Source organism: Sarcophilus harrisii, chromosome 5, assembly GCF_902635505.1.
Source record: "Sarcophilus harrisii chromosome 5, mSarHar1.11, whole genome shotgun sequence".
Taxonomy (NCBI): domain Eukaryota; kingdom Metazoa; phylum Chordata; class Mammalia; order Dasyuromorphia; family Dasyuridae; genus Sarcophilus; species Sarcophilus harrisii.
Window position 1 is genome coordinate 222,210,192 of NC_045430.1, and position 288,358 is coordinate 222,498,549.

Sequence of the window (288,358 nt, forward strand, 5' to 3'; positions counted from 1 at the left end):
TACTTTTATCAGAATTGGCTCAAAGGAGTAATAACATGCACACTCAATTGGATATAGATATCTATCTTTTCCCAGGGGAAAACAGGAGGGAATGTGGAGGAGGCAATAGAAGGGAGGGAAAATGGAGGAGGGGAGAGTCAAAAGCAAAACACTTTTGAGGAGGGACAGTGTGAAAAGACAGAGAGAGTAGAATAAACAGTTAGCAAAGGCAATTGTGAAAAAAAAATTGAAACAAGTTTTCTGATAAAGACCTCATTTCTCAAACATATAGTGAACTGACTCAAAATTATAAAAATAAGAGCCATTCCCCAACTGATAAATGATCAAAAATAAGAACAGCTTTCAAATGAAATAATCACAACTATCTACAGCCATATAAAAATGTTCTAACACACTGTTGATTGGAGAAGTGTAAATTAAAACAATTCTGAGGTACTACCTCATACCTATTAGAGTGGCTAAGAAGACAGAAAAGGAAAATGACAAATGGTAGAGAGGAGATGTGAAAAATAAGACATTAATGCACTGTTGGTAGAGTTGTGAACTGATTCTACCATCTGTAGAGAAATTTGGAGCTATGCGTAAAGAGGTATAAAACCATTCATAATGCTTTGACCTAGCAATACCACTACTAGGTCTGTCTCCCAAAAAAAGATAAAAACAAAAAAAGAAACATACTCTATATCCAAAAAAAATACGGCAGCTCTTTTCTGGGGGCAAAGGATTGGAAATTGAGAAGATGTCCACCAATTGGGAAACAGATAAATAAATTATATGTGATTGTGGTAGAATGCTGTTGTGCTATAAGAAACGATGAGCAGGATGTTCTCAAAAGAACTTGGAAAGACTTCCATGAGCTGCTGCAAAGTGAAATGCACTGTGTACAATATTGTGAGATGATCAGCTATGAATGATTCTCATTGATACAATGATCCCAGACAACTCTGAAGGACTTATGATGAAAAATGCCATTTATACCCAGAGAAAGATCTGATGGTATCTGAATACAGACTGAAGCATACTTCTCTTTGTTTTTCTTTGAAAGTTGTTTTGCTTCTAGGTTTTCTATCACAAGAAGACTATTATGGGAATTTTTTGTGACTATGCATGTATAACCCACATCAAATTGTTTGCATTCTCAAATAGGATGAGGAGGAGAAGGGAAAAGAATCTGAAACTCTTCAAAGTTTTAAAAATGAATATTAAAAAGTGTTTTACATGTAACTGGGAAGGAAAATACTAAAATTTTTAAAAGGTAAACTCTCTATCCATAATGAGTTATCCCAGGTCTATGTAGTAAGCCACCTCCTCACACTCAAATAAGAAATGTGTGCATACTAATTTCTAAATTGTGACCAAAATTTTGGTACACACCCTTTTTATTCACTCATTTACTCTTCATACTCTACATCTATTCTTTAGAATCTTCATATCTCTCCTCAAGCTCTCAGTGCTTTCTATTTCCACTCCCATCACCATCACTGATCATGGTTGCTGCTGAATTATCATTATCATAACAAATTGAGAAGATTAAGCATAACAGAACGAACTCCTTTAATTTCTTTCTGTCTTGACATATCCCCATTTGCTTTTGATCAATTTACCTGAGTAAATTTCTCTAGTCATGTTTCTTCTTCCTTACCTCTTCTGAACCACAAGATTTGTGTTTCCATTTGCATCATCAAAAATATTTATTAGAAATACTTGAGGATATAAATCACACAGATCTTGTCATTATAGAACATATAATGTGACTAACAGACAACATAAATTCAATAAGATATGGTGGATCTTTTTTTTCCCCAATTGGAGAAGAAAGAAAATTTAAGGGAGGAAATAAAAGACAAAATAGGACTCTCATTAGCTGTATGACCCTGGAGAAGCAGACTATTCAGCTTTTCTGGGTTTCAGTTTATTCATTTGGAAAGGGGAAAAGTTGGACTAGTCTCCCACCAGTTCTACATTTCTGTAGACCCCTAGGGAAATTACCATAATTATCCTTATTTCCTGACTTCCTGTTTAAAATAGAATTCAGTAACATTTAGATCGCCATTCCTCATAGTTTCATGGGCTGGAAGCCTTCCCCAACACCACTTAATTCTAGTGTCTTTCTTCTGCTAATTATTACTTTTTTATCCTATATGTAGCTTGCTTTGTATATGTTTGTTGTAACTTCTTTAAGAACATGGAATGTCTTTTACTTTTTTTTTTTTTGTATCCCGTGTTTGACACAGTCCCTGGCACATAGTAGGTGCTTAATAAATGTTTATTGATGGATTGTAGGGTCACAAATAAGTGCCCTATTGTTCAGCAAGAGCTACCAGTCTCCGTCTCATTTATTATCTATAAATATCTTTTCTCAGAAAAAGGAAGAAGAATGACATTTCCAGCTTCTTTAACTCTTCATTAACCCTGTTTGGAGAGGTGAGGTTATCCTATTTAGAATAGTCTGGCATCCAGGAATTAATCATCTGAAATGCCATTCTTGAATTTTGAATCACACTCCATTGTCCATAAGTGGCTCCTCCAGTTGGTTTATAACTTCCAAGTATGTGGCTGCAAACATAATCTTGTTAATAAATAACCCCAGCAAGCATTTAGCTGAAAAGCTATTTAGCATCAGCCGGGGTAAGTGACAGAGCAAATTATGATGGAGAACCTCTAATAAAGAACATGAACGATGACTGAGAAGCCAAACTTATCCATAATGAATGTGATGCAATTAGCCGTGTACTGGGATTGTTGTGTTCTCACAATAGGTGCACATGACCAAAAGGCAACATCAGGACAACTTTGCCTTTCCTTGAGTCTATCTGTGTCTTGGTTAGCATGTTAAGCACGTGCTGTATATTTGGCTCACTGCATTATTGATTTTTAAAATGCACCTATCACTGAGCCTCTAGGTCCATGTACAAAGAACAATATACCGTTTAAGTAACACTTATTTTCTATAGGTTGTAATTATAGTTATAAACCTGCCAGTCCTCCCATGGCATTAGAAAAATGTCTGCCCTATACTCCGGCAGCCTCAGGTCCTGATGAGAGAAGAAGAGTCTGTATGTAAGAAGGGCCTGTAAGTGCTCAATAAATCCTATTGATGATGGAGAAATGTAGATCTCAAAGGCCAAACCAAATGTCCTTTTCCCAGAATTCAATCCCAAGGAGCCTGGCGTCATGCTGCTGCTAATCCCAGTTGCATAAGTAATGAGGTAACCAACCAGAAAAGTGCAGTCTGGAGGACTTTATCGATCAGATTTAACGCATGCTACTGGGTCTGAAAGTCGGCAGAAGGGAGACTTTACTACAGAAGTTGTGTGTTATTTGCTGTGAGTGCTGAGAGAAAATTAGACAAAGAATACCTTACTAATAGGCAGAAAATCTAGAATTCAGATCCAGCTTTTTTTCTAAATGGAAGTTTAGAGAGACTGAAACTTGTTGACATCACCCTTGATGTTAGAAATTATATGAGGAATCTCATCTTTCTTATTGCTCAATGGCCAGCCTTTTTATTAAAGCTTTTTATTTTCAAAACATATGTATAGATAATTTTCAACATTCACCCTAGCAAAACCCCGTTCTCCAAATTTTTTTCTCCCTCCCTTCCCTCATCCACTCTGCTAGATGGCAAGTAACCCAATATATGTTAAACATGTTTAACATATATATTTCCACAATTACCATGCTGCACAAGAAAAATAAGCTCAAAAAGGGAAATAATGAGAAAGAAAATACAATGCAAGCAAACAGCAAAAGAGTGAAAATGCTACATTGTGATCCACACTCAATTCCCACAGACTTCTTTCTGCGTGCAGATGGCTCTCTCCATCACAAGTCTATTGGAAAAGAGCCGTGTCCATCAGAACTGATCATCATATATTTGTGTTGTTACTGTGTACAATGATCTTAATCTCTTTGGAATATAAACCCAGTAGAGAACTGCTGGATCAAAGGGTATGCATAGTTTGATAGCTCTTTGGGCATAGTTCCAAATTGCTCTCCAGCTAAATCAGTTTACAATTCCACCAACAATGTATCAGTGTCCCAGTTTTCCTACATCCAACATTCGTCATTATCTTTTCCTGTCATTTTAGCCAGTCTGAGAGGTATGCAGTAGTACCTCAGAGTAGTCTTAATTTGCATTTCTCTGATCACAAGTGATTTAGAACACTTTTTCATATGACTAGAAATGGTTTTAATTTCTTCATCTGAAAATTGTCTGTTCATATCCTTTGACCATTTATCAATGGAGAATGGCATGAATTCTTACAAATTTGAGTCAACTCTCTATATATTTTAGAAATGAGACCTTTATCAGAACCCTTGAATGTAAATTTTCCCCCACTGACCAGTCTTTATCTTGATGTTAACTATAATTTCCCTACAATTCTGATGGCTGAATAGCTGTTTAGATCTGCTCTGATTGGTTTAGCACATTTTCCTCATTTATTAATTAAAAGTTAAATTAAATAATCACTGTTTCCTTCCTTAAATAATCACTAATTCCAAGTCAAGAAAAGCCCAAAATATAACAGATTAGTCTAGAAAGATAACTGGGTGAAATAAGCATCTTTGCTGCCTCCCCATACCCCGTTAACTGTTAGATTCCTTCAAGTCAAACAAAAAGCTCTTTGCAAGTTGTTTTGAAGATGACGAACTGTGTTCATCACCTATCCTAATTTCTGACTGATATTCTTGTATGGCTCCATAAAGGATTTTCCATGACTTTCTTCTCCTACAAAAATCCTTATCCTCACCAAGTAGGCTGTAGTAATAATTACTTGGGGGAATAATGTAAGAGCAATGGCATATGTATGAGTCTAAAGTGAGAGGAAGAAAGGAGGGATGGCATAAGAAGGGCCAGTGATTTTATTAAGATATATGGAGAGATTGCTAAAACTACCTTTTTCTCTGCTTTTCCCTTATTTCCTACTATTTCTAATATAACTTCATTGCTTTGGTCTCCTCTCTTCTTACCTTTTCACTTCTCTCTGCCTTCTTTTCTTTCCTTACCAAAGGAATGAAGAAAAGAAATATATGAGGGAATAAAACAGGAGGTTGGGAAGAGAAGAAGGAAATAAAATCAAAAAGCTTTCAAAATGTTTTCAACATTTAACAAAATTCCCTTTTTCAAAAACAAACCTTTAGAAATTCATGAGATTATTTTCTTCATTTGATATACTCGCTATAGGATGGAAAGATATTATAAGGAATAAGAAAACTACATTAATAAACACTTGTCATAGGTACCACTTTACTAATAAAATAACAAGTGTGGACTTTACCTCAGAGCCAAAACTTCCTTTCCTATTATTTGGGGATGGGAGAATAAAGCAATTGGGATTAAGTGACTTGACCAGGGTGACACAGCTAGCAAATGTTAAATATCTGAGCTCGGATTTGAACTCAGGTCCTCCTGACTCTAGGGCTGGTGCTCTATTTACCGTGCCACTTAGCTGTACCCTGTTATTTTTTAAACCAAATCTCACCAGTTATTTCCCCCCAAATGTTAAAAGCTGGTTAAGAATATATCTATCTAATGAATCTAGAATAAGGAGGAAGGTAGATTGGAGGGGAAGGGGGGAAAATCTTTGTATCCAATATGTATGATAAGGATTTGGTATCCAAGATATGTAAGCAATTAACAGTTAACATCACACTGCTGACTTAGGTTAAACTTAAAGTCCTCTAAAATCTTCAGATCTTTTTCAGAACAAATCTGATCTCTAACCATATCTTACCTATCATGATGATCAAGGTGATCTTTTTTTACCTAAATATGCCTTCATATTTACTCCATATAATTTTCATCTTATCTGAGTCAACCCAATGGCCCTGACAAGATCCTTTGGGATGCTGACTATAGTACACTGTTAGCTACCCATTCTAGCTTTGTATCATCTGAAAATCTGATAAGCATGCAATCAACACCTTTATCCAAGTTATTAATAAAAATAATAAATAGGGGGTGATTTGGAGTCAGGTAGGAAAGCTACATATGGAAGTTTTAGGATAAATATTAGACCCTTTACATAATTAGGTCCCATTTTATATTCTTTAGATTTTTTTTTCATTAATTTCTTCAATATTCTTGATTTTTAGTTCTTCCAAATTAATTGTGTTATTTTTTCTAGCTCAATAAAATAATGTTTGATAGTTTAATTGTAATGGCATTGAATAAGTAGATTAGTTTAGGTGTAATTGTCTTTTTTATTATATTGGCTCAGTCTACCCATGAACAATTAATATTTCTCAAATTATTTAAATTTAACTTTATTTGTATAAAATATTTTATAGTTACGTTCTTGGCTTTGTCATAGCAAAACTTCTGATTATTTTATGTTGTCTACAAGTATTTTAAATGAAATATCTCTATCTCTTTTTGCAGGGCTTCATTGATGATATATATAAATGTTGGTGATTTATATGGATTTAATTTATATCTTGCTACTTTGCTAATTTTGATTGCTTTGATTGATTTGTACTTGAATTTCCTAATTTCAGTTGCTTTTCCAAACAAATCATCGTACCATCTCAAAAAGAGATAGTTTTATTTCCTCATTGTCCATTCTGATTCTGAATTTTTTTCTTTTTTTATTGTTAATGCTAGCATTTCTAGTACAATATTGAATAACACTGGTGATGGTGGACATCCTTGTTTCATTTATGATCTTTTGGGGAAGGCTTCTAGCTTATCCCTGTTAGATGTTGGTAGATGGTACTTATAATTTTAAGGAAAAACCTATTTGTATCTTTGCTTTCAAGTGTTTTTAATAAGAATGAGTGCCTTATTTTGCCAAAATCTTTTTATCCATCTATTGATGTAATCAATTTTTGGCTGCTTTTGTTACATAATCAATTATGTTAATAGTTTTTCTTATATTGAACCAGACTCATATTCCTGGTATAAACCACACTCAGTTACAATGTATAATCTTCATGATATATTGTTATGGCCTCCTAGCTAGTATTATATTTAGGATTTTGGCATCAATACTCATTAGTGAAAATGGTCTATAATTTTCTTTCTCCGTTTTTGCTCTTCCTGGTTTAGTTTTCAGCACAATGTTTTTCTTATGAAAGGGATTTGGTAGGATTCCTTCTTTTCCTGTTATTCCAAATAATTTATCTAATATTGAAATTACTTGACAATTAAATGTTTGGTAGAATTTACTTGTAAATCCATCTGGTCCTGATGCTTTTTTCTTAGGAACCTCATTTATGATCTGTTCAATTTCTTTTTCTAAAATGGGTTTATTTAGAAATTCTATTTCCTCTTCTGTTAATCTGTTAATTCTATTTCCTCTTCTGTAATATGGGCAGTTTTATATATTTATATTTTTAAACATTTATAAGCATTATATTCTTATAAGTACTATATATAAGCAGATTTGGGCAAAATAGCTTATAATAATTGCTTTAATTTTAGTGGTGTATTTATCCTTTTCATTTTTTACATAAATGATGTTGGTTTTCTTCTCTCTCTTTTAAAAATCATATTAACCAATAGCTTATCTATTTTGTTGGGGTTTTTTTTTTATAAAACCATATACTGGTGTTATTTGTTAATTTAATTATTTCCTTCAATTCAATTCTGTTAATCCTATCTTTAATTTTCTGAATTTCCAATTTGGTTATTCAGGAGAGATTCTCCATTGGACACTCTTGTTGCTGAATATCTTCTTGACTCACTGTTTCAACTCCTACTGACATGAGCAGGCTGGTTACCCAAAGGCAGTTGATTACTTCTTGTAACAGGATTCTAGGAAGGGGGATAACTCATAGTAGTTGTAGTTGGGGATTCTAGATTACTTAGAAGTAATTACTATAACTTAGAAGCCCCCATCTGGTGTACCCCCCCTCAATATAGAGCTACAAGTTAGCAACAAAGGATATTTATTGAAAAGGTATAGCAAGGACAAAAGTCATGAAAACACACACACACACACACACACACACACACACACACCAATCAAACTAAGGCACAATCTCTTTTATCTTGCATAGACTCAGTACCTATGGAGAGTGGGCTCAAACTTCCTGAAAGTTGGAAAAAAAACTATTAACCCACAACCTGGGGGAGGGGCAGAAATACATATATATATATATATATATATATATATATATATATATATATATAGTATGTATGTGTGTATAATATATATACACATAATACACACACACACACACACACACACAAACCCAGCATCATGAATTCATGGATACATGGTAGTCATTGAAGGGAAGAGATCTCAAACAAAGTCCCACATATCAAGCCCTTCTCACTTGAAACGAGTCAGGGAGGAAGGCAAGAGACCATTTGCTCAAATGTTTTACATGTACCCTTAGTTCACTCCTTAGCCAACTAAAAGCCTATCACTACAATGCTAATCCCTTAATCCCTCATATCTAGAAATGGATTTATCAAGTCTCCATGTTTTGAATTGGAAGCAAACAGGGAACATTGAACATACTAAATATAACCTAGCAGGATGTACACATCTCCTATGCACTATGTAGTAGATCTTCATCAGTTAGTTCCCCACTACAAATATAAAGTCATTCTTTAAAGAGAAAATAATTAAGACTTTACCTTCTCTCTGATGTCAGTTTTCATCATGCCATTTGTCCCAAGTAAAGGTCCAATGTCTTCAATCCTATTTTTTTTTCTAATATAACTTTAAAACTTTTGTTGTTTTTTTTTCTTAACTTCCTGTATGAGGATCTGCTCATTTTGATCTTCAGTATTTCTGACACTATTTTTATAGGACCATGCCATAGTGTTATATTCATCTTCTGCTACCTGGTCTTACTTCCATATTTTATATATTTATTTTTAATATCCAAATTATTTGGTGACTTCCCTATGCATTCACATCAGTCTCATCAGACAATTTCTCTTTTTCCTCCTCACTGAAATTGTTTTCCTTTATGTCTTTATAGTTTCATTATTGAACGTCCCCCATCCTTCCTACACTGGCAAACTTTTCTATTTTTCCTCTGAACCTTTGAAATATGCTTTTCCAAAATCTGTGATTTGTGTCAGACTATGCTACATCTTCCCCGCTCCATCAAAAACTATAGAAAGGAGTAGTCAACTCCCCTACCCCCAAAGTTCCCACCACTTCATTCCAGAAATCACTTCCTCCCTATTATTAAGAATCAGTTTCAAATTTCCCCTTCTTGGCTTCTCTACCTTTTGAAGGATGGAATCCTTATAAGGCAGAACAAGGAGGTATAAGTTAATCAGATTTTGGCAGAAAGGGAACTCCAACAGTAGTTTGAATTTTTTTAAGTCTCCCATTACTGCTTTGTTATGCTTCCATACCAGGAATATGATTTGTTTCTCCCCCTCTTCATGTATTCCCTCTTTCTGTCCAATGGCAAAATTTGAACTTCACCTAAGTATTTCACTCAGGTTCCTGCATTTTCTTGCATGGATATACCTTCTCAATATATATTATTAACCACCAAGCCTCTTTGAGATAGTTTCCCTTTATTTTTTTGATCTCCTTTTTCCTTTCCCTTTACTTTCTTCCTTCTATATTCGATATCTATCTTTCTATCCATCAACTATATTTAGAATCTATATCAATCTTTTTCATCTATCACCTGTTTTTTTCTGAATCATCTTTTTTAGGGTCATTCTTTGAGTTATGAAGACAGGGGTCATATCCTGCCATATTTATGTATTTATTTAGGAAGTTTTAGGATTGTTATTTTAAAAAAATTCTTAGAGCATAAAGATTACCAGCCCTAAGCCAAAATCTATTACAATTATGTTGTTGTGAAGATATTTTAGAAAGAACAAATGGTGAACCATATGGTAAAGGTATAGCTGCTGCTACTATATCTCTCCTTATAGTCTATGGTCAAAAGCATCAGAATTATTCCGAAAAGAAAGGTCAATGAATTCTTTATATGTCTTTGCTTCAGTAGGGGGTGGGGTAGAGCTGCTCCTGTGAGGTCCTTCTTTAAGCCTCTCCACAGTTTCAGAGTTGGCTTGTGGTCTAGGCAATCAGCTATCTCATATAATTCCAACTATTCAACCCAGGGCCAGCTGAGGCAATCAATCATGGATATAGACTTCCCACCAAACAAAATCGACTTCTGTTGTATAAGAACCTACTCCAATTTGCTGATTCCTTGTAGAGTTTTGTTTTTGGAGTAATAAAGTATTCCTGATGTTGAATTGTTATAATTGACTAAATAAAGTCAAGTCTAATCTTTGTTGGAGGAAGAGGGATTTATATCTAAAACCATCTTTTGTAAAGCTTTTTGGAAATAGCTTTTTCACTAAGTTTCATCTAGGTATTCACAAGTGATGGAAGATTTATAAATCAGTTCATCTTTGCTAGTCTCCTGAATTGGTACACACTATGACAAATATTAGTTGTGTGAACATAGGCATTTAATTTAGCTCTGTTTGATCCCCTAGGCAATTTTTTGTGGATATAAATTACAGAGAAGTTGCCGATCTCCTTCAGTGGAGGCAATTCTTAGATTTGTACCACTAAAATCATAGGTCTTCAATATACATATGCATGCATAATTACACACATTATCTAGTACTTAGTAGGATTACCCATTTTTTTCCCTTTTAGATTCAAACTTAAATTTTAAAATTGATACTAAAGAAATATTGTGTCATTTTTTTGGTAGTTAATACTATATTACTGCTAGTCAAGGAGCAGTCTGGATAAATACAAATCATCATCATAAAGATGTCCACAAAGTATAAATTTATGGTCACAGTGTTCCATGAAATATATAAAAACCAAGCAAATTGGTACTGTTGGGTTTCTTTGGGGATGACACAGCAGAAAATAGGACAGAGGGTACTAAAAATCATATTACTCTCAGACTGTCTATAAACAGAAATGATTAGTGTTCTTAATGAGTATTTTTTGTCAAATGGCCAACAAATTGATGCACATCAGAAGGAACTGAATTATACCCATCATTCCAGTTAAGAACCCCACAAAAAGGCAGGTAGCAGCATATGGAAAGAAATGCATTCTGTGAAGATCAGCACAAATTCCAAGACCAACCCTTCCCTTAGCCAGCTACAGAGCCAAGAGTCAGCTTCTTCCACCTCCTGAATTCAACCTACTCCTCATACCCCACACAGATTTAGCCCTTTCCCTCTCTCTCTCCTTTTTCTCCTTCTCCTTCTCCTTTTCCCTCTCCTTTTCCTTTTTCCTTTTTCTCTCCTTTCTTTTACTCTGCCTCTCTTTCTTTCCTTCTTTTTCTCTCTTTCATACACACACACATTCTGTGTGTGTCTATTTCATTCATTCAAAAATCTCTTCTTGCTCTATCACAAAACACCACCACCTAATGACTGGAAGGTGTTGCCATGCCAAATCTATACTTTCCTGATATTCTGGAATAGCCTGGAGTGATAAACACTCATAGACAGCTGTGAGCGTGGTGTCTGCTCTATACAGCTGTCTGTCTTCACTTGAGATCCTCCACTATAACATCTATATTAACTTTTTTTATCTAAATGATGCCAGAAATACTTGCAGACAAATGGAAGAAGTATTCATAGGTCCTCCACAGAGGATGATGGGATTTTTTCATTATGTATGCAAAACCTATAAGAAAGATCTCTTCATGGGAGTCAACCTCATCTTTCTTTGCATCAAGAGTGAGCTAACCAAGTGCCATGAAAACAATTGCAGGCCAGCAAGAATTTAAATTGAAATATAGTAGTTCTATGAGGCACTTCACAAAGTTATCTAAACTAAGTATATATCAACCTGGACTTTAATGTGAAGGCTTAAATAAAACAAGGCAAGAAAAATACATAAATTGGGAGAGAGAATTAGAATCAAGAAATGAAGGAATTAAAAAGCAATTTTAGCATTTACCATATGCTGGACACATAGTCACACAAAAATAACACACACCAAAAAAAAGACACAAATGCCTTCAAAGAGTTCATATTCCAATAGGGGTAGGGTATATGGAAAATTTCAGCTATAAGTCAGATGAAAAGTCCCCATGATTCTTCAGACACAGCAACAAAATGGATGGTAATGAATCTCCTTTCATGTTATTTATATTTATGAATCCATATCTACTTCTGATGCTGAATTTTTTAACTGTGCCAAAGTTTCCACTTCAGTGGAAAGAATTTTTTTTCAAGACCTTTAGTAGCTGTAAATTGAGGACCTGTGATACTCAATGAAGCAATTAGCAGGTGGAATCTCCATAAGAACTGATCCCTTGGATAATGGATTAGATAAGGGACTGGATGCAGAGGGCCAGAGGGATCAGGATAGTACTATATTCCCAGAGCTTCTGGCTTATTTGTCCATGGGATAGCAGTTAGTAATTGGTGTTGGTTAGGGGAAGGATAGAGGATGAATTCTCTATAAGATTAATCCCTTTTATAAAGGCCATGGAAGCTAGGCTGGAAGCAAAGCCAGTGGCTAATATAATATTATTTTATATAACATTATAATTATTATTATATATTATATATATATAATAACATAATTATTATAATAACACAACGTATAATAACAAAATAACATTTTATTATATTATAACAGTATAATATGCTATTCAGTCTGACAGGAGGGATAGGTTGAAGTAGAAGATGGTAGCAGCAGTTTTTATTTATCCAGCAGCGACCATGTTTTGTTTCTCCTTCAGAGAGCCTTGTGGTCAAAAGCTCATCAGAAGACTAACCTCTTTACACCATGAATACTTTCAAGAAAGAAGCAAACAGATTTGGTCATCAGGAACATTGAACCTCACAAAGAAAGACAGAGAGACAGAGAGGCAGAAACAAAAAGAAACAGGCAAAGAGAAGTATACTACATCTTCTGAGAAAGGAAAAAATTATTATTGTATGTTTTCATATTATCTCCCTTTAGAATGAGCTTTTGGAAAGTAACATTTTTAATTCATGAGGACAAGGGTGAAAACCAATGAAAAATTACAAAGAATGATATAGATGAGAAGACAATATCTGTAATACGACTTGTTTAAATAAGCTGTCAGTGTTTTTAAAATGATAAATGACCAAAAGTAAAGGATATTGAAATTGATTATTCCCTTTTCTTAGACCAACCAGGCCAAAAAGTTTTTATAAGGATGATGTTGATAAAAAAAAAAAAAGTTGGTCTTAGCTTAAAGCAATCTGTAATTGTTGAAAAAAAAGTTCTATCACTGTTGATTGGAAAAATGCAATTTAAAACATTTCTGAGCTATCTCCTTATATCTATCAGATTAGTTAATATGACAGAAAAGGAAAATGATAAACACTAGAGGAAATGTGAAAAAACTGGAAAACTAATGCATTGTTGCTGGAGTTAAAAACTGATCCAACCATTCTGGAAAGCAGGTTGAAACTGAATCCAAAAGGTTAAGAAAATGACTTCAGGGCTGGTGTTCTATCCACTGTGCCAACTAGCTGCCCCCCCCAATATTTCTTTAGATTTGCTAGCATTTTAGACAAAATGATAGCAAAAATTACTACTAATATGCTAATATTACTTTAAAATTTTTAATGTTTGTTTAAATGTTTGTAAAGTAGCATCATTATTATAAGCCTATTGCCTCACAAAACATGGAAAAGCAAATGAGGGTAAAATGAGTCATTAGAAAATTTGGTATGAGAGCCATAAATGTTATAAATCTTGAGATATTTGTAGAAGAAACTGGGAGAACAAATCAACATGAAATGGGACAGATGTGCTGGCATTTCTAGTCTATCAACAATGAAGGGACTGGTAACAAAATGGATAAGAAAACCAGGATCCAAAAAGATCTTAATAAACTAGATTACTAGATTGAATCCAATTAGATGAAATTCTATCATGAAAAATGTAAAAGTCTTGTGCTTGAGTATAAAAAAGAAATCAACTTCACAAGTTAAAGATGGAACAGGTATGCCCACAAGATTAGATTTCAATTATTCTTTTTAAAAAATTGTTTATGAGTTTTAGTGTGCTATCAGCTCAATGTAAGTCAAGAATATGATGTGGCTGCCAATTTTACTGTTGGTCAATCATTTTTAATCACTTTCAAACCTTTGTGACCTCACTTGGAGTTTTTTCATCAGAATGGTTGGCCATTTCTTTCTCTAGCTCATTTACAGATGAAAAAACTGAGGCAAAGGGGGTTGAGTGACTTGCCTAGAATCACATAGCTAATAAGTATCTGAGACTGGATTTGAAATCAGGAAGATGATTCTTGCTGACTCCAGGCCTAGAACTCTAATCCATTACACCACCTCACTGTCCTGCTGCTAATTAAGGAAATACAATGTTGGGCTGCAGGGGGAGAGGTGGGCAGAACTAGGGAGGTGATGGTACACTGCCCTCATCAGACCTCACCTAGAGTCTTGTCTGTAGTTCTAAGTACCAATTTAAAGTATTAAGAAGCTAGAGAATATAGAGATGAAGGCCCTTGTGTTTATGTCATTTCAAAATCAGTTGAAAGAACTTGGGATTTTGGAACTTGGGACTTTGTTTGGACAATCCATTCATTGCCAGAGTTAGGAAATAAAAAGAATGTTTCACAAAAGAATTCAAAAGAATTTTTTAAAATGGAGTTATTTCCTTAATCAATCAACAGCGGTTCCAAAAACAAAAAAACAAAGCAAACCATAGATGATGAAGGAAAAGAAAAGCAAGATCTGAAGCCAACTTACTAATCCTTCTGGGACTTTTTAAGGAGTTACCTCTCAGTAATTGGAAATTATCAAGAGATGAAATATTTCTTTCCTTTTAAATTCACATATGCTGCCCAGAAGACCCTCAGGCTTCCTGTAATTTTTATTAAGAATTCCAGATATTCAGGCAATAATTTTCAGATACCATGACTCCTGTTAACACCATGAGGTCTGGAATTTGTACTCCAGATGATTGATCCTGAATTTACTTTTTATAGACATAGCACTCCTTAAATTTTGAACTACAAATTATATTTAGAAGAAACAAAATTGATAGGCTTAAGATAGCAACTAAAAATTAATTGAAATTAAATTTCAGAATCACTGACTTGAAATGGAAAATAAGCAGTTATATTAATGAGGAGATGTTCTTTTGCTTTTATTAATTTTAAGACATAAAATTTTCATTTTTAGGAGATTGATTGAATTTGCCTGAAAAAATTATTTAATGTTTACCCCTGGAGGGTAAAGTGTTAAACTAGATGTTCTTTAAAACTTCTTCTAACTCTAAATCCTATGATGTCCTGATTACCCCGCTACATTCTGAATTAACAAGATGTGGTACAGCCCATTGGTTTGGAATAAGTAAGTGGTACAGGGAATAATGCACTGGATTTGGTGTTAAGAAAACTTGAGATCAAATCTGGCCTCATTTCCTTACTAACTTTGTGACCCTGAACAAGTAATTTACCTCTGTATGCCTCAATTTCCTCCTATAAAATGAGGACAAAAATAGTAGCTATGCCCCAGGTTATTCTGAAGATCAATGAGATAATATGTGTAAAGTGCTTAGCAGAGTGTCTGGTCCACAAAAGTCAATTAATAAATACTTGTTTTAATTTTTTTAAAGGTTATTATTGGAGAAGACCTGAATGGTTTCCGCCCTGGTGCCAGCTGTGTTCCCAATGGCATGCCACTTTAAGGATATAACTTCTCAGGGCCCCCTTTTCCTTATTGTTCAGTTATTTCAGCCATGTCTGACTCTTCTGTGAGGTTGTGAGATTTTCTTGGCAGATACTGGAGTAATTTGCCATTTCCTTCTCCAGCTCATTTTACAGATGAGAAAACTGAGATAAAGTTCAATGACTTGTCCAGAGTCACACAGTTATGAAGTGTCTGAGGTTGGATATGAACTCAGGAAGATGAATCTTCCTGACTTTAGGCCAGGTGCGCTATCTACTGAGCCATCTAGCTGCCCTCAGTGCCCCCAAGCAACTATAAATTGCATATTCTAAATATAAATATATATATATATATATATGTGTGTATGTATAGTATTTATGTTATAATGTAGGTATATGTAAATAAGTATAGAATATAATATGCAGACAAATTACCATCATGCTTCAGTGTAAAGATTTTCCACAATGGAAGTTCAGTAAGGTTGGTAAAAATGTGCAGATCAGACCACAAAACAAACAGACAATTCTGTACCACCACTCTCTCTTTGCAATTCTGACATATCCTTCCCAGAATAGACTAAAAATATCATGTTGCTTTAACAGTAACCTTTAAATCATTCTAAACTTCCCAATGAGCAATAAAAACCTAATGTTAAATGCAGGTCAGAATCAATCTGCTACCTCTGAGGAAAGCACATGGTCTTTTATCGTACTGTCAATCGTCAGTTTGGGCTCACAAATAGATTTTATTTTACAGAGATCTTTGTTGCACTGAACTTCAAACAGTAATAACAAACATGTGATAGTGTTAATTTAGAAATAAAAATATTAAGTAATGTGGTTGAGGGGATTCTGATGCAATACAGTAATCATACAGTACTGCCTTTTACACCAAGTCCTTCCTGATCAGCCAGTTAATCCTCTCATTGTCCCAAATTAATATGCTATTATTTTGTATTTACTTCTCTGTGTAAATGTTGTTGCCCCATAGTAGAATATAAGCTTCTTGAGGGTAGAAATTATTTCATTTTTGTCATTGTATACTTAGCACATAGTAAAGCTATCTGTTGTATTTGAGTTATTTTTTTTTCAGTCATGTCTGACTCTTTGTGACGCCATTTGGGGAAATTCTTGGCAAAGATACTGGAATTGTTATTTTCTTTTCCAATTCATTTTATAGATGAAGCTAACAAAGTAAAGGAACTTATCCAGGAATTGTCTGAAGCCAAATTCGAACTCAAGAAAATGATTTTCTGATTCCAAGGCACTCCATGCATGATGACATCTCCTCACTGCCCCTAGTAAGGCACATAGTCACTCATAAATGCTTCTTGAATTGAATTGAAGCAAATCAAAGAAGAATTTTGGATATTCAATTGAATATTTTTGGCATGCACAATTATTTCCTACCTAGTCCATTAAGGTGTTTCCCTGTTTATCTACTCCCCAAAAAAGAAAAACCTTTTTTTTAGAACACACCTTTAATGAAAAGATATTATTTATTTTTTATTGGCATATCAAACCGTGGCTATTTTCATAAGCATGTGCTGGAATCAGTTATTGCTGAGAAATGCAGTCATTCATTCCATTTCTGCTCCTGAGTTGTGTGAATTCATGGTTACCTAGAAGGAGCCAGATTGCTCAGGCACTTTTGAAACTATGAATATGGGCAAGTCACTTGATGCCTGTTTGCCTCCATTTCCTCAAATGAGATCATAGCATCCATCTCCTAGAATTGTTGTGAAGATCAGATGAGATAAACTTTGAAAACACTTAGCACAGTACCTAGCACATAGTAGGTATAAATACTTGTTATCTTTGACTAGGATCTACCTGCCTCCTACTGAGCTGACATAGCTATCCACCATGACTTTTACATCCATTTTTCCTTCACATCTGGTTTTACCATGTACATAAACATATTCTCTGCTTATTTAGGTAACATCTCGGTGAAGACAAATGATCAAAAAACAAAACATTAAATTAAGTAGTTTAACTTGGTTCTACACAAAAGCTATATCAGTTTAAATGACTTTTACACTAAGTAAACTGGCTGTTCCATCATCTTATAAAGACAATTGGACATTTTAAAGATTACTCTGTAGTTAAAATGTTTACAAAGTGATATCTTGAAAAAATTTTGATCAGAAGAAAGAGGGGAGATTTTCAACAAGTCAACAAGTCAACAAACATCTCTACTTACAAATGGCTTGCATTCTTATAGGAGATAAATATATTCTAAATAAATATTAAAATAAAATACTACTTGGCTTAAAAAGGATAGTTTCAAGAGGCCATTAGCAACTAAGGAGACTTTATGAAGACAGACTTTATGAACAAGATAGAGTTTAAGCTGTATATTGAAGAAAGAGGTATTACTTTCCAGTGGATCAAAGAAATCCATTCTTTTTCCAAGCCTGTGCTCTGTGTGTGTGAGTGTCTGTGTGTGTGTGTATTTGTATGTGTGGGGGGGAGGAAGGTCAGAAGTCAAATCTGATCTTCTAACCTTAAAATGAAAGATAAAGGAAAACAGAAACACCCAAAAAGAAACACCCAGAAACACTCTAGAAACAGAGAAATACCCCACAAAGAAATACACAGGGATACCTCACAAACACAAACACACAGAGACACCCCAAAAAGAAACATAAACACTCCCTGAAGCACATTTCTAGCTTCAATTCTAGAGAAATCTCCCAGAAAATCATTATAGAAAGTAGAATTCCCTTCCAAGTTCCCCAGATGCTGACAGAGAAGTTTCTAGCCTCTTACGTCTTTTGCTGTCATCTATCAAGCTTTGTTTGGAAGCTAGGGGTAAGATACAGGGAAAGCACAGAACCTCAAAGTTGGAAGGAACCCCAATTGCCAACTCGTCCAACTCACTAAAGAACCTGTCTAACTCTCTTGATAAGACATCATCTGCTTCTTCTTGGAGATCTAGAAAGAGGAAAGTCCCTTGTACTTCCTAAGGACACCCCTTCTACTTTTGGATAAGTCTACTTGACAGAGAGAATGCAGAAAAGGGATCTGAAAATGTGGCTTTGCCAGCTGGATCAACTGTCAGCAAAATTATGTGTTTGTTGTCTATGCCTCTGGGAACATGACATCTGTTTGCCCACAGTGTAGTGACTAGAGTGTGGGGCCTGGGGCTATTGGAGCTGCCAGCCCCAAGTCTCTCCCCAGTCCAGCCCATGTCCTACTAAGCTGCCAGAGTGACCTTCCTAAAGCTCAGATCTGACCATGTCAGACAACCCACCCATTATCCACCTATCCCCAACACACTTATACTCTCAATAAACTCCAGTAGCTCCTATCACCTTAAATATCAAATATTTAACCTTCTGCTTGACATTCAAAACCCCTCCTAACCAGTCCCAATATTTTTTAGTCTTCTTACAAATTATACCCCCACTCCCATCTTTCACATAGTCTTTGATCCAGAGACACTGCCTTCTTGCTGTGCCTTGAGCAAGCTCATCTTCAATCCCAAATCATTTTCACTTATTGTACCCTCCCAGCCCTTAGTCAGTGCTTTCCTTCCTCAACTCTCCTTCCAGCTTTCCCAGCTTCTTTCAAGTCTCAGATAAAATTCCACCTTTTACAGAAAGCCTTTCCTGGTTCCTCTTAATTCTAATGTCTTTCTGCTGTTGATCATTTCCAAATTAGATTGTATTTAGCTTATTTATGTTAATTATTTCATGTCATCTCTATTAGTCTGGAATTTCTCGAAAAGCAGTGACTATCTTTTGCCTTTCTTTCTGTCCATGGAGCTTAGCACAGTACCTGGCGTATAGTAAATGTTTAATAAACATTCATTTACTGATTGAGAAAAATCTGGATTCAAATTCTGCTTTTGTAACTTGATAGTTGTGATTCCCTGGGCAAGACACTTAATTTCTCTGATTCTTAGTTTCCTTCTCTGTAAGATAAGAAAGTTAGATTAAATGGCCTCTAAGATTCATTCTGACACTAACTCTGACCCTTCTCTGCATCCTGGGATCCTCATATTATCTTCCCTCCACTGTTTTCCTCCATCAAAACCTTGTTGCTATTGTTCAAATTTGCTATCACCCCGCTTAAAGTGTTCCTTGGCAAAAGTCCTGGAGTGGCTTGCCATTTCCTTCTCCAATTCATTTTACAATTGAGGAAACTGAGTCAAACAGGGTTAAGTGACTTTCCTAGAGTCATACAGCTGTTAAGTATCTAAGATCAGATTTGAACTCAGGAAACTTGGTCTTCCTGACTTCAGACCTGGCCCTCTATCCATTGTACCATATAGCTGCCCAAAATCTCCTATTCGATAAGTCACACTAAAAGGTAATTGATTGATAATTGCTTATCCCCTACCCCACAAAGATTTTTGCATTTTAAGAAGTATTAGCCACTTAAGCTAAAGGAACATGATCTATACAAATTCAGATACCCATTAGTAGGAAATGAATTTTTTATTTTCTCATGGCACCCTTCTAGGAGTCTTAGAACAATAGCACTAATTAGCTCTCATTTCTAAGGGCCCATATTACTTTAAGCAACAATTCTTTGAATGAAATAGTATATATAAAATATCATATAGCATTATGGGTCAATGGAATGTGGAAAGATTGCTTACCATTCTAATTTCAAACATCTTTCTGGACTTTCTAAAGTCACATGGATTTTATTCTTCTTTCCTTTCCCTCTCTTTTCTCCATAGAGATGGCAAAAGCTTTAATAATCCCAGAGGAGGGGAGCCATAATGTTTAAACAATAGGCATAATTTTTTAATATGCCTTTTCTCTGAATGTCACATGTGTTTACCATTGTTCATCTAGTGAAACTAAAACCCCCTTCTGAGTCTTATACACAACATATGAAAACTTAGCCTACTTTTAAAAAATGTTAACAAAAGCAGATTCGCTTCTGCAGAAGAAAAAGGAACAATTCCCCTGCCAGTGTGCCAACTGGAGAGTTGTTCTGGGGTCAGCACCAATCCATGGGTTTACATTTTTAGGGAGTATCCACCCAACAGCTGTGTTTCAATCATCTTTAAAGCAATACTGCCTCCCACCCCCTCCACCCTAAGTTCCTGAATTGTAATCAAAAGAACACAAAATTGAATATGCAATGAAATATACATTATGCTCCATTGTGGAAATGCCTAATTACTGTACTATACATGCTAGGCCGGAGATTGACTGAAGGCAAGAGAATGAGACAGAGTTGAGGCTATTTCTGGGCTAAATCCAGCCAGCCAGCGAATGGTAAAGACCTTATCTTGTACCAAGGACAAGACTATGGAATACAGAAATGCATAAGGGCACAGAAAAGATGGATTAAAGTTTATATTGAAAGAGATAGCCTTCCAACTACGTTTCTGACCCTCTGGCCTTTGCCATCATTGACTCAATTGTCTTCTCACCCTGGAACTTCCCTCTTCATCTGAGAATTTCTCATCCTGGAACAACATTCTATTATACTAGTCCAGTTTTGAAGTGATATTCTCTTTCTTTATTTGTTATCCTCTCCCTTTAGAAATAGAAGCTTTAGAAATGAGGAGGTTTTCCTTCTTTTGGCTACATATATGTGTTATCTTCTCCCTTTGGAGTGGAAGCTACCTGACGGCAGCCTTTTATTGGCTAGACAGGTATTTGTATCCCCCGTGTTTAGTACAATGCCTGGCATATGGTAAGTGAGTCTTACTATAAATGTTTATTCTTTTGCCTTGACTTCTTGAGTATGTTAAGTACTTTTCAGGAGAGATCAATTAGGAGATCAAGCTAGTTTTGCTATCCTCAGGGAGGGGCAATTCTAGGATATAATAAAGGAAATACTTAACACTCTTTTCTCCTAAAACAGAAAAACTTTCTACAAAGAGCTCAAGGATTATTTGTTAGAAGGTACTAAATACACTAACTGCAAAGTAAGTCTATTATGTATCTTTTTAAAATGATTTAAATACTCTGAGGGATACACTTAATCTAATGCATATTCTCCATCTTCCTAGGAACATGGAATCCCAAAAGTCACAGAATTTCTGAGCTGGAAAAAATGTCATTCCAACCTATATGTAAATGAACCCTCCATATGATATATCCTACAAGTGGTCATTCAGCATTTGCTTTAGATCCAACAATGAGATCCCTACCTCCCAAGGTACCTCATTCTTTTGGATAGTTAGGAAGTTTCTTCTGTCGGTTATCATTGTTCTTCAGTCATTTCAATTATGTCCAGCTCTTTGTGATCCCATTTAAGGGTTTTCTTAGTTGGGGTTTTCTCAGCAGAGATACTAAAGTGATTTATCATTTCCTTCTCCAGCTCATTTTATGAGCAAGATATTTAAGCTAATAAGTGTTTGAAACCAGATTTGAACTTGGGGGAAGAGGAGTTTTCCTGATTCCTAGCCCAATGCTTTATCCACTTTGCCACCTAGCTGCCCAAGTATTTCCGGACATCAAGCCTATGTTTGCCTAGATTGAGGCAGCTAGGTGGCACAATGGATACAGAACTTGGCTTAGAGTCAAGAAAACTTGAATTCCGATCTGGTCAGAGATACTTATTAGCTGTGTGACTCCTGGGCAAATCACTTAACCTCTATTTACCTCAATTTCTTCAAGTGCCAGAAGAGAATCATTCTAACATCTTGTTATTAGAGCAGATGAGACTATTTTTAAGCACTTAGCCCAGTTGGTGATATAAGGTAGGAACTTAACAAATGCTTATTGTCTTCTTTCTTCCTCTTTCCAAGTAATATTTGATAATATTAATTTGTGATCTTATCTACAAGGTACTTAGCACAGTACCTACTACATAGTATGTGTTTATTTATTCCCATTGCTCTTCCATCCTTTCCTAGTATATATGATACAGCCTTTGGAGCCAAGCAGAGCTGACTAGACAGCTAGGTCGTGAAATGAATAGAGTGCCTGCCCTGGAGTCAGAAAAACTCAAATTCAATATAGCCTCGGAAACTTAATAGCTGTGTGATCCTGGACAAGTAACTTAACATTGTTCGCCTCAGTTTTGTCATCTATAAAATGAGCTAGAGAAGAAAATGGCAAACCAGGCTAGCATCTTTATCAAAAAAAAAATCCCAAATGAAGAGTCAAACACAACTTTAAAATGATTCAACAAGAACTAGATTAACTTTTCTTAAATGTAAGTTCTTCAAATATTTGCAGACTGACATCATATCTCCACTAAATCTCTCCTTCTTAAGACTAATCATCCCCCTTTCCTCCAAGATGTCCTTTTTTCTTAAGACTCTTTACTATCCTAGTAGCCTTCTTCTATGGACATTCTAGCTTAGCAATGTTCTTCCTAAAATATAGTACTCATAACTGAGACCAATATTCTAGATTTGGTTTTAAAAGGAGCCATGCAACAGAATCATCTTGCCATTTTTCTAAATGTCACACAGCTCATTATGGAGCCTGAGCCTACCTTAATTGCCTTGGCTACCATATCCCACCATCAATTCATATTGACTTTACTGTCCACCAAACCACCAGCTGTTTTCAAATGAATTGCTACTAGTCATATTTCCCTCATTTTATATTAGGAAATTTTAATTGATGTGATAATAGGGCCATAGATTTGAAGTCAGAATATGCTCATCCAATCCCTTAGTTTTTTAGGACCTAAACAGTTTAAGTGGCTTGTTGGCCCATTTGTGGAACTTCTTTACCTTTGCTATGGGAATGAAAGAGGTGGGAAGCTTTTGTGCTAGAAAGCTAAGATTTGTGATCATAACTCCTTAGGTTATGGCTGCCCATAGTCAGGAGGTAGAGAATTGTAGGTGTGATCTAAGTAGGGAAGTGTGAGTTGATACCTATATTCCCATAGTACCAATTGAACCCTATTATGAGCCAGGACATTGTGGGGCAGACATGGGGTGATCTGAGTTGACTTTGATCTTGGGACATAACTGTGGGCTCTTTGACAGGAAATATGAAGTATTAGTCCTATACATGTTAAATATGTCACAGTATATCCTAGATATATGTGTGCAGAACTGAACAGTTTTCTTGTTGCACAAGGAGAATTGGATTCAGAAGGTAGAAATAACCCGGGAAGAAAAACAAAAATGCAAACAGTTTACATTCATTTCCCAGTGTTCTTTCTTTGGGTGTAGCTGCTTCTGTCCATCATTGATCAATTGGAACTGAGTTAGATCTTCTCTTTGTCAAGGAAATCCACTTCCATCAAAATACATCCTCATATAGTATTGTTGTTGAAGTATATAATGAAAATGGAAATTTCTTAAGGAGGCCTCTAGGTACAGTGAGGAGGGAGAGCATTCTAGGCAAAGACAGTTAGCAAGGATACTTGGAGCAGTAAGATGCAGTGTTTTGTTCATGGAACAGCCAGGAGGTCAGGGTCACTGACATGAAGAGTGTGTGTTAGGAATAAAGGGAGAAGAAGACTGGAAAAGTACAAAGGGGCTAGGTTATGAAAGACTTTGAGAGCAAAGCAGGAATTTTGTATTTGTTCCTGGAGGCCATGGGATCCAGTAACTACTGGAATTTTTAAAAATGTGTGTGGAGGGAGATGCTGGCGGTGAGACATATGCTTTAGGAAAATCAGTTGATGGTGGAATAGATAATGGATTGCAGTAGGCAGATTTGAGGCAGCCAGACCCACATCAGCAACTATTGCAATATTCCAAGCATAAGAAGAAGGGAGGTCTGTACTAGAAGGATGGCTATATCAGAAGAGAGAAAGGGAAATATACAAGAGATGTTGCAAAAGTGCAAGTTAGACTCGTGACTGACACAGGTAGTGAGTAGCAAAGCCATGATTTAAATCCAGATCCTCTCTAAATCCAGTGCCAATTTCCTTATAGCATATCTCCCATAATATGACATCAACCCATGGAAAATTAATTGTTTGGAACATTGCTGAGAGACATTATAATCATCTTCAGGTCAAGATGTGATCTTCGAGGATACTGTGGAAGTGAGAAAGCCCTCTCCCTATGCAATCTACTTTGGATGGTTAATCTAAAGGCATTTTGTTCAGTCTTGATTCTTCTCTTCTTACTTTTTGCCCTTTCCTCTAGAAGTATGGAACTAAATGAGAAATGTGTGTCACGCACAATAAGGAGTGTGAGCCCAGAAATGGGAATAGGCTGAAGTGTTTGGAGAGAGATTCACAGAGGAGAATTAAATTGATCCACATACTAGAACAATGGGCAGACTTGGGCTATAGGAAAACACAAAAAGTAGGAGCAAGAAGAACAAGAGGCAGGAATATGCGTGTTCTTTATAAAACATTGAGTAGACCAATCTGACTTGAGCTATGAGTAAGAATAAGAAAGTCTTTTAACAATTGGAAAGATCATCAGATTTAGGGGTATCTTAACGGGGTATCTTAGGGGTATTTAGGGGTATCTTAATCTTAAACTAGTTAAATAGTTTAAACATTAGCCTTTTAGTAATGGGTACCTTTGAAGACTTTGTAACAAGCAAGATTGGTTTGGGGATTTTGTTGTTGTTGTTTTATTTTTGCCACAATGAACTACTTCTTTAGAATATCTTTTTGGACAGTGAGGTATCTAGCCTTGTCTTCCCCATTTTATACTTGTGCCTTTGATTTAACAGTACAGGACTTTAGCTTTATGCTTTTAAATTTTATTTTATTAGACACCCCATTATTTTATTCTGTTGAGATCTCTTTTTGATTCTGACATTATAGCCCAATATATGAGCTATTCCTATTAGTTTTGCATAATATGTAAATTTGATAAGCATGTTGTCTATTCCCATATCCAGTTAACTCAGCTACTGCCAGTAATCCTCTCCTTACCTACAGCCCCAGCAGCTTACAGGAGAGTGATCTTGTTTATAGAGGGGAGCTGTTACATGAGCAGAGACCAAAGACAAGACTTGTACAGAATGTTTGGATAAACTCTTGTCCTGTCTGGGTCAATAAAGCATTGTTCCTCTTGACAGTGATGCGAAAATAACAACAACAACAAAAATTCTACTTCAGTACTTTAATGGATCTAGAGTTACACAAATGTGCACGGATAGAACAGCTCAGCTATTGTTCAGTAATCTCCTTTTCTTTCACAGTCCATGAAGCACACCACAAGATCACATGGAATAAAAATGCTTTGGGGCTCCAGTTACCAGTATTGAGATCAATAGGTAGATGTTAAAAGAAACAAATTTCATCATGATGTCTTATCCTGTGTTTTGTCATCTATGTCTATCTGGAAGTTCTCCATGAGAGTTATTCTACCTGACATATTAAAAGTCTTCCCTTAAAGTTGTTTTTTTTATTATTTTTAATATTGCATGGGCAACCTTGCAGCATACAAGGTATTTCTATGTTATTCGTAATTCTTGTCATTGGACCAGCCTACCTCCTTTTCTAGACATATATCTCTTAAATGATGAATTATTCCTTTATGAACATGTTATTATTGGTAAAAATCCTATAGTCTCCTCAGACATTCCATGTGTTCTTTTGATGTCCTCAGGGTGGCCTTCAATTATTATTCTGTGGGAATATACTAACCTAGTATTTGCAGCCATGAAATTTTTCCAGAAGAAAAGTAGTGCTAAAAAGATGAATCTTTGAATCAGGTAGAAACTTGGAAGATAAAATTTCCAGATGTTATCCAGGTCAATTTTTTTATTAATGGTCACTTCTAGGCCCAACTCACTCCCATCCAATCTGTCTAAAATATGGATAGAGATGAACCAATTCAAGAGGATGTCCAATAAACTGCCTATCAGTCGAGAGAGGACAGGTATCTCTTGCCAATGTGATTTGATGAGTCTTATAGTCTTATTTAGGAAGTTATGAAATGCACCAAGAATTTAGACAATCAGTACAAGTTCACTCATAAGCAAGAGCATTTGGAAGACTTCATTATCTATCAGGAATTGTTCTCTCGTTTGGACTCTGTCCAGAATGTCTTCTACAACAACAAACACCTTCTTCCCTTCTGTATGTTTTATATTTTGCTTACTATTAATAATCAAATGTTTGGAAACAGTTACTTTGGTTTTATTTATAAGACTCTTGAATTAGATTGAGCATGAAATATCTTCTTGTCATTGTTGTTTTTTAATCATTTCTAATTTTCCACAACCCCATTTAAGGTTTTCATAGCAAAGTATTGAAATAATTTGTCATCTCCTTCTCAGCTCTTTTTACAGATGAGAAAGTGAGATAAACAGGCTTAAGTGACTTGCCCAAGGTCACATCTATTAAGTGTCTGAAGCCAGATTCAAACTCGGGAAATGAGTCTTCCTAGTTCGAAGCCCCTTGCTCTCTCCATTACAGCCTCTAGGTTCCATGAAATGTTTCTTTAAAAGACTATCTGTACGGTTCAATTATGTTCTATAAGATTAAATATTTGTTAGTAATCAACAAACAAAAAACACAAGGGATTCTTATACTCTGGGTATCTTTAATGTGTGAAATTATGTGTATTATAAGATATGATATTTAACTTGTGTGACTAAAAAGATATGGCACACAGTAACGAAATACTGTTTACAAAATCCTGCTTGTTCCCTTCTGATATTTACATAAGTACAGTCTGAAAGTTCATGTCGATTGTTCTTATATAGACTTTGAGGAGATGAGAAGGTAGGCACATAGGTCAATAATTATTGATACTTTCTTAATCCACCAACTAAAGGAAGATGTAAGTCAAAAATACAACACAGAGAAAGAGCAAGCTTAGGTCAACTTTAGCTGTCTCTTCTAATTAATAAACCAAATAGATTCAGCATGCACCCTAGTCAGTCACTAAACATTTATTAAGCTCCTACTATGTACCAAGCAGTGCATTAAACACTGGGGATACAAAAAGAGGCAGAAGACTGCTCTCAAATGTTTCACAGTCTAATGGGGGAAACAATAAGCAAATATGTACAATCTGTACATATGAGAATATGTACAGGAATTTTTTTAAATTTTTTTATTTTTAAATATGTTTAAAATTTAAATTTTAAATATATATAAATAAATATTAAATAAATAAATAAAAATTTAAAATTTAAATATTTTTAAAAGAAAGGCACTAGAATTAAGAGAGGTTAGGCAAGGCTTCCTATAAAAGATACGATTTCAGTTGGAACATGATGGAAACCAGGAGGTAGAGATGAGGAGGTAGAGAATTCCAGGTGTGATGGACAATCAAAGAAAATGCCCAGAGCTCAGAGTTGGAATAACTGGGAAGCAAGATCAAGTTCTCCAAAATGGAGTGGAAAAAGAGCAATGGAAAGCTTTCTAGTTCCTTCAGTTAAGTGTTTGTTCACAGTGTAATTTCACTATTTTGTTTAAAAAATTCTGCATTCCCAGAACTCAATCATACGGCTGATTTGCATTAATGTTTAATATCCTACTTATAGATAGCTACAAAATACAGCCTATAGGTATTATTCTGGATTAGAGTAGTTTCACTTTTTTCTGCACCTTGTTGGATCCTAAGGCAGTGAGTTCCCCTCACTTTCAATAACAAGAAGACAAGATTGGCAAGAAAATTCCCCACATTATTATTACTCTAGCTATTGTTTCCTCCCTTACTAGAAACTACTTGTATTTTAAGTATGAAAAAAGAGAACCAACTTAAATAGAAAATTAAAAGCTTATGTCCCTTAATGGCTATCTGATATATATATATATATATATATATATATATATATAGATAGATAGATACTATTGATACTTCTAGGATTTATAGTTTTGTCCCTGTGGACACTACCCAGAAGCTCTTCAGAAGTTTCCAAAAAGCACATCCCCTCCTTGGCAGTCAGCCTAGTGATTTTGATGATAAACATCTCTAAATTCAACTAAATGGGCCTTTGGATAATACATATGAAGTTCATTACTGCACCCATACTCAAACTTTCCCAGCATGATACAAGCCACCAAATCATAGACTTCACCAGCAAAGTCTTTAAGAACTCAAACCAAGATGAATGGAGAACAAGAATGCTTTTTTGGTTTTTGAAATCTACTTATCAAATATGTGTCTTCCTATGTTTGTAAAGGGAGAAATTGAATGAATAGTGTGGTCACACTTTTCACCCTATGCCTGTATTATTCCTGTATATGATGGGAAAAATGTAGGACTAGAATCCTGGTTTCTAAACCCACCTCTGCTATTTAGTAACTGAGTGATCTTGGGCAAGCCTAACACTTAACAAGTTAACAAGAAGTTAACTTCTCTATCTCCCAGGTTCCTTATAATAAAATAAGTATAAAAGGATTAGATTATTTCTAAGGTCTCTTTTACTTCCATTCTATGATTCTAAGTAATTGGCATTCACTCCAATGCATTTTTCATAGTTTTAAAATTAACTTCTCCTACACCAACAATTTCATCATGATTTTTCCATGCTCGAAAACCTTAAATAAACCCTAATTTTCACAGGAAAAAATCCAAACCCCTCAGCTTAATGATATTTAAGGCCCTCCACAATATGATCTAACCCACTTTTCCAACTTTATCTACCTACCCTACAAGAATGTTCTACTTCCTGCCCCTGAATATGCCATTCTGCCCCCATTTCCTTGCTCATCTCTTTCCTCGTTGCCATTTTTTTTTCTTTTTTTTATTTTTGGTTTATGACATCTGTCCCATTTATCTAATTTCCCATGGCCCAGTTTAAGGCTATTTCCTTTGAGAAACATTCTCTGATCATTCTTGACCCCCATCATAACTCCTTATTCTTAATCCTCATAGCACTCATTAAGTTCTTAACTATGTGGAATCAGGAAATAAATCCTACTTTCAATTCCATTGAATAAACATTTATTACGTATCTAATCTATTCCAGGCTTTATACTAGGTTCTAGGAAACCCAAGGGGGAAAAAAAAAAAATTGTCTCTGTCCTTAGGAAACCTACATTCTACTACTGATGTCAAGTTCCACCACTAACTATATTGCTTTCTTTTTGTTTGTTTTGTTTTGTTTTGGGGGGCAATTGGGTTGTGACTCGCCTAGATTCAGAAAGCTAATAAACTGGCAGGCTTTGAACTCAGGTCCTCTTAACTCCAGGGCTGGTACTTAATCCACAGTTGGCTGCCCCAACTGCATAAATTTCTAAGAATCTTGGTTTCTTAGGAATAAATTGAATGTATTGAACTAGAGGCCTTTTCCACTATTGTCCACTATCAAAATCTCTTGAGGGTAGGGACTATCATTTTTCATCCCTGTATCCCCAGCATTTACTATACCAAAAGATGGTCAATACTGAATTGGTACTCATTGATTTGAACTGTAACATCATTTAATTCAGGTCATTTCTTTTTTATCCCTCACAGTGCCTTATACATAGTAAGTACAAAATAGATTTGTTTTTCATTTACTTCTAAAATTCTTTCCACTGACTGGGCTTTTAAAATAGGATAGATTATCATCCGCCTGGGACACTTTCAGTAAAAAGACAAGTTTTCTTCCAGGCCTATGATTTGAAATGGGAAAAAAAAAATAGAAAAAAAATTCATCATAGTACAATCTGATATTTCTCAGTTGTAGGATGCTAGCTTTTATATTACTATTGACAACTGCTAAAAATAAATAAATAAAATAAAATGAACTTTTAGGGGTTATCTAACTGATTTATTATTTAAAATTAAATTCATCCTTCAGATATCCAAGAATTTATTCAGAGGACATATGAAACAACATATAGATCTGAAGGGGACATTTTTTCTCTGAATATGAAAACTATAAGTACATTTTAGGATCAATGTGCTGTCTGCATATTCTTACATCATAGGGATAAAAAAAAACAAGTAAGTAAAAGATAGTTTCAAACAATTTTCAGCAATAGAGACACATCAAAAATTATAACTAGATTGAGAGCAAAAAAATTTTGGTGTCTTTCTCAATTGTCCAAACAGTATTGAAATGAGGATGTTTTTTCCACCAAACAATGGAAATTTGGATTGAAGAAAATCTAGAAATAAGATCAAACTGAAAAAAAGTTTCATTGCTTTGCAGGCACTTTTTTTTTTTTTGTTAAAGTTATTTAGAAAGTTCTTAAAATACCATTTAAAAGAAAGAAGGAAAAAGCTTGTAGATGATGAAATTGACAATACATGATAAATATATAATATGGGAAATTATTTTTTACTTTAAAAGATTGTGAGCATATAAAACATGTGAAACAATTGAACAATCCTTTTTACAAGTGAAATATGGTTGGTATTACAGTCATGGGAGTTTCTATAGCTAAAGATAGAGACAAGGGTTAAATTTGTGATTTCATTTATTAGGGAACTCCCAGGCTAGGAAAACTCCCTTTATGTAAGCAGACAACTATATTCTCTGCAATTTATAATCTTAGATTATGTTTAGAACACTGAGAGATCATAGATTTGCCCAGGGCTATATGACTATCTAGGCAGCTAGGTAGTACAATGTATAGAACATTGGACCTAGATTCAGCAAGATTCATCTTCACGAATTCAAATCTGACCTCAAACATTTACTAATTGTGTGATCCTGGGTGTGTCATTTAATCCTGTTTTCCTTAAGTTTTCTCCCTTGTAAAATGAGCTAGAGAAGGAAGAAGAAAACCACGTCAGTATCTCTGCCAAGAAAATCTCAAAATGAGGTCACAAAAAAATCACATTTGACTCAGCAACAAAAACCGTTGTTGTATGTATGTATGTGTATATGTCAGAATCAGGATTTGAATTCAGGTCTTCCTCTCTTTCAGGTTAGCTGGCTATTTACTCAACCACATTCCCTATCCATAAATACCCTGTATAAATTGAATATAGGTAGTTTCAGACTTACTAACAACGTAACACTTATTAATATCTCCTAGTATGTTCCCCTGATTCTAGCTAATCAACATCCTTTGTCTTCAGGAACCTTAATTTTGATTTCTATTACATAATATTCCAGTTTTTCCCCAGTCCTACTGTGGAAGCTGTTTTGCTGCAAAACTGTCTATCCCAGCTCTTTAGAATCTGTACTTCTCATTTTCCTATGGGATATACAGTAGTAGTGGGGAAAGTGCTCAGGGCTTTATTACCCAGAATTCCGGGCTTATGTCTTAAGATCCTGGGAATCTAGATTCAGGTTCCAAATTCAGAAAGTTCAGGGTTATTATTTCAATCATTTCATATTTCCAATTGGCTTTTTGGATGGCCTCAGGGCTTAAAATTTATGACATCACTTGGGTAGCCAATTATAAGTTCTGACAACCATTTTATAAGCACACTTTTGGAACATATCTTTAAGTCTTGAATGCCTATCCATCTCCCCAAATAAATTCATCAAGAACTAAAATTATGGAATTTGATATTCCTCTGAAAAAGGGAGAAGAACTAGCACTCCTTTTTGTAAAAAACATACTTGTGGGGTCATGTATTTAACTATATAAAAATGATTTTCATTCCAAAAGGGACTTGGCTTGGTGGTCCCTACTTCTAAGAAGGCTGAGGCTGGTGGATCGCTTAAGTTCAAGAGTTTTGAGGTATAGTAAAACTAAAGCTAACCAGGTGTTTGTGTCTAGTCAGGTAACAGTATGAAGAATCCTTGGAATGGAAGGTTGTCAGAGTGCCTCAGGAAAGACAAACTGGTTGATACAGGCAGGAAAATGCAACAGGTTTCACCTTCCATACTGATCAGCATTGGAATAAGGTCCTTCTGTGATCAATGCATTTATGGCCTCGGCAAGAGAGGGACAACTAGTTTCAAAAAAAAAAATTGGAGGGCTAACTTTGCAATGAGGAAATGAGTAGGTAAAACTACTGATTAGTAATTAAACTATACCAGTGGATTTAGAAATTGGGGTTCACAGAAATACAATTTTTGCATTTGGAATTTTCTCTGAGATTCAGCCTAAAAATTGAACCTTCAAGACCTGTCATAAAGAATGACAATTCTCTCTTTGCCTTTTTTTTTTAAAGAGTAAGCTCTAAAAATCTTGTGGGGGGGTGGGGGGTGGAACACAACAAAGATACAGCCAGAGGTAAACCACTTGGATTAAAAAGAGACACATTAAAGGTTGGGAATGGTTATGCAGTGTGCAAATCACATCAAGGCAGCATCAAGAGGATTTAGAATGAATCTATGTCCATGGAACTTAAACACAGTCCAGAGCATTCCCATTCATTTACTGGCCCCCCCTTGGAGTCTCTTCCCTTTACTCCCTCAACTCTGAGTAGCCATTAGTGATGGAAATTACCTGGTTGGGAGATTAAGAAAGACAATGGGTCAAACAGCAGTCAGGGGACCAAGGTGGCTCTGACGAATTACTACAGAGCCCTCTATTTTAGGACAGCGGGATTTCACTCTGGGGGATTTTTCCATCAGCCAAAGTATACTTACCTGGATCTTTGTAGATGTGACCTTCTATTAAGGCAATGATTTCCTCATTACCCATTTTCCACAGACTTATTTTACAGAAATCCACCCAGGGAGCACAAAATGGGAACATTTGGAGGCAGCAACAATCAAAAAAAAAAATCTTTTTGTTGTTGTTGGTTAGTTGTTGTTTTTTAAAAGTAGGCAGTCTTTATAGCCTAGAAAACATGGAACTGTTGGGAGTCTTTATACCGCTGACCTGTTTTTTCCAAGGACAGTTTTTACTAAGTGCCATGGATGGAACTGTAGCAAAGATATAAAGATGCATTTTGTGAAGAAATTCAGGGGTGAGTGGAGAAACTACATAGCTAAGGGAACAATAGTTCTTATCCTTATCCTTCTTTATCCTTTGGGACCCAGACCTAGGCAAACTATTCTAAAACTCACCATGTCATCAGCACAAAATAGCATTTTGAATCCCCTAAGGTGAGGATTTGTCATGTGTCCATATAAGTAACCAGTCATGGTGAGCCCTTTATATAGGTAAATAATTAAAAGAATTCCACCAGGAACTTTCTTTGTTCTAAACGTTATGCTCTAGCCCTGAGAAAATATTTAGTATGTTTATCAATGACTTGGACAAAGGTATGTATGCTTATCAAATTTGCAGATGACACAAAGCTGGGAAGGATCACTAACACCCTGCATGACAGAGTCATCCAAAGTCATCCAAAAATATCCTGCCAGAAGGGAGCTTCGGGCTGAATCAAATTAGATGAAACGCAATGGGATAAATATAAAGCCGTACCCTTGGGTTGCAAAAATCCACTTCACACATATAGGATGGGGGCTACACTAGTTTCTATGAAAAGATCTGAGAGCTTAGTGGTCTGCGAGTTCAGTGTATGTCCAAAGTATGACAGGGCCGTGAAGGAAGAAGAAAACCCAAATGGAATCTTGGATTGCAAGACAGTCATTGCTTCCAGGAAAAAATAAAGTGATTGTCCTTCTGTACTCTGCTTTTGTCAGCCCATGTCTCAAAAATGGTGTTCAGATCTAAGTATTACAGGAAGTACATTATTAAACTGGAAAGTCCAGAGGAAAGCATCTGAGATAGAGAAGATCCTTCAGTCTATATTAGATAAAGATGGTTGAAGGACCCATGGCCTTCTTGAGGAAAGGAGAAGGAGGAGGGAGAGTTCACCAAAAGGAACAAAGAGCAGGTTGTTTAAGCAGGAAAAGAGAAAAGTCAGGGAGAAATGATAGCTCCCTTCAAGTATTTAAAGGGCAATTGTATGTTACTAGAATTGCTATATTTGGCCCAAAGGGCAGAACCAGGAGCAATGGATGGAGGTTACAAAGAAATAAATTTAAGCTTGTTATCAGGAAAAATTTCCTAACAAGAAAAAGTATTCAAAAAACAGTGGGCTGCTTCAGGAAGTAGAGAGCTTCCTCTCTCCTTGAAAGTGCTTGAGCAAAAACTGAATGGACCTTATATATGCTCAAAGATTGAGAGTTAGATATATCTTAGAGGTCCTAAAATCCAATTCTCTCACTTTACTGTGGCTTGCCCAAGAGGCAGTAAATAGACCTGGCTTTTGAACCTACATCCTTTGACTCCAAACACCATGACCTTTCTCCCATACCATTCTTCTTTTCAATGTCAGATATGTTAGAGTGGCTTTCCTTTTGGGTATGAGTTAGACCAGATGGCCAGAGAGGTTCCTTCCAACTATCAAATTCCAAAATTCTTTTCAATCTATTCATATACCATGAGCAAATCAGAATGAGGATGAAGCTGAAAAATTAAGTCAATTATTAAGCCTTAAGAATTGTAGAAAATACCAAGAGGGAGTGAAGATTTGCCACAGGGTGCAAAGAGCAGGAAACTAAATCAAAAGTCATTCATAAACACAGACCACTCATTATTTGCCTTTGACCTGACCTAGAACTGGTAGCATTCCAATGACTATTCTCTCATTAAAACCGGAAAAGGGAAAACAGAAATTCAGTTTGCTGATGTGCTATTACCATTAATCGGAGCACCCAGGGTGGTGCTGTTTTTTTTAATGGGGTTGTTACAACCTAACCAAAGGAGCTACCTGATGTTTTACTAATCAAAAACAAGGAAAATGCCTTTTCTCCCATGGAGCCCTTCCTTGATTATGTAGCCCAGCTACCTTACAAAAATGTTCAGAATCTTCCTATATTGCCTCCATCCTCCCACTCCCAGATGAATAAAAGCACTCACTTGCCTTTACTTAACAAAAAACAGGCATAGAATTTTTTCGTCTCATCTCCTGACATTCCCTAGATAGTGTTTTCTTTATTATTATCATTGGTTATTGAGTGCTGACAGTATGCTCTGCACAAGAGACATAGAAGACACAGTTCCTGACCCCAGAGGCTGATGGTCCAAGTCAGGCAAACAACTCAAGCAGTTAAAAAAAAAATACCAGCTGAGAAGGTGGTCATACCTCAGAGATGCAAAAAGGTTGTGTAAGTTGAATTTGTTTCACAAGATGCCTAGCACAACACTCTATGAACATAGACCCTTAATAGATATCTGACAGTGATAAATCCTCTGCAATGTTTTAATAATTTATCAACCAAGACAGTATGATCTGAGATTCATGGAATGTAAAAGCTGGAAAGGATCTAGGAGTTCAACTACTCTAACCCTTATGTTCTAAACTTGTCTTGGCAGGAAAATTTGAGAAATAAAGTGACTTCCACAATGTAATACAGACAGTGAAAGAAGAATCAATACAGAATAAAGGCAACCTATAAATTAATAAACAAACATTTATAAAGTGCCTTCTGTGTGCTCTGAGGATATAAAAATAATGAAATGGTCAACATTTGCAAGGAACTTACATTCTATTGGGAGAGACAATTTCTGCATGTGGAAGTGTATAGAAAATCCAAGATAATGTAGTGAGTGGAAGGAGAAGGCAGTAGCCTAATGTAGAAAGTGGTCTTGAGCTAAGTTTTGAAAAAAACATAGGGGATTCTAAGAGGTAGAAGTGAGTAGGAGCACGTTCTAGATACTGGGGACAACCTGTGCAAAGTCACAGTGATAGGAAACAGGCTTCTACTAGAACGTGACTAGGAGTCTAATGTGTTTCATTATATACCATCACCTTTCAGACACTATCTTTTTTATATAATAATAGCTTTTTATTTTTCAAAACACATGCAAAGATAGTTTTCAATATTTACCCCTATAAAACCCTATATATAGGTTAAATATGCACAATTCTTCTAAAGATATTTCCACATTTGCATTCAAACATTATCTTAAGAATACATTTTAGGGGGCAGATAGGTGATGCAGTGAGTAGAGCACTCCAAGGCCACTGGCCTTGGAGTCAAGAAGCCCTAAATTTAAATCCAACTTCAGACACTTACCACCTATGTGATCCTGGGCAAGTCACTTAATCCCACCTGTCTCCCCCTGTCAAAAATAATACATTTTAATACTCCACCTCAAAAAATAATACTTTCTCCCAAACCTGGACTACTGCCAGGTACTACCCTGTACCCAAAACATTTCAATATATTCTGGCAAATCCTTTGGTCCATGAATTCATACTAAAGTCAAACTTTATAGATAAAACAAATCCCTGTCTAATTTCTCATTTTGGATGTTCTAAACATCTTCCTTTTCCCTCAGATCTGGGTGGGTTCTAACAAGCTGGAAAGGTTTCAGATATAGTCCTAGATATTTCATCTGCGGTCAGAGATAAATGAGCAAAGAGGCTTGCTGCTGACCCATCGGCCACTAGAGGATGACTTACTTGGCTATGGCAATGCATTAAACAAAGAAAAATTTTAAACTGACCTATACAGTCTCATTTCATTACCAGAGTAATTGTATCATAGTTTAAACCCTTTATAGACCATATCATCCCCATCAGGGGATACGATATTTCAATGGTATACTCTGTATGCTATATTGTTTTCTAGTACTATATTTCTTCTCTCTTTCACAGCCAAACTCCAAGAAAAAGTGATCTATACCTTGTTGTCACCACTTTGTCATCTCTCATTCACATCTCAATGAGATCTTGTTTCATGTTCTACCACGTGGACTAAAACTGCTCTCTTCAAGATCATGAACAATATGTGATGTTTTCTCAAACTGCATTATGCTGCATTTGCCACTGTTGACCACTCTCATCCTCTTTCTCCTTTCTTAGTTTCCTTGATTGGGAGCTGTTGTGCTTGTCTTCCTGGCTGATGCTTCTAAGCCTTCTTTACAGGATCATCCTTTATGTCCCATTTCCTATATTGGGTACAGTCTAGATCTCTGTCCTGGATCCTGTCTTCTCTCTATACTTTGTTTCTCAATGATCTCATCAGCACCCAGGTATTTCTATGAAGATGATGCTATAATCTATATCTATAACACTTATATCTATCCAAAGTTTCAGGCCTGCCTCTCTAACTGCCTACTGGGCATCTCCTTCTTGATTTCCATTAGGTTCTCAAGCTCAACATATCTGAGATAAGCTCCCTCAACTTGCCCATCCCTCCAGACATCCCATTTCTACTGGGAGCAATGCTATTCTTTCATTTACCTAGATTTGCCACCTCAAAGTCATACTTCACTCTTTCCTCTCATTTATCCTCCATCTTCATTCAGTTACCAAGTCCTATAAATTCTCTCTCTCAAAATCTCTCCCATTCCTGTATCTCAAAGAGATCATAAAGAAGGGAAAGGGATCTACATTTACAAAAACATTCATGCCAGCCCTTTTTGTAATGGCAAGAAACTGGAAAATGAGTGGATGCCCATCAGTTGGGGAATGGCTGAGTAAGTTATGGTATATGAATGTTATGGAATATTATTATTCTATCAGAAATAATCAGCAGAATGATTTCAGAGAGGCCCGGAGAGACTTACATGAACTGATACTAAGTGAAGTGAGTAGAACCAGGAGATCATTGTACATGGCAATAACAAGATTATATGATGATCACTTCTGATGGATGTGGCTCTTTTCAACAATGAGATAATTCAGGCCAGTTCTAATGGTCTTGTGATGGAGAAAGTCATCTGCACCCAGAGAGAAGACCATAGGGATTGAATGTGGATCACAACATAGTATTTTCATCTTTTTGGTTGTTGTTTACTTGCATTTGTTTTCTTTCTCATTTTTTTTCCTTTTTGATCTGATTTTTCTTGTGCAGCATGGTGATATATAGAAAAATTGCACATGTATTGGATTGCTTGCTATTTAGGGGAGAAATGGGAGGAAAGGAGGGAAGAAAGTTTGGAGCATAGGGTTTTGCAAGGGGGAATGTTGAAAATTACCTATGCATATGTTTTGAAAATGAAAAGCTTTAATAATAAAAAAGAAAAGAAAAAAATCTCTCCCTCATAGCCTCTCTTTTCACACTACAGATACTTTAGTCCTGGCCTTCATTACCTCTTGCCTGGAGTATTGTAATAGTTCAGCCATGAGGTGATAAGTTATTAATGAGTCCATTAATAACTAATCTTGCTGTACCCAGTCGATCTCTCTTCCATTTTCTATACAGCTGCCAAAAAAATGTAAAGCACAAATCTGACCATGTCAATTCTTTGTTCAGGAAGCTTCAGTGTCTATACATTAACTCTACAATAAACCATTAATTCCTCTGTCCTTCACAATCTGACTATCTTTCTAGACTTATTAGAAACTATTCCTCATCATATACTCTACATTAGAAACTATTCCCTGTCATATACTCTACATTCTAGGCAAAATAGCCAACTCACTTCTGTACATGATTACAGACATCTCTCATACCTCTGTACTGTGCTTTTCTATAAGTTCTCCCTCATTCCTTGAATGTTCTTCCTCCCTAATGCTGCCTCTTAGACCCCACCAAGGCTAGGCTCAAGTGTCATATCTTTATGAGGCAGATCCCCCTCCTTGGGTCCAGTCCTTTCCCTCTTTCCTATCATAAACCATTTAATATTTATGTAGAGAATACATGCTGAGGGCAGGACTGTATGAGTGTCTCTTTTCAAATATCATACTCTCACGCTCCCATTCCATTATGATCCACCAATCCTTAGCCAACAGTAACTAGTACCCTTATTATAGCTAACCAGGTTACATCAATTAGGTTTTTCAAGTACATGCTTTTTTCAAAGATATGGCAAGAAGCAAAATTCAAACATTTTTCTGCCAAATCTTCAGGGGTATAATCTCCCCTATATCATCTCTGTCTCTAGGGAGAGTGGACAGAGACTCAGCACAGATTCTGCATAGCATTGGTCCCACCAAGTTTACTAGCAAATTCAATTACTGCTAGTTGAGCTCTTGTCTCAACTACTACTAAGCTGGGTCTTGTGCTTCTTCCTCAATCTCCAGGGCCTCAAAGATCCAGCCATCCAGTCAGTTAGACATAGCAAAACAAACAAACAAACAAAAAATCGAGCTTGCTGAAGCTAAAATAAAAGAAAATGAAAACAATGAGATAGTCCATGCTTTTGTTATTACAGTGTCATCATTGTGAGAATACAAACAAATAAATAATTAAATAACCTTATCTCTTCTATTTCTGTTTCAAAAGAAAAAAAAAAAAACTGAAGTCAAGGTAAAATTTACATGTGAGCAGGAAGCCTTTATCACTACTAAGGAAGTAACCCCTAGACAAGTATCTGAGATTACATATTATTATTCATTCCCAGAATTATAGGAGTTTAGAGTTAAAAGCAATCAGAGACCATTGAGTCTAGACCTCTCATTTTTCACATAGGCTGAAGCTGAGAAATATTAAGTGCTTGGCCCAAAATTATACAGGTAGTAGTAATTGACAGAATTTGACCACAAGTTCCCTAATCTCAAATAGAATACTCTTTTCACTGCAATAGGAATTCATTGCTTGATTCCTTCATTCATTCATTGAATTAATAAATGTGTATTCAATTAAATTGAATTAATTAGACAAATATGTATATGTGAGGTACTCTGTGAAGTAGTTAAAAATGCAAAGATGAATAAGATGCTTTCTGACCTCGAAGAGATCACATATGCCCAAATAAGCAAGCAGATATGTATGAACTAAACTTATAAATGAGAAATTAGTTTTATAGGTGATATGAAAGCTGCTAACATAGCTGAGAAATATTTTAATCACTTGGAATATTTTATCACTATGAAATAATATCAGATTAATAGTCACAGTGTCATCAAAAGTCTTAATCTGGAAATAACAGAGATTTTGTAAGAGACAAACACAATATCCTATCTAAGTAATTCTGTTAGGCTGTGATTCTCAAGTTATGTTCCATGGAATCCTGTAGTCCTACTTCATTTAATGTTCCTGCATCAGCTTCAGGACCCACCTTAATATTATTCCAGGACTTGAAATTAGGAAACAGGAATAGCATTGAAAGATTCCAGTCTCAAAAATTTTGACAATAAATAAAACAAGGAAAGTTTTCAATTTACCTTTTCATTCAGGATTATGGACTATACTCAATACACATTCAAAGCAGTCATCAGAACTTAGGACATTAGGACATAAAGTACCCATCTACTAAAATTCCCAAGAACTTCCCCTAAATAAATCAGTGTATTTTCATCCTGTTTTACTTGTAAATCTTAGGTCTACATTTTTTGTGACATTGAATTTAGATCCAGAATTCCAAGTTTTCATTTGCAATTCCATTGTGACAATGCTATGTGATTTCATAACTTCTGTGAATAAATGAATTAAAGAGCATTTATTAAGTGCTTACTGTGTACAAACAGTGTGCTAACCACCTGGGAATATAAGTAGAAAGGTAGGAGGGGCCTGCTCTCAAAGAGCTCACATTCTAATGGAGGAAGGCAACATAGAGACAGTTTCAGTTGCAAATTGTAGTGTTCTGGTTGGTTTTCTGGAGGTCTCTGGACCAGCCTTCATTTTCAGCAAAGTAATCATCACGAGAATAGCCAGGGATAAAGCCCAAACTCTTTATTGTCTCCTTGCCTGGGGCCTGGGCTAGCTTGGTCTCAGTGGAGGAAATGCAGGAGGACAGGCCAGCCATCACAGTGGTGTGAGATGGAGTGAATCTGTCTGGCTGAGTTTGTCCCAGCTTTATGTAGTGTACTGACTATAAACCAATCATTATATCACTAGGGAACCATTATTTGTTGTAAGATTAAATCAATCATACTGAACTAGAGAACTATTAATCACCATACTAAACTAGATAAGTATTGTCTTATCAATTCCACTGACTAGTACAGAGTTCTGGCCCATAACAGCAAATCAGATGGAAAAGCTCTGATCTTTAAAGTACAGTTGCAAAGGAGAAAATAATGTATCTTCTTTAAAATTAGTTCCACTGATAAAATTATAACCTTTTTTGATACTGAACTATGTTATAATGGAGTTTGGTGGCGAGAATTTTTTCTCCAATGTTTTAGTAGGTATATTTCTGGAAATGGAAGAGTCTTTAGAATTTGCAGAAGCAATTGCCAAATTTCATCTCCCCCAGGGTTGATTCTCTGATTGATGGCTGCAGGTACTGAGTTGTAAAGAGGGCTGGTGGTATGGCTTAGTGCTGATATTCTAGGTGCTCTCCAGTAAAGATTTTTATGCTTCAATTTCTCTATCTAGGGAGTGAGGATTTGGGTATAAAATATTTGTGCCCATTACATCTACATAAGCACAACTTGCAATCAGTATAGAAATCATGCTTTGCTGACCTTTTTATTTTATGTCTAGGGCTATATTCCATTTTGTTCAATTAAATAACATTCACTAAAGATCAAGCATGGGCAAGGAAGGGTGATAGGTTCTGAGGTTACAAAGAAAAAAAATGTAAAACAGTTTTTGCTCCAGGGGAGCTTATCTTATAAGATAATATTTATGTTGTTGTTTAGTCATATTTGACTTGTCATATCCCCATTTTGATTTTTCTTTGCAAAGATAATGGAGTGGTTTGCCATTTCCTTCTCTAGCTCACTTAACAGAGGAGGAATCTGAAGCAGAGGAGGAATCTGAAGCAGAGGGAAGTGACTTCTCAGGATGAAACAACTAATAAAGGCTCTGAGGACAAATTTGAACTCGAGAAGATGTCTTCCTGACTCCAGGCTTAGTACTCTATCTGTAATACTACTTTGCTACCCTTTAAGATTATATGTATTTAGTTTAATAGTCTGTCCTTTTAAAATCTCACTCCTCAGTGTCTACATTTCCTTTTGCATCGTTTATAACCAGAATTTGCCCTGAAAAATTCCTGGATGGAAGATAAAATAAGACAGTAGAGAGGGGGACCCACTCTGAAAACTGATTAACTATTTCTCTTGGCTTTCACCATTCTTACTTAGAATTTTTGTTGGAAGTAGAACTTCAAGAAACTGCCTGAAAAAGCTAAGGATGTGTTCTTATGTGTGGGTTGATGCTATTCTGGTCTATAAACGTTCCAAAAAAGCCCTGTTCTTCTCCACTCCTCTGTAGGTAGACCAGAATCCAGTAGTATCTTACAGTAGTTCCAGTGAGGTAGTGCAGAATATAGTTAAAAATCACTCATCAATATTTACTTAGTAAATACCTATCACATACCACATCTTATGTAGGTCTGAAGAGTTGAGATGGAAACTAAAATGAAGGTAGGACTGACACTGTGTTTACTAGGCCAAAATAAATATAGCTACATCTTTTCTTTGAATTATTTTGCCCATTTGCCCACTTGGCACAGAGACTCAGTGGATAGAGTGCCTGGCCTGGAATCAGGAAGACCTGATTTCAACCTAGCCTTAGACATTTCCTAGTTGTCACTTAACCGCAGGCTGCCTCAGTTTCTTCATCAGTAAAACTAGGATAACAATAACATCTATCTCCTAGGGTACCTGTGAGAAGTAAATAAGAGAATGTTTGTAAAGAGTTTGGCATAGTGCCTGGCACATAGTAGGTGCTTAGTAAATATGTGTTTCTTTCATGCATGCAATTCACTTGGTTGATTCTGGCTTTTGCTCCCTCCCTGGAAGTCTTGCTCTTGAAAAATCTCCAAAATAAATCTTAGGGATGACATACTAGGTTTTTCCAAATATTGGTAACAGGGACCAGCACCCCCTCAGTGAACACTAAATATACTATAGGTGGAAGACTGCCTTAATTTCACACCCTACAGAAAATGCATACTACACAAAGATCTCATAGGAGTACATGAATAAATACAGAAAATTAAATCAGTCCATTAGGCTAAAATACATGCATATATATAGTTGCATATACATATGCATACATATACAAACATACATACATACATACATACACAGAGACATTCACCCAGAATTTTTTTTTTAAATTGGGGGGAACTACTGAACAAATACTTTCTTATAACTGTGCCATGTGAGCAACTTATGGCAACAGAGAAATTGGTAAGTTTCAGATTGCTTGTTCTGCCCCCACATCCCAACCCATCCCACCCCCACTCCTGACTGGTACAAATCAACTTGGAGACACCCAAACTCCCTGGGAATCAATCAAAGGAATTATCAGATACTTCTTCTCAAGGTGCTAGATTGCATATCTTTCTGTATAGTTAGTGGCCTTCAGACAAGATCTACACTCTTGTAATCTCATCAATTTGGGGGGGAGGGGGGAAAGGAGAGGAAGGAGAAGAACTCATCAAAATGATCAGGGATCCCCTGATCAACTCCATTTATGTAAGTAAAGATTTATGACTTTCCTATAATTGATATCAATATCAAATCTAACATTGCTTTGTCTCAATTATTAAGAAAATGAAAAATTAAATGAAAAATTATTTTCATATTATTTTAAATTTCCAATAACCAAAGTATATTTTTTATTACAGATATTCCCTGATTCAAAGTTATATACACCAGTGGTCTTCCTTCTTTGGAGTTCCAGCTCCTCCAACAAATTTTCTCCAAACTGACATGTTCCCTTTTAGATTCAGATAAGGTAATCAGAGGATTCCTCATTTACTTTGAAGGAATGGTGAGTGATACAGGATGTTTCCCTGTTACTATCTCATTTTATTTACCAATGTTCATTTCAGATATGGCAGGCAAAAAGAAAGGGGGAACTAGATGTTCCAAATTTCCCTCAACATACTCTGTAATATTTTTCAAAGAAAACATCTTCATATGTTGGCTATTCACAGGCTAGTCCACTTCTCCCACCCCCATTCCATACACAAACTAAGCAATAATAAAATTAGTGCTATGAGTCAGCTTTTCCCCATTTTTTGAGAGTCACCATATTTTCTATGGAAAATTATTAAAATTCTAAGTAACTGACAAAAAACATTTTAGCCTAGAATAGTTATAAAAGTGGCTGTGACTGAGTGTTAGTTTTATATTTTAAAAATAGATTCAAATTTAAATTCTCTATAAGTTATAAAGTATTCTTTTAATATTTTTCTGAACTTGTTTTAAATTTTATTTTTATAAAATTTCAGTTAAGTCTCAGGGGAAAGTTACTTCTTTTGTATTTTGAGTATTCTTCAACGATATTCTTTATTTTCTTTAATAATTTAAACATAATTCTTTGTCACTCATATTTCCCACCTAATGATTTTTTAAATTTAATTGCTTAATGAATCTAATATTGTTTAATATGATTTTAATTTCATTTAATTTCCTTTAATGATTTTTGTTCTGAAATTCAGGCAGAGAAACTTCATAATTTACACTCCAAACATATTAATTCAAAACAATGAGATTAGATCCCATATCCTCAGGGAACTTTCTTATTGACTCAGTCTAGATGCAATATTTACAATTCTACATTGTTACTTTGTGACCTCTTGTACATCTCTTACTAAAAACCACTTGCATTACACTAACTTAAAAAATTGTTGCCATTTTCTCCAATATTATGTTCCTTTTTAAAGTCCAACATAAGCTGTCATAAAGGAAGGTTTGTTTTTTTGTTCCCCTGCCACTATTTAAAATGGAGATGGATAGCTGTAAATGGGGTCCTTCATGATTTCTTTGTAAATTACTTCATTTGTATGGTAGTGCCACTTAATATAATTGCCATTCCACCTAAAATGGAATAAATTTTAATTGCAGTTCACCTTTAATTAGGATTTTGGTGTTTAACTTTTTTACATTACCCACTCTTCTGTGTATTAATTGTATTCTGTGTTGACTCTTTTCCATATTGATGTGTCCTAGTGTTTACAGTCTTTCACTGAATTCTAAAATATCAACGTGATTTTCCATATTGCTCCAACCCAAAATTATCCGATGAAGTTGAGTGGTCAAAATGGCCTTCTGGGGACAATGGATCTAAACAAATTTCTGAAAAATTGATAAGATGATAGAAGTTACTGAGCTTTTACTACAGAGTATTCATTATAAAAAAAAAAAAAAAAAAAACTGGCCACTGATTCCAGCTTGGCTCAATGGGATCAAAGCCAGCTTCTGATGCTTGAGAAGCTTCTGGGATCGTCAATGGAACTTGATATTGCTGATTCAAGGACCAAGGCAGAGCTCAATGAAATTGAGAGTGCTAGTGGATGAATGTGTAATTCATTGAAACTGGGTCTGACCAGATCCGAATATTAAGCTTGAATGAGTTGTTCATCAAGCCTAAATGCAGTCAGGTAAGATAATGCCAACCTAGAGAAAATTGTTAAATCCCTGCAGGGTCTCTCCCTTATTCTCTCATGGACTTCAAGCTCTCCTCCCTCCACCCCTGTGTTCCCACCCCCATCCCCTTTTGAAGCTTATAGAATTCTCTGACTGGGTTTTTATATCACTACTTGGGGGGTTCAGAAAAGAGTAATAAGCAAGTACAGTTTAACCCTGAACCAACCCCCATGCAAGGCATGTGAGGAAATCAAGGGGAGGCTGGAACAAAAGCCAGCAGCTTGGTGGTCTAAGACTAGGCAAATCATGGAGGGATTTAAGGGTTGGGCATAGGAGGAATAACAGGACTTGGAAATCAGGATTTATCCGTTTTACAGAGTTTATTCCTTTCTCTTTTTTTAAGGTGGTTGATGAAAGGAGTTAGCAAATGCCCGTAGCTAGTGAGAAGGAAAAGCACACAGTTCACTTTGAATCCATCAAATAGTTCCACCAGGGGGTTCTTGGGGGTAGAATAGCATCTCAAATCTGGGAGTCTGGGGGATAGATGATGGGAAGGCAGTACTCAGAAAGGAAAAAAGAGAACACTGGGCCTTTTCTAAAATCAGACCAAAACAGGAGCAAGATTTTTCTTTGCATTCCCTCTTCGTTCAGCCTTAAATGAAACGAACTAGAGGGACGACCACCGGGCTGAGCACAGACGGAGCTGACTCTGGCATGTCCCCAGAATACTTCGATCTCCCACTCCTTCTCCCGACCCAACCATTTGTCAGCCTGCCTGAACCTTCGGATTGATTTTCCATCTCTGCCTTGCAAGGGGCGTTGGGAAGCGGGCCGGGCTGAAGTTCAAAGCAGACCCTCAGACCTTTGTGTTCCTGGCTGGCTCCACTTAGAATAGAGCAAGACTGGAGTTTTTTTACTAGGTTGTCTAGAGAGGAGAGGAGGGAAGGAGGAAGAGAGATGTGGAGATAGAAAGAGAGGAAGAACGCCAGCTTGGGATTCAAGGAAGGAGTCTTTCCCGCTTTTCAGTCAGCTGGGCAGGGCTGCGTTGTGCCTTGTTACAATAAGGCTACCAGACATCCCATACTCGCCTCCCCAGCGCCCGCACCCTAGCCTTTCTAGCTTCTGTAGCAGCGCCTCCAGCGGCCTCCTTTGGGGAGGCGGGAGTAGGGGCGGATCTGAGCGCCGGATGGGCAAGGAGGCGTGCCAGGGGGCAGGGTTGGTCGGGGTCTCAGGTGAGGAGATTGGGTGAGAGGTGCTCAGCAGGCGGCGCAAGGGGAAAGGCTCCGGGGGAAGGGGAGACAGCAGACAGTTTGGGTGAGTGCTTTGAGCAGGGCTTGAAACTGATGCGCCAGTCCAGCCTCTAGCCCCCACAGGAGAGAGACAAACAGCGCGGGGACCCAACTCAGAGCCACTTTTCTGGGCTCCACTATTTCGGGACTTGAAACCAACGCCCCTAGTGCTCGCGGAGGAAACGCGGGGATCCTGCCTTGCTCTCTGCACTCTGGTTGTTGCGCCAGGATCCTGGGCTCCTTGGTCTAGTCTCCTTTTCAGCTCTCTGTAAATTGCCCGTGACAGATCTCTCTCTCTCTCTCTCTCTCTCTCTCTCTCTCTCTCTCTCTCTCTCTCGACAAGTCGGAATAAGTCCCGATTTCGGGGTGTGTCAATAAGCGCCGAACATTGGGGAAATACCGTGACCTCACGGTTTCCAAAACATCCTTCTTCCGTGGATATCCGCGGGGCAACCGTGTACCTAGAGTGCCTGATCCCTTGGTCCTCGCGTGTTTGTTCCTTGAGAAACGTTTAATCTACTCATGCACTGCCGATCTTCAATTGCGGCTATCTGAAATGAGCTAGGCAGAAACCTAGGGTGAGGGAACTAGGGGACACTCAGCTGTTGGTGTGAATACCTTTCCCAAGAGGGACGGGAGAGGGGGAGGGGAGAAGAGAAGCTATAGGATTAGTCCCTTCGCGTACCTTGCCTGTTGCTGGAAGGTGCAGCGAACGCCCGTGGATGTGGACAGAGCTTCCTTCTCTCCTTTCCCTTGGGAATCTAGGGACACAGTAGGTTTGGTGCCATTAAAATAGGAACCGAAGAGCACCTGGGCTTATAAGCAGAATGAACGGGTGGGGCTGGGAGACGGTAAAATCTCGACTTGGATCCAAATCCCCCCCTCCCTTACTATCCTCCTTTCCCCTCCACCCCTGAACTGCAGGGCACCCGACACTGGTGAACAATGGAGCGGCTGGGCAGCGCCCCGGGCACCGAGTCGGATAGGTTGGGTTACCCCCTAAGCTTCTCGCTCAGACGCCCTGCCCCGGGTTGTCTCTTGAGGCAGATGGGCATCTCACGCTTAATCGATTTCACTTGGCTTTTAGTGGAACTGGCTGCCATCCCCCCACTCTGTCTTTACGGGTGGGGAAGGCGCAGTCCACCTCTCCTCCAACCGACCCTGGAGCCCCCGAGACCACTATGAGGGCTGGAGAGGTCAGAGAGCCAAGGGTGGGGGCTGGGACAGCTGCGCCTCTGCTGGATTGGGCGCAGACAAGCCCCGCTCCTCCTTCAGCGGTGGCAGCGGTGGCAGCAGCAACAGCAGCAGTAGGCGACTTGTGAGTTGCAAGAACAAGCTTCCGCCTCCCGGCCTCCAGGATTCGGAGTCACTTTCTCCGCTGCGGCCGCCGCAGCTACCCAGGACTCATCCGCGGGGTCCCTTCAACCCCGGAGCGAGCAGCATCCTACAGGCGGGTCACGCCGAGCCTGCGTTGCTTTGCTCGTTGTGCCCCTCTCTTTTCACTGCCCAAGGAGAGACTGCTACTAGTTGGCACTGAGACCCATTTGCCCCCGGCTCCCTCCTTCCACACATACATCCCCTACGCTTAGAGAGCCCTAGCGGGGACTCAGAGACAGACGGACTGACGGAGAAAAACACTGAAGGAAACTTAGTCTGCGCCCTACCTCTTATCAGGCGATTACAGGCGAGCTTATCTGGGAAAGAGGGAGGGAAAAAGGGAGGAAAAAAAGGAGAGGAGGGGAGGGGAGGGGAAGACGGAAGGAGAGAGGGAGGGGAAAAAGAGGCGGGGGTGCAGTTTGTGAAACTCCTCTCTGTCTCGGCTCATCTTTTCAATTGCTTGCTTCTCTCCTTCCCGCAGACACCCCCTGGACCTCCCCTGGGCGCGATCTCGTCAGTTTCAAGTGGGTCAAGAAAAAATAAAAAAAGACACCGGATTTTTCCCCCTCTTCTTTTCTTCTTGGAATTTGACTTTGGGCTCTTCGTGTCCCCCTTCTCCCTCCCTCGAACACCAAGACCTCCTCCACCCACCCGAACGTTTGGATTTTTTTTTTTTTTTTTTTTGAAATGGCCGGGGCAGCGGCTCTTGGAAGAGGAACAAGTGTGGGAAAAGAGAGAGGAAACCGGAGCTAAATGACAGGATGCAGGCGACTTGAGACACAAAAAGAGAAGCATTTCTCCCGGATCAAGGCAGTGTTCCGCTGCTGCTTGCTTTTCCCCAAGTCAGCCTGAAGGATTTTCAAGCTGCTGGAGGACTCGCGGCTTTCCGGGGGGAGTTCCTTTTTTCCCTTACCCTTTGGCCCCCACCCTCCTATCTGTTCTCCTTTGCCTCCTCCCTGGGACTTTTTTCTCTGCCTGCGGCTTTCTGTGTCCAGTTGAGAATGGATTGGGGGCTGCTGCTCCTGCACTGCGCCGCGCTCACGGTCGCCCTGGCCAGCGCGGTTCGGAACGGTAAGTGACAGCAGGCGGCCGGAGAGGCGCGTCTGACAGCCGCACGCACGCCGCTGGGCCCCGGGCTGGAGGGCGCAGGAGCTCCGGGTGGGCGCTGCTCTGAGTGAAGGGTCGCCTTCTAGCTGGGTGGGCACGTCGCCACAGCTGCTCGAAACGCAGGCACTCAGTAGCCTTCTCACGGCCTAAAAGAAAACTTTTTTTTTTTTTTGAAGGGGGTGGTGTTAAATTTTTACACTAAGAGGTACACTAAGTGTGTGTGTGTGTGTGTGTGTGTGTGTGTGTTTCCTCTCTTCCTCTGTTACAAAGCAAAGCTGCCTACCTTACCAGATCAACGCACCAATTATCGTAATAATGTTTCCTCCCAAAGGCAATTAGATGAGAATCCCTTTCAAAATTTTGATGGTTGCTGAAAGTTAATGAATACTTTACAGAGAAAACTTCCTGGTCATCTTAGTATCCCAAATATCCAGCAGCTTCTGCTGTGTGTCTGCAGGTATTGGTAGGGATATCTGTTCTTCTGAGTACTCCCAGTCATCTGTCCCCTAATCCTGTCATGAAAGTCTGGAGTTTGAATGAAAGTTATATAGTGTCAATAAAGGAATTTGATATATACAGAATGAGAGATGAGCTTCTCTGTAAGTCCCTACTGTTCAGTTTGGTTTTAAAACCTCTGAGGCTTAAGTAAATGACAGAATGTGTGGGCTATAAACAGGACCATGTAACATAAATAATGTTTTTAAATGTGATCTGGCTGTAGGATTGTTTGCCTCCCACTTTAAAGTAGATGAAGGCTGGGATGTGAAAATCTCTTTTCAGTTAAGCCTTCTGCAATTATTATTAACTAATTATCAAATATTTACTTTTGCCTGACTTGGATTTCAATCAAAGTAATTAGAAGAAAAGAACATCCACTACTTATTGTGGTATATTGTTTTAATAAGAGACCACAAGTGGAGTGTTTTATACTGAGAGGAATTTAAATCAGGGTTTTATGATGGAAGTTAATCTCTCTAATATGTTTTCAGAAGGCGTGTGATTTAAGCAATAGATCCCCCCCCCCAATAGCCAGTGTTCTAGCAAATATGCCAAAAAAGCAAAAATGTGTGAATGTTAATTTGTGACTTATTAATGAACTCCAGTTGGTGGTATCTTTCTGAACTCTCATAGCAAGGGCATGGGAGGGGGGAGAGAGTTGTGAGATAATCCCTTCTTCCACTTGAATGAGTTCAACTGACCAGTCCTTGGAAATTAACAGCCTTTCTTCCCCTATTCATGGCAGACAGTTGGTAAGAGAAGTGTGTTGGTGATGGATTTGAAATCAAATGCAAAAGATTGTAGAAATTAGGTAGTAACTACAATGTCCTATTTCTTCAAATGCTTAGGAGTAATGGGGACTCGTGAAGAAACAGAAATGCAGCTGCCCAGTCAGAGTTTGACAAAAAGCAATGGAGTTACCAAGGCCATCCTCTTTAACTTATCAGAGCTCTTAAAGCCATGTCCACCTCCTCCCAAATGCCAGTGCCTGCTAAATTAATTCATTAACCTTATTTAGGACTAATGGTCCTGAGTCATTAGAAATTGCTCTTTCTTAATCAACTGTTAGAGAGATTTAACAGAGCCAGGGAGTCTAGTAGCCCAGTTATCTTATTATACTGTCACTTTCTCAGAAGTCACAGATTAAAGAGCATTGGTGGTACTGAGCCCACCTAATCGTCTTCTGAAGGGACTCTTGTCAAGTGACTAGGAGCAGAGCTGTTTTATTTCACTCTTTTAACAGATGCCAGATTCTGCCATGTTGTTTGCACAGAGCTGGAGGAGACTTAATGAGACGAGGTCACTTTCCAAGTTCTCGGCAAATTTAGAATAATGCAAGACTCTCAGTAGAATCACATAACAGAGTCCAATATGATCATTAGCCGAGATGTTGAACTCCAGTCGCAACATGGCTTGGTCTTGGCAAGCATGAGGCTTTTAAAAGCCAAAAAAAAAAAAAAAAAAAAAAGGAGAAACCAATATAAGTCTACTCTGGTCCAAGAAACATGGTTAAAAACATCTAGTGATCGAGAAAACAACAAAATTTATATTGTTTTCTTTCTCTCTAAATTATGGGAAATGATTTCTGTAATTCATGTAGCTTTATGCATTTTTGATGTGCATTTCATCTTTCATTTCCATTTGACCTGGTTTTCCTGTAATAAAATTCTGTACATTTATAAATTCATGCTGAGAGCAAAGAATGCCATTCCCTTTCCACAGGGAATCTATTAGATGCCATATTAAAATCTATATATACTATTACTGAAAAGTTGTGATTGATAGGCTTACATATTTCATTGGTGTCATACCTGTTCCTCTCCCATAGTTTATGCACATATTTTTTTATTGCTAAAAATTAAGCATCAGTAAATGTGGCAGCTTTTCAAGCTGAAGCTCTCCAGTATGAGATCCATCATAAAAAGTGACAATGAAAATCGACACTGAACAATAAAGCAGCCTCAGAGACTGGTTTATTTAGCTCTCGGTGATCAAGCCAACATTTGGTTTTTGGAAATGATGAGTCTCAGGACCATTAAGCTTACCTTTCCCAGGATGTTAGCCTATGGCTTACCATATGGGGCACCTATACTTCCTGACATTGACTGTCCAGCAGTTAGGTAATTAGAAATAAAGCTGTGTGATTATTTATTTTTCTTTCTGCACCATTACTTTGATCTAGTCTCCAGGCTTGAGGAACTTTACTCAGAGAAATAATGCAGAATTATTTCTGGTTCACTAAAAACACTTTGTTCTCCGCTCAGTCTGTGTTTCAAGAACAGAGATAGCTTGAAAGTACTGAGATTTATGAACTGATAAAACAAAAGAAGGTTTGGCTTTAAGCAAGCTTTAAGCAAGCTCTATGAAGGCAGTCCCCAATGACCAATGACACAGAGCAGGCTTATCATCAAAAAGCAACACAGGGGGTCAAACTGCATCTCTTAGTCACCTTCTACTTAGAACTTGTTACTTAATAAGATTACACTTCTTGGAGATAATTAAGTCTAGCAGAAGCCCCCTAGGGACCATGTTAACATCAATTGAGGAGATTTAATGTTTTTAATGCTGGAAGATCTTTTTCTTGGGAAAGAACTTTTAAGAATTCCCTTTTGGAGTACCAATGGTGCTTTCAAAGCAAGCCTTTCCATGCCGTGCACATGCTTGGGAGATCAAACGATGATCTTTGTTAAAACTATTACAGACAACAATACTTGAAGAACCTGGTGGGGAGAGGGAGGTAGTCACCAGAAAGTTTCAATGAAAAAAAGTTCTGGAAAGTTTAGCAACTGATAAATTATCAAGAAAGCTAGGTTGTCAAACTGTCATTTGTAAGGAAAAGATCAACTAAAACATGCAATTTTCATTCCAGGTAAATGTGGTGATAACATAAAAATTGTAAGCCCTGGGTACCTAACTTCTCCTGGCTATCCTCATTCTTATCACCCAAGCGAAAAATGTGAGTGGCTGATTCAAGCTCCAGACCCATACCAGAGAATTATGATCAACTTCAATCCTCACTTTGATTTGGAAGACAGAGACTGCAAGTAAGTCTGCTGATCTGAACAGGGCACTATGGCACCATCTAGTGGTCAGAAATGTCTATGGGGAGAGCAAAAGTAGGAGAAAGGATAAACGCAAGCTGAATGTATAAGATGGTTTATACATGAATAAAGAAATATCCAAAGCCAGACGGGATCATATGTTAGTGGTATAAGATATTAAGATTATCTTTGGTGACTTTTGAATCCCAAATCATGCAGGATTATCTTTAATTTTGTAATTTCTTTGTTTCCTTTTTCTCTAATATAAGAAGGAGCCTGTTCATTTTTGCCATTTAAATTATTTTCTTAGCGTTTCAGTCTTTGTTGTTTTCTTGGAGAGATAGGAGAATAGTAAATAAAATCTCTGACTAGCATTTTTATGAAAAATTGTGAGGCACTAAGAATTTATAGCAACCACAAACAGCGAGGTCAGACCTTTTTTTAAGCAAATCTATGAAATATTTTACTATTTAAGGACTATATTTATTTATGTTTGACATGGGAAACTATAAATTGTATTAGACGACTATAAGTCACATAGTGGTAAAAATAGCATAAGTGAATTTTCTGGTAGAATAAATAATGGCTTTTTATGAAGACATTCTGAAAATCAGTGTCTAAGTACAAAAATTGATTAAATTGGTTTCTCATATATGGGATAGTGTCTTTTTCCATTTCCAGGAAAGGATAGAATTTTAAGTGCTTAGACTTAGTTTTTTTTTTCTGTTAACTTGTTAAAGGGTCCAATTATTCCTGATTTCATTATTTAAAAGAATATATAGAGATATGTTATATGTCCATATAGCTATGATAAAACCATTTGACTTATTAGCATTATATGTAAATTTGATTTCTTTGTGATAGTGAACCAGGTTATATTTTTCTTCTTTTTGGTGTATGTTTGCCTTATCCACTATAGAGCAACTCTAGGTGAGGTGTGCTTTGAATATGATTAAATATTGCATTCAGCTCAATTTAGGATTTATTTATCTACTGTGTATACTTAGCAGTCCTCCTGTCTGTCTTATTCACATCATTATATGCTATAGTCTTACCTATACTCTTGTCTCTGCTCTCCAGAGGTGCTGAATTGGTATTCATATCAATCATATGTGAAATTCAGTCAGAGAAATCTTTTTATATTGGGAGGGAGAAAACTATTTAGGTGTCAAATCTGTAGTGTTTCTTGGGGAATGACAGTCTCCTCAGGTTTAAAAAGCAATCTCTCACTTCTGATGTATGCATCTACTTCAGTAAGAAAAAAATCATTGTTATCTAGATACATTTATTATTTAAGCAAATTCTGTTTATTGTTCTTGTATACACAGGACCTTTTCTTCTAAAAAAAAAAAAAGATAATGCTACAAATCATGATAATATATAAAATGTATAAACATTCACGCCAAGAGGATTTTCCCAACCAATTGCAGAGTGATTTTAGTAAATACCTTGTTATAGGGCAACATAAGGGAAATGAGGTGTTCTGTTTAATCCAATATTTTGGTTAATGGAGATATAGTCAAAGAATTAGAATGTAAGAAAATGTTATAAAACTTTCCTCTTTATCTAATAATCACTAAGTCTTAGATTGTCAGAGGATATAGAGTCTTATCTTTCCTTTTTCCTGCCACCATTTTTTCCAAATAAGGAAACTGAGTCTGGGAAAGGTTGAATGACTGACCCAAAGTCACAACGCTGATTAAGCATCCAAAGCAGAATTTTGACCTAGATCTTCCTGATTCCAGTTCCAGTATGCTATCTTCTATGCCCCAGATTCTTAAACTGTGATTCACAACCCCAACTCATAATTAAGTGTGGGGTCACAAAATTATTAATTGTTAAAACAAATAAATGTTTTATTTCTGTACCTATTTTATATACCTGTATATCTGGGGGATCATGTAAAAAAATTCTCTGGCAAAAAGAAGTCACAAATGGAAAAAGTTTAAAAATTCCTGTTATGTCACACTGCTTCTTGCATCAGGATATTGCCCCAATTTCAATTAGGTAATTCATAAACATTATTCTGTAAATGTCTAGAAAAATCAGTTCATAAAGAGTTTTAGCAATCAGAATGCCACACAACAGGGAATTTGCTATGGTTTACTCTGTTGGGTGAAATGTGTAGTGCCTGTCACCTAGACAACCTAGGTAACTAGTATCTAGCTTGTTTGGTTGCTACTTAATGTCCATACCCCAGCAGACATTTCCTGTAAGAAACCTTTTTTGCATCTTGTATAATCATATTATTGCAGTAAGTAAGGTACTTTTGGTCTTGAGTCTAAATTAATTCCTATTTCATGATCGGTAAATTATTACCATATGTATATATAATACAGGAATTCTAAGGAGTTTCCACTTTGCTAGAAGTTTCAATATTGGAACTCAATAGAGGGAGGAGAGGGAGAGAGGGAAGGAGAGAAGAAGGGGGAGAGAGAAGGAAAGAGAGAGGAAGGAAAGGGAAAGGGAGAGAGAGGGGGAGAAAGGAGAGAGGATAAAGAAGAGAGGAGAGAGAGAGAGGGAGGGAGGGAGGGAGGGAGGAAGAGACAGAATATTAAGAAATAGAAGAAATGTAAATTTCTAAAAAGAGATAATATCAGTGATTTTGAAAAAAAAAGTAAACTGGTGAGTCTAAGAAGCCTACATCACATAATTGTAGAATATTAGGTCTGGAGGGAGAGAGATTACAGAGAATTTATCGCCTTCATTTTATAGTAACTTGCCTAAGGTCATCCAGCCAAGACTAGCTGAACAGATTTAGGGGAAAAAATGACATTTTTAAATAATTGCATTTATAGTTTACTTCTAACTTCCTACTTCTTGACCTACATGAAAAACTGGTATGTTGAAATTACATGGAGATTGTGTGTGTGTGTGTGTGTGTGTGTGTGTGTGTGAAGAGTAAGGATTAGCAATTTTGTACCATATTTTGCAATGTTTTTCCTTGACCTTGTAACTAATGGGGATTTCAAATGTGCAAAAAGACCAACCTCTGACTCTTCTCCGCTGCCATACAAAATACTATGCTGCATATAACAGAGATAATGGGAAGAGATCCTAGAAGTGTGGCTACATTTTTCATCTTTTAGGTATATTGAAGATGGAAACAACAGCTTTTGTTGATAGCAATTTGGCACCTAATATTGGGAAGAATTTCCTTGGTATCATGGAGGGAGGAAGGGAGCAGATATATTTTAGAAGAAATTGGATTCTTGGGCAAAATTTCAGGAGTTATATAAACATTCACATGTTGAACATCCTCAGGAAGCATATTTGAGAGAGTTAGACTATATTGAATTCTAATTTCAACTCTTCCCCAACAAACTGTTGCTCTCAAGTAACTCATCTGATCATTCTATGCCTCAATTTCCTTGTGGAATTGTATATTTGACCTATCTCATGAAATTATTACTTATATGAAATGCTGGAGTCCTTTGTTCTTAACTGCTTTGCATTAGGTTTGCATTCATTTTTATGTATATTTCTTTATATACATCTTACTTTCCTTCACAGAACATAAGCATCCTGAAAGCAAGAATCATTCATTCTTTATCTTCATATTTCCAATGCTCTGCAAAGAGCAAGTACTTAATAAGTGTTAGCTGATTGATTGATTTGGAAAAGTAAAAGCAGTCCTCAAAGTTAAGTACTTTTGTATTCATTACATCATTCCCAGAATTTTAATGGTGACTAAACATTTATAACTTAGAAATCCTAATATTATCCTGAAAGCATTGATCATAGTAACCGTGATACTTAGTAGTTTAGGGATATTTTTCAAACTAAAACTTATTGGTATTTCACCACATGGAATTTGCCCATCTTTCATTCTCTTGTTTTGACCAACTTGAGTAAGTTTAATACTTTGGACAATATGTGGTTTTGACGGTGTGGATCTTCCCTCCACTGGCACGAATCAAATTCTCTGTTTTTGTAGAAGGTTTCTTGAGTTAATTTCGACTCAGTCCCTTCCTCTAATACCACCACCCCCCCTCCAGAAAAACTATCACCTGACAGCCAACCTCTCTCCATTTAGCTAAACAAATTTTTGGTTAACAATCCATTGCCAGGCTATATCTGAAGCCTTTCCAGACAGGAGATACTAGAACCTAGGACCCTCCTCATCTTTGAAGACCCAGTTTCCATCCATAAAGGGTTTTAATGGAGAATGATCAAAACTATAAAAACAGGAACAGGTGGGTCTAAAATAAAAACTCATTGAGTAGAATCTTAGAGAGACAAGTCAGCAGTTTCCATTTGTGGGGACTGAAGACAGAGAAGTAATTAGACTTTTACAATGAGCAAGTCGGGGCTAATGGAACAATAATATCCTAAGGACAGGATTAGTGAGAAAACATTTTGGAAATTCTGTGTTGCAGCCAACCACTGTAGTAGTCACGGCCTTTCACTGAAAAGTCTCAGTGCTGTCTTGCATGACTGAACTAAGGAACTGACATAGTTTTAAATGTGATGGGGAGGAGAGCTCATCCTTAGAGTCACTCCATCAATGAGGGAACGATTCCCTTATAAGCCAGGAAAAATGAATTGTAGAATTCAGTTGTAACAAGTTATGCCTATTAGTGACGCTGAGATTGCCCCTAGGTTGTATAAATAATGACTGTTTGTTGGGTTCAAAGGGATTTATGACCTTCCAGAAAGTTAATTGTGCCTTTTTTTTTTTTAATGTGAGAGGCAGGGGTAGTTAGTAGGTAATGATTTCTGAACCAGAAGGTAGGTATAGAAGAAAGGAAAGAATGGCCCCTTTTCCTTTGTATACCAATAAAATTTTGCTTGTTTGTGAAGTGACAAGAGACAGTTAAAAGTGAAGGAGAAAGAGGGAAACTGACCCATGAAGCATCTGGTAAAGCATTGCTCAGAACATTTTAATGTCTGCTGTATGTTGTAAATGGCTTTCGGTGTTTACATTAGGTTAGCCGGGTCTTGCTCCGCTAAGGTTTCCTTTCTGTGGGTAAAGCAGACATCTTGAATCTCATAAAACTTTATATCTGTATAATAAACAAGAATGTCACTGATACAGTAGTTAGAATTTATGGAACTTTTCCGGTTTCCCAGCAATGCAAACTATCAGCATGATAATTTATAATGGTTTGTGACAAATGCTGTTGAGCGAAGAGGTGTGTGGTTACATTCAGATCAGATGTCGTCATCTGGGGAGCAATAAAAATTTCACAGACATTGGGTTAAAAACATTAAGAAAATGAATGTGAAGCTCCAAAAGAAAAGACCTGGAGATGGCGGGAGGAAAAGCCCAGTAGTGGTCTTCTTACTGAGAAATTATAGACTTTGAGACCAGATACAACAGTGTTGTTTTATAGGAGAATATGGGTATTGGCTTATAACATTATTCCCTTAAAGTTCGTCATTCTCCTGTTTAGAAAACAATCTTTTCTTTTGTGGAATGATTAATAAGTACAGTTTTACTTATAAATTCATTCAAAGGGAAAATATGTGTATAGTTCATTTTAATTTTAGCTTCATAGAGATTTTCATTGGTGCTGTTAAAATTAAATAGAAATTTATATTTAGGTCTCTGTTTTTAAAAATCCAAAGGAAATAAGTTGCATTTTTTGTATTAAAAATCTATCTATAGATTATCTATAGAAAGTTCTTTCAATTCAGCCAATATTTATTCAGCACCTACTATGTACCAGGACCAACCTCAGGTGCTGCAAGAAATGAAAAAAGTAAGAAATAGTCATTTCCCTCAAAGATTTTAACTAATTAATGTTGACCTTTTGCTAATTTCATTTCATTTCATTGTATTCGTAGTCCTTGACAAAAGAGGATATAAACTTTGGATCTCGAGGGCCATACTAATGGAGATCAAGTTCTTCAAGCCAGAAAGGTTTTGAGTGGGGGCCTTTTGACAGACCCTCTGTGCATTATCTGATCGTCAGCTTTACAAAGCTAAGAGGCATTTGACACTAGGTTGGCTATGGGGCAATAAGTTTTTCACTTTTAATTACACTTCCTTCTCTACTTGTAACTCTCTAGACTTTGCCACCATTCTTTAGCTGATAGCTGAAAGTTCCTATGACTTCTACATCCTAGAATATGCCTCCACCAATCCCTCCATTCCTCCCTGGTGAATTTCTCTTAAAATCTCCATCATGAACAAGAGCTCAGGGCAACTATGTTTTATTCCTCTTCCACTTCTGCTTCTGACTCTCCTGATGTAGTAACCATATTCCACATGGGTAGTTTCCACCTACATACTCCCTTTCAGCTCCCTTTATGTGTTTAACTTCCTGAGGGCAATATTGACATTTTTTTTTGGTTTTCTATCCCCAAATCTTAGCATGATGCCTGGAAGATAGTAGGTGCTTAATAAATGCTTGCTACTTTGACTTGACTTGGCGATCAGTAGTCACTAAGTGCCAGGCAATGTGTAAATGTTGAAGAAAAAAAGAAAGGTGAATGATGATCCCTGACTTCAAGGAGCTTGCAGTTTAATAGAAAATACAACATGAAAATGACTATGTGCAAACATATCATTTTACATGATAAATTGAAAATAAACAACAAAGAGAAGGCACTACAATTAAGGGAGAATAGGAAAGGCTTTCTGTAGACAGTGGGATTTGACAGGGGAATTGAAAAAGCAAGAAGGCAGAAATGAGGAGGGAGAACATTCTAGGAATGGAGGAAAATGCCCAGAAACAGAAGATGGAGTATCTTGTATGAGGAACAGCCAAGAAAACAGTGTTGCTAAATTGCAAAGTGTTTGTTTGGAGGAAGATAAGGCACATGAGGCACATAAAAATTGGAAGAGTCGGGATAAGGATTTAAGTTATGAAGGACTTTGAATGCAAAACAATAGAATTTTCTATTTGATCCTGCAGATGATTAGGAAGCCATGGAAGTTTGACTCTCTGGAGTGACGATGTCAGGTGCTTTAGGAAGATCACTTGGATAGATAAGTGGAGGATACTGGAGTAGGGAGAGATTTGAGGCAAACAAATCCATCTGTGGGTTATTACAATGGTCCAGGTATCCTCTGCACCAGTATGGTAGCAGTGTTAGTAGAGAGAATGAAGTATGAAAAATGTAGGTAATATTGACTAACCTTGGCAACAGAAAGGATATATGGGATAAAAGTAAGGGAAGAATCAAGGGTGATTCCTGGGTGATTGGAAAGGTGGTAGTACCTTCATTAGTAATAGAGAAGTTAAGAAGAGGGGTGGGTTTGAAAAGAAAGATAAGTTCCGTTTTGGACATGCTAAGTTTAAGATGCATTCAGAACATCCAGTTCAAGATGTCCAAAAGGCAAAGAGATGGGAGACTGGATGTCAGCAGAAATTATGGAGTTCTTTGCATATAATATACCCTTATTTCATATTATTTGATGAGTAAGTAGGGGACCAAATACCCCATCCAAGAACTTTATAGATTCTTGTAGTGATGTCATTACAAGGGCTAAGCTTGAAAAATAAGATATATTTAAGAAAGTCTTTGAAACGATTTTTTTCTTAACATATACAATGTATTTTTTATTTTCTGTCAATGAATTTTGACACAGAAATATATCTTCTTTTTGGTCTTTGTTCATGAATACTATTTTATATTTGAGTATATTCTTTAGAACCAAGAGAAGAGGAAAAACATTGTCCTTGTTTTATGGGACTCAGAGGATGTTTAAAGCCAAATACTTTGCTCTGTTCTGTAGATAGTGTACTTTTAACTCACTGAGACACAAACCTTATAGAATGAAGCCAGAAAGTGCATGCTGTTCTTTCTGTAATAAAAAAAAAATCAGTCCCATTGGAACATTTCATAGTCTTGGTCAGTATCTACTTCCAGCAGAAACATTTTTGAACTTCGTATGGATTGCATAAACTACAGCCTTATTGAAATCTCAAGAAAATATTGATCTGGCATTCAGTACACAGAGAAGTCAGATTCCCCAAATATCTTTCTTCATTATCTGAATCCTTCCATCTCTGTATTAGATCTCCAGTGAGTTTCCAAAGACGTGCAATATGAGAGGAATGACATTTAAAAGGGCCACCAGCAGGTTCATTCCAATTGAAAAATGGATGCAGTGGGTAGAGAATGAAACTTTTCCAGGAAAACCAAAGGTTCAATATGTTGATTCCAACTAGAATATAGCTGGTTTTTATTGACATAGACAATTATCTGCTCTCTTTTTGACTTTTTTCCACAACACTGATTAAATTTGAGCAAAGCTCTATGTGTGTAATAAAAATTAGTTTTTTTATTATTTCCTATTGTAAGAAATCCAATTTTAACAGTGCAAAATTTTGAAAATAACAAAGTTGCTTTGATTTTATTGTTGTAATTTTAAAAGTATGTGTGTAAGAAAGAGAATAAGAGAAAGAGACACACAGAGAGAAACAAAAAGCCAGACAGAGACAGACAGACTCACAGAGAGAGAGAGATGGATGAGGGGAAAGAAGGAAAGGGAGAGAAGAGAAAAGGTTAATTAAATTTTAAATTTTATCAAACCAATCAACATGAAGCTAGTGTTTCCAATCTGGTATCTTTTTTTTAATAGTCCCTAAGAGAAGGCTTAGATGTACCCTCCCCTTCTTTTACTTCATACCTTATATTAAGGCTTGAAGTACACTTTTTGCCACCTTTTCCAGCGGAGAGTTAACATACAGGTTTAAGCCTAAAGAATAAACTTCCTAATTAATGCTCTAATACTCATCTTAGGGTTGATAATTAAGTATAAAGAAGAACAAGACGCCGGATTAGTGTTCAGATCATGTTCCAAATGCCTCTTAATTGGGTGTTTGTAATCAATCCTGATTGTGAGAGTCAGTGAGTTGGCAGGAAATAATGCACACACAAAAAGCCTTCCCTCTCTATTTTCTTGTTGGTGGACTTGAGCCTGGTATTTAGGTCAATGTGCAATAATAGCATAAAGCTAGAGATGGAACTCTTTGCTCTGTCTACCCAACACACCAAGGTCTTTTATGTAGTTTCATTGTTAATATATATTATATATATATATATATATATGTATAAATACACACACACATACACACACACACACATATATATATATATATATATATATATATATATGTGTGTGTATATATTCCTAATAAGGAACGCTGTTAAGCAAGTTATGTTTACTTGGAAGTGTGTTGATCCTGATCAAAAACAGAGAAAAGATAATTCTTCTGACCTCCATCCACTATCAACTGTGGGAAAGAGTTCAGAATTAACAAGGATTTTTCTAGTTGATAACCTTGGTCTGTTCCTCATTGAGTGTGTTAGTCACCAAATCTGAGACATCAAGATGATTAATTTTTTTAAAAAAACCTTAAGCCACCAGAGAACATTCAAAGATGAGGGAGATTGGAGGGGAGAGAATAATCATTATTTCCTTTTGCCTTTACAAGTAAAAGGAATTGGGCTACGCCTTCTAAAATGTCAAATTTAGTAGAAGATGCTTGCCAACTTTTTTTTAGTTCAAACTCTTGCTACTACTGTCTAGGCAATACTTCTCACACACACAAAAAAAAATGTAAAGCAAAACAAAAAGCATCATCCTCTTGCAAAGTTTATGGTTTTTAAATGGGCATATGTTGATGTAAATGAGCACTCATTTATGCATGAACAATCTATAATATTCACTTAGTGCAGGATTTTTCTCATTTTAGGAACTGGAGACAGACATCTCAGTTTTTTATCCCTCCACCATGGTGTGATTAAAAAGAATGAATTTTTTAAAAATGAATGAATTTGTTGTCATAAGAGTGGTTTAAGATATCTTATCTTTGTCAGTTACTAGTCATGGGACCTTGAGCTGATCATTGAAGTCTCAGTTTCCTAATTTGCAAAATGGGAGCAATCACACCAGCCCTGTCTGTCTCACAGCATTATTGTTTGGATCAAAAGAGATAGGTCTTGTAGAAGCCTCTTTAAGCCATAGATATTGTATCAATATCAGCTATTATGAAATCATGAAGTGTGTTCTGTATATAATATTTATTTGAAGCTGAGTAACCAAGCAATACTTGGGTTAAATTTTTAATGTATGTTAAAAGACCACTTCAGATAATGCTATGGTCTAGTGAATAAAAAACTAGACTAGGAGATAAGATACCCAGAATCCCTTTCCACCTCTGCTCAATTGATCCTCAAGCAAATAGTAGAAAAGAATTTCTCCTCTTCTCTGCTCTCCATCTGTAAAGTGGTGAACATGATCATCGCCCCACAGTGTTGTAAGGGTTAATGGGATGCTGTTTTCCAGAGCTGTGGGCTCCTTGGACAAATGGGTTCTATGAATGTGTTTTTTGAAAAGAAACAGGTCCTTGAGAGTATTCTTTTATCTGTAAAAAATGGGAGATTCCAGGTTTAAGGTGATTGTATGCCTGTCCAGTTCAACAAGGGATTAGACATGCTACAGACAGTGCATCCAAGCTGTGGAGAAAAGAATGTCGAGAGCCTAATTGCTCATATTTCTCAGGAGTGGCTGGTCTATGGAGTCACAATTCAGACCACTTATTTTCTCATTTCATCAAAGGACAGCAACTCTAATTGTGACTATTAGGAAAGATGTTACAGATGGATTGGTATCTGCATTCAGGAAGTTTAGTCAAGCCTGTCTGAAGAGGAGTGGTCAGAGGGACCCCTAGGAAAAGCTTCCCTGTGCCTAAGGCTCTCAGCCTGTCCAGAAGCCTGGAATCGGACCAGACAATCACCAGTGAAGGAGAGGGAATGACCTACAAATGTAGGTGCCTTTTTTCAATAATATTCACAAATTCCAATAATATTCTAATAATATTTTACTTTGAATCACTTTGCACATAAGCCATAAGTCACCCACTTCTAGGCTAAGCCATTGGACTATAATTGCAGCCAGTTCTCTGTTGTGAGCAAAAGTCAGATGGAAAGTCTGCTCTTATTGTTTCCTCAGTTTCCCCTATAGGTTATCATTAGTACTGTGACTAATAGGAGGTTTCCCCTATAGGCTATCACTATGGGACAAGGAAATTACAAAGATATTATGACACTGATTAAAATTAGCTTGCAAGGCAGATAAGAAGCAATACAAAAAATGTTTATTACATTCCTATTAGATGCTAAAGATGATCAAAATTAGATAATCGAGGACTTGTGCTGAAGGAGCTCTCATAGTCCTGTAGGAAAGCAAGAAACCCATGCAAAAATCTTCCGTGCACAATATTACATGATTACTGCTTTAGATCCAAGGTGTCAAAGGCTCAGCCAGCTCCTGCCAACCATACTCTCACATGTGGCAGAACTAGATTAAAATTTAATTGGGAACTATTGAGCAAAAGAAATAAAAATACAAGACCTAGATAATATTATGCTTTAAAACTGTCAATGTGCAGCCCACAGAGAACTGTCTGTGTGGTTTAGTGGCCCTGGTTTCTATTTGTTTGACATTACTGATTTAGAGGGTCACAAATCAAACTGTTTTGCCACCATCTATTGTCCATGGCTTTTCTCCATAGCTCCTGCCACTGTGGAACTATGGTGTTGGTGCTGTCTTCCCAGATGCTACCTCATTTACCCCATTGTTATTCTAGTATTTACCACTGATGTGTGAGTGTTAGTTCATTAAGGTAGGCTGGGGACTTCTACAAGTTGGGAGTGTGCCAGGAGCTCTTTGAACTTCTCTGGGGAAAAGCAAAGCACTGGGAATCAGGATGGCTGGATCATAGTAGCACCATTACTATTAACTTAGTTGAAAGCTACTTGGGCTACCTCTAAATGCATGAATGATGGGCTTGTTACCATCTATCCTATACCTTTTAATTCATCCATTCATTCAATAAGCATTTATTAAGAGATCCTTCCTCTCTTTCCCTCCTCTTCCTCAGTCCACATTGAATATCCTATCTTTACCTGAAGGGACTGTACCCAAAGGAATGCAAATTCGGATTCCTGAAACCTCCCAAGATGCTTTAGGTTTTAGGGGCTGGATTTCTTTCTTAAGAACCATGCCTTAAACAATCACTCTGGCTCTCTTGTTTATTGGCCAACAAAAGGTACCGGTTCGGGACCTGATGGCTCAGAGTGAGTATAAATAGCAATTTTTTCTGTTTTGTTCAAGCATTGATTTTTTTTTTAATTCACTAGATAAAAGAGGCCAATCGCTTCCTCATTTCTTACCCAGCCTTACTCACTGATTAAATATTGTCTCAACCTGAGACCTAGAAAGACTAACTTTAAAAGGCCAAGGTCTCCCACTGTATCCAGGGCCATCTCCAGTCATCTTGATCCCTATCTGATCACAGGACTCAGATGGATCTTGAAGAGCAAGTGAGGCGGGTAAACCTTGCCCAACTCTCCATCACTTAAATCCAATTCACTTGCAAGTCATGGCATCATCTCCCTGATGTCATGGTCATCTTCAAAAGTGCAGAACAAATAACTAAGAGACTCCTGGGTGCCAGAAATTATGCTATGTACTAGAGACATAAGGACAAAAAAATGGTACCTGAACTAGGAAATGTATTACTTCAGCTTTAACGAGGAAAGAACAAATATGCAGGTTAGTAAACACAATATAAACAAAATTATCTTGTAGCAATGAAGCTTGAGTGGAAACTTTCTGTGATGTAAGATCTTCCGGAGGCAGAAGGAAGAGCAAAGGAATAAAGGAGATGGAAAGACTGCCCAATGTCGCATAAGAGGAACAACAAACAGGCTAATTTGGCTGGAAAATAGAGTATGAAAGGAAGTGGTGCATAATTACCCTAGAAAGATAGGTCAGAACTAGATTGTGAAGGGCTTTAATTACTAAATGAATCAGTTTGGGGTCAATGAAGCTTGTCAGCAGGTGAGTGACATAGTACAGCTTATCCCATATAAACATCAATTTGGCAACTATATGGAGGATGGATTGAGGAGAGAATGGATGCAGAGGGACCACTTAGGAAGCTATGGCAGTAGTCCAGGTGGGTCACAATGAAGGCCTGAACCAGGTTTGTCGTGTGAATGGAAAGGGACTGCTGTGAGACAGATGTCATGGGGTGGAATTAGCAAGATTTGGCAAATAATTAAATATGGGAAGTGAACAAGAGTGAAGAATAACCCTTAGATTTCTAACCTGGGTAATGGGAAGAATGGTGGTACATTGGACAGAAATAGGGAAATTAAGAAGAAAAGTGGTTTTGGTAGAAGTAAAGGTGGGCTCTCTTCTAGACATATAAATCTGAGATTCTGAACAAAGGTGAAACTCCTTGACGGAAGGCTTTGGTTTTTTTTGCATCTTGTTTTTTTAATGTCCTGAGTCTGCCACAGAGTAGGCACCTAATGAATTGTAGTTTGATTGCTTGATTGAAAAAAGCCACTTGCCAAATGACTAATTCAACCACTGTATTGGCCTTATGAAGAGCCAAAATACCTGGCTAGCTGTGTCAAGTTCCCTAACAATGTATACAACTTTAACCCTTTGTTAGTCCATTTCTACTGAAAATAAAAAGTCTATCCTTCCCCTCTTCACAAATAATGTAAGTGGAGGAAATACATTAGAAGTCCAAATGATATTAAATGAAGTCATGCAATTGCTACAGGAAGCACATCCGAAGGTTGTGTTCCTTAAAATAAATTAAGACTGTAAACAATACTTTGTATATCCTTGAAAGGATTCACTTGTATGTTTTTTTCAAAAATATAGTTCACCTTTAGACTAGAAACAGAGTCTGGTGCTCAAAATATATTATGGCAGAAAGAGGGTCTAACTAGATCTAGATTGTTTTGATTTGGTAATTGTCTTATTACAGGATTCTAACAGGTGGGAAGAGAGAGCCACCTTTGGAGTCAAATCCTATCTCTGATCTAGACTCTCTGGGTGACCATGGTCAAGGCTACTCTTGCCTTTGCCAGGCAAATCTCTAAGCTTATACCATAGAAACTTGAGATCAGAAAATTTGAGAGCTGGAAGAGACGGCAGTCACCTAAGTTCAACTCATACCAATTTATTGCAGATAACTCATTGAACTACACTGGTGAAGGCCATTTCTATATCAAGGAATTCCCTAGCTGATGAAATCATAGGTTTAGACAAAAGAGACAAAGCAAAACAAATAGATATGATAGCATTCTGTTTTTAAAAATCTTGAATGGGTGGAGTTTCTAGAGAAACTCATGGCAGTTGCTATCTCAGCCTCCCTTGCTTAGATAATAGCATCGGTGACTTAAAAAAAAAATCCTCCTGGTTTTTCTGTTTTCGTTTTTGGAATTTGCTAGAGGACTCTGAAATACATTCATTACAGTCAGGACATAAACCAGACCACACTTACCAAAATGGGTTAAGAGTCATTACCGCAGTGGTCATTATAGCAGGAATGCAAGCTAGAGGAGACACTGAACTAAATAGCACAAACGTTCTCATTTCAACAGGAAGTGAAGACCACATCAATTTGTAACAAAAAAATCTAGACTAAAAGAGCCATGGAAATAAGTCTTTTAAATCATGCTGGCATCTTCCACCTCCAGATAACCCTCAACATTTCAGCAATCAGCTCCTTTCCCTCTGCTACCATTGGGCAACCGGAGGGGACTTCTCAGCCATTTGGCTGTGAAGGCAACATCAGTAGGATAGGGGGAGGGAGAGAGAAAAAACAATTCAGACTGTGTCAAAGAAAAATGTCTAATTCCCTCCACTATAAATTGATTGAGTTAGATATTCTCAAAGATTCTTTCCAGTTCTCAAATCTGGGAGAATGAGCATGACGTCCTGGTTTAATCTTTTAAGGGGTTATAGAGACCAATCTGGTTTTCCCAATAGAATAATATTTGAACTGTGAATTCTGCAACATCTTCTTATTCCTGTTTATTTACCTAGATAAATACCTACCACCTGCATGGATTTAAGGTTAGGTTTAGGAGGGATAGGGAGGGAGATGACAGTGCCAAGGCATCTTTATGCCAGAGAGGAAGTGGCTTATCTCCATAGTTAGAAGTCTCTGCTTTCCCACACAACCTTCTTTTTCTAGTATGAAAATCCAAGCTTGAGTGGACTGTATATAGAATTAAATATAAAACAAATAGCTCTTCCTTTAGGAAAAACTCTGTTTTTGACAGTTTGCCAACTATTGTGAGCATAATATTAATAGCTGTGACATAGCTATTTATATAGCACTTTACGTAAGTTACCTCGCGTGATCCTGTTAGGAAGATGTTATCATCCCCATTTTTCAGAGGAGGAACCTGAGGTGGAAAGAGATGAAATGATCTTACAGTGAGTAATTCTGAGATAGATTGAACTGATATCTTCCTGTCTCCAAATCCAACATTATATCCACTAAACTATTGAGTTTCTCCATTAGTATTGAATATTATTTTTTTTAAATCTGTTAAAAATCTGCAAAAGACCTAGAATCTTTAACTTTGCTCCATATGGTGCAATTCCCTCATTTTCCAGGTAAGATTTGCTCAAGGCCACACAACTAGTTACTTATAGAGCCAACTCTACAACCCAGATGTCTTGGTTCCCATGCCAAGTCTTTTTCAGTCATATGAGGTTATTACTTTCTTATTAAACCGGGTACCTGGCTGACTATAGATGCTCATTATTTATTTGTTGATAGTTTGATTGATAAGCCAGACTGAAAGTCAGCTAATATCAAAGGAATCTTCTTTTGAATGTTAATCTTTTACATATGAACCAACCCAACTACTTGGGGGAGGGGGGAAAGACAATTTAATCTAGGCACAAAATGCTCACATATACTTCTCATTTCCTTAGCAAACACAGCATTCTGTTGCATGGTAGAGTCAGGCTTACAATTCTTACTATAAAAACCCTTTTTAAAAGGCTTAAGCAGTCTCCTCAGATGAGTACCTTAGCTAAATCCTGAAAAATATGCAAAGGTAGCTGTTGGGTGAACACTTCTATTGTCATCTCCATAATCTGTCGCTGAAACAAAGGCAGAAAATGTATTAGCATTGTAGGCATATGTCCTGATTGTTGAGTATTTTCTGACATTTCCACAACCCTTGGGACTTTGTGTCACAATCCTGTAAACTTTCTCTATTGTATATTCATATCTGGGCTAGAGTCCAAACTACCTTTACATAAATTTAACACAAATAATTTAGAACCCTTTTCCTATTCCAGCTGGCAACCCCAATAAATGCACATTTTAACTTCTCAGCAGGCTTGCTAGTGTGAGATTTTTAAAGTGAATTTCTCTGTTGTATTAGTTAAAGCAAGAAGCATCCTCCTATGGATGGTGTGATCACATCAATCCACCCAGGCAAATAACAGGTAAATCAGCTACCAAGAAGTAAAAGTATTGGTTAATCTGTTGGCTTGAGAGGGTTCCCAGACCAATGGCCCGTTCCTGATCCTAGAGAAATCATTTTAGACAAGGATGATGAGAGAGAAAATCAGGGATTTTATCTATCTTAACGTAGTACTCCTCTGATTTTCAATTAGATATCAGGGTCATGGCAACATTTCTCTCTATGGTTTTGTTTCATACACGAGAAAGAAACCAAAAAAGGATAAAGTTGATAGATCCATGATTCATATATTCATCTACCTGTTGATGACAGTTATCCCAGCTATCAGCAAAGCTAAACCTTATGTCTTGCCTCTCCTTTCCCTTTTGCTATTTCCTCCCCTGCCTGGATAATCTTGTACTCTGATTTTCAGGACATTCCTTAGGGCTTCTCTTATCTCTTTCAAGAGTTCACTGAACTCCTTTGGAATTTTGATTTAATCCAGTGATACCTCAGACTTCAGTTCTTAAGCTGCAAGTAGCTCTTTCACTTGCCACCTGACTGTTAAGAACTCAAATTCCTGCTTTCAAATAACATACCGTATTCTATGCAATATAAAGGAGACAGGCTGTTCTTTTTGCAAATGTGGCTCCAGAGACACACACTGATTGGTCCCATTGACCGACTCCACACTTTAAAAGCATATACAATGATGATCAAAAAATGTGTTTTCTGTCTCATTATTTGACCTAATGCTGCACAGTCATAAGCAGATAATTTGTTGCTGTCATTAGTTCATTGTACTTGTTCGAAACAATGGCTAGAGCACTGATCTCTGAGTAAGGATAACTGAAGTTCTCTTCTGCTTATGTAACTTGGAGCAAACAGCTTTACCTTTAGGTCCCTCAGGCCTCTAAAACTTTTAAGCTATAGAGTATTTACTGATGCACCATGATGGAGGAAGATTTCTCCTTCCAAGTTCCATATACCAGTGGAATCATAAATCCAGAAAAAAACAAATCACGTTACCTCAGGGTCAGAACTGAATCAAAATCTAATTTTGAAACTGAAAAATCTAGTACTCAATCCCCAGTGGCTAAATGATGAAGGGATAGGAACAAGAGTAGTGTGGTACAATGGAACCATTAGTAGATTTGGACCCCGATGACTGTGATTCAAGTCCCATTTACGACCTATACGACTTTGCAAAAGTTATCTAACCTTTCCAGGTCTCAGTTGTTTTCTCATGTGTAAACTGTAAGGGGTAAGAGTAAATGACCTCTATGGCCTATTTCATCTCTAAATCTGTGAAAACAAACACAGTATTTTTTGGTTTTAATCTTGACTCTTTAATCTTGGGCTCAAAAAGAAACACACAGAAAGTTGTTTGGTCTAGGACCAAAAGGTAATTTGTACAGTAGAAGTATTAGATTTTCAAGCTGAAAGAAATCTTAGAAATCATTTAAATTTATTTATTTCAGATAACAGAGAAAAGTCCTAAATGATTTTGCCCGTGATCACATAGCCAGTTACTTGTCAGAGAAAATTAAAATTACTAGATATTTTTATTACATTATTAATTAGATAGCCATAGATAACTTTTAAATCGATAGCTATCCTTTCATAGGACTAGAAAGTTATCTGGGTGCCCCAAGGTTCTCTTTTTTTTCGTCATTTACAATATATTGGCTGTTCCCCATGTTCTGAACTTCTGCAGATCTTAATCTGTTAAAATGGTGCAAAATTTGATTGGACTAACATCTGAGGACATCCTCTGTCATCTATGACCTCTATTAAATTGTGAAAGTCACTTGAACTTTCTGAGTCTCATTTTCTTAATTTGTAAACAGAAAGGAGTAGACTAGATGACCTCTAAAGTCGCTTTCAGGGATAGGGCCTATGACTTTATTTTGACAACTTTTTTTTTCCAAGTTCAAATACTTAAAGATCTGACTTTCACAAATTAAGAGATGTATCTGTGGATACATATATATGTATTTACATGTAGATATACATATATACACACAGGGTATATTACTAGTATTCATGGACATATTTTCTTTTATAGTATTAATTAATTCTTCTCTGGAGTAGATTTATGAAGGCTATCATTGTTTTTCCTCCCATATCCTCAAAATTTTGTTTAACCTCCTAGCCCTTACTATTTCTCAAAACAAAGTTCCGATCCTATTTCTTACCTAACAGATTCCATTCCCCCTACTCTCCTGTTGTGCCTTAGTATTTGCTAGCTCTAAATCTTATTAGATCTTCAGACATTGACTTTGGGGAAATATAATCTAAAGAACATCCCAATGTTTTTCATCCATACTCCCTTCTCATCAACATGGAATTTTATCAAATAAATGAAAATATGTGATGATGAGGAAATTGGAAAATAGTAATATAAGAAATCAATTTACTACTTCACTGTGATTATTATGCATTTAAAATGTGCACTTAGTGAGAACTATATACTGATCAGTTGTTTGTGTGGGAAGCAAGATGGGACCAAGGAGAAAAAATAGAGGTATAATTTACCTGCCGTGCCTCTGTGTGTGAATATATATGCATATATACATGCATATATCACTTGTAAAATTGCATATATTTGGATATATGTTATATTCCATATATATTGTGTATATATCCTGTTAACCAAAACATAGGTCTTATCATGAGAATTGTAACATAGTTCCAACTTTTTAATTCAGCACAACTTTCAAAAATTAGATGCCAAAGAATAAAAATTATGTTAACAAATACAAAGAAGTGACACTTGCTATTTTGTTAATGAATCCTGCCTTTCCTTTACTTCTCAAAACCAGCATAAGCTGTGTACTTGTTTGGAGAAGAGCAACAAATTAAGGTGCTGATTCTAATGCCATGGTGAAAATAATTTTCTGAAATTGTGGTCTATCAACAGGAGATAAGATGGCACTCTCTTGTTGCCTGCTGAGGCCCATTATGAATATTCTATTTCAGAAGCAAATCACACTGTAAATCCAATGTTCAGATTCATTTATTCCCACAATAGCATTTTTGTAAAGGTACAATTTAGTAATTCAACTGAGCATTGATAGCGCTTCATCATTTCAAGACTCTTTATAACTGATGGTTAATTCACACGTTCTTGGGAAATTGTTTATCTCTACCAGGATCGTTTTAAAATAAAATAACCCAAACACATAAAGATAAAGCAACTTGCTAACAGTTAAACTAGGGCTAAGTAGGAAGAGGACATGAGTAAAATTGTTGTCCTCCCATCTCCTTTGTTTATATGATACAGATAATCTTAAGATATATGTGTCTGTCTATCTATTTATCTATCTACCATATGTATTTAGGTATGTGTGCATATGTATATCTGTAGATACATATATGTGTATTTGTATGTAGTTATACATATATACACAGAGTGCACATATGTATATGTATACATATGCATAGACAGACAGGTGCACATGTTGTTATTCAGTTGTTTTCAGTTTAGCTACTATAATTATAAAATTAAATCTCTTCATCACCTTGTTTGGGTTTTCCTTGGTAAAGATACTAGAGTGGGTGCCTACTTCCTTCTTGAGCTCATTTTACAGATGAGAAAGTTGAGGCAATGGGAGTTAAGTGACTTGCCTAAGATCACACAGAGCTGGTAAGTGTCTGAGATCACATTTGAACTCAGGTGTTCCTGACTCCAAGACTGGCACTTTATCCATGATGCTACCTAGTTGCCCATATACATGGATACATATGTATCATATTCACATGATATACTATTTATATATTATGCGACAGATGAAAAGATTCCTGAACCAATGACTTCAATAAAAGTAAGAGCTTAAGCAGATATTGTAGACTATATAAAATAACAAATAAAAATTACATGTACTAATTGTTCTTCCTGGTTATATTTTGTCTTTAGCCCTATATGTACTATAGAAAATGTTCAATAGTGGATTGATGTTTAAGTTTTCTAGGTAATATCCAATAATACCTTGAGGGGCTATTTAATGTTTCTAAACATCAGATTTTGTGATTGCATCCTGTGATTTACCTTGTAATTTATACTAGCTACACCTCCTACCAGTGTTTCCTGGAGTTTTGATTTACATTGAACATGATAGAACTACTTAAATTAATGGTGGAAATTAAGTCATTAATTATACGCCAGGCTTTTGGCTACAATTCATGCACGGCAAAAACTTGATTAATTCAGGTCTCATGAATTTTGAATTTGGGGTAATTGAGACGTTCAGATCTGGAAGTTAGGACAACATTTCAAATAGATGCAGTTGTAGAAGTAGGAAGAGTCAAAGGGTCATAAAACTGAAGATGGCACAGACCTTGGAGGCCATCAAAAATCCTGGTCCCCTCATTTACAGATGAAAAACATTTATCTAAGTAGCAAGTAGCAGAACCAAGGTTTAAACGCAAAGTCTTTGCCTCCAGACCCAGCATACCTTCCAACATGCTTCTCTCAAGAAGATGCTATAGTATGGTTTCTTGTTGCAATGAAGGCTGTAAAGTTTCAACAGCTCTGACACCCTTCTCTTCCCCAATGGTATTCAGGACTTTAGTCAAAATGTGCTAATTATTCTAGGCAATGATGTCAAACTCAAATAGAAGCAGAGACCACAGTAGACTACACATTAACATTATCTTTTGTTTTATTTTTATTTATTATGCTACATACTTCCTAATTAACATTTTAATATGGTAGCCTATTTGATGCCTCCAGTCTAGGCCATTCTCTGAATCTAGGACTACCAATGGGTATAGTAACTGGATCCTTGATCAAACCTACCAGTAGTCTATATGGGACAACTGGGTGATTCAGTGCATAGAGCTTGGCGCCAGGAAGACTTCTTGAATTCAAATCTGACCTCAGATATTTCCTAGCTGAGTGACCCTATATAAGTAACCTTAACCCTCTCTGCCTCACTTCTTCATTTGTAAAGTGAGTTGGAGAAAGAAATGGTGACCACTCAAGTATTTTTGCCAAGAAAATTCCAAATGGGGTCACGAAGAATCAAACATGACACATGTATGTGTGTGTTTATATGTCTGTATATATGCATATATTTAGACATGTGTATATATATATATATATATATTTAGATATATGTACATTGTAGACCTATATATAGACCTACATATATAATTTATACATATATATATTGTGCATGCATATATATGTACATATATGTGTGTATACATACATACACATATAAATATACTTACAAAGAGAGAGAGGGACTATAGTCTATAAGAGACTAGAGTCAATTATTTTCACAATGGCATTTAATTAAGTAGCCAAAGAAATCAGTGACTGTGTCACAAATGCAGAAGATGACCTAGACTAGAGATATCAAACATGTGGCCTCTGAGCCATATTCAGCCAACACCACTCTCAAGTCTGACCCAAATCAGGTTAAAATGTAATTGGGAAACATTTCACAAAATAAAAAGATCAATAAAAAAGAAATGTATACACATGCATGTTTTTCTAAGTCAATATATGCCCCCCAAGGATCCTTGTGTATGGTTAAGTGGGCTCTCTTCCCTGTGATTGGTCTAGAGCACTTAACACATTCTAAGGCCAGTCTGAATGGACTGTAGTCAAGGGTCTAAGCCACTGGAACTTTGACCAAGTTATCTGCTTGTGCCACGGTATCAGGCTTCAGAAAGGGGGAGCAGGGAGCTGTATCAGACAAAGGCAGCCATAGTTCTGTCCATGGAGTGAGTTTTGATCACTCAGTAGGATGGGGCTCCAAATTTGGCAGAGACAGTGATCCTGTCATGATGTGCCTGAGTCAGGAATTTCCAGTAAGTGGTCGCCCACTCTAGCCAGGTGCTCCTATCTTGTTCCAAAGCAACCACAGCTGGGGACTGGTCTAACTCTAATTTTTTATATGATTAAAAAAAGATATCTAAAAGTGGGAAAGGCTGGCTCACTCATCAACATCTTTCCTTTAGACTTGATGTCTGACTTCTACTGGCCTTCATTTTCTCATCTGTAAAAGGAGAGAGTTTAGACTAAATGACCTCTGGGATCTTTTTCAGTTCTAAGGTTGTGATTCTGTGATGCTCATCACCTTCCTACTGCTAGGAGGGGAAAAAAAGGAAAAAGACATGCTTCAGTGGGAAGTAGCTTAATTCACAAGGAGTTGCTGGATAAAAGAACCCCAGATCTTTCTTTTAAAAATCACCCAGCTGTTTTCAACAATGTGGCTGTGTACTCTGGTTCTCTCATGTTTATAATAGCCTTACTCCCTATCGTTACCCTTGACCTTAACTGATATTAAGTGCTTAGTCCCGATGTTCCCTTGTGTTCATGACCAGTTCTTCTCCATCAGGCAGATGTTCTATTCCCTTTTATTATTCATTCATTCATTTAAAAATATTTATTGGCCGTCTATGATACATAAGTTTTGATGTTAAATGTGTGGATAAAAGGTTATAAGAAATGTTCCCATCTCTCAAGGAGTTAATATTCTCCCCAAGGAGCAAATATCTACAGCCCAAAGAACAATAATTAATCATAATGAATGATTCATTTTTATATTGTCTTTCAGAATTTGCAAAATACTTTTCTTATAACAGTTCTATGACATGCAAAGTATATATCCTCGTTTTCTAGATGGTAAAACTGAAGCTGAGGAAGATACAATGAGTTCCTCAGTGATAATAGTATCAGAGGTGGAATTCAAACTCTGTCCCCCTGACTAAAGCCTTCACGTTTTCCATTCTTTATATTTTGATAAGAGCCATGTTGATGGTCCAAACCAAGGGCTATGATAAATGTGGAGGAAGGATAAACGATGTGATCAAGGAAGGAATTCTGGAGGAAGCTTTCATTAGGCCAAAATGAAGAGAGTGCTCACCAGAGAAGAGACAGGATAGAAGGAGCAAAGAGGTAGAGAAGACAAATGACCAGCATATTTTGGAAGAATGATGGGTAGATAGTTCAGATTAACTGGGACATAGTATTTACATACTTCAACCTTAGTAGGTGCTTAGTAAATAAATAAATGTAATCAGACAACATTTGATGAAATAAAAATACAATAAAACCTAAATAATGCTGTTATTCTAAGTCAATGGATGATGCACAGGGATGCTTTAGTATGGTTTAGTGTGACACCTCTGCTGTATAACACTAGCAGATGAAGCTACTACTTTTCCCAAAGTTAGTCATTACCTTCTCATCCAATAGCTAGTCTTAGAGAATTATTCAGAACAATGAATTAGAGCTTAAGTGGTTGCCCCAAGGCCACATAGCCAGTATACATTAAAAGTGAGATTTGAATTTATCTTCCTAGATCTAAGTTCAGTACTTTTATTGATGGTATCCCATTGAACTGGGGAATTGTGAGAGAGAAATTGCAGCCAGATTATAAAAGGCTTTGAATGTGAGGCAAAGGAATTATCTCATAAGCATTGAGGAGCCCCTGAAGGTTTTTACATAGAGAGACACAATCATAAAAATTAACCTCAAAATGGTATGCATTGTGAATGACTTAGAGAAAAGGAAAGGAACTAGAGGCTATGACAATAGTCTCAGAATGGGGTGATAAAAAAGCAAATGAAAAATGACAGGAGGTGTATAAGAAAGGAGTATGTGGGGAAACCATGAGGGAAGAAATCATTGGTCTTGGGGGTTGATTAATTATAGGACTAAGAAAAGAGTCAAAGATCACACTGAGGAAGAGTTGGAAATGGGGAGGTGGGAAAGATGAGTTCAGCTTAATACAAGTTGGAAATTTCTAACAGGTCTAACCAGTTGGAGATTTATGAGTTATATTACGAGTTATATTCATCAAGGCAATAGTGAAGCTATGGCTTTCCAAGGGAGATTTTAAAGAGACAGTAGGAGAGGTCCAAGGTCAGAACCTTGGAGAATGCTTTCACTTAACTTGAAAAAAGGAAAAAGTGCCAGTAAAGGAGACAAGAAAGTGATTAGAAAGAAAAGGAAAAACAAGGTAGGATGCTATAATAGAAGGCAAAGGAAGAAAGAATTTCAAAGGAGGGTGCAGTTGACAATATCAAAAGTTAGGAGGTCATTCATGACCTTTGAGAGAAAAGATTTGATTGAGTGTTTGGAGTAAAAACTAGAATAAAAGGAATTAATTGGGTGGATAGAAAGTAAAGGCAACGAGTATAGTGGTTTTTTGTGAGTTTTCATGGGTTGGGAGTCATTGATCCTCTACTTCCTAATACTAGTCCTTTCATCTTCCCCCTTCCAAAAGCACCGCCACCATCACAAGGTAGTCAGCTTCATGGTAGGAAAAATTTTACAGAGGGAAAGGAAGAGGAAGGAACTTTTGAGTGCAGGGAAGTAAGGAAAGGAAAGTACTATTTTCTTCCCAGAAACCGTTATGTATATATTGTTAAATATATATACTATCTCCAAGAAAACTAGGTACAGAGCTTTAGGTAGGATTTAGGAATAATTATAGTAAAGAATATTAAAGTATATATGAACTTTATATTAGCTTAAACTAAGGGATAACCACAATTAAAAGTTCAATAGTTTCATTTCTGTAAAATTATTTAGTTCATTATGTTAACTTGTATTTAAAAAAATTTATTTTATTGTTTCAACAAAGGAAATTCATGAAACATGATTAAAGCACTTAAATACCATTTTAATTCAATTCAACAAATATTTATAAAGTATCCACTATATAAAAGGTACTATGTAGTCCCTGCCCTAAAAGAATTTTCTCAAAACTTAACCAATCACATCTGTCCATTTACAAATAGATTTGTTTGTTTGTTTTTTTCTTGTATGAATGTCATTTCAATTCACACAAATTAGGTGGATAGATCATATGTATGTTGAAAACATTCTATTTGAGTATGAAAGACTTCACCATTTCCTTCTAGTTCATAATAACAGAGATTTAGAATTAAGAAGGATCTTTAATATCATCCCATCTAACCTCCTAATTTGCAGATGAAGAAATTGGCCACTCAAAAATCAAGATTTGAACTGATATTTTCCTACTCCTACCATTACACTATTCACTATCCTAGCTTATTTGGTATTGCAGTGTTGACCTACCCTTCTCTTTCCCTCTCTGGCTGAAGCTACCAATTCCTAAATTCCAAAAATGAAAATCAAATTAGACTCTGAAACTAAATCATTTCCTAGATCTATATCTGGAAAGGACCTTAGAGATTATCTGAACCACTCTTCTCATTTTATATTTAAGTAAACTTTAGCCCAAGGAGGTCACGTAGAGGTTTAAGCCCAGAGTTAGTGCCTTCCCACTGAATCCTACTGGCATGCCAAGGGTCTATTTCTTAAAATAACTGGAAAATCTATTCTGAATTGCAATGGAATATGATGAGCTTATGTGAGTTTATATCATATATGTAAGTTTATGCTAAGGATGGGGAGGGTAGACAGGGAAGATTTTAGAATTGGAAAAAAAAACTGAGAATGCTTCTAACTATAGTCTAGTCAGGGAGAAACGGTAAATCTGATTGCACAGAGAATTAAAAGCTATACATAGAACATATGATTCATGATTCTATTTGCACTAGGCAGCTCTAACTGTACCTTGAAGCCTCTTCTTTTTAATTTTATTTTAAATTCATATTCCATACATAGACACAGACACACAGACACACCCATCTAAAGTAGCCACAATTTGCCAAGTAAATAAGCATATAATGACAGACATGAAGATTGTACAATTAAGTGATGTGCCCAATCTTCAGGGCCGTAAGTAGGAAGATCAGAGTTCGAACACAGGCCGTCTAACTCTGGATAGAGTGTTAAGATTTGGAGACAAACAATCTCAAATTAAATTTTTCCTCAGACACTATTAGCTGTGTTATCTTGGGAAAATCCCTTAACCTGTCTGCCTCAGCTTTCTCATCTGTAAAAATGAAGATAATAACACCAGCTTCCCATGATTGTTGTAAGGATCAAATGAGATAACATATACAAAACACTTTGCTAATCTTAAAGAATTTTGTAAGTACTAATAGTTATTACAAGTTTTACTACAAATTAGCTTCTCCTAATTTTGATGAAGTTTCCAGTATCAATTGCTTGTAATGTCAAAATCTCTGTACCAGAATGTAAGAAACACTCAAATTAAAAACAAAATGGAAGAATGTTGAGCAAATATCTCCTTGAAACTACCAATATTTTAAACTCAAGTGAATTTGTTCCTGGGAAAGCTGTCCTAGAGGGAATACTTTCCCCAGACCTTCAATTGACATTTTCTTTTCAATATCTGACCATTTAATGCATGTTTTAAAAGTTATTATGTTTAGTTGTTTCAACCCCATTTGGGCTTTTCTTGGCAAAGATATCAGAATGGTTTTCCATTTCCTTCTCCAGTTCATTTTACAGATGAGGAATATGACTTAATAGAGTTAAGTGACTTGATTAGGGTCATACACCTAGTTTTTATCTGAGGCCAGATTTGAATTCATGAAAAGGAACACTTCTGACTCCAGGCCTAGGACATTTTAAACCAAAAATGTTGACACAAAGCAAACAAAACCAAGAGTTATTTCTTAAATAATACCCATATTTCACTGATCACTAACCATTTTCTGTCAAGAAAACTTCTGAATTGACATTGGTAAGAAAGTATCTTTCATGATTGACTTTTAGTGGTCATCTCATACTCCTTCCTTTTCTGTTATCAAGGGCCTTTGGTATTATCATCATTTTTGCTGTCATGTCATATATTGAGGAAAGTTACTTTCATTTGCTGGAGGAATCCTGTGATTAATTGTATATGTTTACACACACACACACACGCGCACGCACGCACGCACACACAAAACCAATATGTTCTCAGTCAATTGCAGTAAATTGCCTTTGTAAACAACATATCAGAGCCCAGCAGGGATGTTTTATGCTCATTGTCCACAGAGCCTTTATTTACACCAGAGAAAGAAAAACAATATCCCCTGTCCACAGACAGTGTACTGACAATAATACACCCACGCTTGCAGATTTAACATTTCAAACAGGAATAGAAAAAAAAGTGGCTTAAATCTCAACAAAAATCACATTGATTATAATATCATTGCACTGCATAGTTATTTATAGCTATAAAACCATGATTTCACCTTACAATCTTGACCTTCTACCAAGGTTTTTTTCCCTCCTATTGGCAGCATTGAGAGGCAGACATAACATATATAAATGCATATAAACAGACACGTGGTCCTAGCTATGCATCTGTGTATGTGTCATTCCACAGAGACTCTGATATATTCAATCCTTACATCTTAAGAAGTATCCAAGAAGAATGTGGTAGCCAATGCTCAAATTCTTTAACTAGCAATATTTCTTAAGTTCAAGAGTTCTGGGCCACAGTAGGTTAATCTAGGTATGCACATTGAGTCTGACATTAACATGATGATGCTCTGAGACCTAGGGGTGCTACAGGTTGCTTAAGAAGGAGTAAGCTGGTCCAAGTCAGAAATAGAACTGGTTAGCCCTCCCATGTCAATCAGAAGTCTGATCATACCTAAGGCTAGGTAGTGCACATCAGGTTTGGCAACATAGACAGATGGAAAGAAAGAAGGAAGGAGGGAGGGAAGGAAGGAAGGAAGGAAGGAAGGAAGGAAGGAAGGAAGGAAGGAAGGAAGGAAAGAAGAAGGGAGGGAAGGAAGGAAGGGAGGGAGGGAGGAAAGAAGGGAGGGAGGGAAGGAAGGAAGGAAGGAAGGAAGGAAGGAAGGAAGGAAGGAAGGAAGGAAGGAAGGAAGGAAGGAAGAAAAAATAAATTTTAGGAAACAAGAAAAGACTCATCAAATTTTACAACTAGAGAGGTCTTTAGATTTATTTGCTTTAAAGTTAAAGGAACATAATACTCAGAGAAGTTAAGTGATTTCTCCAAGATCACACAGCTAGTTAGTGGCAGAACTAAAACCCAATTTCACACTAAAACCCTAGTTCAGCTACCTGAATTTCAGGTATCTGGATTTGAACCCTGGTCCTCTGATTCCAGAAAGTCAATGTTCTTTTCATCATACTGTTTGTCCAAAGAAAAAAAAACCCAAACCATCAGCTATTAGCCAATTCTTTGATCATACATCATTTTCAACTTAAGAGGTTGGTTTTCATTTGACAGGAATACAGGACACCATTGGACTAATACTTATAATCTTTCCAGTTTTGTAGATTGCATTCTGCTGGGATAGCCCTTGAGAAGGCAGGATCATCTCCACCTCACAGTGAGCACCAAAAGAGAATAGATCTTCAAAAATATCACAATGACAAAAATTAGCACATCATTTAGGTGTCTGGGGAATTTTATACCTGTAGTCACTCAGTATTGATTATGCATTTTTCAAGTCAATAGCATTTGTTAAGTACTTAGCATGAGTCAGGTACTATGTACATGTTGAGAATACAAAGAAAAACAAAATAATAAAACCCTGCTCCGAAGGAGTTCACAGTCTAATAAGAAAAACAACGTAGGGACAGTTATGAACAAACAAGGTATATACAGGATAAACTAGAGATGATCTCACAAGGAAGACACTAATGTTAAGAAGATAGGATTTTAGTTGATACCTTAAAGAAGCCAGGAGAGCCAGAAGGTAAAGATAAGAAGAAAGAGCATTCAGGAATTCAAGACAACCAATAAAAATGCCTGGAGTTGGGATTTAGAATGTTAGCTGTAAGGAATAGCAAGGAAACCACACCAACTTCTGAAATGAAAACCCTCAATGACAAATTTTTGCCTGGTCTCAGATGCATCCAATTAGTTCAATATAAGGACAAACAAAGGTTCTGATTTTTGGCTTCTCAGTGTGAAATATGACAAAGTATCAATCGATCAATGTGAGCCAAGTTATGAATATGCAAAATTATGGATGTATAAAATTCAGCACCTGCCCTAAAGGAATCTATAGTCTAGTTGTAGAAACATACACATAAGAATTTCCTGGAGATAGCTTGGGAGTTCAGAGAATGTATTTTCTTGGATGGATTATATAGGTGAAGCAACATATACAACAAATGGAATACTAATTATTTAACTTTATTAACTTTTTAAAATTAGCAAGCATTTATCTCCTTCCCCCTCTCCCCACAACTGAACAACAACAACAACAACAAAAAGAAATCCCATGTAAAACTTGCACATAGTCAAACAAAGCAAATCCTACATAGACTATGATGAAAAGGTATATGTCACATTCTGTATCTTGAGTCAATCAAGTTTTATGTCTTGAATCTATGGGTAGCACCTTTCATCCTTAGTCCTCTGAAATTATGGTTTGGTCATTGCATTGATCTCTAATCTTTCAAAGTTATTTTTCTTTATAACGTTTTATTATAAAATTGTTCCCTGAGTTCTGCTTACTTCACTTTGTATTGGCCTATAGAGATCTCACTTTTCTTCAGAACCATCTATTTCTTCCTTTTTAGGGTATAATAATGTCCCCTTATTTATTTAGACATTTCCCTATAGGTGAGTACCACTATAGTTTACAGGGATTTTTTTGTTGTTGTTTATATAAAAGAATTGTTATAAATATTTTGTATCTATAAAGAAACACTCATTTCTTAAAATTAGACTTTGATTCCAAACTTTGAGATGGAATAAAGGAAAAGTTATCATCATTTAATAATTTTAACTTCCCCATTTCCCAACTAATTTTTAGAGTTCATTTCTGGCCTCCATGAAGTAGGACAACAAAATATTGTAAAGCAAAAGCAGATATTTTAAAACTCATATACCACAATAGAGAGAGCAATGTGACATAACAGATAGAAAGCCAATCAGTAAGATCTGGGTTTGAGTTACAATTTCAACATATACTGTCTCTAAGATTGTCGACAAATGAACTTTTCACTGGTCTAGATAACTTTCTAAGATTATATGCTGTACATTGTACAATGATCCACCATGCTCTTCTCAGTAATACAGTGATCTAAAACAGTTCCAAAGGATTGATGATAGAAAATGCTGTCTACTTCCAGAGAAAGATGAAGTCTGAATGTAGATTGAAGCCTACCATTTTCATTTTTCAAAATCTTTTTTGTGTTTTTTTCCTTTTGCTCTATTTCATCTTTCACAATATGACTAATATGGAAATATGTTTAAAATAATTGCACATATATAACCTATTTAAAATTCATACTTTTTTAGGGAAAGTAGAGGGAAAAGAGGAAGGGAGAAAATTTGGAACTCAGGTTTTTTTAAGTAAATGTCAAAATTTATCTTTAAATGTTAGAGGAAAAAAATAAAATATCATTTAAAAAACTGTTCCAGAGAAGGTACAAACTTTTATAGATATAGGAAGCTTCTTCACTTAGAAATTCTTATACCAATGAATCCCTAGGTCTAATCCTGTTTTCTAGGTCATAACCTTTCCCTAAACTAGTATTTTCTTCTTCAAAGCATCCCTCTGACTGGTTATTCCATCACTTAAATATATTTGGGACTCTGCTTTTAGCATTGCCTTCATGAGTCCCATGAGAAAATCCATCCTGCTATATTAAGGTCACACTTTATCTTCAATTGAAAACCTTATCATGAGCTCTCTGGTCCATTTTGTGGTGGGAGGGACTTAAAAAGTCAGTCTCTAGCCTAATCTGACTATTTTAAAAATAAATAATAAATATCTCAGATATTTAAAAGTTTTTTTGAAGAAAGGAAAGAAAGGACACATGATTTTGCCACAACTAAAGGTTTGCAAAAGACATGAGAAGTAAGAGACGAGATAGTAGAGGGCAAGGAACTTTGAATTTGGAGTTAGAAGACCACGTTTCAAATCTACCTCAGCAATTTATCACATGACCTTGGGCAAATAACAATCTTTTTAGGAAGTTTCCTCACCTGCATAGTGAAGGAGTTAAGACTAGATAACTTCTAAGGTCTCTTCTATTCCCAAATTTATGATTCTTTGTACCCCAGGCTCTAGAGACAATTCCAAAAATATTTGTCAGAAGGGCACATGACATAATCAAAATAAGCATTCACCGTCTCCAGAAGCAGCTTTAATGATAACACTTGTTCAGTTGCCTGTTATATTTCTTAAAAATCAAAAGTTGCAAAAAAAATTTAAACAAAAACATTTTTTAATTTAAAAAAAAAATTTAAGTTGCTACTATCATATTTCTTATTTTCAAAGATGGGGACCTTGTCCAATATGATGAGTGGAAGGAAATTATAGGCTGGGCTGCAGGAGGCATTTTCTCAAGAATATGCCCTTACCAAACAAGATGCATTCATCTTAGTCTTATGCAAGGAAAAAGTCATGTTCTTCCTTTCATGGTTTTCCTTATAAGAAGGCCTATTCCCTTCATAAAATTTCTTTGTGGTCCTTGAGCCTCTAGCAAAAAATAGATACCTCACCTATTGATGTCTAAGAGCTCCCCCAGCAAAAGCAAGCATCTGATCTTGAAAGTCTTAACAGCTGAAAAATCAGTGAAGTTCTTATCCTGAGCAATCTTTCGATCAATGAGGGACCAGCTCAGTCCCAAAGGAAATCTTTCCTGTTTACCAACTGCTGGTTCTTTGAAAAATCCTGGCAGACAACAGAACCAGACTCCTCAGCTTCTGAGAAAAGGGGCAAAACAGGATGAGGACAGGATGGAAACTGTATATCATAGGAACACAGAGGTCAGGAAGTAACAATCTAAGTAGGAATTCTTGATTAAAAGTAGAATTGTACAGGTTTTTGTTGGGGGTGGGAAGGAGGATAGTAGGAAGAGTGGCTAATGCCATTAAAATATATGAAATCTTCATGCCTAATTGTAATAATAAAGCCATTGGGGTGACTTTTCTCTGTTGAGTTTTGTTCCCATCACACGTTATTCAAGTAGACATAGCTGAAAATCTGAGATGCATCTTCTGAATGAGGACTGTCGCCAACTTTAGCTGATGATTCTGCAAGTGAATACTATGAAGAGGTCCAAACACAATTATAAACATCTCATTCCTGAATGAAACTTAGCCAAAGGAAAGCTTCCTTCCCACTATTTCCCAAGTCTAATTAATTCAAGTTTACATTTAAGAAAAATAGGAAAAATTAGAAATATGCTATTTAATACACTTTTTTCTATATTTCCCAAAGAGAACTTTGAAATTTGCCAAGTTCTCTTCTCTTCTCTTTTCCTCCTTTTTTTCCTTTTTCCTTCTTATCCCTCCTCCTCTTCCTCATTCATCTTCCTTCTTTCTCTCTCCCTTCTTTTCAGCTTCTTTCTTCTTTTCCTTCTCTGTCTCCACCCTACCTTCCCTCTCCTCTCCTTTTCTTCTTCTCCTCCTCCTTCTTTTCATCCTTTTCTTCCTCTTTTTCTCTTCCTTCTCTTTCCCTCTCCTTCCCTCCCTTCTTTTTTCCTTTCCTCCCTCCTTCCTTCTCTCTCTCTCTTTCTCTCTCTTTCTCTCTGTCTCTCTCTCCTTTCCTCCCTCCTTCCTCTCAGAGAGCAAGCCATTAAGTGCTGACATGTCAATCACTTGCTTTTTCAGAAAGTCATTTCTGTTTTTGCTGAAACCATATTTGTAGAATCAGCAGGCACTGCAAAACAAATAAAGACTGCTATATCAGTCTCAATCTTTCACTCACCTGCTAACATCAGCATGAATATACGGAAGATATAAGACTTTTTCCCCCTGGACTCATGACTCTATACCTATACGGGTTTAACTTCATCCCCTATAGGGTTAATCACGACCTTCCACTTCCAGACAGAAGTCAGTAGTAACATGTTTTATAATTGTAGGACCATGCCAACTAAAGAATAAATTGTCATTACCAGATGGTTCAGTGTTGCAAAAAAAATGTGTTAGTACAGAATTCTGCATCAGCTTCCTTGACTTCCACCCAGCAGGTGATATTTATGGAACATTTACAAGTTGTTCACATATGGCATTCTAAAGAGGTTTGTAACTTTTATACGCTGTCATCCAGTTTATTTATTTTATGAAAATTCCCCTCCAAAGGGCAGCCCTATCCCGCCTACCTCCCTAACTTCAGGCTTAAGGAAAAATCCTGAATGTTACTATACTGTAGAGGCACTCAGCATACCTACTTCCATACAAGCCAACAAGACAAATTTAGTACACACTGCACTCCCATGTCCCTTACACTCTGCTTGTCTTGACTGTAGGCGTAATTCAAATGAGAGCAGTGTAGCATCTTTCCTATTCAAATGATACAACTTTCATGTTCTTTTGTGGGGAAACATCTGCCTGTTTTGGGTAGGATTCAATTTGCAGGGATGAAGAGACTGAAGAAAGTAGGAGGAGAATAGAATTGAGAATTAAATTGAAAGAGCAAAGATCCTATCCAAAGGAATGTAGCTAACCCAAGAGGTCAAGTTATAAGAAGCATCCATTTGAAAACTTAAGGAAAAAACCTCTTGTCAGATACCAATGTCTGGTTTTATCTAGATCAGAATGGCGAAGCTCATTTTAAATCCTCCAATGGATGATGGCGGATGCTGGAAATTGTAATACCATGAGAGAGCAATGAGAAATTTGTACCTGAGCAGAACTCTTCTTGAGCCTAAAACCCTTTTTGAATATACAATATGTATTCTATATACAAATGTATTCTTGATCTATGATGACATAAGATTCATTCTTCCAATCAGTAGCTCTTGTCTTGTATCCGTATTTTATGATACTAGTATTGAATAATAGTGATAGCTAACATTTATATAACATTTTAAGGTTAGCAAAACACTTCAAATATGCTATCCCTTTTTATTTTCACAAAAACCAATGAAGTTTACAATGATCTCCCGTTTTATACATGAGGAAATTCAGGTAGATATAGGGGATATAATGCACCTGGAGTTATATAGAGTAAATGTTTGAGGCAGAATTTAGACTCGGGACTTCCCCTACAATATTCTGGTGCCATGAATTTCATTCCCCATCCTTCTGTTTTTCAGCTTTCTTTTATGTGTTTTCTTTTTCCATTAGAATATAAGCTTTTTGAAGTCAGGAGGTACATCCTTCTTCTCATATTTTTATTCCTGGTGCAGTAGAACAGTGTCTAGTATTCCATAAATGTTTTTTAACCTGACTTGACTTCCTCACTCCAGGACTGGTAATCAATCAGCCATTTAGACATTAACCTCATTTCACATACTAAAATGAACAATATTTGATTTTTTTTAGGGAAATCTGGTTGTCCAACGTAGTTTGAACATCATGTTATGTCACTAATAAAAAAAAATTTTAAATACTCTCTTGCTGTCCCTAAGTAAACATTTGAATGTCTTAGCCTGACAGAGCCCTTCACAATCTGGCCCCAATCTCTGTTTCCCGATCTGTTTCATGTGACTTCCCTTCACACACTCTACATTCCACCCAACTGACCTAATTGCTATTCCCTTAACCCAGCCATTCCTGAGCCAGAAAGCCTTTGGAGCTCTTTCTCTCATCAAATTATCTCATATTCATCTTTTTATGTCCTTGTTGTAGTTCTCTTTCCCTCCTCACTCCCCAACGAATTTGAATTTCTTAAGAGAAGAGACTTTTTCATTTTTGCCTTTGAATTCAAGCATGATGCTCTATGTGTTGTAACCATTTAATACATGTTTTTCAAATTGAATTTTCATTGTATTGTGTTGAGAAGGCAAGCAGATGGTATAGTGTATCACATTGGAAGTGGAATCAGGAAGACCCAAGTTTGAATGAATTTGACTTCAGATGATTACCCTATTTGTGACTTGATCAAGTCACTTTGCCCTGCTTGCCTCAGTTTCCTCATTTATAAAATGAACTGTGAAAGAAATATCAAACCATTCCAATAGCTTTGTCAAGAAAATTGCATATAGGGTCACAAATTATTCCTGGAGGAAGCACTAAAAATGTTGGGTGCTTACAAATGTGTGCTTCTTTTACTTAGGGAATCTTAGCAGGAAATCTTAAGAATCTGGGAAGCCTACTTGGCTCTACTGAAAAATGCATATCCATTGCCTACCAAAATTAACATGGTTTAAAGTAAGCCTGAATGTTCAATTTTTTCAGAATGTGTGTTCCTGCTATCGACATGGATCACACCTTCTAAATCTTAGTAGAGATCTTTGAAATCTATCCACAAAAATTTGTGATCATTCAAAAACTACCAGATTCATAGTCAACAGATATGCATTTATCCAATCATCTGTTCAAGATAACTAAGTTTAAATTCTTAATCAAACTTATCAGAACATTAACCACAGAAAAACAAAGTTTTGATTTTAAGGGAACAATGCATTTCTAAAGAGAATTCTTTTCAAGAATAGCATAAAGCATAGCGGGCATCTTTTCCTGCCTGCACTTGTTAGTTGAATGTGTATATCCAAGTAGAGCACCCTAGTAGAGATCTTGTTCTCCCTCACACCAGAACCTACATGATTTAAAAAGATAATTTCCATGGCCTTGTGTTTCTGATAGAAAAAAAAGTAGGTCTCTTGAAAAAAAGTTGCACTTTAACTACAGGAGAAGAAAAGTTCAAATTCAGGATAGTGATGCAAAAGAGTTCCTATCATTGGGGACCCTTTTGAAAAGCTTTCCTTTTTAGAAGTAAATACTACCTAAGTATATCCTCACAATGGCGGCCTCAGGCTATTGCCTTGCTCTGGCTTTCTAAATCAAAAACAATTACATTACAAGTGAAAGATTTGTCCCTGATGCCTACTGCTCCTTATTAAGAAAACCTAAAGTCAGTGGCCCTAATCTGAATCTTTCATAAATTATGTGAGAAACTATACCCAAACATCAGTGGTTAGTGGAGGATATAGTAAAATTTATGAGCATCCACAAATCCAATTTAAATATTTGTAGAATGCTTTGAAGTTCTGTTGAATAATTTTTTTTCTGTGTTGAAATCCGATTACCAAAATAAATATGATAATCCTGCCTGGACTGAGTAGCAAGACACTAATTACTTTCTGAGAACAAGGTGACCCCATATCAACTTAATTATGAACCCATGGTTGACCCAAAAGTCAAATACATACTTGGAGTGCTTCTAGCCCACACCACACTGAGATCATTTTAAGATTCCATAACTATTTCGTGGAAGAACTGGGATAAGAAATCAGGTGATAGAGTCTCGGAATCTTAGAAGCTTACCCAGTGAAGTATTTATCTGTCTCTAGTCTCAAAGGAAGAGCCAGCTAAGTAACTTGGTAGATAAAATGATGACCCTGGAGTCAGGAACCTGAGTTCAAATCCAGTTTTAGACATTCACTAGCTGTGTAAACCTAGGCAAGTAATTTGTCTCTATTTGCCTTACTCCACTGGAATAGGAAATGGCAAACCACTCTAGTAAGTTTGCCAAGAAAACCCCATATTGGGTCAAGAAGAGTTAGATGTCCAAAAAGCAGTCAATATTATTCCTAAGATTCCATCTTGAATATCCCAACTGCCAATTAAATATCTCCAATTGGATATCCCTTAGCAATATCTCAAATTCAATTGGTTTTCTCCGACCAAACTCATCCCTCATCAATATGTCAAATTCAATTGGTTTTCTCTGACCAAACTCATCTTCTGTTCTGTTAATGGTACCACCAGTCTTTGGGTTACTTATACATGAATTCTTATAATCATTTTGATTTCTTTATCTCATTCACTCTTCTAGATTCTCTACTTGAAGTATCTTTCCCTTCCACATGTTAGTCATGGGTCTTCATGAGATGCTGAAAACTTGATCATATATAGTTAATATGTTGATGAATCTATTGAAATATAATTAGGTTGGTCCTTAGATAACAGGCCTATATCACCAAGCCTATACTTAAAAGTATTTCCAAATTAATAGGACCTGGTAGAGTTTGTCTTCCATTGATATAGCCTTTAAGTACTCAGGGTTATCTTCCCACAGTGAGTGGGATGTAATGATATAAGAATGATGATAACAATAATAATAGCTTAAAAATGAAATCAAAAGGCCCTTTCATGGACAACATCCACCTAAACTCAACCAACATTATAGTAACAAATGGTAGGATCATACTGTTCTTTACAAAAAACAGAGATATTTATGATAGCAAGTTCAAGGAAATTACAGAAAGATCATCCTTGCAGATTTTGCAATGTCACCACACAATTTATCACTGTAGATTACAAAAACTTAGCATCTGCCAAATTGCCTAAAAACGTATAATCAAATGGGCAGAATTATTCACCAAAAATTTGTAATCGTCTTAAAATTTATACACATACATACCCCAAAATATTCATGAGAATAAACTATGCTGAAATTATGTCATCATTGCAAAGAAAGTTGTTGCCCACAAATGCTCAAATATAGGCATAAAAATTTAAGAATAATAGCTTTTCCTGAAGGTTTCAAATGCAAATCTGATTTTTCTATAAACAATTCAACTCTGTTCAATTCATATACATATGGTTTGTTACATGGCAACATAGAAAAACCTGAAGAAGAGAGTCTTTAACTTCTAAAAGTGACTTGTTTTAATCATCCAAGGGTTATATATGAAGAAAGAACATTATCTGTATTGCAACCATGACAGATGAAAAAAATACACATTCAACATAGATGAGGGAAATCCATTCATTCACACGGTCATGCAAAAATCGATAATTCCATGTTGTGGTAATAGTGCCATATCCTTATGCAAATAACTACGTTTGGAATAGTGGTGGGTTTGGGCAGACTCAGACTTGCTTTTTATTTAGTATGCTTTTAGCAGATAACAAGCATTTTCCCTTCAAAGGTAATGAGCATGTTTTCCTGCCCCCAACTCCCTGCCCTTCATTGACCCAAATATTTAGTTAGTTCAGGAAAAGCCTGGTCGTTTTTTGGTACAGTGGAAGATAAGTCATGTGATCATTTAAGTGCAGAGAAAATTGCTTTTAGAAAGAGTTGATTTATGAGCCAGGAAAAGTTGTAAAATCCTAAGGAAGCAAATCATTTCTGTTTTCCTTACAGAGGATGCCAAAAGATGTACTAAAGGTGTTAGAGCCAAAGGTTACCATGAACAAAAGGATGCCTGGTGAAGAAAAATCCCTATTGGGATTAGTGCTGAAAATTAAGGGAAATAATGAAGTCTATCTGTATTAACCTTTTCTCATCTTATTTCAAAAGAAATAAGTGATTGAAATATTCTGGAGTTAAGATATATCACATTGGAATTTAGATACTTTTATGTATTGCATATGTCTATATGAACATGTACACATATAGTTAACCATAAAATGAACAGAATGAGAAGAAATTAGCTCAAATTGAAACTTGTAGGATTTAGGTTAGCCTCAAAAAAGAATTTCCTGAGATCAAGGATTGTTAAACACTGGATTGGGATACCAAGGGGAGGCGTGGGATTTCCTTCTTTAGAGGCCTTTAAAATGAAGACAGAGGCACATCTGCTCATCTGTCTAAAATGGATTAGGACAAATAACACAAACTCTCAAGGCCCCTTCTAGTATGATCGTTTTCTGATTATTGTATACAAAAAAAAGTTCAGATACTTTCCTGTCCCTTTCCTTTGGAATGCAGACTCAAAGAAAGCAATGCAGCATCTGTGACTTCCCTTTGAGTCTATATAAAAAAATGAAGCATTTAAGTTCACCAATAAGTTTCAAGACCTAACTTGTGACAGAGGGAAGGTTACTTGGTTCACTTTGTATCCAAGTGGCTTTTTCAGTCTACTAGACTTTTAACAAGGGCTTGCAGTCAAATGGAAAAATTTTAGCCTTTCAGAAAAGTTTGAAGAAAAATAGTCTGATTCTCAAAGTCATTTGAGGTCCCCTTACCATTTTAAGTCTATACTTCATTTCAACTAAATACAAGTGTTTCAAATATAAAATGTTTATTGTGAACCAATTTGCAGTCTCTTTGAGTGCTCTCCAGAAGTCATGGCAATACAACTCTTCTAAAAAAAAAAAAAAGAGGTTGTATATACTTGTGTCCATTTTCTATACTTATATTAATTTCTTGCTCATTTTAAGGGTTTCCATAACACCATTCTAGTTGGCACTCTGGTTTGGATTGCTGTTGTTCCTAGCTGTCTGGGAAGCCTTCAAATCCCAATAACTTTCTTTTTCTTGCCCTCAAGCCATAAACAATGGAAGAAATATGTGTTTGTTTCCCTTCTTCAGAGAGAGGGTAAAATTCTTAACCCTTGGAGATTTATCCAAATGCAGTGAGTCACAAAGCAAATGTACACCAGGGTTTGGATAGCGTCTAAATTAAATTAATCTCAGAACCAGATTGTATTAGTTAAGCCCAAGATCCTAATTTGTGCAGACAAAAATGTCAAATCATACTACTGAGTTGCCCAAGACTTATTGCCCAGATAATAGCTGAAAGTTTGAACTTAGCAGTTTTATGGATTGGCTTATCTCTCAAAATCAGGCAGCTTTTAAAAGTTCTGGATAAAGGTTACTGCCTATGGACACCTACAGAGTGACTATTTATAAAAAGTACCCAATCATTTTTCCCTCCGAAAAGTGCTATTGGCAGAATAAAACTTGGTATTTAATCCATAACCTGCTATGCACTGCACCCTACAGTGGCAAAGAACACACAGAGCCAGAAGAAAGAGATCAAAAAAGCATTAAAAATGTCAGGCCACAGGACCATGTTTAAATTATGAGGTGAGATTCTGTCTTGCCTTTAACAATAGCACTGCACACCTCATACATACCCCAACTTCCTCTCTACGAGTTAGCTTTTGATGGGTTATTGCAATTTGTGCAGAAATTGAATTTCTATTTGTTTCGATAGCACTTTTGACTAAATATGAGCAGCTACAGGTATCTCGTTTGTACATCTTGATGTAACGTTCAAAGATAATTGAAACACACACAGGATAGGGGATCTTATGACATGTTTTTTTAACGAGTATTGACTGAAATGAAAAAAATCTGATAAAGCCTGGAAAGTTGCCACTGCTGAGAAACCATGGATAGTAATGGAAGGAGGATTTGTGATTTTGCTAAATGGTTTGAGTTAAGAAATGGCTTACCCAAATTTGTATACTTTTCCTGAATGAGTTTAGATCTCATCTAGAATTAATCATTTCTCATATCTGAAGTTGTAATTATTCTTTTTGGGTCATCTCCTCATGCTTTCTGATGTTATTACTGTTAAGAAGTTTTAAAAAAAAAAATAAATCCTGACAACCGAGACACACAGAACCAACTCCAAATGGCAAGATCTTGATAGATTGAGTAACACTCTTTAGGATTTTTTAAATTAAAAGAATATTTCAAGCACATGAGAGTGATGTGTTGTTGTATTTATGGGGTGTGTTTGTGTGTGTGTCTGTGTGTCTGTGTGTGTGTTGGGCAAGATTTGTGATTTCATTCATGGAGAGAGCTTATTGAGGAAATTTTTCTTCCAAAATAAGTCAGACCTATTTCCTCAACTTATAGTAGTTGCTTGGGGATAGAAGGAGATTAAATGATTTGCCAAAATGTTAGAGATAGGGCTCTCTCGACTCTACGTCATTCTGACTCAATGGCTAGCTTTCTTTCTTTGCTCTATAGTATATAGTGTGACATGGTGGACAGAAGACTAAGCTTAGAGTCAAGAAAGCCTGGTTTCAATTCCTCGCTCTTATGGGTACTAGCTGTGAGTTTGCTAAACAAGTTGTTAGAACTCTCCATGTGTGCTTCCAGTAATTCTCTAAGACTTGGAACTGCAGAATAGTTATCAATCAGAGTAAGGATTGCCTTTGTATTCCAAGAGTCTAATTTTCATGATAGATTTATTTTCTTTGGTAAAGAGAATTTCCTACAGTGGAGAGCTCCCTACACTGATAAAATCCCCAAAACAAAAACCCAGGCAAAACTAACTCCACCAAAATCTTATTCTCTTCCTCCTCATTTCCTGGCAGCAATAGGAGTGGAATATACTTTGGGGACTGTCCCACCAACCCTTAAGAAAGACTTTGTTTGCTTCTCATTTCCCCTTTTGGATTGGAAGCTGCAAGAGGTCAAGAATTGTCTTTTGTCTCTTTTTATTTCCCTAGCACTTAATACAATGCAAAACACAGAGGAGGCACATAATAAATGCTTATTGACTGACTGAGTAGACCAGGACAGCATGTCATTTCTTTGAAAACCAGCCTAACTTCTGAGGGGCTCTTTATCAGATTGGTGATGAACATCATTGTAAAATCTGGATATTATACCAGTGCCGTGGATTCACTTGAATTGTCTCAGAAAGATTCTGAAGATCACTTGGTAGGATGAGATACTTGATATTAAGGTCCTTTCTGGAACTAAACTGAGAGGTTTCAAACTCTACTGCAGAAAGTACAACTCTGTTAGGCTGGCCACGTTGTTTGAATGCCAAACATACACTTGCCACAAAGACTATTTTATGGATAACTTACATATAGCAAGCACTCACAAGCTGGTCAGAAAAAGCGATACAAGGACACTCTCAAGGTCTCTCTTAAGAACTTTGGAGTTGATTGTATGACATGGAAGACAGTGAAACAGAACCACCCAGCTTGGCGTACCCTCATCAGAAAACAGACTGTGCTTTGTGAGCAAAGCAGAATTGAATTAGCCCAGAAGATGCACAAAGTTAGAGTATCCACCCCAATTGTTTATAAGGACCATTTGTGTCTGAGCTATGGTAGAGCATTCTGAGCTTGTATTGGTCTGATCAGTCACAGATGAACACGTTGCAACTTGACTCTAACACAGTGAGATCATTTTGGTCCTCTGTGAGAACGAAGGAGCTAATGACCATGTAATGCATCTTAAAGGATTTTCAGTCTGTGTTAATAGGACAGTGAAGAAATCAGAGCTCCTTGAAATATTTCCATAAACACACCATACCACCAATAATGTTCTAGTTTTTTCCTGCTGCACTTGGTCCCCATGAAAAAAGTTCCATAAATTCCAACTGTCTATATTACTGTTGCTGTTAAATCATTTTTCAGTTGTGTCCAAGTCTTTGTGACCCTATTTGGGGTTTTCTTGGCAGAGACACTGGAGTGGTTTGCCTTTTTCTTCTCCAACTCATTCTGTAGATGAGAAAACTGAAGTAAAGTGACTTGCTCAGAATCACACAACTAGTAAGTGTCTGAAGCCAGATTTGAACTCGAGTAAATGAGTCCCAATGCTCTGTGCACTCTGACTCCACCTAGTGGCCCCATCTATATAATAGCACTTCTATAGAGCAGCATCATGACATAGTTGAAAGCTTTGTATTTTATGCTGGCTGTGTGATTCTGGGCCCACTTAATTTTTCAGTGCCTCTGGGCATCTAGATCTAGATCAGGTTCCTTTTGTTTTTGTATCATGGACCCCGTGGGCAGTCTGGTGAAGTCTATAAATGAAGCTTTTCTCAGAATTAATGATTTTTAAATGCATAAAATAAGATACTAAGATTACAAGCAAAGAATAGTGAAAATAAAATAGATTTCTCCCATTTGGAGATTAGCACCTTGTCTTCGATTTATTGTTTTAGGGGAGAAGTTCTTTACTAGCTATGGCTTTATTCTTTTAAAAAGTTTTTTGATAAGTGCATTTTAGTAAAATTCACTTCCTTTGTCATCCTGTCCTTTTATTTTATACATTTGAAACATCATTCTGAAAGGGGATCTGGAGGCTTTACTAGACTTTTATGGAGTCCATGAAACAAAAGAAGTGAAGAAATCCTATTTCATAGAGTTGCCTGGGCTGTTCTGAAAGGTTAAATCATTTGACAAGGGTGACACAGCCAGTATGTACTAGCCTCTACTAGACACTAGATTCTAGTCCAGGACTAACTGACCCCAAGGGCGGTCTTCAACCCTTTATGAAAGATAGAGTTTTTTATAGATATAAGTGCAATATAAATAAGATCTATCATTCCCTACCTTTTTAGGCGCTCATTTGACTTAATGTTCTATTTTTTTAATGTCATTTTAATAAAAGATGCTGATGAGGGGGAAAAAAAGACAAATCCTCTGTAATTTTCATCTCTAAATTGTGTGAGAAAGAAGGTATTGTTGGTGCAATGAACCATTCTCTATTACTTTGGACTAAAAAGGAGAAAAATAAAATTTCTGAGTAGGAGTTTGAAATTTAAATTACCTATTAAGCAGGGTTATCCAAAATCTTCACTTGCATGTATGCTGACCTTGGTGTAAGTAAGGAAATTGGCAGTGATCCTGACTTTCACGCATGAAGAGAAAGAAGAGTGTTATATTTTTGGGGTTGCAAGAGAGGACTATTGAAAAAGAACATTAACTTTTATGTTTCTTTTTTACTGAAAGAAATAAAAGAAGCTAGAATTAAAGTATGGGTGGGAAAAAAACAAAAGAGATTAAAATTAGCATTATAATTAAAATCCAAAATAGTTGGATAATTTCATATGTACATTTTTTTTAATGTGCACCAAACACTAATTTGCTTTGGACCCATGAACAAAGATTTGGGAAGAAGAGGGATGTGCACATGTGTGTAGTAAATCAAATTAAACCTGCAAACTGCAAAAGAAAATCTGAACCATGTGAATGTTTCCATGTCTAAAACAGCACCAAAAAGTGACAGCATTATTTGTGATTTATAAGTAATTTTTACATTCTGAAATTACTTCATAAATAATCTCTGCTTCCCTCCCCAGCATATTCCTTGCCCCCCTCCAAAAAATAATTTAAAAAAAATAAACCTGATCTACCGATTTCATTAGAACTATCATTCTCTCTTTAGAAACTAAAGTGGAAAGACTTGGTTTCAATGCCTGGGGATTTATAGACGTAATTCCTATTATCACTAATAGGAGTTATGTGCTTAAATCCCAGAGGGTCTCAAATAGACTGTGCCCCTAAGCGTATGGTGTGTTCTGCTGAAGAGATGTTATCGTAATGATAGTTATTTTAATAAAGTTTGATGTAATTGGAAGCAAAGCATAACTCCTTGTGCCACAAAGAACTTTTTCAAAAGTAATTTCTGTGTTGAGTATAGAGGTTTCCTGGGATTACTGGATGTTTTTGCTCATTTCTTACTGAGAAAAATTGGAAGACTATAAAACGTGCTCAAAAGTAGGGAAGAGTTGATTTCTTTGGGATATACTGGTACTTATGTGTAATTTGAGTTCATTCTGCACTCTACTAATTAACTTAGCAAGCATTTACTAAGTACTTTCTATGCCCGTCCTTGATGCTGTAGTTAATTCAAAGGAATCGGAGATAGTTGTGCCTTATGAAGAATAGAAAATGTCACTGAGAAGATAAAACACACACATGAGAAGCAGCTAAAGGATAATACCAGAACAGTTTATAAGCAAGTGGATATGGTGTTGATTAAAAGCTATAGGAATTCATAGTTGGAGAAGGATCAATATGGGATGGGCTAATAAAAGACTTCATTGAGTATAAGCTTCTTGAATTGGGCTTTCAAGAAAATATAGCACTTGAATTGCCACAGAGAAGGAGGAAGGAGATTCCCGAGGGGAGAAAGGACATGAAGAAAGGTGGCCAGAGCTATCCCTAGGGGATAGCAAATTGGGGGTAATTACTCCTTAGGTTGGGGGACTTCATGATGCTACAATGACTAACAGCTGGGCAAATAACTCAGGAAGGAAACCCACAGAAGAAAAAAAACCTCCTCTAGCTAAGGCTAGAAGATGTAAGGATACTACACACATAAAAGTAATGTATCTGTAGGTATATGTATGTTATGTGCATACACACATATATACACATATTTATTTCCCCATCCATTTATGGGTATGTGTGTCTCAATGAACTCTTCTTTGGTTAGTCCATTCTATGATGATCCTTCTCTAGCTATGAATTCTTATAACTCTTTTGTATATAGTAGATAGATAGATAGATATAGACTTATCTATATCATTCCATCTCTATGGAAAGCAGGTAGGATTTCTTTTTTCCATTCTGCTGCATATGATACTTTTCTAGACTGTTGCATATTGTACCTTTTAGATTTCTTCTCTTTAAGAACCATATGGTAACTTGATTTCATTTAAGTAATAATTTTAAAGAGGGAAGACGGCACATTGCATTTAGTAACCACTTGAGTGTTCATTGAATAAAGGTGTAAAGGAAATACTCGGGCATTGCCTTTTGTCAAAATGTCTTAAAAAGGTGCAAAAGTACAGAGTATCTATTCTGTCATTCTGGTACCTTAGAAAAGTGTGAAATTTCCTTGAAAAAATAAACTCTTTAATAAAGTATGAATTTGCTTTGCCTCATTTAATACTTCATTTCTGATAAAATTAACCCTTGAGCTACATCCTTGGACTTAGTCTTTAAAAGAAAGGATCCAGGACAAGAGATGAGATTGCTTTAAGAGAGACATGACGAAGAGAATGGGCTACCAAAAAAACTTGATGGCTTCGGATTCATGGGGAGAAGGAGTAGGAATCCTTGTTGCCCACCAGGGAAGCTGTCAGTCCTAGAGATATCAGCATTAAAGCAGCAGTGACGGACTTCCAGGACCAAGCAAAAATCAGAGCCAAGGAATAAAGTAACAGACCCACGCTGTGAAGGAGTCAGCCCAGACCTTGCCTTCACTGGTACAGTGAGTTGTGTGGATTGTGCTTTTTGAGAGGAGAGGAAGAGAAAAGGAAAGGTCTGTTCCAGTGGTATTATACACCTAGAGGAGTGTATAGATAGACCACTGGAAAGGTAAAACTCACAGGAGGGAGAAGAGCCAATTTTCTAGTGACCCTGAGCACTTTCTCCTTCTGATGAGACCTGAACCCTGGGATAAACATACAATTCAGGAGAACTCTATAGGTCCTAGGGGGTGGGAGGTGGAGACCCATTAGAGAGGGCAGGAGAATTGCTTTGACTGTTTATGAGTCCTTTGTGTTTTCTGTCAGGTTCAATAAAGCTTGTCCTATATTCAATGTATTGTTAGTTTGAGTAAATGCACAGAAGCCAAGGAAGGCCTTTTTCCTTTTACCATGGAGACCTAGATGTAAGCCAAATCTTGATGTTCCCAAGGGAAACCCTGGGAGGGAGCCTGAGCCAAAGAGAGTGTTTGTGAGAGATGCCCCCAGAATTAAATCTGCTTTCCGAAAAAAATAAAATAAAATAAAACTGAACTTCAATTTTGGTTACAAGTGAATGAATGAATGGGGTGAGTGAGTGAGTGAGTGAATGGAAAAATGGAAAAATGAATGAATGAATGGAGTGAGTGAATGAAGGAAAGAAGAGACAATAACTTGTTTTAGGCAGCAGCACTCTAGGTCTGATTCTGGTCCATGCATTTTGCCTTGAGATGATCCTGGAGGAAAAAATAAATAGATGCTTATATTCTCTTTGTATCATCCACTGCTCCTAGTGTGTTCTTTGGCATATCCTTGGATTTGAGCCCTGGCTCTGCCTCTACTAGAGACAGAGATTTCTGACCCATTGCTCGCTGGACAGTGGGGGACCCATTCCAAAGATTAGGAGTCAAGCCCAGTATCTGCCCTACCATTCATTCACCTGATCCTCATTCAGTCATGTTGCCTGCACAGTATTAAGGATGCCAAAACAGCAAATCAATATGGTCACTTTAGTAGACTAAAATGTCAAGTCAGTAAAGAAACACTGATCAAATTACTTTCTTGACCAAATGGGCTAGCCCATCTGGTCTTCCTAGGTGAAAGTAGCCTTCGTTGATTTCTTTTTTTCTGTTTATAAGATTTTGTAAATTATGAAGCTCATTTTTAATTTTTCAAATTGGTAACAATAAAAATACACTCCTTAGAAATGTTACATAAACATGGGTTTTGTGGCATATTGCATATATCATTCACATTCAGAATTCTTCCTTCCAAAAATCAGAGTCCTCTAATCATCTTCTTCCATTTTTAGAAGAAATTTCCCTTTCAGAGAGCAATATTATTACTGCTCAAACATTTACAAAGTCTATGTTAAATGTGTCTGTGATGCATTAAGGGGAAAAGCATTTTGAAGACATTGGATTTTGAAGAGGTAAAATTAGAAAAATATCAACTCGGAGTTATTATTTTTAATGACTTCCAAGTTCAGCAGTCCTCCCACTTCAGTCATATGTGAACTCTTAATCTGTATATTTCAGTGTGTACATTCATCAGCATATAATTAAGGAAGAGGTCTTTATTAAGAAATTGATATAAGGTAAAAGAAAAAAGCCATTTGACCTATAATTCCCTAGAGTCCTTGTTAAGGTGAAATTTAATGAGAATTATGTGTATTTAATTAGTTAAAAGGGGTATTTCACCTCTGTCAGTGAAGCTAAATTATTGTTATTTCAGGCATATTAGGGAAAGTATCCTGTATCCAAGGACATTTCTTGCATTATAGTAGAATTTTATTTTATTACACTAAAAAATATGAAAGGGCAATCTGTGATAATACCTGTAGAATCTGGCATGAAATTGGTTGGTAGTTTGAGTTGGAAGAAAGTCTGTGACAATTTAATATAGAAATTAAACTGCCAAAAATAGGAATTTTCTGTCTAGTTTTTTAGATTCCTTGGCTGACCCGTCTAGTTTTTGTTTTGTTGTGTTTTGTTTTAAAGGCAAAGGAAATTAGACTGCTTTGTTCTGGAAAGAACAATCAACACTTAAAATAGACTTTGAAAAGTGCACCTGTATCAGAGAGCTCATAGGAACAGAGTGGGGTTCCCCCAGTTGAGTGAACCCTCTTCTTCTAGCTAGTTTCCACTGTTAGTCATCTGGAAGGTCCATCTAGGGCTGTACACAAAGTCTACCCTACATCAAACAGTCATTATGCTTTTCTGCACATACAATGATTTCCATACTTTGGGGAAAGAGGGATATGTCAGCCTGTGCAAATGGTTCATTTGAGTATCCCAGTACTCACTCTGGGGTGCCAGAAGGAAGAAAGATTATGAAAGTGAGGAGGTCAATTCCAGGAAAAGCTTGATCATGGCTTCTTTACTTTTTCTGTCATAGACATCTTTAGCAATCTGGTGAATCTATGGATCCCTCCTCAGAAAAATATTTGTAAAAGTATAAATACCCTTTGGTCAAGCAATACTATTATTAGAGCTATATTCTAAAGAAATTTTAAAAAAAGAAAATGGCCTTTTATACAAAAATATTTAATGCAGCTCTTTTGTGATGACAAAGAATTAGAAACTAAGGGAATACCCATCAAAGGGGGAAGCTAAATTTGATATTAATACTAAAAATTTAATACTATTATTAATAATATAATGCTGCATGTTATCAGAAATGATTAAGGGAACAATTCCAGAGAAACCTGGGAAGAAGTATATGAACTAATGCAGAGTAAAGCAAATGGAATAACATTGTTAATAATAACAATGTTATTTGTAAAATGAACAATTTTGAAAGACTTCACTATGATCAATACAATCAATAAATCATGATGGTAATGAACACAGGATACAGAATAAGACATTTTTCTTTTTGACATGGCCAACATGGGAATTTGTCTTGTTTAACTATGCATATTTGTTAAAAAGAAGTTTTTTTCTTTTTCCAGTGGGAGAGGGGGTGATGGAAGGGAAAGAAAATAAAAGTTTGTTAATTGAAAAAATAAAATTTAATTTAAAGAAATTAAATGTATAAAATTTTAAAATATAGGATTACAAAGGAAACCAATTACATTGAAAAACGCAGTTATCAAAATATTTTTAAAACCAAGTTCATGGTCCCCAGGTCAGGAATCCCTGAAAATAAGAATATAGAGTATAAGAAGGAATAAAGTGTGTTTGGGATTGGTGAAGACTTAAAAGCGTGTCTTTTGTAGAAATAGGACTGAATCAGAATCACCGCATTCTAGTCTTGACTCTACTTCTAGCAAGCTATGAGATCTTAGAAAAAGCATTTAATCTCTCTAGGTTTCAATTTCCTCATTTATAAAATAGCTCAACAAATGAAAACCAGCATCCTTCTAAAATCTTTCTAAAAGCTTTAAAATTTCTCAGTAAACATGAAAAATTTAATCAGCCTGCTCTGATCCATCATCTTTCTACAGCCATACCCTGCAAAATGCTGCCCTAAATAAGTATCATTTGCAATGATCTTTAAATACACACACACACACACACACACTGCTGTCCCATTACCAAGTTTTAAAACTCATAAAGAATATCAAGGCAAGCTTTCATTCATAATCTACTAACCATCCCCTGTAATGTTATTTCATCTAACACTGTGTTTTCACAGATCAAATTAATATTAGTAAATAGGGTTTGTCTATCATGTAGAATGAATCCAGCAGCCTTTAGTTCTTTGTTTGCAAGGCTCTGCCAGGGGAATGATCAAGCAATTCAAGCCAAATGAAATTTACAGTCTCTGTTAAATCTTCTCACCAAGTATAGATATAGCCTTACGTACCCACAACAGCCAAAAACTATTGCCAATATTTTTTTTTCCAAAGTACTAATGTAAATTAAAAACAAAAACAGTTCAGATCAAGTGGAAGAAGGAATAGGTTGCCAAATTCAACCAAAACTTGCTCATTCATATATATCAATATTTTCTTCCCAGTCTTTTCTGTTTCTTCTGTCCTAGAGTTCATGCAAAGTAAATTCCTTGTAAAATAGTCCAATTCTGACTTTGTCAGAACTTAATTTGTGACCACAGTCAAACTTCTCCTTTCCATGTTTAACAGTTCTCTGCTTCCCATGCCCTAAAATGAGTAGTCAATGGATGCTAAATCCACTTCAAAAGATTGTTATAAGGGGAATACTAATGAATGCAAATACAGCAAAACCTCTTCCCATTTGAACTAATTATAACAAAGGCCAGTCAGATTTAGTGAAAAATCCAAGTTAAAGATATTGTAAAAGAAAGCTCCTCACTAATATATGCATACATACTTCCAATAGCCCTAACTACCAGCAAAGGGCAGAGCCTACATTAATGAAGAGATAAGGCAAATTTGCAATGATCAGCATTAGTTTGCTTTAAAAACAATTACAGCTAAACGACTTAAATACAGTTTGTTCTCTGCCCTCTCTATATTTACACTATTAATTTGCTTAGCAAACCCTTTCTTTGGAGATAAAGCAAGGCAAGCTTTAGTGCAAGAAGACAAAGGCCAAATTAACAAGGTCCAAATTAATGATATTTTTTCAGAAACGAACTCTAAAAGTTCACCTCAAAAAGTCAGATTTTTAATGAAAAAATCCCTTTCACATATGGAATAAGTATGACATTTATGCAGGCTAAAGATCAGCCTTTTTTCCTCCTGAGTCTACCTGTGTTGTTTTTACAGCTGAACCTTAAGTAGTATCAAGGGGAACTTTTTATAACCTCCAATAGTTTATTTTGCACTTAGGAGAAAAGTGAATTTGGAAACTCCAACTTTATTTTGATATTTTGTTTGAGCTCGGTTAACCATGCTCCCTTTTTCCTCACCATTAGTCATGACATATGGATCTCTTTCACTTGTTGAGGGTTTGGGGCTTTAGGTTAGGGGTTGTTTCTTTTGCATGCTTGAGTTAAGTCTGCGATATCAACCTCAATTTCTGGGTGTTGACCCTCTCTATGGTCATATAGTTAAACTTGGCTAATGAGCTGCTCCAGCCCTTTGGCTACTGGTGATGTTTATGACTACTGTTTTCCTTTCTTCTAAACACATAGTTACCACCTTAAGGTCCACATAAATTGGGAAACTGCCTAAATCATTAAAATAGTGGACTTTTCTTTCTTCTTTGAGGTCTGTTGCCAAGAGACACATTTCGAAGTTTAACAACTTGGATTACACCAAATTCATTCAATCTATGAAGTTAAAAATTAGTCAAACCGGTTTGCTTGTTTACATCAGGTAGGAGAAAAACAAAATAAAACAAAAATGTCAGACATCGGACATTGGAGGGAGACTCAGGAAGCCAGGGTGCTCATCCTAACACTATCACTTGATGACCTTAGGCCCCTCACTTCACTTACTTGTAATAAGTGTAGCTTTCCCCATAGCTTTCCCCATGACCATCAAATAACAGAATTTGAACATGGTCAAGAATTCTTAAATATAGGGTCTGGGAACTCTTAAAAAAAAATTGATAAAGGTTGCCATGGGATTGCCTTCCTTTTCATCTTGCTTTTTTATTTTATACATTTAAAAATATTATTCTGAAAAGTCTTCACCAGACTGCCAAAAAGGGTCATGGATACACACACACACACACACACACACACACACACACACACACATGCAAAATTGGTTAAGAACCACTTAGACCAGATGAACTGTAAAATCCATTCCAGCTCCCGCAGACTGGGATTCTATGATTCTTCTTCTAAGTAGGACCAATAAACAATTGGTTTGCCAAACAGTTCACTCTTCAGCAGGTTGTCAAGGTGTACTATAGTTCTACCTTCAGTAAGAGTTCATAGCTTTTTCTGTCTACAACTATTTTTCAAAGTATAAATTATTCACTGAGTTACAGGTATATTTGGAGTTATTGAATATGTGCCAAGAAGGTAAGTGACCCACTCTAATCACGGCAGCCCAATAGGCAGCAGTTGATATATCAGTCCTCAGACTTAATAGAATTTTAAATGGAAAATATATATTTATATATTCTGAGCATGAAAGCAGTGGGAGCTTAAGAGGGCTCAGAGCAAACACCATCTTGCTTTCAATAAACATTAAAGTTTAAGCAAGGAGAAAAATGACTTTGCAGAACATTATCAATTTCCTGCATTTACAATATATTCCTGTTGTGAGTGTAGGTTAGTTCACAGCTACAGGATCCATGTTCTGTGGAGTGTATAGCCTTGGGATTTGTCTAAGAAAACCTCAAGTGGTGACTCTACAAAGAAGCAATATTTCGACTTGCTCATTGCCTCCCCTGGAAGTCTATCCATCTCTATTTGTAGTTACACTATGGTCAGGGAGGCAAAGGAACCATCCACCTGTATTAATAACTCCATTCTCCCATTCCAGTCCGACTTAATCTTCTTAGGCATACAATATATAGAGCATTATATAGGATCATAGCAGCTTACATAAAGCCTGTATAATTCGATCATATGGTGATGATGATTATGAAAGCTAATATTTCTATTGTAGCTTACAATTAGCAAAGTCTCATCTTACTGAGTTCAAATCTACCCTCACACAAATAAATACTAGTGTGATCCTGGGCAAGTCACTTAACCCTGTTTTTCTCAATTTCTTCGTCTGTAAAATGAGCTGGAGAAGGAAATGGTAAACTCTCCAGTATCTTTGCAGGGGAAGGAGAGGGAAAATGTAAGTGGGATTACAAAGAGTCAGACGTGAGTAAAAATGACTGAAAAGCAGAGTTTGCAAAGAACTTTACAAATATTACCTCATTTGGATGCCCACAACCATGGGAGGTAGGTTCTATTATTATTCACATTTTTCATATGAGAAGACTGAGTCAAATAAAGTTAATAAGCATCAGAGTTAGTATTCAAACCCAAGACTTTCATTTCTGAAGTTGGCAATCATTCCACAGTCATGCTGTGTTTTTATAGTATAGTTTTCCATCCTTCTCCTTCAAGATTAGATTTTTTTTTTAATTTACCTGCCTGACATTAAGGAGATTCTACTGTCATTATTGCATAAATTTTGGTTGTTTTGTTGTTTTTTAAACAAGGCTTTGCTGAGCTTGATTCCTGAGGCTGTGATTAGCAACTACTTATATCCCCACTGAATAATTACTAATTGGGAAGAATCAGAAGATTCTTTTAAAATTCCCCAATAGAACCCCTAAATCTCTAAAGTAGAAGGTTTTTTTGTTTGTTTTATTTCCATTTTCCAGAGATTAAAAAAAAAAAGATGGAAGGTTTATGATTCTGTATTCACATAAGCCAAATTCACCACTTCTCAGAAACAGGAGGCACACCCTGGTGACTCTGGCACACACCAATTAAGAGGGATTTTTGGAGAGAATTCTGCATTACATGCTAATAGCACTAATCCAATTCCAAGTTATTAAATCAGCAGATTTAGTGATTTTATTTTTTTAACATACTGGCATGTAGACATTGTTTTCTTTAGGTCTACTACTGAATATCAGAATGACTGGCTCATTTTTCAGCATCTTTGAAAGGACCCACACTTATTCTTCCCTAGTTAAATTTCATAAAATCTTAGAAATGTGCACCTAGTGCCAATCACCTTATGACTGACAGATTTGTGTTAGAAGGACAAAATAACAATAGCTGGGATTCCAGCATTCTCAAAACTGTTACATGCTGTGAACAGAGTCAGAATCCATTATGGATAAGAAATCCAACGTTTTATACAGAATCTGTCTTTCTCAGAAGCCTTCTCTCTCTTCTCAGCTCACTTCACCCCAGCAGAGAATGGCTGATCCTACTTTTGTCTTTAAAAGAGACTTCTTTAATTACTGGAGGACAAAGGGATAGGTAAAAAAGGCTAAATGGGGGAGTGAAAGCTAATTTACAGCAGGGAGGAACCCTCAAAAGTTTTTTGTATATATGTATGTATGTATGTATATACACACATACATATACATATATACCTCTCTGCCTTAACTAAGCTACATGGTATAAATCCTGTACCTGCCTAAAACTGACATATGTATTATATATACATATATATATATATATATATATATATATAGGTTTTAAATAAATAAAAAGGAAATAAACTTGCCTCAAAAATGGGTCAAAGATCCTTCTGTCACATCTTGAGGGTTTGACTTGCTTTATAAACCAATCTTGAGACAACACATAAAAGTATTTTTTTTTTCCTGGAGAACAGTGGAAAGTTGGCAAGAAGTAAAAATGTTCTATGAAATAGGGAGGTGAACAAGTTGTAAATGATGCTAATATCTTCCAGATGGCACATTTTTACTTGGGAACTGAATTTAGAGTAATTAAAGGCATGTGAATTTCCTATAAATACTGAATTTTGCATGTCTGACACTGGAAAACTCCATCATTTCTGATGCCTTCTAATTCCAAGTGAGGTTTTCATTTCTTCCCCCGCTCCCATTTAAAGTGAATCTTTAGGTTTCTGAATCTCATTTAATAGACAGAAAATGCTTTCCCATATAAAGTTTCTCTTCCATACCAAAAACTGTTTATGATATGAAATTCCTTACAAATAAGAAAAAATTAAGCCATTTTTCCTATAAAAAGGCCTTCCTATTTATAAAGGAAAAAAAAGCCTAAAGCACTTTTATATATCATCATCACTATAGTATAACACACATTCCTTTTTTTTTAAGAACCTGACATGCACATATAAGGTAATTTTATCATCTCAGGTCATACCTCAATCAAGATGTAGACCTCTGATTCTTCAGGTTACAAAGTCTATCCGTTTGGTTTAGGACCATGCACAGGTGGATAAAACAAGACTGAAAATAATTAATCTTTGCCCTAATATCAAAGCTTATCAACTAGATTTTAACCTTCTGAACCACTTCAAACCCTCTTGCTTAGACCTAGAGTTCTCCACCATAAGATTTGGAGTTGGGAGAGACATTAAAAATCATGTAACCCAATCTGTTAATTTTAGATATGGATTATCAACATGCATTAGAAGTTGAGTGATTTGCTCATAGTCACACAGATGGTACATAGAATTATATCTCTCTGCCTAGACTAAGCTACATGGTATAAATCCTGTACTTTTCTAAAACTGATGCCTGCTTGACTGTCTATTGGTTACCTCCCCTGTATTCAACCTTTTTTCTAATCCTGTTCTTTGATCTCTCACCTTCCCCTCCTGGAGTATATGTCAAACTCTTCTTGTTAGATTTCTGCTGTTGGTCAACTCGGTCCTTTTTTTTTTTCCTATCCCTAGTCAAGCATTATAATTTGTATTATTATTGTACTGTGGAGTGAAAACAAATATTTCCCAGTATTCTCTAGTTAACCAATTAATGCTCTATTTAAGACCTTATATATTTAATCTTTATTTTTTTTTCATTTTGTAGGGTTTTAGGATAGTACACTCCATATTAGGAGACAGCTATGTGGCTCAGAGGATTGAGTGCTGGGCCTGGTATCAGAAATTCCAATCTGAGTTCAAATCTAGTCTCAGATACTGACTAGTTGCATGACTCTGGACAAATTATTTAATCCTATTTGCCTCAGTTTCCTCATCTGTAAAACAAGTTGAGGGGGGAATAGCAAACCATTCCAGTATCTTTTGCTAAGAACATCCCATAGAGAGTACGGTCTATGGGATCACAAAGAATTAACTGAACAATTGAACAACAACATTCTCTATTATCTGAGCTGAACAACACCCCTACCTATTATCTAGTGTTTTATTAACTGTATATCCGTATTTACCAGCACTTCTTCATAGCTAAAACATAAAAACATTTGATGTTCTTATTTATGATCCTATAGGACTGAAAGATTCCAAAGATTATAAGCCTTTTTTTTAAATACAATTTTTATATTTTAATAGTTTGTATGTATTATCACCCCTGTTTATCTGTGATAATGGTTTGGTTCCAGTATGATTTATTTGTTAAAATCTCAAGAGTCTTTTGACATCTGAAATTGCAGTATAGTTATCTATCATTTATTAGTTTATGAAAGGTAGAAAATTTCTCATGTCTAATTCTGACCTATCTTGTGAGATATTCAGTAGGTGTTATATTTGTGGAGCCTTTAGTGATGTGTTGACTGGTTTCTATCACTTATATGCATAATCTGCAAGAATCAATTTCAGTATTCCTTAAATATAACCCATTATCTCAAATAATATATTTGTAAAGCACTTAGCACAGTGTCTGGCAGTACTTAATAAAAGTGCTTATTACATATTTCTCCTCACTCCCTCTTTCCATTTGTCATTTCTAATGGTGATGGGCTGGTCTCAAATTGCCAAGATGAGTCTCTCTGTTTCTATAAACAAATTTTCATGGCTAAAACCATTTTAACTAATGCTTCTTTGTCAACCTCTTGTTGTTTGGTATTCACAGGGATGTAGTTCAAGAGGTTTTTGTTTCCCTTCAGATCTTAGTTGTTTCATGGGCCACATCTGGAGTTCAACCACTTTGGGTTACATTTGACAAACCCAGTGTCATGTACCTATTGTCAGTCTTTACTTTTGCTTCATGAAATTGTATCTGCTTATTCCAAAAGCATTTCTAACATTTTAAATGCATTTACCAGGTGAACTGAACTGTCTAGAAATCTTCCTCCTCCTCCGTTGTTTGTTGTTGTTGAAAGTCATCATTTTATTTTATAGAATTTGGAAAGAAATGGTTCTGAGAAGTTGTTATCTTGCTATTCCTTTATATTTATCAGTCTGAAGACTATTGCCCAAATGGATTAAATAACTACTCTTTGTAGTTAAATAAAAAATATTCAATTCATCAATACAATTTCAGATGGCATACAAGATCATGAAAAGAAAACTTGTTCCCATATGATTTTAATTTCTTCTGCTAAGTATCTACATTTTGGATATTTTTTCTTCCAAATCATTTGGAGATTATGAGCATTTAGTATAATAATAACTATTAAAATGCTGTTCCTAAGTTTTATGCATCAATATATTATTTCTGGTTGGGGAATCTAGGTGGCCCAATAGATAGAGTGCCAGGCCTAAAGTCATTAAGTCTCATCTTCATGAATTCAAATCTGGCCTCAGATACTAGCTAGGCAAGCCACTTAACCTTGTTTGTCTCAGTTTCTTTATTAGTAAAATGATTTAGAAAAGAAAATGGCAAACCACTCCAGTATCTCTGCCAAGAAAATCTTAAATAGGGTCATGAGAAGTTGGACACCATTGAAATGACTGAACAATAGATATGTCTTGTTGATTGTGGGTAACAATTCCATATGTGATCATGCTTCCAGTTCCAGAATAGTTTGTTGGCTAAGTTCTTAAGACTGTATTTCTAGTGTTTTTAATATTGGTTCAGACCTATGATTTAATCAGAATAAGAATTCACAATGAAGAACTGTCTCCAAACTGCCCCAGAACTGAAACTGTTCTATAACTTTTACTTTTAGAGAATTGTCTGGACTACTGGGCAGTTAAATGACTTAGAAAGACAATAAATGTCAGAGGCACACCTTGAATTCAGGTCTCCAGAATGAGGGTTTTCTATGCACTGATCCCCTTGCTGTCTCTTCATTATTGTCAATAGCAATTGTAATCCTCCGTTAGTAAGACATGGGATTTATATTTTTTTTTACATTCTCACAAAGTGAAATTCACATAAAACCATCCATAACTCCTTGATGACTTCATTTTGTGACTATTCACATACATTTGTGGGCCAAATTGTGTGAGTTAGGGGTACAAGTTTCTCTTTTAAAAAACATAATCCTAAACATGGTCTTCACCATGCTCCAACCAACTGAATTAATGAATCCATTTAGTTATGGAATAACTTAAACTCATCATCCATATCTATTAGCTGCCAAGTCTCATACTGTTTTCCCTCAGGATCCTTCATGATCATCCTCTTCATTCTTATATCATCATAGCTGTCCAATTTTTAACAATATTTTTGCCCCAAAGGAAACATGTAGTGAATAGAGATCTGCCCTTGAAGTCAAGAAGACTAAGACCTACTAACTCTGTTGTATGGGCGAGTCATTTAACTTATTCTCTTGGGCAATATTCTAAGATATTCTCATTTGCACTTGTGAAGCAAATTTTCACACCTGCAGATAAGAGGAAATCACAATTCAAAATTATATTCTTATACTAAAATAAATTCATGTAGAAACCCTAATAGTATGCTGTTTAAAAAAGAAATCACTATCTTTCACTTAATTTCCAAATAAAACACTATAATGAAAGTCAGCATTTTCAAATAAATTATCTGAAATCTCAAGCATTTGAGAACAAGTTTTTGCTACCCAAGCCCCAATTAGCAAACCAAGCAATTGATTGCTTGCTAGTTCATGTCTATAGCACACTTATAGAGTCATGGAACCCCCAGACACTATAGAGCCCAGCTTCTTAAACTGCGGGTCGCAACTCCATGTAACTGAATGTGGGGGTTGCAAAATTATGATTTATTATCAGCAGATGTTTGATTTGTACACCATAGGTGATATACACCTATGTATATAACTACATTCCTGGGTTCATATAAAAATTTCCTGTACAAAACGGGGTCACAAGTAGAAAAAGTATAAGAGATCATTTAATCCAAATTCCCCTTTTTAGTCAATAGGCATTTATTGCATTTGCTAGGCATTGAGCTAAGCATAAGGATACAAAGAAAGACAAATGATACTTTCTGATTTCAAAGAACTCACAGTCTAATGCAGGAGACAATGCAGTCTAATGCAGGCTCACAATTGCACAAATGAAATTAATGCATGATAAATTGGGATAATCTCAGAGGGAAAGCATTAAGTTAAAGGTGGTTCAGGAAAGTATCCTTGCAGAAGGTAGCATTTTAGCTAGAACTTGGAGGAAGTCAGAAGCAAAAGTGAGCCTGGAAAGAGTTCCAGATATAGGAGACAGCAAGCGAAGAGTTGGAAAATAGAATGTCTTAGGGGGAAAAAAAAAAAAAAAAAGGAGACCAGTGTCACTGTGCCAAAAGTGGTAGGATGAGAAAGATATTTTACAGATAAGGAAGGCAATGTCAAGTTAGGTTAAGTAACTGTTCTAAGATGATACCACCAGGTAGAGGCGGAGCAAGAAAGAGAATGCATGTTCCTGGATTCCCATTACAGAAACCAAGACTAAGTTGGGTTAATCAAAGATGACCTATTTAAGCAATTCTCTTCTTCATTTAATTTTCAATTCCCAAATATTTTGCCTCATATTTGGAAAGACCTATTCCCTTTTGGGTATGTTTAAAGCCAGTTTTGGATAACACAATGATTGTAGCCAGGCACTCATTTGCAATATTTGAGCTATTTGTGTTGGTTTAGTGTGCAGAAATATACTAACACAGCTCCAAAGGGCACACATTTTTGGCAAGTGAAAATTATACTGCTGAAGTTATTATTTTCACTCCAGTTTGTGTCAGATGTCAGATTTCACCATTATATTTGTGATTAGGCGTGTGAGAGCAGGTCCTGTTAGAAGTCAATTAATAGTATCATACCCTAACATCAATTTTCTGTATTTACTACCAATGGCTGGCTACATGAGGACAGGGACCATGTCTTATTCATCCTTTCTGTCTCCCCCAGCACCTAGCACATTGCCTCATGTGCAGTCAATGCTTAGGTAATGTTTGTTGAATTTAATTAAACTGTTATAATACTTTCCAGAAACCCTGAGGAGTTAGGTACAGTAGCTCAAACAACACCCTGCAGTGGATTAGCTTTCTTTCTATTAACAGATTTTAGTGTCTAGAGATTCAGGGGTCATTGATATAGTCACAAGAGAAAATGAAAATTAAGCAAAGTACAGTAATCTTCTATTCAACACTGCAAATGGATGAGGTCTCTAAATGTCATCTCTACCCCAACCCCCTTTTAGTGAGTAGATGCATGTCTCATTTTCTCAACACTTTCTTCTCCTCTTACTTGGCTTTTTTCCTGAATCCATAACTCATAAACCTTCCAAAAGAAGAAATGGTCTCTCGGTAATCTTTTCAAGAATTCTAACAGTATTCTATTTTCTTTTATCACCCTTATGGGAAACCTGTTATTATTTAATATTTGCAGTGTACCTGGCTCGGCAGTGAGACATCTGGTGATGTCCAGAGAAGAAAGGACACAATTCATCTCCTAAAGAAGAATATATTCTAAAGTGAGAGAATACTTAGATTATTTAGAAATGAGAATACTGAAGTGTTTAGACTCTCAAAACTGAAAGGAAAAAAAAAGGGGGAGTGTAGTGTAGTACACTTTTGAATTAGAAAGAATACTTGACATTCCTTTTGAGTAGCCCAGTAAGGAAAAGTGTTTTGTTTTTCTTTCACCCACATCTGTTAGGAAAGTCAGTAGAGAAGGGAAGCTTTTAAAAGACAAATACACTCAATTGAGTCTGTAACCTCATTGATTTGTACATTATTTCCATCAATGAAGATTACAGCCATTCATTCCTCACCATCCGGGTACTACTATTGTCCATATCCTCTCATAAGTATGTCAGAGAGATTCTCCTACCATGTTCTATAACTCCCTCCCTTTTTCTCAGTATTGGGAGGGCTTGGGCTTCCTATCATTTATTTTTCACTCTCACTTCATAAACCATCTTCTTTTTGATATGCATTTTGATAAATCCTGTACACTTATCTCCTTATTTGATATGAATGAATAAGCCTGATTGTATTCACCATGTGCATCTCCAAGATCCTGCCAGCAGTCTTCTTGGAGACCAAAAGTCAAACAATAACAAACAAGTTCTCTCAGTAATAGTTTTAGATCTCTGAAAGTTATAGTTTCCAGTGACTCACAAGTATACAACAATAGTAGTTGGTTAGTTTTTTTGTTGTTGTTGTCGTCCTTGTTGTTTGTTTGTTTGTTTGTTTTTAAATGGGACTGCTTTAGAGAGAAGTTTGTAATCAATTCAGGCACTTTTCCAAAAAAGCAATCCATCCTGCTCCTCTCTTGTTTATTCTGGACCCAGCATGTCCATTTGCAATGTCTAGGTGATATATACATATGTGATTGCTATGTTGACATGTAGATATCATATATATTGGGTCACATATATTGATGTGGATATAGATCTAGGTAGCAAAGTAGCACAGTGAATAAAATGTCAGAACTAAAGACTCATCTTTCTGAGTTCACATCTGGCCTCAGACACTTACTAGCTATAACTGGGCAAGTCATTTAACTCTTACTTATAAATTTTCTTTACCTATAAAATGAACTAGAAAAGGAAATGGCAAACCACTCCAATATCTTTATTCAGAAAACTCCCAAAAGTCAAACGTGACTGAAAACAACTGAGCAATAATAGATCTAGACATAGGTATAGATATATAAAGATGAATTCTGTAAAGCACCTACTTGCATATCATAATTTGAACAACAGGCATTCTTCATCTGATTTTTTCTCCCTATGTGTATAATGTATCCAATTCTTATATCAAATCTATTACCAAAAGTATCACCTAAAGATACGAATTCTCTCTGAATTCTGTTTATATTCAACATGAGACATTTAGGGGTACACTCAGACACTAGTAATGCTATTTTTCCATTTTCCCTAGAACCAATCAGCACCAAAGGACACAGCTTCCAAGCTATTTGAGGGTGGTCAATAATGTGCTAGATGCATTGTCCAAATATCAGTGAGGGGATCTTTCTCTCCCCTAAAGCCAATAGTGTATGCATTTAACCTTCTGTACTCCAAATGAGATTAAGTCTCCTTTGTGGACACTATTGCTTCCATTAGCCAGATTTTTCAGATCTTCTAAAATCCTAAAGTATCCAGCACCTCTTCAGTGAAGTCTCTCATGATTCTCCAGGTGAAGTGTTTTCTCTCTCCTGAAATTTTCATAAAGGACTTTTTCTAGATTTCCTCTGGACAAAAAGATTATCATATTTTATATGATATGATACTTATTTGTAGGCATGTCATATTTCCCTATTAGAATGAAAGCTGCTGAAAGGCAGGGACTATCTTTTTTCTTTCCTTTTAATATCCCTAGCATGCACTTTAGCACCTTATACTTTTTGTTTTGTGTTATTTTGTTTTGATTTCATTAGTGTAGGTTGAAAATCAATTTGTTTCTTTCTGTGGAAGATGCCAAATCTCTCTGTGTTCATGTTGATGATTTTTGGTTCTGCCAAAGGGAGAACCTTTTGCTCTGAAAATTCATCAATGTTGATTGGTAACTCATCTGGATCATCTGGATTCTCTTGCATCCATTTAAGAATGAACTGCTCTCCACTAAAGACCTAACAGAAGCACCTAAGGCAGTGAAATTAGACTAAGGTGAAGACAAGGGATTCCATTTCTACCTTTGCTTTTCCCACTATGGGATTCCTATCATCCCAAGAAAAGCAGTGTTTGTCATACACTGGTAGCAGTAACCGAGCAATGCAGGCCGGCTGGGAGATCCAAATTTGCAAACTCAGTATCCTGGGCCCAAGGCCAAGCAGCCTGGGTGCGTTGCTGCAGTGACACATTTTGTCTCCAGAGAAGGTTGCTGGCACAACACCTACATTCCTGGCACTGCATTTGTCACTGACAAACTTATGGAGTGGAGCTGGTATCGACTCCAGAGGGAGATGCGAGCGGCTTTCTTAACTTCCCTGGCAATGATATAATTGACAAGGAGTGATGGTACACTTTTCTGACTATTTACAAAAACTGTTTTTGGTGAAATTCTTCTCTGGACTCTGTTTCACAGTACTTTGAAAGAGAGTTGCTGAAATGACTGTTGCATTTCTGTTTTCTGAGGATGAAGATCAATTAATATTCCAATAATTCCATTTCTGCATGTGAAGTTGTAGAATTTGAAAATGCAGTAAGATTTGTTTGTTACTGAGGAGGATGTCGAATCTTTCTTTCTTCACTTTGATGATTTTTGGTTTGCCCAATGGAGAGTCCAGTAGTTACTAGTGTAGTGCTTGAAAATGCAGTAAGATTTGTCTCTTATTGTGGAGGATGTCTAATCTCTCTGTCTTCACTTTGATGATTTTTAGTTTGCCAAATGGAGAGTCTAGTACTTAAAAATGCAGTAAGACTTGTCTCTTACTATGGAGGATGTCTAATCTCTCTGTCTTTACTTTGATGATTTTTGGTTTGCCAAATGGAGAGTCTAGTGGTTACTGGTATAGTACTTGAAAATGCAGCAAGATTTGTCTCTTACTGTGGAGAATATCTAATCTCTCTGGCTTCACTGTAATGATTTTTGGTTTTACCAAAGGGAGAGCCTGATGGTAAGTAGTGCCTACCATTGTCCATTTAAACTGTATTTGCAATAGATACTATTTTGCCTGAAAGAAAAGATTGCCTTCCAAAATGTCCTTGCTTTTTCAGAATGCTGACCCATCTCTCTTGGTTTGTGTCTCAAAGGCAAAATGCACCAAGATTCAACCACTTAATATTCAGATCACGTCAAGATTCAAGCAAAAAGCCTATATGACAAAGCCTAGATGCACAGTAGCTAGTTCAGACAGTAAACAGACCAAATCACAGCTAAATTATAAGAAATTGTGGAGTAAAACAAGCAGACCTGTCCTATCAAAGAGGAAACCGAGATAAAAGTGAGTTCTCCATCAAATGCCAATTTATTTGGCTTGAATGAATAGGAGATGGTACTCATTTCAGCTGTCCCCTCTTTGAATGTAAAAGACTGGTTCAGAACTTTGAAATATAATAATGCTTTTTTCCTCCTCCTCTTTCACTTCTTTCTCTTCTTTTAACAAGCAAAGCAAATCCCAAAGGATTGAGAAACAAACACTTCTTCATTCCCTAGCTTTGAAATGGGACAGCAATACTAACTGACCAAGTTACCAGAAACATTGGATGCACCAGAGGAAATGCAGTTAATGCAGAAATTCACATATGTTAATGCTTAGAGTTCCATCAATGTCAGCTTTATTTTCTCCCTGATATACTCCAAAGCTGGCATGCAATTTTTACTGATGAGGTAATGTCATTTTTAATTTAAAAGACCTTAAGCTGTCCACTTTAACTTAGTGATATCATCTATGCAATTGTCTCGTGAGAATTTATGTAAACATAAGTAATGTGCCTAAGATAGCTTTAAAAAGGGTCGTTAAAGATGACATTGGTCATCATGAAGAATTATATTTTTTTGCCCTTTGATCCCTTAAAAATTGTCAGATATAGTTTATGTTACTGGCATTTCAAACCATTCCTGAAATTAAAATATCCTATAATTTTTAAAGCAACTTAAACATAGAAGAAAAATAAAGTTCTAAAATGAATGGATAATAACATTTTAATGCCAATTCTAGATGAAAAACAACCACAATTTATATTGTCTGACTTCTAAATGGCAATAAATATTTCTAAGATAAAGAAAGGGAAGCAAATATGTGAGTATAAATGTCTGTGTGTGTCTGTGTGTGGTGTGTGTGTGTGTGGAGTGAGAGAAAGAGAGAGAGAGAGAGAGAGAGAGAGAGAGAGAGAGAGAGAGGAACAAACAGGGAAAGAGAGAAATATATATATATAAAACAACACAAATGAACCTTTTTACCTAATTTCTTCTTCTTATCATGGGAATGAGGAAAGGACTAGTTTATTAATGGTGATTTCTGTTTATAGGGCTAAGAAATGTTCTGTCCTTTCAAAATATACTTGGTAGTAGAATTTCATTGCATTATTTCTTTTATCACATCATCAAAGTATTATTACTAGCCCTATTTTAAATCTCATCATTGTACATTTTTTATTCCCTTCTAGCAAATCAAGCTGAATGTTACAAGATAGATTCTATTTCTTTTTTTAAAACAAAAGTTGTTGGGGGGGGGGGGCAGGGAAATGCAACTTCTATGATCCAAGAATGGCTTTTGAGAAGGTAATATAGATACTGATAGGTTGGGTTTCTTGTTTTTCCTCTAAGTTGTCTGGAGTGTAGTGGAACTGTGAATTGAGTTAAATTGCTAAGAATTCATTTATTATTCTGTGGCCATATGTTTTAGAGGGTAGTTCACAGAAATCAAAGTATTGTTCATAGAGAGCTCCAGCCAAAGAGACATTTTGAATTCATAAATGAACTTCACAGTTTGAAAAGAATGCACAGCATTATGTATTGACACCACTACCATAGACAAAGAAACACAATTTAATAATACAGAATTGTGCTCATGAGATTTCCTTTTTCTTGTTAATTGGTTACTTTAGCTGACATTGTCTGCCAGTATAATGGACACCATTCTTCCTAATAGTTCTGTGTTGCCAGATGATGTCTACAGACATGATGTAGTCCATTTTAATTATTTCATTTTGCTAGATTTCACTGTGTGGTGGAGTCATGGATGTGGGGAGCATTCCCGCCCATCCCCGCCCCCAATGCCCAACAATCTACTCTGGCTCATGTCAGGCTCAGAATTTGTAGAAATGAAACACTTTTTTTGTTTTACTTCATGTTTTCCCCCTGTGTTTTTCCATTAGGTATGACTACGTTGAAGTCATTGATGGAGATAGTGCAAGTGGACGTTTATGGGGCAAATACTGTGGAAAGATAGCTCCTCCTCCCCTGGTGTCTACAGGTCCATTCCTGTTTATCAAGTTTGTCTCTGACTACGAGACACATGGTGCTGGATTTTCCATACGCTATGAAATTTTCAAGAGAGGTGAGTGAACAAATGATAATTAGGCAGACCTTAGTGTGTGTCTTTTTTCTATTTAACAATAGTTGATTTTAATATTTTATGAAAGAGTGAAACAAAGGATGGCAAGCAGTATTTTAAACACACACACACACACACACACACACACACACACACTCCCCTGTCTGGGAAGGAAACAGATCAAGACAACATTATTCAGATGCTGTGACCAGTCAGTGAATGTGCTTTGGCAAAACTGTATTTAAAAAGCATTTCTTTTTACTTTTCTCTTTCTTTAAAGAATATAAAAGAGTTAAGCCATGCTTAAAGTCTGGTTCTTTAATCCTTTGAGTAGCCCAAAAGTCCCTTTTGAAAGCAGGATTAGCCCCTTCCCACCTTGAATTCATAGAAGTCCTTCCTTCCTAAAGGACCAGCACTCCTAAAGGACCCCCCCACACACACTCCTCCTCCAACTTCATCTCTCTCTTTTTCCTAGCTACTATATTCAAGAATGTCTGGTCCTCAGAAAGCCACCTCCATGTTATGTTTAATTTCCATACTGGTGGGAGAAACACTAAATCTCTGTTTACCCTAGCTATTAAAATAGCCCCTTGGAGAGTGCAGGAATAAATAGTGGGAAATGCTATTTCCTTTGGGAATGGGAATAGGTCACCACTCTAATCATTTGCTTAACCTTTTATTAGGGTGCAGCAGTGAGGAAGCTTTGTGAGGTAACTTAAAGGAAAGTCTGGTTCATCATATGCTTCAATTCCCAGGGGAAGCATTAAGCAAATTAATTAATTTTAAAAAGTGTAACTTTACCTGCAAAACACCTCACGTTATGCTCATTACAGACTTGAGGTTCCTCACACATATTAAATACAGGGCTTCCTCCTCCTGTCTTAGTTTTTTGAAGCTGGCACTCTCACACAAAAGTGAGCCAAGTCCAAGGTTTGCTTAAGCATGGGAAAAGGAAGCAGGCTTCAGTGACTACCAATTGACTGTAGGATAAACTACACAGTTAAAGTTCTCCATAGCCTACCACATTTACTCTGTTTCATGCACTGTAAGCCACACTGGTTTATTAGAAGTTCTAGAATCTCCGGGTCCTATCTTCCTATCTTGAATTCCCACAAACAATCTTCCAGGAAGGAAGATGACACAGGTCTCCTCATCTCCACCTCCTAAAAGTCCAACTCAGTTGGCACCTGGTCAATGAAATCACCCCCAATTCCCCAGTTGAAAATAATCTTTTCCTCTGCCTGATCTTTTTCTTTGTCCCTTTACATTGTGCTTTGCATTATACTTACTTCTATGTATCATATCACCCTATTTGACTATAAGCTTCATGACAGCAGGGACTGTATATTTTTTTGGATCTTTAAAGTCTTTCTTGGTACCTTGCAACTTTTGTTCATCATTATCATCATCGTCGTCGTTGTTGTTATAATCTTTATGTAGTGAACTTGGGACAACTTCACCCCCAAAAAAATGGCAAATTCATCTACAATTTATAACCCTATAGAGTTCCTGGGGCACTGTAATGGCCATAGAACCAATATGTGCCAGAGACAGGATTTTCTATCTCCTAGGCCAGCCCTGTCTCCCATTGCTTCTCATCATGCCCAGAGTCAATATTTTAAAAATAATTATATTACTGAGTGTAGAATTTGTAAAAATAACATCAATTAAAATGATTGTCATTTATATTTCACTAGATTAACATTTTATATTATATAGTCCCTTTCTGTTGGGTCAGCAATGTATAGATGAGCTAAAAGGTTAATTCATTAAATTTGAATATGGAGTTTTTATTTTTTTCCAAGTAGTCTGGAGCATTGATGTCAAAAATAGAGATGGATCTATGGCTACATATTGAGTTAGAAAACCATAATTTAACATTATCTTCATTTTTTAAAATTTTGTTAAATATTTTCCAATTACATTTTAATCTGGTGTTAGGATGAGTTTGACATCTCTGATCTGGAGTGTAGTGAATTCTGAACCAACCAAGTAGTTAATTGAGGTGCTCATTAAGACCCCTTCAGAAGGAGATAATAAGACTTTCTTGAACTTCAAAGAAAGACATCCCAATTCTAAACTTATCTTAACTACTGCCTTGCCCAATCTAACCAGTAGCTAATGCTTTCCTTTCTCATACTGTTTTCTCTCTATTCTATATGTAATTTTTATGTACCCAGTTGTTTATCTAATTGTGTTTCCTACCCCATTAGAATAAGAACTCCTTGAGGGCCCAACCATTATCCTCCTCCCTCCCCTCCCCCCCCCTTTCTCTGTAATCCCAGAATTTAACACAGTACCAGGCACAAAACTACTTAATAATGGTGACTTGATTTGATGACTCTAGAATTTACAGGATCATGGAAAGAGGATCCTGGACTGTCAGAGGTAGAAAGACCATTTGAGATCATAGGATCAGAGGTTAAAAAAGGAAGGAACCAGAGGTCCTCTTCTCTGACCTCCTCATTTTACAGATAAGCAGCTGAGACACTGAGATAGCAGAGGTGGCTTGTCCAAGATCCCACAGGGAGAAAATATCAGAGCAGGGATTCAGAACCAGGTGCTCTGAATCCTAATCCATTATTCTTCCCAATATAATGGTTAAATTTTCATTTATAGGACATATACTCACATTCACGGTAACAACACGCTTAATGATGTTCTATTTATAGTCATTCTTAAGTGTCAAGATCTATGTTGGAATTTTTAATGAACTAGCCTATCTTTCTATCCATAATCTACACACAGATACACATGCTTTTATCAAAGAAGTAACATCCCATAAAGATTATTAAAAATTGCTTTTTTTAATCAGTATTTTTTTTAATTGATTGAAAGAGAAAAGAGACATACATGTATGGCCATGACTTATGGAAACTTTATCCCTTCCTCCCAAACAAACTCTTTTCTAGATCCCCTAATTTTTTAATTATCTCCATCATTTTCCCAACCCTTCTTTAAATTTTGGGACAATAACGATAATAACAGTAATCACTAGCATTTATATAAGTTGGCAAAATGCTTTGCAAATATTAAGTTGTTTTATCCTAACAACAACCCTGAGAGGGAGATGAAATTATAATCTCCATTTTACAAATGAGGAAACTGAGGCAAACAAAAGTTAAGTGAAATTTTAGGATTACAAACCTAAATCTGAGACAGGATTTAAATTCAGGCCTTTCCAGCTCCATGCCCAATACTCCATTCTTTGCTGTCACCTATGTATAATCATCTTTGCGCCATCACAGAATCCCATGTCCTTTATGTCCATCAGCATACTAATATACTTTATTTCTATAGACCTCAAAGATCTCTTCCTCCCAATATCACTTCCAAAGTCATTACAATTTCATATTTGATTACTGCAGCCAGATCCTGGTTTTTCTTCCTCCTTAAACCTCTCCCCATTCTTGGCCAAACTTTTAGGGCAATCATGAGTTATCTTTCCAACTTCAAAGGCTATGGTGGTTGTCCATTGCCTGATGTTACAAATGTAAGTAGTCAGTTTACTTTTTATAATTCAAAGCACATCATCAAACAGTTCCATATACCTCTCCAACTTCATCTTTTCAATATAGAAGGGTCTTCAATTGCAGAAAAATTTTTGTTTTACATCATAGAGTTTACTCTATATACTGGATATAGTGGAATATATACTGGAGAAAAAACTTCATAATTACTGTAAATATGGAAGACCCTTGGCTAAAATAGATGGGGGTTGGAGGGAGTATTTTAGATACAGAGGAATAAAATTGTCCAACAAGTTGTATTCTAATATAGGTAAGATTAGCTTTACCTCTAGAATGTAAGAATAGCCCTTACAATTTCAATACACATGAATCATCTTAATCATAAAATAATATAACTAAAAAATTAGTTCACTCATATGTTGGCCCTGATATTCTGGTTCTTTGAAAAATCAGGCCATTTTGTTGCCCATAGCCTCAGAGGTAGTGCCATTGGGCCATTAACACTTTTTACTCTTTGCAAGATATTTTCCTACCCATTAGGTATCTATGAGTCTTTGGTTCACTGCTACCCTGAGGACACAGCTTTGTTGTATTTACCCTCCTCCACCCTATCTGAGCATCCCAGTCTGAATGTGGATTTTCAAAGACCTTTCAACCTGATGACCGGAACAGTCTGTGTCAGTGCTATGAGTCTTGTGGGATTTAAAGGGATGCTAGAGAATCTTAGGAGCTGTGGATTGACACACATGATTTCACTGGGATTTTGAATGTAGAAAAATAAAATTTTTAGTTATATGTCCATAACTACTAAATATGACATTCTTGTATGTGCTCCATCTATATCCAGGCTAGCAAAGAGTCTGCAAAAATACTTATCAACATGAAAATCCTTTTAAGTCTTGTGTCAAAGTATTTGCTAACTCTCTGTTTCTCTCATTTACTCTCTCTCTCTCTCTCTCTCTCTCTCTCTCTCTCTCTCTCTCTCTCTTTCACACACACACAGAGTTGCTAAATCTACCTACTCTTATTCACTACTAGGTTTCCTCTAGGGGGTTCCTTTTATCCAATTACCTACCATAGATCTGTTTAAATCATCTCTTGGCTATAGTCAATTTTATGAAACCTTTTAATTTTTGGTTCAGATGTGTGATTGCATTCATATAGAAACTCTTTCCATTAATGGTCCTCCATAACTTATACTCTTAGAAAGTATCCCAGAACATTGAATAGTCGAGCCACTTACCCAAATATACATTTGTTCTATGTCCAAGGCAAAATTTGGACCCATTTCTTTGTGACTTCAAGGACAATGCTCTATCTCTTACAGCATTCTGCCCCTTTTTGCAAATTTATCACATGGGGAAAAGAATGTCAAAACTACTTTTGCCCTATGATGGATTAAACTGAGAACCAGAGAATCTGAGAGAGACTTGGGAGAGATTTTAAGCATCATTGAATCCAACAGAAGTGAAAATTGAGATACACAAAGATGAAATAACCAACCCCTTACCATAAACTGCTCTGTCACATCAAGAGTCAAGATTATAACATAAATGATAGCTACCATCTCTAAAATGCTTTGCCATTTATGTAACTAATTTGCACTTTTAACTAGTAATCCTATGATATAGGTAGTGCTAGCATAACTGTCCCCATTTTATGGATGAGAAAATTAATCTTGGGATTTACCCAAGATTACACAGTTGCTTTATGTCAAGAGACAGAACTGAAGTTCTTTTGTATTACCCAATTTCCAATCTCAGATAGTACCCTAATGGCCTTAGATATCAGTGTCCTTTCCCAAGGTATCTAGCATAAGAAAATGGAGAACAGTCATGGGATTACACGAAACCATCTGTGTTAATGCTTCACAATGAACTGCCTTTTATTCCTGCCAGGTGGGCTTCACTCCCTTAGCCCCTTTAGTGTTCATCACCTGAGTAATTTGGGAAGTGGAGGGAGAATAAAGCTGCTTTCCTTTCATTACTTGGTTACAGTCAGCAACACAATTCTTTTTTCATTGCTTCATGAGGACCTGACTACACTGACTTGGGGTCAGCTCCAATGAGTTTTACACCCTGGAAATAAACAGTTTTAAAAGGCTACCTTTCTTTTCCTTTATAGGTTAATGACTCGAACTTTTTTAGTTCTTTTTTAGCTGAAAGACCACCAGCGTAACTTAAAAAGTTGATTTGCAAACTACATTGGAACAAATTGGAATCCCACTGATATCTCAACCTTGGTGTATCCCAAATTGGAATATCTTCCCTTTCCATTTAAATTTCCCAAGTCCATGAATGTTCATCTTGACTCTTCCCTGATTCTTGAAAAATAAATAACGGGGAAGAGAGGGGGGGATAAAAAATAAAGAATGAGAGAATGAGCATAATTATGGTTCCCATTGCTGAAGAGGCTAAGGTTGGTGGGTTACAAGTTCAAAAGTTCTGAGTTGCAGTAGGGTTAAAGCCAATCAAGGGTCTAAACTAAGTCTGGCACCAATATGGGGAGCTTCCAGCAGGCAAGGTTCACCAAATTACTGAAGGAAGTGCAAACCAACCCCAATTGGAGCAAGTCATAGTTTCCATGTCAAACAGTATTAGGATATGGTCTATGTGTGGCCACTGTTCCTTTCAGCCTGGGCCAAATAGAGAGGTCCAGGGAAGGAAAGAGGGAGGAAAGAAGAAAGGAAGGGAGGAAGGAAGGAAAGGAGAAAGGAAAGAGCAAGAGAGGAAGGATGGAAGAAAGGGAAGAAGGAAGGGAGGAGTAAGGAAGAAAGAAGAGAGGAAGGGAGAGAGGAAGGGAGGGAATCAGCCCTTTCAAAAAGGCTTCCAAATGTTCTCTGTGCTGAAATTCAGCCAAAATAATGCAATACAGAGGGAAAACACCCCCTCTCAAACTCTCCAATTACATTCAATTTAAACAATTGTGTACTCAAATGGGATCACAAAGAGTTGGACATGACTGAAAAACTGACAAAGTACTCTAGTTCCCAGCAAAATGGAACTATTCACTGTCCCCTATTCTCACTCTTTCCTCTAAGCTCTTACTTCTATTATCTCTCATGCCTCAAATCTCCTTATATCCAGTTGATGAGATTTCTCCTGAGTCCTAGCCTCCTCACTAAATTCTCCCCAACAATTGAAAGTGAACTTTCAAGGTTTTTTGTGCATTTGTTGTTGTTGCTTTATAGTATCCTACTCTTCATGACCCCATCTGGGGGTTTTTGGCAAAGACACTGGAATGGTTTGCCATTTCCTTCTCCAGTTCATTTTACAGATGAGAAAACTGAGGAAAAACAGAGTTAAGTGACTTGGCCAGTTAAGATACAGCCATTAAGTGTCTGAGGACAGATCTGAACTTAGGCTATGGTCAGCCTGACTCCAAGTCCAGCACTCTGTGCACCATGGCATTCTGCACAATTGCCTATACTTTTTGTTTGCACTAATCCCACTCTCTCTGGTATCCCAGTAATCTGATTACCTATGATTCTTTGTCTCCTGCCTCTTGAAAACAGGGTCTACATCAAATGATATCTTATAAATGGGGAAGATCTTCATGAACTTTTGTTTCATTGAATTAAATGGAAATAAAATTAACTTGTCTTGCGTGACTACTTCTTTTTGATTTCTTGGCAATTTGAGGACTATCCAGTAAAGAATATTTGCTCAAACTAATTTTTTTTAACAAGGATCAAATTCATCAAAAATGCTAAGTTCTTAAATAATTTTACCAAAATATACTAGAAATGTTTTTCTTTGTACAAATGCACTTTAAATGCAAATAATTAAAAACAGTGGCACAGTGATTACAGTGACTGGCCAAGAGTCAGGTAGACTCGCCTCTATGAGTTCAAACTCAGCCTCAGACACTATATTAGTTGTGTGACCCTTAGCAAGTCACTTCTCCCTGTTTGCCTCAATTTCCACATCTGGAGGAAGGAAATGGCAAACTACTCCAGTATCTCTGCCAAGAAAACCTCAAATAGCATCACAAAGAGTTGGACAGGACTGAAAAATGACTAAACAACAACAAATCTTACTTTGTAATAAACATTTTCGTCCTGATATCTCTATTTTCTTTGCCACATGTATAAAAATATATATATACTACCTCAGTTGACAAAGCTTCATCCTTCTAAATTCTGGTCCTTCTGGTGCACCTGTGTTCTGAGATTTTAGCTCTTTTCATCTGTAAAATGAGGTATGAGATTTATTGATCCCTAAGATCCTTTCCATGTTCAAGTCACATGGTAGTAGAGTTTCTGCTAGAAAGCATTCTATCTCCAAACTGCACAATTTGTTCCAGTCTGAAATGTATTTTCCTTTTCCTTTGCTATGTAGAATCCCTAGCTTCTTTCAGAGCTTACTGAAGCTGCCTCCTCCTAATGAAAGCATTTCCTGAGTCTTCTAATTAATAATGCTCTTTCCCTTTTAAAATGGCTTTGTATATACTTTGCACTTGTTTACTTATAAAGACACCATCTCCACCCATTCATATAATGTAAGTCCCTCGAGAATAAGGATGATTTTTTTTTTTTGCTTTTGTTTCCCTATAAGCTTGTGCAGTGTTTTGCACATACATTGTAGGCACTTAAAAAGTATTTATTGAATTTAATTACAGGAACTTCAGTTTCATTATTTGCTCAGGGATATTTTAATGAATAGTCTTCTACACCTGTCCCAAAAAATGAAATAGAAAGCTGAGCTCCCCAAAATTTGTTCTTATAATATTAAGATGATCCTTGTATCTGACATGCACACAGGATGAACTATGGAGCTGAGCTCCCCAAAATTTGTTCTTGTAAAATTAAGGTCATCCTGGCATTTCATATGCACATAGGGATTCCTAAAATGAATCCTTTGAAGCATGTGATAGAGGAAAAATACATGGAAAAGCATGCATCCTCATATGGCCATTTAGTTAAGTACATTTTTCAAATATTCAGGTGGTTTTCTTTTCTTTTGTGGGTAGAACAGGAATGAATTTATCAGATGATGGGACCACCCTGAGAAGGGCGACTTGTGGCAGTGAAAAGAGCCCTTGCATACGGAGAAAGTATCTCGATATATATCCTAGCTCCAGCACTAGCCTAAGATAGATCACTTAATTCTCTTCAGCCTCAGTTTCCTCTTCTGCAAAATGAAGAAACTGGACTATGTCACCTCTAAGACCTTTTCCTTAGAAGAAAGAGCCTGTGATCATCATTAGTATGTTAATCACTGCCATTGTCACTGAATAATAATAATAATAATACCAGCTTTCTGGTACTGCCCTTGTCGGATACTTGAAATATTAAACCACCACAATTTGTAAAGATGAAGCGGTTGAAGCAGTCAGACCCAATTAAATGTTATAGGGTTTTTTCCCCCTCATCACCAACTTTTCCACCATAAACAACAATTTTTAGAACAGCAGAATATACTAGAACTGATACTTTGAGGAAGGTTAGTATGTCAACATTGATATTAGGTGACTTCAGCAACATTGCCTGTAATCACAGTTTATCATGCCTTCACTAACAGCCACACTTTACTGGCACACCTGTGTCAACACCACTCAGAATGAGTCACTCACCCTGGGTACATGTACGAATTACCTTTCACATTTAGTTTGTCAAAAAGGCATAGGTCACATCTGGCAGAGTTACTCAGTCACTGGTGTAGGAATCTGAAACCAGCACTCCCTCTACTGAATTCACTCACCCGCTTTTGTAAATGTTCTATTTCACCAATAAATGGCTGTCAACCTTAAGATTTAAAGATTTAAGCTTGAAGGGGCTATAATTATTTCTCTGGGGCTCTGTCGAGATTTCTGCAGCTTACTCATTCATTGTTCCCACATGATTTTATAGTTGTCATTTTTTTTCCTTCCAAGCCAGCAGAAGTTTTCAAATTGATCCACACAAATGGAAAAACTGTGCTGAACACAATGATTTTCATACCTATCAATAATGGGAAGGACCGGGTGAATCAGTGATTCGCACAGTGAATACTAATTTAGTAGGTTCTTTCATAGGTTATTGTCTTATTAGGACTTCATTTCTTTCTCTCATTTTTTTTTTTGCTTTGTTTTGCTTTTGCCTTTATAGGTCCTGAATGTTCTCGAAACTATACTTCATCTACTGGAGTGATAAAGTCCCCTGGATTCCCTGAAAAGTATCCCAATGGCCTTGAATGTACTTATATTATCTTTGCACCAAAGATGTCAGAGATTATCTTGGAATTCGAAAGCTTTGACCTTGAGCCTGATAGTAATCCTCCAGGGGGGATGTTCTGTCGATATGACCGACTGGAAATCTGGGATGGATTCCCTGATGGTAAGAACAAGGAGAGAGACAGCATCCTGGGGAAGGGAGGGGCTGGACAGAGGATAATAGGCTGTTTTTATTTTATTTTTTTTTGAAACACATTTTATCTCTTTTTTTTTTTTTTGTATTACCTATACTTCCTACTGTATCAGTTCCTTCTTCTCCTTCCAAAGGATAACCCCTTAAATAAAGAATAAAAATGAGGGTGAAAAAAGGTCAGCAAAATCAACATATTGAAAAAGTCATTATGTTCTGAATATAACTGACATTGTATTTAATGTTCCTCGCCTCTGCTAAGAAGGACATGGCCTACTCATTTCTTTTTTTCGGAGTCAAACTTGGTTATTATAATTTTGCAGTATTTGGTTTCAATTGTTTTGTTGTTTGTTGCTAGCTTTTTTTCCTTTTACTTTATTATAGTCATTGAATTTATCAAAGGTCAGCAGCAAACTAAAAGCTGCTGCCTTTTTAAAAATATGGTTTCTATGGGGTTTTTTTGTATAGCCTGAAGTAAGAATAGTTTTTATATTTTAAAATAAAGTTTCACTGTATTTTCAAATGTAAAAACCATTCTTAGCTTGGGCTATACAAATATGGGGCAGCTGCATTGATTTGGCCCTTGGGCTATAGTGTGCTGGTCCCTACCGGATATCATTTTTCTGATTCTATTTAATTCATTTTGCATCAGTTCCTGTGTCTTCCCATGCTTCTCTATGTTCATCATTTCCCATAACAGAATGAGGTTCCATTACCTTCATGTGCCACAACAAATCTAGCCATTCCCCAGTTTGTAGACATCTACTTTGTTTCCATTTCTTGACTAGTACAAAAATTGTTGCCACAAATATTTGGATGTATGTCAGATCTTTCTTATCATTGACTTCCCAAAGATTCCTTTTTCAAATATCATGAGACAAGCTTTCATTTGGTATTTTTAAGTTATCTTAAAAAGTCCACTATAGAATCACACATTTGGATTGTGTTAAAGAAGCTTGGGACCAATCTGAACCAACCGTCTCATTGAACAAAAGAAGAGAGAGACCCAGAGAGGTTAAGGTCACTGAATAAGTTAACAGCTTTAAAAACTGAGACAATTATCCAGAGCTCCTGATCTCCCAAAATTATTTTTCCCCTCCCTAGACACAAATACACACACACACACACACACACACACACATATTCAAGTGATTGAACAATCCGAATGCTCTTTTTAAGGATAACTTTGTCTCCCAAACTTAATGCCATGGAAAATTTCAAAAAAATTAAGGCTAAAGAACAAATGAGAACTCCTAATTTTTTTACAACCCTCTTACCCTGTGTGTTCCAAATTTCAGGCATTGGGAAGCGGCTGTTAAGTTGGGGCCAAACTCTTTTAACCCTTTTCTGAAGGAGTCACCAGATACCCAAATATGAAATATAGTGATTTTCTTTATCTTCCAAATTAACATTTTCTATGCTAATCTTTGGGAATTTGAAGGTAAATGGCTAAAATACATCCCTCCTCCCCCGAATTCTGACCAAGGGAGATTATATCAAATAATTTGTTTCAGCTGCTTTGTTGGTGGTGTGTTTAGTCTGGCTTAACATCCATATTTCCCTGGAGAAAGTACAGGTCATGAATCCAAATGGGGCAACTTGGCAGTTCTTAAGAAAGAATAGGCCATATTCAACCAACTATTTCCAAGAATCCTATGATATTTTTTGCAGCTGGTAAGGATCATAAAAATCATATAATCTAAGCTCTTTATTTCTGGTGCTTTTTTTGCCATACTTATGGTAGCAACTATAACTAAATAAAGGATTATTTCAATTCACTTTGTAAGTGAATAATGGACAAAGTTATGGCAGAACTTGCACGTCCATTTTCCTGGTATTAATATCATCAATGTTAGTTACTGTTCGACTTTGAGAAGTTTCTTAATGTATAAACAACTGGGGAGAAAATTAGATTTAGTGAAATCTTATATTGTCATTAGATGAAATGAGTGAGTTAACATTAAATCCTTCCTTAGGGGTTTTATCATACAAATAGGGTTATGATGATCTTACTGAAACTCCTTCATTAAGTAATGAGATTGCCAAAACAGTGGGCTGATTGACTACCCAGCATTCAATCCATCAATTAGGAAAACAGTCTTATAACAATGTGATAACAACATTATAACAATAGCTGGAACATTTAATAATGGGTTTATTTGTGCACAACCCAAATTTTCAGCCTTACCCTCTAGAACTTTCATTTAAACTGACATGTGAAAAGAAGGTCCAATCAAGCAACATATTTAGAACACTTTCCGAATGGAGTACATTGTTATTAATGTCAAGGGTTTTTCAAAGTAGTAATTTTCTGGTTCTAGAAAATCACTGAGTCGAAATGAGGAACAATTAACCATACAAGTTATCAGCCATGCTATTCCCTCATGTTTTAAAAGTCTAGCATGTTTGACTTATTCCCAGAGTAAAATGGTTTGTGGAATATGATAAATGTGTTTATGTATTTGTTAATATTTAGTTGACCTTGTCTAGCTTGCTCCAGCAAAATGTCTCACTAATTTTCTAGCCCAAATGAGAGACCAGATTCTCTTGGGCTTTTCAGTGGCACCAGAGACATTTTTGTCATAGCATTTCAAAGCATACAATTCCTCTGCCAGTAAAATTGTGATGGATCTTTGAAATCCTTTCTAAAAACAACAAGCAGAAGGCGCTGAAGGCTTTCAGCCATTGAATGATTTTGTGTTGCATTTTATCATAAACATTGAATTAAATGGCCAAGTAATTGAAAGCAACCCATTGATTTACATTGGCTTTGAAGAAAAGCAGTTTACTTAAAAACTAAGAATATGAAGCATGCACATGATGAATGTTTCATCTTCATGTACCACTTTTTCTGAGTATTTTAGATTCTCAAGTATCAGCTTAGAAGTAATTTAAGGAAGTTTACATATATGGCTTGAGAGCCATGGGTTATTGCTGCCCTGGCTAATTCCACACGTGTTTGCACCAAATTACGAAACCAAAAATTAATGCTTAGTTTCAATTGTTGATGTAAGTAGAGATAAAGTTGTTATTGTTTTATTGGGGTTTTTTTTTTTTAATCTTTGGTTGTTATCTACATTCCAGTGATTGTGAATATGTTTTAAGAATAGACTCTGGTCATGTGAAATGTGAATAGAATCTATTTATCTATAGTTTGATATTAAACCTAAACTCTTAAAACTACTAAGATAATTATAAATCCTGGACCTTCTGGGATGATGGCAGAGATGGATGGGTGGTAGGAATCATTTTAGGTACTCCCTGAGGTACTCTTTGTACTGCAAAAATTGTCTAATAAAAGGCATGTTAGTTAGCTCATAAAAAATTATACTCAGCATATATTGTACTTTTAAAATACATATATTTTCTTCCTCCAAAGTACTTTATTAAAATTGATTATCATTTTTGAAAAGATGAATAAAGTTTTGCACAATAGAAGAAAATTAAAGCAGGATCACAATAAATGGAGAGACAAGAAGAAATTCATACTACTGTATGAATAATCATTGCAATCAAGAGTAGGTATCGTTAGAAAGTCAGAGAGAGGTATACTTTCTTACTGATAAGATACTGCCATTTTAATCTAATGACTTCCCCCCAATTACATGCTACATGCACAATTTTCCAAGTACAATTTGCATTATACTTGTATCTTTGTAATCACAAAGTTGGAAGTACAATTTCTTTTTTCTATAATTGCAATTCCACTTTTTTAGAATAACACTCAAAAAAAGGTATTACTTATGCACAATACTAATTTATTCCTATCTCAAAAGTTGAGGTGAGCAAAAAGAAAAATCCAAAAGCTCTGAACATCCAAATATACAACTAATCACATATATAAAAAGTACTCCCTCCTTTACTTCCCTTCTACCACACACCCCGGATCAATATTGCATTACTTTGCTTGGCTAGGGTCTCACTGTTGTACAGGAAAATTCAATACTTCTTTGTAGTACACTCAAAAAAGCCTTTTTCACTCCCATATCTTGAAGGCTACCAAAGAGAGCAGCACTATGATATCCGGGGGCAATATTCTAAAAGATAGAATGCAGAATTACCAAGCATGTCTTAAAAATTATAAACCAGTGAGTCATGGAGACTCTCTAAATTATGAGTCTGCAGTAAACAAAGTTCTCTTCTGTTTGCTATTTCAAAGGTTCCTTTCCCCCTAAGGAGCTGGGTAATAGTTGGAGTGGGGGAAGGGGGAAGAGATGGGGCTAAATTGCCCTAATAAAAAGGCCACAGCTTCCCTTTGTCACTCGTAATTCTTGGTAAAACCAGTGATTATAGTGAGCAGAGGTCATTGTCCAAAGGAGCAGACCCATCCATAGATATTTCCCCACACAGAGAAATCATGTATTTAATGGTAGGAGGAGATGGCAAAGCCAGAATTAGAATATGTGAAAGATAAAAAAAAAAAAAAATGAGAAATCCATCCCTTTCATGAATTAGACAAGAGAAGAATTAGTGGTTATTTGGACACTTTTCTTGGAAACAACCTAGTTTATGGCTTGAGCAACACACACTTATAGACATATATTAAAGATATATATCAAAGTAGAGTAGTGGAGAGAGGGCCAGTCTTAGCATCAAGAAATCTTGGGTTCAAAAATTGCCTCTCACTAGCTGTGTGATCATGGGATAAGCCAATTGATCACTTACTGGTCTCAGACAGCTTTTAATTCCTGACACAGATGAATTCATAGGAGAGAGAGCAAGGCATGGAATCAGAAGACCTGAGTACAAATTTAGCCCCCAATTCTTATTAGCAGTAACTCTGGGCTTAGTTTCCTATTTGCCTCAGTTTCTTCATATTTAAATGAGCTAGAAAAGGGAATGTCAAACAACTCCAGCATCTTCACAAGAAAAGGTCTAAAGCTGATTAGTTTCCTGAGAATAATGTTTCTCATACATATGGGAACATAGTCCCAGGCATATTATAAATGTTTAATTAATGCTTGTTGAATTCAATTGAACTTGAAGGGAAAAAGTTTAATAGATGCACTGTAAAGAAAAAGCTGGGGGGAACTAAAATAGTATTTTGTTTCATATTATATAAAATAAGTTTTACCTTTTTTTATATGTTGAAGACCCTTTTCTCAGTATGTTGAAACCTGTGGACTTTTTCTGGGAATAGTGCATAAAAATACTCCCTTCCAATGTTTACAGCATCATGCCTTTTGAGTTTTCTAAGCAAATTACTTGAATTTTTAAAATGTATTTTGTCTTCATTTTGATAAGGTTATAATCACAAAATGGGTAGGGCTGGGGAGGGAAGAGTTTAATTTGGTCATAACCACCACTTAGTTCTACTCATTGCTTTAAATAAATATACACATTCCATTTACACAATGCCTTGTTTGACTGATTTCAACCCAAGTGTAACTTCAGTTTTTCTAAATGATTTGCCTGAGTAGACCCAGTTAAAGTAGCAACATTCTGCTAGCATATTCTGCAACAGAAGAAAAACAGAGTGAAGTGGTAAAAGAAAAGAAAAAGGAGAGAGAGAGAGAGAGAGAGAGAGAGAGAGAGAGAGAGAGAGAGAGAGAGAGAGAGAGAAGAAAAAGAAAGAAAAAAGAAAGAGAGGAAGAAAGGAAGAAAGGAAAAAAGAAAGAAAGAAACTGTTGAAGTGATCATTCTGGTCATGTACAAACTTCATGAAAATAGCTAATCAGGAATGGTTGTTAGGAACTTATCATCATTTGTATCCTGATCTCTATGCGACTAAAATCTTTTAACTTCTTGCTTGCTCAGTTTGTGGAAAAGTAACCTAGACTTCATAGGTTACAACACTGAATTATACAACAGGAGGCTGAATTTCCTGGATAAGAAAAAAAGATAATTCAAGATTGTCCATCTAGGTCAAAATCAACTGATGTGCTTCCATTAGACATGTTGTATAATTCAGTGATGTAACCTATGAGACTCTCTTTGGAACTCTGGTAAAGCCTCTCAGAAGAATGTTTTTAAATATATAAAATAAATGTATAAGTTTAAAAAGGAAATCAATTATATTGAAATTAAGAGGTATTATTTTCCATCCAAGTTATGGGTACTCTAAAATCAATCCATGAACTCCTTCATGATCCATGAAACCTAGGTTAAAAAATCTTGACATGAAAACAGGCAAGTCATTTTCAGTACTGCTAGTGGTCTACCCAAAAACAATTATTAGTTTTCCCAACCCAGAAGACTTCAGCATTGTCAAAATGACCATTTGCCAAAGTTAGTAAAAAGCACTTCAGAATAAAGGTATTGCTATTGCTAACTTAAAATAAATAACAAGAACTTCTTACCACGGGTTTAAGTTTTTAACCTGGTTTCTTGCCTATCTCTCATCTCCCACACTTCTAGGCTACAGTTAAATCCATGTTTGCAATTCATTTGATTTGCCTAAACATACACATAAGCTAGATATTTTAGGCAATATTCTCCAAGAGAACTAAGGCAGGAATCCTAGAGAAAATGATATTTCTTTTTTTATTAAAGTTTTTTTATTTTTCAAAACATATGCATAGACACTTCTTCAACATTAACCCTTGCAAAGCCTTGTGTTCCAATTTTCTCTCCCTTCCACCAAGCCCTCCCCTAGATGGCAAGTAGTCCAATATATGTTAAGCATGGTAGAAATATATGTTAAATCTAACATACGCATGCATGTTTATACAATTATTATGCTGCACAAGAAAAATCAAATCAAACCACTAAATAAAATGCAAGCAGGCAACAACAAAAAGAGTGAAAAATACTATGTTGTGAACCACATTCAGTTCCCACAGTCCTCTCTCTGGGTGTAGATGGCTCTCTTCATCACTGAACAATTGGAACTGATTTGAATTTGATATTTCTTCCAATATGAATATCCAGTTTTTATTCAGCTTCAATTACTGATATCTCTAGTTTCCAAATATGTTGTTAAACAGTCGCAAATATTAACTTGTCTCCCGATGGGCCACTGAGGAGTAAATGGTGCGGTACAGTTTACACATGAGGCTTTCCCAAACAAAAGATCACTTAAGGAATAGAGCAAGGATGGAAGCTGAGGTTATTCATGCCTTAAGCAAACTCTTGAAGCTGATAGGGGGTCTGAAGATATAGACAGTTCTCCATTTTCCTTTGTTAGGACTGAGGGAATCATTGGAGAGGACTGGAGAAGGGTTTGATGATTATGCACAGCTTGAAGTATCTCCCCGATGCTTCCAGTGGTAAGCTTGGGCACGGAGGTGAATGCCAACGTACCACTTGACTGCCCAAGTCTCATTCTTTGCAATTGAACCAAGCAGTTCATTTCTCCTTCTGAAAATAATCCTGTTCACTGGGGAATGTGGTTTTGCCCATCATTGCTCCTAGGAGCACATTTTAAATCGTCCTTGCGAACCTGGCCCAATATGTTTACTGCAAACCAATTAACTAGGGAAGCCATGATTTGGGTTAGAAAAACACTTCTGTGTTCTGCTGGGACTCATCTTTGCAAACTGTTGTTCTCTCATCTGCTGCAGGAGAAAAGACATTTTGACATTTTCTGTTTTGTTTTGTGTTTTTGTTTTATTTTTCCTTTCTTTCTTTCTAGTTGGTCCTCATATTGGGCGTTACTGTGGACAGAACACACCAGGTCGCATCCGTTCCTCAACCGGCATCCTATCTCTGGCTTTTTATACTGACAGTGCGATAGCCAAAGAGGGATTCTCTGCTAACTACAGTGTCTTGCAGAGCAGTGTCTCAGAAGGTCAGTGTTTATTCATCTTCTAAAGCCCAGTGGAAAATAGGCTCTGTTCTGCCTTCCCACACACCTGCTGCCACATGAAACATTAAAGAAATCTTATATAAATAAAGGGGGCTGGGTGTTTGCTTTTCTAAAGGAAAAAAAAAGAATCAACTTTTCTGAATAGCAATAGGAAAATGCTGCTTTGTGAATTTTGCTAATGAAATGGTAAAAGGAAAGTCAACTGATTGTACAGCCTGGAAATGATGTAGAAAAACTGGATGACAAAACAATGCCTTGAACCAGTGAATTCTAGTCAGCCTGGGTGCCCCACTTTTCCCCGCCCACCCATGCCCTTGCAGAAATGATAGCTTGTAGTTCATGAAAGGATGAACATTGATTCTAGAATGAAAGAATGAATATGCATTTGTGCTCACTCCACCCACCCACACTATAATCAAGCTGAATACAGGATAGAATTTAATTTAGCGGGAAATAGTGAAGGTAGCATATACATTTTTTCCCCTCCAACTAACCAGAAGCATGTTTTGATTTCTATTATAACATTTTTTAAGCCCTCTATAAATGTACATTTGGATGCAATAAAAAAAGTCCTTTGGATAACAGCGAGACTCTCTGCTTTCCAACTTAAGCTCCTTCTCAACCATCAGTCCTACAGACACATAGGGACTATCGCTCTTTTAATATCTTAAAATAAGGGTGAGAGAACAAACACAGCTGGCTCTCTCTTTGGCTCAGGAGTTCTTTCTACTCTTTGTTAAAAGTGACTTGTTTTATGTGCTACTCTTTTTCTGTGAAACTATAGGACTGACCTTCTTTATAATAACAGTCAACATTTCACATAGTACTTTAAGGCTAACAAAATACTTTACATTTTTATTTGACCTTCACAGAAAGCCCATGAGGTAAATTTAGAGGCATTATTATCCTTCTCATTTTATGGATAAGGGATTTAATTAGGGCCACACAGCTGGTATGTCAGAGGTGGGTCTATCCTTTACTTACTCCAAGCAGGGTCATCTTTACTAAAGTTTATTGACTTTAATAGTTCAGCGATCCATGATATCAATTTAGGTATTCCCTACAAAATGGCGCCCATGGCAATCTAATCATGCTGTTGGGTAATTTCCCTCCATATATTTCCTACCAATCCTCCATAGATGATCTACCAAAGTGCTGGGAAGCCTTTCACTAGATCTTTTGTGAACTTTGATTTTCAATTGAACAATATCATCATCCCACATCCTTTTCCAAATATTTGTTTCTCTGATATTCTTGATAATACTTCTTGCTAAGAGAAAAAAAAAGGTAATTGATAGATATACATACTGCCTATGACAAAGTCTCTAGAGCAAGCTATAGGGCAGAAGCTTCAAAAAAGTAGAAACCAGAAGCATTAATCCATTTCCATGGATTTTCTACAACTACATATTGACTTAGTCTTAAAATATGATGTTATCTATGTTTTATCACATTTTTATTGATTTTGTTAAATATTTCCCAATTACATTTTAATGTAATTGGTCCTGGGTAGCACTAGGAGTGCCCGTAGGCCCTTTGATATCTTAGCTCTAGGTAATTCTCTATGATTATAAGTTGCAGAGAAGGTGTTGACCTAACGTTTCCTTACTCTGTATTTCTTTATACCAAGGAAATCCCAAGTCTAGCTTTCACCCCTACTTTTCTGTAATATAGCAATTCTATCAAGACCTATTGAAATGTGCAGGTCTCTTTGCCCCTCCAACTATCTTCTCTCAAGTGTTTTTGTTTTTGAATTTTTCATCTTGATTGTGTTTGATTTTTTTTTATTCTTCTCTCAAATATCACACTGTGAGCTTTTGCTCTTCATTGTCAAAACACCTGCCTAGATCAACCCCCATATCTTGGGGATTTTAATTTATGATTTTAGAAACAGCATAGTCAAGTTGTTTGTAATACTAAGCAAGCCTGTATGTAAGTATGTAAGACCTCTGAGTGAGGTCCTCAAAGTACTCAAGTGCATACATAGACTTTGTAACCCTCTTTTGGCTACTCAAAAGTATTTTTTAGATTCCTAGTTCTTGACTATGTTCCTTACATGTAAGGTAGCAAGCCAGCTGAGTACCAGATAGATGAAGTATTAAATTTCTAATATAGATAAATGAGTCATATTACAGAAAAAAGCGGTGATATAAAAATGATTAATGCCAAAGTTCCTTCAATAAAAACTTTCTTGGTGTGTTTAAATGTTTACTCTAAGTTACTTTGCTCAATCTCCCCTGATTCTATAAGCAAAATGTTAGGAAATTATCCACTGAAAATCTGCAAACAAAAAGCATTTCATTTATTTTCATGTGTGTCTGTGGAAAAATAAGATTGTATTTATTAAAATTAGAGTTGTCTTCAACTTTTTAATCTGTTGACTTTATATAGAAATTCAGTTACCAAAATAAATCAAAGTATGCCTCACTTACTACTAAAAATGAAAGAACATTTCTCTAAACTTAAGTTCCATATATAGCAAGTTTCATCACTGGTTTGAAAATATTTTTTATACCATTGGTTCTAAAAGGATCGTCATGGAAACACAAGTGATAATGCTAATCTAAGTGCTACTTATTTTGCTAATCTTACTGTCTCAATTCAAGTTTCTATAGACTTTAAGTATACATTAGAATTAGCATTTTAGTTTACTGGATTGAAAAGAAAAAGATAAAAATCACATTCAGTATCACCTAGAGACTCCATAGAAAATGCTAAAGAGTTCTGCCTTTTTTTTTTCCCCATTCAGATTACACATGTATGGAACCACTGGGCATGGAATCAGGTGAAATTCATTCAGACCAAATCACAGTTTCTTCCCAGTATAGCACCAACTGGTCTTCAGAAAGATCTCGGTTGAATTACCCTGAGAATGGATGGACTCCTGGAGAAGATTCCTATAGAGAGTGGATTCAGGTAAGAAGACCAGGCCAGATATACATTTACCAAGATGATTACAGAAAAGTATACTGCCTCTACCAACATTGTGCCCTATACCTTTAAATGAAAAGAAAATACAAAGCCAAATCACTTTGTAGAGTGTAAGAATAATCAAATTATTCTAGTGTGCTTGTATTAACAGTCAGAATGAATAAAGAACAAAATAAAATCCCTGCAAATTCATTTATTCAATTCAATTCAGTTCAACTAACATTTAGCTATTCCACTGTCAAGAAAATGCTTTTCAGAGGATTTGGATCCAAATAAATTCTGGAATGCTCCCATCACAAGAAAGCTGTCCCTACAGATATTTCTGGTTTTTCAAAAGATTTGGAATTCACTTTTTTAGCCAACATTGCCTATGTTTGTTTGGGAGTATTTTTCAGGTGTAAAGAATTTGGGGTACATTAGAAACATTAAAAATAGATTAATAAACCAAGAAACAATTTAGCATTGTGGATAGAGTACAAAAGTTAGGATTAAGTAAAACTAGGTTTGAATCCCAACTACCTCCAGCAATTACTGGTTAAGACCTTTAATCACTCAGTTTCCTCATCTTTAAAATCAGGATAATAATATCTGTAGCACCTTATTTCCAGGACTGTTGGAAAGGTCAAATGCCTGTGTAAAGTATTTTATAAACCTTAAAGGTATATAAGATCCTAAATGTAGAACTGGAAGAACTAGATGTAGAGCCCCTTACTTTACAGGGTAGGAAACTGAAATAGAGAGAAGTTGTGACAGGTCTATAGTCAGAGACAGTAAGTGTCAGAGACAGGATTTGAATCTGGGTTTTTGTGAATCCAAATTCATCCCTCTGTCCACTGTATTGAACAAATGGATGTGCTGAATAATTAAGTATGGAGACTCAACCTGTAATTTCGTCAGTATAATGAACTCCTGGAGGAGAAACCTCTCTGAAACTTATTGTCTTATATAAATGATAATTCTTAGTTGTTTAGATACCTTCAGTTTCATGGCTCACCTATGCAAACATGGCGTAGTGGAAAGAACACTAGGTTGCATTTGATTTCTGGATGTGATCCCTAGTAGTTAAGTGAGACTCAATAAATCCTAAGTCTCAGTTCCTTCATTTACAAAATGGAAGAAATAAAATCTATACCACCTATCTCCCAGCATCCCTTTGGGAACAATATCCATCTATTTCTATCCCTCCCCCCCTCACAATTTGGAAAAATGGTTATAAACAGAGAGTCTCGCCCTTGTTACCTCCCCAAACCTATTTTGTTCTTCTACTCCCATGCTTTCATCCTCTAGGATTCTAATTTGCACATTCTCCTGCCCCCTGTTCTAGTACCTTTGCCTCATCTTCAGCTACATGCTCACCTGACTTCTTGATCTAAAGCTAATCGAAACATTTACATCTGAACCTATAGGATCAATACTAGGCAAAACTTGTAAAAGATATTTGCTGAACTCCAAATCCAGAGTTTTCTGTAGTGACAGAGTTTACCTTGCATCTTTGCTAGGCAAATAAAAAATAACTAATTCTCCAGAGGTCTAAGAGAGAAAAGGCTGGGATGATTAATCCTCTATTTCCTTGTCTATTGCTTTTTTCAATCTTTTGAGTACAAATAACAGAGATTTTGTTTTACAGTGGAAAAGTCAATATTAGCTTAACATATACTTAAAGTGAAATGGTCTATTATGGCTCACTGAATTCCAACTAGCCCTCTAAATAAAAGTCCACCAAATCACTCTGGGAGTGAGAAAAGACAAACTACTGTTACCTTGAGAGTATTGAATGCTGCTCAGGATTAAGACAGAATTTAAATGGGGTTGCCTGTGTCAACCTGGCCCTTGGTAATTTGCTCTTCTGCTTCCCTAAACCAACACACAATTGAGGGGTGATTGACAGCCCTAGCTCAGAAGGGCAGGATACATTTTTTGCAGTGCTGAGGGAGTAGGAATGTTAATGAAATCCAACTTCTTATCATAAGAGAAGAACTCAATAATTTAGGGAGAGTGGCAGGAGTTTGGAAATTGCAGCAGTAGCATTTTTTTAATGAAAGGTCTTCTGTCACCTTTCAGCAGAAAAAAGAAGACCACGTGGACTTTCAATTAGTATTTGTCAGTAACAAATAGAAACCATGCTATGTAGCATCTGTAGCTGTTAGACACATCTTAAATAGACCCAAGAACAGAGGTTGTCCAGGTAAACAAGAGCTACTGGTCCAAGAAAGTTTTGGACTCCTTACTTTAGCTAAAGCAACTTCCTCTGAATTTCTCTTCATTCTGGAGGAGATAGTGAATGGCCCAGTGATCACTGGCCTATGAATGCAATATCAGATATAGAGAGGTGATTTTGGAGTCTACTCTGTCTGTGAGATTCGCTTTGAAGTCAAAATTATCATCAGTTTTCTGAGTATGTTTACATGGTACTCTTGATCAATTGGTACATAAACCTTTATTAAGTGTAAAGAGTGCTGGGGATACAAAAAGAATGTATGTCCTTATTATGAATGATCTCTTGTCTTTCTGAGTTCTGTTTTTGTTTTGTTATTGTTTTGTTGTTTTGTTTTGATTTGTTTTGCTTTTTAATATCTAGGAAGGTGTTGGTGAGCTGGTAGTATTTTTTTTTTTTATCAGCTAGTTGTTCTAATAAATTAACAACAAACATTTATTAAGCACTTGCTATGTGCTATGCTCTGTCCTAGGTGCTAAGAAGCCATATACAAAGGATAAAGCAAATCTTGCTGTCAATGAGCTTATATTCTAGTGGGGGAAAAGGGGAAGACAAGTACATTTATAAGTATGTACAGAATTCAGATTAAGCAGATAAATATAGCCCTGTACTCAGTAGTTTAGGACAGAGAATATTAGTGATTGGAGAAGTCATTAAAGGCTACACGTACTTCAGCTGAGTCTTGAAGGCAGAATGGCATGCAGACAAGCATAGGTGAAGTGGGAGTGCATTCCAAGTATGGGCCAAGCAAAGGTGTGGAGATGATGGAAGAACAGAGGAAGGGTCAGGTTGGCTGGATTGCAGAATCTCATAGGGGGAGTGATGTCAGATAAAGCTAGTAAGATAGGTTGGGATCAAGTTGTGAAGGACATTCAAAGCTAAAGAGAGGAGTTTACATTTAATCCTGAGGCAATCAGGGATCACTGGAATTTGTTTAAAAAATAGAAACAAATCGCTAAGTATGGTATAATTTAAGCCAAGGGCAAGAATCACACTTCTCCCAAAACAAGGGATTTAAGTATGTATTAATTTCTGTTTATGCATATATAGTATATGCATTTTTGCAGGCAGAAGTTCTTTAGTCTGCACCCATGATTTCAGATGTATGTTGAACTCCTAGCACTAAGGTAGATCAGCAATTTCTCTGTACTCTATAGTCTTAAACCTCTGGGGTTAAGTGACTTGCCCATGATTGTGTAACTAATATATGTTAGAAGCAAGACTTGCATCCAGTCCTTCCTGATTCCAATCCATTCTTCCAGCTACTATGCCATTCAATTTCTCATGCAATTATCATAGATGTATGTAAATATACTCATGCAATGAAAATATGCACATATAAAGTTTATGTTTATGTTTTAAATCATTTTCAAATTTTGCATAAAATGTGCTTCAAAACTATATTACTATAGTGATAGCAAGCATGAATAGTGGCATATGTTAAATTAATAAGGTACATTTGGAAGCTTCTCTTAATTTAAGAGAAGAGCATTCTTTAGGTTTCCATTGTTTTCCTAGGAAATGACTGAATGACATAAAAAAAACAATGCCTCATTAACCAGCAGTATGAATGGTCACAACAGTGTTTCCTGTGAGATTTGTTGTCTGCAAGAAAGCTTAAAAACAAGTCATGTGGTACTTCAGTGTCAAAGAAAAGAAGAGGAAGGTCTTTCATTTCAGAGGCTTGATACAATGGGACTCTTAGGTATCCTGCTTAAAGGCTTTGCATATCCCAAGCACCTGAAAATCCCTGATTATCAATGATAAGAGTTGATCATACTTTAAAATCAGGTAGTGCTGAGTCCCTCAAGCTAAACAATGCGCACTGAATGATACCTTATCCTTTGATTTAAGCAGATATAAATTCAACTTTAATGATCCAAACCCAAAAGAACAGAAAAGAGGCATTCATTGGTGGAAGTATGTAGACAAATTAAACATCTAACTGAAAAGAGAGAAATGTTGGTATCCCAGAAGATTCTCAATTTGGGATGCAGATAGGTGGGATCTATGAAGTTAGTTGGGGAGGAAATTGCATCTTTAGTTTCACTTACCTTTAACTAAAATTTAGCATTTCCTTTCATTATCAACATATAAAATAATATGTTGGGGTTAATGGATGTCTTTGAATGACCAAAGGGATCCGTGCACCAAAAAAGACTAAGAATCCGTATTTTAGAGCCGTGGTGTTGCCAGGGGGAAGGGGGGGGGGGTTAAGTTACTATGAAACCCCCAGTAGCCTTTCTTCTATTTGAGTTTGATACTCAAACTTAGAAGCTAAAGAACCAGGTTTTTCATTTGGATATTTTCTTTCACTTGGATATCCTCTTTCATCTGGACATTTTGCTGTCGTATGGATTCAAAGTCACTCTAAAGTGTATTTCATCCATTTTACTAGTTGCATTCCTTTATGCTGATTATCTGGTTTGGGTAGCAGCATCAGCAATCTGGTCAAAACTAGAAATATTCCTGCTGCTAAAGATGCCCTTAATTTGCAAGGTTCACAAAAGTATCCAGCTCATTTACCCCTCTGAGCTCTGTGTCCTCATCTTTTACATGAAGAAGGAGAACAATCAGTAAGTTTCTTTAAAGCTCTACAATTCTAACAATCTTTTGGGGGGGAAATCCTTCATCTTTTTTTTTTCTTGTTCATCATAAAAAAAACCCCAGAAGCATAACACTTGTATTATGGAGACCAAAAAAATTCTCAAACAAAGCAGAATTTAATTCATTTAATTATTTTAATGTTTTATTAATGATAATATTCACCACATTGTAAACAGATTTATCCTCCTGGTTTTAATTAAAGCTCTTGGGAATGCTTCCCTCAAAACAACTGTGACTTTTCCCTGATTAAAATGCCAGGAGACAAAAAAAAAGGCAAGAGACAAAAAGACTGAATAGAATAAGGACAATTTTACCAGGAAAAAAGGAAGATGGCCTTCATGACTAATGAAATGCAATGCCATCTGATGAATTCCAGGCAGCTAGGTGGAATAGTCAATAGAGGCCCCAGTTTAATGTCAGGAAGGTTCATCTTCTTGAATTCAAATCTCTCTTATCCTGAGCAAGTCACTTAACTCCGTTTGCCTCAGTTTCCTTCCATGGAAAATGAACTAGAGAAGAAAAGAGCAAATCACTTCATTATCTTTACCAAGAAAATTCTAATCAAGGTCACAAAGAATTGGGCACAACTGAGAATAACTGAACAATAACAATAACCAATGGATTCAGAAGTCACATTTCTTGGTAAATTTTTGAAATCAGATTTAAGTTTTATTCCCCTCTAGATTGTGATGTTTCAGGGGTTTTGGGGGATGGTTTTCCCACAAGGCAAGAATCTTTCTCTGTGAAACTCCTTACACATTCTGGTGGTCATGCATGCCACATCCTGTTTGGTTTGGTAAATCTGTCCTGTTGTGGGCAAATCACATTTCCAGATCAATGAGAAAAGGGGGAGGGGAGGGAAGACTCATTCCTCACTGCACTTTATATACAGCAATGATTCTGTCAACCAGAAACCACTTCTTTTTTTCTCCTCCCTCCTGCTTTCCTAATACTGATGTTGATTTTGAAAGTATGAGGTAGGGAAATAGAGCAGAAAAAGAGATGCTAGAGGCCATCTTTTGTGATGATTCATTTCTGTGCTTTTTTTGGATACTCAGGATGTTTTCATTCTCTCCATAGAGAGGCAGTGATGGGATTGATTTGATATCAAAATCAAGTTCAAATCCAGACCTGCTACCACTATTTGCATGACCTTCAGTGAGTCTGGCCCTCACAATTTAAGAGGGAAATATATATATTAAAAAGTGGCCAGAGGAAGTTGACTAGAATGAAAAGGAGTCTGAACACTTGAAGCAACTAAGGATATTAAAATACTTGAAGTTGGTCATATGGAATCAGGAAATGCTGATTGAAGGTACTGGAAGTGTTTGGTCATAGGGAGAGAGAATGGTGGGTTGGAGTCAATATCTGGGTTCTAATTTCGCCATTTATCAAGTATTAAATCATTTAACCTCACTCTTGTTTTCCTCATGTGTAAGATGACTGAATTGAACTCAGTAATCTCTAAAATCTCTCCCAGCTCTAGATATATCATCATATCATCTAATCTGCAAGAAAGTTTATTGAGCTTAACATAGAGAAAAATAAATGTTAAGATGAATTTCATTGATGACAAAACTTTCTACAACTCAACATGAAACTTAATGATTTTCCTGTCCTTAAAAAGTTCCAAGAAAATTGTGTCCCCTGCCCCAAATATTATGGAAGAGAATCCTACATTAGGAAGGATGACTTTGTAATGCTAGAGAAACTGCGGCAAGATAGAGATTAGAGAAGTTTTAAATTTTTTTTTCAATTTCTGAGAGGGAAAGAATGTATGGGGGCAGAGCAGAATCTATGTTTCCCCCAGAGCTGAATTGGACTTTTATCTCAAGAATTCAGCATTGAATGGGAGATTCTAATGATTTTTATAGGGCTTTAGTGATCAGGGGAAACAAAGACAAGGGGTGGAGTCCAAACACTGGTGAGCGGAAATTTCCAGGAACGACCATAAATCTGCTTCTGACAATTTGGGGATGAAGAACATAAATTCTTAATAATTTGGGAGGACTTAGGAGCCAGAATGTCTGAAATAGATCTTCTCCTTATCTAAGATTAAATTTACAGTTTATGACCTAAAGTACCAGCCCTAAGTTATATTAGTCCTAATAGTCACCGTTGCAGCTAGGGGGACTGAGGCAAAACAATTCAGGGAAACTGAGGTAGAACAATCAGGGAAACTGAGGCAGAACAATAAAAGGAAACTGGCACAACAACTTTAGGGCTGTATAGGCTTCAGTGTTCCTTTCAAACTTTAAGATTACATGAAAACAACTTGGTCAGTTGGCTACAGTACTAGATGCTGTATTTTGAAGATATAAGTATATGACCCACTTCAGACATTTGCTAATTCTGTTAATTATGGGCAAGCCACTTAATGTCTTGGAATCTCCATTTCCTCACCAATAACATGGCTATTATAAGAAAAGTACTCTTTAAATGTAAATTATTATTCCATTATTCCCATTTTATATTTGAAGATGTTGAATTTATTTAGGGTCATAATTGTAACAGAAACTCAAATCTCCTGACAGCCAATCCCAAGTCTTATCCATAAGCTCACATTACCTAGAACAACTCCAGGAAATCCGATTTCCCTTCAGCAACTCCTCCTTCTTCCCCCAACTCTTGAATTGGCACAGGGAATGGTTCTGAATCTCAACAGCAGCTGCTATGCAAGAAGGAAAAAAAAGTTACTTGAATAGCTCACTATTAGCTTAAGTGAGCACAGGCACAAAGAAACAAGCTAGAGGCATGGAACCGAAGGGAGTGCTCAAGTGGGAGATGGCCAGACCAATGTATAAGGCCAAAATTTTAAATCTGAATTTAATGAGTCACCAAGTCTTAGAAATATTTACCCTGAAAAAAAAAATAATAAAAAATTTAAAAAAATATTTACTCTGGAAATCTATGTATTTTTGTAATGAGAATTCATTGAAAATGTAGCAGAAGTCACAGGAAGAATTCATTTCCTGATAACATGAGTTTTCTTCATCTGTAAAGGAATAAATAAATCCAAATTTGCTGCTGCTGCTGCTGCTTCTCTTCTTTCTCCTTTTCTTTCTTCTCCTTCCTCTTTTTTTCCTTCTTATCTTTCTTCTTCTTTCCTTCTTCTCTTCCTCCTTTTACTTGTCTTTCTCCTCCTCATTAAAAAATTAATTTAGATTCTTCTCCGAATTTAAAGCATAATTTTAAAAGCTCAAAACTAAATTCGGAAACTTTACCAAATGGATTTAGCCATTCTTCATAATGTGATCTTGAACATTAATTTAAAATAAATAATTCCATTTTTTCTAGTCTCCCCCTCTTCCTGTTCCCATACATGAATTCCTCAGAGGTCATGTCCATTAAAATTTGTTGTCAAGTCAGCAGATATTTATGGAGCACCTACCATATGCCATTCACTATACTAAGTGTTGGGGACACAGAGAGAAATTAAAAATATGCCTACAGTGCCTTCTCTCAAGAAGCTTACATTTTAATGGAGGAAAACCATTTACAAACAAGTATATATAAACAAGACAAATACATATATACAAGATAAATCTTTCAATCTTTTCCACTAGCTTATGGATTTCAGAAGAATATATGTCCTGTGAAATGCTTTTTAACATTACAAAGGCTATTCAAGTTTCAATAGACCTGTTACTCAAAATAATAAATTATAAATCTATTTCTATATACTTAGTTGACTAACCCAGAAAGTGTCTTAAGCCAGGTTCTCTGGGTTGTAAATTTCTTTGCACTTTGGGCACTTTAAGAGATGCATTAACTCATTCAGGCCAGTTAGTGAATGGCTGACACAGAAGAAAACAATGATTCTGTCCTAGAAAAGGCATGATTCATGGGACTGCATAAAGGTGAAATTATGTATTTAAATTCTTATGTGTTAGCTTTAGCAAAAATACTGCCGAAGCACTATATGCTTCTACATTTCCTTAATAATAACAATAAATAGTATTTCCATTTCCGATTGCAAAATGCTTAACATTAATTTGTAGTGTTTATAATAATTCACATTTTATGCTAATTATATATTGGTTAAGATTTACAAAGAATACTTTCCTCACAACCACATTGTGGGGCAGATAGTACAACTATTAAGATCCCTATTTTACAGATGAGGATATTGAGACAGAGACTCAATGCTTCAATTAATAAAAAATTCACTTAAATAGTGACTTTCTCAAACTTCAGTTTGAGCAGATAATTTGATACTAAGAAACTCAGTGAGCATTTAGCTTTCTGACAATAATGTTGATTTTAATGTAAAATAAATACTGAGAAGACTACTCAGTGATACAGTCTGTCAATTCTGACTTTTATATACTGTCAGTGTGAATAAAGAGTAGTTAAAAGTCCATTGAAACAGACATTCTACCTTAGTAACATGCTAAAAACTTTTCTAAAACTTTACTTTTTTGGACATTAAACACACACATATACATATATATATGCAACATATGGACAAAATATGCCCACTGGTTAGATTAAATTCCATTTTTTTTCAAAATTGATGGTATTCAGTTAAAAAACTCAGCTATCCTGGAAAAGAGGGAGTTCCTGTATTAGCCAAATAATGTTTTGTTATACTTTTCCATTTTTAACTAATTGTTTTTTCATGTAAAAATAGCCATATTTTTTCCTTACCATTTTGATCAGCCAGTTTATTTAATCAACTTTTGAACTTAGTTAAAAATAATAATCAAGCCACTTGCTCAAAGACCAATTTAACATTTTGATACATCCTTGAAAAAATAAAATAAATATTTAAGGAAGCATCAGAAACTTTAAGATAAAGGAAGGAGAACTGTATTAGAAGTACCATTGTGGTTTATTTATAATGAAAATGCTTTTATTATTCAATTTTCTTTTATTGTTTAAGGTCAACATACATGTGTTAAACATATCTTTCAACTCTCTTCCAGTAGAAAAGTCTCTCTTCAAGAGATAATCTAGACATTCTATGATAGAATTTAGTCATGGAATCAACCAATCAAAGGCATTAGAATTGAACGCCATGGGATAAAATTAAGTGTCGCTGAATAGGAGGACATGTTTGGATTGATTAAAGAAAGTCAGTCCTGTATTGAAAGGCTTTTATAAAACAAGAGATATATTTGGGATCCAGGATTCTAGCTTCTAGACAATGAGTGGTAGAAGCAAACCCAGAGAAGACCAGCAGAGGAAAGAGGAGGGAGAAGGCTTCTGTTTCTTTGCTTTCCTTTTCACCAGTACATGACTTTTAAAGGGTTAGAAGATTTGGGTATTCTAGCAGCATACTAGCAGGGTCCTCTGGTAATGATTGCTCCCCCAGTGTCTATATCAGGAGCTAAGGATTCCTGGCATACTGAAGATCGCATTAGTTCCTTCAATAAGGATCACAGCAGAAAACTATACTGTACATAAGGAGAACTTGTTATTTAGTCATTCTGTCATGTCCAGCTGTTTGTGACCCTAGATGGGGTTTTCTTGACAAAGATATTAGCATGGTTTACCATTTCCTTCTCTTATGGATCAAAATAAATAGAAATTGTGACTTGCCCAGAGTCACATATCTAGTAACTGTCTGAGGTCAAATTTGAAGTAAGGTTTTCCTGACTCCAGGTGCAGCATTTCAAGCTACCTGGCTATATCAAACCAAATCTCAAACCTTCCCTGCGACATTGGATTTGTGTAAATAATATCATTCAACTGCAACATGTGTCTTATATAAACTTTGGGGTTGTGTTTACATAATGCCCTAATTCCCCAGAGGTAATTTAAATAGAGGGGAATAAATACAAGTTACTGATTATTTGGCATTTCAAGGCCAGGAAAACAATTGCTTCATTGAATGATTTGGTCACTTTTTGACTGCTTAGGGTGATCATTTGAATGAGAATTCTTGTGTTCAAAAGCAAAGATTTAAATATGTATTCTTCAGGAAAATGGCATTATGAGCTTTCTCTACTTTTATATATTATGCTTCATTATTTGTTACTATATAAAGGACTACATTTAGCTGGAATCATTTGGGACATTCTTTTGGGGAGGCTGCTCCACTGAGTCTTCAAATCCCCCGATAAGACTGGAATGAAGAAAGGGAAATGCAATACAAAAATTTCACTGTTGATGAGAGTTGGGGAAAGCAAGAGTGAACTTAGTTCATCCTTGAAAAGAACATTGCTGATTCCTTAACTTTCCCCTCGTTGTTTATTTCATATCCTTCATCTTTCTGAGAAATCTGATTTAATAAGCAGTAAGATCTATTGTTGAAAATCCAGTCTTATTGTTCATTAACTTATCTTTTCACGGGAAAAATTGTATAGTTTCCATTTCTGTAATCTAAACAACAAACATGTTAATAGCTATCAATTACCAACCAGTTCCATGTCTTAGAACCAATGAGAAAGCAAGGCTAAGGGTTCCACATCTGTTTTGGGTGAAAGGCTGTTCCTGTATGTGGTCTTTAAAATTTAAAGAACTTCTGTTATTATACAATTGGGAATCCTCAGGGACTAAAATGTTAATGAAATCCATAGCATGCACAGTTTTTATGATAGCAGTTTCAAGACATCCCTACACCAGGGATTGCTGATTTCTACCCTGCCAGTAATAATCATACCTTTTACAGAGTGAATTAATGTTCACATTTAGGACCAATTGTTATATTTATGCAATGTGTAATGTTACACATGAAATCCTTGGGTTTAAATATCCTGCATATCTTGATTCAAAAGGCCCAGTGCAAAAAAAAAAATGTACATTCCTTCTTAAAAATTATACATTATCTTTTCTTTTTAATAATTTTTTTCAATTATCAAACTTTTTCTCCTTCCTTCCTCCACTTAACCACTGAAAAGCAAGCAAAAACAAAAGATTGAGACAAGGAAAGAAGGAAGGAAGGAAAGAAGGAAGGAAGGATCCTTGTATTTTATATATATCCATTGTCTAGCAGACCAATATTGGCCATATACAAAAATGGATTTTTTATTCTGTATGTTAATCCATGATCTTATTGCCATAAATTAAAACTTTAGAATCATGGCTGATTATTTTGTTGATTGGAGTTCTTAAGTCTTTCAAAATTCATTTTTACAATATTTGATGTTACAGTATAAATTATTCTCCTGGTTCTGCTCACTTCATTCAATATCCCAATAGATGCTAATCAGCCTTCTCTTCTCTTACCCCTCTTCAAGAGGCAAAAGCTTGAAAGCCCTAAATAAGTATGTAGTTCTCAAACACTTCATGTCCTAAAAGTAAAAATCCTTCCTTACAGCATTAAGAATGTTCGTAAGGTACATTTGGATAAAATGAGAGAGTGCTACATGATCCATGACAAAACTGAATGCACTTGTGGGTTCTCTCCTGTCTTTTGTTTATATATACTTCTCTCCTTCACCTTCTAACCTATCACCACTTCTCATTAATATCATTGAATCCCATGAACAAAAAAGGGTGGGGGAAGGGGGACTGGGGTCAGAGAGGGAGGAATAGATTTAGTAGCAAAGCCTTACAAATTCCAATAGCATCTTTTAATTAAAATACTTCGAGTGCTTTTATAGTTCTAATTATGTAGAACAGATAATTCATTCTAGACTAAAAGCACTTGAGTTAATTCGGTATTATTGTGTGTATCTATTTGCATGTTTCAAATACATTTCCCAATCTCTTTTTCCCTGGAGAAAGAACTGTCATAGCATATTCCTCTCAAAGATTTCAGTTGGGAGTAAAAAAAAAAAAAATCATAGTTGGAAAAAAAAAAATCCCCTCTTTCAGTTGTTTTTCTTTTAATTTCTTAATACATTATGGGGATCCATCATCAAAATTAATAAATATTTCTATATATCTTTTAATAAATATTTTAACATATCTTAATTCCTACCCTGGTTGAGTGGTTATACTAGCCAGTTTCTCATGAACCTTCCAGTCCATGAGATTCTGTGATTCTTTAGAAATACTTATGCTCTATAACTTGATATTGTGGGCTTTCAGATGTTTAAAAAGACTTTTTTTAAAAAATAGAAATTCATTAAAATATATTTAGTGTTTCTATTGAGTAGTGCATAACTCCAATTTTTTTTTTTTTTTTTTTTTTTGGTAAACAGATTTCCCCTGTTCCCTTCCTCTGCCCCAAATCAAGTTTTACAACCCAAGTTTTATCTTACCGTTTCACAGTGAAATTTTATTCATGTCTTTCTTTTGAGTAAATTTGTTAGGAAGCATATCAGCATATCAAGATGAGATAAGATGAGATCCTACCTGTTTTTAAAATCATCTATTCATCGTCTTTTCAATCTTAGAAGGAAAGGCTGACTTCAAATCCTGCTGCTGACACTTCTTACTTTTGTGACTTTGGGCAAATCGCTTCTCTGTAAAATGGGCCTCAATTTCTCTATCTATATAGTGAGGACATTTGAGCATAATTCCTGAGGTCCTATCTAGTTTTAGAACTTTAGATCCTTTGATCCATGACCTGAACTATAATATACTTACTACCATTAAGTACTTAGAATACTTAGTCTCCTTCAAAGCTAAGCCCAAGGACCATGGCAGGTTTTCCTGATTTCTTTCCCCCTACCAGTGTCTACTTCCAAGAAACTACTTTGCAAACTACTTTGCATGTACTTATATTTCATATATTTATATATTTTATAAAAGTATTAAATATATTTATTTTATATTATATGAAATACATTAATATGTACTTATATGTAATATATTAGATTTGTCCAATATATATTATAACATATTATATATTTCAACTGGAATTGTCCAATATATGTAATATATGCTACAATATACACACAGATATAGATATATATTAGATATAGATATAGATATATAGATATATATAGAGAGAGAGAGACATATGTACAGGACATCCCAATGGTCTCACTGCAGATTTAAGCTATTTAAGCTTAGATATAATACTGAGTACCTTAGTACAGTTTGGGGGACATACATTGAATATGCATTGTGTAAATATGTGAGTGTAGGTTGTTGCTTTCTCAGAGGTAGTTGTTGTAATTTGTCCTTTGTTCTGAAAAAGGACCATGACATCAGGGAGGTGATGACATGCAAGTGACATGCAAGTGAATTGGATTTCAGTGAGGGAAGGCTGTGCAAAGTTACCTGCCTCATTTTCCCCTTCAGAGCCAGCTAGGTCCAGTGGCCAGATGTAGATCATTAAAACACAAGCTCCTTCAAGGAAAGGACTGTTTCATTTGTCTCAGCATGTTGCCAAGCCCTTACTCTAGCAGGAGCTTAATAGATGCTTATTAATTGATAAATTAATTGTGCTCACCAAAAAGCACAACAGCTATTCCTTTTTATTTTCTTCCTTGAGAAGTCAGATCCTCAGCTCAGGTCATTTTGTTGGTCATAGCAGCAAACAAAAGATTGTTTAAAAAACTACATTTCAATTCCAGAAGGTCATACATAATGCTCTTTTATTGTTGACATGTTGGCATTGAGTCTATGCTAAAAGATTCCCTTTTTTGGAATAAGGAACAAGCCATGATGACACAAACTAGCACTTGCATGGGTAGATACAGGTGGAAGAAAAAGGACAAAAGCAGAATATTTTGCTCATCACTGAAATAAAACATAAGGCTTATTATAGAGATAAATGCTGGAAATGTGAGAATGAAAAGAGCATAAAGAATGAGAACCCTCTGATCTTGCCATTGGATTAAATATATAGGATCATCAGGAAGGGTGACATATCAAAAATTGAAATGAAACAATTGCCAACCTGAATAAACAGATAAAGACAGGAGGATATGAAAATCTGAGCAATCCAGGACCAATCTAGTTAGCAGTTAATGAAGTCACTGATTACTGTATTCACCCAGCAAAATGTATCATCACCACTCCCCAGCACCAGTCCCTTATTCTTCCACATACATATGCGTGTATGCATACGTGCATATGGCCATACATGCACATATAACACATATATCCCTAGCATTATGTCCACTGGTTCCAAATGTTTCAGACATATAGGACCAATTTGATAGAATTTGGTTAAATTGTAGCACTTAAATATAGGGATTTATCCTTTGAAATATCATTTGTCATGGGAAGAAAAATCCATAGATACATTTGTTCATTTATAATGTTATTTCCACTAAGCTAGGATCAATGAAGGGAACAATAAATGAATTTTCTTCTAGAAAAGCAAATATTGAGGCCATTTTCCTCAAACCTTCCCCCTTCACAGTTTATTGGGTTTGTTAAGGAGAAAAAAATGATATAAAAAAATAGAGGAATGAAAGCCTCTTTTTGGTTCGAATATTTCCTGAAATTTGGTGTTGACCAAGAATTTCCATAATAAAAGTAAGTTTCTATAGATGGATTATAATGTTTTTCAGGAGGGTCTCCCTCAGTATTTACTTGTGTAGCTATCTTAAAATGACTTTCCCAATAATATCTGAAAATGGAATATTTATGAATGCCCCTAAAATGCATATTAATTAAAATCTCTTTGTCAAAATCAACTAAGGTCAATTGTGAATCAGCTTATTAGATCCATCATTAAGTATTGGCTCTTTAGTTCACTTTATTTCAACTCAATTCAACAAGTATTTATTAATTACTTTTTTATAAGACACTGTGATAAAAATTGAAAAATTAACCAAAAAAAGAGGAAAGTTTCTAATTTCAAATAAGTTTTACATTCTATTGGCAATTACAAATAATTTGAGGAGAAAGTACCAACAAATAGAAAGATCGGGTAGTACTTTTGTTGATAACAAATACACAGAACCTTCAAAGAATCTAATGATCTTACAAGGCAAGAAGATGGAAAAAAACAGCAAAACGTTTATTGAGTACTTAACTATGTGCTAAGCCCTTGGGTTAAATTTTAACCCTACAAATATATATAAAAAGAACAGATAGTCCCTGCCTTCGAGGAGCTTATATTCTAATTGGGGAAGATGAAATATATGATCTTAAAAGTGAGGTAGAAAGCTATTGGGTGGGGGGTGGGGCAGAGGCAGAAGGGAGGAGGATATTTATGGGAAAGATGGTGACAAAATCCAAAAATTAAAAGGTGGCTGATCTAAGGCCCCTGAACTTAGAAATTCCGAATGGCACATACCAATCAAAGAGGTGGGGATAGAAGGCAGCTGAATTTCAAGTTCAGAAAAGAGCTGGGCCAAAATTTAAAGTGCATGAAGTATATTTTAATATGTTTAACATATATTGGATTACTTGTCATTTAGGGAGGGGGTAGGAGGAAGAGGAGGAAAATTTAGAACACAAGGATTTCCAAGGGTCAATGTTGAAAAATTATCCATGCATATGTTTTGAAAATAAAAAGCTTTAATAAAAAAAAGTAAATAAAGTACATAGAGCCAGATTTCAAAAGGTTATAAATGCTAAGTTGAAATACTTGTATTTCATGCTAGAAATCACTGGGAGCCACTAGAGATTCTTTTGCAGAGTATTGACTGGTCATATCTTTGCTGTTAAGAAGACAATTTTGGTAGTTATGTAGTGAGTAGATTGAAGGGGAAAGAGTCAGGAAGGATCAATCAGAAGACTTATTGTAATAGGTCAAGTCTAACTCTGGTAGTAACCTTGTGATTATAAAGAAAATGAATATGAGAGGTGTTATAGAGGTAGAATCACCATTAGTTAAGAACTAATTAGATATGGGGGAATGAGGGAGTGAAAATGGCTCTGAGATTGTGATTCTGGGAGACTGGAAGTATAGTAGTAGCCCGAACAGACCAAAGAACAGAGAAGTTTGATGAAGGGTAGTTGACTTATTTATGAATCCAGAAAGAAAAGCAATAATCAATCAATCAGTTAACCAACAGGCATTTGTTAAGTACCTACTGTAAGCCAGGAGGCAATGTGTTAGAAGCTGGGAATACAAATAGAAAGAATGTACCAGTCATTGGTCACACAAAGAGTTTACATTCTAATGGAAGAGACAAAAAGTATATATGAAAAAATATATATGGAATAAAAATAATGAGATTAAATACAAATAAATGCAAATGTAGATGAATACAAAGTCATTTGGAAGAGAAGAAAGAAACACTTGGGGAGATGAAGGTCTATCTACAGCTGTATTGGACACCATTGACCATCCTGTCCTGATTCCTCTCTGCTCTGGGTTTTTGTGACATTGCTCTCTCCCACCTCACTTTTTGACCTGTCCACCATTCTACCAACAATGCTTGCTGTTTTACCAATTGATGCAAAAGGTACTAGAGAGTCACCAGAGTTTATTGATCAGGGGAGTGTTAGGACAGTAACAGCTGCACTAGCTACCTGAGAATGTGGACCTGACAAAAGTGCTTTGGAGACTACTAAGCACAACAGTAATGGAAGGTATTACATTGAAATTTAAAATGAATTTTAAAATTTTAAAAAACTTCCCCAACCACAGCATTGCTTCTGCCTCCCCACCTCCACCCCCAGGCTATACAATATCAAGACCTGTTCTTATTCCAAATTATATTATTAGGGAGTTGTTTTTTAAAAGAACAGGATTTCAGAGTGTGTGTGTATATGTGTGTGTGTGTGTGCTTTTAATTCTTTAAACACAATCTTCAAAAGGAATGAGTGTAAACTTCTCAGCTGAATAGCAAACAAAGCTTCCATGAGGGAAAATCTAATAGACCAAACATTAAAAGAGGAGACTCATTTCATCTGTTCTCAAGAACAACTGGCAACTCTTCAGAGACTGGCTGTTTATACATAATTTCTGGCAACCAGCTGTACGTAGGTAGCCTGTTTTTTCTCTTCTTTGGGGTCTCCAGGGTTGGATCCATTGTGACCCCAGGTGTAGTGACAGACTTTAATCTGAGTAATCTTTAATACCCAGTGAATATGTTTTTTTAGAAATATACCTGCATATGCACATGGGTCTTCAGTCAGCAAATAAAACTCTCATTAACAATGAAAAGCCACCTAGAGTTAGGGGGTGGAAGCAGTACATGGAAAATGGGTGTAAAAGGATGTTGTCAGAGTTCACAGGCCAAATGTCTGATTGAGACTGTTGCCCCATCTGCAAGTCTTTAGTTCCATAAATCTATCCCCGTGTTTGTTTTTGAAACCAAGCTTGTAGGAAGGAGGGGAAAAGTTACAGGCGTGACCTACTGTGAAACTCATAATAAATAAACCATTTTGTGTGTGCTGAGAAAGGCAGAGGCTGTTTGAGCACAAATATTTGTTTACCTTCAGTTATTTGGGAGTCTAGCCAACAGATCAGTTGAAACTTTTTTGTGCAGTGGCCAGGAACAGGCTTTTAAAAATGAAAGAAGATAGTCTGTGTTTTATTATTTAACATTTTCTTTCTGGACCTTCATGTTTTTTAAAATACTTTAAATCCCAGTGTACTGGGAAGAAGAAATATTTGCCTCTATCTGCATCGGGAAACACCAGGGTTTGGAAGAGACTGGCTCCTCTGTCGCCCTCACTACTCAACACAAAATCAGAATTAGAACTCAACACCCCCAAATTATTTCACAATCCATTGCTTTGACCTCATTCCCCCTCCACCATCACCCCCGCTATACCCACTCCCTCTGCTCTCAATTTAAGGAATAGCGAAAACCATCAAATATTTACTGTTGGAATGAATTTTTTATCAAGTCACTCGAGAAAGATGAAATGAACATGGGGGAGGGAAGTCTAAGTGAACAGAAATAGAGATGATTTGACAGGCTGGTGAATTCCATGTTTGAGGCGGGAGAAAGCAAACTAGGAGAATTGCTTCAGGGAATTTGAGTGAAGCATTAAAATTATGGTGGGTATGGTGAAAACTGATGGGTTCTTTTTTAATCTACCATCTATCGGGATAAGTTTTAGGGAGAGGATACATTTGTGAAGTTAGTGGTAGGTCAATTAAGACACAAATAAAAAGCAACACTTCTTTGCACAGCATGAAGCTAACCAGTGAAACATTACTACTGGAGTCTATAGAGTCAAATAGTGGATTTTTAAAAGGGTTGGAAATTTTATGACCAATTATAGTATTTGCAGTTACAAATGCCAAGATAAGAATAATCAGATCCCTTGCTTAGGGGCACACGATAATTGCCAAAGGATTTTTCATCCCTTGTTCAACTTTGTACAATTGAATTGAATTGGGGATGGGGGTGGGAGGGGATGGCAGAGAGAGCTAGGGGGAAGTTCCATTATATGCTAGTAAAGTCAGAACTCTATAATAGCCACAATCTGAGTAACTCAAGCAGAACTAACTCTGGCCAAAATTACCCAAATGACTTAGCAAAGTTAGAGGTCACATTAGAATGTTTTCTATTTGAATAGTACTTTGTACCTTTTACATCCATTACCTCATTTGAGCCTCACAATGACTCTGATGGGTACAGCAGGCATTATTGCCATTTTACTGATGAAGTTGAGAAAGGCCTAGTCAATTATTAACCCCTTGCCCCCAGATTTCTTCCATCTGAAAAAAAGGTAGTGATTTTTATCTCTTATCAGGATAAAGGTATGAGTTGAATCTACAGATTCCCACATGAGAACACTCCTACCATTACAAGTTGAGACTTACTATAATTTATTCTTAGAAAGTTTTTCATAGCACTAAGAGGTCAGTTGGTTTGTCCAAGGTCACATAATCAGGATGAATTGGGGAGGAACTTTAACAGAGATTTCCTGTCCATAAAGTCAGTTTTCTAACTACTGCATCTCAGGAACGATATAACAGAGGGGTGTATATAGATTTATTTAAATCAGATTAAAACAAGATAATGAGCAAAGCATAATTAGCATAGTACTATTTAAGGGACTTCAGGGACAACAGCTCCTAAAATGGAGGCATTTTTTCAATCTACCCTGTTTTTTCTCCCTTAGTAATCTCATCAGCTACCATGACTTCAACCCTCCTCTCTAAGTGGACAGCTCCTAAATCTATATCTCCAAAAAGTCTATTGGCATTTTCCAAGACATTAAAACCAACATGTCCAAAACCAATCATCTTTTCCCTTTAAATCAGCTCCTCATCTCTTCCCTAACATTATTAACAATACTACTTTCTCTAAGTCATCAAGTCACCATCTCTTTTGGGTCATTGCTTCTCCTTTGTCCACATTCTATCAGTCAAATCATAGGATCATAGATTACAAGCTTGAAGGAATATTAGATACCATCTAGTCCCTCACTCATTTTATAGATGAGGGCATTTAAGTGATTTGCCCATCATGGTCACCTGCAGAGCCAGGATAAAAACCTAGACCCCTGACATGAAATCCAGTGTTTCTAGGGTGTCACATCCCTTAATAAGGGTTGTTCTGTGCAAGGATCGTAGTTTATTTAATTGTATTATCTTTCTCACAATGCCTTGCAAAGAACAGACTCGATACATATTGCATAGACGAATGAATGATCACTTCTCCTACTTGTTGCTACTTGCTTTTTTTTTTGACAAAGCCAAATAACAAAAGCCAAAGATCCATATACACAAACTGCTTCAGTGAATCTGGCTTTGCTCCCCTGGATGCTTAAAACCATATCTCAGTAAGCAGCTGTGTCTGTTCCATATGTCCCTGTGATGTTTACAAGACCTACTTACCTATAATTGGCCACTTTTGGTGTGTTGTTTTTCCCTTTAGTTCTGAGTGCAGAACTCTCTTTGCCTTTAATAGGGGTTATGCATAAAAGAAAGCTCTTGTTAGGATTGGACCCAGAGTAATAGAACTAGGTCATTATCTAGGAAGAAACAAGCCAGGACTTTCACATAAAGCATTTGACTGGGAGACTTTGAAGGCTTGCTTCACATTTATATGTATCTGAAGCTTGTTAATTTTTTTTAAAACCATAGTATAATTATTTTCTTCTCTTAGAGACACAGCAATTTGGTAATTGCTTCTATGGAGTTTTTTTTTTTTTCAGTTAAACAAATTCTTAATCAAGCTTGCAGGGGTTATATTCGGTCTGTTCAGAATACTTGTCCTCTTTCCAGATGAGAGGATTAAGCTTAGGTTTAAAATTAAATGTAGATTGCAAATAAGTATTCAAAAAATGTTAATTAAAAGTATTAAGTTCCTGAATCATTTAATGCTCAGTGAAGGCTTCTAAATATCTGAGTCAGAAAAAAGACCATTCAGATGTCCCCCTTTTGGCCAAAATATTATTCATGCCTTAGGTATAGCCATCTGCAAGTTAATATAGTATTGAAGCAAAAGATTTCATGTTAAAGGGAAAAATATTTTACGAGTAGTTATACTTCTTGAAGATGTAAAACAATCTTTTCTAAAGCACAGGGATTTAATCAGTCTTTCTGTTCAATGCTGCACAGAGGTTTCAAATTGCCTCTGCTGCTGATTACTTAGATCTTGGAGTCCATAGAAACCCCAATACTATTACATTTTCTCCCATTTTGTTATCAGAATTTATTGTATCTTGCTGTTCAGGTTTTATAGGTTTATTAAGTAAGAGATGAATTAGAATAAAGCATTTGTCTGATTTTTCTGACTATAATTACATTCCTCCCAGAAATATGGAAGGGGGTGGAGTGGAGGGAACCCCTTCAGGTAGAAGAGTGAATTGAATATTTGAATTCTCTTTTCATTATTGTGTTTGCCTTGAATGCACTCCATGAAATACATTGAGCATATTTCAGGGTGTTGTTGCTGTCTCCCATACACTGCCTTCAGACCAAAGTCCTTTCATAGCTCACTGCTGTAAATATCACACTGAACTAATGGGGACCAGTGGTATATGTCTCTACCCCAGGAACAGCATTCTTTTCTTTCACATTTGATCTTTATGGCTTCCATATTGGAATGATTTGGGTAGCTGAATTCTGGAAATGTCTCAAGTTGAAATGCTAGTGTATTAACCTGCTGCCCTGAGTCTCTTTTGTTTCTTTTTGCCAATGTACTGCTTGCCAATTTTAACAACTACGGCAGATTTTACTATTCAAACAGAACCAGATGGAACACCAGTTCAAAGAACATGTCAGAATTAAATATTTCTTTTTTAATTAGTCGCTTCTGATTTATGCAAAAAAAATTACCATAAAAGTGAGAGAATGTGCCATGAATCCAGATGTAGCCCAGCCCACACAAGCATTATGTCCTTTTAACTGTCAGAAAGACAAGAGGTCTTCTCTAAGGGGACTTTATTTTCTTTACTATCTCTCGCTCTTTGAGTTTAGCACAGAGGCAGTCAACAAGGCTTCTTTTCCCCATAAATCCACCATGTTCTCATATTAGTGTCCAAATGTTATTCAAAATTGTCATTTCAGACCTCTCTGTACAAAAATTTATCTGTTTAGTCACTTTGGATCGGCTCAAAATCAAGCCAAGACTTTCTTGCAATCAGTGATTTGTTCCATGCCAGCAAAGGTTTGTGTTTGTCTAACTGGGGCAAAATGTCCAGCCCACGGAGTTAAGATCATAAGACACTCAGTGAGGTTTGACGTTATATTTTTCTTGCCTTTGATGATTTTGTTTTTCAATGACTCAGATTTTAAAAACAAAGATATGTTTAACATCATGTATTAGAAACCAAAAGAGACCTTAGAGACTACTGAGTTCATCCTTATTATTTTATAAATGGAGCAACTCAGGCACAGAAATGTTATTTGATTTGCTAGGATCACATAGTAAATGTCTAAGACAGGATTTGAACTCAGTTCTTTCTTATTCTAGGTCCAAACTATTCCATTTTTATTTTTCCTAATGAACTATGGACATTTTGTTCTTCAACAGTAAGCCTAAAATATTTGTAGACTTTTCCTTCTTTTAGTGATAATATACTTTAAAAAAACAAAACCTATACTTGGTCACTGTCATTGTGACATTCTTATTCTGGACTACTATCAAAATCCCTCATTCCCATGCTAGGGGTAAGGAGTAAGTGGGAACGATTCCCAGAGTTCATTATTTTTTTCCAAGGAAATCAGAATGGCCTTCCTGACAACAAAGTTAAGAAGGGACAATTCATCAGATCAACTTAGTAGCAGGTTGGTGAAATATTTAAAGAGAGAGTGCATCATGGGCACTAAAACTTAAGGTGGGAGGGGGTTATGGTCCAAAACCATTGGTATTAAAAGTAGATGCTGCTCAAGAAAACAACCACCACCATAACAACACAAAGCTCAGATGCTGTGAATTAGAGTATGAGATCCCAGAATAGCCAAAATCTCAAAGGTTAAGTTTTTATCAGAAAACATGTGGTTTATCTAAGGAAATGAGACAATTGCCTAAAAATATTTACTTTGGGCTATGGTGTCAAGTGATGAATTAAGCAGTCCTTTGAGTCACAAGAGATTCTCTAAAAGAAATCCTACACACACACACACACACACACACACACACACACACACTCTTCCTGTTTTTAATCAGCCCCCAGTTCTTTGTCCTTTATTTTCTCAGGCTTGTGGGATAGACCTGCAGCAGGGGTGTTAAAAACTGGTAACTGCTCCCTTGCCAATGGAAGCTCAATGGGCAGTATTTTATTGAGCAAGACAGATTTTCATTTTGGAAATAAGGCTTTCTCCATTCTGACATGACCAATAGCTAGTTATGTATTATTATAGGAGGCAATGATATTCATTTCACGGCTCACAGGCTGCATGCTGGTGTTTAACCACCAGTTTGCAAAGATTTGCTATATGATTTACTATACAATGCTAAATGTGTTTCTTTGTCCCAAAGTGATTCCAAGTAAAATGCATGTGCCTTTCCTTGTTTCTCTTTATCTTGGGAATGCATTTCCTGTCATTACTAAGACAATACCAGAGCAATAAAGTACACTTTTATTGTATATGAAAAGGCATCTTACAACAAAAAGCAAATCAGTGGGTTTCAGACAACCCAGAGTAATGGTACGGCACAGTGCCTTCTCTGGAATTGCTACAAGTAGCCTGATAAAGTAAGCAAGAACAGCTGTTTTCTTTTAATAGGACAATGTTTCTCCCACACCCAAAATGAGATGCTTGGGATTTCCCCATTTTTTTTGTATACTGTCCACTAAGGACTATTCGATTGGTGATGATAGGACACTGACAAAGATTCCATCTTCCAAATTGCCCTTCGATGCTGGTATTGGGAACCATGCACCTTGCCTGGTCAGTGGTGTTTATGATAGAAGCTCACTCACTGAGTGTCCACCAGAACTGAATAGGAGTTTGATAAACTTCAGAAAAATAGTTTACATACCATCAGATAAGTACCAGATGTTTATGTTTGTCACACACATAAAAGTGAAACATCCAATAATTTTAGTGAATGCATTTGATGTTCAGTTCCGCATGTCCCGCCTCTCATCACCACATGCCCTACTATAAGCCTTAATCCAAAACAGAAGTACATCAGACTCAAATGTGAAATCACCACCATTTTTTTAAATTAAAAATAAGGCAGCTGTAAAATGATGCTATTCCTTTATAATGAGGAAATTGTAACTAAAGAAAGACTGATTGGGTTTAGATAAGATGGGTTGCTCAATTTCTATCATTGTCTGAAAGGACGGATGAATATAGGTCAATCTTTAAGACTTTCCTGGACTGTCCCTTTACACTTTCCAGCTGCTATCCTACACAATGTGCCTATGATCTTCCTTTTTAAGATTGGACTTCCATGAGTACAAGGGCTAGGAAGCTGTATTTAATACAAGCAACCAGCTCCCTTCATCGTAAGTAGATAGTTAAGCAATTGATTAACTGATGAATAGTTGAGTCAAAATTACTTACTTAAATACTGGTTATTGTGGCATAAAGACAGTCAGACAAGATAGATATTTAGCAATCTGTAAACTAATATAATGATGGTGAAAATTGTGTTCTTTGTGATATTTATTACCATGCTTTTTCAATATTTCAAAAGATCCCTAGTTTGAGCTATGCATTTCCTTAACTGATAAGGTATATGACATTTATTTAATTTTTTTTTCATAGAATGGCCAATATTCTACTAGCAATCTCCTCTGAAAGTAGTAAGGGATAGCCCTCAAGACAAAAGCTCTCCAATTCTTTTCCAACCTAGTATTCAAGGCTTTTCCAGCTCAGTAACTCCTGACCCAGTTTGTACTTAACCAATAGAGCTCTCCAAAGCTACCTTCCCCAAGGATGTCACATCAAGCTAGGTTTTTGGATGCTTAAATAATAGATTAAATGAGATAGCATAACTAAAGTGTTTTGCAAGCTTTAGAGTTCTATATAAATGCTATTATTAGTAGACAAGAACTGGAGCTATAAGAAAGAATGGATGCATCTCATCACTGTTATTCATGGATAAAACTTACAAAGAAGAACTATGACCCCAATGAAGAGATATGTAAAGAAACATCCTCCCACTCTTGTGTAGAAGTGGGAAATCTATGTGTGAAACATTGCATATATTATCAGATTTTTTCATTTAATTGGTTGTTTTTGTTGACTTTTTTCTATTCTTCCTTTCTATTTTTTTCCTTTTAAAATTTATTCTTTCTTTCATGGGATAAGTGTCTGTGATGGGAAGAAGGAAGGATACATAGAAAACTTTAAGTTATGATACCAGTAATAGCAATAAGAATTTGTTTTTTTAAAAAAAAAAACTCAGGCATAAACCCTTCTGGAGGTAAAAAGGTTTTTTAAAATGTATATACAATACTTACGAAAATGAAGGTTTACTGTCTTTTCTCTCTACTTTAGAGAATTCATAAACCACAGATACAATATCTGGAAAGAACTTCCAAGGGATGGCTACTTAGAAATTTTGCCATACTGTGAAGTTGGCAATGCTCTACTCAGTAGCAAATAGTTGATACAACAGTCAAAGGCCCCTCTTACTGAGCCTAGTAACAGTAAGATTAAAAGAAAAATTAAGTTAAATTCCAAGGACCCAAAGTGGAAAATAGAAGTGGTGTAGCTGGTTGGTGAACCCAGCTTTAGAATACAATAATGAAAGTTTGAAGAGGAGTTGTCAATTATACTTTTTGACAGCTTACTTCTTCTTATTGTTGCTGACCTAAAACATACATATGATGTCCTTTGGAAGCATTAATGTTGCCATGTGCTTACAGAAACTAAATATTTGGGTCTCTTGATATCTATTAGAAACCAACAACCAAGTGTTCCTTCTTCTAAAATAACTAGATTTCTAGTGTCTGGTACTTTCCTAGAAGATAATTGTTTGACCTTTTTGGGGGGAGGAGGAGCCTGGGGTTAGGTGTGAGGGAAAGGATTTGTGGGAGAAGGGACAAGGGAAAGGAGGAGAATTAAATTTCCTTGCAGGAATTGTATTTTATAGAAAATTATTCCTAAATACACAAAGAATCATCTTCAGTCCTCTCCTACAATTCCTAACTTTCAGCACTCAGCAACTACTTTAACCCCTAATTTGGCCCTTAATAAATATTCATTGAATGAATTAATGTTTGTTGCTTGCTACAGTAAATAACTATTTTTCCTTTCCATTATTTCCCTTTCATTTAGTCTAGACTCTAAAACTTATTATTGTTAGATTCCTAAAAGATAAGTTGTGTGCTAAAGTTGCTCACTTTTTTTCTCCTAAAATAGGAGCAAATGTAGGAACCAGAAGTTTTATACCTTTAAAATCTTTAAAGTGAGATAAAAGATAGTGTCCCATTGAAAGTGAGATCCATCCTTTCTCAAAGAGAAGAAATTCTTATACTATATAATTTCAAAATGACTTATGTGAGACATGGATATTGAAATAGAAGTCACTATGCCCTGAATAACAAATAATTCATTTTAGGATAGAGCTTGTAAGTTTTTAAAACTATTTCAAGGACCTCCAGGAAAAAGGTAGAGCTTAAAGACATCAGTCATTCTTCATTGCCAAAGCACTGCATAAAATGAAAATATCTCCAATATTCACAGACTACAGCAGGCATCCTCAACCTTTATTTGTGGCATAAACTCATTTAGCAATCTGGTCAAGTCTATGGAACCCTTCTCAGAATAATATTTTTTTAAAAAAATGCCCAGTTCTGAGAGGAGAAAGTTGAAGTCCCCCATTATTATATTTTGCTATCTTTTTTCACCATAATTCATTTAGCTTTTCCTTTATAAATTTGAATGCTATAACCTTTGGTATAGATAATTTCCTTGTTTACCTCTTTTAATTGAATTTAATTCAGTTTTAACTTTGTCTGAGATCATGATTGTTACCCCTACCTTTTTTGCACCAGTTTAAACATAATAAATTCTATTCTAATTCTTTATTTTTATTCTCTGTGTATCTCTCATCTTTAAATCTTTTTTCTTATAAACAACATAATGCTAGATTCTGGTTTTTAATCCATTCTACTATCCATTTCCATTTCATGGATGAGTTCATTCACCCACATTCAAAATTATAATTACTAGTTATACATTCTCTTCCATTTTATTTTTCCTTACTTTTCATCTTCCCCCTTACATTTTACCTTAAACCCCCTCAGATGTCTAATTTATTTCTTTTAGCCACCATCTCCCTAATCTCAATCCATGAAAGAATTCTCCCTTGTTCTCTCCCTTTACTCTCCTATACTGCTCACCTTGCTAAGAGTACCTCCTTTGCCCTCTTATTTCCTAGATATGTATAGTCTGGTTCTTTCTCTTTTGCTTATTGGTTTTTGGTGGTTTCATGTTTTGTTTTCTAGTGACTTACTTCTTGGCTGTTAAGTTTGTCTTAAGACCCTGGTTCTAGTTGCAAAGGGTGGAGGATAATGTCTCAAGCTTCAGGTTTTTTGTGCTATTTTTTTCTGAGTTCTATCTGGGGGGTCTGACTCTGTTGCCCCTTTTTATCCCTAAGCCATGACCAGGGAGGCCAGCAACATTGTCAACACAAAAACTCTTATTCTCTAGTCCCTCCCTTGGCTGCAAGTTTCAACTCATTCCTCTGATTCCCCACTTTGTCATGGAGCACAAGTTCCTGAAGCTGAGACTGTGGCCCAACACAAATGCCCCCAGGACTTATTGTTTGTTGATTTAGTGGTAACTGCATTTCATTGAGGTCAGACCACCACCCAAGGAGGTGTTGAACTGGACAACTGCCCCCAACTTTCAATTATTTCTGACACTCTGATGTTCACTTTGAGACATTTTTAATTATTTGTGATGGAATTTGGGAGAGCCAGGTAATTTCCTGTCTTATTGTGCCATCTTCCCAGAATCCTCTTGGAGAATCATATTTTTAAGTGCATACATAGGATTGTAAAGGAAACCAATTATGTAGACCATAATTATCAAAATATTTTTACTAACAAGTTCATGGACCCTAAGTTAAGGTCTCCTGGCCTAGAGGACCTGAGGGGCTTAACTGAAATCCTGTGAATTGGAATGTTATGCTATCATGGCTAGAGACCAAGATTCAGAGAAGTCCCTTTCTAAGGAAAATGGCATTCTAGTTTTTCCTCAATGGTAAACGTATTGTTGTAATATTCTATAGACTGTAACTGATTTTGATATTTAATTAAGGTCTTTTGCTCTTTAAAAATATTGACCAGAAATCTGGATTTCATTTCTTTAAAGTTTCTGCAAATGATTGAGCATGGAAATAAATGGAAAGCATTTAAAATAAAAAAAATTTTTAAAAAGCAGATTTATTACTTAGAAGAAATAAAAACTGAACTTTTCCCTGGCTGGTTTACTCTAAAATAAGATAACCAAGTAGAGCAATGTTTAGAGCACTGGACCTAGAATCATGAATTCTAACCTCACGATCCTGGACAAATCTAACTAATATCTGCCTTGCTTTCCTTAACTAAAAAAATGAAGATAATAATAGCACTTATCTCCCAGAGTTATTGTAAGGAATGAAATGAGATAAAATTTGTAGAACATTTTGTAAATCTTAAAGTGTTCTTAGATAATAACTACAAATATTCCCATTCTTACCACTAGAAGCAGAATTTTAAAAACAAAATCTACAATGATATTTAACTGAACTACTCATTGGACATTAGAATTGAAAGGATCTTAGAAATTATCTGCTTCCCTCATGTACAAGTGGAAAAGCACTCAGAAATGAGTAATGACTCATCCAGAGTTACATAACCAATGAGTGACAAAATTGATGCTAGGACTTATGTCTCCTGATACAATCTAAAGAGCTTTCCATGGTACAATGAAGATAGAGCTACAAATTAAGCTTCTACATGATTTTTTTTAATTTTAAATATAGCCATATTGGATAGTAGAAAGACAATTGAGTTTAGAATCCTGTGAGATCCAGGTTTTAATTCAGCCTCTGATACTTAATGTGGCCATGGGCAAGTCTTAAAATTTCTGGGATTTTGAGTTTGCTCTTCTATGGAATATGAATAATAGCAGCTCAATTGCCTGCTTAGAAAATGGTTGCATGGATCAAATGTATGTACAGTTTTTTCATGAGCCTTGGACCTTAACATAAATAGCAGCAACACATAAAACTCTACTTATGATCAGATCCTTGGAGTGAAATCACCACTTGATTACTACTGTCATGTATTCAATTAATGTTTCCCCAAGTGTAATCCATGAAAATCTTAGGACTGACCCAGAATTCAGGTTTAAGATGCATCAATGGAATAAAAAGACAAGACCACTTACTAAGAGAAGCTTCTTTGGCTGAAACTCGCCAGTTCTTATACCCTGATGCCATAGTTGATCATTTATATAAGATGTAAGAGAAAAAGATGGAAAAAACGGGAAGAAGCTCCAAAAGCTTTGCTTTTTCTTTATCCTCCACCTCACCCCCAAATATAAATGTATACCTCTATTTTATCATCACTTCTAAGTTCTTGCTATTTCTTTATCTGGCACCTTAACTTTTGAAAGGAAGCAAAATGCTTCTTAGTGAATGAGAATGAAATTGGGTCAGATAAAGCCTCTACTCCATTTCAGTCAAAGCAATGTCCAGTGTATGACACAGAGCAAGCACTGAGCCACTCTTTTTTAGTTTTCTCATTTGTAAAGTGAATTATAATAAAGTCATGTCTGAAATGTACTTTGAGACTCTCAGAAAAATGTAATTATATTTGTAAGGCATTCATGATGTATTTATAAGGTATTCAGTTCCATTGTCTCCTATGCACTAGAAATCACATGACTGTTTGTAGAACTGACCAAAGTCAGTTCTCTTCCCTTGTCCCTGACCAAAATCACCTGCCTCTGCCCAGCTGCTGTGACACATACAGAAATATAAAAAGAGGAAAGGTTTTAAGAGAGAATTCTGGGGACCTGTAAGTTTGGGGCTTTTCAAGGTGATAGAATCTAAGGAGAGATGTGTTTTAAAGTTGCTCAGGCAAATCCCTGCCTTTCTTCTGCCATCTTGGTTCTACCCCCAAAAGGAAAGGTTTTTTTCAAACTGTGGCTATCCATCCCTCAGGAAGAATTTGAAGAAGTCTTACAAGTCCCGTGGGGCAGGGATTGTCACTGTCAGTCAGTGGGTAAAAATTTATTAAACACCTACTGTGCTAAGTGATGGGGATATGAAAAAAGGCAAAATGCAGTCCCTAATTTCATGGAGCTCACAGTCTAATGGGAGAATCAATATGCAAGCATCTCTGTATAAAACAAGATAAATAAACAAGATATATACAGGATAAATTGGAAATAATGAACAGAGGGAAGGTACTAGACTTAATGGAGAGCAGGAAAGACTTCCTGGAGAAGGTATAATTTTAGCTAGGATAAGTTCTCCCTAATAACAAGTGGTGCCCTGGTACCCCTACTTCCTGCTCCCCATTAACTTTATATTCGTTGTCTCTACAACATAAACTTCTGGAGAGCAGAGACTGCTTTATTTTGCCTTTGTATTTTTAGTGACTAGTACAGAACCTAGCACACAGGTGCTTAATAAATGATTATTATAGCACTTCCTAGCTGTACGACCCTGGGCAAATCACTTAACCCCAATTGCGTCAGCAAAAAAAAAAAAAAAAAAATGAATGAATGAATGATTATTGGTTGAATAATTGAAAATTTTTTTTTTAAATTTAATGAGTACATTCTATTTGTTACTTACTAAACTATGTGATCTTAGTTAAGTCTCGTAATATATTTGTATTTCCTCTGTAAAATGAAGGAATTAGGCTAGGTGAACAATAATAATAATAATAAATAATATTTGTATATTGTATGTGCCAGGCACTGTACTAAATACTTTACAATGATTATCTCTCTTCCAGCTTGAAACCTGTGATTTTATGAATGGAAAGGAATGTTTAATGTGTTAGGAATTTAGCTAAATTACCCTGCCCTCGTGGAGGGCAGTCTAGTAGATCCATAAGCTCTCATTAACCCCCTGCCTCAGAGAATATAATTTAGAGTTCATATCCTTATGAATTACTATGTATTGACCACAAAATTCTGAAATAGCCTATGCTTTGTTTCTGCCTCAGGTTGACCTAGGTCTTCTTCGCTTCGTCTCTGCCATTGGGACACAGGGAGCCATTTCAAAAGAAACCAAGAAAGAGTATTATGTCAAAACTTACCGAGTGGATATTAGTTCCAATGGTGAAGACTGGATCACCATAAAAGAAGGAAACAAACCAACTGTAAGTTTGGCTTCCATCCCTTTAGCTAATTTGTTTTTGTTTTGTTTTGTTTTGTTTTAATTAAATGCTCAATTTGCATCTAGTTTCTTTTTTCTTAGGCCTAGTTTATTCTTTTAATTGATTTGGAAATGAAAAGTACAGTTACAAACAAACTGGGCCAATGTGTCTCACTTTCCTAGTTTCAGAAACAAAATGAAAATTATTCAGTCTTCCAAGAAAAGTCAATACTAGCTAGATTAAGTATCACACTTGAGTCACTTTAAATGTCCCATTGAGACATGGACTGTATATGAGATAAATAATGTTTTCTTGGAACCTTGAGAAGCATATTATTTCCCATTTTCCTTCATTCCTTTTTATGATTCCTCCCTCTCTTCTCTATAACTAAACAACTTTTAAGAAAACTTTTTTTATCTAGCCAGTGCATCTTGCAAGCCAATTTATAGTTTTTGACTGCTTCTCATGAGAACTAAGAGAAATGAAGCTCATTCATCCAGTCCATGCAGAATTTACATGCTGTCCCTTTAGTGCTTCCAACCATGGAGGCAGGATCTCACCAGGTCTCTTGGGCCCTCTGCTCTAATTCATTTGGACTTGGGAAATGTTCTTGGGTAAACAGTTTACTTGAAATTATGCTTGCCTTGATTTACTAATCCAAAGATTTCTGGGAACTCATACTTATTGATTGCCAAGAATTAAAAATTTGTCCTTGGGGGCAGAATAAATCACCAGAAGTAAAGAAATACAGAAACTCAAATCTAACTATTGTGAAATCATGAATATGTAAAGAATGGGCATAATAAAAATAAATAGAATTTATATAGTGCTTTAAGCACTTTAAATGCTAAATCATCTAATCATTAGAACAATCCTGAACTATAAAAGCTTTTACTATACTTCTTTTACAGATAAGAGAACCAAAGTTCAGAGTCAGCTAATTTTCTAGGAAAGGATTTGAATTCAGGTCTTCATGAGTACAAATCTAGGACTCTTAACTACTGCTCCATCCAGCTACCCAAAATAGATATCTTGGTTCTGTTTCTCTTTCAAACTCCAGTGGACTGAACAGTCCCCACATCTTCTTTAAAGTGTAGCAGGAGAAAAGCTTTTTTATGCCCCTTCTGAAGTATCATTAGCAAAATTATTCTTGGAGGGATGTTATGCAAACACCAGGATTGTATATAGCTCTTATTCAATCATTCTTCTTGTCAGTCTTACACAGCCCTTTCTTTCTATATTACCAGTGAGGAAGAGAAGAAAGAAACAATTTCTCTGATATAAGAAAATCCAGGGGCGATGAATTCAGAATATCCTGGTTTAATGGTATATCCTTGGTTAGAAAGCCTTTTTTTTTTTATAAGATGCAACACAAAACAAAAAGATACAGTTAGTAAAGAAGACATGCAAAGAAAAGATAAAAATCAGAGACTAAAAACCATACCTCTGGCCCTGAGCTATGTCTTTAAAACATAATTCTAACCACATTTGACTCAAGGTGTCTTTTTTTAAAATTAATTAAATTAATTAATTTTTTAAAATTATCATTGTCTTAATTTGTGTTTGTAATTCCAGAACTTAATATGATGCCTAACACATAGCAAGATCTTTTGAAATTCTCATTCTTTCCTTCCCCTTTCTCACTGAGTGTCTTCTATCCCAAAATAAAATAGACTTGGCTTTCTGAATATATTTGAATTGGTGCCAGGTACCATTTTGGTGAGGATGTTAGTGGTACAAGAGACAGCAAAATAGTGATGTTGATAAAGCATGTTGCTGAGACACACCAAGTCCAAATTTATTGTATATTCCTTCTTTTGGGGAGAGGGCACTTCTGATAACATTCCTCTCTTGTCTGCCTTCCTTCTCTTCCTCACTTAGCTTCACATAGATTTGGGCATGATCCATCACCATATCCAAGTTTTAATTGCTCCTTTTTATGTCTATATGCTGTCCTTGTGAATGAACCAAAGAGCCCAAATTTTACTGAAACCAGTTGAATGGGCACGCTGAACCTTATTGTAAACCCTCTCATTGACTGATTTGTTTCTGATATGAGAGGAAGAGAATTAGATTTGGAGTCAGTATTTGAACCCAGATTTTCTGAGATTACTTTAATCCTTTGTGATCTAGGGCAAGTGACTTAGACATTCTGGGGTTCAGTTTTTTTTATCTCTAAAATGAAAAGGTTGGATTTGATAACCTTTAAGATCCATTCCAGCCCTAAGTGTGCACTCCTATAATCACTTAGAGCAAATAGCTTGCCCCTGTATGTGAAGTGATTATTACTGATGCTCCATTCAGATCTTTTAAGCCATGACTATCCATAACTCCTTGTCACACAAAAAAGGCTCATTCATAGATAGCTTCTCAGTGATGTCTTGGAAGTAAGACAGAAAGGCTCTCATGGGCTATAATAAAGTTTCATATTAAGAAGGATCTGGATAACATATTCTTAAACTTTCAACTATCTTCGATTAATGCAGCAGCCCTTAAAACCAAGAGACTAAAGAGAAAAATGATCCTAATGAAAATTCATGTTTTCAGCCTGACGCCCTTAGACCCAGGAAGAGAGAGAGAGAGAGGTCTTGGGAAACTATAGTCTGCCTGCACAGTTATAAGAGGAAGACTGGAGAATGTTCCCTATTTCTATATTGCTTGATGGTACTGCTACTCAGGGACACAGCTATAGCTGCACAACATAGTAGGGGGGAATTGGAGCATAGGACTATAATATAATATTACATTTCTATGTCATAATTTCTTCTGTCATTCTCCAATTGTGGAGCACTCATTTTCCTTCTAGTTCTTTGCTACTTCAAAACAATGCTGCTATAAATACTTTTATACTACTGAGTCAAAGAATATATGCAATTTAATGACTTTAAAAATGCAATGCTTTCCAGAATAAATGTGCTAGTACATAGCACCAAAAATTATATACCAGTGGACCAGCATATCTGCTCCTCCTCCAATATTTTTTCAATATGTTCATTTTTTGTCATTTTTTGTTAATCTATAGGGATGAGAAGAAAATTCCTTTGTTTTAATTTGCCATTCCCATATTATCTGATTCTGATTCTGAAATTTTTTTCATATATTTATCGATAGATGACATTTTTCTTTTAAAAACTGCCTGTTTGTGTTCTTTGAACCACTGACCTTTGGGAATAGCTTTTGTTCTTATATATCTGTATCAATTCCCTTTTTATCTTTTAAAATTCAGAGCTTTATCAGAGATAATTTTATGAAAACTTTCACAATTAGCTGCTTCTCTTCTCATTCCAGTTGTATTGATTTTGTTTATTCAAAACCTTTTCAATTTCCTGTAAGCAAATTTGTCTATTCTACCTTCCTCTTTAATTAAGAATTTATTTTTAATTAAGAAATTTCCACCTCACCACAGAAATTCAAAGTATCTTTCTCCATTCTTTTCTAATTGTTTTGTGCTATAACCTTTAATATTTAGTTTGTATATCCATTTGAAGCTTCTTGTAATATATAGAATAAGATGTTGATCTTGTGACTCTAAATTAATCACTCTCTCCAATGCATTATGTTGCCAGTTCACTTTAGTGCAATAAATAAGGCTAGACGTTCCACTAAATTGTGAACACTGTGATGCCTTTACCTATTACTAGTGGACAGAAGGGAAGCGTCTCTTTGTTTCTCTGGGAAAATAAAATAGGTACAATTCCCATGGAGAAGTCTTATAGCATTCTGAAAGCACTTAAGGTAAAATTAATAGTATAATATTATCTATCCTTTATGAAAAGTTATTTTTGTAACAATACTTGTCTTTCTCTAGTCTCGGCTTCCTCCAGACCCACTGAAAGGCAAGCAGATGATTAACATAATATACTGGGTTAGACACAGGTTATTTTTGAGCTTTTCCAGAAAACACATGGCAAGTTGTTGAAGTTACAGCGGTTTTGATTGAAAAAAAAATGCTAGAATTATAAATGACTTTCTGAAAAATCTCTGTCTCTTCTCTCTTTCTCCTTTGTCTCTTTTCTCGCTGTCTCTGTGTGTGTGTGTGTGTGTGTGTGTGTGTGTGTGTGTGTCTTTCTCAGTTTCACTCTCTGTTTCTCTCTTTTTCTCTGTCTTTGTCTCTGTCTTTCTCTGTGCCTCTCCTTCCCTCCTTCTTTCCCTCCCTCTCTGTGTGTGTGTGTCTTTCTGTCTTTCATTCTCTGTCTCTCTCCTTCTCTTCTGTCTCTATCTCTCTCGATCTCTCTCTCCCCACCCAGACATAACATACTTAAAAGATGCTTCTCTTTCCTTACATAGATTTTCCAGGGGAACACCAACCCTACAGATATTGTATATGGAGTTTTCCCCAAGCCCTTTATAACACGTTTTGTTCGAATCAAGCCAGTAACTTGGGAAACTGGGATATCAATGAGATTTGAGGTTTATGGCTGCAAGATAACGGGTAAGTTCAAAAATTGGCTTCCATTTGGGGAAATTTGAATTTGGAGGAGAAAATACATCTATATTTGTTTTACACTTATGTCTTATACAGTTTTTAGATGTTAATTTATAGATATCATAAATTTATTTGAGTTGTTCCTTCTGAAGATCATATTACATTAACTCTTCTGCTACTGCTTGTGTGGCCTTCATCTAGACAATTAAGTTCTCCAGGGAAGCACACTGGTACTTTCCAATTAAATACTATGACTGTGTGATTTAACTTTGCAAAGTCTATTAAGTCAGAGATTTTTAGAGATTAAACTTAGTTTCTACACGTGAAACTTTATAATATTTCAGTTAATTTCCTTAAAATAAATCAACAAATTAATATATCCCTACCTAAAGAATAGTGATATTTTTCCAATTATACTTCAACCAACATATTTTTAATAATGAGGGAGAACAAGAAGGATTTATATAGTATCTATCATGATCCAGGCACTGTACTAAGCATTATGCAAATATTTGATTCTTATAAATAGGTAGGTAGGTGGTATTATTAACCCCATTTTACAGATGAGGGAACTAAGGCAAACAGAGTTTAAGTGACTTGCCCAACTAGTAAATATCTGAGGCTATCTCAAACATCACAGATTTTAACTCTGATCTTCCTGATTCCAGGCCCTCTGGCATTGTGACATCAGCTGCCCCTGTATTTTCTATATATAAGCTGTTGAGTTAGGTGATAAGACCATAAACTCAGAAAAAAAATCCCTTATTTCAAAAAATCTATTTTCTCTTCTATTGAGAGAAAATAAAACAGAAAAATGTCACAAAATTTGAGAAAAAGATGGCGTTATGAACTAGCAGGACAAAGAAAAAACTTGAAGTAGGAGGAGACAACTTCTTTAAGCTTTGAAAGAAACCAGGGATTCTGAGGGGTACATGGAGGTGGGAGTACATTCCAAGGGGGAGTCACAGCCCATCTAGTGGCATGGAGGTGAGAGATGAGATGTAATATATCAAAGGCTAGAGACCAACAGCCCAGAGTACTTAGGATGTATATTTAGAAGAGTAGATGAGAGCCAGATTGTGTAGGATTTTAACTGACAAGCTAAAGAAGTTATATTTGATGCTGGAGGCAACAGGAAGCCAATGGAGATTTTTGAGTAGGAAAGTGATATGATCAGACATGTGTTTTAGTCATGTTAATTTTACAACTGTTTAAGTGATGGATTTGAGGAGGAAGAGATTAGAATCAGGGAAACCAATGAAAAGAAATATTACAACATTCCAAGTGAGAGGTGATGAAGGACTAGAGTGGTTACTAAAAGCCATGTTACAAGAGAAAATAAGAAAGATGTGGGACATGTTGATAAAGAAGGATATGGGACAAAACTTAGTAATTTATTTTTTAAAACCTGGGAAAGAAAAGGGGAAGGGGAAGGATTAAAGGTCAATTTTAACTCTGGAATAGTTTAGCATTTATATAGTGCTATAAGGTTTAACTTGTGGGATCCTCACAACACTGGAAAGTGAAGGCTATTTTTTTCCCCATTTTACAGATGAAGAAACTGAACCAGATGGATTAAAATGACTCATCAAGTCACACAACTAATAAGTGTCTTAGGATAGGTTTAATCTCAGGTCTCTCTGACTCCAAGTCCACAATATTTAATATTTTACACCAAATAGTTGCATTCAAACAGGAAGAAAAGTTCCATTTTGGACATATTGAGTTTGAGAGGGCTACAGAAAGATGTCCTGTGGGCAGCTAATGACTGAATCTCAGGAGAAAAATTAGAGTAATACATGGATACACATCACAAATTTAGACATCATTTGTATAAAGATGATCATTGAACTTCTAGAGAATAGTTGAAATCAATAAATTCTAGAGAGAGTGCAAAATAAGGCTCAAGGCAGAAATTTAGGGAACTTTTTTGATTACAAGATCAAAGGAGAATGAGGAAGAGTGGTTGAAAGGGTAGGAAGAAAAAAAAAGAGCAGTTTCACAGAAATCAAGGAAAATGGTGGTTTTTAAACTGTATCAAAAACTATAGAAGGGTTAAGTTGCCAGACTAAGGAAAAAAAAATGTATTTAATAGTTAAGGTATAATTGGTAACCTTAGAGGAGAAACTAGTATTTCTCATCTCCCACTGAATAGCCATCAGATTGACAAAGCTAATCTAAAAAAAAGAAAATAAAAGTATCCAGAAGTCATATTGCAAGTGCCTGAGAAATAAATGTAAGATGGGGCAATGGAGACCACGAATCTAAATAATGACTCTTCTAGAAATATGAATGATAAAGTCTGAGGAAATAGCTTCATAGGGTTTTTTGAAGAGGGAGAGGAATAAGGTATTCCCAGAAAAATCCCTCACATGAAACAAACTTATGCTTTCCAACCTATAGGCCATAGAAAGCTTCCCCTGCTTCTCATCCTGAGCAGGACTTTGGGGGCCTTAAGGTTGAGATTTTTTAAAGAATTTGCTTAGGATCTCTGATCACAAGTAAACCCATTTCCTACAGAAAATGTCAGAACAGGAGAGGACCTTAAATATAACCTACTCTATTCATTTTTAAAAGCAGAAGACTTGAAGAGTTTGAAAAACTTTTTTCATTTTATATGCATATTTTCAGGGCTTTCGTTTCTCATTACCATAAATTCCCACCCTGTTATATATATACATATGTACGTATATGTGTGTGTGTGTGTGTGTGTGTGTGTGTGTGCGTGTGCCCTTTAAAACCAACATTTTGAAAGAGAAAAAATATTGATATTATTAGATTGGTAGAATAAATAGAATCAGCTAAATCATTTTCCATAAAATAAATAATTATGTTAAGATCTAACTAAAAAGAAAACTTTACTTGCTTATGGAAGGAAAGAAGGAAGGAAGGAAGGAAGGAAGGAAGGAAGGAAGGAAGGAAGGAAGGAAGGAAGGAAGGGAAAGAAGGGAGGGAAGGAAGGGAGAGAAGGGAAGGGGAGTCTGGCACAGAAGAAAGGACAATGGATTAAATGTAGAGGTTCCCATTTTCTAATTTGTTCCCTCAATTCTATATACATGAACATAGTCTAATATCTTTTTGAGGCTCAACTTTTTCAACCTCTAAGTAATGATCTTAAGCCCTCTCACTTCCCACTCTGGAAAAATTCTTCTCATTCTATATAGATGATAATTTATAAAATATTATTATAAGCAGGGTCACCTGTTTCAATTGATTACTGGGGGGGGGGGGAAATCCTCTAAATGGCAACATCTGCTCCCCATTACCAGCTAACCATTGCCATTGTAAAGTCTGGTTTTAAGTCAAGCAGGTGCAACCACAGTGGCTGAAAATGTCACCTCTATTTTTAATATTGTTGTTTCACATACACCTGGAAAATAGTTTTATTAATACTTGCCAATTAATTATTTTTATTTGCTTATTTATTTATGGCAAATATAGAACTCTGGGGAATGATATTAAAAGAAAACAACTTAGTTTTATAGGAGCATACTGGATATAACTTTATCAGAAATTGTATTTACTAAAAGTTCTAGCAATTTTTTTTTTACTAAAATTCCTATTAACCAGCATTCCCAAACATCTACATGTTTATGTTAACTGATGCTTTTCCTCAGACTCTACAATATCTTGAAGGACCTTTAAATCATAAAAGAAAAATTAAATTGTGTTGTCCAATTGGACATGTTACAATCTTCTCATTCTCTTTTTGCCAAGATATTTTATTAACAAAAATACTTATACTTTAACAATGCTAAGAGACAGACAGACAGACACACAGAGACCAAAATAAAGACAGAGGGACAGAAAGAGAGAAAGGGGCAGCAAGGAATGTTGTATAGAGAGAGCCAGTCTTCTACTATAAAAGATCAGGATTCAAATTCTGACTCTGATTCATAATAGTTGTTAATCCTGGACAAGCCATTTAACCTCTGTTCTCCCCAGCAATTCTCTAAGATCATAAATTGCTTAACAGCTCCAGATCTTCATTAGTACAGGACATTTTGTGACAGAAAATTTCCTTTGTCAGTGAAGTCACAAGTCTGAAACCCCTTCTCCCCCCCCCAAAAAAATGAAAAGTTTACTGTTTTGAATTGAAAAGAATTTAATATTCCATAGAGCCATCCCTTCTTATCCACCTGTCTATGTCTTGGAATCATCAGAAGTTCTGGATTCAAGTCTCACCTTCAACTGACTTCATGATTGTAAATGAATGGGTCACAATCTAAGTCTCAGCTTCCATACCCATCAAAATCAAGGATGTCCAGCACACCTTCCAACTCTTTCTTACGATAAGATCTCACAACCTCTCTCATTTTCAGCTTCTTCATCTATTAGAATGATAGCTATCTCACAGAGTTGGGATAGGAATGGAGTCATATGATAAATTATCAGGATAACCTCAATGATGATTTGTATTTTTTACAAGGTTGAATTTGACATGGGAGTCATTCCTTTGTGGGATGATTCTTTGAATTATCAAAGTATGTATCCATAGGGGACCCAGTCTTGAATTATAAGTGTAAATTTGCTTGCAGTCATAGTATAGAAGTGTGCCAAATACTCACAAACAACTAAAAAAAATAACAAAACTAAAAAATAGTTTTGTTAGAGGGATATCTTTAGGGGGCTCAGTTATTAGTGGAAGGAGACGCAAACAAAATAGATAACAGCTTGGCAGTAGGCTATGGATCTGTGCTCTGAGTGGAGGCTCTGCACCATTAGCTACGTGGACATGGAAACTGCATTAGTGAAAGGGCATAAGTCTGGTTGAAGCTCTGCTCTCCTTACAACATTCAAGTTAATTACATTTTTTTTTCCAAATGGCAACATCTGATCCCCATTACCAGCTAAACATTGCCATTGTAGAAGTCTGATTTTGAGTCAAGCAGGTGTGACCACATTGGCCAAAAATGTAATTTCTATTTTTAACATGTTATTTTATGTTCACTTGTAGATGAATGCATGTTGGTTTATTATATATTCATTCATTTATTTATATATGCACTTATTTATTTAAATCTTTATCAGATTTAGTCTTGGGGTTCCAAATCTTAGCCTCGAGGAGCAAATATTTATTACTAAGTTATAAAGAAAATTAAATCTTAAAATAAGATTTCAGCTAAGGAAATGACAGATGTCTTTGGTTGTACATGAATTTAATTGTAACTAATTCTGATAATATCTAAGAATTCTTGGCTGTCTCTGGTAACCAGAGATTATTCAGGATGCATGTTGAGTACATGCAATCCACTTAGGAAAAAAAGATTTTTTTTTAGCTTTGTTGTCAATTTCTAAGGAAACAAGAAATTGATATAAAAAGAATTGTGGTTCTATTAAAATGATAACTTATATTTGCATAGTTCTTTAAGTTTCATAACCCTTTTAATCTCAACATTCTTATGAAGCTGGCAGAATAAGGACTGTTATCACCATTTTATAGATGCAGGAAGTCATTTGTATCTTTCCTAAGTAGAGACTTGACCAAAAAAGATTGTGCAGCAGATTTTATTTTGAGAGAATTGTTAATGAATTAATCAATATTTATTACACATCTACATTTTCAATTATTGTAGTAGATGCTGTCAGATTCACAAGGAAGTGTAAAGACATGATCCTTTAAGGAACTTACAATCTAGTTGAAGAGTCAATACTCATCTACACATAGATCAATCTGAGGAAAAAAATAAGTCCCAATCACTATTGTATGGTGCTGGATGAAATCTGAAGGTAGAGAAGGGAAAAAATCAGTGTGTTGTTGGAAAAGGCTTCATGGAAAGAGTGAGACTTAAAGGAAGAAAAAAAAAACAAGAAAACAAAACAATGAAAAAAAATGGATATAAGGAATAAAGAAGTCAGGAGCTAAAGATTTTACAAAGGTTTCAGCCTGATACACTAGCAGAATCTGATTCCAAGAAGGGATCACAGTTTATCTATCACCTTCATAAAAATTCTCTCTTCCTCCTAGAGAGGAAAATCCTTGAGGGCAGAGATGGCATCTAATTTCATTTTTGTTTACCTATAGTTGTATACATATATATATATCAGACAGACAGGCAGATAGACAGGGGGAAGGAGGAGAGTTAAATATTTCAGAAATGTTGAGTTCAAATAAATTTGATAGTTGGAAAGGGAAATAAATATGGCAGAAAATATAAAATTTGAGTTATATTGAAAGGAGGATTTTCCAGGTTTGGAGATACTTTATTTTTGTTGTTGTTCATTTATTTCAGCTATGTCCAACCCTTTGTGATTCTTTTGGAATTTTCTTGACAAAGATACTGGAGTAGTTTGCCATTTTCTTCTCAAACTCATTTTACAGATGAGAAAACTGAACAAAACAGGGTTAAATGATTTATTCAGGGTCACGGAGCTAGTTAAGTATCAGAGCTAGATTCAAACTCACAAAGATAAGTCTTTGTGATTCCAAGTTCAGTGCTCCATAGTGGCAAAAGAGATGTTCTATAATTAGCCCAGAGTCACATAGCTGGTAAATGAGAATTCAGGAGGCTCGCTGCCTCCCACCCAGCTCTCTTTGTAATATTTCACAGTATGATAGCAAGGTCACAGAAGAATAGAAACAGAGAAAAAAACCACTGTATTTGGCAGGAAGGAGGTTATCAGTGACTTCAGGGGAGCAATCTCTATAGAGTGGTCAAGAACTAGAGGCAGACTGCTGACTATGAAGAAGATAGTGAGTGAATAAGAAGTGCATCTAGTTAAAATTGAGGCTTCTAGGGGGCAATACCTGAGGTCAGGCTTGTTTTCAAATTCAAAGTTGGCTTCAAACACTCACTAACTGTGTGACTGTGGGCAAGTCATTTACCCCATGTCTCAGTTTCCTCATCTATGAAATAAGCTGGAGAAGGAAATGGCAAACCATTCCAGTATCTGCCAAGAAAAATCCAAATTGGGTCACAAAGAGTCAGACATGACTACTTAAGAAACAATAAACTAATTAGAATCAGTCATCCAGACACTCATCTCTTTCCCTCCAAAATTCATTTGATCCATAGATCAAATGCAATGAATTCTTATTTTTACCAAAATCCAAGTAGCATGTAAGTGCCTACCTACTAAAACGAAGGCTTTATTAAGAAATAGAGACAAAAATAAAATGATCCTCCCCCTTATGAAGCTTACATGCCATTAGGGGGGATAATACAGATAATATATAGATAATACATGAATAAATAAATACACAATAAATTGAGAGAGAGTAAGATAATTAGAGATGATTTATAGTATCACAGAAGATAAGAATTTGGGAGAGAAATACTAGCAGTAAATACATTTTAGTCACGTGAGATGGGCTGTGTGAATACTCTGGAACAGGAGGTAGCTTGTTGAGTCTGAGTGTACACTTCTGCCTCACTTAAATCCAATCATTTGCAAGTCAGGGCATCCCCCTCCTGATGTCATTGACCCTCTTTGAGAATGAGCAGCAGTAGGATGTAGTAGATTGATTTGAATGGACTATAGAGTATGGGAAGGACAGCAGCAAGGTGGTACAGTGGATAAAGGACCTTGAATCAGTAATTTCTGAGTTTAGAAGTAATCTCAAACAAAGGTCACAGCTTGTGCTTCTGGGCACAAGACATCATTTGATGTCTATTTATGTCATATTTCTCAATCATAAAAAAGGAGGTAATAATAGTACTTCCCTCCCAGGGTTGTTATGAGAATAAAATGAAAATATTTGTAAAGCGTTTAGCCCATATTAGGCTCAATATAAATATTAAGTTATTATTAGTAGATACATTAAATTACATTATTTTATAAACTCCATTATTAGATGCATTAAATTATTATTAGATACTTTTAAAAACTGGAAAAGTAGGGATGGTTAATTATTAAATAGAAGAGTCTCTTTTCAATAATGGAGTAGAGAGGCACTGAAGGCTTTGGAACCAAAAAGTAACAAGCAGATTTTTGGGGCAAATTATTTTGACATCTGAGTATGATTTAAAAGTGGGAAAGACAGGTAGCCAGGAAACCAATTACAAAATTCTTAGAGTAGCCTAAGAGTTAGGTGATGAGAATCTGAACAAATGGTCTAAGTGTGTGAGTGGATAAGTAATATCATTTTGGAAGAAATAACGATGGGATAATCTATTCATTTTCTTTTGGTTCTAGTCCTTTGAGTTCTTTGAAATAAGAAGACTCTTCATATAAAAATTCCCTCTGTTGGTTCAGATCAGCAATCATTGTTATGTCTCACATAGGGCATTCCATCTATAAACTGTGGGCATTTTTACCAATTACTCTCCTACCTCAAATAACTTCTCTCCTCCTCTCTGCCTCTTGGCTATTCTGGCTTCTTACAATGTCTAGCTAAAATCCTATATTCAATGAAAAGTCTTCCCTGATTCCGCCCCACTCCCCCCTTTTTTTTAGTGAGACAATTGGAGTTAAGTGATCTGTCTAGAGTCACAAAGCTAGTAAATGTCAAGTATCTGAGCTTGGGTTTGAATTCAGGTCTTGACAAAGAGTGTTTTTTGCCTTTCCTTCTATCTGCAGGGCTCAGTGCAGTGTCTGACAGACAAACTGTTGCTGTTCAGTCATTTTCAGTTATGTCCAAGTCTTCATGACCTCATTTGAGGTTTTCTTGGTTCACTAGACTGGTTTGCCATTTCCTTCTTTATCATTTTACAGATGAGGAAACTGAGTCAAATAGAGTAAAGCAACTTGTTCAAAGTCACATAGCTAGCATGTGTCTGAGGCCAGATTTGAACTCAGGATTGCAGTGTGCACTGTCTAGCTGTCTCTGCCTATGTATAGGAGGTACCTAATAAATACTTGTTGATTGATTGATAATCTATGAGAATTACCTGAGGCACTGTGAGACTGTAACTTGTTCATTGTCACTCAGTGTAGTCAGATGCCAAACTTGAACTTCTTGATTCCAAGGCCATCTATTTCTTCCTTATATGGTGCTATCTCAGTTTTAAATACCAGAAGTAAGCACTGACCACCCATGGAGATGCCTAGGAATCCCCAAAATTTGAGAATAATATGTAAGAAAAAATACCTAGCTTCTTGGACAAACTGGGCACAAACTGTACCTTTTTGCCTTAGAATTGGGAGTGTAAATGAGAATGAAAGGGGAAAGGAATACTGGAGTTGGTGAGATGCTTTTGTTTTCAGTTAGAGGCAAAACATTCTCTACTTATCCCCTTCCCCATCACAACTTTCCCCATTGTGGTTTCAGTTTCAAAAGATTACAGATCAGCTTTAAAAATTAAATGGGAATTTTTGGAGAGTTTTACAGAAGCTGTGGATGACATGCAAAAGCCAGCAGATGACACAGAAGAGGTTTAGAAACTCAGAAATACTTAAAATATATGTATCGTGCTGTAAACACCCCATAAAAGAAAAAGAAAAAATTCAGATTTCCTCTCTAGTGTGAAAGAAGGGCCAAAAGATTTTACATGGATTTTCCAGATCGTGGGGGTGCTGAGCTCTGTGATTTAGCAGTCATAATTGTAGAGGTTTCGACTACTGCCCTAGGTTTCTTCAGTAATACAGAAAATCATTTGGCATTGCTTAATTATTCCCTTTTATTCCACAGATTATCCTTGCTCCGGAATGTTGGGGATGGTGTCTGGACTTATTTCAGACTCACAAATAACAGCCTCAAATCAAGGAGACAGAAACTGGATGCCCGAAAATGTCCGCCTTGTCACCAGCCGCTCAGGATGGGCACTGCCATCTGCCCCTCACTCCTACACAAATGAATGGCTCCAGATAGACCTGGGTGAAGAGAAAATTGTGAAGGGCATCATCATCCAGGGAGGGAAGCACCGAGATAACAAGGTGTTCATGAAAAAATTCAAGATTGGCTACAGTAACAATGGCTCCGATTGGAAAATGATTATGGATGAAAGCAAACGGAAGACTAAGGTGAGATGCTGGGCTTTGCAATAATATCCCATTCAATCAACAAATGTTTATTCACTACTTGCCAGCACCATGCTAGCATCTGAAGTTATAAAAAAAGAGCAAAGGGATCCCTGTCTCCAGGAACTCCTATTCTGATGAGTGAGACAACATGTGCATCTCTCAGTGGATTAAATATATGGTTAGGAAGCAGTTAGAAATTGGGGGGAGCGGGAGGTAGTCTATAAACTTGTGGTTTTTTCATCAATAGTTTATCATTTTATTTAATGTAATTGATTTATTTTGTAATCTTCTATAACCTCTTAAATATTTTTTAATTCTTCTGAGTAGGGGATCATAGTTTTCATCACACACAAAAAAAGGGACTAACCATTTATCCTAAATTTATTGACAATTGAGAAAAGCACTAACGGGCAGAAGCCCTAGTTTGAGATAAGAATCATAGTGTTAAAGGTTCAAGGGACCTTAAAGATGATCAGAATTAACCCTTTTACTTTACACATGAGAAAACTGAGATCCAGAGCATTCATCTTATTTAACCAGCGTACACAGATGTGACCAGAACTCAGATCTTCTCTCAGTTGTGTCATGGATCCCTTAGGCAGCTCAATGAAGCCAATGGGCCCCTTCCCAGAATAAGATTTTTAGATCATTGAAGGCACAAAAGGTATAGAGGGCTCTTTCCACACTGCTGCCCCTCCTTCCTACCAGAAAGATTTGTTTTTCCATAGTCAATCCACAAAGCAGATAATCCTCACCCATAATCAAGAATTGAGTTTGCAGGATCAATTGAGTGATTATATCCAGTGGTATTCTTCCCACGTAGTGCCCTTTTTAAATCATCCCAAGAGTAAGCAGCCTACATCTTGTCCCTTGAAATGGAGAAGGTTCTCCACCCTCCCCCCAACAATGCTCTCCCACCCCATGTGTACCCTGAGGTTTGCCTAGGACTTATTCTCTAGAGAAGGAGAAATCATGGATCATTGTAGGGAACATTATCATCACACTAACTCGGAATGAGTGTGGGAATATGGTTTGATAAAGTGATGCAGGCCAAAGTTGCTAGAGGCAGGAAACATAAACTCTGCAATGCTTCCAACTCCCACTCATTCCAGATGTGTTGACTCTGTGGAGACAAGCCATGACTCCCATGTGGGACTAGTTAATACATCAGGCCATCTACGCAGGGCTTATACTTTCTAAAACTCTCTTACGCCCTTCTCAAACTGATCCTTAAGTTGTAAAATATCTTTGTTATTCTGTGTGTCTCTGTTTCTGTCTCTGTCTCTGTCTTTATCTGTATTTCTGTCTTTCTCTCCTTATCTTTTTCTCTATATCTGTCTCTCTGTCCCTCTGTGTGTTTCTCTCTTCTTTGTGTGTGTGTCCCTCTCTCCTCTTCCTCTCTCTCTTTTCTTTCTCTTTCTGTCTCTCTGTGTCTTTCTCTTTTCTCTTTCTGCCTCTGTCTGTCTGTCTCTTTATGTATATATATATATATACACACACACATATATACATACATATATATATATGTCTGTTTCTGTCTTTGTCTCTGTTTCTCCTCTCCTCCTCCTTCTCCCTCTCCTTCTCCCCCTCCTTCCTTCTTTCCTCCCCTCTCTTTCTCTCTCTCTCTCTCTCTCTCTCTCTCTCTCTCTCTCCCCATATATGTGTGTGTGTGTGTGTGTGTATAGTTTCTTTCTCCTCTCCTCGCTGTCTCTCTCTGTGTTCTGTCTCTGCCTATCTCTCTATATGTCTCTGTGTGTGTCTCTCTACCTCTATATCTCTCTTCTCTGTCTCTGTCTCTCTTTTCCTTCCTCTTCTCCCTCTCCCTTTTATTCTGACTCTTCTCCCTCTTCTTTGCCCTTCTCCTTCCCCTTCCCTCCTTTCTTTTCTTGAGTTCTCTCTCCTTTACTCCCTTTTTTCCCTCTCCTCCCACTTCCTCCTTAATTCTCTCTCTTGTTTTCATGCCCATCCTTTCCCCAAAAGTATGAAATAGCAGACAAAATTCTGGACTTAGGAGTGAGCAAGATCTCTGTTAAGTTCCCACTAGAGACGCTTGCTAGAGACGTGACCTTACCTGATTTTAAATTTCAGTTCTGCTCTTACCGTGTGACTTTGTACAAGTTCTTTCTCCGAGTTCCTCATCTGTCCTGGTGTCTGTCTCTCTCTCTCTCTCTCTCTCTCTCTCTCTCTCTCTCTCCCTCCTTCCCCCTTCTCAAACTGATCCTTAAGTTGTAAAATATCTTTGTTATTCTGTGTGTCTCTGTTTCTGTCTCTGTCTGTGTTTGTCTTTATCTGTATTTCTGTCCCTCTCTCCTTGTCTCTTTCTCTGTCTCTCTGTCTCTTTCTCTGTATCTGTCTCTCTGTCTCTGTCTCTGTGTGTGTGTCTCTCTCTCTGTCTCTCTCTCTCTTTCTTTCTCTCTCTCTCCCTCCCTCCCTATATTCCTTTCTGTTTCTGTCTCTCTGTCTCTCGTTGTCTGTCTCTTCCCTCCTCTCTCTTTGTGTAAGTGTTTCTGTCTGTCCCTCTCTCTGTATATTCTGTGTGTATATATTTATACACACACACACACACACACACACACACACAAATAATCAGACTAGATGACTTCAGAAGGCCTTTCCAACTCTAAGCCTATGACCTTAAGAGGTCCATTTAACCTCTTGGAGTCTCAGAGTCTCTGTTTTCTAAAATAGACATAATCATATCCATGGAACTTCAATTTTTGTCTTATTTATTTTGGTTCGCTTTGTTTTGCTTTGTTTTATAAATAATGTTTTTACTGTTATAATTAATATTTAATTATAATTATAATATTTGATATTATAATTAATAATATAGCCAAGTAAAGAATTTATGTAGACTAGAGCAAGATTATACTTATATAGAACTCAGGAAACTTCAAAGCACTTATAAATGACAGTTATTAACTCTTATTTTTAATTTTCACCAAAAAAATTTTTTTAATAAATAAACATCAGGAAATAGCTTAAAACCAATCATTATTCACTACCCTGCGAGTTGTGACTTCATTGCAAAGTGTGAATATGGTGTAAATCAACAGCTTCACATAGCTGCTCTCTGAATAAAGTGTGTGTTGTTTTGACACGTTCTTCAACACCACAATTCTAGAAGAGAGAGAAGGGGGGGGAACAAATCACCATATGCTTTTTATATGATGCATCATATGCTTCTTTGGCCTTTGTTATCTCATTCAGGCATTTGTAATCAAGTTTGAAGCTATCAGCCTACACAGCAAATTGAGAGGAAGATTCATCAAGAATTCTCACACTTTTCATCTTTAACAAAACAAAACAAAACAAAAAACATTTTAAGATTGGTTGTTTTTTCTTAAACATGAGCTCAACCAACATCATTATCTTCCTATAACAGCCTAAAAATATAAAAAACATCTAAATTATTTCTATTGCGCCTATCACAGTAATTCTTAAAAACCATCCCCAACCAAAAGAAACTTCTAGCAGGGAAAAGAAATCAGTGATTTTTTCTGTTTAAATTTTTATAAGAACAATAAAATACCCTCAAATATGGGAGAACTACCTGGAATGACACCCCTGAAAGTCTAAGAGTTTGGGCTCCTTTTCAGAGTTTTAAATCCCAGCTAGTACAATCATGTGATGAGAAAGTCGCAGCCTTTAGAATAACTAGACCTTCTGAATAGAGAGAAGAGGGGTTTCTCTCCTTCAAAAAAAAAAATCAATTGCTCAAAGAGCATACTCAAAATCCATTGCCATAAAGACAGACCTACATCACCAAGGACAGCGATTCATCCTGATTCCACATGCCTCTTATGGTCTACTCTGCATCTGTATTCAGCACCAATATCTCAGTAATTCAGTTTTCATTATTTCATGCTTCTATTAAGACCATTATCAAATCTGTCTGGAATTCTGTAGATATGGATGACTCTTCATATGCTTTGTTCCCGGGTTCTTTGGAGTTATGTTAATGTATACAAAGCATTTCTATGTAATAATATAATCTTTGGGATAATTAGCTCCTTACTGACAACAAATTAATTAGAGCCTAATAATAGTGAGAGTTAAAAACCCATTACCTATGAATTTTTCAGTTTTGTCTGAGGAATACAGGTTCATTAGTATCATATCCACTGTTTTTGAAATGATGGGAAATTTAGGGGTTGCCCAAAATATTTTTTGATTATTGGTATCTTCTCTTTGCAGGTTAATGCCTTTTTGAATATATAGCTCATAGATATAGGCAGACAAAGCATTTATTAAATGCATACTATGTGTCAAGCAGAGCACTATTAAATGAGATATGCCTACTCTGATAAGGGCTGGCAATACAAATACAAGTAAACAAAACAGCTCTTGCCCTCGAGAAGCTGACATTTTAATGAGAGGAAACAATACATAAGGGAGAGCTGGAGGGAAGGAACATGGGCAAAGCACATGGCAGTGTGGTTTAGAGATGGCTAAAAAATGGAGGAGGCCTATTTCTGGGCAAGCTTACCTTTTTAAAACTAGAATGTTTCCAAGGGCAAGAGTCCTAGGAGGAAAATGGCCAGAGTGGAGGCAGTATTTGTTTTTGGAACTGACAGCTACCTCTTTCTGTGGCTTGTATGGTCTCTTTATTCTCATGCCCTTGTCCCCACCAGATGACAAATAGCTTCATTTTATTTATAATTTCTTAGTGAGATTATTAGGATTTAACATGATATGGTGACACTCTAGGTTACTAGTAATGTAGTGGTCATTTACCAACCAAGTCAAAACCATTCTTTAGAAAGGTGTAGCTCTTGTACTAGAGAGCACTGCATTCTGACCTATTGATCAGATTTGGTACTTTCAAATGAGATAAAACTTTAGGAGTTTTATATTTGATGGCATGTGATCTTATCAATCAATTAACATCTTTGGTCCTTATTTCCCATAATGAGGGGAAAAAGAGGTTAAGTTAAAAGTTCTCTCTAATTTAAAAACATATTATTCTAATTTTTCCTTGCTGTCAGTGAGGATGGGGTAATGAAGGTGCTGACTCAGAAATACAGAGGATGGTCTGTGTCCCAATGCATTATTTCTCAAAGAAAAGATATCTAGTTGTCAGGAATCCACTTCAAAGGAAATTTAGATTCATGTTGTGATTTCTTCATAATATGAATTTGAAAATGTTGCCAGTTGGGTCACTTGCCACTTTCCCTAAGATGAGAAAATCTTTTATCTTCAAATGGCTGAAGTGGGTAGTCATTTCCTAAATAAATACCCATTTCAATGGGTAGGCAGTTCTGGAATAAAAAGCAATTTTGTTAGATAAAATTGACCAGTTCCAACTCCTGGAATGTAATTTCTATCTCTTTGAGAAGACAAGTGTTTGTTTTTTTGTTTTTGTTTTTCCAAACTGGGGACCTCACTCATTTTGGGAAAATCAAACAGTCATATTTAATTAAATTATATATTTATGATAAGCTTGTAAAAAATGGCAAGTTCTCAGTTGACTTCACACACACACACACACACACACACACACACACACACACACACATACCCTTCAGGAAATGGTAAAAATATTACTCCATCAAATCACACCTTAGAGAATCATTTAGAAACTTGTCTTATTAAATCCTTAGATTCTGACATAACCTCACTGAAGGAAAATAATTTTGCTTTTTAGCAAAAGTTTATCTATTTGTCCCTTCTTCTTTTAAAAAAAAAATGGCATCTGTATAATCATTAAGACAATTCAGCTCCTTCTTAACTTAAATAACAGAGACTTAGGATGGAAGGGGACTTGGGAGGGGACAGGGAGACACATTCTTTGTTCATAGGGAGCACTGTCCTAATAAATCATCTTTTTCATATTTCACAGTCCTTCGAGGGTAACAACAACTATGATACACCTGAGCTTCGAACTTTCCCTCCTCTATCCACCCGATTTATTAGGATCTATCCGGAGAGAGCCACTCATGGAGGACTAGGGCTAAGAATGGAGTTGCTGGGTTGTGAAGTTGAAGGTAATGAACTACATTTTTCAGAGTTCTACTTGGTTGGGTTTGTTTTTTCCTTTTCATGTTTTCATGTGTTCCCACTGGAGCTTACACCAACCATCACCTTTTCTCATCAAAGAGTGATGGTGTTGCCATATTTCTGTGACAGCCATTGCTGTACAAAGGTCCAGGAAAGCCATTTATCCACTAGAATACTACCAGAATTATATATAATTACAAAAGCATGAGTCCCTAATATAACAGAGTAATCAAAAATGTTAATAAATTATCTTGGGCTGCATCTGTAGAAGCAGGAAGGATATTCAGAAGGAGGTGGATGATTTAGTTGTTCTCTGCTCTAGTTGTATCATTTATGGAATATTATATTTAGTTTAGGAAAAGCACTGGATAGTTGGAAGAGGTCCAGAAAAGAGTAACTAGAATGACAGTGATGGTGAAGAGAACTAAAATCCATAACACATGAAGACTGGTTTAAGATAATGGAGATGTTTAGCCTAAAGAAGAGCATACTTAGGGAATCCATTATAGTAGTCTTTGGTATTTAAAAGACTGTCACTTGGAAAAGGGATTGGACTTGTTCTATCTCTTCCAAAAAAGAGAACTAAGGACAGTAAGTAGAATTACAGAGAAAGCTATTTTAAACATTAAAGAGAATTCCCTGACAATGAGTACTATCCAGAAATAGGATTAGATGTCTTCGGTGCAGTAGGTTTTCTTGTCACTGGAAGCTTTCACACAGAGTTAAATTAGAATTAGGCAATGAATTTTCAGTGAATGAACAATGATTGGAAATATTGTCAAAGGAGTTCTTGGTCAAGTGCAGTAACCTCTCAGGTCTTCTCCAACTCTGAGTTTTTGTGGTTCTCATGGAGAAATAGAAGTGAAAATGTATACCTTGCATCTTTATAAAGATGCTGTATAATGTTGTTATTGTTATTGTTGTTATTATTATTATTATTATTATTATTATTATTATCATCATCATCATCAGTTGGGAGACAGTGGGGCCAAGCAAAGTTAAGATAAAGTCTATGTAATAGGATCTGATCACATTTTTACTAATAAAATACAATGGTTTCTGATGAAAATGGTGCAAAATAGAATGATGGTTTCTTGCTGTATAAGTATTAGTTTGATTCATTTAACTACCCTATGACTTTTTAATCTATGCACAGTCCAACTACAGAGTCACCTCAAGACTGACCAATTCATAAACTCGAAAGTTTAACTCAAAATTAACTGAGGAGAATGGTTTTTGCTAGCATTTCTATTTATTATGACTAATACTAACATGTCAGCAACCAGACATTAAACTATTAAACCTATATTCGGACGATTCCTGAAGAATGCCTTTTTTAAAAATACTTCTTTCTTTTGGTTTCCAAAAGTATTTGGTTCTTGAGCTAATCAAATATAATTACATTCCTGGGCAAATTAAACACCATAAAAATATACATGTGCTTGGTTCCATCAATTCACTACTACTGAATAATTCATAGCAACTTTTCTATGGATTTATTTAAAACAAGTCCATTATCTCCCTTTTTAACATTGTAGCTATGTTCCTATATTTGTAGCATCACCCCAGGCTACTGTATTATCGTAATGCTTTCAACACAGATCTCAATTAACCGTGTCTAAGGGATTTTAGCTAGAATACAGGTTTTGTAGGTTTGAGAATATGCTGGGATTAGGCAAATTGGATTGGAGGTGGATTTATACACCAAAAGTAATAAGGAATAGAGTTCATTGGGTAAGTGGTTCTGCTGTTATGATATAATTCTTCATCCCTGATTCTGGAAAGGAAAGCTGATTTGGCAATTGAGGTGAATGCAATGGATGGAAAGATTGAATTCTGTGGTAGTTTTCCAGCATGAAGTATGTTGGTCATAGGATTTGCTGTTGAAGTTCCAAGAACTCACAAGATAGGGAAATTCACTTTAGAGCCTCAGATCCCAATTCTATAAAATGGGAGAGTTGGATTAAATGAACTTCTAAAATCCTTTTTATGAATATATGCTTTATGTATACACATATATGTCATCTGTATGTGTATAGTATTCATGTGTGTATGTATATGTACACATGTATAGACGTGTCTACATACATGTGTGTATGAGCATTTATATTTGTATATATACACACGTAGATATTTTTACATATAAAGACATAGAGACAGACAAAGAGAGAGGAAGAAGAAAAATCAAAATTGTTAGCACATGAAGCCTTCCCCTATACTGCCTTCTTCTCTTTTTCTTCCATATTGATTTTACTATGAAGGCAAACTAGGCTCTTTTGCTTCAATTTTTCCCTCACATTTAAGTACTGAATAGGTGTTGCTTTAGACAAAGTGAGACCTGAGGAAGATTTTAGCTTAAAAAAGTCAAGGTCTTTCATTGTATCTGGGACCATTGCCAGTAGTCCTGATCTATATCTTGCCACTTGCCTGATGACTTTGCACAGTCCTACCTCACTTAAATCCAATTTACTTGCAAGCCAAGGCACCATTCTCCTGATGTCATTGGGCCTCTTTAAGCATGAACAACACCCAGTCCATTGCTATTCCTGCCATTCAGGAAAGATAATAATGCTCTGCTTACATTTCTTACAGCTCCATGTCTATATCTCTGGTATGGTTTTTTTTTTTTTCTTCCTTGCAGCAGAAGTATTTTGGTACACGTCACAAGCCCCCTATTAGATTGTAAGTTTTTTATGGACAGAGATTGTATTTATTTCATCTTTATGAATGCTACTTTACATATAATAGGCACTTGAAACGCTTAGACTCTTAGACTCTTAGACTGTCCTTGACCTTAAAGATTAATCCATCTTGCTCATTTTATGGAGAAGGAAACTGAGACTTAGAGAAATCAAGTCTTGCTCATGTCAATTCAAACCCAATTCACTCAATGTTTACTAGTTTAATTGAATCCCATGTAAATTAGATCTTGTTTCTTGTAAATCAGTCCACAAGCATTTGTTTAGCACCAGCTATATACTATTAACTCAGAGAATAGAAGAGTAATATAAACTTTGTCCCTAACTTTAAATCTTTGGGAGAAAATCAAATTCATGCAAAAAGAACAGGAGAATGGTCCATGACTGCATTTGGTCAGGTAGCAAATTAGTTTAATCTTCTATACTTCCTCACTGAGGTCTTAATGCAACCAAGGGAGTTCCTCTCCCATCAGAATTCGAACCACACCCCCTATGAGTATTCATGAGAGCCAGGGTGTTGACATAAACTAGAGAGAGGGATAAACAGTGTCTAAAATATTTAATGGGCAGCAGTTCTAACACAGTAGAATAGCATCATGGAAATATGGAATTATCAAGGGCTTTCCTGTGTTGATTATATTGACTCAATGATACCCCAGAGAAGAACATGACTGAAATGAAGTAGTAAATAGTGTATGCATTATCTATATTTTATCTTTTCCTGTGGGTAGGAACCAGGCCTTTTTCATCTTTCAATCCCCCTGAGTTCTTAGCATAGAGCCTTGCGCATAATGAGAGATCCGTAAATGTTGGTTGGATGTTAAGTGAACGAAATTGTTGGTGTATATGTTTGGAGATTGGAGGAAGCTGGAGTTTAACTCCATTTGTCATTACTCTGCAAAGTACTTAATCACAATAACAAACAGTGTCAGATTTTTATTGGGAAGGCAGCAGTTACCAGAACATTTCCACTGGCCAGAAGCTGTGAGAGAACAGATCCCCTCCCCACCCCCTTTGGCTACAGCTTGTCTGGCTTTCAAACTTCAATGAAAATGTACAATATCTCAAGTCTTGTAAAGTGAAATGTAATACTGGAAACTGTAAAATATTAAACAGACTGAAAAAATGAATAACAGGCTGGGGGGAAAAATGTGCTGAACTAAATTTAAAGGAATTTTTGCTTGTTAGCTATCTTTCAACTGCAAACTCAAAGATATGAGGATACCTACCAACCTTGGAATATAGTTCTATGGAAATTAGCCCCCCCAAATGATTCCAAAATACCTTAAGATGACTCCTCTTATGTACCTGGGTACCTGGTCCAAATAGAGAGATTATGTATTATTATAAAATATGTGAAAAGGCTTTCTTAGGGAAAAGTTCATAAATTTTTTAGGGGGGAATAGAGTTAATTGGGAGCATGGGGAAGCCATTTGGGAAAAGGAAAATTATGTTGAGTATTGAATAAATTTATAAAATGTGAATTATGTGAATCCAGTCATGACAAGAGTTTCTCCAGTACCTCAAAATGAATCAGGAAAAAAAATCAGTCAAAATATGTCTCCTTGATGTTCTTAATTCCTATGTATGAATAACTAGTAAGAATTGAAACTTCTGTAATAAGGAAATGTCTATGGAGAATATAATTGATCCAATTCCTATTTGCTAACTCAGTACAGATATAGATTGGATACTCAAACTAAGCATTCCATGATGCCTTGAGAGGAAGAATCAAATTGGAAAAACAAGATATATTTTATATTAATCACCAGACTAGAGTTTTCTTCCCAAATATTGGCAAGTTGAACTGTTATAGGCTGAAAGACACATTTTAGTCATATCAGATCATAACCCTTGGGTCTTATTTCAGCACCTACAGCTGGACCAACCACTCCTAATGGGAATCCAGTGGATGAATGTGATGATGACCAGGCCAACTGTCACAGTGGAACAGGTGATGACTTCCAACTGACAGGTGCAGAAACCATCTTCATTTCATTGCAACACCAATTAGCTCATATCATGGTCATCTCCAACTAATATCTAATATTCCATTAGTAGAAGGGCATCAAAACCCCATTTTATAACATTGATGGTAACAAACTTTATCAGTAATTTACGTTATATTTCTCAAATCACCTATCAAGAATTTGTTTTTAAAACCTACTATAATATTTTCAAACAGTTTCACTTACTCCAATAGGAATTTATCCATAGATATACTGTGCTCCTCTCTCCAGAGTAAAAGACACATACACATACAGAACTTCAGAATGTTTAGTTTCATCTTCCAATGAATTCAAAATTTAAGAATTTTCTATAACATATAGATTCATTATCCAGCTTACCTAATCCTCTAAAAAGGGGGGGAATGATATATTGAAGTATGACTAATATTAGGGTTTTCTGTTTTTTAAATAAGGTCTTTCAGGTAGAGGGATGCTAAAAAATTTATATCCCAATTTACAAATGATGTATTCCCTTCACTGTCAAGTTTACAACCTACCTGTACTAAGTGCAGTTACTTAGTAATACAAAGTATCACCTAATTATATTCTATGTAAGGGGTGGGGGAGAGAAAGAGAGAGAGAGATTGAACTTCTCAGTCTAGTTGGAATAGCAGAGGAAATATTAGGCAAGTGGGGAAACATGATTACACTATTTGGGAGTTGTCCAAGGCACTAGGGTTTTCACCCTATTGCTACAAAAGATACCATGGGGTTTTTAATACTGCCCAGGTCATAATGCAGTTTCACATATCAGCTGAATCTCATTTTGAGAATCCCAAACCTCAGAGATTAAATATGAATGCTTATATAAAGGTTTGCATCTTTACACAGCAGGGATGTAGAAAACCCACATAAGTAATTTCCACTGACTATATTGAAGGCCACAGTATGGGGAGTGTCAGGATGGGTCCGTGTTGTTGGCTAAATTGTTTTTCCAAGATCTCATAATATATTTCCTAAAGCACCTTGCCAATGACTTCATAATCTCTCCCTCTGTTTTTTTTTTTCACTAATAAAGCGATAAGGAAGAATCCCATGCTGGAGCTAGAATGAGGGGGAAAAGGAAATCGAGAGCTATAAAGGGAATTAGAAAGGTTTAAAAAACTAAACCGAGTAGTGTTACCACCCTCCTAATTTCTATACTAGTCATCTCTTGAGCGTGCTGTTAATGAAATCTGTATATCCCAATAAAAAATTCTGTATATCCCATTTATTGCCTATGTCCATAAACTATAGAAAAGGCTTTATTAATGTTAGAGTAGTAATAATTGTTTTCTATTTAAAATGTCCCATAGAAAACCCTCAAGCAGATGCAAAAGCAGAGTACCATTTTTATAAACAGCATTCTACAGTTTTTCATAATTTCCTGTAAACATTATACTACAGATAGCAGACTTTTGTTGTAGCAAAGCCTATATCTATATCAAAATTCCTCATAAAAAGACCTGACTGCAGCAGTCATTGTATATTCCCATCATATAGCAGCTCTCTTCTTTATAACCCACTAAAGTGGTCAGTTGGTATTGATTAGAAACAAAACTTCAGTTTTACTGTTGATATCAGAATAACTAACCTCCTTGCTTTCACATTCATTCATGACTGAACCAATTGAAAGTAAAGTCTTTGAATAAAATCAGGCAAGTATGTTAGCCTGGAGCAAATCGCGTAGGGCATACAGTTGCAAACAGTGAAAATAGGGCATTTGTAGTGGAAACACTGGCAACCCTTTAACCATTCAAGAGCATATATGATCAGTAGTGGTCTAAATTACTCCTTGTAGAAATAGATAAATAAGTGCACTCTGTATTTTTTTTTTGAGTCCCCATTAAGGCCAAATGTTGCCTTCAGTAATCGCTGTTTCAGGTCTCAAGGATTTTGTAAGTACATTCATAAAAACAGTAAGAACATCTGGACACATGTTGGTGCCTGGGGTACGAACACGGCTCTACTGGCAGCAGGCGGGGAGATATAAGAAAGTGCTTTTGCCCTAGTCATCAAAGGCTTCCTTCATGCCCACTCTCCCAAGTGTCTGTTAATATACAAGCTGAGATGAAGTTGTCATTTGAAAACATCTTTTGTTTTATTCAACTGCCCTTTCTCCCCTTTTTGGAAAAATACTTGCCAAAAGCAAATGTTCACTGGGAATGATAATGTCATCTAACCCATGCAACTTCCCCCTTGTCCAACTAAACCACATGGCTCCTGTACCTAAGAATCATCCTGAACCTCCCTTTTAAACCCTTCCAACAGGACTTTCAGTGTGGCGCATCAAACTTTGGATATTCAGTGTCACGAAGCCAAATCAAATCCTTCTCACTCTAACACTGATTGGCAGGAACATAGAAATTAGGGTCTATTCATCCTAATCAATGCTCTCATTAGAGTTTTTTTAAAGTTATTTTGCACAGCTGAGGTTGATTTCATTTCTGTTCCTGTCTTGACCTATTTGTATGGAGTTGGGGGGACGAGTTTTATAGCAGAGTGCCCACTCCTTAAGGAATACATCGAGTTCCAGGTGAATTTATATGAAATGCATGCAAATGAGGACAAATTCTGCTCTTTCATACATGCTTGCCAAGGTGAAATTCACCCCAGAAGTAACTCATTTGCAAATGCCTTTGGAGTCATTAGATAATACAATTGACTTCAAAGGCACCAGGAGTCTGATTTTTACTTTGGTGCTCTGTATCTACCTGAAAGCAGAATTTGGCTCCCAACTTACAGCACGCATGTAAAACTGATAATGCATATCAGTTTTTTAAAGTGAATTTTCACCTTGAATCTTTATTCCATAGGGCCACGGGTAACATAATGCTAATGTTCCCTGGCCTACCTCCAATTCTGCCATTACAGACTCACCTCCTTAACCCATAATACATATAATTCTTTCTTTCCATCGAGGCTTTGTTCATGGGTGACCGCACATCCAGCAGGTTTACTGGGGGAAGGCTGGAGCATGACTTGTTACTGCTGCTGATTATCTCAGAATTCTTAAGAACATTCCAAGGGCAGGACACAGGCGTGTCTGATTCACACTCTGGATGTGTAACATGTGTCCCATGCTTCCTTGTTCCATGTGTAAATGGAATATCAGTGGGAGCTCCGTGTGTAGGACTAGGGCCCAGCTGGAGCTGGAGGGTATTGTCATCATCAGCTGTAACAACCACAAGCATTTATTTAGTCTATACTACGTGCCAGGCACATAAGGTGAGAGACTTATCCTGAGTCATAATAACTTCTGTCTTCTGGTGGGGCTCCTACCTAGCCCATTCATCTATTTCAAGACTCCCCCCCAACCATTGTTCATTCTCTCTCTCTCTCTCTCTCTCTCTGTCTCTCTCTCTCTCTCTCTCTCTCCTTCTCCCTTTCTCTCTCTCTTTCACACACACACGCATACACTCAGTCTATCTAATACTTTGCATGTGAGATGACAGGTGAATTAACGTGGCTGACAAGCATGCTAATAGAGAAATATTGTTCTTAAATATCTACCAGTATGTATTACATAAAATGCTACATAATTGTAAGACTAGAATGAGAATATAAGGGTCGGGTAAATAAAGGAAAAAAGAAGTAAAAGCTAAAGAAATCGACCAGTGAAGAGCCAAAAGAAGCCTTCTCCTGGTTAGAGTTGGTCCTTTGATCAGGAATTTCATTATTGAATATTGATTGAACCCCTACAATATACTTAATACTTCTTCTCTCCTGTAGGCAGCTGTATTTCTAAGCTCAATGAGAAAGATTTTTCCTCTTTTTTTTTCCCTGTAATCATCCAACTTGACATGAACTGGGCTTTAGAAAAAATAAACTTTATCATCAGAAAAGAAAGACTATGATAACTAACATGAACCCCCTTCATTCTTAAAACAAGGCAAAGGGAGCTAATCTAAAACTATCATTCAGATCAAAGAGCTAAAATGCTTGGAGATCATTTCCAAGTAGAGAAAACTAGGTCAAATTTAATCCCAAATTATCAAGGACATCCAGAAATCAACGCTTTCTACTATATGTTACTTCCATGACTCGTTTCTTCTATGGATTTCAAGTCATTAGTCCTGTTATAAAATCTCATATGGAACTGTGGTTTTATAAGAAATCTGTGGAAAAAATAATGGTTGATGTTTTAGTTAATCACTTGCTGATATGTATAGCAAGTTCAGCTTTACAAAGCATTTTCCTCACAATAATGCTGTTAAATAGTCTAAATATTATTATCCTTGGGATAAGAGAAGAAACCAAGACTCAATCAATAAAAATTTTTCAAGTGTCAGGCACTCTGCTAAGTACTGAGGATACAAAAACAACAATGAGACCATGCCTGCCAGCAAGGAGTTTATGAGTTATTAATTCAGAAAGTAACTCTCCCAGGGGTCACATATCTGATCAAGATTGCAATCAGGATTCAAATCCAGATCCTTCTGACTCTGTTCCTTCTTTGATTTTTGTCTTGTTGTTTTCAACGTACCCCAGATCTCCCTAAAATCTGTGTAGTGTGTATTCTGACCTATTTGTGGGTGACTTTATATGTTGAACTTCAGAAAGCTAAAATTTAGGATTTGAATGAAGTGTAGAGACTTGTGTGCATGCATATGTATGCAAAAGCAAGACAGGGACAGAAATAGAAGAACAGAGACCTAGGGACGGAGATACACCAATAGCTTACACGCATAGTACGTATAGATGCTCACAATGTGTCATTTGAATGCATTTAAATATATCATCGCTCATCTGCGATGTTTCCCCTGCTCACTGCTTGCTTTGTGCTCTCTCCTCCAGGCGGTACAACCATCTTGACCACAGAGAAACCGACAGTCATAGAAAGCACCATACAATCAGGTAGGGCGCTCTTTGCCTTGTCTGTTTACAGCATGGCGGGCTCCCAGGCCCCCGCAGGGCATAGGAAGGGCTCCCTTCTCCACTCTGACGTCCCCTAAAAGTCCCCACAGGAGAGAAGCAGCATCTGGTCTCCAAGCACCAAACCGTAAATGTGTTTTTCCTCCCCTTTCATCCACATGTACATGCAGCAGAGCCGGAGATTTCCTTGCCCATGAGCCCCTGCCAAATGGTGACAATCCCAGCTCTCCACCAGAGGAACTGACTAACATACTTTGTTTAAGCGCAGTGGTCTAGGACATGGGCTATGTTTGCAAACTGCAGGGAGAGGGAGCCTCGCAGGCAGCAGCAGCCCGACTGTTTATTTTCCTCAAGATGCTGCAAAACCAAGAGAGGCAAAGTTTGTCAGCTCTGCCTGCCGCAGAGTTGGCAGTCTTACAGTAACATTTCCAGTGGGCCGGTGGGCGGCCCGCAAAAACGGGGCGCAGGAAACCACCGCTATAAACGTGTACAGGAAGGGAAGCACTCCAGGGAGCCCGGGGCAGCACCTCCTCATCCTTGTATTAATAGAAAAGCTAATGACTCCAAAAGTCTTTCGGTGGCTATTTATCAGAGCTTAACCACACTCTAAGGTTACGGCCTTTTTTCCCCTTTCTTTTCTTTTTTTCTTTTTTTTTTTTTTAAAGTATTTTGTGCAGTTCTTCCTCACAGACACACACCAAAGGAAAACAATCAGTGCTGGCAAGCAGCAGTTTTTAAATACTCTAAAGTTAATCATTATGGTTAAGGTGAGCGGGTCAGTTTTTCAGTTTCTCCCATTTCCTTTATTAAAGCACAATCGTCCATGGCCGGCACAGTAATTTATTAACGGGGCATGTGGTGTATATCAATGTTTCCTCAACAGTCCGGCACCGTCAAGCCAAGCTGAAAGCAGAAAGGGTTGGCTTAATTAGTATGCTTCCTTAAGGAACACTGTCACTGTTGACCTGATTAGGCAGCAAAACAAACTTCCTGAAGTTGAACTTAACCCCTAAACCTCCCTGTTGGGCGTTGGGGTTGACTGACATTCTCCTTGAAGCCTCCAAGTCCAAACTAGTCTTAATATTTCAGAATAAAAGTAAGGGAGAGCCACCAGGGGGAATTCTTATATTTTTTAGTTTCTTTCTGAGAGCCCCTTCATCCCTACTTCTCCTGAGTTGAATATCTATCTGTTCTGAGTGAATATCTATCTGTATGATTCTCTTAGTAGTCAACACAGGCTTTAAGTAGGGTAGTAATATGAAATACTAAGAAAATACAGCCAACTCTTCACTACAGGAGCTAATGAGAAAGGAAATAGGAAATATAACAGAATTCCATTAGGTGCATGAATAGGAGAAATAAATAGGATCAATTAAATGAAGTCTTGATAATTGCCTTCAATGCTTTAGTCATTCCTTTCAGTTTTCCACTCAGTTGGCACAATTATCAAATCTGCAATGAAATTGTGCTATCACTTTAATTTCCTATTCTATCTTCTTCCCCACCTTCTGCTAGAGATGCTCCCACCTGGCTGTGCTAATACATCTGATTAGATAGTCTCTCCACTGATGTAGCTCCCAGTACTTCTTCTTCTAGACAGTGAACAGACGCCAGTGTGAGCAAAAATTTTCTTTATTTCATGACTGGATTTCTGGAGAGGAACCTATCTGAACTTAGCTAGACTAATCAGAGGTCATGGAATGGCAAAAGACCTTCTAGTTCTAGATCTTCACTTTACAAAGAAGGAAACTGAGAACTAAAGAAGTCAAGTGATTCAAGTCCTGTGGTGAATCCAGTGTTATTTCCACTGTACCATTTTGCTTCCTTCTGTGGTACTCGGACAACAGACATAACCTGTCTCTGAGCCCATCACCCCATTCCCAAAGCTATTCTACTTCAGCTGGCCTGGCCATCACTTGTGCATTACTAACATGGCCTTCAAGGGCACGTGGTTAATTCCTCACCATACTGAAGCATCTGAGTAAGGAATTTTTTGGAGAGCAGGTATTAATACTGTAAAACAAATCAAAAGATAAATAGAAGAAAAGAAAGAAGAACGAGGGATAAGGCAACTTGAAATTCCCAGACGGAGTAGTTTTTTTTCCATGTAATAAAGAATTTCTAAGAACTGCTTTTCAAAAGAGAAAAGAAAAAAACTGCATTGGTTGACTCATTTGGTTTGAACTTAAGGTCAAGGTCATGGTTCTTTAGTTTTACATAAAGGAACATTGTTCCATGGCCACAGACAGTAAGCCTGCTATCTCACCAAAGGCACAGTCAAAGGGTGCCCACCCAACTTAATTCAGATCAGCCGATCATCACTGTAGGAAGAAGGGGAAGAAAAAAATAAAAAACTACCTCAAAGATCACATTCTGCTGGTATTGACATATGCAGGGTCATCTCTGTGTACAAAAGACAGCACCCTATATCTCATCTTCTACTCCCTAATTCACTGCTTATTTACTATCCAAGTGGTGATTTGGGACTGCTGAGTCAACAGCCATCATTGAAAAGGGGCAACAAAGCCGATAAAAGTATGTCAGCAAAGTGCTTCCTCCAAGATGCTTGTTTTCTAGTTTATTGCAGTTTCAATAGAGGCAGCATCCTTTAAGGAAGTGTGCTAATTAAACCAGCCGGCACTCTCAGGCTAGCTCCATGGTGTCCTGCTGTTGAGGAAACGTTGAGACACATCACACACCCTGCTGATGAATTACTGTGGAAGCTGAAGTTGGTTGTCTGGTGGAGTTAGAAGAACTGAGGATATCTCTGATCTCACTGAGGACAGAAGACCAGATTTGCACTGAAAAGATCTGAGTTCTGCTCTTGGCCCAGACTATTGTTACTACTACTACTACTATAGCTACTATTACTATTACTATCACTACTATTACTATTATTATTATTACTACTATTACATTATATATTATATTATACATATATAATAATATATTATTACTACTATTACTATCTTTACTACTACAACTATTACTACTACTGCCACTACTACTATTACTACCACTACTATTACTACTATTACTGCTATTACTATTACATTATTTATATATATTATATTAAATATATAATATATTATTACTACTATTACTACCATTACTACTGCTACCACTGTTACTACTACTACTGTTACCACTGTTATTACTACTACTACCACTACCACTGTTTTCACTATTATTACCATTATTACTACTACCACTACTACTACTATTACTTTATTATTACTACTATTACTACTACCATTCTTACCACTACTACTACTTGCTATCACTACTACTAGTAGTACTATTATTACTATTTCTATTATTATTATTACTACTACTACTACTACTACCACCACCACTACCACTGCCACTATTATTACTACTATTACCACTACTACTACTACTACTACTATTACTATTTCTATTATTATTACTACTACTACTATTACTGCTATTGTTATTATTACTACTACTCCTACCACCACCACTACCACTATTATTATTACTACTACTACTATTTCTATTACTACTGTTAGCTAACATTTATATAGCACTTATTATGTGCTAGTCACTATGATTAAAAACTTTACAATGATTATCTCATTTGATTTTCATAACAACCCTAGCAGTTGGGTGTTATTATTATCTACATTTTACAGATGACAAAACTGAAGTATATAATGATTAAGACTTGCCCTAAATCACATAAGTACTAGGTGTCTGAAGCCAAATTTGTATTTACATCTTCCTGATTCCAGGCCCAGAATTCTGTCTACTGAACCACTTAGACAAATTATTTATTGCCTCAGAAACTTAACCTCCTCATCTGTTAATTGAGAAAAATAATACTTGTCCTATCTCAATAAGTTAGTTATGAGGAAAGTGTTGTATAAGCCCTAAAATGTTACATTAAGGTAAATCACTGTTATATTTCAATTACGCCCTTGAACATGGAGCATATGGTACATTTCTATGGAATCTGAGTATTGGTAAGGACCCCAAAGGCTGTTTAATAAGAATTCCCTTTAAAATTGACCCTTTAAAACTCACTGCTCTTCAAGTTTTGAAGACTGTTTTTGAGGAAGAATACAACACTTCCCCAGGTAACCTCTGAATGATTCCAATTATGAGGAAGTTTTTTCTGATAAATATCAGACTTAAATCTGTTTCCCAGTAATGTCCTCTTTATACTTCTCCTTCTATGGCCATTAAGAAGAGAAGGCCAGATTTAAACCAAAATGGATTCTGAGATGATTGAGAGTTTCATTTTGCCCACCTGGTTCTCTCCAGCCAGTCTACCTAGTGCTTTGCATGTCAAAGAACCTGGAAGTATTTGTCCCTCTCAGTAGTTTTCATAAACTTTGGGAAATCAGAACTCATCAGAGCTCTCTATCTAAATCCAGTTCTACCATAGTCCTACGGAACCAACTGGATTCTAATTGTGACTAGTGTTAGTAAACTCAGTAAGCACATCATATGCCAAGTCAGCTGGGACATCTACCATCTTTTTAAATATATTTTCCCTCATATGCTTCTGTGTCTCCTAATATTGCTATAGCAACTCAAAGTGTGTTAGTGTCCTTGCAATTTCCATGCCCCTCATCACCTCCCCTTGTTTGAAAGGCAAGGACCAGCCTGTGAGTTGGGAATGTTCAACTACTCAATAGAAACTTTGTATACTAGACTTTAAAATTAAATCCTCGTGCACATTCACCATTAATGATTCAACTGTGAGTAAGATTGGCTCTATAAGTACAGCTGGTGCTTGCTCTCTGAGACTATAAATTTGTTTTAAGTTCACAATATTGTTTCCTGCTATTTTTTAAGAGTCGAGCAGGGATTTAACCACATTATTCCCATTTGCTTTAATGAGAACTGTACCCGGATAGTATTTTGAAGATTTAGGGGTCAATATTCCAATGTTTAGTTTACATTTATGGGTATCTTGTGCCTCTAATGCCCTTTTTTTTTTTTTCTCGCTCTGACCAGAATTTGAAACTACAAACTATATTTATTCACCACTCTAAAATGCCTTCCTTCCACTATTTCTTATAGAATGAAAAACTAGCCACAAGTTATCAGTTCAATGACCAACAGAAAAAAAATAAATAAATAAGTAGGAGAAAAGCATGTACTGCAACAGCATGCTCTCATCAAAACTTAAATCTGCCAGACAGGGAGGAATCTTGGAAGTTCCCATTGACCAGCCATTACAGGACCACACCCATGACTTCCTAAACAGATGATAATCTAAGCCTTTCTTTAAAAAAGGCATCCAGGCAAAGAGATTCCACAATCCCAGCAATAATAACAACCAAAACTTGTATGTTTGTGACATCAGTAGAAATCCTTTAGTTTAAATCACAGATGTGGTGGTTTCCTCTCCTGAAAGACATGGTTAAGGTTTTAGCAAAGGAAACACAATCTGAATTATACGTAAAATGCCTCATTGCATTCCTGTATTGAATGTATTATAAACTATCTTTGGGAGTGAAAAAATAAAATGTTCCCATTAACGTTTTTCTAACATGTAGTTATGTAATAATACACTACAACATGATCAGACTGCAACATCCAAGGCTACCTAACCATTCAAACTTCAATTTACTACCCTTCATCTACATAATTTAATCTTGGTAGGCAAACGTGTGGTAAATTTTGGAGAGCCTTTCTCAGGCTTTAAGAAACCTTATTTCATGTTATGAAAGCCTAGACGTGAAATATATCTCTCCAGTGACATTAGAACTGTGAAATATGGCCCTTTTCCACGAGCTGATAATGCTCAAATTATATATATCATCTGGTTTCCTAGTTTACTTCTTTGGAGTTCTGGTGTCATCCTTTGGAAGAGGTCACATTGTCACTGGAATTAGGAATGTTTTCTATTCCAGCTTGAAAGTACATCAAAAGGAAGCTTTCTTCTAGAATTTGATGAGTTGGAAGCAAATGTTAGTGTTTCCAAGTGTTCCTTGGATCCCAGAAATGTAAAGAATTTCATCCTTATCTGTTTAATAGATCTTTCCATTAAAATTCCAAATACCGTTATTAGAGTGTAAAAGGAGGAGACTGGTAAGGAGGGATAACAGAGTGGGGGATAGATAAAGAAAGCGGCAAAATACCTGAGCGAAGTTAAAGCTCAAAACAAGATATGATCTCATTCTGACCATCATAAGCCTTAAGATACCAGACTTCCCTTGCTGTACACGAGACTTGTTGTGAGGTTTATTTTAAGTTCATTTGGCCGGATGCCCTATTTGTCTCTCTCCCCTTCCCATTTCAATGCTGCCATCTTGTGGGCGGTCTAAAGTAAATTAAAGGCAATAAAATTTGCTGATGTTACTCTAGTTTCTGAATGTTTAATTTTCTTTAACCCCCTCCCCACCAAAAAAGTGCATTGAGAAATCCATAGCCTGTTGCTGTATCTAGTTTAAGTTTGAATTTGGGAGAAAGGCTTATTGTTGCCATAGATTTTCCAATATTCAATAGGATTTGTTTCCAAGTATTCACAATATTAAATGAAAATTCTAAAGATGAGAATCATGAGAAAATCTTATAACATTATATATCTGGGAAGGAGCATTATCGGGCAATGACTTGCTAGACAAATGGGGGAAATTGTTGATGCCCATCAATGTACTCCACAAATTCCAAAGGAAGAATTTTTTTAAGATGAAAATTTTCTGGTGGTGATTTAAATGTATGTGTAGTTTCACTTACTTCTGGTTTTAAGGGTATCAAGAATTTTAAGTGGGGGGGGGACTCTTTACAAGCCATAAAACAACAACAAAACATTTTATTTAAATTTGTTATATAAAGAGCATAAAACATTCTACTTCTTCAAAAGCACTTCATCTGAAATGTCTTAGTGTGTGAAAACTTTAAAAGAGTATTGTTTAAAATCTGGATAAATACCAAAATTGTACCCTTAAAATAATCCACAAATCCAGAATTTTTAAGTCTGTGGACTAGTCTCCTCTCAACATTCTTATCTGTGGATTTCAGTCTATATGATTCAGCCTTCATCAAGGACTATTAAATATTGTGAAAGGAGAGGCTTCAAGTGGTACTATACATGTCATTGAAAGATACCATCTTTAATTTTTTTAATGTAAAACCAATTTGACATTGCCATCTCTAATCTGTTTAAAGCCAGTAAAGAATAGCTAAATGAAATTTTGAAAACATTTGACATTTTCCCTGCGTTTCAAGTTCCTGGCAGTACTGATATTTGTGGCCTTCCCAGAATATTCAAGTAGAAATGAATCTTCATATAAAATTTCCTTCCAGAGACTAATCGAGGTCTCTATTTTATTCTAAATTGGATGATTAACTCTCTTTTTCTGTCTCTCTTTTTTTCTCCTCCCTGCCCAATGAAGAGTTTTCGGCATATGGTTTTAACTGTGGATTTGGCTGGGGATCTCATAAAACATTCTGTCAGTGGGAACATGACAATCATGTGGAACTAAAGTGGAGTGTATTGACGAGCAAAACGGGACCTATTCAAGATCACACAGGTAATCATGAGTTCACGGTAAAGTCCATTCTCACCAAGGATCCTTTTTAAACCAGAGAAGTCTCTGGGGGGATGGGAAAGGCTGCACTGTTTTCTCTGAATTTTCAGTTAGAAAGTCTTGTCCAGAGACAAGAGCCTTGCAAATGGGGGTTTCACTGACAGCATATCCTATTTGTCTTTTTCCTTCTTAGATAAAAATTTACTCAAGGCAAGGAGCAAAGATTTATGATTTTATTTCTCTTATGAGTGATGCCCTTCCCCAAAAAGCCATTTAGCACAAGAAAACTGCACATGAATTAATCATTTTTGAAGCTAAAATTAAAAAATCAAAAATCATCTCTATAATATCTCATTCAATTGGCCATCCAAACTACAAAAGCTTAAAGACCTTCAGAGACAAAGAATTTACAACTTTCCAATATAGTCTATTCTATTTTTCAAGAGCTCTAATTGTTAATAAGTTTTTCTTTTATTTAGCTGAAATCTGTTTCTTGACAACTATCTATTCACAGCTCCTACTCTTGCCCCCTCGAGCCAACTAAAACAAATTTAATCTCTCTTCCACATAATAATTCTTCAAATACTTGAAGCCAGCAAGCTATCATGCTCCTCCTAAGTTCTATGTTCTTCTTATGAGATGGCTTGATTTCTCATATCTTCATCTTAAAATCTCTAGTTTTTCCAATGTCCTTCTAAGATCAGAACCAAATACAGTAGAACTATAACTTCCCTTGTTCTGGAGAATGTTTCTTTTCTTTTAACTTTTCTGAGTGCCCAATGTTACCATTAACTACTATGAAATTTGCCTCCTCCCAAAAATAATTGCTATTTCTTTTTCCTTCTCTCCTTCCCTTTCTTTCTTCCTTTTCTTCTTTTTTTTTTTTTTTTTTTTTTTTTTTTTTTTGTGAAGCAGTTGGGATTAAGTGAATTATCCAGGTCAGACAGCTAATAAGTATTAAGTGACAGATTTGAACTCAGCTCCTCCTGCCTTCAGGACCAGTGCATCCATTGTGTCATCTAGTTGCTCTGTGCACCCCCCCCCCTTCCCAATTTCTTTTTTCATGTTTCTGTTCAGATTTATGAAGTTGAATTTAATTCAAAAGCTTTATATTAATTTCCATTAAATGCCTTCTTGTTAGAGTTAGTACAATCTACCAAAATTAGCCTACCAAAATGTTTGGGGATCCTGAATTTTTTACCTTAAGTATAATAGATAGAGATCCAGAATCAGAGACAAAAATCAATGCACTTTTTATGGACTAGCCCTTGCTATGTCAGGTCCTGAGTACACAAAAATAAAAATGAAAACATTCCTGTCCTCAAAAAGCTTACATTCTTTTGTGGAAGACCACCTGCCTACATGTGAATATATATATATATATATATATATATATAATATGAAAAATAAATACAAGATAATCTAAGGAAAGTAATAATAATAAAATAACAACAACTAGAATTTATATAATACCCACTATGTGCTAGGCACCGTGCCAAATAATCTGTATGATATAACCATACATAGATGTAGAAAAACAACCTCTTCTTATTTCACATTATTTGCAAATTGGATAATCTTGATGATCCCACCTTTATCCAAGTCACAACAATATTAAGTAGAATAGGGCTAAGAGGAAGAATCCCCTGGTGTTTATGTAGAGTTCTCATTCCAGATTGACAACAATTCATTCATTAAATGCAATATTCAAGATCCAATAATTCAGTTCATTCCAAATCCAATAAACTGTCCTTTCCTAGCCCATGTCTCTCCACCTTGTCCACAAGGGTATCATGAGACTTCTTCAAATGAAATACAAGCATACTGTGTCTACAGCATTCCTTTTATTCAGAACTGAGGAAAGTCTTCAGTCACCCAATATTTAACTCTTCCTCGGACCTTGAAGTAGGATGAGGCAAGATGGTCTGATATGCTAGTTCTGTTTTGAAAGACTTTATTTAACTTCATTCTCTTCTGAACAGACAAAGAAGGCATCAAAAAAAAGTACCCATCATGTCCTCCAGACTCCAAATAAATAACTCTTTCACACCTTGTTGAAAAAAAGCTAATAAGACAAACTGGTTCCTTTTTATCATTTCCCCAATTCATCTCTTCTTTGACTTCCACTTATCTGATAGCATAAAAAAGTGAGAATTTTCCATCTTGGATAAAAATTTTCAACACACTGGGTGTTTTTTCCAAATATTGCTTATTCAGAAGTGATGGCTTCCCTAAGGATCCCCAGAGTAGGAATTTGCTGATATATTGAGACTTTATTTAAAAAAAAAAAAAAAAAAAAAAAAAAAAACATACCCCCTCCATGTTGGTGCTTTGGTAGAATGGGTCAGTGTGATCTGGATTATTGGTCTGTTTTACTCTTCCTTTTTTAGCTGGTACATGGAGTCATTAAATGTGCCAAATAGACCTTCTTCTTTTATTGCTCTCACCTTCCCCTCCCCCTTGCCCTAATGAGAATGACAAGGAAATTAGATAAAATTGGACTCCTTCAGTCCTGAGACATTTTTCATTGAATCTTAAGACAAGTAGTTTTTAAAAACTTAAAATACTTTGACTGTAAATGGCACTGTACATATAAATGGCATCAAATTAACTAAATGCAATTAGCTGAAATGAAGGCAGTAATGGTGAAAAAATTGATGCAAAATGAAGGCAAATGGCTCAGTAGGATCTGACATTCAAAGGAGGTTAAAAGCTAAGCAAGCCAGAGACTGACAAAAGCTAAAAGGCTGCGGAAGGAAAGCACTAATTGAGACAATGAACACAGAGTTCCTGACCCAGAACTGGGATAAAATCCCTAAAAGGAAAAATATCTGGACTTTCTGACTAGACGAATTACAGAGGCTTAAATTAACAACCAAAAATGTTACTTCCTCTGTTTTCATGACCAGCCATCTCAGCTTGGCAACTGGACCGGCACTGTCATTACCAAAAATAAATGTCTAGCAAAATGCTAACAAAAAAATTTCACACACACACATACATATACACCTCCCTACTTCTTCACAATCACTAATTTTCTTCTTTTTATGCCTTAATTCCTTCCTTTTTTCTTTTTCTCCCTTCCTTATATCTCCTTTCTTTCTTCCTTCCTTCCTTTCCTTCTTTATTTCTATCTCCTTCTTTCTTCATTCCTTCCTATCTTATTTTTTCCTCCTTTCTCTCTTCCTTCCATTTTTCTTCTCTTCTTTCCTTTCTTTTTATTACTTCCTCTTTGTATTTCTATCTCTTTCTTCTTTCTTCCATTCTTCCTTTCTCTTTTTTCCTTCTTTTCTTTCTCTTTTATCTCCTTTCTTCCTTCTTTTTTCCTCCCTTCCTTCTTTCTTTTTTTCTATTTCATCCTCCGTACATTTCTATCTCTTTCTTTTTGTCTCAGTAGTAGCATTTGAACTGAGATCACTTTATTTTAAAAGCAGGGCTCTTTCTTCAGTAGATAATGAAATATATTGACTGTTAATTGAAGACACAGAATAAGATTCATCATTCCACTGCCTGTACGTTAGCATTAGTCCTATTCCAATGTCTTAGTGTAACATGGAGATGACTATAGGTTCTCCCAGGTAACTGAATTTCAAAATACCAGCTCCAGCAGGCGCTACCAAGTTAAAATGCACAAGTAAACCCAACCTCCTGAGTCCTGCTCCATTGCATTATCCACTGTGTCTCTAGCTGCTATTAATACTAACAAACACATGTGCATATACACAATATACAAGTATACAATGGATATATAAGTCTTTTTGTTTTGTTTTTCTGGTTGAGTTGGTTGAACCTAATCAACTTTATTTTGTGATTGTTTAATCATTTTTCAGTCATATCCAACTCTTTTTGTCCCCATTTGGGTTTTCTTAACAAAGATATTGGAATAGTTTGCCATTTCCTTAAGGCACAAGCCTAGTGACCAACTACATGGTCTAAAGACTAGACTAGTTGAATTCAGAAAGGTTCATCACCAGCAGGATTGTAGATTGATGAATTTTCCACCCCTGATGATTCTTCTAAGTCACAGAGGGATTCAAAGCCAAGTCTTTGAGGGGAGCACCTCATCAATGAAACCATAGCCCCTGGAAGCATTTAAGCATTAGCATTAGCTTGAGTGATTTCTGTTTGAAGGGCAAACAATGAAGCATGAGTTATATATTTAGATCCAATGGTGACAGAGGGAAATTTTCCCATTGGGGACAATTAAAAGCAAAACCAATAGTAAGTAATTACAGCTCAGAGAGTATCTCCACTGCCAAAACTAGCCCATTGCAAAGGGCTTCAAAAATATGACTTTATATGGATTCAAAACTGGTTTCCAGAGTTTAGTAGGAGCAATTCTCACCGTCCAGAACTAGATAGATAGATAGATAGATAGAGATATAGTCTATAGAAGTACTACCATTTTCACTACCTCTACTGATAATAATAATAGTAATATCTAAAGATTATATAGTGCCTACTATGTGCTTTCCAAATATTTCATTTCTTCATTTATAGTTGAGGAAATTGCGACAGACTAAGTGACTTGTCCAGGGTCACCCTGTTTATAAAGTATTTGACTCTGGATTTAAACTCAAGTTTTTCTGACTCCAGACCCTACCTTCTATCCAATGTGCCATCTAGATCCTGCCCCACCTTCCAACCTGACAGTCAACATATATAAGAGAGACCTAACCATCTCACAGAAACTGAGAAGAAACCCAGAAAAAATTTTAAAAATCAATGAATAAATTTTATTTTTATGAAGGAAACTGTAATTCTATCACTTCAAAATATTCACCTAATATAGGCCATCAGCCAACAAATTGTCAGTGCAAGCCACTTAATTCTATTTACCTCAGTTTCCGTGTCTGTAAAATGAACTGGAGAAGGAAATAGCAAAAGACTCCTATATCTTTGCCAAGAAAACCCCAAATGCAGTCACAAAGAGTCACTCATGACCAGAAAACAATTAAACAACCACAAAACAAAGTGTTATTTCTACCAGAAATAAGCAAACAAAAAAAGACTCATGTATCTGTTGTATATGTGTACACTGCACATAGGCACATGTGCTTGTCAGGACTGGTGGCAGCTAGGGATGCAATGGAGCACGAATCAGGAAGATTTGAATTTGAGGTTTGCCCCTGACTTTGAGCCTCTTTCATCTCTGAAGTTGAGATAATAGTACTTCACAGGACCATTGTGAGGACCAAAGAGGAAAATAGATATAAACATAGATGATAGAGATATGATGTGTATATTTATTAATATATATATAAATACGTAAATATTTATACATATATGCATGTGTCCTGTGTGTAGTCTTTATATACAAAGTATCTTATGGCTGCCATCATCATCACTGACCATGAGGAAACAGGATGCCTTAGCAACAAGCCTGTGCTCTTTCAAATTTGGCTGGTCCCCAGGACAGTGTCATTTATAGGCAGAGTGCATAAATTCAATCCACTACAACAAACATTTACAACAAATGTTGATCGGAGAGCAGTCCTGGATATGCTTTAATGAATAGTCAAGAGTCCCTTTTAATTAGTCCAGTCCATGTTTGTATGCAGATGAGCATTACTGGAGTAGGTATTAAAGGTGCTCAAAAACAGTTTGTTTTCTCCAAGAAATCAGACTTCATCCCCAAACCATGACAAAATGATCACGGTTCCAAATGAATAGGATATGAATTAATGAGGCTTTACAGAATAAAGATTTACCACCAGGCTTTTCTCCTAATCAGGCTATTGTTGCAAATAAGCACACAGAAGGGTCTTGGCTACCAAGCAAGACTTTTTAGTTTCCCTGTGAAGGGTCCCTTTAGTACAGTGGGTCCTGGCAGCTCAGCCTGGGGAAAAATAGGCTTGGAGGGGAGAGAGGCGTTTCAAAGGAAAGAAAGCAAAAGAACAGTGAATGTGGCCACTCTTCCTAACACAGTCTTATTGTCACAGCAGGAGATGGCAACTTCATCTATTCCCAAGCTGATGAAAATCAGAAGGGCAAAGTGGCCCGGCTGCTGAGCCCCATCGTTTATTCCCAGAACTCTGCCCACTGCATGACCTTCTGGTACCACATGTCGGGTTCCCATGTTGGCACCTTGAGGGTCAAGCTGCGCTACCAGAAGCCAGATGAATATGATCAAACACTCTGGACTGCCATTGGACATCAAGGGAACCACTGGAAGGAAGGACGTGTCCTGCTTCACAAGTCTCTGAAACATTATCAGGTACATTGACTTACCTGAGATGGGGATAGTTAATTCATATGGTCCATTAGAGAGTGTTGAAAGACTTTAGCTACGGAAACTGAGAGATCAGACCAAGTTTCCCTTTGCATGTGAGACTTCCTGGGGATTGTGCAAAAGAAATAGGGGCGAGAGAACAGAAAAAACCATTCTAGAAATTCTGGAAGACTTTTGATGGCGATCGTCCTTCTGAGTCTGGGATATTGTTGCAGTGAAAATGATAATGGCGGCATATGTCATAGTCTCCCAAACGGCACAAATAGAAGCAATTACCTGAAAAGGAACAGAAAACGCTGCCTTACCAACTATTTCTGGGCAGTCACAATGTTTCATCCTTTTCATCTGCTATTTTTCCCCTCGTTTTAAGTTTCTATTTTTAAAAGAATGTGTGAAGTGATGCTCTACACCATACCAACCAGCTAATATCGATTGATGAGCAAAGCATGTGCTTATGTGAAAGCTCGTGAATTTAATTTGGGTGCTGTTGCTAGAGCTGAGCAAGCATTTGTAAGCACTGCAATTTGGCACTATCAGTTAAACATGTGAAAATTTTCTCACTTTGCTAGGTGATTGTTGAGGGTGAAATCGGAAAAGGAAACCTTGGAGGGATTGCAGTTGACGACATTAGTATTAATAACCACATTTCACAGGAGGATTGTAAAAGTAAGTATGAGGTGACACAGAATGGGACCAATGAAGATGTGTCTTAATGTTCTCAGTGCTGCTCTTGTCTGTATCTCACTCATATGGAACTAGGTTTTTAGTATTAGGTAGGTACTAGTGAAATAGGTGTGCCAGTTGAATCATAATGTTTAAAATAAAATTATTTCATATTATCAGACCCCTATATGTGTGTGTGTATACACACACACACACATAATATATATATATATATACATATACAGAGAGAGAATAGAGATCTAAAATGTTATCAAACTAAAAAGTTATCAAAAAAAGTTATCAAAAAGATTTAAAATGTTATCAATGCTTTTAGTTGACCCTGATAGCAAACACAACTTTTTATTGTTCTATATGCCAAAGACTTCAGGTAATTCACAGTCCAGCCCAGATATAACTCAAGAATGTATATAATACAGATGAACACAGAGACCCACAAGGAAAATTAGCTAACTTAACAGACGCTTACCTGGCTCATATCTCTTATGGTTTCCAGAATAAATAGCTTTGTAATAGTAATTGAATGGACCAGCTTCCCCAATACCAATCCAGGAGTTCTTCTGTCTCATTTTTATGAGTGACTAATACAATACTTCATATAGAGCTGACATTTAATAAATGCTTACAGACTGGTCGATTTTATTTCTCCTTTCTTTTTAACTGCTACTTATAGACAAATGGGAAGAGAGTTATTGAATGCAATAGCTCCTGGTTGGCATCCCAACTTGGTTCCTAGGTGTGATAACACACATTTCGTGACTTTAGCCTGCTTTGGATGCACTAATAAGTAGAAGAGTAAATGCAGGTGCATTTTTAATAGCCACTGTCTATAAAGATAGGGCAGAGAAACTAGATTTATGACTTAATTGGTATGAGGAACTCATTGTCCCAACAGTCAGTCACAAAGCATGTGTTGTTTTCCCGGTGCGTTCTTGCTCTATGCTAGACACTGTGGATGATATAGAAGGATGGTCCATTGCAATTTTATTCCCAGTGAGTTAATGGTCTCTCTAGAAGAGACAAAACTGGCATTGGAGAAACAAATAACTCATTGTCAAGGTGTGTGGTTCAAGCTGAGTGCATTAGGATTTCAAGGAATGGTGTGGTCAGTTGGGAGCCGAGGGGACAAGAGAAGGACACATGTCCTTCAAGTGAGAAAATTTCTTTTCCTACTACAAATCAACACTTTTCTCTATAGCTTTAGTCTTAAAGATTTGCTCAGGCAACTAAGGTATTAATCAATTTGCTGAGGTTCCCCTAGCCAGTTGGTGTTAGAGATAAGACTTGAACTAAATTATTTCTGTTTCCAAGGCTCATTATCCACAATATCAGATTGCTTCCCTGGGTAAGGTCCAAAACAGTGTTTTTAAGGTCAGTGACTTTAAGCATTAAAGTTTAAATGCTTTAGTTATCTTCCAGGTATTTTGGTATCAAAATACCTAGAAGGTAACTAAAGCATTTAAACAATTGGATGATTTCAAGTATAAATGCACATCGTGAACTTGGAAAATTGGACTGCACACAATATAACTAAGGCCAGGTCAGTAAATAATGAATCTTATCAACATCATGCATTATCATGAAATAGCTAAAAAGTTTCTCTACCTCGGAATAACAGAAATTATTTTTTAATGAAATAAAGAGAACTTTGCCTTATGCCCCAAGTTAGCCAGGCAGTTAGTGCTATTTTGAAGCATGCTTAATATAGAGGGGGAATCTAGACCATAATTCTTCCTTTTCTGTACTATTTTCAGAAAGCATTATTAATGTCATTCAAATAGCATACTTGTTTATTTGTCTTAAGCCTCATTTATTCCACTCCAACTTTAGTGTTATATATCATCATATAAATTCATTGCATTAATTATAACTAAAGAGGACAGTGACATCAATTTAAAACCTGCTCTTTGTCATGGATTTGGGGTTATTTTGGAAACTCCATTGCTTTTCAAAGCCATTTCTCTCTAATGTGTTTAAGTATATACAGACCCTGAACTGCTGGTAGAAATATGACTGGGTCAATAGCAGCAACTGAAAAAAATACGATGAAAAAAATGCTTAGTTCTTTGATCTATGAAAGGAAATATTACATTTGATATCCCAGTGGACTGATATAAATTGTACTTATCAGGTTATGACAGGGAAGAATAATGCTTAATATTTTGGTGCTGGCCACTGATAATTACTCATAAGACTAGCCTGACTAGAGAACTGGATAGAACTACAAGAGAATAAATGGGACTCTCTACCAGTAGATTCTGTGGGGCACAATCTATAGAGGGTTATGGAGATGTCATTTGGCTCATTTGTGTTTATATCCAATATCCACTTAAATGAACCCTCCTGAATCTCTAGGAAATATCCCTTGTAAAGATCAGTTATACAACTTATTGGATATTTATTGCTCAAATTTTCAGGTAGAAAGTGCAAACACCACTATAACGACTCAGTAGCAGGAAGACATCCTTTTCTGGCTTCCCTCCTTTGTTTCACTCTCCAGTGAAAATACCATACAATTGTCCCAAAAGTCAGTCACAAAGCATGTGTTGTTTTCCCAGTGTGTCCTTGCTCTATGCTAGACACTGTAGGCAATATAGAAGCTATGCAAGATGCTATGGCCCATTGCTATTTTATTCCCAGTAAGTTAATGGTCTCTCTAGAAGAGACAAAACTGGCATTGGTGAAACAAATAAAATAACTCATTGTCAAGGTGTGGGGTTCATTCTGAGTGCATTAGGATTTCAGAGAATGGTGTGGTCAGTTGGGAACTGAGGGGACAGGAAAAGGACACTTGTTCAAGATCATAGTCTTTGTTTTAGGGCTTCACTGATTCTAATTGTGCTAATTTTCTGACAGACTTATTTCATGTAGCAAGCCCAGAATGTCACCTCTTGGTCTTTGTAACCAAATTCAGACCAGTGTTGATATATATATTAAAAAAAAAAAAAAAAAAAAAAGCAAAATTGAGAACTGAAGCCATTTAACTGGCTAATTGCCCTTGGAATGCAGAACATTGACTATTTGGCTAATGGCCTTCCAAAGACTCTATAGATCATCCTGTTGCTTATAAGTAGAAATCATTGTGAGAAAACTCCCCTCCTCCCCTAATGACATCCTAGTTTGTGGTCTAAAAAAGTTATCTGGGGACACAGAGAGGCTTAGTGCCTTGTCTCAGATCACACATTCAACATGGATCAGAGGCAAGTCTTCTAGACTCCAAGACTGGTCTTGTATCTATTCTGTCTATCAAATTTATATCGCTGCTTCCTTCTTCCAATCTCTAAAAACATTATCTATTCACCCTGGCTGCTACAAGAGGAGTGGAGTTGAAACTTAAGCCAAATTCTAGCTAATTAACAAATTTATGTGTACTATCACCCTTCTATTGATTTCTAATCATTTCAAAGGGCTCCAGTCTCCTGGCATATCCAAATGGAACCTAAAAAATGCATATTGCTGTATGTATGTCATATGTTGCATTTTTAATTATCATTATCCATTTTCTTTTTTATTTATTAGAATCAATGGATGTGGATAATAAGAACAAAGAAAGCATAAATCCTGAAACAGGTAAAATTGTCTTCCTTATCAGTTCTGACATGATATTCTCTGTATTTGTTATTGATATCTGTAACTGGAATGATTTTTTTTTAATATACTCAGACTGTGATTTGGATTCTTGTAAAATACCATGTTAAGATTCCCCTTAATATTTTCAATATTATTTTCAATATTCAATATCTATGACTTCATTTTGCATAAGAATTTCAGTTCAACAGAACATTTAATGGCTCTCTCTGATCTAGGCCAGGCCATAGAGAAAATGTCTTCATGCCTTAACATCTAAAGACCAATTTAAACTCTTACTATTAGTTACTCACCAGGTGCAAATTATTTAGAAATGTTTGCAAACTGTCCTGCACAGTCCATTGTGTTGTTATTTTTGCTCTCCTTCCTAATCCACAACTCTACTGGTTTTCATAATTTCTTTTAATTAGTCCTCATCTTCCTAAATTCTACCTTCAGTTCATTTAGGAATTGCCAAAAGTCCCCAAACTTGGCTTTTTATAGAATCTAGAGTTTAAAAGGAACTTCACCAGTCTTGTCCCCCTTTTTAAAAGCAGGAACACTGAGGTCCATAAAGGACCCAAGATCACACAAGTAAATAAGTAACAGACAAAAAGTCAAATCTTAGAACCTTCCCATTCTGCCTCCCAGAAGATATTGGATAAGTTTAAGAGAAAGGGCCCCAAAACTAAGGCCAGTGAAAGCACCAAGCTTGACCTGCACTACCTGCCACTTTGAAAAGGGACTAGCATACCATCATTGCCATGGGTGCTCCCGGTAGTAGACCCCCACCATTTCACATATTCAAGTCCATATCAGAATTCAGCATGGATATGCATGGACTTTTGCTGTATCCAGAATTGCTTTTGGTGTATTATCATTGGGCTAGCAAGCATATTAATATATTCTTCACGGTTCTTAGTTACAGAGTCTGCATACTGACATGTAAACCTTATTAGACATTGTTTCAAAACAATATTTCATCAAGGGATAGAGTATTAATATGTCCCTAGGTTTGTATTCCCCTGCCCTGCATAAGAACTCACTGCATATATTTTTAGTCTTCTTTGATTAGAATTGCTGTTGTTCTGAACACCATTAAGTAAACACCAAACATGTTTCACATTAACATTTTTAGTCTCCTTTCTAGTACAAGGTAATTAGTCACCAGGCTCCCCTGTTAATAATTCCTTATGCACCACACTAAAGCAAAGATTTCCCCAGTGACCGATTTGCAGAGCTCTGCTGCTTTCTCCCATGAAGCCACCAGGACTGGGAGCCACTGAGTATGAAGTATCTCAGCCGTGCCTTATAACTCCCAAAAACACAACCCAGCTTTGCTGGGCTTTGCCAAATTTCTAGTTGCTTTTAGCTCTCAGATATACTCATTCTGTATATTGCACTGAATATTTTCTCATTAGGTTTGAAGTTAGTCAGATGGACAAGGAATATTTAAATCCCTAAGGTGAACACACACATACACACACACACACACACGCGCGCACACACACACATACATGTTCTTATAATTCATATACACATACACACACACATAGTTCTTATATACACACACACACATATACTCAGAATGAGTATATCTTGAAGACTTTGTTCTGCCTTGAATAAAATCACAGTACATTTGGAAATACACTGTTGTGTGTAGTGGAAAGTTTATACTTGGGTAGGACAAACACATGCATAAAACACACGGTGAGATTGGAGACTCCACCACATGAAAGGATGACATTGAATATTTTCTCATGGGTAGTTTTGAAGTTAGTCAGATGAACAAGGAATATTTAAATCCCTAAGTTGAACACACACACATCCACACACACACATGTTCTTATAATTCATATATATATAGACACACATACATAATTCTTATACACACACACACACACACACACACACACACACAGTAATTTTGTTCCTGGCACATTGTAAGCACTATATGAATGTTAGATATCATTATTATTATTATTATTATTATTATATATCACATCCAAACTCTAAATTTTAAAGGAAATTTGAATTAGAATGAAGAAATATGGCCCTTGTTGGTCCCAAGTCAAGATCCCTTGAGTCTCAGCATCTTGTGACTGGGTAACCTCACCCATCCACAAGATACTGAGGCTCTCTGAGTCACATCCAGCCATCTGGGGAACAGACCTCAGCTTTTGCAAATTCATCCAAGACTCTTAGTGATGGAAAGGGCAGACCCTCCATCTTTTCCATTTTTTCTGGTTTACTTTCATCTGGAAGTTATTTTTATCCTCTCCTCTTCCCCCTTAGGAAGCACACCAGGATATGAAGAAAGAGGAGAAGGCGATGAGAACATTTCTAGGAAGCCGGGCAACGTGTTGAAGACCTTGGACCCCATCCTCATTACCATTATCGCCATGAGTGCCCTCGGTGTCCTTTTGGGAGCCATTTGTGGGGTGGTCCTATATTGTGCCTGTTGGCACAATGGGATGTCTGAAAGAAATTTATCTGCCCTGGAGAATTACAACTTTGAACTTGTGGATGGTGTAAAGTTGAAAAAAGACAAACTGAACACACAAAATACTTACTCGGAGGCGTGAAAGCCGGGATGAAAAAAGACACATTGAGGAATTTAAGCGGAAGGACATAACTTGAGCGTGCTGGGGAACTGTTGATCTTCCTTTACTGTACAGGCTGAAACATGCGTTAATGACGCTGAGCCAAGCTTTTCTCAGGAGGTTTGATGAGTAGAGCCGACAGACAAACCTGAACAATCATCTGTATTAACGATCCAAACCATGGACAGTCAGCTTTTTCTGTTGGTTTGATTTAAATAATCAGACGCTGGTGTTGAGACCAAGTAGGATTGACTTAATGACTCCTTTTGTCTTTCCCCCATCCCCTTCTCTCTTTTCCCCTTTTCCTTTGATGGATTTGATTCTAAACTGTGCAAAATCCAAGATGCTGTCACCAAGTGTATTCCGTGGGGTCCCTTCGCTGCCTGTAACTCAGTGCCCAGAAAAGATTGGATTGACCGCTGTGCAGCGGACTCCCGCGCCTGTACTTGTGTATAATTCCCTGTGTTGTGCATAGGCAAAGAAGGGTTAGGCTGTCTTCTTGAGAGAGTACTGTCGCCTCAGTACCGGTAGAGTGTGTCAGCTCTGTTTATGAAGCAATACGGTCCAAGCTCCCTTGATGTTTTCAGTGTTGTACTCCACTTCGTGCTTGTGAACTCCATACAGAATAACGTGCCATCATCAGCCGTGACTGGCAACTGACCCGAGGGTACCACCGGAAACCGACGCAAACAGTCCTTGGCACTGGCTAACCTATGTCCTCCAAAGTGCCTTTTTGTTTGTACTGGTTCTCATTGTATTCACTTGACCTACCCACTCTTTCCCTCTGGTGAAAAGAAGCCCTTATCTCTAATCAAACCCTGGTGGCGTCCTAAGAAAAAAAGTATATTTTAGTGTGAAATGTTACCCCTCTCTCCCCCAGGAAGGCAAGGGCTCGGAAGATTGGGCGACTTGGCTTTGATTGTTCTACTTTTTCTGTAATTCAGTTTCATGTCTCTTGACCCTTTTGTAGAAAGCTGCAATATCCTCTTTTATTGTCCTTTCATATGGAATGTATTTTCAGATGTAAACTTTTTCTTCTCTTCTTACTCCTCTCTCTCTCTCTCCTCTCTCTTATCTCTCTGTGTCTTTTCTCTCCTATTAAAAGATAGGCATTTGCCATTGTAGAGGAAAGAAACCTGCAGCTTTAATTTGCTGACAATGGCAAAGGATTTTTACTAGACTTTATGTTTAAAATAAATAAATAAGGGAAAATTCCTAATTTTACTCCCCCCAAAGTCTAACTTTGGGCTTCTTGTTAACTCTGTAAAGTGACAGTATCCTTTTTCCTTCAACTTTTTACTCACTTGGTCTTTTTATCCCAAAATCAAAATCAAAATTAATAGAAGTATGTGGGTTCTATGGGAAAAAATAAATTGGGGACTTGTGGGGCATATATTTTATTGAATTGGGTTACAAATGACACCTCAAAGAAAGGCTGAACAATAGCCATGAAATGCCAATACTAATTTTTGGAACCTGCTTATTTGGGAGTCAGGTTGATTAAGTAAGTAAGGTTGTCAGGTTCCTTTGAACCCCAATGAAACTGTTTGGTTGGAAGATGAGAAGGGAATAAAAAAAAGCTAGTAGTTAATTAAAACAAAAACTCTAAATCTTGGGACCAGGAAAGGAAAATGTTCTGAGATGAGGAAAGTAGCAAACACTAAAAATCTTATCAAAAATTTACTCAGAACCAGGGGAAACTGGTGGCTCCTGTGAATGAATGCCTCTGGGCTTCTTTCCAAGTCACTGAACAAAGTAGAAGCCTTCTGTGGGGCAGGATTTAGGGCTCCTAACACCATAACAAGTGAGACTTCCTGGTATCAAGGCAGCCTGTGAATTATCCCAAAGAAATTGTTTTCCGTGTACTTGTGTCATGTTGTATATAATGATTTATAGGTCTTTCCCCCTTCTCCTGCATAAGGACTGGTCTCTCGGATACACTGGGGAGTCACATTTGCATCCTAGTGTGGAAAGCCCATTCATCTTGATTTAATTGGATTGGAAATGCTGTTTGTTTCTTGTAAAGTATGGAGGGCCACAAAAGAAGAATAAGTTTTGTCCCCGATGGTGTCTGGTCCAGAACCAGGACTAAAGCACTAAAGACTTCATTTCTTAGAAGGTGACGGACTTAAAAGTTGCCTTCAACTAAGGAAAAATGATACTGCAACTTTAAATTAAAAAGTATCTTGCACTGATAAATATATTTAAAAATTATATGTTTATAAAGTTATTAATTTGTAAAGGCAGTGTTACAGAATGTTCAGTTTATATTGTTTTAGATTGTTTCATAATTTTTAAAACTGTAAAATAACATATTTTTTTCTTTATTGAAAAACTATAAAAAAAAAGTTCTGTAGTAAAATGATTTCATTTTACTGGGTATATTATTGCTTCATGTTTTGTACCATCATGAAATTTTGTGCAAATTTTTTTTACAGAAATTTTTATTTTCTATGACAATAGGACACTTGTAAATTGTTGTTTCAAAATGAACAGTGAAGCCTTAACTTTAAATGACGTTTGTATTCTCAGACACTGAGTAGCATAAAATCCACCTAGAACTGAGCTGTAACTGAAATTCCAAACTATGACTACTACATTCCAAAGAAACAGTTGGATTAAACATTTTCATAAAATAGCCCAAACTTGATGCCTCTTTTTATCCTTGGTTCTCATAATTAGAGAAGACGGTATTTTTTTTCCTAAGAAAAAGATAAGTCTTACAAGAGTGGAATTTTAAGAAGTTAATTGTTACAAAGGAAAATACTCCTCAGAATAAAAGGGTGAGAAGGCGATCCGTGGTGACTAAACCTCATTCAAAGTAGATGTTTGAGGTTCAATGTCATGATGACTTAATGAAAGCATAATTTGGGTAAGGAGAGAAGATTGGATTATAGGGGAAGGGAATGTAGGTTTTCAATCTCTGATATTATATCAAGAAGCTCTGTGGTCCATTAACTAAAACTGTTCTTTATAAGAGCCATAAGAACATGATGGTATATTTTAATGTTATATGTGTTGGAGAGAAAGATGGCGAGACAGAAAGAGTGAGAGAGAGACAGAGAGAGAGAGACAGAGACAGAGACAGAGACAGAGACAGAGACAAGAGAGACAGAGACAGAGACAAGAGAGACAGAGACAGACAGAACATCATGAATATATACAAGTAAGGGACCACAGAAGTCATCTTATAAATGAGGAAAATGAGACCTCATGGAGGTAAAATGACTTTTCTATAATATAGTTAGTAGGCATAAGGGAAGGGATTTGAACCTAGGACCTCTGATTCCACAGCCTATCCACTCACAAACATATAAATTCATTTTCCTTTTAGGGACAACTGACAAATTGCATATGGTAGAATCATTACCAACCATTCAATAGTCTTTGAGGAAGTTCCAATTCCATCTGGAAAAATAAAAAAACTGAGGTGTTGTCCCAGAATAACCATTAGCTCCTCCTGCCCATTTTGATTTAGTGACTCTCAAAGTCCCAACCATTCTCCTTTTTCTTTCCTTGGTTATTTTAGAAATACTTGATTCTAGATATATCTGGTACATTGCAGCACCCTATTCTTTCTAAGGATATCTTTCCCTGAGAGAGAATTTGCTTCTCTGTGTGTTTATTTCAATTCATTCTCCTCTTTCTTTCCCTAAACCAAAAACAAAGAAACTCTTTCATTGTAAAATTGTAAGCAAAAGGCAATTTTGCCAGGGCTGAACAATAATCCCTGATTAATGATGTCACTATTAAATGATACCTTCCCTAAACAGAATTGCTAGGAAGAAAGTTGTTGTCAGCAACACCTTTAAAGTCTAGTCCTTTTCAGCTACAAAATATTTTCTTATAAATAATTCTCATTTCATCCTAATGTCAGCCCCTCTCCCCAGTGAAATCTGTAGTACAGTTATCATTGTTTTCAATAAAGAAATAAGGGAACTGAGATTTAACTTGACAAATATTACAAAGCTTATTGGAAGAACAAGAAATTAAACCAGGATCATCATCTAGAAGTGATGAAAGGGGCCTCAAAGATTACCTAATCTGTCTCTTCAAATTACATATGAGGAAACTAAAGAGGATGGAAGTAATTTTTCCAAAGTCACATAAGTAAGAATCAGAGGCAAGATCTGAATTCAAGTCCTTTGGCTTCCAAATCAGTGTTCTTTCTCCCATGCCATGCAATCCTATTACTCACTCTCGAATAGTGACATGATGGGTTAGAATAAATGCAGAGATGTGTTTTAAAACAAACAAAGCAAATGTACTATGTAAAATTTCCCTCTTTTTGATTTCCTTTGAAAGGCCACAGACGTGACAACTTTTTTACTTATCCTTTTCAGTATTCAAGGTTAACAAAACTGAGCATTTCCCACTGTGTCTGATGAGCTCTGTGCATGTCCCAAATTCAGGAATTAAATAAATCACAAGAATTTAAGCACTTTAAAATACAAAGATTATTCATGGCTTCATTGCCTTCCTTCCCCCATAACTTGATTAATTGCCAATTGGGTTAAATTGCCCTGCTTGAATGTGCAGTTTCAATTAAGAATCTGTCCCATTCCCACATGTTTTAGCTTCCCAATGGTAATGACACCAATTTCTGTTGGAAGTAAGAAGTAATCACATAAAGAACTAGTTCCACTTTCCCCAAATAAGTGACTTTTGAGCAGAACTTCAGCATACATCTGAGTGATATGGACTGTACAGATAATAGAACTTAGCACTAAAAATGCTTATGATAAATTACAGGCATCTCTCATCCAAAGTGGCCCCAACTAGCATCATTTCTTAATACCATTAAAGCATTATATCCAAATGTCATGATAGTACTGCAAAATACCCCTCTTTTTGTTCCATCCCTTCTGCCTAAAAACACATATCCTCTTTCTTGAAAATGTCTTCCCTTGATCCTTCTGTTCCTGCTTGTTAACATTTTGTATTTTTTCCTTCTTTTCTGAACTAAATTCCTTTTTTTTCCCTAAAGGTATTTATACTTGATTTATGTTTGATCCATGACATCTCCCTTTCCTAGAGTGAATCTAACTTTCAACCTCATCATTCAACTGAGACTGCTCTCTCCAAATTTACCATTGTTATCTTATTTGCCAAATTTAATGGTCCTTTCATAATCCTAAATCTCCTTGACCTTCCTGCAACATGTGACATTATTGATCCCCTCTCCCTAAATACTCTCTCTTTGGATTTTCATGACACTTTTCTTAGTTCTTCTCCTATCTATCTGACTATTCTTTCTAACAATCCTGGGCTGGCTCTTTTCCATGCTATGTCCATAACAGTAGACATCCCCATCTTGTTCTGAACTCTTTTCTCTCTATGCCTTCTCACTTGGTAATGGCATTAGTTTCCATGGGTTCACTTATCATCTCTATGCATTTGATTTCCAGAATTTAAGATCCAATCCTGCATCACCACCTTCCTATTAGACATTTTGAAAACGATGTCAAATAGACAACTCAAACTCCATATGTCCCAGAAAGAATGCATCATCTTCCCCCAAAGATTCTCCTCTTCCAAACTTTCATATCAAACATAAACTACTTTGTTTGGCATTTAAAGCTCTTCACAGCCTGGCTTTTTCAGATCCAGTTTTCTTAATCTCTCCTTCACACATTCTATAATTCATCCATACACATTTATTTGCTGTTCAATATACAAATATTCCATCTCCCATCTCCGTGTTGCACTTACTGTTTCCCCATTCCTGTAATTCTCTCTTCTCACTTCCACTTCTAAGAATTTCTGGCTTCCTTCATGAATCAGATCAAATGATACCTTTCACAGGAGGACATTCTGGCTGTAACTCTGAAAAAAGGTAGGAAGTGATTTTGCATTGAATAGAAAATCTGCATTATATGGATAAGAAAAATACAGAACTTTCTTGGATTAAATTGTTAATAAAGATAAATCAACAAGCATTTATTAAATGCCTGCTATGTGTCAAGCACTGTGTTAAGTACTAAGAATATAAAGAAAAGCCAAAACATTAATCCTTGTTCTCAAGAAACTTAAAGTCCAAGGAGGACAAAAAAGTCAAATGGATCATTAATGTTGGTTAAAAAAAGAAAAAAAGAAAAAACTTTGATGGGCAAAGATTAGGAAGAAAAAGTAATGTCATAAAAAGAAAGGACTTAGCACATTTCTAATAAGACTTTCTAGGATAACCAAATGTTCCTATGTTTAATATATTTTATAATATACTATATGGGATAGCAATTTCCAAAATTTAAATGCAATGAAATTGACAAAACTAAAGCTAAACTGAACATATTTTAACTTTCCTTTAAAATGCATTCATAATCAAGACTCTTATATCATAGGGTTCTTTTTTAAATATTACTGTGCCCATGAGAAAAGCTGTTTCCTGTTCTGTTGTTCTTAAAGTTTTTATTGATTTCTTCTGTTTGTTATTTCATTACAGTTATCCCAAGTATCCCTCCCCCTTCCCTGCACAGAGAGTCATCTCATATAATGAACAAATTTTCCTTTAGAGAAGAAAAAAATTAGCACAGCTGTTCAATACACAGAAAAAAAGACTGAAAATATGTGCAATATCTTGCAAACCACTCACCTCCACAAAGAGGGAGGTTGAGGTATCCTCTCAAATTTTATCATTTGAGCCATGCTTGATCTTAATAATTTTGTTACATCTCTTTTTTGAGTTTTTTATTTTGATGTATTTATTTCCATTTCCATTGTTGTTGTTACTGTGTATATTTTATTGATTCTGCTTACTTCATTTTGCATCAGTTCATATAAATCTTTCCATGTTTCTCTCCATTTATCACATACATCATTTTCTTATACAATCATGATATTCCATTATAGTCATGTACCCCAATTTATGGACATCTATTTCATATTCAATTTTTTGCTATCACAAAAAGTACTGTTAGAAAAAATTTGGTATATGTGGTGACTTTTTTATTAATAGGCAGTTTCCTTGAAATATAAGTCCAGTAATGGAGTATTTGGTACAAAGATCATGGATGTTTTATTCACTTTATTTGCATAATTCCAAATTGCTTTCCAAAATAGTTGTAGCATTTCCCAGCTCCATCGCAATATTGGAATTCTAATCATTGGAATACCGATCATTCTATAACTATTCCAATATTAACTATTGCCATTTTTTGTCATTCTTTTTGCCAATTTTCAGGATATGAGATGAAACTTTGGCATCATTTTGATTTGCATTTTCTCTTATTACTAGTGATTTGGAGTGTTCTTTCACATGGTTGTGAATACTTTGCAATTCTTCTCTTGATAAATACTCATATTGATAATTCAGACTAGTTCCGATGGTCTTGTGATGGATAGAGCCATCTCACCCAGAGAGAGGACTTTGAGGACTGAGTGTGGATCAGAACATTGTATTTTCATTTTTTTATTGTTGTATGGTTGCATTTTATTTTCTTTCTCATTTTTTTCCTTTTTGATTTGATTTTTCTTGTGTAGCACAATAATTGTGGAAATGCGTATAGGAGAATTGCACATGTTTAACATATTGGATTACTTGCTGTCTAGGAGATGTGGTGGCGGAAAGGGAAGGAAAAAATTTGGAACACAAAGTTTTGCTGGGGTGAATACTGAAAATCATCTATGCATATGTTTTGAAAATAAAAAGATTTAATAAAGAAACCAAAAAAAAAAAAAGGATAAATTAAGATCAGAGAGATAGAGACAGAAAGAAATACTCATATTCTTTAGCCAATCCCTGTTCAGTTAAAAAAATTATCTATGATTTGAATTAAAACATAAATAAAATGGTTAAGTTCATGAATGGCATAAAACTAACAATGGAGATGTCAGAATTAGAATAAAGAATTCAACAATCCAGAAGCATAGTGAAATTCAATAGAGATAAACAAGAAATCTCACACTTGGATCTAAAAAACAATCAACTTCAGAAGTACAAGATGGTAAAGGTATGAGCTATAATGCAGATTATATGGGAAAAGCCTATGATTTCCAGTGGATTGCAGGAGCATTTTGAATAAGCATTGGCAGCTTTGCGTACCACAATGGATAGAACCCTGGACTTGAAGTTTGGAGGATCTGAGTCCAAATGTGGCCACAGACACATAGCAGCTGGGTGATGCTGAGCAAGTCACTTAACCTGACAGCTTCAATTTCCTCATCTATAAAATGTGATTAATAATAACAACTACTTCACAGGGTTGTTGTGAAGAACAAATGAGACAATATATTAGTTCTTAGTATAGTGCCTGGCCAATAAGCAGTGCTTAATGAAATCTCATTTAAGCCTCCTACCTTTTAATATATGATACTCAGATATGGAACTATGCCCAAAGAGTCATCAAATTGTGCATACTTTTTGACCCAGCAGTGTTTCTACTGGGCTTATATCCCAAAGAGATCTTAAAGTATAGAAAGGGACCCACATGTGCAAAAATGTTTGTGGCAGCTCTTTTGGTAGTGTCTAGAAACTGGAAACCGAGTGGGTGCCCATCAATTGGAGAATGACTGAACAAGTTATGGTATGTGAATGTTATAGAATATTATTGTTCTGTAAGAAACAATCAGCAGGATGACTTCAGAAAGGCCTGGAGAGACTTACATGAACTGATGCTGAGTGAAATGAGCAGAACCAGGAGATCATTGTATACAGCAACAATAGGACTTAGGATGATCAATTCTGATGGACGTGGCTCTCTTCAACAGTGAGGCGATTCAGACCAGTTCCAATGGTCTTGTGATGGAAAGAGCCATCTGCATCCAGAGAGAGAATGATGGGGACTGAATGTGATTCACAACATAGTATTTTTGTCTTTTTGTTATTGTTTGCTTGCTTTTTGTTTTCTTTCTCATTTTTTTCTTTATGATCTGATTTTTCTTGTGCAGTATGATAAATGTGCTACGTATGGAATTATTGCACATGTTTAACATATATTGGTTTACTTGTTGTCTAAGGGAGAGATGCGGGAAAAGAAGGGAGAAAAAAATTTTGAACTCAAGGTTTTACAAGGGTGAATATTGAAAATTATCTATGCATATATTTTGAAAATGAAAAGCTAAAAAATAAATAAAATAAAATGTGATGTTCAGAACTGGGTGTACATTATCTGCTCAAAGAATAAAGTAGGATCATCATTACCCTCGCTTTGGATTGATGTCCAAATTCAATCCAAAATAACAAATATGTATTAAGTATCTCATGTATGCAAGTTGCTTCTCTTTAGGTAACTTAAGATAGTAATAGCTCTTTTGACTCCCCCATTATATTCTTTATAATTTTTATTAACGAACTAGGAGAATTTCAGAGGCAAGAGTTCAGGATGACAAAAGCACTCTAAACCAAGGCAGCATGGACATATTTTTAAAGGGTCTTGGCTTACTTGGTTTAGAGAATAGAAGTCACAGACAGTAATTTTCAAATATTTGAAGGTCTGACTTATGGCAGAGAGATTCAACTTCTTCTTTGCCCCAATGGCAGAAAAAAAAAAAGACCAATGGGTAGAAGTTATAGGGAGGTAGACTTGGAGTCAACATTAAAAATAACCCTAATAACTAGAATCATTAAAAAGTATAAGCTACCTTAAGACTGGAAGTCTTAAGGCAGAAGCTAAACAATCACTTCAAGGGGATTTCATAAACAGGATAATAATAATAATAATGTATTTATAATGCATACCATGTCCAAGCACTTTACAGTTATAATGCCATTTGATCATTACAACAACTCTACAATGTATGTGCTATTACTATCTCTATTTTACAAATGAAGAAACCAAGGCAGAGGTTAAGTGATTTGCCCAGATTCACACAACTAGTAAATGTCAGAGGCTAAATTCAAACTGAGATTTTCCTAACTCCAGGCCCACTGATCTGTCTACTGCCTCACTAGTTACATGATTCCATTCTGTTCAATTGACAGATGTTTATTAAACTCCGACATTTAAGGTATTATCCTAGACCCTGGAGATACAAAGGTATTACACAGAACTCACAACCAAAGTGTGAGGAAAAATTGGAATTAAGGTTGATGTAGCTCCCTTCCAATGATAAGATTCTGTGATTCTATGAAGTATTAGCCAATAGATATTTTTAACTAAATAGAGTTCTGTAGCAGATTTTTCCTACCCAAAAAGCCCAGTAGGAAACGGTAACCAAGAGGCTCATCCCCATCAGGCCATAGGCTCTCAGTAAATTCATTTCTCCTTTTCATAACCCTGCCTTGTGACTGGAGATGGAAACACCTGATTGATGGGAAAATGTGTCTGTCTGCCATTATACTCTGGCCTGTAAATGAACTGCTGGAGCTGACCGTAGAAAGAGAGAGTAAACTAAACTCCTGGAAACATTAACGAGAGTCCCATGCTCAGCAGCTGGAGAGAAGCCCCTGGTCATTTATCTTTCAGCTCCTGAGTCCCCATCATAATGCTTGACACAGGTCAGTTCCTTGTCCTTCTCGGTACCTTTGCTCAAGGACAATGTGATATGAAGATTGCACGGGCAGGGCTGTTCTCCATGGAGTCCTGCCAGGAAAGCGCCTAATCTCCTATTAGGGTTCTCATACATCCCATTTGACGCAGGCTCTCAGCATTTTCAAGGCTGATTGAATTGCTCTAACATGCCGCACACATAATTTTTTAAAGCCGATCTCACCATTATTATTCCCAACTCTTTCTCAGTGCTTTTGCTCCTAACTCGAGCCCTCCATCTAGAAGGTGCTTAGTGATTCAGAGCCCAAAGCATAATTCTTTCTTATGTCAATATTTCATTTCATCAACATTCAAAGCTGCCCAAGCCCAGCCATCCCTGAGCAGGAACAAAAAGCCTGTCACATCTCTGTCTCCTATTTTTTTTTTAATATCACCAAAGTGACCACTTATTCTCTTGAATGATTCCGTTCTATTTATTTGTGAGTTTAGACTACTGGTTGTCCATCCTCCCTGGCCTTTTATTTAGTTTTTCTGTATACTAACGTAAGTATCTCCTACTCTGTGCTGATCAGCTGAACCAAGGTTAATCCAGGGGTAAGTTTTAGAAGAAGCCCGGAGTTTTCCTATAGAACTGAGGCTCAGCTCAATTAGGATAACAGGTGTCAGGGATGGAGCACAAAATGCCAAAAATGTTAGACCTAGGACAGGGTGATCAGGGCTTAGTTCCAGGGTGGCAAAATTTAGAATACAACATTTGTGCTCCCTCAGCAAGTAGAAACAACTGAGCATGAAACCTAGTTAGCAAAAAAAATTCATTAAAATAAGTTAATTATTAGATGGTGTATTTTCCCCTCCTATCCCACCAGCCCTGTAGCTTTAGCCCAGGTGAGTACCTCTCTATCAAGCTTTGCCTTACTCTATCTCTTTGATGGTTGTCTAGCCATTTTCAAAGGTACCTAGAGTCTCTCCCTTCACAGGGTTTTGTGCCCTTATGCATAAAGTCTTACCAACCTCTCAACTAAAAGCACATTTTTCTGGGCCAAAAATGCCACATTACCAATTCTGACTCTGAATTTAGCTAAAGCTAAAGGGTTAGTCACACATACTTGGCTGATTTTAACACAGGTTGCCTAGAGCAGATCAAGACAGAGAAATCTGAGCTGAGCAAATGGGATTAATCAAATGGAGTCAGGCAACAAATAGGGAATCCATGATGGAGCAAGCAGGCTTTGGAGGAGACATAAAAGTGTAAGGGATGACAGTCATAAATAAGGGAGTCAAAAGCAGGAACTGAGGAAGAGCAGTTCATGAGACATATAGGAACATAATTGTCAAAAAAAAAAGTCAAAAAGCTAAGTAAGATTGCAAGAAGTCTAGGATCATAGACTACAGATAGGATAGCTCTCCAAGGGAAAAAATGGAGCCCTGGGACCCATGAGACATCCAAATAGTCCAGCAAAGGACTTCCTGGGAAGTCTTACTTTAATGGAATCATCAGCGTTGACCAGCATTAAGAATGGTGGACTAGAAACCTTGGTGAACATGGAATCTTACAGGATGTGAGATCAAATCCTGATTCTGCCTCTGACCACAAATGATCCTTGGACAAATTGTTCCACCTGAGCTTTGCCTGTTCATTTATAAAATTAAGGAATTAATGAAACAATCACAAAAGTCTCTTTCACGTCTTATCAGTGGTACGGTGGGAAAAGTGAGGTAGAAGAGGGTTAGGAAGGGAGTTCCTCTGTTTAATTCATGCCTAATGACCAAGGCCAAAATATGTAATGATATATTTGCTTGGGTTTCTGACAGACCAGACAGCTGCTATGCTGACTCATGGCCCCAAAACAAACAATGATCTGTCACATTTCCTAATAATAATAATAACTCACGTGAATATCAAGGCGATATGACATAACATAAATGCTACTGAATTTTGAATCAGGAAACCCTGTTTTCAAATCCAGCCTTAAACATTTAATAACAAGTTACTTAACCTCACTCAGAGTTTCTTCCCCTGAAAAAATGCGGGGGGAGTTAAATTTGACAACCAATAAGGTCACTCCCAGCTTTGTCTAAAAGCCTATGATTCTGATTTTCTGAACCCTATGAGGCAGGTGGTGAGTACACTGTTATCCCTATTAAACAGGTAATAAAACTGATGCTCAGAGAAAGTCCAAGGCAACCCAGCTAGTAATGGTAGGAGACATTAAGATCAGTATTCTTGGCCCTAGATCTACTGCCTTCTTCTGAGAAAACATTTTATTGGCTAGATGCTTCAAAAACAATAATTGTAATTATATATATATATATATATATATATATATATATATAAAACAAAAATAATTATTAGCTTTAAATGACAGAAAACAGAGTTTATATTTTATTCTAGAAGTCATCAGGAGATCCTGGAGTGGGTGACTGACTCAGTGAGATCCCCCAAATATCAATCAGGCAGATCTGTCCAGGTTGGAGATCCGATTGGAAAAGAAAGAGCCTGGAGGCAAGAAAGCCAATTAGGAGGCAATGTTTTGGCAGTGGTAAGAGGTGATAAGAACCTGAATAGGGTTCTCAAAGCTATTGAGATGACTGAAAAATCCAGGAGACAGTTTCTGGTAACTGATAATTAATTTATTAATTAAGTTAGCAAATAATGGATAAATTGAGATCAATGTGTTTTTAAATAACCAAAGAGCCTTCATGGAGGTCATTGAATATTTAAATATCTTTGGAAAAGTGGGTATCCCTAAGAAGCAGAGATCAACCCTGATTGGTGAACAATGAAACAATGAATATTATAATGATATGAACATTATATGATGATCAAATTATGAACATTATAATGATAACATAATGAATATTATAATGATAATTTCTAATGAGGAGCTGAAGGACATGACTTTAATCATGTCAGCCCTCCTAGATCATTCTGCCTCCAGCAATCTGTACAAAAGAATCATTTTCCAGTCCTACTTAGAATGAACAATGGTATGGTTATATAAGAATTATACCTAGATAAGATGGTCTGGGTGGGATTGGAAATGTCCTAAAGAAACTTAGCTTTAATGAGAAAGCAAAAAGTGGATTTTTGGATCTCATGTATAAAAATGGCTATTTATATAAAAAATCATTTCTATCACTGTGTAAGAGGAGAGAAGGGAAGAGACACAAGAGATGCTAGAATGGTAGAACTGACAAGATTTGGCAACTGGTTGTATCTGAGAGGAAGAGAGAGAGAAAGAAAAATACAGGCCGATTCCAAGCTCATAGACCTGGGTGGCTAGGACAGAGCACCTCACACAGAAATAGAGAAGTCAGGAAAGGGGTTAGATTTGGAGTTGGGGCGAAGATAACATCTTCTGTTTTGAACATGTTGAATTTGAAATACCTATAGGACAATTAGGTGGAGATACCTAACAGGCAGTTGGTATTACAGGATCAGGGATCAGGTGAGAGATGAGAGCTATAAATGCACTCTGGAACTTGTCAGTTTATAGATTCCATCTGCATATGGAATCCACAGAAGCTGATGAATCCACAGAAGCACCAAGAAAATGAGTCTAGAGAAAAAAGGCAGACCAGTATGTCATGGCATATACCCACACAAAGGGAGTATGAAATGGGTATTGATTCAGCAAAGGAAACTGGGAGTGATTAGGCAGGTAAAAGGAATTTACCAATGGAGGTTATAATTTTGATAAGTTCTCCCAAGTCGCAAAGAAATCTAATTCTATTTTAATGACAATCTGGTTGCTAAGAATTAGACTTGCTAAGGCCAGAGAATACCCTCAGTGGATGACAACTAAATGACTAATTCATTGGCCATAGAATGCCCTCAGTGGATGACAACTAAGTGACTAATTCATTGACCAGAGAAACTTATGACACCAAAGAATTGCCCTCATTAGGGGCTTCCCCCCACCCTTTCCACTTTAACAGTGAAGAAGAAGAAAAAGAAAAAGAAGAGATTAAGAAAAACATGATTTTTAGACCATCTCTAAACATTAATTTGATTTTAAATAAACTAAATGAGAGAATGTTGTCCAATTACTAATAATTGATATACTATTAGAGGAAAGGAACCACTTTGATACAAATACCCTCAGTATAAAATTGGAAAGCAAAAGTTGTTGCCATCCAGTGGAAGAATGATTCAGGGGTTCTCCTTGGAGAGGTAAATAAAGGAGCTGGCAGAATTGGTTCTCAACATGTACCAGAAGGCAGTTAAGAAACAGCATTCCATGAGGTGCTTGATCATATTGCCTTGAAATGTTCATAATGAGTATAAGCAAAAAAAACCACCAGGAAGATAATTGTAGCTGATACACCATCTGTTGCAGAGAATACAAAGGTAGAGAAATTTCGTGAAGAAACCGATAAGATCCTGCAAATGAATTCAACATATATCTCAGTCCTTTGTGACTTCAATATGAGAACAGGCACAGAGGAAAATAGCAAAACATCCTAAAACATAATTTAGGATTAAGAAATTATAAATTACCTACAAATTTCATGTTTCATGTCATAAACACTTCAAGAAAGTTGGACATATGTGAACATGGTGATTACTAATGTCATACATCCAAAAAATAAAAGTGAGACTATCTTAACATATAGGAAATAGCTGCTTATCAATATTAGTATTATTGACAATAATAGTTAACATTTATATAGTTTTAAGGTTTGCAAAATACTTTGTTAGCATAGTGCCTGGTGCTTAGTACACATTTAATAAATGTTATTGTTCTTTTTGATTGTATTTGACTCTTCATGACCAAATTTGGGATTTCCTTGTTGAAAAGATTTGCCATTTTTTCCAGCTCATTTTATAGATGGAAAAACTGAGACAAACAGGGTTAAATGACTTGCCAAGGGTCCCACAACTGAATAATCTGAGTGAGTACCAGAGACCACATTTGAACTTGGGTCTTCCTGACTCCAAGCCCAGTGCACTATCCACTGCCCCACCTAGTTGTCCCTCTTTAATAAATGCTTCTTAACTTAGAACATTTTATCCTCACAATAAATCAGTCTTACCACATCTCTATAGTGTGTACCTGCTATGTGTCAGGCACTGTGATAAGCTCTGAAGATTTTTTAAAAGGCAAAAGACAGTCCCTGTTCTCAAGGATTTAATGTCTAATGGAGAGAAGACATGAACACTGTTATGACATATAGATATAGATATAATGTGTGTGTGTCATTTATATATAACTATATGGGGTTTTCAAGGAGGACTAGCAGCTCTGGGGTGAGGGCTTACCAAGCCCTTTTCAGGCTGTTCGTCCATCTTTAGTCCAACTTTCACCTGTGCCTTCAAGAAGCTGTAGTGCGTGCAGCAGTCCCTCCCTTTAACTAGGATGAAGGTAACTGACAGGTCTCAAATCTGTCTATGAATTAGTGGAATGTCTGATGTGAAGATTTCCTCTTGCAGAATGGGCAGGTGAGAACAATTTGTTCCAGTGGCCCTGAAGATGGCTGAGGTGAGCCCTGAGGAGCACTTAAAGCTTGATCAGATAAAAAAGATGTCAAGATCATCCTGGGCAATCCCCAGTCTTGACACTGGAATTTTATGATTCTGGAAGAGAGTGAGAGAGGCTGATAATTTCGTGCAACTAGACGTCATCTGGTGAATAATTGGTCCTCTGAAAACAAAGGACAAAACAATAACATAGCTATATATAGTGCATGCAAATATATATAGCATTTAATTGTACATATACATGATAAAACTATATATGGAAAATAGTTTGTACATATATATGTATACACATATATGTATATAAATGTGTGTATATGATAAATTGAAGATAATCAACAGAGAGAAGGGATTAGCATTATAGGGGATCAGAAAAGATTTCTCATAGAAGGTGAAATTTTAGTTAGAACTTGAAGGAATACAGGCAAGCCAGGAGGCAGAAGCTACAGATAAGGACTGAAAAAAAAAGCCATCCAGTTTGGGAATTAAGAAAACTTTGGTAACTTTGGAGAGAGCTTCTCCAGTTGAGTGAAATCAGAAGCCAAACTATAGAGAGTGAGAAGGAAATAGAAGCATCAACTGTAGATGAAAGAGGAATCTCAAGTTATGTGAGATGAGGAAGAGGGGAGAGCAAGGAGCTGTTGGTGGATGACCTCAATTTTTTCAGTGAGATATGAAGTGAGGTTCTCAGCTGAGAATATGAGAGAGCCAGGAGAGGCTTAAGGAGGTATGAAAAGGTTGGGAAGAGCCCTGATAGTGAGATGATTGGAGAGGTGTTAAAGGATTGTTTGACATTGTGAGGGCCCACTTGAGAGTATGAAACATAAATTTATAATGGACTCAGTAATCCCAATTTCATGATTTTCTCCAACTTCATTGAGCATATAAAGAGCAAAGGCAGTAGATGGTGGGAGTGATTCAGGACTGAGGCTTGGCTGGACGACATCTTGGATAGGAGAAAGGTAATGACGGATTCAAGAGAACCTCACTAAGGAAGGCATCAAGAGGGAAAGTGAGGAGAGTTTGGGGTGATGTCCTGGGAAAGAATTGAGGGGTCAAGGGATTGGAGGTCAGTGTCAAAGAATAGACTTTGGGTTTTCAAGGTGGAGGAAAAGGTGGAATTACAACAGATTGTGATTAAATAAGAGAATTTCAAAGTTTGTGTATGCGGAAGTGGTACAACAACACTGACTGAGATGTAGCATTACTATCCTCACCTTATAATTGGGGAAACTGAAGTTGACAGGCAGTGACTTGCCTGGGATGACACAGCTATTAAGTGTCTGAGCCTGGATTCAAACTCAAATTTTCAGATTAACTGCAGTCAACAACTGACTAGTTGAAACAAAAGTCACAGAGTTGACCAGTTAAAACAAAAACCAACAGATAAAGGAAGGAAAGAAGGAAGGGAGGAATATATATATATATAATAAAAAAAATCAATTATTTTTATTATCATTTGCTATAGAAGTTTAACCAATATAAAATGGCTGAGACTACAAAGAGGAAAAAAAGAACCCAGAAACAACCCCATCAGCCTTCATTTAAAAAGATAGACCAACTTAGAATGCAAAGTCATTTATAAAACAAAAAAGGTCCAAAGGATGGTTTGGGGCAGGATTATTTTTACAAACAGTAAACAATAGTAGAAAAGAGAGTCCACTGGAAACTTGACATGAAATCCAAATTAAGCAGGTGAATCCAAGATCCTTTACATATAAAACTGTAAGAAAAAAATTAGAAAGTGGAACAGACTTGGCAGCCTTCATACAAATCATCTATTTTTATCAAAGACAAAGACATTTTAAAACACTCGGATAGTCAGGTAGTGCAGAGAATAGAATCCTAAACCTAAAAAAAAAAAAAGCAGACCCAAGTTCAAATCCTATCTCAGACCATGTGACTCTGGACAAGCATTTAACTTCTGCTTGCCTCAGTTTCTTCATCTGCAAAATGAGAACAATAAAAGCACCTATCTCCCAACGTTGTTACAAGAATAAAATGAGACAACACTTATAACCCTTAAAGTACAATATAACTACTACCTATCATTACTATTCATTTATCTACCCATTTACTCATTCATTTATTTATTTATTACAATCCGATGCACTGTAATATATAAGTAGAAAGTGTTCTTAAAAAATCGAAAATGTTGGCTGACCTAGAACAATATACAGTCATTTTGATGGTAGTTTATGTGTGTTCCCAACATTTTCCCTTTGCCTAGCCACCTTTCCTATCCAGCCCACCTCCAAACCACCTCATCACTACTCTATTCCAGTATTTGACATTTATAATATCTATAAATGTTTTAAGTATTTAAATCTTCAATTCTGTTTTGTTTACCAGAACTTAACTCAAGTCTCAGCTTTGCTAAATATTAGCTATGTGACTTTAAGCAAGTTTGCACAGTGGATAAAATGCTGGTTCTAGAGTCAGGATCAACCCGAGTTCAATTCTAGCCTCAGACACTTAGACCAGTGGTTCTCAAAGTATGATCTAGAGAATCCTGGGGATCTCTGAAACCCTTTTAGAAGGTCTACAAATTCAAAAATAGTTTTTATTTCCAATATGGTAAATGTCTATAAATATAACCCAGATAAACAAAAAAGCTTTGGAAAGATCCTCAATAATTTTTAATAGGATAAAGATACTGAAAATAAAAGTTTGGGAACCACTGCCTTAGACCAACTACTTAAGCCCTGTTTATCTAAGTTTCCTCAATCACTAAGACAAAAATAATAATAATCCATAGGATTATTGTGAGGATCAAATAAGATAATAATTTTAAAATGCTTAACAGAGTGCCTGGTATATTATCAGCACTATATAAATGTTGGCTATTATTATTGTCATTCTGTACCTATCTAAGGGGAGCAAACCTAACAAGGTTGTTATCATGAACTTGTATCATAAACCATAAAACTACATAAATGTGTGACATAATTTTAATTATTATTACCTGTGAGGTACACAAATGTAGTTAGATAATGTATTCACAAGAATGAGTTTGTCCAACTTTCCTCTTTATCACTGTCACTTAGAAAGAACAAAGACATCTGAATAAATGGACCATAAATCCTAGAATATAGAGGAGAAGCTTTAGAAGTTGAGAGTGTAGGCTACTATAAATTCAATTTAGTTATATTTGTTAAGCATCTAGTATTTACATAGCACTATGCTAGATTCTGGAAATACTTCAATGGATTTTTGGTCCCGGAATAACTCTAGTGTTTCATATCTCAAGTCACTCATAATGTGTTATCCATGTCATCCAATAAACTCTTCAGGGAAGGTTGCATCCAAAATGCTAGGAGTCTCCCTCCATATTTCATAGCATTGCATAAGTACCAGAGCAATTCATTGAATCCATCTATCATCCCTTGATCTGAAAATGTGAAAATGAAAGGAACAGTCCCCATTTCATAGAGTTGACAACAAACTGTAGGGCAAGATGGAGAGAAGTTGCATAGCCAGGAAGCCATATGGGAGAGTACCGAGCACCTAGATGTAAAGTATTAAAAAGAAATATAAGGAGAGTAGGAATAATAGCAGTAGGTGCTGTAGGTAGCAGTACTAATGGTGGTGATACAAGCAGCAAAGTAGCAGTAGCAGTAGTAGTAATGATATTCAGCATTTATACGATTCTCTAAAGTAATCAAAATGTTTTTACCATACTTGATATGACTCTGCGAAGTAAATGCTGCTCTTATTCCCATTTAACAGATAAGGAAAATGAGAGTTATAGAGAGATTAAAGGAAATGGTGGAAGGGCCAACAGGTTCCTGAAAATTGGCCTTTTTTTCTTCCCCAGTGTGTCAGGTTATGATAGATACTCCATAGTCCCTTACTCAGTTAGATAGATGGCCCAATGGATAAAGTATCATCCCTGGAGTCAAGAAGATTCATCTTTTTGAGTTCAGATCCCCATCCTTAGACGTTTAGTAGCTGAATCACCCTAAGCAAGTCATTTAATCCTGTTTGCCTCAGTTTCCTCATCTGTAAAATGAGCTGGAGAAGGAAATAGCAAACCAGTCCAGCATCTTTGCCAAGAAAACCCAAAATAGGATCACAAAGAGTTAGTTTTGTCTGAAGCAACTCAGCAACAACCAAGTTCCTCATCCTTTATGTAGGAAACTAAGATTTGAAAACATTTTGCATTTTAAGAATCTTGGAAAAAGGGACTTACTTTTAAAAGGAAATAACATTTTAGGCCCAATTTTCCCATTATGCTCAAAATTTCTTTTGAATGCAATAAAAAGATCTCTGTAAGGTATAAGAACTCAGAATTGGTGCCAAATGGTGATGTGGCTGTTGGCTTTGGTAAGAAGCCAGTCATTTTAAATTCCCATGGGATTCAAGGCAATTGAATTAATATTTATAAAATACTTAGAGACACACACATAGAAGTATACAAGTGTGAAGTGTTCTTATTATGAAATTGTAAGGTAAAGAGGACCTCCTAATGCAGAACAGCTCATTGCCATCCCATATTCCCTTCTAGCCCCCAAATTGAGTCCATTTTTCTGAATCCATGAGAGTGTGTTATGCAAAACATATGTCAAATGCTACAATTCAATTTAGCTATTTTGTAAGCAATGTAAAGAATTGTAGTCCTGAAAGAACTAAAGTGATTTAATTTCATTTCCCGAGTGAGCCCAAGACACCATGGAATACAATGAAACGGGGCAAAACATTCACATTTGTGCTGTGAGCCCGATAGGCCATTCACATTCTTGATTAGCCACAGATATCCTGAATTATCTGAATGGCAGGAATCTGGTTTTGAAGTCCTTTCTAATATACCTGGGTGGGTTTTTTTTAAAGAAGCCCTTTGGGGATTTTTTTTTACTTAGTCTAAAGCTCAGCAAGTAATCTTTTCAACTATTTAATTTTTCACATTGGGCATGAGCGGTGTGAACCAGAAGTTTGGTAAGATAAAGGAAGCAAGTATGCTTCTGTCAAGAAAGGATTTCTTCTTTCCTTCCTTCCTGGCAGAGGAGAAATCAGGAACAAAGACACAAAAATGAAAGATTGTTATGTACATTTCAAGAACAATGAATGGTCCACAGCCGCTCAAATTGCTCCTTACTTCAATCCATCCTTCATTCAGTTACCAAAATAGTTAACTAACTGTCCTATTCAATAAACTTGAGGCACTCTCTACTACTCCAAGGATTTTTTTTTCTGTTTCGCCTTCAAACTCATCACAAACTGTTCCCAAATCTATCTTCCTAGCTTATTACATATTACTCTCCTTCCTAAACTCTAAGATCCAAATGTCCTGTCTTTTGTGTAGTTTCTCATATCTTAAACTCCATCTTCTTACTCCACGTCTTTGCACTGACTACACCCTATACTTGGAATGGACTCTTTCTAGACCTCCATCTTGCAGAACCCTTTCCTTGCTTATTTATTTTGAGATTCAGCCCAAGAATTACCTTCTACATGAATCTTGTTCTGTGTCATGTCATTCAATTGCTAATGCCCCTTCCAAACTTGATGTTGTTGTTCAGTCATGCCCAACTCTTCATGATTTTCTTAGCAAAGATACTGGAGTGATTTGCCATCTACTTTTCCAGTGAATTAAGGCAAACAGAAGTTATGTGACTTGCCCAATGTCACACAGCTAGGGAATATCTGAGGCTGAATTTGAATTCAATTTCTCCTAACTTCAAGCCTAGTTCTCTGTCCATTGAGCCACCTACCTGCCCTCAAACTCCAAATTACCTTGTAATTTTTCAATGTATAATTAAATATATGCAAATGTTTTCCTAACCCCAGAATGTTTCATTTTTGTCTTGGATCCCCAGAATCTAGAAGCTAGAATGGTACTTAGTACATAGTAGTCATTGTATTGAGCATGGCATAGATAAATGATAAATTGTAAAAGAGTTTGAATAGTTATGGTTAAGAAATCTAAAGCTTATTTCAATGCAATAGCGAAACTTTAAAGAGTTTAAGTGGAGGAGTGATATAATCAAAGTAGTAGAAAATTATTCTGACAACAGATGGCTCATGCTGTCTTTTCTTAGCTAACTTTCTACTGCAATGACTTGGAGAATATTTCCAAAATGAATTTCTCTTCCAAAGATACCCCCACTTCCAGTTCCTAGGATTCATCTCTTTCCTCCTTGTATTTTTCCTATGACATTAACACATCTCCAGTCAGCACATATAATCAGCCATTTTAAAACAAAACTATTGTTTCAGGAGCTAAATAGAGGGACTTCTTTTGGAGCAAAGAGGATCTAAGTTGAAGCCTTGACTTTACATATTGACTATGAGACCATGGATAAGACTTTTAACTCTGGGTGCCTTCCACAGAAACTTTCCAAGACTATAAGTCACAAAAACTTGGATGATAGGCAATTGTGAGTTGAGTTTCCATACTGAGATATCACTGCACCAGTGAAATCACAGGTCCAGAAAAAGGAGAGACAAATAATCAGACAGGATCAGAGAGATAGAGGCAGAGAAGGTGAGGAATTGCTTCATGAAATGTAAAGGAATTCATTATGCCATCTTCATTTTTTCCTATCACTGTTTTAACCTTATGCTAAACCCCTTCTAGAGAAGTCTGGATTGTAATCTGTTGAGAAATTAGGACAATAAAGAGTGTACTTTCACATAATAGAAAACGAGAATCAGTGAAATTCATATCTGTTAGTTACAACCTCCTTTCCACCATACCTTTGACCAGAACTATCTTTCTCTGGTTTTACCCAACCCTTGGTAGAAGTGCTAATAATCTGTAAAAACATTGAAAGGTTTTTTGCAAAAGGAAGGAGGAGAAAGGTAAATCATTGGGGAAAGAATACAGTTACCGGAATCAAGACTTTGAAAGAGACTATGTTAAAGTAGACACCTGTAATACCTGCTTCTGAGGTCAGCTGAGGCTGGTAAATCAATCTCGAATTCAGGAATCTGAGAGGGAGCAGGGTTAAAGCCAATTGGATAAATACACTGTCTAGCATAAATCCTTCAGGAAGGAATATCATTAGGCTGCCTAAGGAAGGGCAAATCAGGCCTGGTAAGAAAAATGGAGCAGTTTAAAATGTCTGCAACAATCACTATTGAGATTAATCCATATATCGCCACCACGCTTCTAGCATGGAGAATTTAGAAAGACCTACTCTGTATTTAAAGTAACTAAATAATATAAGATTGGAATTGCTGTGGTATAGGAAATGATGAGTTGGTGAGTTTAGCAAAATATGGAAAGATTTGGATTTATGAAGGATGATATAATCACCTTCAGAGAATCAGAGAACAAACAAATGTAGTTTGGTCTTACACGGATGTATATGAATGTACATGTGTATAAATGTGTATGAATATGGATATCTAATCTTAGCAGGATGAGGTCAGGAGGGAGAAACAGACCAGGTTTATATTGCTTTCTTTTTATGGTTCAGTCCTTATTTAAATGATGTTTTGGCATGTTCTATTAAAGAAAAGTTATTTCTACTTATTAAAGTGCCAGCAGGTTCCCAAACTGCCCCAACTGTTAACAATAAATAAGGGTCCCCATATTAAAGTTACCTTCAATAAGCCCAAGAGCCTAAGCTAGCTGGTTCCCCTATCTAAAGAAAAATAGGGGATCTGAAATTCATAGCATCCTGGAATCTTAGCTTTAGAGGGGATATATAGACTTGTGATGAAGAGAGCCATCTGCATCCAAAAAGAGCATTGTAGGGATTGACTGTGGATTACAACATAGTATTTTCACTTCTTTGTTTGCTTGCTTTTTGTTTTCTTTCTCAATTTTTCTTTCTAATCTGATTTTTCTTGTGCATATGATAAATGTGGAAATATGTATAGAATTGCATATGTTTAACTTGGAGGAAGGGAGGCAGAAAAATTTGGAACGCAAGATTTTGCAAAGGTGAATGTTGAAAATTATCTTTGCATATATTTTGAAAATAAAAAGAAGGAAGTGTAGCAGTTATCTAGTCTAAACTCCAACAAATATATGGATCTCCACTAAAATATCCTATCCAATCTCTTCTTGAGGACCTTTGCGGATATGGGACTCTTACCACCTCTTGAGGTCATCAGTTCCATTTTTGTGCAATTCTAAATTGTTCATGATTTATTTTGGTTTTTTTCTGATACTAAGTTTAAATCTACCTCACTATAGTTTTTCTCTTTATTCTACCTTCTAGGTCCAAACAGAATAGGGCTAATCCCTCTTGTACATTAGTCATATTAGTCATGGTTTTAATTCTCTTAATTACCTGATTACTCCCACTTCCCAATGTCCTTCTTAAAACTGTGGTGCTCAAGTTTAGGCACAGTAAACATCATGTAGTCTATCATCTTCTTTATTCAGGACTATGTTTCTATTAATACTACTTTAAGGTCAGATGAAAGCCAGTGCATAGAGAACTCATCTCAGAATCTGAATTCTAATCCCACCTCTGACATTATATTGATTTAGGCAAATCACTTTAGCACTGAATACTTTAGGCCACTCCTTAAGACCATAAATTGCAGCTAGACATGAAGGTACCTGCCTATAATCCCTGCAGCTGGGGAAGGCTGTATTTGAGGGATTGCTTAAGTTTGGGGGTTCTGAGCTACAGTATCCTTAAAGCTGATTAGATGTCTGTGCTATGGCTGGGACAAATATGACCAGCCACCACGCTGCCTATGGATGGGTAAATTAGATCCATCAGAAAAGTGAGCAGATTAAAACATCTGAATTAATCAGCATTGGTACTGGGTCTGTGAGTCACCAATGCATTTCCAATTCTGGTGAGATAGACACGGTCTCAGAAACAAAATCAAATAAGTGGCAGAAAACATGCCCGTCGGGATTATTGGAATAAAAATAAAATGAAATCACCAGTCCCATCTCTATCCCTTTCATAATTCACATGGATTTTTTTAAAGTGGCATATTATGCTATTGACTCATATATGAATTGAGCCTACAGTCTACTAAGATCCCCTGGTCCTGCTCCTATAAAATATTATCCAAGTAAGCCTCCCCTCAATAGAAGAATTCAAAATCCTCATATACTTTTCTGTGCTCTATTTTCTATGACTCTAATAAGAACAAGTGGGCCACACAACTCAACATTTCACAACTAATCCAGGAGGGAGGGAGAAGGGGTAGTATTTTTATTAACAGTGATAATGAACTTCCACTTCAGACTCTACCTCTCTGTAGTCAACATAAGAAAGTAGCAACAGGATTTAAGATTAAACTGGAAAGAATACCTAAGCCTGACTAAACAACTGAAGAATCTATACCAGAGGCAAAGTTATTTTAAAAGTCTAAGAAATAAATTCCCAAAATATCTCTAAGAGGAGAGAATTCTTAAAGAAGAGAAAAGATCAGATGATATTCCTACCAATTCATCTGTTTTCTCATCTCTATAAAATTTTATGAGGCTGTTATATAATGTATATATATATATATATTTATATATATAAAAAAATTTGTATGTATATATACACATATACATATATACTATGTATACATATATACACATACACACATATCAGAGAGAGAATGAAAATACTTTGATGAAAACAAGAGATAAATAAGCAGACTTTCACAGATGATTTTCTACAGCATATTTCTTTATGGTCATACACCTGAGGGAGATGTGTAAAGAATATAAGACCCTTTTTATGTAAGATTTTTTGAATATTTTATCTATACTCTTATCCAACATTGCTGTCATTTTCCAATAGATTCACTCCTTATAGCAAGAAGCACAATTAAGCAAAATAAATCAACGAGTTAATAACATTCAAAGCTTTTTCCTTTAAATGTTTGGATCAGTGCCATTCCTCTGCCTCCATGTGGCACCAATGACTCTTGAAAGCTACTGCAGAGCAAATTCTAGTGAGATCTACCCTGTTGGAATGGCCACAGGTTAGCTTCAGCAATAGACTATGTCCACCATCTGATAACAAACCTAGCTAAATATAGAGAGCCTTTTGGTAGAAGGTTGACCACTGGGTGATGAATTATTTGATCAGAGCAAACCATGAAAAAGATAAAAAATATGAAATGGCTCTCATTCCTAGGTGGTCCCCTTCCACTTCTACAATGGCACTGGCTTCATTCAAGACTCAGATAAAATCTTAGCTTCTATGAGCAGTCTTTCCTGATACACTTAGTACTTTCCTCTAATATGTATGTTCAACTCTTTATATACATACATATATATGTATTTCTATATATATAAACACACACACACATATGTGTGTATAAACACATGCATATATATATGTTTGAACTTAATTGTACAACTAAGTTTCCCCCATTAAACCATATGCTCCTTGAGAACAGAGATTATATTTTGCCTTTGTAGCTCCTTTGCTTAGCACAATGGCTGGCACATAATAGGCTCTTAATAAATGTTTATTAGCTGACTGACTGAGATAGAATGCCAGGAAAGGAGGAGAGAAGGTAATTTTTAGACCGGCTATGACATAAGAGAGCACAACGGGGTGACACAGTGGATAGAGCCCTGTCCTAGAGTCAGAAAGATCCAAGTTCAAATTCAGACTCAGACACTTATTAGCTATATGACTCTATTTGCCCCAGTTTCTTCATCTGTAAGAAATGGCAAAGCACTCCAGTGTCTTTGCCAAGAAAACTCCAAATGGGGATCACAAGGAGTCAGACATGACTGAAACAACTAAACAATATTATATAAACCTGAATTTAAGTCTTAGGACTCTGGAGGCAAAATCTTTGACTAATAGTCTAACAGCTGAAGAACTGATATGTTACTCAAGAACCTGAATCACATCCATGTTGACATTCTTTCCACAAATGAAATCAGAAGAAACAAAGTTATAAGTAAGTAAAATAACAGCTAACAGATCTTTCTCAGAGAGGTGAATAAAGAGCTTGGCAGAGTTCTTTCGCTGTGTGCCCAAAGGCAACAAGAAACATCATTTCATGGGAGACTTGGCCATCTAGCTTTGTAATCCTCATGATGCGTGCAAGCAAAAAATACCCACAGGAAGATAATTGCTGCTTATGTGCCAGCATCTGTTGTTGAGGATGAAAAAGCTGAAAAATCCTGGAAAGAAGTTCACTGGATCCTCCAATTAAATCGATACATCCTGTGCTATGTGGTGACTTCAGTGTGAATGTAAGCACGAAAGAAAATAGTGAGAAACACATTAGAAAATATAATGAGATCAAGAAATGATTGAGGTCAAAGGCTTATTATACTCAAAAGTCTTATGTTTGCATAAAATGAATAAGTTCCTTTAAGAATTGAATTAGGACATACAAAATGTATTGAATAACCCCACAAAAGATTAAATTATTGCACATTATCAACATATGAGAAATGCTTGCCAATGTAGGACACCTTTGAGAACCAGTTCAGATCAACTGGTTGGAATGGAAGTTAAAATCAATACCAAATTAGAAGAAAATATAAAGATGAGAAGATATTGTTTGCAATTCACCAATGCACCAAAATCTCTTTTTTAAAATATGCTTCTGGTTCTGAAAAACAGGAAATAGATAAAATTAAAGAGCTAGATCTGATTATAACTTCTTGAAAATGTCTAACTGATATAAAATAGTCACCTTCATGAGGCTAAAGGAACACCAAAACATCTTCACCCATCAATATTTGATTTTCTTGCCAACTCAAGAGAAATGCCATCCAAAAATAACATGCTTAGTGTACAAAATTATTTGTAAAATATTAGATTGTAGATGAAAAATTACTAGTTATATAACAGTGAAGAGCTGTGGAAGGAGAAACAATTCTGTAGAGAGTTTGGCATGAACTATACTAGATATCCACAGAATGTGAAAAAAGGAGACAGCAAATAGTTGTGAAAGTAACAGATTTCAATGTTTTCATAATGGTCCATTCTCATCCTGAACAACAATAGAAATACCACATTCAGACTATATCACTTCAGTACCTAATAAGACATGTAGAAAAGTAGAAATTGCATTTAAGATTTTTTAAAGTGGAAATCAAAACTAGCAGAAGTGACTGAGTGCACACAGAAGAAATCCATGATGAAAGTAACTGAGTTCGAAAAGCACTCAAGTATTAATTTTGCAGACATCACTAAGTGGAAAAGATTTCAATATAATGGAAAATATTGTAGGCAGGACATTTAACACACACACACACATACATATATACACACACACATAAATACAAAGAAGACATTAGCGCCTCCTTAGCAATATAATTAATTTCTTGCCTCTATAAAATCATTATGAAAATGTTTGATGTACATTACCTAGGTAACCTTAGGAAAATATAAAAGAACAGGCAGAATATGTTTTTTTAATACCAGGTAATATCTCCATTGACACACAGTTTTTTTATTTATCTATTATTTTTTAATAGACAGACAATCTAATGATGTTTTTGTTTTCAGATTATAAAAAAGCTCTTTATTAAGTACATAAAATACAGACTTAAAGGCAAAGGGAACAAGCATTTATATTCTACCTACCATGTGCCAGGCAGTGGGCTAAGCAATTTTTATAAATCTCTCATTTGTCACAACAGCCCTGAATGTGGGGTGCTCTTATTGTCCTCATTTCATAGTTGAGGAAATTGAGACAGATGTTAAATTATTTGTGTAGAGTCTCATAGCTAGTAAGTGTGTGAGGCTGAATTTGAACTCAGATTTTTCTGACTCTAGGTCCAAGCCTCTCTAGCCACTTCTCTGCCAGCTGCCAGCTGCTGACTTAAAGGCTCTGTTCCAACCACACACCTCCCATCCATACGTACAAGATTCTGTAATGGATGCAGACCTGAGAGAATTATGTTAAACCTCAGAGTGTGCATAATAAACAAGGTATGAAATAAGAAACATGTCATGTAAAATGCCCCCTACAGAATCCAAATAAAAGAATTCCCTATAGATGATGAGGTTCTCCAGATTTTTCTGTTTGAGATAAAATTGTGCTGACTGCAAAAAAACAAAAAACAATTTGTTGTTGTTCAGATGCATGTCTGACTGTCAGTGACTCCATTTGGGGTTTTCTGGACAAAGATACTGGAGTGGTTTGCCATTTCCTTCTCCAGCTCTTTTAACAGATGAGGAAATTAAGGCAATCAGGTTAAATGACTTGTCCAAGGTCACATAGCTGGTAAATATCTGAGACCAGTTTTGCACTCAGGACTTCCTGACTCCAACCCCAGGGCTTTATTCACTGCACTACCTGGTTACTTGGAGTGATGTTAGGTAATAATAATACCTAGCATTTATATAATGCTTTAAAATTTACGAAATTCCTTATAAATATCTCATCTGATCCTCACAACCCTAAGAGAGAGGTGCTATTATCATCTTTATCTCCATCATGGATTACTTCTGTGTGCACTGTCATGTCCTTCTGCTAGTTTTGATTTCCACTTTTTAAAATCTTAAATGCAATTTCTACTTTTCTATATATTTTCTTAGATACTGAAGTGATATAGTCCAAAAGTGATATTTCTATTGTTCATGATGAGAATGGACCATTATGCAATCATTGAAATCTGTTACTTTCACAACTATTTGTTTGTTGTCTCCCTTTCAGTATCATCTTCTTGGGATTTATTGTATCTAGTATATCTCGTGTCAAACTTTCTACAAACTTGTTTGTCCTTCCATTTTTTTCACTGTTATATAACTTGTAAATTTTCATCTACAATCTAATATTTTATAAAAAAGTTTGTACACTAACCATGATATTTTTGCATGGCATTTCCCTCCAAATAATAAGAAAATCAAATATTTGTTGAGTGAGGGATATGGAAGTTAAGGGACTTGGCCAGAGCTACAAAGTTAGGAAGCACCTAAAGTAAATTTGAACTCAGGTCCTCCTGATCCCAGTTACAACATTTCATCTGCCGTAAGAATGAGATTCATCCTTTATAGAACATAATTAAATAAAATTATTCACATTAGTGATAACTAAAACTAAATCTTTTTCTACTTCTGATTACATTATTTCAGTCTGCAACGGTATCATTGTTTTTCTGCCTAATTTGAAATATTATGGTTCTCTTGGACTCTTTCCTTTCTTCTGCCAACAATAATCAGATACCAAGTCCTACAAATTGTACCTCCACAATATTTCTCACATCCATCTTTGCTCTCCTCTGCATTACACACACACACACACACACACACACACACACACAGAAGATCCCATGACATTGGCTTCCTTCTTGTTCCTTGAATAAGACAATCCATCTCCAGGGATGGTATTCACGCCCATGCCTCTCATCTTTGTTTCACATCTCTGCCTCCTAGCTTCCTAGCTTCTTTCAAGTCTCAAATAAAAGTCTACCATTTGCAAGAAGCCATTCTCAATCCTTTTTAAAATAAGTGCCTTTCTTTTGTTTATTATCTTGGTTTATCTTGTATGTATTTAGTTTGTACATAATTCTTTGCATATTGTCTCCCCTATCAGATGCTTTGATAGTGGAGAGTGTTTTTTTTTCCTTTTTTATAGCCCTAGAATTTAACATAGAATAACCATTTAATAAATGCCTATTTTAACTATTCATTACATAATTATTGGAGACAGCAGCTAAAACCATAGTTACTTGTTGGAGTCTTTGTAGGAAAGCTTGGAGATGGAATAGAGATCAGTAAGTGGCTGTTTGGCTCTGGAAAAAGTCTAAATGGTACCAAAATGGAAGGTGAAACCGACTTCTCACTCGATTCAGATTTCTTCCCTTCTCATGTTTTTGCACAATACCCTTTCCAATTTTCTTATTGGCTGGTAAAGTTGGGGGAAAGCATTTTTATGACCATTGTGATACAAGGTTGCATCAGTGTTCCAAGAGTTGAGAAATGAATGAATGATAATAATGCAAAGGGCAATGAAAAGATGCACTTTGGGGGTAAAAGCAGGATGTAATGTATCAAAAATGATATGAACAGCTTTGAGTAAATGTATGATTGGGAGGATATAAGAAGTTTGATAACTCTTTAGACATAATTTAACATCGCTTTCCTAAATGGATGGATCAATTCACAATTCCACCCACAATGAATTAGTGTCCCAAACTTTCCATATTTCCTCTAACATTTGGGGGAAGGTAGGGAAGAAAAAGAAAAAATGAAATTTATATGATAACTTTGTTATATCTTTAAAAGGAATAGCAAGTAGTACATAACAGATTTATAGTTTCATGTACAATCATTTTATATTATATTATATTATGAAAAATGCTTGTTTTACTCCACAAATTAAAAAGAAACAAATGTGAAAAAGAGAAAAAAGTAGGTGGGCCCGTCATGTTTTAAGAATGAAAACCATAGCCTACATTGGTTCTCTTGAGATAGTAAAAGAATGGAAGTAAGATCTCCATCACATTGGGTAGCTTTCCTTTGAATTATTTATTAAAGGCAATGAAAAATAACAACAGAAGACAAGAAGTAACAGAGGGGTGTTGCTTTCTGTGGTTGAGGGAATATCCAATTAAAGTAGACTAATATGCACAGAAATTGACTGAAGAAACTAGAAAAATCAAAATCTAGAAGTTATCTTGCAAATAAAGTCATTTTCAGGAATTTTTGCTATAAAGAGATTTTGCTGCCATGGAATTTAAACTATATCTGCAATTGACCATCAAGCTTGTTTTATACAAATACCCAGTTGTTTCTGTTCTAAACTATTACAGGGTATCCAGGGTCACTAACGTCATCATCAAGATGCTTGGCCTTGCTCCAGGCTTTTAGAGAAATAGACACATCAGTTGTCAGTGATCTACCAGGGCAGAGGCAGTTGGCCATTACTTATCTTTCTGTCTTCAAACAGGGTTACTCAGAAGCTCCTTTTATTCCCAGAGGGTCCTTGTGGTGGTCTCCAGACTGAAAGGGAAATGGTGACTGTAGGATTAAAAATAGCATTTCATCAATCATGAAGACATTCTGCCCCCGGCTTCTAATCAATTGTTGTTAGTGGATTGGAGCATCATTGTTTAAAAAAAAAAAAAAAAGTCCCTTTTGTGTTACTGTATGGTAACAAGTAGGTCAGACTAGATTAGGGGTCTGTAAGATCTCTCAATTCAGGAAAATGATACAAGGCTCAGAAAGAGTGACTAAGCAAAGGATTTGGGTGTGTAGGGCTCTCATGCTTTCAACCATGATCCTAATAAGCCTAGCTTGTTTCTGTCATTATCGCTCTGTTTAATCACCTCTGAATAAACATTGTACTTCCCTAGCCTTAGGTTCAACAAGGCTCCCAACCTCTTTCCTCTTCCCAGTCTTTAACAATGGATCATAATTGAGTCATTTCTGCCACTCCTGATCCCTTGATATTCTATAAGAATAAATTGTGTAACACACAACCACTTTGTTAATCCAATAGTTAAATATTATTTTGTTATTCCATCATTTGTTTTTTCTTCAGATCCTATTTACTCAATATATCCATTCAGCTTCTGGTGCCTGACAGTAGGAGACTGCAATGACTCCTATACAGACACTGAGCAAATGTACCTGTAATAAATAACACTGAGCAAAAGAGTTCTCCAATCTCAAAACATGGACTGATCACAACCAGTAGGGGTCAGGAGGGCATTTCTCTCTGGGGTACAATTAGTTGCAAAGAAGGTTTTCTGTCTTTGCTTCAAGTATCTGTCTTTGGATACTGTTTCCTTTAGTACAGATGAAAGGGAAGATCGACCATCTCCAGCATGGGAGTTCATACACTCTTACTGAATGCCCATCCATCCAAACAAGAGTAATACAGAAGAACGAACCCTACAACCATTGTTAGACCTGGACCTACCACAAGTTTGGTACATGTCTTTAGATAATAGTTGACATTTACATAACACTTAAAGATCTGCACCGTTCTTTATGTGTTTTAACTCAGTTGAGACTAGTGATAATCTCACAAAATAGAGAATATTATTATCCCTGTTTTCCAGATGAGGAAGCTATGTCTATCCTTGATTTGCTCAAGGATAGAGAAGTTCTAAGTACCTGGAGCAGGATTTGAATTCATGTTTTCCTGATTCCAGGTCCAGCATCACCCATCAAACCACTGTATCATCAAGCTACAATCATAATGACTCTTATTTATTATGGAACTTAACCACCCACAAAGCACTTTTCTCACAACAATCCTATAAAGTAGATAGATGGCAGAAATGATTCCTATTTCCACTTCACAGATTAAAAAAAAAAAACTGAAACTCTAAGACAAACTATTTCTCATTTCTCAGGACAATCCTGTGAAGTAGGCATTGTGAGCTTTCTTAGCCTCATTTTACAGGAAAAGGAAATTGAGGTCCAGAAAGGTAGGTGATTTATCAATCACACAGTTAATAGAAGAGATAATATCAGAACCCATTTTCCTGACTTCAGATTCATGCAGCCTCTAACTTATCCCTCAGCTTCTTCATTTATCAAATGAAGATACTAATATCTGTTCTGCCTATTTAATAAGATTGTTGGATTAAATGAGATACTGAAAATAAAAGGACTTTGAAAAATGATGCAATGCTTTAGAGATGCAAAAAAAATTGATAAAATGCAAATGCAGATAGATGGATAGAGATGACTAGGTAGATAGGTGATGGATTATAGAATAGATGGTTAAATAGATAGTAGGTAGATGGATGAATAGGTGATAGATAATGGATGGATGGATAGATAATAGATGGGCAGATGAACAGAGAGATAATAGATGGACAGATAGAAATAGATGACAGATGATTAGATAGAGAAGTAGATGAGAAATAGATTAGATAATGGATAGATGGATGCATGAATAGATAATAAATAAGTGGATGGATAGACAGGTATAAATTATGGATAGATAATAGATGAATGAATAGATAGATAATAGATAAATAGGTAAATACATAAATAGAAAAATGGGTGATAGATTAGTTAATAGATGGATAGAAATGGATGAGTGAATAGATAATAAATAAATGGATAAATAATGGATAGATGAATGGATGGATAAATAATAGACAGATAGATGGATAGATGATTAAATGAATAGAGAAATAGATGATAGAGATAGATTAGTTCATGGATAGATAGACTGATTGATTTTTCTTAAAGCTAGCAAATGTTCCCTAAGTCTAATAGATATGTCTTATGTAGGGAACAGATTTTTCTGCAAGAAAACTACTAGCCAACATAAACTAGGATAATATTTCTGATTTAATTGTGTTTGCTGGAAATCTGGTTGGAGAATTGGTAACTGTAACCCCCAAGTGAAACTATAAAATAAACAGACCTCTAAAATAATGCAACTATGACTTGAGTTGCCATGGAGAATAAAAGTTATCAGACGACACCAGCACGAGGCCACTTCAGCCTGCCATCCAGTAGTTTCCTATTTTAAGTTATTACTCTTGTTAATTAGTTACTAAGCTGTATTGTTTCTATGCCGCTGAAGAATATCAAGCATTGTCAATGCCCTCTAAATTCAGCACCCTGGCAAAAGGTCCCAGTTGCTCCATCCCAGTTAAATATCAGACTTTGCTTTTATCTGGCTTCCTCACCACCTGAAGATGATAGATCCAGAGCTACAAGAAACCTCAGAGTCTATCTACTCCATTTTACAGATGAAAAAACTGAGCTCCTGAGAGGAGGTAGCGTATCTCACCTCTGACACATAACCTGGATAAAACACTTAATCTTTGGGGGCTCTAGGCAGCTCAGAGACTATCCATTGCAGAGACAGTACTGAACAGTATTGGTGGAGGATCTTCCCTCATCTAGGAAGTCTGGTTAGTGAAATCATATTTCTTTTCCTGCCCCTCTGCATGTAGTAGAATTTTTTAATTCGATAGTGATCCTCATCACTCATTCCTATGGGATAAGTTCTTAAAGATCTGAAGTTCCCATGACCTTTCAGAGGCTCCCCTGGAAATAATTATACCTACAATTAGAAACCAGATTCCTAAAACTGATGAACTCAATGTACTCTACTTGTTTTGTCTCTATCCTCTTCTGCTCTTCCTTTTGACTGATCCAGTTACTAATCATGAAAAGAGACCTCCACTTTCCTTGGGTCCTGGATTACAAGGAAAAAAGCTTACAAAATACGAAAAAAAAAATGGCTTCCCCAATCATACAGGATCTTAAACTAAAAAATCATAACTCTTCCTATTTCTCTCTAACAGGATATTTTTCTTTCTTTAACTGCAGCTTTTCACTCGCCTTCATTGACTTTTTTTTGCTGTTCTTACATTCCCGTAATTCCAAAAGGGCGATTAGACCACAGACTGCAAATCTTATTTGCAATTTTCATTGAATTCAGTTGAAGATTATCTGTTCTCTAAGGCCCTGCTCTATAGGCTGGTCAGACTCAAAAAGGATCCTTTTTGCTATCTGACGCTTTTTTAAAGTCTTTTCATTATCAATTCACCAGTACAGCATATGATGAGGTCTTGGAGTAGCAAATAGGGAATTCATATTTCTCAGCAAAGTGGCTAAAGTCAGAACCCCTGGATTGTAGGTTATTATCTATAATTACTTCATGGATATTCCACAAAGATAGATTTCCTATGAAGGCCAGTCAGGTCTTGCTGAAGGCTTTACAGATTAAGATCAGGCCAATGCAAAAGGAGCAGGAGTCCATAAATAAGGGAGTCTCATAGTTGGCCTGTGAGATGAAATTATTTGGCCTCCACTGCTACTAACAAGGCATCTTGGGGCAGGGGAGGGTGTGGCAAACAACAGCAGAATAGCAACTGTATTCTTGTTCATTTGCAAAGTTTTAAAATGTTAATTTTTTTTCATTAAAAATATTTTTAAATTTAAAATTTTTTATTTACCTGGAAATTCTCAGCTTTCTGCCATGGAGTTTCACTGATCCAGAACTTCGCTAAAGAGCTCTATAAATGGAGCAGATTTCTTTACAGAAAATCAGAAGAAAACACAGGAAGGTCCATGTAGAATCAAAATGAAAATTTTCTGTGAGAGAGAAAGGGAGTATAGTGACCTTCTTTAACCTAAGTCGGGGTTCTTAACATTCTTTTTGTATCATGAACCTCTTTGACATTCTGGCAAATCATTATGCATTCTTTTTCAGAGTGGGTTTTTTTTTTTAATTCAATTGAAAGAAAAGCTAAATTTAAGTTAGAGTTTAATATAATTTTTCCCATCCAAGTTTCTGGACTACCATTGGGTCTATGTATCCCCATTTTAAGAACTTCTATCTAGATTATAGCGGTGATAAGGAAAAAGTGCTAATTTTTGCCCAAATCCCTCAACTTTCCTTATTCTATTCTTATTAAATCTTTCATATTCATCATTTTCTCAGAGACTTTCTCCCTATGAAATGACAAGTAGCCATCAGACCTGGAATCCAACTAAAGTGTTAACAGCTGTTTATAAATTGCTGTTTCTATTCCATCACTGGGGGAGAGGGAGTATTTAGACAAAAGTATAAGGCAATAATGGAGAAAACTCCTTCTACAAAGCAGATCCTTACCCAGGGCAAAGGGCATGAAGTTGAATCTCAATTAAGGCAGCATAGTGGGGGGGGGGGGGGGGGGGGGGGGGGGAGAGCAGATCCCATGGCATGAGGTCACTGCTAGGGAGGCATCCCCCTATGCAGATAAGAGGTAACATTGTGCAGTGGTTAGAAAGCCTATCTCCCAAGTCAGGAAGTCAAGTCTGGTCTCTGAAACATAACGTCTGTATGAACCTCAGTAAATCATTTTATCTCTCTGAGCCCAGACAACTCTCTCAGATTATCATTTGCAGAAGGGGTCCCCATTGGAATTGGGTTAATGGGTTAATACTCTGAAATAATGCATTCTCATTTTAATAAGTGCTTGCATGAGATCTATGCATATCCCCACCCTGACTAGCTGTCCTCCCTACTTGCAAATCACTTTGAATTGATTCTGTACTTGTTTATCTGTGAACATGTGATTATCCCCAAAAGAAATGTAAGCCTGAACGCAACAATACATAAGCAAGGTGTCTTACACATAGTTGGGTTGCTCTGGACAGTATCTTAATCCATAGAAATGCCTCTAATGGTGAGAATTTCAGATAATGTGAAAGAAAGGTCAGGAATAAAAACAGATGTGATACTTCAGTGCTCTTCGAGTTACATGACACAGGCAGATACATACTCTACCTATTTGTAGGACTGCTTCTGATCTCTAATGTCATAACGTGCTTCCAGAAAGCACAATAGTATAGATCTAATTCAGCCCCACTGATGCCATATGTTAGATGATTCTATGTAATTATTGTGTCCTGAGTTCTCATAGAACAGAGGTCTCAGGTTCACTTCTGGGAATTTCTCACTTCTCTGTTGTCAAACTTCCTATTAGAAAAATGAAGAAAATACCCAACATTATCCAGAATGATCAGCATCTAGAGTGCCAAGCCTGGAGTTAGAAGGACCTAAATTCAAATGTGGTCTTAGACACTTACTAGGTGTGTGATGCCGGGCAAAATGTTTGCTTCAGTCTTGTCTCTAAAATAAAGTGGAAAAGGAAGTGGCAAACTACTCTTAGTATCTTGGTCAAGAAAGCCCCAAAAGGGGTCATGAAGAATCAGGCAAGACTCAACAAGAACAACAAAAAATCCAGTATAATGACTATACCTGTAAGCATGCAGTTTACAAAATTATCAAAGACTAACTTCCACTGAGCAACAAAGAAAACAAAATAGAAATTACAAAATAGAAATCAGACTCCAAACTCAGAGCTACAGATTTCAGTCATCCAACAATCCTTTCCCTGAAACTTCTAGCTGGATGTCATAAGGTGTGACCTCCTCTGTACTCCAGACTGATAGTGTTAGGTCTCTGAAAGTAATTTGAGTGGGGAGATTGCAAGAGGTTGTGAAGTTAATGGGAGGAGGGAGAGAATGAAGCAATGAGGACAAATTACTTTTAGGAGTTTTTCAATAAAAGAGAAAGTGATAGTGAATTATAATTTGAGGGAATAACAAGGTTAAGTGAAGCTTTTTGTATGCTGTTGTTGGTTTTTTTTTTAAGGATAGCAGCACTTGTACATATTTCTAGGTAACAGGGAAGAAAGAAATCAATAGATGAGAAGAAATTGAAAGGGAATGAACAAAGAAGAAATATTCTGGAAGAGGGCTCGCATAGATGACTTGGTCTTGATGAGTCTCCCTTAGACATTAGAACAAAGGAAAAATGAATGGGGAAATGTGGAGGGGGTTGTAAAGATCAAATGAGATGGTGCATGTCAAGGTGATTTGTAAATTTGAAAAGATTATAAAAAGGTAAGGCTGTATTATAATCAATTAAAAAGAACTTACTATCACTTTATTATTATCAATTTTCAATTCTCTGTAGTATTGTCAGTCCCTAAGAGCATATTATCACTTTTTATCAAATTGGTCTCAAACACTTTAAAAGATAGATTTCAAGTAGGTCATGAACTTGAATAAGGAAAAAATACATATTTATTTTCATAAATCTTTGGTTTTCTATGTAAGCCTAAATATTTTAATTTATATATTTTAAAACATTATTCTGAGGAGTCTGTAGGTCAGTCCAGATTAAAAAGAGGGTCTCTAAAACTAAATAGGTAAAGAACTCCTATTCTGTGACCTCAACCCTGTGCAATGAAAAAACAAGAGAGAGAGAGAATATAAGCCCAGCCCTTAAGAAATATCCTCTATTTATCACTCACTCAAGAAGCATTTGTTTGGTGCCTATGATGTACCAGTCTGAGTGTTAGGTATTAATGAACAAAGATTAAAATGAAATAGTCCTTTCCCTCAGAAAGCTTACATTCTATTATAGAGGAGGGGACAGGACAGGGCCAGAGTACAAGCAAGAGAGTAATACCAAAAATATGTGCAAAGTGATATTCAGGAGGGAGGACATTAGCAACTGGGAGTGGGGTGGAAGATCAGACCTATTTTGAAGGAATTCTATGATGCGAAGAGAAAGGAATGAATTGCAGGCCTGAGGTGATATGACATTCTGGGCACAAGAGCTTTGCTAACAGTGCCAGGACTAGCTTTCCAACTGGCAGCATCCAAGTCAAATGTATGGCCAACAAAAACAGTGATTCAAATAGCTTTTTAGATTGTCTCCTTACTAGGCTCCAGGCTTCTGGTCTCCCTCCACTATTTTCTATCTTCCATGATACAACATGAACAACCACCCCAAAGCTCAGAGGGGATCACCTCCCTCTATTGCTCAAAAACTTTCAATAGCTTTCCTTTGTCTACCCAATAAAGCTCAAATTCCTCAACCTGGATTTCAAGACCCTTCACCATTTTACACACAACCCCCCCAATACTGTTCCCTATTCTATTCTTTGTGTATCTATTTACCATCTTCTGTATATATCCTATCCTCTCAACTCCATGATTAGCACAGTGCTTGGTATATAGGCGCTTAATAAATGTTTATCAAAAGACTAACTTTTGTTTGTTTTTTATTTTGTATTTTATTTTCCCCAATTATATGTAAAAACATTTTTAACATTCTTTTCTAAATTTTGATTTCCAAATTCTCCCCTTCCCTCCACACCCCCCTCATTGAGAAAGCAAATAATTTGATATGTTATACATATTATAGTCATGCAAAACATTTCCATATTTTATGCTGTAAAAGAAAACATAGACAAAAAAAAGTCAAGAAAATCAAGAAAGTAAAAAAGTATGCTTCAATCTGTATTCAGACTCCATTAGTTCTTTCTCTGAGGATGGATATTTTTCACCACAAGTCCTTCAGAGTTGTCTTGGATTGCCGTATTGCTGAGAATAGCTGTCTTTCACAGCTGATCCTCTTACAATATCACTGTTATTATGTACAATGTTTTCCTGATTCTACTCATTTCACTTTGCATCAGTTTATGTCTTCAAGGTTTTTTTTTTTTTTTTTTTTAGAGCATCCTGCTCATCATTTTTTATAGCACAATAACACTCCATCCCAATCATATACCACGACTTTTTCAGACATTTCCAAATTGTTCTGCATCCCCCCAATTTCCAATTTTTTTCACCAGCTGTTATAAATATTCTTGCACATATAGGTCCTTTTCCTTTTTTTGTTTTTGTATGTTTTCTTGAGATACAGATCTAGAAGTGATGGTATTGCTAGGTCAAAGGGTTTGTATTGCATGGCTTTTGTAAAGCCACTTTCTATGCCCATACTGTTTTCTGATCACACACCAATGTCCATCTATAAACATCCTACTTGTCTTTGTTTCAAAGGGCTAGCTCAAATAGCATCTCCTTTTGAAATCTTCCCTGATCTCCAGAAATGGAAGTGATTTCTCACTCCTCTGATCTCTCAGCATGTTATATTCCTCCTAGGCACTTAGCACAATTTAATTTATATTATATTCATCTAGGAACATTTCTTTTTTATATCCTGCAGTGCCTACTATAATGTTAGGCCCCCATCTCTCAAATTGTAGATTTACAGAAGTTTTATCTTTTTCTCGCCCTAACAGAGGTTAAGCATATTAGCAAAGGAGGAACAGCTGTGGGAGGGGCACACCGCTGTCAGTAAATCTCCAGGACTATTTAAGGACATCAAGAAGCGGTTGCACAGTTGATGTTGGCTAGCTTGGAGGTAGGAACCTGGCTTGACTTTAATGAAGGAAGGGATGGGAAGAGAGGGCTAGAGTTGTGATGGAGATATCATTGTGCTAGAGTAAAGCTTCAGAACAGGAGAGTGCTTCAGTGGCTATTTGGGAAGAGTGAGTCAGTGCCTGAAAAGAGATAGTAGTAGCATGAATGAGTCAGTTCAGCTTGAGAGGATTCAGTGATTATTATGGGAGAGAGATGATAAATGCTATATAAGTACAGAATTGGCCATTACTGAGGGCTGTTCAGAGATAGACTCTGGATTATATTATATCACCACCACTACTATCCAAACACATACATTATATATATCAAAAACAAGAAGCATTGATGAGAGGCAGTTAATTGGATTTATTTTCACACCATTCACCTGAAATGGGCACTTTCTGAGCTCTTTTACTTCTACTTGTTGTAGATAGGTAAAGGGGAAAGAGGGAAAAGGATCTATATTGTACTATGTCCCAATGAGACACAAGTGGAATATTGTGTGCAGTCTAGGTCCCACATTTTAAGTAGGACATTGATACTCTAGAACATCCAAAGGAGGAGGAACAGAATAACACCACATCCATAGGTCATGTGACAAAAGATGAACGGGCAAGGAGGAAGAAAATAAACATTTATTTAGTACCTAGGTACTGGCACTGTGCCAGGAACTTTACAGATATTTCATTTGTCAGAAATGGAATGTTCATTTTTGGGATTTTGAGGACTTCATCTTTCTGCGTGTCTCATGCAGAACATTCCTCCTAGGCATTCCTCCTAGGCACTTAGCACAATCTAATTTATATTATATTCATCTAGGAACATTTCTTTTTTATGTCCTGCAGTGCCTACTATAATGTTAGACCCCCATCTCTCAAATTGTAGATTTACAGAAGGTTTATCACATTTGCACAGTTTATTTTGCATATAACTTCAGCCAGTAGAGAAGGAGAATAACCAGACTGATCCTTTGACCCCACATATAGGATTTACTAACTAGATTAGATCCATTGTGCTATTCTATCTACATAGTGTTAGATTCTTGACTGTCACACAGTGAGTTAGGTATTCCTCACTTCCTAGGTATAATCTGCAAATTCATAAGTATACCATCTATGCCAACATCCCATCCATTGATAGAAATATTCAAAAGCTGCCCACCACCGCATTAAAAACTACCATCTGAGCAGGGGTCCAAATACTCCCTGGTTCTGGATCCACCCCACAATGTCATTATCTCCTTGATAATTTCTGCATGTTGTCCATAAAAATAGCATGAAGGACCTTGTCAAATACCATGCTAAGTTCCAAGTACAAAATAGTGAATCTTGATGACAGGATACAGGAGAATTATAACAGATTTTTGAGGAACAATGAGTACCAATACTACACAAACTATTCTCAAAAACTAAGATACAACAGAAATATAAAACATATATTGGAGCACAACATTCCTGAATATATCCTGACCAGATTAAAATGAAATTGGGAAACATTTAACAAAATAATGAAAAATACAATAGAATATAAATAATGTTAATATGTGATTTTCTAGATCAATATGTTTCTCACAGGGATCCTTACCTACTTTAGCAGCCCATTTTTATTTGAATTTGTATCACTGCCCCAATATACTTCATAATAATCAAACACAATCTCATTGAAGATATAGTAAGTTTGAAATAAAAAGCTATTACAATACCACAGTGTCAAAAAATAGAACTTAGATATTAAAATATGTATTATTCTCACTAATATGAAAATGTATGTATGTGTTCACTCAAACAGAACTGCCATTGATTAATGTATTTTTGGAACTCCTGTTTCTGACTGAATCAACAGATATTTATTAAGTACCTATTATGTGTTAGTACTATGTACTTTGAAATGCCTTCAGAGCCAGGATATGTGCCACAAAAATTAGGAAATCAGTTGCATGTTCTAGTCATTTCATATTCTTTCCCAAAAGATTATCATGCAGTTTGATTACCTAACATATTGGTCTAGCTTAATTTCATATTCCTAATGAAAGGGGGAATGCCTATAAAGAATAAAGGCTCAATAGATTTGTGGTAGAAAGAGCCATCCACATCCAGAGAGGGAACTATGAAGACTCAATGTGAATAAAAGGATAGTATTTTCATCTTTTTATTGTTGTTTGCTTGCTTGCTTTTTTTTTCTTTCTCGTGTTTTTTCCCTTTTGAACTGAAATTTTTTATGCAACACAACAAATGTGGAAATATATTTAGAAAAATTGTACATGTTTAAGCTATACTAGATTATTTGCTATTGAGGGAAGAGGGAGAGGGAGGGAGAAAAATTGGAATACATATGAATGTTGAAAACTATCTTTGCATGTATTTTGAAAAATAAAAGAATAAAGCCTCTGACAATATTCAAAAGAATACGTTGAAGGCTCTAAAAGGAGAGAGAGAAGCAGAAACAGAAGGAGGGAAGAAAAGAGGGAGAGGGAGAGAGAGACATACACACCCAGGGAAAAAGTGAGAGGAGGTTGGAGGAGAGAGAGAGAGAGAAAGAGACAGAAAAACAAAGACAGAGAAAGAGGAGGGTAGAGGAGAGAGAGAGAAAAAAAAGAGACAGAGACAGAAAAACAGAGAGGCAGAGAGAGAAGAGGGAAGAGGAGAGAAAGACAGAGAGAAAAGGAGCCAGAGAAAAAAAACAGAAAAACAGAAAAGAGGGAAGGAAGAAGGGAAAGACAGAGAGAAACAGAAAAAGACAGAAAGAAAAGAGGGAGAAGAAGAGAGAGATAGAGACAGAAAAGACAGAGAGACAGAGAAAGAGAGAAAAACAGAGAAAAGGAGGGGAGGAGGAAGAGGGGAGGAGGGAGAGAGAGACAGAGTGAGAGACAGAAAAGAGACAGAAAAACAGAGAGAAGCAAGGGGGAAAGGAAAGCGACAGAGAGAGACACACAAAGGAGACAGAGACAGAGACAGAAAGACAGAGAGAGAGAGAGAGAGAGAGAGAGAGACAAAGAGAGGCAGACAGACAGACAGACAAAGAGACACAGACACAGACACAGAGACAGAGAGAGACAAAGAGGCTTCTTCCAGAAAATTTGTGTTTAAAGTCTTTCTTATCTAATTCCATTCTCAGAATCCTTGTCCTCATGCAAGATTGCCTGAGTAGAGTCCTCCTCAAAGGACACCTTGATTGTCCCCAGGTGTTCCGGCTCTCTCTTCAGAGCATCTTTCCTGTACGAATTGGTGCACGTATCCTATCTCTATTTAACATAAGCACCCCAAGGGCAGGGATAGTTATGTCTGTCTTTGTATTGTCAGTGTTTATCATACTGCAGGACACATAAGAGATCTCATTAGATTAATAAAGGTTTCTTTTACTGCAGGAATCAAACCCAAGTTCCTTTTTCTCTTTATCCTTTGTTAAGCTTTTGCCTATGAAATTCCCCCACATTGAAGCATCCTTTGTCCAAATACTGCTCCTTCTCTGCCAGCTTAAAGGGAAGGGTTAGGAGGAAGGGGAACGATCCTTTCGTTCTACAGCTGGGGGTAAGGGAGGAATGAAAAAGAGTGAGTGTTTTTGAGCTGGGGGCCACAGTTCCAAAGTACCCAAAGATTTGTTTCATGCTTGATTTTGACATCTCTTTCATGGTTTATCTCTTTTCTGAGGAAGGACGTTGCTTGTATGCCAAAGTGACACTTGTTACAAATGCAGTTAGCATCCCGGAAACACTCATTGGTTACCGTTGTGATCTGCTGAAGTGCCTGCCTGACACACACACTGTGCCTCTCAGCTGCCAAGACCCGAAATGAATGCCGATTACAATTAAATGCAAATTAGTCGCTGCACAGACATAATTTCTTCAGCTGTCTCCATATTCCCTCGGACAAATGTCATTTCAGGCAGTTATAATTGCTCCCCAGATAAGTAAGTATGTGGCAAGACTAGCCACACCGACGGGTCCCCTGTCCCCGTTCATACGTGTATCTGACAGAGGAAACCATCCATCGGGAAACAATCCAGCAGTTTCATCAGGGGCAGCCATAAGGATGATTCCATCTCACCAGTTGTTATTCACCATTCTCCTTCCCTTTGCATCTGTTTTTTTGTATACCTTGATTTCATGCACCAGAGCCCACTCACATATGAAATGAAACTCCAGCCCACGTTCAAGGCCTGCTGCAGAGGGATGCGATACCCAGAAATCCTTGATCTTCATTTACATCCTTGCCATATCACAATTCCACACTCCTATGCAAGTCGGTGGAAGCTACAGGAGTGAAGAAAAAAAGGTGAGGATCCCAGTGGGAAAACAGCTGGCCCTCCCTATACCTGATGAATGGCCTAAAATATAGTTTTATTGTTTACCCAGAACACTTATCATAAGCATTACCTAATAACGCATCTGTTTGATTCAATTCAACAAACATTCATTAAGGACTCACTTTATGCCAGCACTAAGAATACAAAGGCAAAAATGGAATACTCTCTCAAGGATCTGATGTCCTACAAGAGAAATATAACATGCACACAGATAACTAAATGCCAGGCAATTGGCTAATGAGGAAAAGAATACTTAAAGCTCAGAAAAATCAAAGCTTCCCTCAAGAGCTAGTCTAGCAGCTAATGGGTCTAGAAGGCAGAGGTGAGCATGGTGGGTGGGTGTAAAATGTGGTGTGGATGTGGGTATGGGGAGGAATTTCAGGGAAGGGAGAGATAAGTCAGGGAAATGCAAGAGGTTTAGTTTGTCTGGAAAATAGGGTGCATGAAAGGGAATATGAAATAAGTCTAAATGAGTAGGTAGGGCACATACAAAATGTTTATAGCGGCTCCCTTTGTAGTGACAAAGAATTAGAAATTGAATAGATGTCCGTCAATTGGGGAATGGCTGAACAAGTTGTGGTATATGGAGGTAATGGAATATTATTACTCTAAATGAAATGATGAAGAATCTGATTTCAGAAAAAACCTGGAAAGACTTACATGAACTAATTCTTAGTGACGTGAACAGAACCAAGAAAAACATTGTACACAGTGACAGAAACATTGTGCAGATGATCTATTATAGGGGTCCTCAAACTTTTTAAATAGGGGGCCAGTTCACTGTCCCTCAGACTGTTGGAGGGCTGGACTATAGTAAAAACAAAAACTTTGTTTTGTGGGCCTTTAAATAAAGACACTTCATAGTCCTAGGTGAGGAGGATAAATGTCCTCAGCTGCCGCATCTGGCCCTCAGGAGTAGTTTGATGACCCCTGATCTATTATGACAGACTTTGCTCTTCTCAGGAATACAATGATCTAAGACAATTCAGGAAAATGCCATCTGCATCCAGGAAAGAAAAAACTATGGAGTCTGTATGCAGATTGAAATATATTAAGAAAGAGAGACAGACAGAGACAGAGACACTTTTGGTTGATAAGAGCATCTAAAATGTATATACCCCTGTGACTGACGGAGATAGAATGAAAATGTAGATTATGAGATTTGAGAAGGTTGATGAAAGGGGAAGCCAAGATATTCAAAGGGAAATAAATGAAAGCTATATTGAAATCCCTGAGCAGGGCATTGGGGGTTGGGATAGAGAAGAAGACTGGCTCATGAATGAGTTGCTTCAGAAAGGAGGGAGAATGACTTGGAGCCTGATAAATAACTTTCACAAAGATCTGAACTTCAGTGTAGACAAATGGAATGATCTTCAAAGGAGAAGAGACAAAGGGAAGGTCTAGAAATGGCTGCCTATTTTTTAATATTGCACTTCCACTGTGGCCATCCCTCCATATTCTCCCTTCATATCATCTAGTTTCTAAGTCTCTTGACTTTCTCTAAGATTCAGCTCAAATCTTTCTTCCTATAGTATACTTTCCTAATTGCCATCCCTCCTCTCCCTTCTGACATAATTTTCCATCCACTCCATATGTATCTTGAATATATATAGAAGGATGTCATCTCCCACATTTGGATATGACCCCTGTGAGAAGAGGGTCGGTGTTTTTGCCTTTATTTGTATCTCTAACACTCAGCACAATGGCCACAGTACAAGTTTAATACATGGTTGTTGACTGATCTTGAGGATGACCAGAGATGCCATCTCTTTCAAAGGAAGACAAACTTCCATGCATGGGAAGAGTATAAAGTGAGATTTAGAACCACAGCCATCTTGTTAACAATGAGCATGGATTCCAGTGGGCACAATAAAATATGAAAAGATAGGAAAATATGGATTGTAGGGCAATAAGGCTTAGGTAGAATAGATATGAGAGCTGGGGAGAAGGAGAAGACAGAAGGAATTTTCACTTTGGCAGATTCTCTGGATCTCAAAGATAAGAGGAGCAAGAGCTATGTCTTTGTTCCTTCCTCCTCTATAGGATGAAGGAAAGAGCCAGCTAATCAGGTTCCCCATCCTCCAGGATCCTAAGATGACTGAACATGGCCTCAATGCCAACACACTGGCATCAGCTTGTCCCTGCAAACAATGAGGAACTGGAGAGATAGGGAGGGTTGGAATAGACCGGGCTCTAGCTATCTGAATCAGCAAGTAGCTGTGGTTTGGATATCCCAAGCCTAACTGAACTCACACTTTGTCAAATCAGCCCCATTGTCTGATCCTAAGGCATAATCTGGCACAATCAGAGATGCCCTACATTGTAGAACAAGCTCTCAGCTCCTATCATCTAAGTTTTGGAAGTGCTACTCTGCTTGGTATCTCATATGTGAGTTTCCTTTTGGCATGAACCCTCTGCTCCATCTCTGTAACCATCAGGCTTTGATAAATGGAGGGATCTGTGCTTATCTGATTCCTTCAGAAAAATGTTAAAGGCTTTGTGCATAAGAAGGCTGTCTAGGAATCTCAGGAATTTAGTGCTGAAGATAAAGTGCCTGCTAAGGTCTGGCCGGACACTGCGGGTTTTGTATCTTTTCTGAAGTAAATACCTAGTAAGAGATTTCAAACTTTGCAAAGTATTCCAGTTGACCTATTGGTATGATAATGTGCCCCCTCAGTAAATTTTCTTGTTCTATTAAAAATTTACTTACACACACACACACACACACATAAACTTATCAGCTTCTCCCCTTAGTCAGTGAGCCAGATTTACTTTATCTGTTCTTAGGGTATTGAGTTGATTATTCAAACATTTTCTCCTAGGTTCAATGATTCAAAACCAGAAGAAATGTAGAGAGAGTCAAATCCAATTATTTAATTTTACAGAAAAAGAAACTGAGGTCCAGAAAAATAAAGTGATGTGTTCAAGAACACAAAGGTAATACCTTTTGACCTTTACAACTCAAACCCAGGCTCTTTGCTTCAAATCCAACATTCTTTCTGCTTACCACAAATAACTATAGAATTATTTTTTAAATGTCTGCCCTCACATAGATGTTTCAACTTTTAATTTCACACAAATTGGCCCATGGTTTCATCTATTGGGATATATCTTCCAACAATACAGCTCACAACCCATCTTTATTTGCCCAACCTGAGTGATTCTTGTCCACATCTTCCCATCAGTTCACTGAATTGGATACATTCAGTATCCTGGAGTCTAGTCCTCCCTCATTGTCTCCAAACATCACAAAGATACTAGAGAAAACTTAAACTGGCTTCATGTTATTCCTCATCTCTTACCACATGACTAATGCTATCTTTTTCTATCATATATTTCCCCATTAACATCCTTTAGTCTTATTATTCTTGGAAGCTCCTTCCTTATTATACTATAGCCTTGTCATACATGCTAAACATCTCTCTAGTGCTCTCTGTGTGGTATACATTTTCAGTTTTTGGAGACAGATCTTGCAGCCATATTGCCACTATAAATAATGATTTTAAAAAGATGAGGTTTTGCTTCTGAAATAAATTTGGAGTAATTAAGGGAACATTGAAACTTTCTGAACACAATTTAGGCAATTCCTCTCTTCCTGTTAATTTTATTCTCAATTTACTCTTTCATATCATCTGCCATAAATATATATATGTATACATATATGTATTTATCACATACATGACATGTGGATACACATATACCTGTGTGTATGTATAAGTCAACCATCTAACTTTTTGCCATTAGAGCACTGCATTAGAAGATGATCTGGATTCAAATCCACATTCTTCAATATATTACCTATATTACTTTGGACAAACCATTCTTCCTTTCTGGATCTCGGTGTCTCCATCTGAAAAATGTAGGCGTTAAGTTACTTGAACTCTAACGTCCTTTCCTGTCCCAAATCTAAATAAGTTTTAGATATCATGGGCCTTCAACTTTGATTTTGCCTTTCTTATTTTCAATAGTATCCAAATGATCACTTTTAAGAGATAGATTGAATCCTGATTTCTGGATATGGGTTCAGATGCAATAGGAAATTGTTTAAAGAAGCACCTTGCTCCCCCCCCCCCCACTTGTCACTCCTTATGGTAATAATAACAATAATTCACATTTTTATAGCACTTTATAAAATATTTCCCCAACAATTCTCTCAGTATGCATATATTATTCTCCCCCTTGCTTTGATTTGGTCTCTAACAATGATTTCATTGGTACAGAGAACTCTCAATAGGGAAATCTCTCTATCAATGCAGATTGTTAACTATTACTTTGACTGACAGATTTAGAGAGTCACGTGGTAATGAGAGACTAAGTTACTTCCTCAAGATCTTGCTCAGGATCCCACAGTCAGTGTGTGTCAGAAATAGTACTTAAAGACAAGTCACCCCAACTCTGAAGCTGTCTCTATCCACTGTACAACTTCACCTTTTGTCAAAACATCATAGCTACCATCCCCTTTCTGTTCTAATTAAATGCCTTCATTGAGGGTTACTCTGGTTTACCTCTGGTTTATTATCCCGGTAATAACTGCACATCTAGAATTGAATTGACTTTGTTCCCAATTTCATATGAAGATAGGGGCTGAAACTGTTACAAGCTACATTTATTACAAATATAAATCATGTATGTGAAGGGCTAATGCTGATAATGATGAGCAATAATGAAAGCTATGATCAAGTTTGGCTATCTTGATTGTGTCAACTGAACTTCCTACTAGCTTCTCATTCCTACAGAACAACATCCAAATGTGAGCATCACGTGAATATGTAGCTGCAAAGGCAGATTGGAATCAGAAGTGACCTTGAAAGCCAGAGTGAGTATCTTCTATCTTATTAAGTAGGCAATGATGAGTCACCAAATATACTAGCAATCCTGTTGGCAAGTTGTTATTGTCTATATTCGGAGGGGATATTGTTTAATTTGTCTTTTGATGATTCAGCACAAATCTGAAATTAAAATTACCTTTCTACCAGATTTTCTCCAGGTTGTCATGTTCTTTTTCTGTGTAAGAGCTGAAGAAAATTGGGAGATCTCCTATAGTTCCATAATTTTTAAATTTGTCAATCATTTATCTCTTCCACAGCAGGTTGACTCATGATTCATGAGATATGAGCATCTGTACAGCAAGATGTGAGATTTTCCTCTTTTCTAACCTATTCTCCCTCCTATCACTGGTTGCTCCTCTAACATTTTGTAGCTTACTTGGACCATTCATGTCCCATGCATTATTCCATTAACTTTTAGGGCACCTATAGTTTTGGTATTTCTAAGATTATGGTGTTCCATGAATCACAGCTATGTAATTTCATTAGGAAAATACTTGTATTAAAAGGAAGGTTTTACAGAAGTGAATGGCTTAGAAAATCTTCTTTGAAAGGTTGCCTGCAATTCCAATCATTCAGTGATGAAGAGAGCCATCTACACCCAAAGAGAAGACCCTGGGAGCTGAGTGTGGACCACAACATAGCATTCTCACTCTTTCTGTTGTTGTTTGATTGCATTTTGTTTTCTTTCCCAGTTTTTTTTCCTTCTTGATCTGATTTTTCTTGTGCAGCAAGATAACTGTATAAATATGTATACATCTATTGGATTTAACATACATTTTAACGGATTTAACATGTATTGGACTACCTGCCATCTAGGGCAGGAGGTGGAGGAATGAGGAGCTGATTTGGAACAGAAGGCTTTGCAAGGATCAATGCTGAAAAATTACCCGTGCATATGTTTTGTAAATAAAAAGCTTTAATTAATTTTTTTAATTAAAAAAAAGAAAGGTTGACTGTTCCCTCTTCATGTTTTCATCAAAGATTTCCTCAATACATGCATAGGTCAGTCATAAACTTTCTCATAAAAGGGAAAATGCTTCATGTGAATATTCTCTCTACCAACATAGATTGCAATTTTTCTATAGTAGATGATTTTGAGAGATGCTATGACAGAAATGTAGGGGATTCAGTAATTTGGTTCTAAGGGGAAAATATAACAAAAGTATCACTGTTGGTTTATGATTTGCATAGAATATACTACTATCATAAGAGTGGAAAAAGAATTGAAGAAAAAAAGGTCTAACTCCAAGTCAAACAAGTTCAAACTAAGAGATGTGAGTAATAGAAAAACAAAATATAGATTTAATTTTCTATGAGCTTTTGGTACTAGATGGCTCGGTGTCTGGCAGCTAAATATTGGAAGAGTCAAAGTAGCTTAACTAAGGTTAAGTTTTTCAGGATTAAACCTAGGGAGCGATAGCAACCACTGATAGTATGGTTAAAAAAAAAATCAAGGGAAAGCATATCCTTGTATGAATGATAATCTTTCTGCTTGTTTATTTTGTTATAATGTTTGTTTCAATGTTACTTTGAGACAATATGGCATTGTAGATAGAGTCCTGGACTCTAATTCTATTTCTGATTCAAATTCTACTTTTGATACTAGCTGCATAATATACATCAAGTACATTAAATTCTGTGCCTCAGTTTTCCCATCTATAAAATGAAGGGAATGGACCTGCTAGCTTCTGAGGCTCTGTCCAACTCTAAATATAGGATGCCATGACTCTGTGAATTAATGTGACCTCTGGTTGGCCTTCTTTAAAAAAAAAAAAAAAAGCACATTGATAAACTATGGTTTTGAGGGAATCCTACTCATAAAGTGCTTCATAATAAAAGTGGCTTTCTGAGAAGAGATAAGGTGAATCCCATGAATAGCCTTTTCAAACTTTGCTCAGCTGATCTCTGGACAACAGACCTAAAATACTTGATCCTTACTCAAAGGCTTTGGGGTTTAGTAGGGTCTAAGAGAACTTTGCTGGCAAAGCCACGAGGTTGAACAGAGTAGGACTTTGATTTTTAAAAATGGAAAACTTTAAAAAAAATTATTCAAGACTATTTCTTTAGGACTGGGTGATTTGGGGAGGGGAGGTAGAGGAAGGATGGAAGGGAATTCCTCTTTTAATGTATTATTTAAATCATATAGTAGGTATTTTGTAAATGTTTATTGTATTGAATTCCCTTTCCCCCCCCCCCCATTTTAGGGCTGAGACACAGTCCCAAATGAGGATCCATGGAGTTTGTTCTGCTGAGACAGAGCCCTGGGTCAGAGGAGGGTGGGATCATATAACAGCTCATCAAATGTCCCTGCAGTCCTGTGGGTTGGATTTTGTTTTGTTTCTTAATACTCTAGCCTAGATCCCAGGGTGGAATTCAGTTTTCTCCCAGATGCTTCCTGAGTTACACAAGTCCCCTTCCTGTGGGGGACTTCAACAATGCTTGAGATTCTCTGGTCTTTCTGTGATTTTGAATTTTTCATAATCCTTTTTACCTCTGCAATTGTTATTTATTTCCATGTTGTTTTGACCAGTCAAACCTGGAAGTAGGTCTCTAGCTCTGATAATCATCAATAAGTCCATGTCCCAACCCCACTCCCAAGTCTCCAGGTTCATTAGTCACAACAATGGAGAGCTTGAGCAATAACACTCCCAAACTTGCTTTCCAGGTCTTCAGTCCTAGACAACAACAATCTTGCTTGTATTTTATAAGTGCTTTCTTCTTCTCCTCTTTTTCCTCCATGCCTCCAGGAATTTGGAATCTCACTCACTCACTGGTGCTTGACCTTTTAGGAGGGATAAAGCACCATGGCCAAATCTCAACTAGGGAGGCTTAGAGGTGTGAAATTAGGATCTCTTGCCTCCAGTGTGCAGCCCACATCCTTCTCCATCTTTTACTTATTCCTAACAGATTTGTAGATTTAATGACCCTTGTCACCACACTAGGACTTTATAATGCTGTTCTCTGGGATCATACCTTAGAGGTGAGCCCACCTTATAACAAAATCCATTTGCTACTTTAATAACTCAGCCAAAAAGCACCTGCCTTATGCCGGATTCTGCTGTAGAGGGAAAATTTCCAACATAGCTTTCCAAAAGCATTAGGCCCACAAAATTTCTATTATTCAGCCTGAAAAATGCACAGTTGGTCTCAGCGGCCCCCACATCCACCAGTGCCAGTCCTTCCCCCTCCCATACAACCACATTTTCTTTTAACTGTTCCCCCGATCACTAAGCAGGGAGAACACAACATCTGCCTGAAGCAAATATACTGAACTCCCCAACAAACACAGATTCCCAGAAAATCAAACAAAAAGGAATATCAATCAGAGGCAGACTGCTAAACTATAGACTCCCTGCCTGATTGCTTTCAGGCTGAGGCACACAGCTGTGTGATTATATTATGGACCATGCCCCAAATCTGACCCTCCCTGCACCGACTAGGGCTTTTCCCACTGGATCAGATCCACCTGCCAAGCCCACAACAGCTATTTTGCAGCACTATCCCCGCCTCACCGTTAGTTAAAGGAGAAGTCACTCATTAGACATAAGTAGCATCTCAGATGTTAATGAAGATTTAACAAAGTCATCTACTGTGTGCAGTGGATTTTATAGCAAATGACAAAATGGCTGATTATGGACACAGTGCTTTCCCTGCACAGTATAGACAATTAATAAATATTAACTAAAAGAATCCCACTTTACTATTGTTAGCAAAGTTGTTCATTACTACACACACAACAATGCACATTCTTTCCTGTAACGTTTCAAAGCTACAACAACTCTGTTATTTGTGAAATTTCTTTCTTTCTTTCTTTCTTTTTTCTGTGTGATTGAACTGGACCAAGCAGAGAATTGATTATTACATTCAGGGAGGGCCAGATCAAAGAAAACAGGTTGAAAGCTAGAAGGGACCTCTAAGATTTAGGAACTGATTAGGAATAGTAGAGAATGAGGTTTTTCTTAACCCCAGCCTCCAACTGCTGGCTCCATTTCCTTCTGCTTTCCCTCCAGATTACTTTGTTTTTATTTCGTATATTTTGTGTTTAGTTATATGTGTATATGTTGCTTATTCTACCCAGAATGTAAGCCCCTTGAGGACAGGGACTGTTTCACGTTTTAACTTTATATTTCTTGCACATTGTAAGCACTTTATATATGTGTTGTGTATATAAAAATACACACACACATACATGTATAGATACACATAGAGACAGACACACAAATATTATATCCATGTGTATATGTATCTGGAAACATGAAAAATATATATGTATATGTGTGTGAGAGAAACAAAAGAGCAAAATGAATAGAGAACTATGCAATACATGGATAAAGGGCTGGATCTGAAGTTAGAAAAACCTGAGTTCAAATCTGTCCTTACATACTTACTAGCTATGTGATCCTGGGCAATGCCTTTAACTTTTGTTCACCTCAGGTTCCTCATCTACATAATAAGGATAATAATATTGTACCCACTCTCCCCAAGTTATGAGGATAAAATTAGATAATGTTTATGAAGCATTTTATGAGCACTATATAAATGGTAGTCATTAATATTATTATGATTATTGTAGAAATGGCCTTAGTATCTAGACCTGGCTTAAAGTCTTGCTTCTGACGTATACTATCTCTTTTTACACTCCATATACTTTCCAGCAAGACTCACTCTCCTAGCAAGATACATGTATAGTTTCCATACAGTCCAGTATTCAGCTTGTAAAAACCCCATAGTTGGTTTTTAATGTCATTTTTCTCCATTAGTATAAGTTCTTGAGAGAAGGACTTAGGGGTTTGTTTGTTTCTTTCTTTCTTTGAATTTTTTCTTCTTTCTTCTATATACCCTTGTCTCTTTCTGTCCTTAGAAAATGCGTAATAAAGGCTTGTTCACTAGCTGATTGTAAGGACCTGGATAAGACAATGAAAGTCTCAATGTTCCCAGGATACTTTCTAAATCTCTAAGGTGTAGAGACCGTGACAAATGACAGTGTTAGAGGGGGTCCCCTCATTGTAAGGATGGTATGGATTTCCCATACCAATGAAATCATATCTATTAAAATGCTTATATTGATACATACATTATGTATATATATACATATACTTATGTTTGCATATATACACATATGGATATATATAATGCATATGGTACTAACTATGCATGTCTTTGCTACTATAAACAATATTCTTAATATAATTCACTGGAGAACTTTCTTCTCATATTATGATCAGATTATAGTCTTTAATAATAGCTTTTCATAGCAGAACAAGGTTACACAACTGTTTTTTGATGGAGAGAGTGAGATGCCTTTTCAGTTACCAATCCCTTTGTGTGTTCTAAAACCTTCTCAATTCCTATGGGAATGAAATTATTTACGCAGATATCTGTCTGCCTGGGATGCCTGCAAACTCACACCAAAATATGTTTTGCTGACCAAATATGGATGCACAGTGAGCTAAGGAAACCAGGATCTGGTCTTCCTGTCCCGCCTGCCTTCTCTCAAGGTCACACCCATGGACACACTGGCTTTCGCCATTAGCTCAAACCACAGGCAGCCCTGTTGTGCTGTGTTGATTCCCCAGTTGAAGAACCCACCCCGGTTCTTTTCTTCTCTCCCCCCGGCTCTTTTCTTCTCTCCCTTCTGGCTGCCTGACTTAAGAAGCATTTTCTTGCTCCCTCTGTCAAAGGAGAAACAAAAGGACCGGGATCAACGGGGCAGTTCTGCTGCTTAACCATTCACGTCACTCACATTGCTCCAATGCTTCAAGATTTACAAAATGCTTTTCTCACAATAACCCTGAGAGAGAGGGAGGTGGTGCTACTGGCTGCCAAGCCTGGGAAAATACTTAATGGAAATTCCTCCACCAAGGAGAAAAAGATTGACTGAAATGAGAACTTTGAAGATGGCCTATGAATCTCTCAATTGAGTGTGTTCTCCATCGCCGTCCCCCCTAACACTCCCCATTTTCTCGGGAGGGTTGTGTGTTTCTATAGATGGATGGAGAAGGCTGCTAGGAAGCGTGTAAGCTGGCACATTGTATCAATGGTAAACCTTAATTTTTATTTCTCTTTGAAACACTCCCTTCTTGCTCCTCCAGAACCCCTTCTTGCTGCTGAGAAGGTTGCCACACGCTAATCATCGTGATAGGTCTCTGTGCATAATTGCACAGTCTCTGTGGCTTGGCACATCTACCGTAAATAGCTTTGATTAGTTTCAGTCTCTCTTAATAGAAACTGTTGTGTCTGCCAAGGGGAGGCCAGACAGTAGATCAGACTAAACCAATTAGTGGCGTGCCCCCCACCCTCAGCCCCCCATCATCCACTCCGCCCCTCCATCAATGCCTGTATCTGTAGTACGTGCATCCTGCAGTTATTCTGCCAAATCCCGGTTCAGAACTTTCAAAGTCTTTTGTGGCTTCTGTCACCTCTGACAATTAACTGAGTGAGCCTGGCCAACTGGGACCGAGCCCATTTTGGCTCCAAGAGGAATTTCCCTTAAGATGCTCCTACTCCGGTTTTCTTTGCAGGGTAGGGCAGGGCAAAGTCATCAAACAGTTGGTTTCTGTTTGACGGGCAGTGGGGTTGAAAATGTTATTTCGGTTATGTTTTATTCTTTTGTCCTCGGGAGTCACTGAGTACTTAATGAAACTGCACATCTTTCACTCTGTAGGGACCGCTGGTTTGGCTGAACCAAGCAGCAGGTGTAGAGATACGTTTAAGTTGGAACATGGTGAAAGATGAAGGAAACCATTACTCCTGTGTTGCCAACCTGAATTTCAGTCAAGATGGGGTTTGGGGGGCAATATTCTTAGTGTCAACAGCAAGAAGATCTAGAGATGACTGATTAAAAGTGTTAAATGAAAAACATCACTGAATGTCAAGTTGTCATGGAAACTTAATACAACCTGGAAAATGACTAAGCTCAGCATAAGGAGGTGTGTGTCTCATCAGTCTCCAGCCTCACCTTTCTGGGATACATGCCAACCTGCTTGGTTTTCTTTCCCCATATGTCACATAGAGTGAGGGCCAGGGAGAGAGAAGGAATATGCACAGTGGCAGGATGTGTCCAGGAGCTAGCCTTGCCTAATGGTCAAGAGAGTGGAGTACTGGGACTAGATTTATCACAGAGTATTCGTCCAAACAGAACTGAAAGTCCATCACTCTGCACCTTCTCTGTTAGAAAGGTAGTGACAATTTCACATATGCCATAGGAAGCACCCCAAGCACTAGATTTTTTTTGAGGGGATGATTTTTTTTTTCCTCTTCAACAACTTGTTCTAAAAGTTCATCAAGCGGATGATTTTTGTGATATGAGGATCATAGATTCTGTCTAACCATAGGACCAGTAGCTGGGTGTCCTTGGTTCAGGGCAAAGTATAAAGAGTTACATAATTTAGCTCCCATCTATCACATTCTCTACCAAGTCGACTAGGCAGGAGCCTAGAAAATCACTTAATTAGGAAAGAATAGTATTGAAAATAAGAGAAAATGAAGCAAAAGACTTACTTTCAGTCATCCATACAGAAGGGCTATAATTTCCCACATGGAACATGTGGGAATTGTGGGAAATTTTCCCTAGAAACTGACCCATATTCTGCCAGGGGAAGAGTAGAACATCCCTGACTCCATCCCCTACTCACTACCTGGTCTCATTGCTTTTTGATCCTGCGTCACATAATCATCTTGAGGTAGCCCCAGAATTTCTTTTTCCACTACCAATCTAAAATTAATTTGCTGCAACTTTTATGAATTGCTGCTGCCATCTGCTGGAGCTGTTGTCTATTGCTTAGATTTCCTTTTCTTCAGGGAACAGTGTTACTGTTTTTCTGTGAGAGTCCTGGGCCAACATGCCTTGGGAACTAATCAAAACATTTTTAGCTCTTTTGTTTGAAAGGACTCACAAGTCAATCATTTAACAAACATTTATTTAATAGATCATTAAGTACAATAAAGGTCATTAAAGTACAAATGGAAAGAAAGAGTCCGTTGCTCTCAAGTATCTTACATTCTAATGGGGGAATTCAATATATAAAAGGAAGCTGAAGCGAGGGATTGGGGATAGGGAGAGAAATGAAGGTACCCAGCATGTGAGCACGAGAAAATCCAGGGTGCAGCCTAAAGAGGAATGAGACATGGCTGGACTAGATACCCTTTACAAATGAAGGTTCTTGGATACAATGAGAAAGTGAGCTTTTAGACTGAAAAGATCTCTGGGACACAGTACAGGAACATTGGAGTGTAGCTTGAAAAAGATCAGAAGACAAAAAGGTATCTGGACAATAGGAAACCGCTGGGGAACCATGTATATCAGGGAAGCACAAAGGAAAGAAAGGAACCTGTGGTCCCACGGATGGTACTGTAATGAGGACTCACTCCTCAACCCAGCTGGAAATATGTAAGCTAGCATCAGTGAATCAGCAGTGGCAGGGTGACAGAGATGGTTTTAGGCAAGTGAAGGAATTCATGGACCAAAGAAGAAATTCCTGGACCCAACAGAAGTTCTGGTCAGAACCAAGAAGCTGGTAGGAAAAAGGCCCCCATTGTAGAGAAGCAATCCTCCAAATACTTCAGAAATCTCAAGGTTTAATTCTAATGACTAGATCAAACATAGTATAACAGGAAGAAGATTAAAGAGGACACCAGAATGCTTTTATTTCACTGAACCTCGGTTTCCTACTCTGTAAAATGAAGGGGTTAAACTAGAAAATTTCTAAAGTCTCTTCTTTTATCTCTAACCTCCATTCATTCATTCAATCAATCCAAAAAAGCTTTTATTACATTTAGTTATTCACTTTTCTCCTCTCTGTGGGCAGCATATTTATTTTACTTACAACAGTGGAGGAAATAAAGCTATTTGTTCATATATTTGCTAAGTGGTTCTATGTATGCCTTAATCATATACAAATAAATATATTTTGACAAATTGAAAAGCACTGGACAAAATCTTTCATTCTGTTCTGATGGGGGAAAAATGGGGAAATAAGAGCTATATGATACTTCAGTGATGTGGAGTTGGTTCCAGATGAATGTTCAGATACAAAGAGCAGTTACTAAGAGTTTGAGGTCAGCTCAGAAGGAGGTTTCTGGTGGAGTGCTTCAGAGTCCAGCTTTTTAGTTTGTTTTGTTTTGTTTTTGCAGTGACTTAGATTGAGATATAAATGGCATGTCTATCAAATTGCACAGTCCCCAAAGTGATGGGGGAAGGTAGTTAGCACACTGGATGAAAGAATCAAGGTTCCAAAACACCTTCACTGGCTGAGAAATTCGGAGCCAAAATGGATAAGATAATATTGAAATATTGTAGTCTAGTATTTGAGTTTAAAAAGTCAACTTCACAGTCTAAAACAAGGGAGATGTGTATGGACAATTGTTTGAATCTCAAAGATCTGTTGTTGATATTGTCTGTCATTCCTTCTCAAAGATCCCCATGACATCAGAGAGATGATGCCATGACATGCAAGTGGTTTGGATTTAAGTGAGGGAAAGCTGGGCAAAATCACCAGCTTCCCTTCCTACTCCATAGCTATCTGGGTCCAATGGCCAGATATAAATCAGGAAGACCAGAGATGGCCCCAACTAATGACCTAAGGATCTTAATGAAGAACAATAATAATAACTAACATTCATACAATCTACTGTGCACCAAGCACTGCGCTAAGCATTTTGCAAATATTGGTTCTCACAACAACAATTATCAGCTCCATTTTACCATTGAGGAAACTGAGGCAGGAAGAGGTAAAGTGACTGGTCCAGGCTCACATATCTAATAAATGCCTGAGGTCACATTGGAACTCTGTCTCCTATACCACTTAGCTGCCCCAGATTAATAGACTTAATATCCATTTTTAAGATAAGTGGGGTCAGCACTATGATAGGAGAACCAAGGGGAAAAAATCAGCTTTTGATTTCAGTGTAGATGGCAAAACTGAAGATGTCCAGGAAATTGCCAATTGAAAAGAGACTAAAAATCTCAGGATTTTATGTTAAGATCAACCAACACACTATCGGTGAGTCAATCAATTAGCATTGCCTTACCACGTGCTAAGCATTGTATTAGGTGCTGAAATTACAAAGAAAGGCAAAAAGCAAAAAGTCGCTGTTCTCAAAGGAGCTCATTGTCTGATGGAGGATTAAGACATACTGGTGTGTCTCAAAGTCTTCACTGATGTATCAGCCACAGGAAGAAAACTCTCCACAAAATCAACTCACTCCCATCGTTTAGTGGCCCAAATGGATGCCTGCCTCTTCTCTCCTCCTTGTCATGTTTTCTTTTTATTTCCATTCTTCTGCTGTCTTTCCATCATCAAAGGCAATTATTACCTCAAAAGTTTATCCACCAATGTTAATTTCCATTAAATGGTATGAATCCCTCATATTCTTTCATCCCTAACCCTCCCCTAGCAAGTTGCTTACCCATGACTCCAACCATAAGGATATATCACGCTTCCTCATGACATGGGACTTTTATTCATGTTTTCCCATAATTCTATCATTACAGGATCTCCCCAAAAGGAAGGATTTCTCTTCTTCTTTTGGTGTTTCTGGAATACCAAGCCTACTTGTTTCTTCTTATTCTAATTAATTTACTACTTCTGCCTCTTTTAATCAGTAATGTATTGTACTTGGCTTTCTGTATGCAAATCATCATTGGTAGAAGCATGCAACAAGTTGTTTATAATTTTATTTCTCCCCGATCCACAGTTTCCCACAGTTTATAGCATTGTGATAAGAATGTTGATGGTAAACATACGAGCTTTTGTAGGAACAAGCAGTTTTGAATTATTTAAAATATTACATGATTTCTCAAATGCAATGAATTTTTGGAGGGAAGGAAGGAAGAGAGAAAGGGAGAAAAGGGAGAAAAGGAAGGAAGGAAGGAAGGAAGGAAGGAAGGAAGGAAGGAAGGAAGGAAGGAAGGGAGGGAAGGAGGAAGGGAAGGAAGGAGGGAAGGAGGGAGGGAGAAAAGAAGGCAGGAAGGCAGGAAGGAAGAAAGGAAGGAAGGAAGGAAGGGAAAAAGGAAAGAAGGGAAGGAGGAAAGGAGAAAGGGAGAGAGGGAGGGAGGGAAAGAGGGAGGGAGAAAAGAAGGAAGGGAGGGAGGGAGGGAGGAAGAGAGGGAGAGAGGAGAGAGGAAAGATAAGGAGGTCTTCCTGAGTCTAGGCCCAGCACTCTATTTCCTGAGTCTCTGAGAGAGAAAGGCTTTTCTAAAAAAGATTTAATTAATCAGGCAGGTCTGATGAGTTTTCTCTCTCAGAAAGCCACAAAGAAAGCATGTTTACCTTCAGTAGGAGCCCAAAGCAGGGGGTGTTACTACAAATCTTGGAATGACTGTGTGGGACTTTCCTGGAAAGAATTATTTTCTAGTATAAGGGGGGCTGTCCCAAAAGCAACTCCCAGGTTCAGTGACCTTCCAGAGGAAGCTGATGGATTATTTACACATTTTGTTTTCTAACCCTATTCATAGATTTCTATGAGGCCTTTGTATCTCATTGATGTTCTGTGGGATATAATAAAGACTGTCTCACATCCAGTGCCCATAGTGTACACTGAGTGCTTTATAGAGGTTAGGCCCCTGTGGCCATTATTTGGGGGAAACTAGACATGAGTTATACCTAAGCCTTATTTGGGAAATTTTCCAAGATTCAATCTAGGTAGGAGTAATGAAAAGAAAGAAAGAAAAAAAGAAAGAAAGAGAGAGAAAAAAGAAGGAAGGAAAGAAGGAAGGAAGGAAGGAAGGAAGAAAGAAAGAAAGGCAGGAAGAAAGAAAGAAAGAAACTGACCTTCTGGATCAAGTTCCCTAAATTGAACATATTTCACATAAACACACTGTATAATAACTGATTGACTTAGACCAACTTTGAGGTCAGATTTAGTATTGTACTAAAGGGTATCAAGATACACATTAGTCTATTTATAAGTAATTTTGAAATCTTGACATAAAATGATGGCTATGAAAAGTTTCATAGGGGCATAGCTTCAGATTAAACAATCTCTAGCTCAAAGGATCAGTGAAGTATATTCTCCATAGCATTTAGCATACTGAAGAAAGGTAAGCTGCTATTGGTATTGATATCCTTGCATCTAGGCCCTAAGGAATAACATTCTAATTAGCCTAATTCCTTCCTGTAGGAAGAAATATTTGAAAATAGAGAGAGTAAAAGCTCACTGGCATGATCTGCTCCATTCCCCACATTCTTACTTTTCTAGAAATTGGGGGTGGGGGGGGAATCTGCATGATTGGGCCATAGACTTTTTTGATGGCGATTGCTCCTGACAAGTCTTGCCTTTTAAAATTTCACTGCAGCTACAGTAATTGAACTTGTGTAGCTTCTGGAAACCCAAGGCGACTTTTCATTCAGTCTTTCTGGGGGGAGATTAATTGCAAAAGCAGCACCGCCTCCCCAGCTTTGTTCTGCTGAGACTCGCCCACTGTTGAACAAGCCAGTTTGAACTCAGACCTGCACTCCGGCAGAATTCTCCAAAGACAGGGGGTTGAGTCAGCCTCCTTAAAGCAAACAGCCTTTGGAGCTGAATGATTGCTGATCCTGCCAACTGATGAGAATGTAATGACTCCCTAAAGCTGAGGTCATGAACCTTGAGCATATTTTTAAAGCTGCATTGGAAACCTATTTCAACATTCATGTGCAGATGAGGAAATATTTTCTGATAAATAATTTAAATGGTTACATTTGGGTTCTGCATCTGGACCGCATACTATACTAAGTCAGAACGATGGGATAATTCAACGGGACACATTTAAAACTGCCCTGTGAACAGCTTTCCTTGGGGAAGCATGTTTTATTGGGAGGAACACTAGATTGAGAGCAGGAAGACCTGAATTCAAGTTCCATCTTTAACACTTAACTAGCAGGGTGACCATAGACAAATCATTAACTTCTCTAAATTTCATTTTCATCATCTGTAGAATAGAAATAATAAAAACATTTAACCTCCCAGGACCTCGATTTATATAATTGAGACAGATGTGCCAACCTTACTTTTCTTCTCCTCCTAATCTTACATGCAATTAAAATGAAGTGAAAAAAGCATTAAATTTGAAATTAATAAACTTAGGCTTTAATGTTGGCTTTACTATGTACTATTGTGTGACTTTAAGCAAGTCCCAATCTCTCTGTGCTTCAGTTTGGCTCTCTAAAAGCTTTTCCACTTCTAAATAGTGTAGTCCATTACAACTAGGACTAGTACTCTATCCCAATTTAGGATATATTTGTCACTGTGTTTTAGCTCCCAACTGGATTGTAAACTCTTTGAAGGCAAGGACCAGGTTAGTTAACACCAAGTGCTTGTGAAATGAATGCCGAATGAATCAATCATCCCCTGAGATATTAGGCAGTTATGATGCTTGTAACCCTTCTAATCCCCTTCCACTCCAACTTTTACCCCACAGAAAGACATTGCGCAGATTTTTTCTCCTTTACTCTCTCACATTTGCTCACATTCACCTCCAATTCTAATCATACATTACATTCACCATCAACTTCATGAGAGCAGAGTTAATCTTTTTTTTTTTTTTTTAATAGCCTTTTATTTACAGGATATATACATGGGTAACTTTACAGCATTAACAATTGCCAAACCTCTTGTTCCAATTTTTCACCTCTTACCCCCCCCACACCCTCCCCTAAATGGCAGGATGACCAGTAGATGTTAAATATATTAAAATATAACTTAGATACACAATAAGTATACATGATCAAAACATTATTTTGCTGTACAAAAAGAATCAGACTCTGAATTATTGTACAATTAGCTTGTGAAGGAAATCAAAAATGCAGGTGTGCATAAATATAGGGATTGGGAATTCAATGTAATGGTTTTTAGTCATCTCCCAGAGTTCTTTTTCTGGGTATAGCTAGTTCAGTTCATTACTGCTCCATTAGAAATGATTTGGTTGATCTCGTTGCTGAGGATGGCCTGATCCATCAGAACTGGTCATCATCTAGTATTGTTGTTGAAGTATATAATGATCTCCTGGTCCTGCTCATTTCACTCAGCATCAGTTCGTGTAAGTCTCTCCAGGCCTTTCTGAAATCATCCAAGCAGAGTTAATCTTGAAATTGGTAAGATGTGTCCCGCAAAACAGAAGTTTTCCCAAAAGTAACGGAGCCAATAGACCCAGCTATGACTGATGTTTCTGGGTCACTTGCCCATTCTCTGGGGCAAATTTTTTCAAGGGTTGATGGGAGAAGGATGGTGGGAAGCTGATTCCTGGACAAGTATTTGTCTGAAGGTCTGGCATATAGGGTTTAAAGCATGACTTGCTGTTGATTCCTGCTATATAGGCTTGTCATGCTCAACCACTATTTAATTGAAAAAAAAAAGACATTTGACAATCTCAGTAAATCCCTGTGCTGGGCAGCAAAAAAAAAGGTCTAAAGTTCTGTGCCCTCCAACATACCCTCTTCATCACATGGAAGATGTCATAAAAAATAGGAATTGGTACAAGGAACTCCTGGTGTCCTGATCCCTTCTACCAAAACAGACTAGCACTGGCTATGGAAATGTATCATTTTAACGAAAGGGGGTCTTAACATTTTTTGGGTCTTAAACCCCTTCAGTAGTCCGGTAAAGCCTGTAAACCCCTTCTCATAGCTATTTGTAAATATATAAAAATACATAGGATCACAAAAAATGCTGACAGAATGATCAAATAATGTTTTTAAAAGCAAATTGACAGGCCTCTGGTTAAGTACTCCCATTGTAAAGATTTATTTGGTACAGTGAGAGGCTAAATAATTTGTCCTGGATCACACAACCAGAATTTATCAAAAGCTGAACTTGAACCCAGCCCTTACTAACACTGAAATCTCATTCTTTATTCATTATGTCTTGCTGCCTTTCAGGAATTGTCATTACATTGGGTATTTAGTAGTTTCAATATTTGTTGGTTGATCAGTTGACAGGCAGTAAAGTAGGATAAATTACATGCATTCTCCCATCTCACTGTAAACTGAGGTGGCCATGAGGAACTAAAATGAAAGAGGTTCAAGGATAACTAACAATTTGCTCTTACTCTTAGAAGCAGGAACAGGAACATCTTAATAATAACTGATATTTATATATAGCATATTAAGATTTGCAAAGTATATTATATCCCTGATCCTATTTGTTCTTCACAATAAAAATGCTACAGATTATAAGATCAGATCAAATCTGGAGAATTGAAAGAGACCATGGAATCTAAGACCTATGGTTTTATTGGCAAAGCAGGTAGCCACTGAAAAATGCCCAAGGTCAAGAGATGGAGTGTCTTGGTCAAGAAATAGTTAGGAGCCCAGACATTTATCTATTTCTTTAGCTCAGTCCCATTTAGGTTAATTATTAGCTCAAGCTATTTAGAGTCCTATCACATGGTGATTCCGTGAATACCACTGCCAGTTTCTCTCAGACCTAATTTCTTTCTATTCCTAGGCAAAGGCATTTCCTTCCTGGCCTTCCAGATTTACCCCAAACATCTCTCTCCAAGTTTCCTTTTCAATCTACTCTCTGGTCATCAGCTAGATGGCCTCTCTGGTCCTGCCCCTTGCCTCCTCCTTGATCCATTAGTTTTCTATTTAAAAATATAGGTTTGTCATGCTTAACCACTATTTAATTGAAAAAAAGACATTTGACAGTCTCAGTAAATTGTTATTTTTTGTTATTGTTTGCATTCTATTATATTGCTTGGTTTGCTGACTGCGTATTCGCTTGCTAAGTTGTCAGGGGCTGGTGCTGCTTTTTTATTGAAACTTGGCTTGATTCATCACTCTATTCTGGAATGTGTCTGCCTCATGTCAGTTTATTCCAATAACCAGAAGCAGACTTCCACAGTTTCCTATTTAAAAACCAGAGGTGTATATTGGACCAACTTTTATGTTCCTGGTTTTTGTCTGAGAATGACTCTGATTCTCAGCACATTAGCAGCAAAGAGATGGCCAAGCCCTGTGAATAATCGTGTCTTTTTTTTTAATGTTAGGGCACCAATTCTGCTTCATTTCTAAGTTCTCATCTCTAATAAACATCTAGGGAGAGCTTTTCCATCATTACAGGTTGACAAGATCAAAATTTCTTGATGGATACAGTAACAGTAAAACATTGTCTCCCAAAAAAAGATTACTTATCCCAATGTTTGGCACATAGTAGACATTTAGTAAATGCTCATCAATTAATAGATTCCTTCTTTATATTCAAAAATGAAAAAGATTCTCAACTGTCTAAAATTATTTCTGGAATATATACAATCTTTTAAGGTTTACAAAGCTTACAACATAGATTATCTCACTTAACCCTGACAACAAATCTGTGAGATACACATTTTACGCACAGCAAGTGCTTAATAAATGCCTTACTCGTTCATTTACTCATACTATAATAGTATAGTTTACTATATTTTATACAATATTACTCCATATTACTATTATTATCTCCATTTATAGAAGAAAGAACAAACTTAAAAACTCTTAAGGTAAGTTGACCAAGGTCACACAGTTTATATATGTTATCAGTGATGGGATTAGAACCCTCAGACTCCTTTTACTACCATATGCATAGTTTCAAAAAAATCAAAGAAGGTCTGAACTTACAAATACACACACACATACATATGTATATACATAGTATGTATATATATGCATGTGTGTATGTACATATATACATACCTATATAATATATTCTAAGGTGATTATTCACATTATAAAAGTTTCTTTACTTTTCAAAGGATTCCTAGAAGGAAACCTCCAAATGGCAACTTTTCCTGCTTTGTTTTAAAATTATTCAATTTATGAGTAATTTTAAAGTACCCAAGTAATTGAACAAGAGAGGTAGAGTGATTCCCTGCCTTCTCAGAACCAACCACCCACACCTCTCCCACCCCCATTTTTCCAAGCTTCCTTCCTTCTTCAACATAATCCACTCTATTCCTTTTTCCTTTTGTCTCTAGTCTCTGATCATTGTGTAGTACCCCTATTAATCTTGGACGAGATGAAGTCTCTGCAGCTTTAATTTGAAAAAAGAAATAGCTTTGCCTTTTACATTCGGCTTGACAGTATAAAATATTTATGATTCCTCTGGCACTTCTGGTTCTCCCTCCTTCCCATCGATTCCCTCTGTGGGCGATAAGTGCATGCTTTGAGGGAAGAACTTCCTGTCAGGTAGTGACAGGCCCAGGATGACAACATCTAGTTAATTCCAGCTGCTATGAGCCAATCAAATTACCACTGAAAGCATCAGCCTCTTGCATGAGATCTTTCTTATTGAATTGAATTGAACTGAATTTCTCATTCCCATTCAGCTGGCTTCTATTAAATCAGTCCAAGGCTCCTTGCCTCCTTTCTTTCTCACTCATTCCCACCAGTCCTCCTTGGTGGATCTGCCATGTTCACACACAAGGAAGAATGTCATCTGAGGCTTCCTTCTTTCAGGGATCATAAGGGTCAGATTGATTGAGAGGTGTGACTAAGGGCATGGAAGAAGAGTTGGGGGAAATCACATCTCCCCAGAGAGCCATGATCTTTTTTTTTATTGCTCCAGGAATACAGGACAATCAAATTTTCAAGCAGAGAGCATCTATGTTTTCCTCGGGGGCTAGCAAATAGCTTTGCTCACTTTCCTGTTTATTCCCATTCATCCTCCTAGGTCCCTGAACACTAAAAGCCTGGGGTTATACTGTGTGGTAATGGCAGGTGATCTGAATTAGCCATTGGTCACCATGGGACCCCAGGTTAGGATGAAATGGAGAGAGGGGCAGGAAGCTACAATCACAAGAAGCAAGCAATAGGTAGAATCCAGAGGACAAGAAGTGTGATGTAGTAAGGAGAGAAAGTCACGAACAGCTGAGTACAGAAACTGGTTCCAAATCCAACGCTTTTTTATAGAACCCAAATGAGACTTTCTAGATGAGTCTTACTCCACTAGAAATCTAATCCTAGGGTATGGCTATAGGGAAAGCATGTGGGAGCAAGTGAACCATATTAAGAAGATAGAAGATAGTAACCTGATAGGAGTGTGAAGTGGAGAGCTACAGCTTCATTTAGTCCCTCTTGGAAGCGGATATCTGATATGTAGTCTTCAATTAACACCATACTATTCCATATTTTACTGTTTCCAAAATAACGCTGCCTAAAATGGCTGCCTTTGCTAAGCAGGAAGCAGTGGACCATCCCTGGTTAACAATAAGCATTCTGAGAACTGAGAACTAAGCTCTCTCTCTCTCTGTTGTACCTAGCCCAGACCATTGCTTTTTTAAATTATGTGTGGCCCTAGGCTGACTTTGCCCATGGATGTATTACTCACAACCTAGAGAAGCTAAAGTGAAAAATATAATTTATAAGTGTGAAACCAATGACTCTCCCATACGCTTTGCAGTATATTTAGGTATTGATTAGTATAGATAATAATGAATCCCTGAAATGGTCACATGTTTTCAAATTTGCAGTGTTTTAATTTATAATTATGTGAAATAGGTTCATTTTGTTCAACCTAACAGAAATATAGATTCAAATAATGGGACCATTTCAAGCAATTTATTGATGGCCACAGATTGTAGCCAAAACAAAGAGCTTTCATCTCTTTGCCTTCCTAAAGGACAACCACCTAAAGCAAACAACAAGAATCTTAACTAAGAGTATCTGCA

General features: G+C 36.5%; 1 protein-coding gene across 7 annotated transcripts; it reads left to right on the forward strand.

Annotated features, from left to right (window-relative positions):
* The first annotated feature begins 46,667 nt into the window (after nt 1–46,667).
* Nucleotides 46,668–222,816, forward strand: NRP1 (neuropilin 1). Of its 7 annotated transcripts, none has more exons than XM_031939716.1 (18): nt 46,668–46,735; nt 48,569–49,158; nt 52,562–52,736; nt 117,760–117,941; nt 127,497–127,724; nt 135,325–135,480; nt 138,248–138,414; nt 169,544–169,699; nt 173,984–174,128; nt 183,694–184,025; nt 189,868–190,012; nt 194,595–194,699; nt 199,510–199,569; nt 206,961–207,098; nt 213,038–213,312; nt 213,897–213,993; nt 217,528–217,578; nt 219,871–222,816. In XM_031939716.1, the coding sequence occupies exons 2-18, from the start codon at nt 49,089–49,091 to the stop codon at nt 220,158–220,160; spliced, it is 2,772 nt and encodes a 923-aa protein (XP_031795576.1). In that variant the 5' UTR covers nt 46,668–46,735; nt 48,569–49,088; the 3' UTR covers nt 220,161–222,816. The 7 variants fall into 7 exon arrangements, with proteins under 7 accessions (XP_031795576.1, XP_012406671.1, XP_023360810.1 ...); XM_012551217.3 differs by having other exon boundaries at nt 213,041–213,312; XM_023505042.2 differs by having other exon boundaries at nt 194,595–194,678.
* The last annotated feature ends 65,542 nt before the right edge of the window (nt 222,817–288,358 follow it).

Coding starts and splice junctions, on each gene's coding strand:
- NRP1 (XM_031939716.1), top strand. CDS start 49,089: ATGGATTGGGGGCTGCTGCTCCTGCACTGCGCCGCGCTCACGGTCGCC. Junction 135,481..138,247: donor GCAGAGCAGTGTCTCAGAAG/GTCAGTGTTTAT, acceptor TTCCCCATTCAG/ATTACACATGTATGGAACCA. Junction 199,570..206,960: donor AGAAAGCACCATACAATCAG/GTAGGGCGCTCT, acceptor TGCCCAATGAAG/AGTTTTCGGCATATGGTTTT.